Here is a 288,358-nt window from a genome sequence, read left to right on the forward strand (position 1 = left end):
GTCTTTGTAGACATGCGAAGCATTGTCTACACTGAACCACTCCATCAACCTGCAGCAGTGTCACTGAACTAAGCTGATCCTTGACCCTGGTTTTCATTAGCAACCTTTTAAAAAGAGAGAGAACTTTGATTTGCAGCTCTTTCAGAATAAATGGTCTTGTATGGATTCAGTCCTGTTCCCACCCCCTGCCCCATCTCTGGTGTCTGACTCTCATCTTATTTTTTGTTTGTTTGTTTGCTTGTTTGTCTCAGGTTCTGTATTCTATTTGCTTCTTGATTCTGTTAAAAGTCTGACTGTTAGTAAGTTTTAGACTCCAGCACTTCCTGGGGTGGGTTGATTCAGTTAGTGTTTCTTTGCAAGTGACAGATGAACAGTCTACATTGGTTTGAGCAACGTGAGGAAACTCTGTCATCCTGTACAATTTCAGTGTATGGACCCGTCCCAAAATCTATGTGGAGATTTAACCTCTAGAGCAGTAGTATCAAGAAAGTTGTTTTTAAAGATTGGGCCATAAAGGTTCCTCCCTTGTAAATAAGATTAAGGGCTTCATAAAAGTCTTTAAACAGCATTTGAACCATTTACTCTTTATTTTCTTCCATCCTGTAATGGTCTCTTCTAGAGGAGGCAGAAGCGAGGAGTCATCTCAGAAACAGAACAACCCTCAGCAGATACTGAGCCCACAGTTGGTCCTGTACTTCCCGGAGTCCAGCTGTGAGAAATAGATCTCTGTTGTTAGAAACTATGCCTGTGGTATTTCACAGCACACAGAGACTACGTTCCTCCAACCAAGAGCAACAGGAAGAATAGGTACCAGTCAATAAAGCTGACTGCTTCTCTCCAGGACTGTTTCATTATCTCTTGCACGTGGGCTTTTCCATGCAGAGGATATTTAAGGAAGCATAAAGATTTCTTGTTTGATTTCCCCCAAAAGGCTGTGGGGGATCCCAGTAGGAATATAATTCCACAAAATCACCCCTCTCATTTAGTTTCAAAAGCCAGGCATAAGTCGGTGGGGCTGTGACTGGGAAAAACAAGAATAAAATCCACAGAGAATCATGACAAACATGATTTTTAAAAAGCATTTTGATTGGATTTATGTAACAAAATAAATATAGCCTATTGTTTATAAAATAATTATTGGGCATATAAATATATGTAATATTCAGCATTTTTGTTGTTTGGGTAGGAAACAACCAAGAAATGTGGGATCCTTTCTTATAGTTTTTTTTTTCATTACATCCCTCCATGGAGAAATTGTTGCTGTCATGTAACAGGCCTCCAGACCTTAGTAGGTCCCAGACCTTAGCACAATGGCAGCCATGATGAAAGTACCATTCAGGCCTTGGAACCCAGCATGCAGGCACCAGTACCTGCTAAAATGAGAACAAAGACCTAAGGCATCAAAGTCCATACTTCTGGAGAAGTCTCTGAATTAGTAACCTTGTTTTTTGGCTTCTGAGGTTCTAATTCTAGCTACCTGTTCTTACTAACTTATGTATGTCAACACAGAATGTGGTTTTCATGCTTAAAAGCTCACCCTGAGAAAGGCTCGGGACTGCACTCAGATCTTGAATACCCAGTGAAGTCGACAACCTGCAAAAAAGGATTTTCTAGTGGTGTTAACACATGTCTGTTTAGTCTTCTCTGGTGGATACCTCACAATAGTCATCCACCAGTGCTGGCTGTACCTGTTTAGCCCCAATGACTAGTCAAGAGACAGTCATCGGACATTGGTTGGTTCAATAATCCATTGTATCCGAAGCTATGACCCAACCTGGGTAAAACAGAATTCTTCCCTGACAATCAAGAAAATCAAATTGACTATAAGGATTCTTTTCCCACCAGGTACTCAAGTAAAGGATAATTAATGGGAATGGAATAATTAAATGATAAATAAGAGACCTGATCCTAAAAAGCATTGTAGGTGTGCCTATTGTGTTGCATGAGCATTAGTAGGTAGGAAAGAGGGGGAGATGCTCTGGCTGGTCCTGCTGGGGAGAATCTTTGGCTGGACAGTGGCGGCAGGCTTGGGTTTGGTGATAGGCACTGCTGGGAGCACAGGGAGGCCTTCTGTGGGAGATTAGACAGGCAACTCTGTAGGCAAAGGGCTTCTCTGTGGCTCCACACAGCGGATCCCAATGAAGAGACAGTCCATGATTTTAAGGCATTTATTGACATGGTGGAAAGTGGATGAGTAAAACCTTACCCCACTTCTCAGAGTGGGCCTGAGATTAAATACCTTTTCTAGGGAGAAGTGACTGGGAAGGAAAGTTCATTGGCTAAGCCTTCAGGCCTTTAGGTACCTCATTATAATGGAGATCTGTCTGGAGACTATGTGACCTCTGGTCATGTTCTCTACTTGTGAAGAGGTGTGGGGAGTCGCCCTTATGTGACTGATGGTCACGAGTCTATGGAGGGCTACAGGATAGTGACTGGCCTGGTTTCCTGGGAGTCGGGCAAAGCACCTACTGTCCCTTTCAGGACATTGTGGGAGTTTCAGGTGAGCTGCCCTGCCACTATCTCTCTGCAGTGGCCTGGATGAGAGATAGATGCTCTCCTTCCCCTTTGCCCCTCATCACCTGTAGCAGGTGGGAGACCTGGCTCTGGGGTCCCAAGAACAGGATCGCTGGCCCTGCTTTTCATCAGCTGCAGTACTCTGGAGACCAGAGCATAGGCTGCACAGTAGAGATGACACCCCCCTCTTGGAGGGGGTACGGTCAGGTGGGTGTCCCAAGGGTGTGAGCGTAGGAGAGCTGGCTCTGTAACTTGTCTGTCATGAGATGAGATGAGAGGGAAAGATGCCCCCCACCTCTCACCTCTTGCCACCTACAACAGACAGGAGAGCTGGCCTCAAAGTCATCAGAGCAGGAGAGCTGCCCCTGCCCCTCAACTACTACAGCACTCAGAAGGACAGGTCCTGTACCTCACCTTGGCAGCACAGTAGAGCTGGTCCTGGATGTGGGGGTTGTGGGTAAGCTGGCCTTGCCTCTTGGCTTCTGGATGGTGGCATGGACAAGGGAAAGCACCCTCCTTCTCTCCCTCATCCAGCATCATCTATGGCAGGTGGGAGAGCTAGCCCCCGGGTCATGAGAGTGGGAGAACTGGCCGTGTCCCTCACTAGCTGCAGCACTAGGGAGAGCAAATATGCACCTTGCCTAGGCAGCAAGGTAGAACTGACCCTGGTTGTGGGGTAGCAGTGAGCCATCCCTAAGAGAGTAAGAGTGAGAAAGCCAAAGGAATGACCAACTCAGATGCCTCTTAGTATATATCCAGGGCTTTGAATAGCCTACCCCAATATACAGATTTGCTGCCAGAGTACATGAAGCACATGAAGTCCTACAGATCTAAAACTATAGGGTTTCCATGACACAGGGCAACAACAGGATATCTGAGAGGAGTCCAGTGAGGTTCCTGTATTGATAGTATAGCAGAAGCCACAGGCCTGGCACCAGACCTAAAAGTCATTGTTATGACCATTTGCAAGCAAAGAAGTGTAGACAAAAGGGTATGCTAAGGGACACACTGTGACACACTACAGCTTCCCACAATGAGATTCTTTTTCTCTATGGGGGGAAGTTTTCAAGGGTAGAAAGTGGGTATTTGGGAAGGGGAAAATGAGTAGGATTGGAGTACATGGTGTGAAATTCACAAAGAACCAATAAACAAGAAAGAAAGAAAGGAAGGAAGGAAGGAAGGAAGGAAGGAAGGAAGAAAAAAGAGAGAGAGAAAGAGAGAAGGAAAGAAAGTAAATGAACCCACACAAAAACAAACAAAAAGATAAATATCATCCTGCACAAAACTCAGGTCCAAGTGGATCAAGAACCTCAGCATAAAAACAATAGACTAAATCTCATAGAATAAAAAGTAGGAAATGACCTTGAACACACTGGTACAGGAGACAATTTCCTGAACACCAATTCCTCTGGCTCTAAGACCAACAATTGATAAATTGGACCTCATGAAACTGAAAAGCTTCTGTAAGGCAAAGGACACTGGCAATAGGACAAAATGACAGCCTACAGATTGGGAAAGAATCTTCAACAACAAGACTGATATCTAAAATTTACAAAGAACTCAAGAAATTAGACACCAAAAAGCCAAATAACAGTTAAAAATTGGGGTACAGAGATAAACAGAATTCTCAACGGAGGAATCTCAAATAGCCAAAAAGCACTTAAAAAGAAATGTTCAAAGCCCTTGGTCATCAGGGAAATTCAAATCAAAACAACTCTGAAATCCCATCTTATACCCAGCAGAATGGCTAAGATCAAAAACTCAAGAGATAGCACATGTTGGCAGGATGTAGAGCAAGAGGAACACGTCGTCACTGCTGATAGAAGTGCAAACCTGTACAACCGCTTTGGAAATCAATTTGACAGTTTCTCAGAAAACTACATCAAGACCCAGCTATACCACTCCTGGGCATATACCCAAAAGATGCTCCAGCATCCCATAAAGACACTTACTCAACTATGTTTATGGCAGCTTTATTCATAATAGCCAGAAACTGGAAAGAACCTAGATGTCCCTCAGCTGAAGAATGCATAAAGAAAATGTGGACCATTTACACAATGAAATACTATTCAGCTATTAAAAACAAAGACATCATGAATTTTGCAGGCAAATGGATGGAACTTGAGAATATCATTCCGAATGAGGTAACCCACTCCCCAAAGGACATACATGGCATGTACTCACTGATAAGTAGATATTAGCCATAAAATACAGGTACTGTGCTACAGTTCACAGACAAAAATAAGCCAAACAAGAAGGAAGGCACAAGCAAGAACGTTTGACTCTCACTTAGAAGGGGGAATAAATAGTCATAGGAGGTAGATGGAGGGGGGGAGCTTGGGGGAAAGAGAATGAGGAAGGGAATGGGGGATTCAGGGTCAGGTGTGGGGAAGGATAGGAGAGATGAAAATGAATGTGAATCTGCAACTGATGGGGGTGAGGAGATGGGGTGCCTCTCCAGGATGAGACAGAGACCTGGAATAAAGGAGGCACCCAAGATAATCAATAGGTGTGATCTTAGCTGTAACTTACAATATTTGGGATACGGAACCTGAAGAGGTCACCTCCTGTAGCAAGGCAGGAATCCCAGTGGAGTGATTGACACTAACCCACCTACAAAACTTTGAACCCAAAATTGATCCTGATTACAAGAAATGCAGGCCCAGGGGATGTAGCAGAGACTGAGGGAACAGCTAACCAATAACTGGCCCAACCTGAGATCCATCCCATGATAATCTCGGACACTATTAATCTGCTCTGTTATGCTTGCAGACAGGAGCAAGTTGTCCTCAGAGAGGCTCCACCCAACAGCTGACTCAGACAGCTGCAGACACCCACAGCCAAACAGTGGATGGAGCTTGGAGACTCTTATGGAAGAATAGGAAAGATTGTGGGTCCCAAAGGGGATAGGAACTCCACAGGAAGACGAACAAAGCCATCTAACCCGGACACTTGGGGCTTTCAGAGTCTGAGTTACCAAGCAAAGAATATACAAGGGCTGGACCTAGGCCTCCCCACACATATATGGCAGATGTGCAGTTTGGTCTTCATATGGATCCCAAACAACTGGAGCAGGGGCTTATCCCCAAAGCTGTTGTCTGTATGTGGGATATGTTCTTCTAGTTAGGATGCCTTGTCTGGCCTCAGTGGAAGAGGATGTGCCTAGCCTCATAGAGACTTGAAGTGCCAGGGTTGGGGCATACCCAGGAAGTCCCCACAAGCTCAGAGGAGAAGAGAAGGGGATAGGGCAGTGAGTGGGATATAAAGTGAATAGATAAAAAATAAATTAATTTATTAAAATGCAAAATAAAATCATATAAACAAACAAGAGATGACTTAGGCTGTATAATGGCTCATTTTCTGTGTCAACTTACACAGGTTCTGATTATGTTGATGGTAGGACATTTCTAGAACATGCTGCTGTTTGAGTCAGAGTAGAAACAGACAGATCGTCATACTGTGGGCAGGTGGCATAAATCCCCTGAGGGCCTAAATACAATCAAAGGCAGAAGAAAGGTTCCATTTTTCTCTTACACTCAAGCATAGCATCAATCTTCTGTTGACATTGGACACTGGCCTCCTTTTCCTTGGCACATCAAAACTAAACCACTAGCTTTGGGGGCCTCCAGCTCCATGTTGTAGGTCACGTGGCTTCTCTACCTGCATAATCATGCCAGCCAATGACACATGTTCCATCTCTCTACATACATACATACATGTATCTCAGCTCGTTTGGTTGATTTTCTCTAGAGCACACTGACTTAAGAGAAAGAAATGCACATGTGTTTCTATCCAGGTTGGGCGAGCGTTGTGAGATAAAGTCTTCAGGGAAATGCTGCCCCCTCTGACCTTACTACACCTTTGTACAGATTCACCTTCCAAGACTTGGGGAAGTAACTGTAGGGAAAAACCTATGAAATAAAAGGAAAACCACTCAAGAATCCAAAATCGGTAGAAAAAGACTTCTAAAATGTTATCATGGTCTTTGGAATGGTCTGTGTGAACCAGAGAAGGGTTGGTAAACAGATTAGAATGTGTGGTGTGAGATATTAAATATCAACAAAGATGAAGTTCAAAAGGTGTTTATGCATTGGGTAACTAAGACAGGTAAGATCAGTGGCAACTGAAAAAGCCACAGAGCTGTGAGGAAGGTGCCTTGGTTACAGGAGCGATGCCTGAGTCACAGCTGAGAGGGGAGGTGGGCGATGGAGAGGACTGTGAGTTAGCTGCTGAGGTCACAGAGGAAAGCGTTATGGGAGGTGGGAGAGGCAGGTAGTAAAAACAAAGTCAGGCCAAGCGGAAGAGCCGCCCTCTGGAGATACTTTGGCAGCGAATGAATGGCACAGAAGGTAAGGCGGGAAGTGAAAATGCAACCTTTCCCTTTACTTGGCCAGCTGGGGTTGAAAAAAGGGGGCGGGGTGTTCAGAAAGAAGGAATGGCTACCGGTAGGGCAGCCTGGGAGGAAAGGAGAAAACCAAAGGAAAAGCTGCATTGTGATTGGGGGAGTATGTGACTAGGCGAGTGTGTGGTTAGGGAAGTGCGAGGTTAGGTGAGTGTCTATTAAGCGAGTGTGAGATTAGGCAGGTAAGTGTGTAGTTAGGCAAGTGTGAGATTGGGTGAGTGTGAGATTAGGCAAGAGTGTGATGGTAAATGTTTCTACTTCCTGTCGAACACCTGGTACTGGAAGGGTTATGAGAGGAGAAGCTAAAATCATCGGAGAGGAAAATGAGAATATGGAAGGAGAAAGGGAGTGGGGCTAAATAAGGAAAAGCCTGAAAGAGCTGATGGGATGTTCCTGAAATCCCAGACTGGAGACTGAGTCAGTGGGAGAACTGGAAATGGCAGGTCAGTGGGTCAATTTAGGCAACAGAGATGCTGTATCCAAAACAAACAAAAAAACAAAAACAAAAACAAAAAAATATCTGGGAGAATATTTAAAGAGTATTTGCATCCCTAAAGGGTCAGGAAGACTGTGTTCCTTCTTCATCCACTGAGATGCCTTAAGTAGGAACGTCTGCAGTCTGTCTGTCCTGCCAGTGTTACTTGTTCTTTTGCCTCCATAAGCTACAAGCTTTGTCAAAGAGCCACAGTTTTATTTCTTGCTCTGTTTGTTTTGCTTTTTGGATTTTTTGTTTGCTTTTCTGCTGTTGCTTTGTTTTGTGTGAGGGTTGTTTTGCTTGTTTGTTTTGTTTTGTTTTGTTTTGTTTTTCGAGTCAGGGTTTCTCTGTGTAGCACTTGGCTGTCCTGGAACTCACTCTGAAGACCAGCCTGGCCTTGAACTCACAGGGATCTGCCTGCTTCTGTCTCCCAAGTGCTGGGATTAAAAGCATACATATTATAAACATAAAATAATAATGAGATACATTACATTCTTTTTGCTTTGTATTCTTCTTAAATCCAGAGTGTGTTCTGTATTTGCATCTCTTCTCAGATTAGGCACTTTGCATGCAGTGAAGAGACTTCCACACTGTACAGGGCACTCTCAGACACAGAGTGGGCTTCATTCGTGCCTGTCAGTGGCATCCTCATTTGAAGGCTCCAGTTTTCATTACCTTCCTCTAGCTCTGTTTAGCACATACATTGAATAAATTATTTACAAAAGTCTATGCTCATATCTTGCAATAAAGAACTCATAAATAGGATTAGGTTCCCTATTAAAAAGACTCCAGGGATAGCCAGCCCTTCCACAGTGTGATTGAATGGGAGATGGTACCATCTATGAGCCAAACAAAAAGTTCTCTCCAAACACACTCCTGGCATTGATTTTGAAATTCCAGCCTTTAAAGCTGCATGAAGTATGTGTAGAAAGTACTCAAAGAGAGCTATTTAGCAATTATAATAACATGGCTTGCACTTCAGGTGTGTACATGTGAACCTAATGGCTACAGACAGTCACAGTCAACACTTAGCTCACTCATGTCTACAGCCGAAGGAAAGCCAGACAAGTCTCTGTCTGAAGGCAAGATAAGAAGAGCTATGCGCTGACCTCCTTGTGATCAAGAGCAGGTCTTCTTTGGAAAGGGAAATATAAAGAATCTTCAGGATATTTGTAACATCCATGTCTGGGAAATTCTGTTGACTGACACTTAGTTACATTGCTCCATCCACAGGTAAATACAGCCTTCCTTTGCACCCAGAGAAAACAGTACAGTGAGCAAATGATGTCTTCATCCCTGATTTTTGCTTGGCATCCATAAAATCATACCAAATTTCAAATAATAATGAGAAAAGACCCTTAAGCCTTATTCTGGACTTCAGTTATTGATAATGAAAAATAAATTGTTTTATCTCCATGTAACAAGATGTAAGATTTTTTTGGTAGAGGTTTATGTGTTTTGTTATTCCCAGAAAGCTTTCAAGTCGCTGTTGTTGTTGTTGTGTTATTGTTGTTGTTGTTGTTGTTGTGACTTTATATAAAGCATCATAGTAAAAATTTAGGTAAGACCTTTGCAAAATTTGCAGAGGTAATGGCATTTAACTTTCTCTTTGGTCACATGATAATTAGTTTTATTTGTCAATGTGACACAGCCTAGAATCACATAGGAGGGAATCTTACATTAATTTGGCCTGTGGGCATGTTTGTGGGAATTATCTTGACTATTGATATAGGAAGTCCTAGCTTAATATATCTTAGGCGCTCTCTCTCTCTCCCTCCCTCTCTCTCTCTCTCTCTCTCTCTCTCTCTCTCCCCCCGTGTGTGTGTGTGTGTGTGTGTGTGTGTGTGTGTGTGTGTGTGTGTGTGTGTTGTGTGTGTGTAGTGGGCAATATAAGAGTGGAAAAGGCTTGCTGGAGCAAACAAGCAAGGATTCATATATTCATTTATTCTTGTTCGGATCTTGACTATTGATGTGTGGCTTTAAGCTCCTGCCTTGATTTCCCCACAATAATGGATCAAACCTGAAATCAAAAGCCAAGTACCCCTTTCTTCCCTAAGTTGCTTTCATAGGGGTGTTTTATGTGTGTCAGCAACAGTAATGAAACCAGGTCAAGTAGCTTCATACTGGTAATTGTATTATTAGATAATGCTTAATTATTTTTATTACTCATAGAATAGACTACATTGTGATATATTGTGTTGTGTTTTATGGTTTTATTAGCTAATAATTAAATTGAATTTTGCATCAGTATACAGAAGCAAGAAAAGTTGTGGTCTAATTTTATTAATTTTGTCATGATCCATAATTTTACAAAGCGAATTTTGAGATTACTCTCTAATCTAGGTTCTTGGACTGTTAAAGTCACATATGAGTCCACCATTCAGAACAGTAGCAACCCTGAGTGTGTTAGCAACCATGCTCCTGTGTGTTAAGCTCAAAGGACACCAACCCTGTACCTTTTGGTGTTTGCTTTGGGCAGTATATGTCATCATCGGTTATAGCTACAGTATTTAAAAGTGTTTTAAAAGTTGGGGATCCCGGGATTGGGGATTTAGCTCAGTGGTAGAGCACTTGCCTAGGAAGCGCAAGGCCCTGGGTTCGGTCCCCAGCTCCGAAAAAAAGAACCAAAAAAAAAAAAAAGTTGGGGATCCCAATTACATCATGTCTTTCTGGTTCTTGTTATATCCTTCCTCATAGCAGTAGTCCACTTTCACTGTTCTTTTCCTCACTTTGTTTTAATACATTTTTTCACACAATATATTCTGAAGACAGTTTCTGCTCCCTCACCTTTTCCCAGATCCTCCCCACCTCCCCACATCTCCACAGATCCAACTTCATGCCCCTCACCCTCTTGGACAGGCAAACAAAACTAAACAAATAAAAATTGTAAAAGAAAAAGGACAAGGAACACACACACACACACACACACACACACACACAAAATCAAAAACAGTAATAGACAAAGACCAGTAAGATTAAAATATGGACAAACAAAACAATATTTGACCAAAATAATCTGCCATCTTTTGCTGGGCATGGGGATTACCCTTAAGTATGGTTTATTACTCAGTGAGGGTTCATTGAGAAAACCTTTTATCCCTTTTCTTTTCCAAGCATTTTTCAATTGCTTTTTGTTCAGGAACAAGAGCTCATGTCCACTTCCCCTCTCAGCACTGGGACCCCATCTGGCTTGGCCCTATGCAGGCCCTGTGCATGCTGCCATAGTCTCTGAGTTCTTACATGCAATAGTTCTGTTTTGTCTGTGTGGATCTTTGTTAGCATCAATCTCCTCTGGCTCTCTTGTCAGTCTCCTCTTCTACATAGTTTTCTGAGCACCCAGAGGAAGAGTTTGATGAAGAAATTCCATTTAGGACTAAGTGTCCCAAAGTCTCTTACACTCTGTACATTGCCTAGTGGTGGGTCTCTATACTACTTCACATTGACTGCAGAGGAAGCTAAAATGCTGATCTGTGGGTATAGCAGATTGCCATTAGGAATTATCTTACTGCTATGTTCCTTAGCAGAACATAATATTTGGCTTTCCCCCTAGTCCCATGGCCTATCTAGACTCAGGTTCTCAGCATCCTGGCAGTATCAAGCATGGGTTCCATCTCATGGGGTGGCCTTAGATCCAATTAGATAGTGATAATTTACTAATGCAGCATCATGTACAGTCAAGTCATCATTGTTAATTGCAGGGTTTATAGCTGGGTTGGTGGTTACCTTTCTCCTCTGGTCATGTGCCTTCCAATACCTTCCAGTACCATGAAGACTGGTCAGTAGAGGTAAAGACTCTAGTTAAACAGTAGCTTGACTTCTCTGTGTTTAATGAGTTACACAAGTGTTGACTTCATCAGTAGAGTCTGACCATCAGTTAGTGTAAAGTAGTCACAACTTTGACAATAGCCTGAGTTATTTGGGGACCCCTTTGGCCAATAGCTCCATTAGTTGGAACCCATTTCTGCCACTGGATGTTTCACTTAGTGAAAGATGTCTAGTTGGGCTTTGTCTCCCCCATTATTTGGTGACTCCATTTATACTTCTTTCAAATATGTATGTATTTTAAGAATCCTGTGTTGTAGTAGGTTTTCATATGGCTCTTCAAAGGGTCCTTTGGTTAGCTGTTTCTTGGTGTATTCCCTTCTTCATCCCTTCTTTATTCTCTCTTCCACCTCCCCCGACTTAACCCTACCATCCAGTCTCCCCTCTGCATTCCGTAACTATATATCCTATTTCCTCTACATTGATGATCCTTCTTCTCCCTAGTTCCTTACTCTACATCTAATCTCTGTAGTTATAAGGATTGTATTATGCCTATTGAAGGCTTAAAAACTAACGTCCATATATAAGAGAATATGTACCATATTAGTCTTTTGGGGTCTGGGTTATCTTACTCAGGATGTTTTGTTTTCTAGCCCCAACTATTTGCCTACAAATTTCATTTTCTAAACAATTGAATAATATTCCATTGTACTAATATTCCACATTTTTTATCCATTCATCTGTCAATGAACATCTAAGCTGATTCTAATTTCTGGCTATTATGAATATAGCAGCTGCTGTATCCTTGGAACTCCATCAACATTTAAAAATTTATTTTTAAGAATTATCTTTTCAGTTTCCTTTGGTCTCAGGTAATTTCCTCTGCTGTGGTGTTTAAACTACAGTTTACTTTCCTCTGTTGTAACCTCTCATTCTCTGAGTGTACTCCAGTGCTAATACTTATCTTTTTAAATGTAGGTCTTGATTAAGCAGTATAAGCAGTTGGTATAAATTTATTCAGTACTCATATAGGTATGTATGCCTGGCTCTGTGGACAGGGATGCTCCACTGAACACACCATGTCTTTAGACTAAGTGGTCAGCAAGTAGGAAGTGTAGCCCCATGGGGAAATGTATCTTCCTCTCTGATGCATTGTGTGAGAACACGCACACACAATTTCTCAAGTCTGCTGTCTAGGATCCATGCATCATTCTGAGTGACTCTATATCTAGGTTACTTTTGTACTTAATTCACTGAGCAATGTCTCTGTGGTAAGTTGCTTTGTTACATAGTTTTTCCTCACATGTCTTTTGAAAATAATGTCTACTTTTCCCTTTGACACCTTGTCTGCATTTCCTGTAATGTGAGGATTTCAAGTTGTTTAGGATTGTTTGTCATCTAAACTTGCCTTACTCCCCATCCCCAAGTTTGGTCCCGATATTGCATGTGAACAAGTTAAAGGTGGTGTTACATAAATTCCCCATGCGGCTTCATCCGTATGGCCCCATGGATTGGTCCAGAGAGTGAACAATGATCCAAGCCAAGGCAATCAGAGTCCTTCCCTTGATGGAGATATTGGACAGTCAATAGCTAATAGCTAATAGCTAGACCCCTGATCAAGTGGAGAAAAGTACTGAAGAGAGGAGATACTGGAAAGAAAGAGAACAGAGAGAGAGAGAGAGAGAGAGAGAGAGAGAGAGAGAGAACAACTGACAAAGATAGAGAGGAGGAGTGGTTCCCTTACTGCTTCTGTAGTCCTAAAACTATCAGAATTTAAAAATAGATACTTTTTAAAAATACATTTGCTACTTTAGTACTTGGTTCTGGTAGCAGTTTCACAATGTGTCCTGGATCTGCTTTCCCTCAGCTGTTCTGTTCTTCCTACAGTTTGTAAACTAGACAGGCAAATTCCTTTTGTCTACTTCATTAATAGTTCAAGTTCCAATCGCTTCATTTTAACCAATAGTATTACATATGCATATATGTGTATACGGAATATATATATACACATAGAGGTGTTTTACACATCGACATATGGATATGGATATTTAAAAAAGAACAACAGGATCTCACCAGAAACTCATCTGCTTTCACTTCATTATGATTCTCTCGCTCGCAGTGACTCACAGAACTGGGTCTCCTTAGGGGCGACTGCCAATCTTAGTGCTTGGGCAACATTTTCCCTTTCACATCATCAGTTTCCTCCAAGGAGAGAGTGAAATGGAGAGTCAGATGCTGTGCTAAGATGAGCACCTTTAAAACTTCCTCCTTAGGTCAACTTTCTTTCCTCTTTCATGACCCAGTTCTCATCTTTTTCCCCGTTTTTAATTTTTGCTTGTTTTTGTTTTGTTTTTAAAAAGAAAGAGATAATCACCTAAAATGCTAAAATTTAAAATGCATAAAGAAGTCCAACTTTTGAGAATATGATAGGTATCTGACTTCTTTTCTTTCATTGTTTTCATATGTACATAATACATATGTACGTATGTATGTATGTATGTGTGTATGTATTTTTTTTTATTTTGAGAAGGGTCTTACTATGTAGCCCTGGCTGCCCTCGAACTTACTACATACACCAGGCTGGGCTTGAAATCACAGCTCCACCTTCCTCTGGAGTACTAGAATCAAAATCTTGGTCACAACACCCAGTTGGAATCCTATTGTAATTCACTGATAACTAATGAAGTATTACCCCCAATACAAATTTAGCTTCAGAAACATAATCCAATGTCTAGTGACATCAGCACCTGGGTTGTTGGTCTTTGGCCGGCCAAAACCATTATCTGGGAGCCGAGTATGACTTAAGCCTGTTTCTGTCATCCTGAGCAGGGCTCCCATACAATGCTTGTGCTCTGACGCTAACCAGCAAATCAAGCCCATTTTTTTTCAATATCTTTTGGCTGCACTTCCAGCCAAATTTGTGAGGGAAAGTCCCATTATTTCAGCAGCAAGAAATTCTTTGGGGCTTGTCATCAAGGAAAGAGCTGTTCCAAAAAGTGTGAAAACTGGGGCACAATCTAAAGTGATGCTTATGTTCTTGAGCAAAACCATGTTCCCCTAAGAATACATGTGAGGAGACAAAACCAAGGTATTTGATACTTTCTGACAACAGATTTGAGTATGTTTTTCACGTGAAATGGAATTCTGTTCCTTGAATATTCTTTTAACTTAGATAATAGCATCTTCTTTTAAAAGGGCACAAAGCAAACAGTTGATAGAGCTGTGGAGAAACGCATCTGGCCTCAGGACTGACCTGAGGACAGATTCTGATGAAGCTGAGAAGAGAATGCTTGCACACTATTAGTAGAAATGCAAGAGTAAAAACAATAGAAAGTTTGCTCAATCTGACAGAGGGATACTACATGGTCTGGCAGTTCTACCACTGCCTATATTCAAAAGGAAGGAAAGTAGTATGTTAAAGAGCCATCTGCATGTACCTGTATATTGTGTTACTACTGGTGATGGCCAAGATATGGAGTCAGCCTAAGTGTCTATCAACAAATGGACAGCTAAAGAAAATGTCAATACATATATGACTATTTACATATATATTTATATGATCATTCATATATGACTACACATGTGTGATTATTCATATATATATATATATAGTGGATTATTCGTTAATCAAGATGTACTGCAGCTAGTTACTGTAACACAAGGAAGGTTACAGGACATTAGATTAGGTGACATAAAGTCACTCAAGTACAGAAAGATAAATCCCATACATTCTCATTGTATGTGGAAGCAGTGAACCATTTGATTTGACTGATGGAGACAGTAGAACCTTGTTGTTGGCAGCAGATAACTGTAAGGGGATGAGTGAAGGGAAGACAGGGTGAGGGCGTGGGTGGCTGTGCAGCTGGATAAGTGTAACTTCTCACAGTCCACGGTGCAGTAGTCATGATTGATCATAGTTGTATACTTCTAAATAGCTAGGAGGAAAGATTTTAAATCCCCCCCCCACGTCTTACACACACACACACACACACACACACTTCTTGAGATGGCAGATGTGTGAACTACCTTGATCCAATCACTAACATCCTACATCTACACTTACATTCCACATTGTGCTTTCTAAGTATGTACAATGTTACTATGTGCATTCAAGTTTTCAAAATATATTAAGAACAAGAATCTTTGCTACTTGTTGATGGATACTTAGGCTGATTCCATATCCTGGCTATTGCCAACAATAATACAATGTACAGGTAAGTGCAGATGTCTCCTGACCATACTACTTAATTCTTTCTAAATGTATGTCCAGTGTAGAACTGCGGGACCATGTAGAAGCCCGCTGTCAGGTTGGGCAAGCTTTCCATTGTTTTTACAGTCGCACTTCTGCTAACAGTGTGCAGGAGTTCTTTTCTCTGCTCTCCTTCAGAATCTGTCATGTTAATAGACAATTTAAACCGGTTTTGTATTTACCAGGTAATTGGTGGCACTGAGCATTTTTTGCATACTTCCTGGCTGTTGATCGATCTTTCTGTCTAGCTATTAGGCTTGTTGCGATCCTAAAACCAAACCGGTGTGAGCAGGCAGTAAATCTGAGAGGCTCTGCTCTGTTCCAGTAGAGCCAGGGCTGGGAGCAGAGGCAGCAAACTCTCCCTGTTATCTGCAGCCATGGTCCATCTCCTGCATTTCCTGCTCCCATTTACCTGCGGACTTCACCTGACCAAGTTCCTTATCTATTTTATAACATCCACCCTAAGTTCATCCCATTTTTTCCCCTGAAGTAGCCTAAAATTTCATCAGCCTTGGATTTTCCCAATTAATCTTGCTTGGCTCCACTTTCTCTTCGGCAGCTTTTCCGGCATCTCCACAAGCTGGCCCTCTCCCTCACCTTAACTTTCACCGCTGTACTCAGTGGGCGTGGCTCTCTGCGCATTCAGGTCTCTGGCTGCAACCTGTGCTAGCCCTACTGTGTCAGGGATACTAATTCTGCAAAGCTAATATGGAGGACTTAACAACGCTGTAGACACAGCACGAAGTACTGCGGCTTTTCTGACAGAGAATCAGAACACTTCTGGGTATATAATAAGACATTACCACGGATTTGCTTTCTTACTATTTATACTTGTGGTTCTCAACCTTCCTAGTACTGTGACCCTTTAATATAGTTAGTTCCTCATGTTGTGGGAACCCCCCAACCATAAAATTATTTTTGTTGGTGCCTCATAATTGTATTTTTGCAACTGTTACAAATCCCAATGCAAATGTCTGTGTTTTCCGATGGTCTTCGGCAACCCCTGTCATTTGACCTACAAAAGGGTCATTACCCTCAAGGTTGAGGACCACTGGCTTATTGCAGACATAGTATTGTTCTAATCTCTATTTTATAGATAAGAAACGAAAGCCCAGAGTTGTGTGATGGGACTATGATCTCAGACCTCAATGATGAAGAGAGAGGATTCCATAGCTTTCTGTTTGACAACAGTATCCATCCATGTTGTTAATCTTCATTAAAATAATTTGCTAGTCACATACATATGTTCTTTACGTGATAACTCACTGCAGTTTTTAGAGCAGATCAACTTGTTCTTAAGACAAGTGTTACTTTGTAATCTCTTCCTTTTAAAACTCTACTGCCTGGTGGACATAGGGGAAAAGCCACAAGCAAGTATATCTCTCAAGAGACTTTAATTTTTAAATGCAGAAGCCATAGAAAGATGAATCCTTGAGGGAAAACAATGAGATTTTTTTTAATTAAAAAAAATCTTGTAAGTTGCTAAGGAACTGGGTGGCTTTTTGATTTTGACTAATTCATATCTTGGCTTGACCTCTTTAGCTGTGTTCTTTAGTTTTTCACAGCCACCAGTATCTCATATTCTCTCTACAGGAAAAAGCCAGACTATGTGGAGATCTGGGTAATATTAAGTGAAGGTGTAATAAATGATCATCACTATTGTTAGAGATTCTGACCTGATCTTCAATAAGAGGATTCTCATAGTCCTGACTCTGCCACTCTTCCTTAGTTTAAAGATACCATCTACTCCCTACACTCTCCTGGGCCTTCCTTACTTGTTTCAATGTATTTCTTTTTGCTTGGCTATTTGGCCTGGTTAAACTCAGGATCGCAGGACACCTGGTCTGGGAGTCCCTCCCATTGAAGGACTTTTAGGGCTCTTGAGAACACTCAGGTGACAGACCCTCTGCTTCACCAGACCTTGTGCCTGAACCTTTCTGGGCAGGCCATCCTAGCAAGTTACCCAGCCCCAGGCTCCTCCCATTCCTCCAGCGCAACCTGGAACAGTTGCCCTCCTCTGGATTTCCCCTGGGTGAAGGACTGGGCTCCTAGGCGACTGAAGGTAGCAGGAGGCACTCTTGCAAAACGTGCCATGTAGCAGGGGCTGCAGTTGGCAGCTGTAGCCGAGGCTGCAAGCAAGGCTCCCCACCTGGGGCGGGCATCGGCCTAGCTCGGCCCGAGGACGCGGTGACAGCGGGACCCCGGGGTCGCCGGTGCGGAGCGGAGAGCGTAGGAGGAGGCGACGGACGCGCACACGCCTGCAGCGGCCAACGCTTAGGCTCCTGCCATCAGCCCCCTCTCCCGCCTCTCGCCCCAGAAATGAGCTGGAGCATCGCCGGTTTGATTCCAGAGCCCGAATCGGGTGGGTTCTTTTGTTTCTTTGTTTTAATGACAGTTGCCAGCCCTTGGGCATGTCATGCGCAATTAATTTCCTGCTTCCTTTCAAGGCAGCTGGGGTGAATTTTTTTTTCCTGCATCATCCTTTGGGGGATGGTTGTTTATGATGTGACGTCAGCGAATTGATTTTTCTCTCGTGAATGAGAGGAAGAGACACACAAGGAGAGACACAGAGACCTAGACAGAGAGACAGGGAGGGGGGTGGAGGGGCAGAGAGACAGAAAGATAAAGAGAGCGCGAGCCAGCCACAGATGACAGATGTGCGCAGAGGCCAGGCGCTGACATTTGAAATTCCTTCAGGGGTTGAAATGGGAATGTAAAAGTGTGTTGCCAAGACCTGGAATTACTAAGAAGTGTTTTCTTAAAAAATAAATAAAAGAGAGGGAAACGAAAAGAATAATTCCCTGGGCAGCTCAGCCTCCTGGGCTTCTTTCTTGCTGGCATCCCCTGTCAGGGTTGCAGTTCAGATTATAGGACACCCGGGAGCTGCAATAGGCTTGCGAGGACCGCGAGGAGGGGCGGGGGAAGTGCGTCACCAGGTGGGGAAGGGGCTGTGTGTTTGGAGAGAAGCGGGAGGTGGTGGGGGTGGCGAGCAATGGGGACGGGAAATGGGTTCCGTGCGCTCTCCGGGGGTATTGTGTCAGGAGATGCAGGCTGGCTACCATGTGACGCGGTCCAGAGCTGAAGGGATTGGCCGAGGCAGCGCAGGCGGTGCAGCTCGCCGGCTTGCTGTTCCTCTGCCTTTCTCTCTCAGCATCTTCCTGGGAGCCTGTAGGTGAAGCAGCGCTAGCAGCATCCATGGCCTGTCTTTCGGGTTAACACTTGTCTCCTTTGGCTTGGCAGCAAGCAGAACAGACCTCAGCGGCAGCTTTGTGAGGACTTAGCCGGGACCTGGAAGCGTATCCTCCTGTGTTTTTTCTGACTTCTTGGAAATTAAGGAATGCAATTCTGCCACCATGATGGAAGGTAGGATTCCCTCTGCTGTGGTTGGCTGACTCCAGGCAAGATTTGGGTAGACCAGTATGCATGCAGCCTGTGGTGTCTGTGTCTAGAACCTGGCTGCCAGGATTTTTGCAAGCAGATACTGCAGCTTGCTTGCAACCCGGCCCAGGTTTAGACTAATGGAATCAAACCACAGGGTTTCTGTCTAGCTCAGAACCTCCACAGCTCCCAGCCCCTTTGAAAAGAGAAAAGCCTAAGTGTTTGCAGGAAGCCAAGACAGCTAAGAAGCTCTCAGACCAAACAAGTTGGGAGAGAAGATAAGGGGGTTTTGTGGTAGGTTTGTGAAAGCACGCCGGTTAAATCTTTGCAATGGAAAGTAATTTTCCGAAATTGATATTAGACAGAAGAGGTCATCGACAGAGTTATCCACGCTGGCGTTTTCAGTGAACTGCTTACATATCTTACAAGATATTCTGACCTCTGGGGTTTGCGTTATAATATTGGAGTGAGGGATGCAACAAATTTGATTCATAAACTGGAATTTTATGGGGGGCTGTCACTGCAGCAGAGTGAGCGATCTAAGAAAAATACCTGGGCCTCTTGACTCCTTCATCAAGATCAGACCAGTTCAGAGAGGAAATGGCTCTGAGTTAAGCATCAAATGATTGGTTACTGATTATCTTACTGCATTTAATACTAAGTGTGAGGAGGGACTTCCCCTGGGAGATGCTATTTAAACTACATATTATTCTACTAACTCGCCCTTTCCAGTCTAAGAGAGTGACAGCCAACATCACCTCAGAAAAAGCAACAAATTGGTCAGAGAAGAAGCAGGCAGCTCTACACTGGCTTTGATTTTCTGTTTTCACAGTACAGGATGGTATAAAACTCCTGGCCTTTCCTAAGATGACAGGCAGAAATTTTGTACCCAGGTTAGATTTTATAATGCAGAATCCAGTGCATAACAAGTCTCAGATTAGCCACAGAAATGGCAGAGGGACCACCTAACGCCAAGTTCTGTCCTATCAGTTACCAATGGTCTGTCCAATGGTCAGTTACTAGTGGACCTGAGAAATTTACCAAACTGAAATAAAGGAAGATGGCTTCAACAGCACCTACAGTGAAGCCTGTACTCAAGTGGCAGAAAGTCTCTCTCTCTTTCTGTCTCTCTCTCTCTCTCTCTCTCTCTCTCTCTCTCTCTCTCTCTCTCTCTCTCTCTCCATCTCCTCCCTTCCCCCTCCCTCTGTCATCATGTCAAATGTCATTAGTGTGACTCTAGGGAGAAAAGAATTCTGGGGTAGAAGCTCACACACAGATTTGGGGGAAATAGCTTTAAATGGAGGCAGTGTATCATTCTGTTTAAAGCCTGGTCTTGTATTCAGAGAGCTAAGTGAGATTGTTAAGATTCTATGACTAAATCAATTTTAGTTAATTCCAAATGAACTTAATCTTTCACTAGCAAGGCAAGACAAACAGAAAGAGTATAACTTGAGTACTTTTCAATTCAAAGCCCACATGATGTGTCCTCATCAGGAAAAAAAAAACGTGTCTATAGAAAGTGTACCGTTTTTAAAGCTAAATTTTACAAAGGATGTGTTGAAATACATCTGCTTATATTCTGATTCAATTCTAACCTTCCATGGGAAATTTGAGGACCTTTCCTTTCACTTCTGGGCTTGAAACTATCCTGTGAGTTCTTTGGAGGTGGTAGCATTTCCTGATGCTCATTAGTGGTCCCCCTGGTAATCAGGTCTGTTGTGCCATCCGGAACATCAGCTCGAAGCCCTGAGATAAGCTTATCTGAGCTGCAGAAACTGAAACGGGAACTCTAACAAAGACCGGTGTTGAGCTGAAGTAGCCCTGTGGCTAGCTTGCCCAATTTATCTAATGGAGGATGTTATCTTCACACCAGTAGAATCAGAGATGACAGTAGGGTTACAGCTGCTTCTAATGAACCTCTGCAGGAGCAACTAGACAGGCGTGCCCAGTGCTTTCCAATTCTGTGTGAAACTCATGAATGTTTTCTATTCGCAAGTCCCATTTAAATGGTCTCCTATTAATTTGTTCAGTGACCTTGGAAAAACAGGTAGGACCCTTAACCAGAAACCTATTTCCCAGTCAGTGGCTCTCCAACTATATTGCCAGTCTTTTTACCAATGCCTGTGTCTATTTCTGATAGTGCAGCCCAGAATTCTCTGTTCTAAATTTCTTTTACTCCGAAGATGTGTTATAGCAGTCGTGTCCACTGACTCTCTAGAATTCCTCTATAGAGTTCACCTCTAGAGAATTCCGGGCTATTGCCACAGTAACCTTGGGAAGATGAGAAAGCCCCAAAAGGTGCCCAAAATGCTGCCATGGACGCTCTCTGCTGACATGCCATGTGTGTACTGTGAGATTGCATCCCCAAGCATTTGCATAGTTAGTCTGTTCTTAGCCAGAGCCTGTGTGCCATATACACATGGTCACACACGCATGTGCAGTCATGGACATAAACACAGTTCTAGAGAGGCTGTAGTTGAGACTTCTGTGTTCGCGTGCGTGCACACTGCTATATCGCTGCGGTGTTTCTGTCTGCTGCTTGGAGAAAGCATGGTAGGGCAACTTTTCAGCCTCTCCTCTACTTTGTGGGAAACAAGAATAAATATATATTTAGCAGAGTGGCTTATGGTTCAGATTCATGTCTCAGTTTTATTGGAACAGGATATAGGCTTCATTTATCCAGTATCTTTTGGAAGGCCTGGTCTTGGATGAGGAATAGTACCACCTCCTTCTTGTTCCAATTCTGAGAGCCAACTTCATAGCTGCAGGGTCCGGTCCTTCAACAGATCACCACCACTATGTGGCCCCATGGCTTTATTTCAGGTATCCTCACAAAAGCAGCATCTTTCAAGAGTCTTTATTTGTTGCTTCCTGAATTATTTATAATTTTTGGCCATGTTTGGCTTTGGGTTGTTTCTTTGCTGAGAAAACCCACATGATGATGTTTGGATTTGGTATGGAAGTGAAGGTGGTGAGCAAAAGGAGCTTTGCTGTGTCGGTGTGCATTGCCCAGGCTAAGATGCAGTCCTGTGCTTAGGCAGGGAGTCAGGGTTATTCTTTGATACATTGTTATTAAAAATCTTAAGTGGCATTTCCTAAGATAACTGAAAGTAAGCTAAGGTTTCTTAGAACCTTTTCACTTGTGAGACTGGTGAGTAAGTGTGTTTCTCGTCCCATGCAGAAGTAACTGGTGCTCTGTGTTCTTGAATCCCATCTTAAGGCTCATAGGTACTGTGTTCAAAATATCACTTTCCCGGTGTCAATGGTTTAATTCTATATAACGGTTTTGAAACAGAAAAAAAGCACTTTTTAAAGGGTTTCATTGCAACCCAGGATAACTAAATACATTTTATTTATTTATTTATTTATTTATTATGCACAGGAATGTCTGTATAAGTGTATTTTGGATATAATATTTTATAACCTTTTCCAAATTTAAAAAGTTAAAAATAATACATGTGGCAGGAAAAAAAAAAAGGTAGAGAATTGTAATTCAAGTCCGTTTAACAAAACTCATGATTTTCAATCTCTAAGAACTTTTTTTTTCTCCTTTTTTGCTTTGTATTGGAGCAGGCATGCTAGTCACACTGAAAAACACATGTTTGTTTCTCCAGTTGTACATTCTATTTCTCTCTACATAAACTCTAACTGCCTTTGCTTCCCTTATTAGTGTTTTCCTACTCCGCAGAAGATTACTTAATAGTTTTGTCCAATTTGAGATTAACTGAACATCTGTTGCTGCGATAAACCTGCAAATTCTAGAAATGGAATTTTCTATTTGGAAAATTCTTTTATGTGATTTTTACAAAAAGAGGAAACAAAGCCTTTTGAACAAAAGTGCTCATTTTATCGTTAGCTCTGGAGGTTTTAGAGAGGGCGCCGTAGGGCTGAGCATGTAGCTCAGTGGTAAGGTGCTTGCCTAGAATGTGTGAGGTCCTCGGTTCAATCCTCAGTACTACAGCACCCGCAAGCAAGAGAGGGTGCTGTAAATGCTACTGATTCCCTTCCCTTAAACGGAGAAGTCACTTTAATAAATCTAAGTGTGCATCTGAGATTCTGACAGGCACTCTGTCGCTTATGTAATGTCTCTCCATCTTCAGGTGTGAGTTGGGAGGAGACTGTTTCATTCTCATCCAGTTCCAGTAGGCAACTTCAAATCTCTGAGAAGAGTGTGTAGTCTTCTAACAGTCCGTCGGGGTGGTTAGCCCAGTTTTACACTGGAAGCTAAATACTTGCTGTGAACACAACAGCTATCACAGTGATGCAGCAGAAGAGAATGGTGGCATTTAAATGTGTTTCTTAATTTCATGCATTGCTTTTGATTATTGCTGTTAGTCTTCCCACATGGCTTCTCTAAGTCAATTATTAACAAAAAAAATTTAATTAGAAGAAAATGAGGAGCTAGAGACAAAATTTGAAGGCACCTCCAGAATTTGTTTTGCATAAGAAGCTTTAGAGACTTGTGATAATACTGTTCTGTTTCCATTCTGTTCACTTTTACCTTACTTTTTTTCCCATTCTTGGCCTTACCTTTTCTTAATTCCATTTTATCATAGGAATTATCGTCCAGCAATAAGGTCATTAATAAACTCATGAATGGAATCAAGAATGGGACAGATCTCACTGAAATGACTAGAAAGGAGTTGAAGGAAGGATTTAATGGATTGTAGTGCATTTTAGCCTGTTTGTCTTACACGATTGAGAAGAAATTAGCTTTGCAAAGAGGTGGCCATAGATAGAAAGGAAGCACAGTGAGAGCAAAGTCTCCTAGGAAGAAAGCAGATATGCACCAGCCATACGTATCGCAGTAGGAATAGCATAGCTTTCTCACAATGGGGAAGCTACTGGAGAGGTACTGTGGCTGAAATGAAGCTCCATTCTTGGGATCTAAATATCAGCTCATTGCTTCTGTAGGATATCAAAGAGGGACAGAGCATCAATATTTAAATATCTTATGCCATGCCACTTTCTTCTGTGTTTGAAATGTCCATTCCTCCTATTTTAATTTCTCTAAATACAGTCTACATGAGGCTGTCTACTCTCTTCTTCGGTTCATCTGATGCTTTAGTAACATGGATAACCATACTGCATGCCTTCCCTTATTTAGAATAGTCTTTTCCCACCACCCAAGCTCTTGATTTTAAAAAAATGTTCTTCATAACTTGCAGAATCTCTTATGATTACTGCAAAACTGCCACTCCTCAGTAGGATTCCCCCTTTGTTCTTGTTATCCCTAAATTCTATGCATGTACCTTGGGCCACTGAGTCCTCAAAGCTGAAAGGCTTGGAGGTAACCTTTATAAAGATAGACATCTGGTCTACCATGTTCACCTCTGTAGTTTTTATACCTAGGGAAGGCCTCATACATTTATTCATTGAATAAGTAAACTATATATATATACATATATTAAATATAGTAAACTATATGTATATTATAAATAAATAGCTCTGACAACTACACCTTGTACATGGTACGTGTAAAAAATAAATATAAATGTTCACATTTATGTTCTCACTAGCAGCACAAAACTTATAAACATGACACAATTAGAAAATAAGACAATGTGTTATCAAGTGTTAAAAATAGTTCATCTGCGAATATGCACTTGAGCTTGAATTATTTTGGTGATTCTCTTCAAGCAAAAGAATTCATATTGTGAAGAGACATACTGTGATTGTGCTACACCTAGGTAAAGAAATTTGAATCTGTTTTTAATCAATATACTGGATGCCTCCCTGATATTTTGCCTTCTCTTGCTCATCAAGGGTAAGAAGCCCAGGCTTATCTCTCCTGTTTTTTTCTAGCCCAACCTTTCCATCCTGTGTTCTAGTTCCCTTTCTCTGCTTTAAAGCAAAGCCTGAATATGGTTCTAAAGCTAGAAAATTTGAAGCAGAAACTAATTTAAAATAAAAGGATGGATATCATGGGTGTATGGTTGAGCAATGTGCTTGTGTGTACAAAGATAGCATCATAGAATGTGAAGTTTTTCAGATGATGAGTTATTTCTGAGCTGAGAATTTGTCTATTGCAGTCCAGTGTGTTCACTGAACTCCTATATGGGCTTTTGTATATAAAGAATATGGATCGAAAAGTGAGACTTGAGTGTGAGTCTCAATGTTAGTACTGCTTGGCTGGATGCCTTGAGGAAGTTACTTGACATTCCAGGCTGTGTTTCCTCAGGACAGCATGAGATGATTGATCTGTCCTCTCTCTAGAACTCCCAACTCTGAGAAACCATGATCTCTGCTCAATGATTGGATTCTCCCTCTAAGGCTGAACTCTGAGGCTACGCTTCTTTCCTCAACCCCCAAAATGGCACACAATTAACTCAAATAGATTACTAGTCTCCTGTGTTGTTTAATGATCTTTGGTTGTTATGTCTGCCTGCCACAGATTTGTTTCACATCTTTGCAGCATTAGAAGACAAGCGTCTATGTACCTGCCACCCATAGAACCTAGTATAGAACTAGCTATCCATTAAAAGTATGTACCGAACGATTAAATGCCTAGAATAAGTGTCTAGCATATGAAGTCATAAATGAGATATCTATATCATTCCTTTTCCCCCAAGGGTCAAGGAACGTCACAGAAGAGGGAGCACAAAGATTGTAAGAGTCAGCGATCAGGGAGTGTCAGCAGAAAACTTCTAGACATGACAAGGCCAGTACACTGATGGCCTCACAACAGCTGTGGTTGCCTGTTGTGGTGGTTTGAATAAGAATGATCCCTATAGGTTTGTATATTTTGATGCTTAGTTACAGGGAGTGGAACTGTTTGGAATGAATAGAAGGATTTGGAGGTGTGTCCTTGTTTGAGGAAGTATGGCCTTGGAGGAAGTGTGTCATTGGGCTGGACTGTAAGGTTTCAAAAGCCCTTAGCAGGCCCGGTGTTTCTCTCTCTACCTGTGGGTCAGGATGTAGCTCTCACTACTGCTCTAGCTCCATGCATATTGCATTGTTCCCTGAAATAATAATAATGGACTGACCCTCTGAAACCGCAAGCAAGCCTCCAATTAAATGTTTTCTTTTATAAGAATTGCAGTGGTCATGGTGTCTCTTCGTAGCAAGAACACTGACTGAGGCACCTGTATGAGACTTGCACAAGATCAAGCCAGTCAGCATTCCATATTTATAACAGTTGAATCTTTAGAAGGCTGGGATTATCAGGCCAGCATAATGAATGTCTGATGCTGGTGCCTCTTGGACTTTTTCTCCCCATCGTTTTAAGTAAATGGAGGTATGTCATGTCCTTGTCTTAGTTCATCGTTCATCATCAGTTCATCCAAATTCACAGAGCTGAGCATACAGGTATGATGCTAATCTTTGAATACATCCAACAAATAGAGGTTATACCTGTAATAAAGCTCTTCCAGAACCGGGGTCACTTGTCAAGGGGTGACTTTTAGCCGTATCTCCAAGGCCTTTAGAGAAGGGAGAAGGGGCAAAGGAGCCACTACCCCCATCTGAAGAGCTATTGATAGTCGATAACCGTTAGGGAAAGGGGAGTCAGTTTTCTTTAGTGGTGTGATCCCTGGTAGGTTGAGCATGTTCCAGTAGATGGCCCCATATTTATGCATATGTGGTCAGCACAGTTTGGACCCACTGAGAAATAAAAAACTTTCTTGTTTTTGTTTTAGAGGATATGATGTTGTAAGGGAGAAGAGGACTAGGGAATGGAAGTGAAAGCAGTTACAGGAGGAGCAGAGAGTAAATATCAAAATACATTGTATGCATGTATGAAATTCTCAAAGAATTAATAAAACATATTTTAAAGCAGTCAATAAAATGAGCATATGGTTAAACATTATGTATTGGATGCATACTAGTTGCTAGGCAACTTGTTCAAAATGCTGTGCATTCAGTGGTGAGTGATAGTACCCAAAATTCCTCCAGATCCACATGGAACTTTTTCTTTAGTCAAAGGTACTATATGCACACTAAAAATGACAGGGAAAAGGAGCCAGCTGTAGTCACTGTCTCAGAAACCTGGAGTCTGGCATGGTGCCTAGTGAAATACTACCTTCTCACACACATTGCAATCCCACAGCCTCTCTGTGTGAGAGAAAGAATACGTGTTAACATCCCAATTTCAAACAGGAAGTAACTGGGGCTCTGTGAGATGAAGTGAGTTGCTAGGCAGACCAACAAAGACCATCAGTAGCTAGGCTCTGACTCCCAGGCAAGAACTCTTCCTATCTAGTGGTATGACTGGAACATGTGGGTCTCTGCCATACAAGCAGCAGGCTGTCTAGACTCTCTGTGGTATTTCATCACAATTAGGACAGTTGGTGTCATCACCTCACTCTGGTCCTTGTGATCAGTCATCAGCTTCGAGAAGGCTCCTAACTTAGCAGAGGGCTCTGCTCCTTTCAGGGGCACACATTGTCTTCCCTGGAGTTTATGATGACAAGGGTCACACTGTGGTGTCACTCTTCCCAGGGACTCTAAACTTTCACAGCTTACATTCTACAAAACATTTCATAGAAAACCTGCTTCTCACTATGAACAAAAGCCCCTTTCTCTTTTAGAGAGACAGCTCACTTTCCCCTGGCATCTTGTGAAAGCTTGGGCCATTATCATGAACATACGATAGTGCACTCCATCATTTGAAGGTTAACTAAACTGGTCCAGCCTCATTTTATGGTTGAGGAAACCAACGCCAAAATGCAGCAACTTATCCAAGGGTCTTTATTCTCTCTGGAAGACAAAGGAACATTCACTTTAGTCACGATTCCAAAAATGTGGATAGACAAAGACCGGGAACCCATGGTGTCTTTCACGTTCAAAGGTGCTGAGGGTGGCTGGGCGACTGCCAAAAGACACACAAATGAATGTGTCCCCAGGGTCATCGTTCTACTGAGCACACATACAATGTGACCATTTATAGCACTTTCCTCTGTGAGCTCATGCACCTGCTGTCAGTGAAGAGGACAGGCCTTGAACCCCCCCCACCAGCTGTGTGACCTTGAGTGAGTGCGGGAACGGCCTGGCTTCAGCTTCCCCATGCTCAAAGTAGGAACAGAGCTGGTCTCCACCTCCCAGCCTCCAGTGGGATAATGAACATCAAAACATTCAAAAGAGCATGGTGCACATTCACTGTTTACTCAGGGCTCTACCCTCATTTCCAGAGGCTTAACCTTGCTTCTCAACACTGTTCCTAGAGGGTTGCTGCACTGCTTCTGCAGACAGGCCTTGCACCCACCTCTCTTCTACATACATTCTACATTTGTTAGCATCTCCTCTCAGGGAAAGTGCTTGCTTTCGTGCTGGTGACTTTAACCTTCAAGTATCTCTTAGATTCTCAGGACCCTAATGTGGAGGATGGAGGTAGATACCACAGAACTAATCTTGGTCATCTGATCAGACTTAGCCGTGTCACCTCTAGTGTGTCAGGAGCCAGACCCTTCACCTGCCAGTCTCCTTGCGTGTGAAATAAAATACACTGTGCAAGGCTGCCCCACGCAGCATCTTTCCCCATCACTGGGCCATCTAAGTAATGCAGAAGCCTTTCTTACTTTCTTTCCTTTACATAGACTGTTCTTCCCTTCCCTTTAGAGGTGCTGATCGTTCAAGGTCACACACAAGTACTCTCTTTGTGTGCCAGAGGGCCCTTCTCCTTGCTCTTGCAGAGACTCCTACATAGCTACATACGCTACATAGCACACTAGGCATGGCTGACTTTGGTCAGAATGACCTCCATGAAACCTCCAGCCTGTGACTTTGGGAAGAGAGCAGATCTGTCTCCTCATTAAAAAAATGAAAGTTGCGGTTGTGGTCATTTAACATGAAAAGTTGTAAGAATTCAATCACAACGTATACTTAGTGTAGTTGTTCTTAACCTGCCGGTCTTGACCCCTTGAGGGTCACACCTTAGATATCTGCATATTGAATATTTACATTACAATTCTTTTTTTTCCATGTGGAGAGGTTTAATGAGAGAAGAGTAGAAGAGAGGAAAGGCGGCCAGCCATAGGCACGTGGAGTGGGGGAATGAGGGCAAGAACAGAGAAGAACAAAGAGCAAGAAGCGTAAAAGAGAGTAAGAGCTACATTACAATTCTTAACGATAGCAAAATTACAGCTATGAAATAGCAATGAAGATAAATTTATGATTCAGGGTCACTGCAACATGAAGAACTGTATTAAAGGGCTGCAACATTAGGAAGGTTGAGGACCACTGATGAAGACGAGACCAAACCACTGGAAGGAAGGAGGGGTTGGTTTCAGGAATTAGCTCATATGGCTGGTGGGGACCAGCATGACAGTTCTGGGTCAGGCAGAGGTCAGTGCTACTGCAGCCTAGGTGCCCAGTGTTGAGAGTCCAGCAAGTTTTAGAGGCTGTACTCTGTGGGCACAAGACTCTCTTTTCTATCAGTCCTGTTCCTTGTATAAAAGCTAAAGACTATGCCTTGGCTAAAACCTGCCCACTCATTTTAATGAACCCAGTGTGAGGCTTGTGTCTGCACTCAGATGTCATCCAATAAATGAGTGACCACTGGGAAGGGACTACGGACCACTGGGAAGGGACTATGGACCTTGGCAGGGGCAGCACCTAGCACACAGTTATCCTCAGAATCAAAGGACTTAACCTCTGCCGGGCGTTTAGAGGACAACGTGGTTCATAGTAGAAGCTCAATACACAGGACTCTGCCTGGCCTACAGAGGCTTCTGTGTGACTTTGAGATGCTAAGCAGTGCCCTGGATTGAGTCCTTTCTGCAGCTACAGAACACAGTATGCCATGGAGGACCCGTCAAGATGAGAGCCACATGCTGGTCCTGGCAGCATGAAGGACTGACTCACCCATGTCTCCCCGATGCTCTCTCCACCCCACTCATTGTAAGTTAAAAAGTTTCCCTGTTTGAATATTGAACAAAAAACAGCATGGAAACCACCCAAATGTCACTGCTATGAAGAAATAATAACTGTTGCTACGGCTTAGTGAATGTGGAGTATGGTCTCTGAAGAGGCACAAGCTGAAATTCCTTAACTGCCAGTGACAATATTAGCAAAATGGTAAAGTAATGCCTACTGCATAGAATTGTTAGAAAGATTAAATGAAATGCTAAACAATCTGGACTCAGAGCAGTACCTGACGTACCAAGTACATGCTCAATAAAATACAGCTCTTAATTGCTTTTCAGTCAAAATATTTTTATGTCAGATTCTAAATGACAGATTTAAATGAATGTACATACCTGTGCACACATACATATATGTGTGTGCATACACATATGACTTTTTCTCTATTAATTTGATTAGAACTACTATTCTAAGCAGTGTCTACTTTGTTTTAAAAAAAACATGAATTATAAGAATGACCTCTCAAGAGCAACAATATCAACCAACCAGACCCCCCCAGAGCTCCTGGAGACTAAACCACCAACCAAACAGTACACATGGAGGGACCCATGGCTCCAGCCACATATGTAGCAGAAGATGGCATTGCCTGGCATCAATAGGAGAAGCCCTTGGTCCTGTTGATGTGTTTATAAAAAGATAAAGAGAGGTGGGATTGTGGAGGTGTGGTGAACTATGGGGAAAGGGGGTTCCTCACCAGGCCCGTGCTGACACATTCCTTCCGCCTGAGGGACTAGCCACACGATGGATGGTACAGTATAGAATACAGTTTATTCAGGACATGGAGAGGGGAGTTAAGGGGGTAGTAGGGCAGAGAGAGAGAAGTAGAGAAACAGAAAAGTAGAGGCTGGCCATGAGAGAAGGAGGAAGGGGAATGAAGAGAGAAGGAAAAAGGGGGAAGAGGGGAAGAGCAAGAGAGAACAGAGGATGAGAAGGGGTCAAACAGCCCCTCTTATAGGGTTAGGCATACCTGGTAGTTGCCAGGTAACTGTGGGGCAGAGCATACCTGGCTTTTGCCAGGTAACGGTGGGGGTGGAGCTAAGACAGACTGCTCATACCTGTGAAGGCTCATTTCCCCAGTGTAGGGGAATGCCTGGGTGTTGAGGTGGGTGGGAGTGGGTGAGTGGGTGAGTGGGAGTGGGACAATCTTCACAGAAGCCAAGGGAGGAGGAAGGGGGATAACATTTGAAATGTAAATGCATAAAATATCTAATAAAAATTCAAAAAAAGGAATGACCTCTCAAAATCAAATTCTCACATCTCCACATTTATGTGAACCTTTTTTTTTGAAGAGCTTATGATTTCTTTTATTTTTAAAAGTTTGAGTTTTATTTTATACAGAAAATAAAACACAGGTACTGTTCAGCTGTACTGTAAATCTGAGTTAAATTTTAAGCAAGCCTAGATATCAAAACATTACATAAATATTTGTGTTGATAGGAATAATCATATTAATATCTCTACTTATCCGATCAGGTGTAGATTTTAAGTTACCAACTCTAACACCTACTGTTAGGTCAAATAAAATGCTTGCATACAAGTTTATACACCGATAAAGGGCTGTGTGTAGAACACATACATTCTCAATGAGGAACCATTTCACACCCGAGGGAATGAACATTGCCTTTTTATGTGTAAAATGAGACATAGATAAGGTACATAAAAGAGTCATAAAGTATGTTGGTGACCGTGAGGGGGAATCCTGTTCTCTCTGCTGTTAAAATTACACAGGGAGGCTGGAAATGTAGCTCCGTTTTAGAACATTTGTGTAGAACATACAATGCCTTGTGACTGACACCCAGTATGGCCCACAGAGGATCACACAGAGGGAGGCAGTCAGAGCAAAAGAAGGCAAGAGATCCTTAAGCGAGCCAGTATACCCTGAGACCAGAAAAATAGACTTCTTATGTGAACTTTTTAAAGTTGTTTAACAACTCTATTTCTTGGTTTCTTCTTCTACACAAGATAGTCTCTACTTGAAAAAGTTATTATAAGGATTAGATTCATTCAATACTCAACATGCATTATTATTAATTCTACACATGATCTTAGGTAGTTTTCAAAAGCATTATATAATATCCCACTGATTGATAAGTCATGTCATGAGATGTTTAGATGGTTAATTTTTGATTGAGCTAAAATTGCTCATGTCAATAACTCATGTATTAAATATGAGTTTTGGAGTCTTTTTCAGTGAGTTATTGTGGCGTTTTGCTTCTGGCTTTGCTCAGTGGGTTTAGAAAAGCCATTCATTATAGAAAAAGAAAACAAGCTGTAGACAGAGAATTTCGTTTAAATCAAAACTACTCTTTGCTAGCACTGCTGTTACTCCTAGCAGCCTTGTTATTCACAGAGCGGCTATGGCATGAGGCTAAGTCTACTTAGCGGGCAGAAAGAGGTTTAGCACTCCCTGTGCTAGCTGTGCATTTTGGGTATATTGTCATTTCTCTGTGTTCTCGCCTGTAGCATGATGAATACTTTAAGCATCCCTAACTTTACCTTGTCATACAGAGTAAAGTACTAAATGGAAAGTATTTGGGAAATTATGAAGTCTTGTAGAAATAAAATATAGCCTTCGGAATGTTATTTTCTGTTGTATCTTGGAGGCTTTGTTTTCCATTAAAGGATTGGGTTTGATAAAATGACTCTGAAGATGTTAACTAGTTTTAACATCTCTGATGAGCCCTCACCACTGCCAACCTTCCTCCACAACCCCCACCTCTCAGGTCTACATTTTGGGGTATGGGGGATGTATACCTTCCTGTTGTGTTGAATTATTTATTACATTGAGGGAAACTATATATAACTTTGTTTCACTGAATAAAAATATCGTTGCTAATAATGGCTGTTTAGTGAGACAGTTTCAAATACAGCTGAAAGTGTGCTCAAATAAAATGTACCTTGGTCTGGGTACAAAGCCATACATAGTTCTGAGTCCAACACCAGATTAAAGATAGAGAGGATTCTGGTCTAATCTACTCCCTTGAAATGCCAGATCCAATTATTCAAACTGGATTTCTCCTGGCTCTTTTCTTACCTTGTCCTTCATGGCAGCGTAGTTCAACTTGACTCACTGAAGAATGGAGCTAAATAGGGCTGGTAAGACAGTTTAGTCAGGAAAGTACTTGACATATAAACATGAGGACCAGGGTTCCATCCTGAGGACCCAGGTAAAAGACTAGGCCAGTACTCCCAATGCTGTTACTGTGCAAAGTACTAGGGCTTCAGCCGAATGGTGCTGAGCACCATGGCAGGGAGAGCACTCATAGATGAATGGCATGTGAGGAATTATACCCAAATTTGACCTCTGGCTTCCACATACATGCACACATTGTGTAGCCACACACATGTGCACTTGTACAGGCATGAAGTCATACATGAACAGAATGGATCTTTTTGCACTCTTGATCAGCTTTTGGCTTAGGGACATTGGAAGTGTCTTGGTGCCCAGGGAATGCTGTGCAGTAGCCAGAGGTCTAAATGTGAGGTATCCAGGACACACAGAAGGACACAAAACTAACAATAAGGAAACAGCTTAGCAAAACAAATAAATACTTAACTTCAGTGATACTAAAATCAATATAACCCAAACAGAATCCTGTGCTAGGCAGTAGGGTTGGAAGGACTCCTGAGCAGATGTCCCATAGCTGAGACGTCTCCATGCCATGCCCTATGGTGGTACAGGAAAAGACTTAAAGGATGAATTGCAGCAGACAGGAGGGACCTGCGACTTGGGGAAAATCAATGAGCAGAAAGGAAGCCAGACAAGACAGGGAGAGGCAGCCTGGAAGATTGAGGTCAGGCCAGGCTTGGTGAGCAGTGGAGATGGATCTGGAATTTATTCTGAAGCCATGGAAAGTGACTGGCTGAGCTTAGGGAGAAGGTCAGGATCTCATCTGCATCTCGAAACAATTACTTTTGATGTGGGTTGGACTTCTGGTGGCAACCTAGTGATTCTCTCTCTGTCTCTCTCTCTCTTCTTGCTTAGTGGCCTGTCATCGATTTACGTTTGATAATAGATTCCCCCATTTTATCTAATTAAATTTTATGATATTTGAGAAAAAGTTGGTAGAAATTGGAAAGGACCGCAGAATCCCTCCCCCATTCTCCCTTTGGCACCACCAATCACAAGGTCTGCAGGGGGAAGTGAAAATTTCGTTCAGCCACTAAATCAACTTGTTTTCTAGCCCAGATGTTTCTGGCATTAGGCATTTTTAGAGTCATGCTGGCAGGTGAGAAAGAGATCGAGAGAGCACAGATGTAATATGTCCTGTACTTTAAGTTATGCGTCTTTCGAAAGGCTTTAATGTATCTCAGTCCCTTGATGGTCCTTTTGATGGTGAACCGGTTAGGTCATGAGTTCGCTTTCCTCACTGAGCCTCTGTCCCTGGACCAGATCAGGTAGAGAGAATCCTTAAGATTCCTTGCATCAGCAAAGGCTGATCTTCCCATATCATACTTTTCTCCACAAATACTTCTATCAAAGCCTCTTGTGTCCTCTCTGGATGCCATTGGATGAGATCTCTGCTGTACCCTTAGCTGCACTGTGTGCTGACCCATGCTGTCAAATACATTTATATCCCACAGGAAATTGCACCAGACTCCCTGTAGGCAGGAGTTGCTCCTTTCGCAGCCTCCTTTGTACAAACTTCTCTAGTTCTCTTCGTCAGTTGCTTACATAGTATAGCAGCTGACGGCACAGGCTTGGAAATTAGACAGCTCTGGCTATGTGACTAGCTAGATGTAGACCTCCAAGCAAGTTGAAACCTGTTCATTCCCACCCTACCCCACCTGCCACCTTCCTTCTCCCACTCCCTCCAGAGCTTCTTAGCTTTTTTTCTCTTTTTTTTACTGTTGTTTTAATTCTTCTCTGATGTTTTACATCAGTTTCTCCTCCCTCCCCTCCCTCAGCCTCTCCCCCTACACCTCCCCTCTCCCCCAGATTCATTCCCCCCTCCACCTCCCATCAGAAAAAAGAAAGTCTCCAGGGGTCATTAACCAAGCACAACCTAACAAGCTACACTAAGATCAGGCGTGTTCCATCTCACCAAGGCTGGATGAGGCAACCGAATGGGAGGAACAGAGTCCCACAAGCAGACAAAAGAGTCAGAGACAGCCCCAGCTCCCACTGTAGGAATCCCACAAGAACACCAAGCTACTCGGCCATAGCATATATGCAGAGGACCTTTTACTTGGCTTTTAAATCTGTCCCAAATTCACAAGATTGCCAGCAAGTGTCTACTAAGGTTCAAAATACAGTTAGGAAAGAGGTGTGTATGAGGAACAAGCACCTTGAGGCACACCTCGAAGAGTTTACAGTTTCATGATACCCACACTAGATTAGTACGGGTAACTCCATGATCTCAAGGAAGAACTGGGAAGGAAGCAGGGAATAGGGTTCTCAAAGGGCTTCTGAAATCCAGGACCCACCTGGGATGTTGGGAGTGAGACAAGTTATTAAATGTCACTGCATGGGCAGAACAGAGCATACCCCCTGCCCTGCGGCATCCAGTGGCTTACAGCTACTCCGATCATGGCAACTGTCACTCTTGTGTCCTCTACATGGCTCTGTCCCTGTTCTGACTCAGGAAGCCTTTAAGGAGCTTGCTACAAGGTGCTGCCAGAGCATCAGCATAGTAAACCCTTCCTTTCTGGCTTGGCCCCACTCCAAACCTGACTCCGGATTCCGGCCGCCAACATAGTTTCTGGTTTGGTGTCTGTGCAGGCCCTCCACACACAGAATACATTTTAGTTCCCATCCATGCTTTAATTCTCCACTAGAAATCTTTTGATTTGATTATCTCTTTCTCCAAACATGTCATCAAAATCTCAACAGGACAACTACTGGGGACCATTCAAGAATGTTTTTAGAAGAAAGGGAGTGTTTGCCCCTCAGTTGAAAGCATTTTGAGGGGACTCTCACAACAGCCATTTGGTACTACAGGTACCCCTTCTGGCTGAGTTGTAGAACTGGGATATATTTTTTTCCCATTGAGAATATTGTTCTTGGTCACCACTGTCCTAAAGCTGCGGGCCATTAACCAGAAGACTTCACAAGTCCTCTGTGCTGATGCCTAAAAGATATGTGTTTTCTTGCAATGTGATACCTTGGGGCATTTATGTTGATGACAGCCATGCATGGTAGGCCTTAATCTTCCTGTGGCATCAGTGAGAAAAACAGGTCTTTGTAGCTATGAGCTTCTCCTGCCAGGGTTGTTCATAACCACTGTGGCTCTTCCTCTGTTTCTGCACATTTTCTCATTAGACCTTATTAAAAGACAAGTGCCCTTGTAGGGAACTAAAACTGCCTGCGCTCAAACAATACAAGCTGTCTGAGGGTCACGGTGTAATAAAGAAGACTAAGAATAACATTATTAATGTGTTCTGTCATTTCTCTTATATAAGTAACTATAGTCCCTCCCCAAGCAGCAGCTCTCCCCAAGAAGGGGAACTCTTCAGATTTTTTTTTCTTTTTTCTTTTTTTCGGAGCTGGGGACCGAACCCAGGGCCTTGCGCTTACTAGGCAAGCGCTCTACCACTGAGCTAAATCCCCAACCCCCAGATTTTTTAATGGGAAAATAGTCTGCTTTGCTCTCTTACTGTGTGCAAGAAACTATGCTTCTGTTAGAATTCCTCTAATTTAGCATTCACTACCCCAAGAGGCTGAGACTATAATAGGTACCTGCTTACCCTGTGATACCTTGAAGCATCTGTCACACCACACCTCAGCCTTGCTGGCTGTTAATAAGATGAGTGGAGGCCTGTAGAAGAAAGAGACCACCGCTCATGCCTTCTCTGTGTTTTCGGTCAGCTGGGTTCTTAATGTAAATGGTGACCGAGCATGAGAAGGCTTCAGAGAAATGTTGTCAGGTCTCTCTCAGTATTTGCTGCAATTCTTCAGTCGTAGACTTAACAGTTGTTGGGCTCGTCTTCTGGTTTTGGTTATAGTAGACATTCTATTTTATAGCATTTCATAAGAAAATCAGTCATCAGTTGGCTTTTGTTTAACATGAAAAATAAAATCATTTTTTAAACTTTTTATTGGCTCTTTGTGAATTTCACATCATGTACCCCAATATCTTACTCATATCTCATACCCCTTTATAGCCTCCCCCACCCTTTTGTAACAGAGGGGAAAAATTCTTATTGTGGAAGCTGTAGTGTGTCACAGTGTGTCAGACAGTGTACACTTTTATCCACATTTCTTTGCTTGCATATGTTCATTGCCATGACTTGTTGGTCTGGTACGAGGCCTCTGGCTTCTGCTACTCTATGAATACTGAAACCTCACGGCGACTCCTCTCAGATACCTGTTGCTGCCCTGTGTCATGGAGATCCTCTAATTTCGGATCCATAGGACCAGCTCCTTCAGGCACTCCAGCAGTCCATCAATGGGGTAGATGTTGGGTAGGCTAATTCAAAGTCCTTTCAGGCTTGGGCCTGAGAGGTATCTGAGATGACTGTGCCATTGTTTCTCCCACTTTCACACCCTTGGGGCCAGCTCACCGGCAACCTCACAGCCATGGCCAGTTTTACTCTTCTGCCCAGGAGAAGTGCAAGAACTACTCTCCCTAGTGCTACATGCAGTTGGTAAGGACAGGGATAGCTTTCCTGCTCTCTTGAACCCAGGTCCAGCTCTCCCACACCCATACCCTCGGGGCTAGCTTATCTACAACTCCGACAATGGAGAGAAGGCTTTCCCAAGTACTGCTTCTGATGAAGGGCAAAGTCAGCTCCCATTTCACACCTCCTATGGCAAGCTATCCTACAATCCTCAGATCAGGCATGGGGCCAGTTCTGCACAGCCCTCAAACATCTACATGTCCCCCAGCATCAGCCCAGACATTTGGTTCTAACAGATCCCTGCTGCTGCAGGCCTGTGGACCCAGATGTGCCCCTCACCATAGCAGCATAAAACCACCATAGGACCACCATGGTCCTAGTATGTATCAGGGCTACTCACATCAGGCTGTTCCTCACTACCCTTGAGTCTCCAGGTCTGTCTGTCTTCATTGTGCCCATGTCCTTCTGTTTCTCTTTCATTTCCATGTCTCCACCATTTACTTGCTTCTCTTAGTAGTTCCAGGGTCTCTGAGTGTCTGGAGTCTTCTCAGGAGTGGTCTTAAGAGTGCTATGTTTCACTTGACTAAGGCACTGGGCAGGGATCATCTCAGACATGGTCTGCTACCCCTAACTGGCCTGAGGCACCGAACTGTAGTCATTGACCCCTGGTCATCTCCGGCTTGCTCCTCACCTAGGCCTGCCCTTGTGGCCCTGTGCAAGGGTCATCTGTCTCAGGCTCCCTCTCGCTTTTCTTTTATGATTTATTTTTTATTTGATGAGTATGCATGATTTTTCTGCATGTATGAGCACCATGCATGTATTCCCTGGGAACTAGAGTCATGAGCCATCAACTGGATGCTAGGAACCAAACTCAGGTCCTCTGCAAGAACAGCAAGTACTCTGAACCACTGGGCTGTTCCTCTAGCTCCTTAACTCCACTCTTGATATTAATATTCCTAACAGCAGATGCTCCATTTCCCACAAGTATAATAAAATGCATATTTTGGAAACATGTAAAAATATGCAGCTCTCTCCAACTTTATTTATAATGGCATTTATGCTATTTGCTTAGCAGTAAATAAAGACACAACTCTTATCATTCTCTTTCTGGTCATATGTTTCTGTTTTCTGTTCTCGAAAGTTCATAAGCTGAGCAGGAAAAAGAAAGCCACACAACAGTAGCATTGAACTCTACCTATAAGGCCTATGACCTTGAAGTGAGCCGAAGTCAAAGTGAGAGTGAAATTGTCACATACAGAGGTGGGTCAGCCCCACTCATGGCTGGTAGTCTTAGCACGTGTCGATGTGCCAGGCTCTCTGTGAACATCTGCACCCATGCGGTTTGCCCAGCTCTCATTGTAACTCTAGGAGAGTTGTCTTGCATCTGCTTTGATAAATGTGGAAACCGAGGCTTAAAGTCACTTGCACAGCTAGGGAATAGTAAATGTGGGATGTGACAGAGTCCTAGCTCCTGTGATCTCTGACTTGTGAATACTGTGAGATTTACCCACAGGATGCCCTCGGGTGCCAGTCTGGCTGAGGTCATGGGCAAGGACTTCCCCCACAGAGCTCTTCCTCACCATTCATCTCCTGCCTGAGCTCTTCAGCTTGCTGGCTTTGCTGGCTGTATTCAGAGCACCTTTGAGATGACAGTTGGCAGCACCTTCTCCCAGGCTGTGTAACCCTTGCTGTCTCCACCCACACCCTCCTTCTTCACTGTGCTAAGTGCTCCCTCTTTCCTCCCTTCCAGCGTTTCTTCTGTTCTCTAACCTGAGAAGTGCATTGTGCAGCCACTTGCTATGCTGCTGCTGCTGCTGCTCAACGGTCAGTCTCTACCCTTTGCGGCTTCCTTTGGAGCCAAGATGCATGGCTCTAAGTCTGACCCCACTTCATGAGCTAGCGGACTAGCTTAACTCTCTCTGCTGGTTTTAAAATCAGCCTTGTACTACTCGTGCCAGCTCAGAGAGTGTTTGCCAGGAAACAATCACTTACTGTGTATGTAAAGAGCTTAGCTTAGTGCCTGGCCCACGGTGATGATGTCATCTGCATGGTGACCAGTGATTTATATCAGAAAATACATCGTTAGGCTGAGGGAGCATCCAGCCACAGTGAGGAAAATCATCCTCTCTGGAAAACAACACAAGTCCTCCTTCAAGGTACTTCCCATTTCTTACTTTGCTATCCTTCCTCAGCTATAGTGAAGGGAGTTGGCTGGCTACCAGGAGGACCTCTGAGATCAACACATCTGCTAAGTTTTATTTAGCTCCTTGCTCTTACAGTTTTTTACTTATGTTCACAACAGAAGGATGCCACCCACATGTTTGGCTCCGGTTGGCTCAAGTCTGTGGTCCTAGGCAGCTAGGTCAAGGCCAAGAAGTGGATGTTCTTCACACAGACTTCTTCAAACTCTTCCCACGAGCTTAGCTCTGCACTTGTAAGACAGCAGGCTTGAGTCTGATGATTTTGGAGTCTGGAGCCCTGGGCGCTGGTGCCTAAGCTTAGCAATGCTGCTGTTGGTAGTTAGCTCCGGAGCAGCCATCTTGTGCAAGGACGGGCCTCATTTGCTCACCGCTGCTTAGCTTATGCTGCAGCTGTCTGCAATGCTGGCACTGAGTCACATTGCAGCTTTAGATCATCATGCTTCTTCTAGCAAGCAAAGATATGTCACTCCATCACTACAGAGCAAGTCCTCCAAGAAATCCCATGGTGCTCTAAGAATCCTCTTTCAGAAGTTGCGTAATGTGTGTGGCCTCGTCCTGCAAGTTAACACACCTTCAGAAGAAAAGATGTCCACAGAGCCCAAATGAGGCGCAGTCCAGTACAAAAGAGATGAGAACCCAACAGCCATTGAGCTCTATGGAGTCAAACACCTCTTGCTTTGTGGGAGTGTCTGCTTTCTCCACAGCTCAGAGTCAAACCCCATGGCTTATGTAAAGAATTCATGACTGGGTCCATTTGTATGCCTTGTGCAGTGACAGGTCCAGCCTTGCTGCTACTCTTCTTCAAGATGGCATTCTGAATAGGACCTCCTCCACCTTTGCATATCTTTAAATTGATTAGCTTAGAGAATCTACCTAATGCCAAGGTGATGCTTTAATTATCTCAGCAAGCTAGGACACTAAAGCACATTTTCATCCTCTTCCTTGCGTTACCAAGTTACTTGTGTGACCCTTATTAGTTATTTTTTGAAGATGCATCTTTCCATTGCTGCAGTCCCCACAGTAGAACTGGCACTCCCGGGGTCCTAAAATCAATTCTAAGCTGCTCACATTCCTAGGCGCCTGTGTGGTGTGTGTGTGTGTGTGTGTGTGTGTGTGTGTGTGTGTGTGTGTATAGTATGTTCTTTATGTGTATGTATATGTGTGTATGTGTAATAGTGTTTATAGTATCCCTGTCTGTGGTGTGTGCTCTGTGTGTGTGTATATATATATGTGTATGATGTGTGTGTGTGTCTGTATAGTATGTTCTGTAGGCATGTATTTGTGTGTGTGTGGTATGTCCTGTGTGTGTATGTATGTGTGGGGTGTGTGTGTGTGTGTGTGTGTGTGTGTGTGTGTGTGGTGTGTCCTGTGTGTGTATGTATGTGGTGTGTGTGTGTGTGTGTGTGTGTGTGTGTGTGTTGTATATGTATATATCGAATTCTCTATGGCTGGCATTATCAAATTCTCTGGACTTCCATAAGCAAAAACCAACCAAAGCAACATCTCTCAATTTGTGGGCCCCAACCCCTTTTGGAGTTGAACAACCCTTTTACACGGGTTGCATATCAGATATTCTACCTATCAGATATATACATGATTCATAACAGTAGCAAGATTACAGTTATGAAGTAGCCATGAAGACAGTTTTATGGCTGGGAGTCAGCACAACATGATGAACTCTGTATTAAAGTGTCTCAGCATTAGGAAGGTTGAGTCAGCCTTCTGCCCTTCTATGGCTGCCGTCCTCATGTTATCTCTTTACTGAGATATTTGTTGGTACAATTGTCTTCAGCTAATTTTTTCACATCCTTCAAGGCCCGACCCAAGTACAGAAAAGAGCCCTGCTCCTTTTGTTTGTCGAATCCTCAGGCCCTAGCACAATGTCTAGCTCACGGTAGTGCTTCGAAATTATCCAGCTGTTATAATTTCTTTTCTCCCCAGCCTAATTTAGAACAGGATTCTAAATGCCAACACTGGCTATGTGGTCTGAATAGTTCCAGAAGGTGGCTTTACTTTCATCCCCTTAAGGAGCACTAACATCAACGCTACAGCAGTTTTCACTGGGGATAAATGTTAGCTGTGGCTGCTTTCCTTAAAAACCAGCATAAAAGTGCACTTTCGATGTGTCAGGTCTGAATGTCTCAGCAATACTTTACCCGTTGACCTACTAATTTTGAGGTGGGCAATAACATTATCCCGTCTTACTGATGTGAAAACTGAGGCCCAGAGAGATTAAGTTATTTGTTCCGATTAGTAATGCTATCTGTACCATAGCTGAAAGCAGACTGTAAACCCAGAGATTCTGACTACAGAGTGTGCCGCCATCATTACTATGCCGTGCTGCCTTCTGGAGTGGTTTAAAGCATAGCAATTGTCAAACATCTCCCCCTACACATTCCGAGCCTGACAGCTAGCTGCCAAGTCAGCCCCTACAGCCACTGGGGAACAGTCTCACCTTGTTCCGAATTCATGGCCCTTTAGACTTGTCTCCTGTTTACTGAGTTTCTGGTGTTTGCCTGGCTGTTTATAGAAGAGTCTGCTCTTGTGTTTTGGCACTAAGCGATACCAGCTGTGCCATAGCTAGAGCTCCTGTTTTTCCTCAGAAGGGAATCATGCAGCAATGAGAGGCCACATGGCTGAGAGTAGGATGGAGCCTTCTTTAAGGAAGTTATGCTTCTCGGAGCTTCTCTGGCATGCCACCCTAGGAAGCTCTTCACTGCGAGCCTCTGGTCAGCTGAATAAAAATGAAGTGACCATTTGTGTTTCCCTACTGATTGAGTTGGCTCGACCTGACGTAGGCTCAGACTCACAAAAGCATAGACAGGCTTGCTTCCAGACTTGCAATGGAGCTAGAGGAGGCAGGCTGCGTGCCCAGCTTCTTGCAAAGCATGGCTTTGGATTTGTGTTGCTGGTACCCTTTAAAACTGAGGTGTCAGAGCCTCCCACCCCCATACCAGGTCATGGGGTGATTTGTGGAGATGCCCTGCTTCTGATGCCAACTGGATCCTGACCAGAGGAGTGCGCAGACCAGAACACCCTTTTCAGAGGCTGAGTGCATCCATCATGAGTAAAATGCTTTGTAAAATAAGATGTCTCAACTGTCCCTGTCTTGATTATTCAAGCTTAATATTTTTGCTCCATGAAAGCGCTTTCTCAGAAGAGCCTAGACCTTGGACATGTGGTTATCATTTATTTAAGGGAATGTCAGATTGATGTAGGTTCACGCTTCACTATTATGTGGCAAACACGAACTACACTTCTTTCTTGATACAGACCAGTCAATGTGTTGGTTCCCAATGCACCTCTGGTGCGTGCTAGGTTCACGGTGAGTGGCAATTTGCTGGTTTTCTAAGGTATAAGCATGTATCTCTCGGTGCTGTGGGGGTTCAAGTAGAGGTAGAGCATAGTATCATCATGTTCTGATGCCCTCTGGGGTAGTAATGGTAATTTACATTTCTCTTCTGACTGTCAAGAGTACAAACTACTTCCACTTCAGTTGCATGGGTTTTCCATATCTGTACACATGGTCATGACACAAGGATTTTGGAACTGTCACATTCCAGGACAGACCTCGTCAGCTGCATGATCTAATGTAGTCTCACCAGACCCTTCTCTGAAGGTAAATTGACTTGATGCCTGAAGATATGACAATGGCTCGCTGTTGCTGGGTTTTGCAAGCTCTGAAAACGAGCTGCCTCTTTTTAATTTGAGCCCATTGGTGAATACAGATTTACTCCTTCCCTCCTATAGAACTTGGATCTCTCCGACGGAACTTGCAAAGCACTTCCTCAAAGCATCAGGAAAATGGGTCACTGTATTTCATCTGCTCAATGGGCCTAAAGTAGATATTTTAAGCAATGGTGAAGAAAAGGAAGGGCAAGGGCCAAGTTCATACAAGAGAAAATAGTCACATGATAAACAGATGTCCACGTGAATAATGTGCCAACTAGAAACTTAGCTATTGTCGCCCTGAGTCAAACTGTATCTAGTCTTTATTTATGAATTAGTAGAATTAATATTAACTAGAAAAAATATTGATGACTTGTGGAAGGCACATTTGGATCTGTCTACCCCAACAATCTAAAGCGCCCTTACATGTCTCTGATGTGTGTTTGCCTACTGCAGCGTGCTGTTCTGAAGATCCCTTTGGTTTTTAATTTGCATCTATAAAACTGTCAGTCACCTACAGCTGTGGTAAAGTTTGAATGAAGAAATGAATAAATATTTAGTGTGGTAGCTTCCTCTCTGCCTCTGACCCTGGGTCAGCCGAAGGCTTGTATTAGTGATAACTTCTTTTAATCATAAGAAGTTTCCTAAAACAGGAGATAACCATCTTTCTCTCCTTTCTATTTCCTTCGACTTTGAGAGATGAGCTGACTCTAGGGTCACACAAGCCTGTCAAGTTCCACAAAAGCCCACAGGTAGGGGAGACCCATGCCTGGTTTAATGCTCTACATTATCTCCTTGAAAGTCTAAATCAGGGCTGAGACGGATCAGTAGATAAAGCACGAGCCACACAAGCATGGGCACTGAAGTTTAGACCTCCCAAGCCCAAGTACAAACATGATGTGGTGTGGCACATTTTGTAATCTAAGAAAATGGAGGATAGAGAGAAGCTAAGCCCCAGAGGTTTGCTGTCCAGACACTCTACTGAACAAGAGACCCTGTCTAAATGAAGTAGAAAACGAAGGCAACTGAGATTTTCCTTTGACCTCTACAAAAGCCACACAGCAAACAAGCACTAGTATTTATTCAGGAACATTCATGGACATAAACTTGTGCCATATACACATATGTGCTAGACACATAAATCCCACATGGCACATTATAGATTGCATTCTAAATCTTTTTTTTTAAATTTTGTGTTGTATGTGTACCTATGCAGAGGTATGTGTATGTGTGAGGGGGAGGTGCACTCATATGTGTAAAGACTGCAGGGCAACCTCTAATGTTGTTCCTCGGGTGCCATCCACATTGTTTTTAGAAGCAGAATCTCATTTGGCTTGCCAAGTAGGTTAGTCTAGCTGGCCAATGAGTCTAAGTCCCAGGTCTCTATCCACACCCCAAGCCCCAGGATCCTAAGCACTTAAAAATACACTTGCATAAATCATTTTAACAAAGATCTCCATTTCATTTTTCACCAAACCCTACAAATTATATATCCAATCTTGAGAGCCCGATGGACATACACTGTGCTAGACCTGCAACCATGAGTCACCCCATCCCTTCAGTCTGGCTTTTCTTACCATATTTGAACTTTACAAATAATGGCTAGTTTTAAGACGTCGGGTTGTCTTAATTAAAGCTCTTTAACGCCTTCCATCTCATCAGCGAGAGGTATACCCTTGCCACTTGGGCTTCGGGTGACTATTTTCAAATTCCTACATAGTTTTACATTAAAGGGGGACCCGAAGGAAAGTAACCAGAGTATGAAAATGACTTCTAAGGTCCTTCTACAAGAACTGAGGATGAGGGCAAGAAGAAGAAATGTAAGCAAACTAGAATGATCCCCCAGGAGACACCTGGGAAGTTGTATTGCTTAACCCCTTGTCTCTGTTGTACTTCCAGGGTCTAAATGTCCTAGGAAAATGCTTCTCTGGTGTTCATGTGTGCAACAGATGCATGCCAAACCTGTAAAGATGCAGTGTCTCATACCCTCAGCTAGGAGAAGTTTGCAACTCTTCCTTTATGATAAGCTTACACACAAGGCTAATGCCGATGTGCCTCATGGTTCATATGTTGACTACTAAGGTGACAAGCTCCCAAGTTCTCAGATGTTGCAGCAGATCCTGAATTCTTGCTTCATTTGGCCTATGGTGGCACCACTACCTTTCCTAGAAACAGTTTAACCTTTCCCATCTCCCTAGCACTTACAGTGAGAGACAGCTACTCATGAGCATGTATCCATGTCTGTTCTAATTTTGAATGTTCAGACCTTCGGATAAAAGCTGGCTTCAGTCTGCTTTGAATAATGAGATCTATTATCGAGCACAACTGAAGAAGCAGAGGGAGTCTCAGACAGGCTTCAAGAGCTGTTGAATGTCTGGTTCTGCAGAATCATCCAAACACTGCTTTCTTTTTCTTCCTTCTCCACTGTCCTTGACACTGTAGAGTGTCCAAGGTCATCCTAATCAACACCTTCATGTCAAATCCTATCAGAAGTAGGAAGAGCTGTGTTTCCGGTTTCCGTTTAGGATCTAGATGCTCATCTTCATAATTCATCATTTCCCAGAGCTCCTTGCAAATGTCACAGGTCTGTTCTAGTCCAGTCACTTCATCAGGAGAATGGTATGGCTGCAATTGTCTCAGTTGGGAGATAATCAGGGGAGTTTGCTGGAGCCATTGGAGTGCATGGATTTACAAAGGAGTGGGTATCAGAAAGAAAAAATATATAGGTTCTGTTGGAAAGAAGACATATGACATCATGAGAGAAGGGAGAACGAACATGGGGTTGGAGTCAAGTGTCCCATTACCCAATGAAAATCCTGATTCCAGGAAAGGCAGCAAACCATCTTCCTGGTCTTCTCTTTGCTTTTCCTTAATTTACTGTCTTCTGAAGCTGACCTCAACAATGCTTTGTCTTGACTCCTTGCTACTGCTTCTCGTGTCAGCCAGTGATCTGTGCTCAATTTCAATGTAGAGAAGCATTAAGGAGATGGGGAAGTATCTGGTTGATGATGCTTTTGACTTGACTTGGCTAGATTATTATACATTTCTTGGATCTACCCTCACACAGCATCAGTTTACCCTTACACTTCAAAGTTAAACGAATTGAGAAGACTCTAAAGTCTGACTCTTAACCCAAACCTCTTGTTCAAATCCTCAGAAAACCACCAGAAGGCTGGTGGAACTCCTTGGTGTAGACAGTGGGTGAAATTTGTATCAAGCAGTTAAAACAACCAGCCCAGGAACAGACTCACAACCAGTCAAAGTCCAGAGGATAAATGACTGGAGTACTTGGGCCTGAACAAGTCATCTTTTTGACCCACCAACATCACCCTCACCACCACCACCTCCACTACCACCACTACCACCACCACCACCACCACCACCACCCCACCACCACCACCACCCCACCACGACCACCACCCCACCACGACCACCACCCCACCACGACCACCACCGCATACCATCCCTCCCCAAGTCTCAAGGAACATTGCAGTGGGAGGGGATGGGAAGAATGTAAGAGCCACAGGGAAGGGAGGAATACAGTGAGTCTGTCCTCTGGACGTGGCATGACTGTCGCACTCACAAGCTCAGTGCAGCTGTCATTATCTACATAAAAAGCAGCATAAATTAAGCTCATGAGCATTTCATCATGGAGAAGAGAAAGGCTCAAAGGCTCCAGCCCTCCCCGAAGGACTATTGACAGTTAACGGTGGAAAGAAGGCATTTTCTTCAGTGGTGTAGCCACTGTTAAGTTGTCTACAGTCCAGAAAATAACTTCCTGTCCATGCTCATGTAAGCAACCTCAATGAGATCTCTCTCTCTCTCTCTCTCTCTCTCTCTCTCTCTCTCTCTCACACACACACACACACACACACACACACACCACATGAGTGTGCACTCATGCCATACACACACACTCACATACACATACTTACACACACATACATACATATATGTACATGTACATATACCCACACATTCAAACATTCACGCACATGCATGCATACATACTCACACGCAGGGGGGGTTGTTATAAGAGCAGGAGGGGGATTGTTGAAAAGAAGAAAGAGGGTTTCAGTAGACGAGGAAGGAGAGGATTAAATAGGATAATGGGGATGAAAAGGACTAAAGTTGTAAACCCTACCCCCCCATTTATTTATTTGTTTTCTTACTTGCTTACTTACTTTGCATCCCAATTGTAGCCCCCCTTCCCATCCTCCTTCACATTGTCCTTCCCCTCCTCCTCTCCTCTTCACCCCTGAGGAGAGGGAAATCACCCCCTGGGTACCAACCTTCCCACTGCAGCACTAGATACATACTCTCCCTCTGAGACCAGAAAAGGCAGACCACTTAGGGGAATAGGATCCTCAGACAGACAACAGAGTCAGGGTAAGTCCCTGCAACAGTTGTTGCCACCTGAAGACCAAACTGCCTAAAATTCTTTATGTACATGTATGAAACCATCAAAGAATATAAAATACCTTTTAAAAGCAAACTTTCTTGACAACTTTCCCAGAAGACCCACCAAACCCCTAGTCTAAAAGCATATTAAGAGATTATTCAAACCTGGGTAGTGATGGTTGCCTTTAATCCCAACACTCAGAAGCAGAGGCAGGTGGATGTCTTGAGTTCAAGGCCAGCCTCTGGAAACTACCATTCCACTCTCACCTTCTGCCCAAGTCCCTTACTTAGATTCTTTGAATGAGGGCATCCAGCTCTTGTCTTTCTGTGTCCAGCTGGTAGCACTTAAAAGACAATCTACAGTTCCGTCTACATTGACTTGGGTGATGGGATTTCATTCTTTATTTTTTTGCTAAATACTATGTCATGGTCTATATGAAACATATTTTCTTTATCCAACGTTATCCACAGTTGATGGACACAAATTGTATCCCTTTCCTGGTCACTGTGAATGTGTAGATCTCACTTCTTTTGCATATATATCCAGAAATAGGATTTCTGGATCATATGGTAGTTTCCTTTTTTGTTTTTGCTTTTGTTGATGTTTGTTTGTTTGTTTTTCTTTTGAGGAGCCTCCATATTGTTTCCTATGACCACCAATGATGTTTTATTACCATTGTCCACATGCAGGGGCTACATTTTTTCCACATCCCTTCAGCCCTTGGTAACTTCTGTCATTTGATAATACCTATTCTAATACAAATTGCATGCTGTCCCACTGGGGCTTTGACTTACATTTCTCTGGTAATTACTTTCTTCATTCCTTAGTTTACTTATCTGTGAAATGAGGATACAGAGAGCAATACCACATTGCTGTGTGTGTGTGTGTGTGTGTGTGTGTGTGTGTGTGTGTGTGTGGTGTCTGTGTGTGTGTGGTATGGGTGTGTGTGTGGTATGGGTGTGTGTGTGGTGTGTGTGTATGTATGGTGTGTGTGCATGTATGTGTGGTGTGGGTGTGTGTGTTGTGTGTGTATGGTGTGTGTGCATATGTGTGTGGTGTGTATGTGTATAGTGTGTATGTATGTATGGTGTGTGTGTGTGGTGTATTTATGTATGGTGTGTGTGTGTCTGTGTGTGTGTGTATGGTCTGTGTGTGTTTGCTGTTGTGATTGTTGAATGTGTAGGTGAACAGGAGGATGCTTTGATATAGTAAGAGCTCTCTGTGTTAATCCAGGTTTGCTACTCCTTTTTCTGGGGTGCCTACCTCCCATGCTGCCTACGCGTTCTAAAATTCTACCCAATACTTTTTCTCCATTTCAGGGAGAGGAATTCTATCTCCTGTTTTATGTTTTTCATATCAGAGGGACAACAACTAGCATAAATTTCCTGCAATCCTCAAAATAATCCTGAAAGATTACACAGAATTGTAAGCCCAAGAGCTCATAATAACTAAGAGTAATGGAACACTATGTTCTAGCTTTGTTTTGGCTGCCCACAGGGACCATCTCATAGGAGCCATCCAGAAGATCACTTAGATATGATTCTTCCACTTCTACAGGTGAGGAAATGGAAGCACACAAAAGTCAATTAATATGTGATAACTGTTTTCAGTGAAATTCACACAGCAATGGTCAGCTCTCATTTCATTGTGTCATGGATTCAATCAATCTTATGCTGTCTTCAGTAGGAAAGTAGGTGGATTCCCTTCTTACTGACTGGTTTGGTCCTCTGTTCTCATCCTCCAGCCTGGCCAAAAAGCATCATATTAAAGCATTGCCAGATGGGCTGGAGAGACAGATCAGCAATTGAGAGCACTGGCTACTCTTTCAGAAGACCAAGGTTGGATTCCCAGCATTCACGTTTGTTTAGGCTCACATTTATAGCTCCAGTTCATGGGAATCCAATGCCCTCTTCTGGCCTGCATCAGCATCCGGAATATATGTGGTGCACAGACACACATGCTGAGAAAATACATATACATTAAATAGAAATTAACAAATCTCAAAGGAAATTCACATAAAAGCCATCTGTCAGAATAGCCTTGAGAATGTGAGAGTAAACGACCACTAAAACACAGCCGAAGCAAAGAAATGAGGAAATCTGTTTTAAAAGGTATTTACAATTTCAAGTAGGATTTAGAGTCTTTAAACATTTTTATATTTAACTGTAGGCATTAATTGTCCTACAAACTCATCCACACACACACACACATACACACACACACACACACACACACACACACACACACACACACCTTTTTTAAATTATAAAATAACAAAGAGAACTGTGCCAGGCTCGAAATTTGCTTCCAGTTTTGCCTTTGGTTGTCTGCTCTTGATAAAACCCCGAGTCACTCAGAGCAGTAGCCGCCATCCTGAAGAGCAATTCCAGATCAGTGTGAGAAGAGTCTCTTGTGACCTAAAAGACTCAGTCCTTCAATAGTTGACATGTGTTTCTGTCAACCTATCCATGGGAAGGACCGGCAGCCCACAAAGGCTTAAAGGACATGACAGAGAGCTCTGATCAGGACAACTTCCAGCCTAGGCTCTGCATAAGTAATAGTTTGAGATTGTTTGCTAACATTTTCCCAAATATAGGAAATTTTAAAACAAGTATGTTGGCTACGCAAGAGTTTCAAGGAGATAGAATTCCTCTCCCTAAAATAGAGAAAAACCTTGTGTATTGGGTAGAATTTTAAAGGAGGTTAAGACAGCATGGGAGGCAGGTGTCCCAGCAAGAGGAGTTCCTGAATCACCATTGGTGACCTGAAGACAGTGACAAAGGGCTCCAAGCAGAGCAACACCTTGGCAATGAGGTGGCCTTGGTTCCAGTCCATTTGCCAACTTCCAGATTGACATTTGTTTTATAGTTCTCCTCTTATGTCACTTAAAGATATTAGAGATCTTTCTAGAAGTGGAAAGCCCCAAGGTATGATCAAGGATAATGGGGTGGGGGAGAGAGAGGGAGGAGTGAGAAGGAACAGGAAAGGGGTAGGGTGGGGTTGGTTAGTGAGTAAAAAGAATTGAATGGCTCTAGAAAAATGGAGTTGTGAACATTTCTATCCAGGACTTGCTAGAAAAAGGATTTGTAAGAAGGAGCCAAGATATGTAACAGAGGCTGAGGGATGAAGGTTGACCAGTGACGCCTCTATGCGGTGATGTGTACTTTTCTAGAATACTGGAGTTCCAGATTCAATCTTAGATGTTCTGCAGCCATTCCTTCCTGTGCTCTATTGTTGTTAAATGTTGTTTCTCTGAAGAAATACTTTCATGTTTGGAGTTTGTGACTTGTGGGAAATTGAAGGGGGAGGGACATTCTCCCTGAGACATGAGCATAAAGTGGAGAAAAGACAGTCTAAACAAGAAAAAGAAAAAAAGGAAACATACGGGAACAGAAGGGAGTGAAGGGGGGAAGTGGAATGGGGAAGTGAGAGAGTGGTTGATAGGGGAGCTGGGGCAGTGTATAGGCCTCACACTGGGCTGCACAGTCCTGTTTCAGCACTCTGTGACATGTAAGGCCCAGGGCTGGACTGACTCTGAGGTCATTTAGGGGAATATACAGTTTTGTAGCAGGAGGGAACGTCATTGGGTCATTCCAATATTTCTTTAACATGTTTGGTAAACAGGCCAGAGTGTGAGCAGCTAAAAGAGTACAATCAGGTCTGGGAGAACAAGCCCTAACAGGTCCCTCCTCCTCCACTTGTTCAGCTGCCCCATCTGTCTTTGCCCAGGAGGAGTTGGCCTGGAGGGTGTTTGGGAAAATCCTAGTGATTTAGCAGTCTCCAGTGGGCCCACTGGCTGAGCAGCTGGGAAACTGTGAATCACATTGGCTGGAATGCTCTGTTTACTTCCTCTCCTCAGGCCCAAAGGGGAGCAAGGTTCTCCCCCTGCCCCTTCCAATCAGTGAACTGGAAATGGAAATCATGCCCAGGGGTTCAGAGAAGGGATAGCATTAGAAATACTGGATTCCAAAGGAATGGAGGAGAAGGAAGGCTATCTCTTCTCTAACTCCAGTATTAATTAATGCTTGCTCTCACTACGTGGCCACATGAGGTCCTCTCTGGGGCAGCCAGAAAAGGGAGTGCATGCAGAAATTGTGAACACAGACTAGTAACTAGGAACAGTGGCAGGCAGCTAACTTCACTGGGGCAGAGACCCTGATTTAAATAAAATCAAAGTCAAGCCCAGTGAACAAAAACTGATAAACCTAGCACTGCTGAGATTATATTAATTATTATTAATTATATTAATGGTTGAAAATGTCATCACTATTTCTTGTCAGAACCTTGTAATAGTCTTGAGATGGGTCTCTAAGGACATTGTTGGGAAACAAAAGCAAGGCTGCCAACTGGTTCTAACAATGCTCTCATTCAAATCTCCTCTCCAGATGCTAATGAGAAGCATGTCTGGGCTTGAACTCGGGTCCTTTGGCTCAGCTGGAGCTCACTGCTGTAGCTAAATGTTCCCCGGGACATAAGCCTCATCTGAAAGGAAGATCTGCTTAGGGGCAGAAAGTAGCAATATGAGCTGGAGCAAGCCATGGTCACGGTGTCCAGTAAGGAAGAAAGGTCACTGAGGCTGAATCAGGGAAGCTGTGTCTAACTTGACTTTTATCTAAAGAAAAGCACACAGCATGCAAGGCAGGTGCCCAGGACAGACTTTTTTACTAAAGTGAATTCATCCTGAGCGACATAGGTGTGGTGATCCCACGTCAGTTGTGCGTTGGTGTCCTGCATAAACCTGAATGGTACGTGTGGGCTGAATGGTGAGAATTCACCAGATGACCTGTTGGTGATACCATGAACAAACCGACACAAGCACAGCTAGAAGGTACAGTTGAGAGACTCAGGAAACACTAGTTATACGATGCTGTGGCAGATTAGACACTGTGTCCTGTCAGTAACAAAAGAAAAAACAAAAAAAAACAAAAAACAAAGCAGTAGTGGCAGATATGGTACGATATACAAAGGGTCAGGAATTTGAACAGTATGTAGCAATGGGGGATGGGGAACTAGAGTTAGCCACCAGCAAGTCCCAGATGCCAGAAAAGCAAGTGGTTCCAGGACCCAACAGGGTTGAGATTAGCTGAAATGCCCAACAAAAGGGGGCCGGGGGTGGGGGGAGAACCTGTAGAGACCATATCCAGAGATTAGGCAAGGATCCCTGTTGGGGGATGAGGCTATCCACCCTTCTCAAAATTTTAACCCAGAATTGTTCCTGTCCAAAAGAAATACAGGAACAAAGAGTGGAATAGAGACTGAAGGAAAGGCCATCCAGAGACTGCCCCACCTAGGGATCCATCCCATATGCAGCCACCAAACCCAGACACTACTGCTGATGCCAAGAAGTCCTTGCGACAGGAAACTGATGTGGATGTCTCCTGAGAGGCTGTGCCAGAGCCTTACCGATCCAGATGAGGATGCTTGCAGCCAACTACTAGACTGAGCACAGGGACTCCAGTGAAGGAGTTAGAGAAAGGACTGAAGGAACTGAAGGGGTTTGCAACCCTATAGGAAGAACAACAATATCAACCAACCAGACCCCCCCCCACATTCCCCTGAGCTCTCAGGGACTAAACCACCAACCAAAGAGGAGTACACATGGAAGGACCCGTGGCTTCAGCCACATATGTAGCAGAGGATGGCATAGTCTGGCATCAATAGGAGAAGCTCTTGGTCCTGTGAAAGCTAGATCCCCCAATGTAGGGGAATGCCTGGGCAGTGAGGTGGGAGTAGATGGGTGGGAGAGGGAGAATCCTAGTAGAAGCAGGGAGAGGGAAGACAGGAGAGGGGGGAACCAGGAAAAGGAGTAACATTTGAAATGTAAATACATAAAATATCCAATTTTAAAAAGGAAAAAAGACAAGGTCTGGAGGAATGAAATAGTGTGATGGGGTCCCCCAAAACGCTGTGAGTAGATAGTGAACAGATAGCACTGGGGGACAGGTAGGAATGGGAGTACACAATACAGGGAAGGTTGGCAAGAACGTTGTCTCGGAAAACACCCTCTGCTGTAGATGGATTTGAGTCATGAATCTAAAATAGACAGTAATTAAGGAGTTGTTAGAATAGAGATGATAGTTTGCAATGTGTTTTTTTTAAATTTACTCTGTTGTATAGAAATTAATTGGAAAGAGCAAGAATAGTTGTAGAGAAGATAGTAAAGAGGTTTGATAATCTCGTGTCTAGACACAGTGAATGTGAATGAGGCCTAGTAGACTCCAGAACTTAGCCCTTAGTTACTGTTGAATCCCGGCAGCTACTGAGGCTTTCCCATCACAAAAGTATAAATGGAAACCAAGTTATAAACCATGTATCTGAATGTTTCAAAACTGTAATCCCTACTAAGCTGTTACTATAGAAAATATTTTTAAGGACAAAATGTTAGAAAAGGTAAAGCTATGACTTTTTTATCATTAAAACTGGCCAAATATCAAAGGCAATTGTGTGGTGTTATTACAACATGGGCTGTTGTTTGGATAATGGTATTTAGATGATTTTTTTTAAAAAAAAGAAAGATGGAGTTTTAAATTATAATATATTCATGTCAAATAAGTTAGTTTCTTATCTTCATCTCATTAGAATTGTTATAATTTAATGTCTTCCATGTTTTAGACATACTTGAGTCTGTTAACAGTTATGATCTAATATAGGAATCCAACATTAAAACCCTGGGTCTAAATATAGCCACTCCACTGACTGAAAAAAAATACATAAGTCAGCAATGCAGACATTTATCAAGTAGAGCATAGCTTATGCAACTGTGTATGCTATGTTAAAATACTACTTCCATCCCAATAGGTTTGTTTATTCTAGCATATCACAAACATATGTGTGATAAGTTGTGTTATGATCGTATAATGGTATGAAGTCATCGGGCAACAGGAATTTTCTGGGTCCCTTACCTACCTGATAGAATCATCATCATATACTAAGTGTATAACCAACCAAAACATTGTTATATGATTTAAGATGGTAGTTCTTCAAAGCCTTGATATTAATGTGTCATCTGCCATTTTTCCTTATGTTGGATACAGATAGAGCCCCAGTTTAAAAAACAAAGCCAAACAAACGTGGGAACTCATGCTGCATCCATTAATGTTTTCTTACAAACACAGCATGGAAGGAACAGTCAAAAGGTCACACTTAGTAAGGGACTAATGATGAAATGCATGCTCAGAACTAACAGAGTCTTCTACCTGTGGAGCAGTAGCCCACTTGCTTCATCCTGCTTCAGACTCCCCTGTCAGGAGGAAGTGAGAAGAGAATAAGGGGTTACTCTACTCATAAAGCCCCCTTGGCCACTGCCTGAAGTAAGCCTTTCTTATCTTTCTATTATGTTTTCATTTGTCTATATAGGAGTGGGCGTGAGCATTCACCCATAGTGTGCATATGGAGGTCAGAGGACAACTTGTGGGAATAGGGTCACTTGGTCCTTCCCTGGGAGGCTCTGTGGGTTGAACACAGGCCACCGGGCTTGACATCAAGCTAAGCCATCTCATCAGACCACAAACTATTATTTTTATCTATGTTTACAATTACCCCAAGGGAGTTAGAGTTATCAAAGTTTTCATTGCCAAAATGAAGAAACCGAAGTATAGAGAACTTAAAGAATCAAAGCCTTAGATTCTTTAGAAGCAGAGAGTAGATATAAAACCGTGCCCGTTGGACAGTCACAATTTGCTGTTTATCACAATGACCCTCGACATAGTCATGCTTTATTTTAACTCAGAGAAGGAACGTTTCCACCAATGCATCCTCATCTAGCATCTGACGTCTCTTTTTGGAACTAAATTTATTACAAGTATAATCATCTAATTCTGTAAAGCAGTTTGTTTCTTTTCTTCAATTTACATGGGCTTTTGTTTCCTCTGGCCTGGTTTCCATTGATATCTTAAACATTTTACTGTATTATTCTTGCATGTGTCCTGAGAACTGTCAACATTATCAGAAACAAAAGAAAGAAAAACCCATGTTCAAATATTTGAGAGTTTTTTAAAGTTGCAGGAGATATAAAAAGAGATGAACTGAGGTTGTTTTTCTTTTTTTTTTCAAGGTTTAAAACTTACCTTGTGTTTGGTTTCACTTTGTGTGCGTGTGTGTGCATGAGGCCTACCACCAGCATGCAGAGGTCTGAAGCCAACTTCCAAGAGTCAGTCTCTCCTTCCGCTATTTGATGCACCTGAGTTAGGACCATCAAGCTTGGTGGCATGTGCCTTTAATGCACCAAACCATCTCGCTGGCCAGAACTGAGGCTTCTCATATCACAGAATGTAGAGTTCCACTGAGGACACCGAGAACTTTGCAGGGAAACCATGAGGCAGTAAACACATTCCGAGCGAGCAGGAAGTAAGGGAGATTATTTTGGGGAAGAATGTGCTGAGATTTGGGCTTAGGATACTGGGAAATAAAGCGTGTCACAGTTCAACGCAGAAAGTTAAGAGGACTCCCGCTTTTCTAAGTTGAAGAAAGCATTTGCTCACTCGTAATTCAACACACTTCGGCCCCAACCCCACCCCACCCGTCACCCCCACCCGTCACCCCCACCCCTCCTAGGCTCTGTGTAGGTACCAGGAAGCGAGCCTAGTAAATATCACTTTTGTCTTTACAGAATTTAAAGTCTTGTCTCCCCAAAAATGACACCATTCCTGTCATAGTGAGCGGACAGGAGAAAACCGAGAGCAAGAGGTGCTAAGCACAATCAGCCAGAATAAGCAGCTCTTTGGTCCCATTTGAGAGTCCATTTTAGTAAAGGCACAGCTTATTTCAAGTGACTTACTCTAGATTGTTAGGGCTTCAACCAAGTCTTTTCCCTAATATAGGCTGATTTAATATCTCCATCGTGAAGAGAAATTGCTCAGTTTTTAAAAAATACTGAAAGGACAGTCAACATGGTACCTCTAATCCCAAAGTTTGAGAGGCTGGGGCAGGCCAATCTGTGCTACATACCTGGACTGTAAACTGAGACGCCGTCTTAGCATCTGAACAAACAAAAGTACAGAAAGGTGAGGAAGGGGGAGGGTGGTGGATGTTGGAACAAGCAGAAAGAGCCTTATGTGGAGAATGGCCCTGAGTGGAGGTGAGCAAACCACCTTAGCACACGCTTGCCAGCTCACGTGCTTTGGGGATCTTGATCTTTTCAAAAATCAATGTGACTAATGAGAAATCATTGTCTCTCGGGGACCATCAGCTTTCTTAGAAGATGGTTCTCATTGCACTTCTCATTTCAGTTCTAGAGACAACTGATGGAAATATTATATTCTTATGTTTGCCTCCAAAATCATTTCTTTTTTTTCCAGAAAAATAGATCCACTTGTTTCTGAGAGAAGCATTCTTTCAGTTTTTGGAGTGAGAAATACCTGTGCTAATGCCAAGCAACAATCGGGCTAAATGAAATAACACTATTTAAGGGAAGCAACACTATTCTCTCAGTTGTAGCTTTAACCACACTGACTGCATGCTTGGTTTTCCTCTGTGGAGCTGTGATAATAATGATGATATGATTGTGATGAAAACATCATCCAGATAGGGAGTGTTTTATTGTTTTTGCCCTCCTAGGGAGTATTTTTAGAAATGGTATCCAAATCCCCCCCCACAATGAAAACAAAGCCGACTTTGTGTTTAGTACAGAACGCGTGTAACAAAACTAAGTAGAACAGTAAACGGTGTCCATAAAAAGAATGCAGCCACAGCAACAGGCCCAGAAAAGCATGTGTTACTCAAACTGACCTAATAAGAATGAATTTTGTTTGAGAGCTATAGGCATGAGGTACCAGTCATTTTTCATGAATGTATATCTGAAAGGGTATGAGCCTGAGGCTATAATTTTCTGACAGGATGATTGAAAATGAAGTCACACAAAAACAGGTGATAACATTCCTTCTGAAGTATGTGTACAAAAACAGGCGATAGCATTCCTTCTGAAGTATGTGTACCTTTTATTTTATTTTCTTGTCTTATTGCATTAGCAAGTATTTCTAGTATGAAGTCCAAAGGGAAGGTGAGAGTAACCATCCTTGTCTTGTATCTGATCTTAGTGGAGTATGTTACCATTAAGCATGATGGCTTATAGGCCGTAGGGTTTGTAGATGGTCTTTATTGAGTTGAGGAGCATTATCCCTAGTTTAATGAAGCTTGTTTTTCAGGAATAAGCATTGGATTTTGTTGATGCTCTTTTTTCAAATCTGTGAATATAATCCTATTAGTGTTCTATAGGGTGTTAATATATTGTATGTATGGTTTTCTTGCATACTTAGTATAAACTCCACATGGAATTCTTTTTATACAAAGTCTGATTCCATGAACTGATGATATGCATATCATTGAGGAGTTTTTAAATCTATATTTTTGAGAAATATTGGCTTATAGAAATATATATTCTTGTTTGGAGTATTTGGTTAATTCTGGCCTTATGAATTAGTTAAGATCATTCATCTACTTCTATTTTGTGGAATAGATTGTAAAGTATTGATTTGATTTCTTCTATGTTCAGTAAATTTCACTAGTGAGTCTGTATGGGAACTAATGCATTCTTTTTTTTAAGTTAATAATTACTGGTTCAATTTCATATATATATATATATATTATATATATATATATCTCCAGGTTAAGCTTCTGTTATTACATAAGTTTTGACAAGTCACACCTTTCAAGGGATTGCTCTATTTCATCGTGGATATCAGATTTGGAGCACAGCTATGCACAATGGTATTTTTTTATTACCCTTTAAATACCCACAGTGTTCTGACTTATGCTTGTTACTTTATCATCTATAGCATGGCTCTTTTTTTTTTCTTATTTTAGCCATGGGATTTCTTTTGATCGTATTAAAATACTAGCTTTGGTTTTGTTGACAGACTATTATTAATGCTCCTGACTTCACCCTATGAAATGCTACCAGTGGTCACCCATAGCTTCTCTCTCCCATATCATCATTCTAGGAACCTTCTGGAACTTCCTCTTTGATACCAAGAAAACCCCAAGTATCTTTGCAAAATTGAGTCTTAAACTCATTCCTATAATCCAAGCATGCATCTCAAGGAATATATATTTTTTTTCTAGACATTCTTAGGTTATACTGTTGGGGAATTTATTCCAATGTTAAGCATTTACCTGTGAGTATTCACCATTAATTATCGCTAGGGGTAAACTGAATATGAAGGAAGGTCTGTTTTGTGTCTCTATCTCTAGTGTCAGTGTGAACACCCAATTAGTTCTCTGCCTTGGAATTCCCAGCTGTGTATATACAGCCATTCATCCAAACAATTGTGTATGCTTAATATACACAATTACTTAATGTACTCCATGCTAAACATTGTAATAGGCATTGAGGACTCAGAATTGAGTGAAAACCACCTAATTACCTGCTGTTGTAGAGCTTATATTGTAGTTTCAAACCCTCATTACCTGATTATTCTCCTTGATTCTTCTCACCTATGAAAACTTCTGGTAAATTTCCAATCTTTCAATAATCCCATTTCAGAGTTATTTCTATCCCTTATCTCTTTTTGTATAGGACATTACATTTGAAGTTGATATTCATTTCCTTTACAGTGCTGGAGATCAAACTCAAGGCTTCACACTTGCTAGGCAAGCACTCTACCCTCATCAGCAATCTTAGGCCCTCAGGATTATTTCTGGATCTAAACCCTCCGTCTTCCTACTATTCCTGCCCTGCTCTCTCATCTACTTCATCCCTCTGACAATTCTTCAATTCCTTCTCCCATGGCTGCCTACTATTGTTACCATTAATCTTCACAAGGTACTAGTGAGTTGTCCTGTTGGTAATAAATTATGCCAGTCTTAGCATCACTATGGATGAGTCAACTAGATGACTAGGGATGGGTCAACTAGAATAGTGAGTCAACTAGTCAATGTCTCTCAATGGAATCCAATATAAAATATCCAATGCCATGCAAGAAGAACTCTTACCTTAAAAATAACTGAATCTGAGGTCTCAGGTCTCAGGAAGGTGGCTCAAGTTAGGAGCACTTGTTCTTGCAGAGGACCCAGATTTGGTTTACAAAACCCACCTTGGGTGGTCCATGACCACTTGGTCAAGCTCTAGGTTATCTAATGCTTTCTGGCCTCCTCAGGAACTAGGAATATTTGTGAAACATACATCATGTAAGCAAAACACTCATAAAATAGAGTTTTTGTAAAAGCTAACTAAATCTATATTTGTGTCTTTTAGAATAAATTACTCATTTAAAGGAAATAGAAAAAATAGAAAAAATTAAATGACACCAACAAAGAAGCAAGCAAACAGACAGATGAAGGATGTTACAGTCCCCGGGGAATTATACCAGGCATTCTCAGTAAACAGGAGGACAAAAGAGGTGAAGAAAGGATGCCCCAAATTAAGATTTTCAAGAATCGTTATAACCTAATGCAAAATGGGATGTAATGAGCTCCTGAATTGAGCAAAGACGCTATAAACTTGGTGACCAAATTCAAGACATTTAAGAGCATGCCTGCCTGGTTACATGGTGCCAATTAAGTTGCTGTGAAAATAGATCATGTTATGCAAACACACATCTGTATGTAGCGGTACAGGATCATGGGAGATGAGCGAGAGTTTCTCTTGGTGGTACACATATGTACAGAATGTTACACGAACCCTATTGCTTTTCACAATTATATACATTACTAAAAAGTTTAAGAAATCAAAAAGCAACTAAAGTGGGAAAATGGGACAATTGTTGGGCAGTTGGTCTGTGCATGCTCACCTTTTGTTATTCTCTTTCATAGTATGTGCTTTCATGACCAAATCATAAAAATTGGACACTCATATAATATTTACGTCTGTTTTAGATGTATAAGTTTAAATCAATTCATGGGTTCACCAGACCGGTTACTTGATGGGCTGACCCTATACTGATTTTCACTCTCCTCCCTTCTCCATGATCATTTCTTGTAGGAAAAACACTTCTCTAAATATACCCCATTTCCCAATCCCACCATGTCCTTTGAGACTGCTAGTCTCTGGTGAATCCCATTCCTTTGCCTAGGAGCCTTTTCTCTCCTTTTCAGTATAATATTTTCACTGGGCTAGGGAGACCTGTCCCATCGAGTCATTCGCTCCAAGTTTCCCCTTTGCCCATGTTTCTCTGAGTCTTGCTATATTTGGTTATAAGTACAAAGCCTGTGTGTCTGTCTCTTCACTCCTGGTTCCATTTTGGCACCAGGGAAATTAGAGGTTGCTCAGTAACTTTCGAATTAATATCTATAGATCGTTCTCCTCGTGTCTAAAGGGAGACATTTAAAAACAGTATATTTCTAACCTGCAAGGTTTCCCTCCCATCTCTTAAGTCTTCACAGAGATGTTACTCTTATAAAAGGACAAAAAGATCACAGTTCAAAGCCCTAGGTACACATATGCTAGAAAAATGAGAGTAAGCCGATTCTGTTGTTAAAAATTAATAATTGTTAGAACAGCTGTCATTTCTCTTTAGAAAAATATTGAGAGGTGACTCCTTTAATGAACATTTTCCCCTGACCCAGCAATACTTAATTTCTATTTAATTTCTTTGTGTTTATTTGTTTATATTAGATGTAATTCCCTGACTTCCTCCCCAAATGTATTTTTATGAAGGTTCCTCCCAGGCTATTTGGTTACAGTGAATTAGTTTTTCCTTAACTCATGAATTAAAGATTTGAAACCATGTGTGAGATTCCCTTCCACTCTTGGGGACTTTGTCTAGATCACTCTGACAGTTGCTTTGAATTTTTCTCAGTGTTTTCTGTGGAGTTGACCATGTTTTGTAAGATCTAGAGGGCTGTAATCCGCAAACCTTGTGTACGTGATAACCAGTTACATGATTCTCCACTTGAGTAAGGTTATCTGAAAGTAGAAGATATTTTACAGAGACTGAAGCAGAGATGATGAATTGTTATCCATGAGTTATTAAGTAATTACTGAACTAGTACAATGGGATGGATCCATAGGAGAGACCCTCATTTCTAGACCAAAAGACTGAAGCATTGATGTAGGCTATAGTGCCTGTCTGTCTTGAAAAGATGTCAAGTGAAAGAAGCTAGTCACAAAGGACCACATAGTACATCACTCAAAATTTAAAAGTGTCCAGATCACGCAACTCTGTGAAAACAGAGAGTAAGTTAGTGGCTGCTGGAAGGATTTGGAGACCACGGGGAACAATTCTTAATGGTTCTCTTAGAGGAATGATAAAAATATTCTAGATTTCCTTATGTGGAGGTGGTGGTGGCACGGAACTGTTACTCTACTGGGATCCATAGACTTAAAAGCAATGATTTAGAACCAGTAACAATAGTTTTCAATAAGGCTGCTTCAACTTTAAGCTTGGACAGTGAAGTAGTCCAGCTGATATAAAGCAAACCCCTACCTTTCAGTGACTGTTCCCCTGTTTTGGTTTATTTCTTCCTTCACATAAGAGGGTATTGCTAGAGACAGGAGTGTCTCTGTCTCATCCTGAGATTCAAACCCATTCTACTTACCTCAAAAATCTCAGAGTGCGCTACGTTTAGAATGCCTATGTTTACTGCCTACTTTCATTTGGCAAGTAAAGAGTCAAAAGAGACATAACCATTTCTCTGTCTTGCCCAACTTGGGAGCAACCTATGTGACTTCTGCTCAAGTACCCCTGTGCCGCATGGCACATTTATTGAAAGACACTTGGAAATAGAACTGAGTTGCATCCAGGAGGAAGAGCTATATCTAGACAGTGTCTAGCCATTTCTCGCCATTGTGCCCGCCCCCACCGTACCCCCACCCCTGCCATCACCTTGTGCTCCATCTTTCTGCCTCCTTTGCAGGTGCTTATCTCTGTTTTATTCATCACCCAATAGAATTTCATATTCTGCGTGCTCTAACAATATTAGTATATGTATATATCTTGCACATAGAAATACACACTTATATGCATATGTATAAATATAGCATGTATATATGTGGTGTTTGATCGTCAATGCCTTTGCTCAAGCGATTTACTCAGTGGTTTTATTTTTCTGCCCTTCAGGGATATGACGTTGTCTTTCCTCTCATGAACTGTGGCACTGGTTGTCTAGTGTCGAATTTCCTTACACTGCAAGCTAGTATTATCTCTATACTCCCAGAGGCGGGCAAGCATGGACTCAGAGAGGCAAGGATGTTTTAGTATGTCTTTAAGAGAAGAATTTATAGAGTTGCCACTCATAAAACATTTAGAAAGCTCATAATCCCTAATCATGTAAGAGATACTTGGCATTTCATCTTTAGACTCATTGGACCTGCATGACGTTGGTGACGATGAGTGTAAAGGACTTTCCAGAAGTTCAGAAAGCATTTACAAAAATGATGGCAGAGCTTACCCTGAGTCATGTGTGAACTCCCCATAAGATTGCTACTTACAAACTAATAATAGCTTTTCTTTTGATCCTCACTACAGTATACAAGTGCATTTGACCAAGGCTTTTACCTTTGTAATTGCTCGAGTTCACATTTATACCCAACTTGGATCTTGAATTTTCTTGCATACCACCCCAGCTCCAACTTGGGCTACTATTTAGTTGTATATGTGCCCCAAGGCCTATTCTCTGGTTGTGTTTAGAAATGAGCCATTTGTGATGAATTGCTACTTGGGAGTGGGGGTGGAGGGAGTAATCACTGATAAGTTCTCCATGCTCCCATGAGTAACCCTAATTAAACTCATTGGTACTCCAGAAAATCAATTAGCCATTCAAAATTAACAGTCAGAAGTGGGCATGATGACACATGCCTGTGGTGCCAGCACTCATGCTGAGGCAGGAAGATTATACACATCTGGACTTCCAGCACTATGTGACATATGTGTTTCAAAATAAGCCAAAGCAAAAGTAAATAAATAAATAAATAAATAAATAAATAAATAAATAACAAATATCTCAAAGATTTAAAATTAGGTCAAAATTTACCCAGCATAAATTTAACCATAATGTAAATACTATCAAGTCCACATGCATGACATCCTGAACGTGGTTCCGTTGTATCTTCTCCTGCCGAGGGGTTTAGTTTTCACAAATCAGTAAGAAAGGTCAGGTCTTATTGCTAATGCCCCTTCATTCTTCACTCTGTGTACACTGGATTACTGATGTCTGGTGCCTATGTACTTTATGATAATATCACATCGTGAAGTTTATTCTCTACCCATGACTAGAATCTGACAAACTTCAAAGTAAGCAAATTATACATATATGTGTATTTATAAAGCTTAGTCAGAACTTCTAGTCATTGGAGTGCCTTGGAAAGACAAATAGAACCATTTTGCCTTGGTTATCACTGACTCATGCCACCAAACCCAGGCTGCAGGAACAGTTCTGCTACTGCAAAGGAGCGACATGCATCTTATTCAGTTTACCTGGCCTTTCTTCCTAAGATCTTGTGTTAGGTGGAGCTGGGAACGAAGGTCAAAGAGTCCAGGGGGACAATACTTGTTTATGTTTTGTATCAGAGGGTCAGAAAATAGATGTGCACGGTAACAGTAAGAAAATGGCTCCCAGGATGGTCCTTCCAGAGCCACGAAGATGACATTGTTATTGCTAACTGTATTAGCCATTGCAGTTTTCTTATAAAGCCAATGCTAATACAATAGTCATCTAGTTGGAATCAGTGAAGATCAGTAAAGATGAGGAAGAATGGGAAAAGCTTTCTCTGTTGGGCGAAATACAATAACTCAGGCATTTTCTACCACCAAGCCCTGGCGGTTATGATCCCATTATTATGAGGGTTAGCAACCCAAGTTTAAAATCTGACTCCTCGCTTAAAAGCTTTATGAAGCTATTTTGTCACATACCAATGAAGACTTGGGGTCCTTGTCTACAAAGTGGAAAATGATAGTGTAAGACTACAGTAAGGATTTAAAGAGAGAGCGAGCCTAATAGACATGGTAAACAACCCATGTATTAACTGCTATTGGTTTTCATTATCCTGTAACTCATTATTCTACGTCTCTTGGCCCAGGCTCTCCTGCCTTTACTCTTTTGTTCCTAAAACCCTTGCTGTTGAAGTTTTCTGAAATCATTTTCGTTTTGTTTCCTCCTGTCTGGTTTTTTGACCCTTGCCCCTCGAGGTAGGTACCTTGTATGACGACTGCAAAGACAAGCCTTCAGATTAAACATGTGACACATGAAATTAGGTATCCAAAGATTCCCCACTGATGGCAGACTAGACAAGGAGGTGATTGTCTTATTTTGCCTCCCACCCCCTCGCCTTGCAGAACCGCTGCCTGCCGAGAGCTGCTGTGTCAGCTGCGTTGTTCTGGATGCTTGAGAATACAGCTGTGGAGAGGCAAGTTGAAGGCTGCCCTCCAGATTTGTCGTAAGGAAAGGGCAGCTACCATCGAGCCCAGACATGCTTCAGAATCTTGACTGTGAGCTACCTGTTACCAGCTGGGGTAGTGTGTCTCAGCTAAAGCTCGAATTGCTGTTGAGACCACGTTCTCCTCCCATCTCTGCTGATTAAATGCTTTGCCCATTCTTCAAGGTCCATTTCGACTATCAGTTCCTGCACGCCGGCACTCTCTGATGCTCTTCCTCCCCACCTCAGTTTATGACATGTGCTAACTTGTACCTGTGAGCCTCCTTGTCTGATCTGGTGAAGTATACAGTGCCTCCCCCCACATCAGAGAGCACATTGGAAATATTGGTACCCCACAGTCTGAACTCAGATAATATCCTCTGATCTACTGATTTCTTGAGGTTCTGACTGTTCTCTGGTTTCTATCTAGTATAAATTGATGCTTTAATGGACTATTGGTTTTATCCATCCTGACTTCTGATTCTGACCACATGGATAACACATAAACAAAGTACACAGAGGGAAGAGACAACAGGGCTGTTTTAGCTGATTCCTTTCATTCATTTGTACTATTGTGAAAAACTCCGAGTTTTTCACCCTAAGTGAGGGACCAGCAGTTTGTTTTTCCAGGTGTTCGAAGGATTAATAATTTGAATTTGATGAGCTAATTCACTTAGCAGCATGGGAAAGTGATACTAGTACGTGTGTGTGTGTGTGTGTGTGTGTGTGTGTGTGTGTGTGTGCATGTGTGCTGAAATATGCATGTTCATGTCCCCCTGCATGTGCACACCTTTAAGAAAAATGAAGGATGAGAGATATGATGAAAACCAGCTCATTCTTAGGTTGTACTATGGAATTCTCTTCACTTTTTTTTTGTACTTTCCCTTGATGAACTCAGTATTCCAGCCCAGTTGTTCATTTTAGCTCTGAGGTTGGATTCTGTGACCCATTACCGTTGTTGAACCTACTTTAATTTGGGCATGATGGCTTACACCTATAATCCCAGCACTCAGTGGACTGAAGCCGGAGGACTACCAGACCTATTCTAAACAAAAGTATGACCCTGGTGCCTTTTACCAGGGTGCCAGATCTTGGGGCAGCATTTGTTGTCTTGCCATTGTTCCCTTATCGCACTTAAATTCCTACCATCTACAGCTACCTAGATGGGGGGATCCAGTGTGTGTGGCCTGGCCAATCTCCCCAGCCTCTCAGGAGTGCCTATCCCTGAGCCCATCCTTAGAGATTCTGAGTCAGGGTACCCAGGATGAGTTTCTTTAAAAAGCTTTTCCCATGAGGTTAATGAGCAACTGATGTTGAAACCATGGGGCTAAAAGGCTTAGGTTCTTCCTGGTAGGAATCAATTAACTGCTCAGGAAAATCAGATGGAAGGATATATAATCCTCAAGCCTTAGATTCTGAGGTACCTGAATTCTGTCCCGTACCATTTTTGAATCATCTTAGGAAGTGCTTATATACAGATTCTTCCCACAGATTTCTCTCTTCCTCCTCCTCCTCCCCCTCCTCCCCCTCCTTTTTCCTCCCCCTCCTTTTTCCTCCTCCTCCTCTTTTTCTTAAATTGGTATTGATGGAAAAGGCATAAATTACTTGCTTAGAAGCCTCAGCTGCAAACACTGAGCTCCCTGCCCTCAACTGTACAAAACAGTTGAGTAGCCCAGGGTATCTGTTTTGTGGTGAAAAATACCTTGAGCAGTAAGCAGAGGGAACCTGAGAGGATAAGAGCCTCTTTACAAATGCTGTAATTGACAGTGTAGATACATCTGAAATTCGTGTTTTCTGGATGTCTGGGGGTAAATCTAATGAATGAAAACAGCAGGGAACATGGTTCCCCCATTTATTTGGAGGTTTAAAGTTGTGTGTTTGCTTCTAACAGGATTATCCACATGTTTATTTTTATTGTTTAAAGGAAGCAACTGTTCCATGTTCCCCCCATCCAAGAACACAGTGCTCATTTCCAAGAAGCATGGTGCTCAACATCTCCCACTTTCACCTTAACATAGACCTAGTGGTTGGGGATGTGCACTGGGTAAACAGTGGCTGACATTAGATGGTGAACAACAGGATACCTAGTGCCAGGCATTTTTTAGGCTCACATGAGAGGAATAAGCATTTCACAAGACAGAAAATGGCATACAGGATTATGAAAGGAGACCCTACTGCCAGACTCTTGTAAAGCTCACGTTCTTTTGTGCACGTGAAAGACTCTTTATGACCTTGACTCTGAAGTCCAAAGCCATACTTCACCCAGCAGGCTGCTTTTATACTCCTCATATAATTCATTTTAATCTGTCACTGACTTGGCTTACAGTACCCCGTCAGATGGAAATAAACAATCCTTGTCCGTGCTTCCCATACAGCTCCTATAAATAAAGTTTTATTGACTCCCATGAATCTTATTTTTCTATACTCTTCCCAAATACAACTGGCCATTCTGACCTTGTCCTCACTATATGAGGATGTTGCTCCTATCAGTTCTTTTTGTTTGAGACATTTCTGATTTCTCCATGTTCCTTGTTTTGAACCAACTCTGCTATGACCTCTTGTGTCACAGACTAGCCTAAATATAAAACATAATCGGCTCTCTGCTGGTTCTTAGCCTCCTAATTGTCTTCTCCGTTTCCATTTATAGCCCCACTTCTATCATGTAGATAAGTGTATGACTTTTGTTAGGCTGATCATTTTAAAACACAGGGCAGCTCATGTCCTGTTTGCAAATAGATTTGTCTGAAGAGGAGCTGGCTGTGTCTTATACAACATGACCTAAGACCTATTGCCACTGACTCCTTCTCAACCTGTCCCCAGTCACATGAGGGTTGCTGCTATTGACTGGACCTCATTTACTTTCCATTTATGTTCAGAGGTCTCTCCTGATGACACACCTGAAGTAGCAACCTTTATTCCAAGGACCTTATTACACCTGGATCTGCCCTTTTCCTGTCCACACTACTTCTCCTCGCCTGACACAACACATATTTTTATTTGTGCGTCTTCTGCCCTCTCCTATACATCAAAAATTCTGCTTGCCATTGGCCTAATATCCAGTGTAATACTTGTATAATGGCTGACTGGATAAAAATACCCAATGTTGCTACTTAATGTAGTCACTTCTTTCCATTCTTGTTTGTACTCATTTATATAGACAGTCATTTTATTTCCAATGCCAGGCACATAATAGTTTCTCATTTAGAGGTGTCTTAGTTATGGTTGGTATTGCTGTGGTAGAGCACCATGACCAAAAGCAACTTGGGAAAGGAAGGGTCTACTTCAGCTTGCAGTTCTACATCACAATCTATCATGGAAGGAAGTCAGAGGAGGAAGCTGAGGAGAAACTGAAAGAATGCTGATGACTGGCTCAGCCTGCCTTATAACACCCAGGACCACCAGTCCTGGGATGGCATCACTGACAGTGAGCTGCCCTTCCCCCACTGCCAATTTTCCATGAAGAAAATGCCTCACAAGCCTAACCAGTGGGGGCATTTTGTCTATTGAGGTGCCCTCTTCTGAAAGAAATCTTGTTTGTATCAAATTTACATAAAACTAGCCATAACTAATTGATAGAAAACTATATAGTATAAAATGTTTGAATATCTCTAGTAAATTATGTATTTATACATATAGGATATGTCTTTATGCATAGAGGATAAGATCACAGTGATCATCATATCTATAAAAATGAGTGGACATAACCAATGAGAATGGCTGGCTGTTCCTAAGTTTTGTTTTGGTTTTCATTTGTGGGGTTCTGTCAGTTTTGATCTGTTAAAAATAGCCAACATAAATACAAAAAGCGTAAGAAACCGTATAGGAAATTTGGAGACATTAGATTTTCTGTTTAAAAAACCTCACATGCAGAGAGCTGCATTTTCTCTGAAATTAAATGGTTTACCTGGCCTAACCTCAGTGTTGCTCAACATGAATTATTATGTATTCTTCATTAAAAAGTCCAAACTATAGGAATTTTATTTTGAATTTCTTGCCGATGAATGGTTATACTAGAGAATGTTAAATGTAAGTTTAGTTCTGACTTATTTAACACTTCAGCATGAAAAATATACTGGAGGCTTTATTAAGATTTCTCCAACAAATGCGATAGGCTAACACTTAGAATTGGCTTCACCAAGAATCAATCAGAAGTGCAACGTGAATTGGTAGCTGGTGAATAAGTGCCCAGAGATGATATGAGGCATTGAAACATTGCCTACTGCGGGGGCCATAGCAGAAACCAAGCCAGGTGTCTCACCACTCTGGTACTGGGGGATTCAATGCCTCCCAATGAAGGGACATTGAACTGTGTCCCAGTGGGTATCATGACAAATTCTAAATCTCTCACGTCACAGAAAGAGGAAGTAACTGGCAGGTTAGTGTTGGCAAAAAGGTCAGAATCCAGGTCTTCCAACGTCCATTGAATGTTTGTTCCACTTTGCAACTCTTATGGCCGGTAAAGGGGTTGTGAGTTATGTGGAAACCTGGGCAAAGGTCATCTTGATTTTAAGAGGGTTCATATATACATAAAGAGGATAAGGAGACAAAAAGAGTAATGACGGGAATATAAAACACTTATTGTGTAATGTTGCCATCGGAAATGACCATCTTTGCTGGGAGGTACTTTTGCTCGGGGGAAATGCCCAGATGAACAAGTGAGTGGACATAGGACTGTACTGTTCAGCCTCCTTCCCAGGACACTCTCTGGGAAAGAGGGTCAGGTCCCAGGCTGCGAAGTGAATGGAGAAGCATTGTTCTCTGGATCTGAGAAAAGGTACTCAGCTCCAAGTTTTTGATTAAGTGAAAGGAAGCACACTTCACAGACGGAGATTAAAGGGCTTTGACAATTTATGTCACTGTAAAAGCATTTAACTCTTTCCAGTCAAAGATGAGAAGGAATTAGAAACAAAAGTTCACGGGTTTAACTTAAAATAATGATCCATATTCAATAAGCTAAGGTTTCACTTATATGACATTAGCCACAAAAATCTCATTCTTAGCTCTTTTGATTGTTGCTAACTGTAACAGTGTTAGCAGTTGTATTGTTCTAGGAAAAATCAATATAACATAGGTAACATATATATCTGTCCTACATACATGTTCAAACTGCATCTCACAGGCCACACGCAAGCGCTTGTAGCAGAGAACAGCAATGAATGTGGCATATTAGCATGTTATGAGTGTTTGAAGTTTTGTGAATGTGTGCACAGGTGCACGTGCGTATGTAAGCCTGCCAGTGTAGATCAAGGATAACCTTGAGTGTCATCCCTCCTCAGTTATTGCACACTTGGATTTTGAGACAGTCTGGGACTAACTTGATTAGGCTGGACTAGCTGCCCAGAAAGCAGTAATCTGCTTGTGTCTGCTTTTCCCCAGTGATGCAGTTACAACTACATATTACTATACCTGCCTTTTTAATATCAATTCAGGGCATTGAACTTGTGTTGTAACGCTTAGACAGCAAGCAATTTACCAAGTGAGCCATCACCCCCAGTTTATATCATTTTCACATAACTCGAGTGCATGTTTCTTGATCATAAATTTGCAGATGATTGATTGATTTATAAAAATGCTGATTTATTAAAAAAATACAACTTGCACAATATTAGCTAACATTAACTGCCAACATGACACAGCCTAGGTTCGCCTGAAATATGAGTCATAATTGACTTGCTGTTTTTATTAGGACGGTCCAGGGACATTTTAGAATGAACTGTCTTGATTACCTTAATTGATGTATGAGGGCCCAGCCCACTGTGGGCAGCGCCATTCCTAGGCAGGTGGTCCTAGGGATGTTAGCTAAGCATGAATTTGTGAGCCAGAGAATGAGACAGCCAGCAGACAGCAGCCCGTGTGGTTCCTGCTAGCCTTCAGTTTCAGTGCGTTCCTTGTCAGAAGTAATGCTGCATAGGGCAATAAGCAATAAGCCTTTAGGTTCCTGTTGTGACTTGTTCGGTGATGCACCAGTGATCTCAAACTGTAGAATGAAATGAACCACTTTCCCTTAAGTTTCCTCTTACTGCTCTGATCAGAGTGTTTTGGCAACAACAGGGAGGAAACTAGAGCTACATAGCACCTTTAGCTCGCACATGCTTGCACACAGCCAGTGTCGGATGCATTTGACAGGAAGATACCTGAATTACAGGTGCCCCTTTAGGCCCTGTCTCACAGTTGTTTATCAAAGAAATGAGACTTCAGGATGCATGGGCCCTTTTTCAAAGCAGCCTGTCGTGCTCACATGCTAGAAAAGTCCACGTGGTCTTGATAAAACCAGAAGATGAATTTGCAAGCAATGAGCCATATAAGTTCTCTTTATAGTAGAGAAGAGAGAGGCAGATATATCCAGAGTAGTCAGTCACAGATCGTGATCCATTAACCATTTGCACCAGAATTTATAATACCTTCAGATTAGGTCCATTTTGCAGAGTCTTGGGGAATGGGCCTCAGCGGTCCCTCTACACTGAGTTCCTTAGCCATTTGTGTGCTCCCTCTGGGTTCTCAAACACTGGGGTTGACTCTTGTTTCACAACTGGCCTTGACTGTGAAGAAATCAACAATCCTAATCTTTATTTCCATGAACAAAAACCAAAGTCCCTCCATTCTACATCAACCCTGTTCTGTGTTCTGTCCTCTGTTTAGGCCTTTTTCGTCTCGCTCTCTGTTTAGTGTCTACTAAATATTTCTCTGCTACATGTTCTTACATTTCTTCACATGTCTGGTTTATGTTGGGATAGTACCAGAAAGATGAAACTTTTCTTTAATTCTAATTCCCCTAATATACAATAATAAATATAATAAATCTCCATTGCATGTTTTATCTCTAGTTAGTAATGGTTAATATTTTGAGGGGGAAAAACATTAGCTTAAAAGACCCTGGAGGCTATGTGGAGAGTGAGCAGGACCTACTTTCGCTGCCGTTAGGAGGTTTTTAGATTAAAGTGAATCTGTTCATTTGGCATCTGCTTCCACTTAGATTTCTAAGATTTCTGAATTTGTGAATTGGATATTAGTCTCCCCATCTCTTCAACACCTAGCATTTAGTGCAGATAGTAAGAGGGAAAAAAGTTTGCTGGTACCAAACTTAGCCCTTGGACTGAACTTAGTCTGAGCAGATATGGTTCAGATCACTTACTGCCCATACAAATCAACTGAAGTTCCTTAAAGAGATGCTCATCTCTGAATATCTGAGGAAGAAAATGTTTCAGCAGCTATCTGTCCATCTCCTAAGCAAACAACCATTTCTTCTGTTAAAATTTAGCCCCTGTTATCCACCCAGACCTAGGCAGATTAATTGGTTTAAAAGGCAAAACAAGTATATTTACACCACTCTATTGTCCACAGAGTCTTTTTCCATGAGACAGAATCACTCAAGCCGATGAATTACCACGTAGCCTTCCTCCACCAGGTTGTTCTGCAGGGTTTCCCAATTGTCAAGATGTCTAGCAATATCTGAAATGTGATAGTAATATTTTTTAGTTAGGCGTGTTAATACATTTAACAGAAAATGACATCAGGGCAGTGGGAGGGGGTTGATGATTGCATGACTTGCTGGGGAAATGAGAGCAAACTTCTGTTCATCTCAGTTACAGTACAGATGAACAGTTCTGAAGGAACCGTGCACTAGTGAGTTTATTGGGAATGCAGGGGCCATGTGGTAGGACTCAACCCCAGGAAAATCAGGAGCATCCCCAGAGCCCACAGCATGGGTAATGACTCCCAGAAGATGCATACCACACTTCCCAACCAACTTGTAGCTCCATTGCAGAAGCTCTCCTGGAACAATTGCTCACAGCTGAACCATGGGGAGGGGCCTCTTGGGTTTTCAGGTTTCTTGAGCTCCCTGAGTCTTGAGACTCTCTTCCCTCTGGAACAGGATGTTTTCATTTGAAGAAAACAGTGATACAATAAGGATGTAGTTCAGTGCTACAACACTGACTTGCCATGCACTAAGGCCCTGAATTCTGCAGTGCTCGTGTGTGCAAACACACACACACACACACACACACACACACACACACACACATTAGTGGATCACACATACACAAAAATTCATGAAGGTAGAAGAGGGACTAGTTCAGGAGAAGCAGGTATAAGATAAAGTAATAAGGAGTAAATATGATCAAAATACATGTATACATGTATGTGTATGTATATGTGTATGCATATGTGTATGTATTGTGTACATGTACGAAGTTGTAGAAAACATGAAGCTGTAAAAATAACAACAAAAACACACGATAACAGTGGGTAGAAAGCCTTTCTTCCCTGCAGCCCAAATCCGTGCCCGTGAGTATGTGAGCAGATCTGACAGATGACAGTCTACATGTGGAGTCTGTCTTTCCTTGTGGAGTCTGAGCTTGCCTTGCTTTGCATTCCTCTCAAGTGTTTCCCACTGACGACCAGGCTTACCTCTCCCCCACCCCACGAAACAAGAGCAACCAGTGCAACCGTCCTTGCTCATTCCCTCACTCGGAGCCCAAACACCTTCCCTGAGTTACTTCCCAACACAGTTTCCTGTGTTTTCCTCTATCCCCACAATTCCTCCTGCTCTCTGGGCCCCGAGTCTGACCCATGCCTTTAACGCTGATCACAGGATGAGTTTATATTCTGCCTGCCTGCCTGCCTTTTCTCATCGTTCATTTCACTCATGCCCTCTCCTCTGTTGCCTCTTGAATTCTTGGCGGTGTTTTTCTTTGTTTACTTCTGCTTTCTTTCCCTTGACTGCCTACTGTAACCTTCCATCAGTTTTCAAGCAAACTCTGCATCAGTGAGGCTCTGATCACCTAACTGCCCCCAGTACGGCATCTTTTAGACCTTCCCTCCTGGAGCCTGAGACTTTATGCTTGTGACACGATATAACGCTTCTTTTGTGTGGACTAGGTCTACAGTGTAAAGTTTTGTTAATTTGGACCCCTAGCCAAAATGTCTGTCTGCTTCTGCTTACACTGTAAGATTTTCGAATTCCATTTCCCCAATTCCTAACATTTAGTACAGATAATAAAAGGAAGTAACTACCCTTGTGTGTGATGTTGTTCCATAGAGTTAGAAGGATCTTGAAGCTTCCTATCTGTATCCAAGAAGTAAAGACTGTATGGTGGAGATCCCTCAAGCCTACCAATATCTCCCAGAGTCCTACTAAGAAATTTTGCTGATTGTCTACCTGTCCCAGCAGTTGCTGGTCCCTCGCTGTTCCTTTCTTTCCAATTCATCAATATTTGCTTCATGCATTTTGCAGCTCTCCTGTGTATGCATTTTGGGTTGCTATTGCCCTTTCATAATGACAGCTTTCTCTGTACCCAGAGCAATCTCCTGTCCAGATGCCAGCTTTGTGTCATCGCCACAGTCTCCCCTGCTCACCTTTGCTTCCCATTTGCATAACGTGTTTCCCCATCTTTCCATTTTCAACCTACACAATTACATTCTTGTATGCGGCATTCAAATTGGTCATATTTTTAACCATCTGGCCATTTCTGGTTTTATTACACATGTTTAATCCACTTACCATTAATGAAACTATCAATGTGCTGAAGTATAACTATGCCATTTTTGGTTGTTTTCTGGCTTCTTTTTCCCACGTTCCTGCGGGATGATGCTTGAACATTTTGTTAGAATTCTATGTCATTTAAATATTTCCTTTATATGTTTCTTCAGGAGATAGTTTATCTGGATAACTTACCACAGTGACTACTGGTGCCATCGTTTTGTCACTTTGGGGGAACTGTGGAAACTTTATATTTTTGTTATGCCCTTTTATCCTTTCTAGTTTAAAAGAGTAGATACGCACTTAGACTGCAAAGATGTTGTTATAAGCTATTGTGTTACTAAGCTATATTGTGTTATTTTATCATATTATTGTAAGCTGTATTGCTACATCGTAAGAAGTAATTTATAAAACTTGGGAGAAGGTGGGAAGCCTGGCGTGTGTATTGATATTTTTGCCTGCTATGGCTTTTATTCCCTCCTGAAATTCCATGTTTTCTCTTCTACCATTCTTGGGAAACTTTTAGTTTTTCTTTAGGAAGTAAACTAGTTGAAGTCTCTTACTATTTTCTTTCCTCGGGCAAGGAGTTAGTTTTTCTTTATTTCTGCATGACAGTTTCCCTGAGTGCTGAATTCTGGGCTGACAGAGGCCCTTGTTGTTGCTTATTTGGTTTTAGGACTTAAACATGTACTTGCCACTTTCCTCTGGTTCCCATGATGTCTGACGAGAGATGTGCTATAATTAGAACCATTTTCCTGCATAACCAAGATGTAATATATCTCTAGTTGCTTCGTGGATTTATTTATAAATGATCCTTATAATTAGCTTTTGGAAGTTCAGTTATAATACATAGGTATCATCATCGTGGATTTGGGGATTTTCTCTCTGTAATTAGCTCAGCTTCTGAATTGATATTTCATTTCTCATCAAATTTGGGGAATGGGGAGTTCTTTTCCAAACATACCTTCCCTCTCTCTTCTCCCTCAACCCCACTGACACGGATGCGAGCTCTCTGGTATAGGCTCACGCATCCTTTATGGTCATGCGCGTGTTTCCCCTCTGTCTTTTGGCTCTCTTTTTCAGATTTGGTTGTTTCTCTTCTTTCACTGTGTGGGTCATTGATTCTTTACTGCCACTGAGCTTTCATCAAAATTTTTTATTGAAGGTACTGTGTTTGTAGGCAAGATCAGTCCTGTTCTAACCAATCCCCTGCCCTGTCTACATTACTTCCTCTGCAGCTCTAGATAAGTTGACTATGTCCGCCCGTAACAGACCAGAATGAGTCTGCTTCCATCTTGAATAGCTGCACTCCTACATTCCTAGATTTATATGAATGTTCGAGAAGGTTCCTAATGCCGGTAGGATTTTATCTTATCAAGCTCCAGGGAGCCCTCCTTCTACAGTAAGACAACTGTCCCGCGGAATTAACCACATCTGCCCGAAGCTAGCTGCTCTCCTGTTCTGCTCCCCCACCCCTTACTACCCATCGCTCCCTTGTTAATCCACTTCAAAGGGCTGAAGGAGAGGGAGAGCTGGGAGAGGGCAGAAAGGAAAAGGGAGCCTTGTAAACATTCATATTTAGCACTGAATCTTCTCTCACTGAAGAATTTACTTAACCTTTGCCAAGAAGGCCTAAAACATGTACTTCTTCTTCTTGTCTCTTTTCTTTAAACAATAATAATAATGATGAAATATTGATGCATGACTTCATCTGAATTACATATTAGCCTTGAACCTGCAAATTAAATCTGCTAAAGTATTTGTGGTGATGTCATTCTCTGGTGTTATTTAGATCCTCTTCACTCTAAGTTTACTTCCAAACACTCATTTATTTTTATTAGAAAGTCTAGTATTATCACTACATATATATGTATATATATGAATATATATACATATATATAATATCTTAAAATTGGAAATATATATAATCTTAAAATTGGAACTATAGATAGATGTGACACGCTTCTGTGTCACTGAACTGCTGAGGAGAGAGGGGCCCTGATACTTCACATTCAGAATAGGACAGGTTTGGTAGTGAACAGTATCTGTCAATATTTGAGGATGAATCCTCCAAGGTAAAGATGTGTTCAGTCTAATTGCACATTGTAATTTAATTTTTACAGTAAAGAACGAGCTAAAGAGAAACAACTTTTACTTTTTATAATGATTGACTGGTTTTTTTTTTCTTTTCTTTTTTTCGGAGCTGGGGACCGAACCCAGGGCCTTGCGCTTGCTAGGCAAGCGCTCTACCACTGAACTAAATCCCCAACCCCAACTTTCACTTTTTAAAGCTAACATTGCTTGCACACTAGTCCAGGCCCATGAGTGGTTTACCTCCACAAGTTTTTCTGTTTCCTTTACTTTTGCTGCCATTAAAATCTTGAATACATATTCTTTCATCATTTCACACTTGAGTATGATGATTGTAGACTGTATTCACCTCCCATTTCTACTCTCCTTCCAACTGCCCCTAGAGTTCCACACACATCCTGCTCCCAATTTTGTCTCCTACTTAATTTTGTGTAACCCAGTGAGTGTAACCGTTAGTGCTGCCTGTTTGCATGTGGATGTGCAACGTTCACTGGGACATAGGCAGTCTATGATGGACCATGCATCTAAAGAAAATTGACACCCTGAGCTCAGCAGCCCTCAACTACTAAAATGCCATGGTGAGAGGTGAGACTTCCTGAGCCCCTCTGCTATCAGTGTTGGGGTATTGACAGCTTGACGTTGTGTAGGTTTTATGTAGGCAACCCCAGCTGCTGTAAGTTCATAGGTACAATGCCCCTTTCATATCCATGAGACACGGTATTGCAGGAGTCCTCCACAGTCTCTGGCATTTACTGGTCCATTGACTTCATGTTTAATTTGTACCTGATTCTTTGCAGATCGTTGCATCAGATTCTTAGTTGAGTGTTTTCATAGATTGAACAAAATTTTATTATAAATCCTTAGGGGATTTAAATACAGAAGACATGTTGTCTTTTTAGTTCTAAAATTTTATACGTTAAATTTGGTAAGACAGTGATATTTAAAACAAGGAAAGAGGGGCTGGAGAGATGGCTCAGGGGTTAAGAGCACTGGCTGCTCTTCCAGAAAACCCCACATTGAACCATGCTGCAAGCTGACCTTCTTTTTTTCCCAGAGTACCCAGAGCAAAGAGGGAACTTTTTTTTTCCAGCATTTGGGGCTCAGAGGAAGTGAAGGGCTCAGGAATTTCTCATGGCTGGGAGGAAGTGAACAAACTATCTTGAATGTTTGCTGCAGAGGTTAAGGCCTGCTTATTTTAGACTTCCCCCCCCCCCTTCTTAAATCATTTAGGCACAGACATCTCCTCTGTCCTTAACCCCAGTTTTTCTTCTTTTGCTAAAACCAAGCAAAACAAATTCTTTAAACACTGGACAAGAAAAGAAAAGAGTTATTAAATCAAGTCCAAACTTTCCACCATTCTAAGACATGAATTTCCCAGGGCTGGGGGCTCCTGCACTGGAGGTAAGACTCCATGTTTCTTCACCATCCAGCTTTGAAAACATGAGTGCGTGGGAACCCAAAGCCCATGGTAAATATTACCCTGACAAATACTGAATCCTTTGTGTCGTGTGCAGCCGCCCTCAACTCCCTGGGGCTCAATAAATAAGGATATTTCATAACATTCCTCGACCGTATTCTGTAAACCAAAAGGTTTTGGTTTTATTTATGTCTATGTATCTGTGTCTATGTGAGCATATACAATGTGTGTGCAGATGCCCAAGAAGGGATTCATATCCCATGGAGCTGGAGTTACAAGATGCCTAAGGGATGCTGAGAGTGAAACTCAGGTTCCCTGCAAGGGTACAAGTGCTCTTAATTGGTGAACCACATCTCCAGCTTCAGCAAAGACTTTCTAACTGAAAGACATCGTGGAGATGTCTGGCCATTTAAACCCAGCTTGGCTGTAAGGTTCCACTTGCCCCCCTGTATGTCTATGTCATATTCAATCCTTTAGGTTTGACTTGAGCCTCACGAACTGAACTAAACTCTTGCCCAACATCTTATACAGTTTCTACAGCATTTATAGACCATGATGTGCTGTTTACCACATGACGATATGAGGCTGTGTAGTCCATCTTTGCTTCATCTGAGTGTGCATCGTCTCATCAAGATTGTAAGTTTCTTATGGGCATGGCTAGATTAAAAGTTCCCTGTGTGCCAAAAAGGGTTTAGCATCCCCTGCCCCTGTGGCATCCAGTGTAAAATTTAATAATGTTATTGAGCCTGATATGGATAAGAAATTCCAGGAAGATCTCAATTTTCCCTTATTTATTCTTGAAACATCATTTTTTTAAAAAGATCTAATTTTAGTTACAGTAAGCAAATGCTAAAATGATCTAACTAATAAAACCCTGATTTGTCTGAAGGTAAAAATTGTGCACCCTTTACTTTAAAGGAACAGTTAGAATATACCTATATCAATCTCTGCAAGAGTCGAGGACACATTAGAAATATGAATTATTGGCTTTATAATGTGAGTTTTGGATATCAGAACTCTTTGCACTGTGAGGCATATTTTGTATCTACCGTCCAAATGGCAGTAATCTAATTGTCTTGTTTCTGCAAATGCCACTAGACAGTGCTTCTAAACTGGGGAGAGAGAGTGTGTGCTAAATGTTTCAGGAAAAAATTATGTGTACTCAGGAAAAATCAAAATCTAATATGTCTAGTGACTTTTCTCTAATCTTGAGCTTTGATTCCATGATTCCAGGCAGGAAAAGGGTCCCTTCCCCCACCTCACATCCCCACTAGGTTCTGGACTTGGTACCAAAGTCGGGAAAGATAGCAAGATACTTCCCCTAGAGGGTTACATTTTCCCTTTATAAGAAATATCGGTTTGCTTGCTAACACAATTTTTTCATAATCATTTAGGCTAAAAATAGGTAAGATTCTTTGGGTGCAGACAGACCTGCTGTCATGATAGGCAAGGGGAACAGATAATCTTCCATCCCATTTTAACAGTCTCCCTGCTTTTGTGTTGTCTGTCCAGCTTTTGTTTCAAGGTTTTGTTTCAGGGCAAAACTGATCAAAAAGGGCCCAAGTCTTTTGCTTCCTCCTAAATCAGAGACGGTTCATTAGCCCCGATGAGCCTATTTGAATTGGTGTCACCTCTGGGAGTCTGTAATTTCCATTATGATTTACTAGTCTCATGTATCTGTGGGCTTTGACTAATGTATATTTTTACACATTATGAATATTTTACACATAAAGAATTGTTTTACTACCTGAAAAACATAGTTCTCGCCCCACCCCACCCTCCATCCCATTTTTGTCTGCCATCTTTATGCATTTTCCATGGTTTGGCCAGTCCTCGGATGTCCTATGGCTGTAATTGTATGTTGTGTGGCCTTTTCAGCCTGGCTTCTTTCAGTTTGTTACATGCACTGGTGTTTCCTTTATCTTTTCATAGCTTGCTTTCTTTTTTTTCTCCATCTTTATTAAATTGGGTATTTCTTATTTACATTTCAAATGTTATTCCCTTTCCCGGTTTCCAGGCCAACATCTACCTAACTCCTCCCCCTCCCCTTCTATATGGGTGTTCCTCTCCCCATCCTTCCCCCATTACCACCCTCCCCCCAACAATCTCGTTCACTGGGGGTTCAGTCTTGGCAGGACCAAGGGCTTCCCCTTCCACTGGTGCCCCTACTAAGCTATTCATGGCTACCTGTGCAATTGGAGCCCAGGGTCAGTCCATGTATAGTCTTTGGGTAGTGGCTTAGTCCCTGGAATGGCTTGCTTTCTTATTTGTTCTTCTATACTGTCTGGATGCCCCATAGTCTTGATCTGTTTACCTACATAAGGACATTGTGCCTGCCCTGTGAAGACAGTTTGGGACAGTATGAATTACACTGCTAAAACTGTCCATGTGCATGTTGTATGTGGACATAACTTTTAACTCATGTGTAACCTTATAATATTAATATGTGTAATATATATGTAATATATGTAATATTAACATATGTAAGATAGTACATTATATCAAAGAACAAGACAGATATTCTGGTTTATATCACATGATCCTGCATCATGGAAGGAAAGCATTGTGTTTATGATTTTCTGATCACGGAAACGTGTCTTTCTTTTTTCAAAGTGCAGTGCGAGTTCTGAAGTGTGACACTCATTCATAGCTATCAGATGTAGAAGTGAGAGCAAAAATCGTCCGTGGGGTGACTTAACGAGATCTGTGTGGAGGAAGATAGAAATTAGAGCCATCTAAAGCCCCTAAATCTTAATTCTCGTAATGATTTCTTTTTAACTCTCCATGGGCCCTTTGGGGAAACTTGTTCCAGTGTATTAAACCTGTCGTGAATATGGCTGGGCTTCCTCAACTCGTTTATGTGAAAACAGGACCATGTTTCTTTGCGCTTGGGTTTCTTAGTATGACTGGGGAGCTGGTTCGCAGCTCAAAGGTGGCTAAAGATCAGAAGAGACACTTCACTGATCCTGACCGTATTGACACAGAGTTGGGGGTTCCAGGCTTAGATCCCGCTGTCCCACTACCCAGATAACTTGAGTCAATGCATTTCCGTCCATTTACTGGGTGTTTCTTGCTCAGAAACATCAATCACTCTTCTCTCTATAAACCTTGTTTTATTTTTGGTTTGGCTTTTTTGTCCCATGCCAATCCTTAACTTTGCCCATCCATCTGGCCTTCCTTTACCTCTGTTAACCCCACTAATGACAGACACCTGGTGTGGATACTTGTGGCAGACTTAAGGGATCAACTAGTTTTTGATGCTACTGAACTTGAACTCGCCCTCTAAATTTTCTCCATTACTGCCCTTGGGGCAGTCACTGCCAGTCATTTCTAATCTGTACTGGAAGCAAGATGTATTCGCCCTCCTGGGAACAGGCCAAGATGACATCATTGTACCCTACTTTTAGCTAAAAGCACATTAGTTCTCATCATGGTGTGTTGCTTCACCACTCTAAGGTATTTTAAGGATAACTTTCAAGCCCTCTGGAGCATCACAGAATAGGAAAGGCCAATGATGAAAATAATGTGAGCAAATTCCTGCATTCTGCATTCAGGGTGTGTGTGTACAGAGTTTGCGCTTTGGGCGTTTCCATTGACTGACGTCCTTAACATCCTCAGATAGTTTACAATAAGTCTGATTGGTAAAGCAAGTCCTGCACGGGAGAGTGCAGAGTAATGGCACGAGGGCTCCTGGTACAAACACTCTGCTCGGAACTCAGGGGAATTACACTCTTTTGACAAAGCCAACCTTGGGGTGAGAGAGATGAGTCTTTAAGAGCATTTTCTCTGTAAACATGAGGAGCTCGGTTCAAATTCAAGAACCCATGGCATAAAACCCTGCACACCTGAGTGACCTCAGCCTTTGAGGAGTAGAGACTGGCAAATTCCCAAGGGCCAAACCTAACCAAGCTGTGAGAAACCTGTCTCAAAGCCATAAGGTGGGGACACTTGAGGTTCTGCTCTGCCTCAAAGGACAATCTTAAAGGGTTAATCCTGTTTTTGTACCTCTGAAATGACAACGTTAGAAATGGAAGGAGGATCAGCAGCTCCCCAGGCTTTGGCGTAAGGGAAGCACAAAGGTGTGTTCGGTAATTTAAGGGAGCCCAAGAGGTTTTACAATGGACCTTGGAGTTCATGAAGATGCTGTAAAACAGTTTAAAAATATAGACAGGCTGGAGAGATGGCCAAGCAGGAGCAAGCAATTTCTGCGTTTGCAAAGGACCCGGGTTCAGTTCATAACTGTCTAATTCCAGTTCTTGGGGAATCTCATGTCTTCTTCTGTTTACATTTTTTAAATCAAAAAAAATACATCAAAACAGAAAAAAATCTGACTAAGTGGGTGGACTATAACAACACCAAGGTTTTATCCGTGACTCTGTGCTACAGTTCTAAGGCAGGGCTACTAGAAAGGAGTTGGAAGGGCAGGTAAGGTCTCTGCTACAGCATTTTCTCAATGACTTTCGCTTACTTTTTATTGTTAGACAGTTTCATGTGTTTATATAATGAGTTATAATGTGTTTTAGCCAAGTTCTCTCCTTCCACCCCTCCCTCCTCCCTCTGGAGTCTTCCTCCACCAAATCTCCCTCCTCCTTCCGTGCCTTCTCTTTGATTGTGGACACTGAGTTTCCTGCCTGGTGTGGATCAGAAGTTATCTGTTGGAGCACTGGCAACTTCTCAGTGACTATACCACTATAGAAAATGAACTCGCCCTCCCTCAAACGTCAGTGACAGAAAATAGACCCTCAAAAAGAGGTGGAGCCTCATGGCCTCTTCTGCCATCCATGATGCAATATCCCCAGGCCTGATCTCGGTGTTGTACAGACGACCACAGTGAATTAGTGAGCACAGTGGTAATATCATCTCCGGGGGCTTTTCATCTCACACCCCAGATTCTTTAGGTCTCCCATTCTTTTCACACCCTCTTCCACTGTGTTCCCTGAGCCCAGGAGGGGTGGTACAGATGTCCCATTTAGGGCTGTGTCCCCCACTGTCTTGGCACATTGGTCAGTTTTTATGCTGTAAGTTTCTGTGTTGACTGTGACCCACTGAAGTGACTAGCTTTTCTGAGGAAGTGGGGGAGGGGGGTACAGCACTAACCAATCTACAGGTACAAACATGAGCATTTAGAAGGCAGTTTTCGAGGTCTCTATTCTTTTTAAAGATCCTCAACAGGCAGCTGTGTTTTACAAACATTGTGTCTCAAAGAGGATTGTTGCTTTAGAATACTTGGAGATGTTGCTCAGGTCTTTTCAACTTTTAAATGACTATGTTGTTAAAATTACCTTTATTTTCTTTTGTATATTCACCTCCTCAACTGGCCCCGGTCATCTATTCTGTAGCAAAATCCTATTATTCCAGCATTCTGTCACCTCAAAAGAACTTTACTTAACACACAGAAGAAAATTGGTTTCTAGTTATTTGTTTTCTTTTCTATTTTTAATATGAAACTAAAATAGGTCAGTAAAAACAGGAGCTATGACTCTTTATTTTCCCTTTGCAAATGGGACAAAAGGGTGTTTCATCATAGATGTGGCAAACATGGGGTAACTGTCCTGCCCATCAGCGTCCAGCCGCGTGCAGATACCAGATGTCAATAGTTGATCACGATGTATGGTTTTCTGGAGAGCATGAATGCTCCATCAGAATTCTTCTTACCACCCTCTGCATATTAGCAAGGTCACCATTATCAATAAGTTGCCACTGATGCAGGATGGAGCCCTGAGCTCTGCATTTGTGTTGTAATTCTCCAGCCCCCAGAATGGGGTTTCTTAGCAGACTCTACCAGCTCCCCCCGTCATGTAGAAGTCTCCGCATCCACAGTTTATCTCCTCCTAGGTTTCCTCGTCGGAACCTATTCCATACTTGCTAAAATGCTCTTATCTTTTATAAACAAATATTCTCCAGTGTGGTGTTGTTTTTCATTTAATGATATTATTGCTAAGGGAAAAAAAAAACAACCCGGAGTTCCGGAAGTAGCTGGCAAGCTGTGGCAGATTTTAAATTATTTATAGATCAAGAAGTAAAAGTGACCACAGCTGTAGTTCAGCAGTACAACACGTGCCTAGCATGGGTAAGACCTAGGTGCAATGTCCAGTATAAAGAAGTGAAGGGGGCCCACAAACCCAGCATGGGTAAGACCTAGGTGAAACGTCCAGTATAAAGAAGTGAAGGGGGTCAACAAACCTAGCATGGGTAAGGCTAGAATAAGATGGGGGGGAGAAGGAAGAGGAGAAGAAATGGGGGGAAGAGAAGGGAAGGGAAGAGGAGGGGAGGGGAGGGAAGGGAAAGGGAGAAAAGAAGGAACAAAAGAAAAAGGGAAATAGAAAAAAGGAAAGTGACATAGTTAGAAAAGCAGCACAAAAAGCCAGTGTGGAGGCACACAAGTTCTTGGGCCAGCCTAAGTCTAAAGCTCTGTTATTTGTATAAGAGCAGGTATGTACTGACAACCTAAGTACAGAGGTTTAGCAGTGTCTAATGCTGCTGGCTCTGGTGGCTTCCAACCTGAAAAAGGGAGTCGGGTATTTAAGATAGGGTTTCTAGGTATAGCCCTGGCTACTCTGAAACTCACTCTGTAAACCAGGCTAGCTTCAAATTCACAGAGATCCTCCTGCCTCTGCCTCCCGAGTGCTGGGATGTAAGACAAGTCCCATCACATCTGGCCAAGATATGTTAGGTTTTTTAAAATGAGTTTTCTTCGTACATTCAGAAAAGTATAAGTAAATCAGTAAGAACAAGAAAAAAATAGAATAATTTACTTACCTGAAAATAAGCCCCGAGTTCCTATCCTAACTATGGTCTGCTCAAAAGCCAGACTTTCCAAAGTGTGAACACAACACTGAATGTTCTTGAAGAGCTTATACTTTTAATAATAGACCATGCCAGGTTCCCTTAGATTATCCCATATCCCAGCATTATGGGCTTTGAATGGACACTGTGATGAGATGCAAACATTCCACAGGAGTCAGCAGGGAGGGAAATGCAGGAGTCAGAGCTCTGGGCAGATCTCAGTAGCACAGACCTGCTTCACTAGGTGTATTTAATCACAAATGCAGGAAGTTATTTGTCTTTCTGCTTGCATGTGTCTTTTTTTTTTCAATCAAGTACTAAGTCATTGTGGGTCTATATATTTCATTAAGTCACTTGGGTCTCAGTGCTCAATGACAGGGATTGACAATTGGGAATTTCCATCTTCTGTAAATATCACTAAGATTCGGGGCTCTGGGATGGCTAAGTTAAATCACGTTACCTACCTATAAGAAAAGCCCATAGCTGGGAATGATCAGTGTGTGTGTGTGTGTGTGTGTGTGTGTGTGTGTGTGTGTGTGTGTGTCCTCACACATGTGTATGAGGTCAACCTCAGGTGTTGTTCTCAGGAGCCATACACTCACACACTCTCTCTCTCTCTCTCTCTCTCTCTCTCTCTCTCTCTCTCTCTCTCTCTTTAAACCTATTTTTATAAATATGGGTGTTCTGCCTGCATGTATGTCTGGGTAGCATTATTTGCATGTATGATGATGACACCAGATCCCTGAGACTGCAGTTACAGGCTGTAAGCTGCCTTGTAGGTGCTCTGACATGAATCCGCGTGCTCTGTTTGTTGTTGTTGTTGTTGCTGTTGCTGTTGTTGTTTGAGACATTCTCATTAGGAAGCCTTGGCTGGCCTAAAACTTGATATGTAGAACAGTCTGACCTTGAACTCAAACAACAGATCCACCTGCTCTGCATCCCAAGTGCTAAGGGTTAAAGGCATGAGACACTATCACCTGATTTCACCCTATTTTTGAGACAAGGTCTCTTTCTGGGTCTTGGGCTAGACTGGCAGGCAGGGGAGACTCCGGGATCTTCTGGTCTCCCCTTCCCTAACACAGGCACAGGCTGCTGTACCTGGCTTTCTTTTTTCTTTTGTGGGTACTCAGAATTGAATTCTTACCCTCTTGCTTGCAGGCAAGCATGCTCCCCACTGAGTCATCTCCCACCCTAACCAGCCTAATTTTACCCTCTCAGAAACAGACTTGGAGAGAGAGGGGGTTGGTGACTAATCCAAGCCCTCACCACTGGCTTGTGACAGCCTAAGAACTCACAGCGCGTCAGGAGTCATAACTAAGGCAAATACCAGCATCTTGATAGCCCTCCCAGCACTCCTCCAGCGAAGCCATGCTTTCTCCAAACCATTTGCCTGAATTCATGACATGGAGAGACAAGGATGACTTCCTTCTCTCTGTACCTTACCAGGGGAGTGTGTAACTGGCTTCCGAGCTTTCCTCCAGATTCTGAGTGTGTGAGATTCCATGGGACAGCATGGTCACAATGTGCATTAGGTATGAACAGACACTAAACCAGTATTAAAGGACCTTCTGGGGGCCCACAACCAAGGAGATCCCAAGGCCTCATGGAGAACCTCTCCGGTTTCCTGCAGCTAAATAGCTGAGCCTGTCTCTCAGGGAATTGGACACTTGGGATCTATTTTCAACCTGGAGCAAGCTCCAATTTAACACTGCAGAGAGTCTGGATTTTCTTTTCAGATCTTACAGAAGGAAATGATCCTTGAATCATCTTCTAACCCTTCTGGGAGATGGGTGCTATTAAAACCTCAAGTCCAAAACCCCAGATAGAGCTTTCCAAAACTTCTTGGTTTCCTTGAAGTAGTGTTTAATACACAGCTTTCCCCAGGTTTCTTGAGTTTCCCTCTGTGTTTTTGGTGGCATTTAACACGTGCCCTCGACTTAAATAGTCTTTGTGCCTTTAGGCTCATTTTTATTAACTTATTTATTTACTCTACAACCTGATCGAAGCTTTCCCTCTTCCCTCCCCTTGCCCCATCCTCCTCCCTTTCTCCTCAGAGAAGGAGAGGTCTCCTGTGGATATCAACCCTCTTGACATATCGAATTGCTGTAGGATTAGGGGCATGTTCTCCTATTGAGCCTAGACAAGGCAGCCCAGTTAGGGGAAAGGGATCCAAAGGCAGGCCACAGAGTCAGAGACAGCCCTTGCTCCAGTTGTTAGGGGTCCCACATGAAGACCAAGCTGCATATCTATAACTTAAGTGTAGAGGGTCTAAGTTTGACCTATGTGTGGTCATTGGTTGGTGGTTTAGTCTGTGTGAGCCCCTGTCGGGCCCAGGTTAGTTGACTCTATGTTTTCTTATGCTGTCCTTCACCCTTCTGGCTCCTTCAATCCTTCCTTCCCCTCTTCCACCAGAGTCCCCAAGCCAAATGTCTGACTATAGGTCTCTGTATCAGCTGCTGGGATAAGCCTCTCAGAGGACAGTTATGCTAGGTTCCTGACAGTAAATATAGGAGAATATCATTAATAGGGCCAGAGGTGGGATCTCTCTCATGGTGTAGATCTCAAGTCGAGCCATAATTTAATTTTTAAAAAGATTGATTATTAAATTGCCCTTATGGCTCATATTTAGACTAAAATGTACTTCAGATTGACACTTTCTTTCTACAATTTTAACGAGTTCCTCCAATATTAATGGAATATGCATTGTCAACCGTTCTGTTAGAAACAGGAGACTCAGAGAGCAGCAAGCAGAGAGGCCCCCTCCTCCAATCACATGGATGAAGTTATCCTCTTGTGGTGTCTTGACAATCAGGCATCTGCAAGGTCCCAGTGGCTCAGTGGGGAGGGCTGATGATTGAGCTTTACCCTGAGCATTAAGGACCTTTTCCGGGGGAAATCACTAAGGGTCAATGCAAGGCAGGAGCTGGAAAGGTATGCTGGGAGGGATGGAGGGTGAAGGTGTAACCATGTGGCCCGGGGAGAGGAGAAGAAGCCACAGTGGGACGTGCCTTCCAGGCTAGAAAAGGCGACGCACCTTTTAAAGATGGAACGTTCCACTCTGAGGCAGGAGCATGACATGGTCGGGTTTGCATACTTGGGAAAAGAAAAATCATTTGGCCTGGAATAGGTTCAAAACCTAAACCAGGAAAGACTCCAGTGGGAGAGATGCCAATGACAGTCACCTTGTCACTCTGGATGATCGAATAACTAGGCTTGGTGGACAGTAGACTCTTATTGGAGGTTGTATATCAGAGTAAATCTGTGCAAATAATTTAAATGTCATTGAAAGCATCCTTTAAAGGACACTCTGAACCAGCCCCACAGGCTCTCTAATGGCTGGCTCAATGGCTGCTCCTTTTGATGCTGTGTGTGTTAAGGGGAAACACACAAGATAATAGGGTGTGAGGAGCAGTGTTTGATCTGGATAAACAGTAAAGCCACATGAAAGCACATCTCTCTACAGATGTCTCACCCCGAGGGCCACACACGCATTGCATTTAGAGTCCGGAAGCACACAGACCATTCCTTTTTTTTTTTTCTTTTTCTTTCCAGTGAGCCATTGAAACTCTCTAACCTTTTGTTGTCTGATCTCTAAAATGTCAGTAATAATCATATTTCATAGAACGGTGAGAGTCAGTACCTGACACCATTCCACCTGAATTTAATACATGGCTGTTTTAAATGTTATTCACATTATAATGGCTTCCATGGTGCAGTTCGTTCTCGCCTTGTGCTTGCTAGGAGGAAATCTGGGAGCGCCTCTACGTGTGCTCACCTTTGCCATGTTCTCATCTGTAGGCCTGGGAAGATGAATCTTCCCAGATAACCCAGCAAATGGCTCCCCCGTCTTCTGCTTCCCCTGGAATACCATCATCACCCCAGCTTGGTGTCTTCTTGACTCTCCAGAGGAAACATAGTGTAGAGGAAAATGTAACCGCAAGTTTTCCACCCATACTCCAGTTCCAGAAATAACAGCAAGACTTATCATTTATGAGTAAATGCCTAGGCCATAAGCTAAGACTTGTTCCCTGACTAGCTCATAACTTACTAACCTGGTTATTCTATTCTATGAGTGCCACATGGCTGGTAACCTCTCCTCAGCTTCACGAATCTGTCTCCTCAGAGTTTGGGGTGAATCTCTACCTGTGCCAGACTCAATCCCAGAGTTCCTCTCTCCCTACTGAAACTCCCACCTTCTATTTCCTGCCTCAGCTAATAGGCCACCAACTTTTATTGATGGATGATGCTTCCATGGAGTATATAAGATTCTCTCTCTACAGAAAGGTCCTGTTTTACTTCTTCGTGTTGAAACCTGGGCACATTATTTAACCTCCAGGGCCTCGGCTTCTACATTTCTTAACTGGGGGATATGTGGCTTCTCTCTTATGGTTTACAGACTCAAGTGAATGAACAAATTAATGAATAAAGCAACATTTCTAAGTTGGTACATGGATCAATTTCCTTGTAAATACATGATACAACATGATCAGAACATCTGAATAATTTCTTCATATGTTGAACAATGTGTTCCTTAGGACTAGCAGGACTACCACCAGCTGAGACTGCATAGTGTGCAGAAACAAACTAGAACTTTGCTCTTGGACTTTTAGACATACAGGCTCTCTGGCAGCAGAAATACTCTCTGGAGGGACTTAGTGGTCCTATTAGATCTCAAAGGCCTCAAAGCTTAAACACTAAAAGAGAACAAGGTCATAGACTTGATTCGGGAGACCTCAACTTCCAAAGCAACGTGTTATGAATTGAGTCTGAAATGTGCCCCATAGGCTTGTGTATTTGAACACTAGGTCCCCAGCTAAAGGTGCCGTTTCTGTGGTTATGGACACCTGGCTAGTGGAAGTGAGTCAACCAAGACAAGTCTTTGGTAGAATCGGCCATGACTGTGACTGATTCAAGAGTCTCTACTTCTTGGTCAGCCAAGATTTGCACAGCCACTTCACTGCACACACCTTCCTGCTCACACTGAGCTGCTCTGTCTGCCATGCCTTCTCTATCTTGATGGGTTTATTGAAGTCCCCTGAAACCATGAACCAAAGTAAGTGCTTCCTCTTAAGGTTGCTTCTGTCAGGTATTTCCACAGCAATGACAGGAGTAAGTGACACTTGGAGTCATGAAGCAACCCCATCAGAAGCTCTCTGATATGAAATGCCTTGACCTCGAGAGCTATGAACACTTAGAGATGAGATCTGGGAGCATAGAAACTTCAAGAGCTTCACTCATGGTCTATATAGCATGGGACAGAGTGTGTGGTCAGCTCCCATTTGGCATGTTCTCCTCACTGACCTGGAAAATAATGCCTATAATAATAATAATAATAATAATAATAATAATAATAATAATAATAATAACAACAACTAATGATGGTAATAACAGCAACAACAATGGAGTATCTGAAAAGACAGATGACAGTGCTGGGAAAGTTCTAGAACCCAGGCTTGGGAAGCATGACCAAATGAAACCTGCCATGAGCTACTGGTCTCTCTGAAATAACATACTGGGTTCTAGTTGCTGCCTGTAGAAAATAGTGACCTTTGTGTATATATTGACATCTCCCCTTTTATAAATCTACATCAGAAAGAGACACGAGCAAGTTCACCTCCCAGTTGATGAAACAGATGAAGGCTAAATAGATCAGCCTTCTTAGACAACACTTGCATCTGGTCAAGTGTTTATCTATGGAGGACAGAAGTAAACAGAAGGTTTTGTCTTTCAAGACAGCATATCACAAGATTTTACAGGTTGTTTGGAAAACAAAAACAACCTGTTCATTTGTATTACTTGTCAAGATTTTTATTCAATACTGTATAGTACGTGTTTTAATATAATAATTTACAATCTTTGTAGAATTTGTATATCAGATTCTATACTTTTTATGAGAATGAGTTTGGACACTTTGGTTAATGTTGTACAAGAGTTGCATTTCTATCTTAAGAATAAGCTGCACTATTGTTAAATGGCTTAAGGTTTTCCAAGGAAAATTTAAAACTGAAACTGGAGGACTGAAGTAAGAATATTCACTTACACAATATGTACTAGACCTTTTGGAGTGTAAGTCCATGGACAACATAAAAACCTAGTCATCTGGGTGACAGACACTATGCTGGAGCTGGGATGCCTATTGAAAAGAGCCTTCACTAAAAGCTTAGTCTAGGGCTAAGCAAGCAGCCCAGTGTAGAGCGCTTGCCTAGCATGTTTGAGTCTGTGGGTTCAATCTCCACACAAGGCTACAGGGAAAAAGAAAAGAAGCTCGATATAAATTTTTAGAGCAGGAAAGCCTAATCTTTTGGGGTCAAAATATATTTGTGGAAAGATCTAGAAATGAAGACCGAATTAAATAGTAAATAGAGCAACGAGTTGTCTTTCATAGACAAGTATCTAAATAACACCAAATCAGTCCTGGAACAGGATGATGTGGGGAGTGGAAGAGGTCTGGAGGACACTGTAGTTCTCCATCACCTCCCTGTTACTCAGTTCTGCCCATAGAGTAATAACCTCACAATACAAGTGAGAAACACTGTATAACAGCGCGTGAATCCCCTCCGACCTGCTGTTTTACTTGACCGTCTTGGTACTCTGTTAGGTAGGTAGATTCTGTGCCTAGAAAATAACTTTGAGCTAAATGCAAGTCAAAAAGACACAGTGCTGAGGGAAAAGGAGGACGCTTTACTGCTGACCCAAGTTACTAAGACCATCAACCTCCTTCCTTGGGTCTATTTCCAGCATTGTGATCCGTATCTCATGATGAAACATATTATTCTATGTAAGAAACCACTAGGCCCCAGAAGCCTACTGAGTGTGAAATAATTAATGAAGGAGTGGCCTATGTTTCCATCGTGAGCATCCTAGACAATGAGACTCCTGTACTGCAGAACCACGTGGAAAGTGTGGGTTAAAGCATTTGAACTTCCCAAAATAGCCAAAGTGAACTACTTTGTGTGTGAAAAAAATTGTCAAAGAAGAACTCCTGAATTTAGGTTAACCTGAGTCTGAGCCTTCATTCTGTAGCTGCCTGTTACATGACCCTGACCACGGCCATGAACTTTGTCCATGCAAAGACATAACAAAAATATGCTGATGCATAGAATGATTGGAAGAACAAACTATATGATAGGATAAATATTCAGTGCATAAATTATCATCACTGTGTAACCATGTGAGCTACTTCATAGACAGTGGGTACACCCTTTGTACAATTTAAAACAGCTCTGTCTTGTCTGGCCAACCCAGCCCTTCCCACTGTGCTAGGTTCTGAGTTCTTCTCACTCCCTCATCTCAACATAGTTATTTTTCTGCTCTGTCTCCTACATGATCACTTAGCCTCCTCATTTTCTGTCCATTTTGTAGCACTATCTTATTTCAGGGTGTCCATAAGAATTCTTAATTCTTGACTGGATGATTTTAAGGATCCATCCCAAAACCCAATCTTCATTCTTTAACCCATCGTCCCTATTAAATACAGATTTAACTGGGTAGATGTTTCTCTAAAAGTTTGTATTTGCTTCCCAATAACCTACAGGCTGAAGTCCTCATCACTACGGCGGCACAAAGAAACCCTTGACTTCTACTCTCTACTGAACTTTGCTGTATCATCTCCTGTCCCTGTCTCCTTGTTTGTAATTTAATAAGAAATAGCCAATTGTTTTTCCCACATATATCATCCAGTTCATTGTGTGTGTGACTTAGGAAGAAATTCTCATCTTACAGTATATAGCTCTGTATCGGTAGTTCCCCCAGCGCAAGCCCTGTGTGCAGTGTTCCTAAGCTCAGGACCCTGAACCTTGCAGTTGCCTTGCCCACTAGACTTGGGGAGTTGTAAGAAAATAAATCAGAGATACCACATTCCCCAGGCATCTCCATAAAGAATTGTAATTCGGCTTTGTTTTTAACCTGATTACTTGAATCAAAGGAGACTGACCACCTCCATTACCCCAGGCTGTGTCTAAAAGGATAAGGCTTTATTGGGAAGCAATCAATGTAAATAAAGGTGACAAAAATGTACTGTTTGACCTGGCATATCCCAGAAACCCTTAGACGATACAGCCCTTGATATCCAAACCCCTTGATATCCAAACACAGACTGATACTCTTGCTGGGACAGTTTGTAACCATCACTATTTTCATCTAAAGGAAACACAGGCAAGGCTAATTTGGTGACTGAAAGTCAACAGGAGAAGGATATGGAATTTGGATGCTGACACCACTTGCCATCTCCATGGCTCGGTTAGCTGTGTTTTAGCAGAGGGCAGCGTGTGTCAGAGTGTGTCTGGTTGCTTTCAATCACTTTGTGCCTCAAGCCCATGTGACAGCAGGATAGGAGTCCATTTGACTATTCTAGATGGTAGAGGTCACTCTCTCCCCCCTCCCCGCACCTCAATGCAAATCTCTTCATCTGGACATGCTTCGAGGCCTCTCGCAGATGCAATTAATTTCAAGATACAGGAATTAAGGAGTTAGATGCCAGCCTGTTCTCGGAAAGCACTTTTAAAGTATTAGAGGCTGGCTTGGTGGCACACGCCTCTAATCCCAGCACTTGAGAGGCCGAGACAAGTTTGCCTGAGTTCAAGGGTAGCCTGGGCTACAGAGTAAGATCTCAACCCCCTACCCCTGAGATATACAAGTAACGGTAGAGTAGGAAAAACACTAAACTGGAGTCAGATTCAGATTAAATCGTGCTGTCATTTTAAGCTCTAGGTTTTTTTTTTTTTTTTTTTTTTTATTAACTTGAGTATTTCTTATATACATTTCAAGTGTTATTCCCTTTCCCGGTTTCCGGGCAAACATCCCCTTCCCCCCCTCCCCTTCCTTATGGGTGTTCCCCTCCCAACCCTCCCCCCATTGCCGCCCTCCCCCATAGTCTAGTTCACTGGGGGTTCAGTCTTAGCAGGACCCAGGGCTTCCCCTTCCACTGGTGCTCTTACTAGGATATTCATTGCTACCTATGAGGTCAGAGTCCAGGGTCAGTCCATGTATAGTCTTTAGGTAGTGGCTTAGTCCCTGGAAGCTCTGGTTGCTTGACATTGTTGTACATATGGGGTCTCGAGCCCCTTCAAGCTCTTCCAGTTCTTTCTCTGATTCCTTCAACGGGGGTCCTATTCTCAGTTCAGTGGTTTGCTGCTGGCATTCGCCTCTGTATTTGCTGTATTCTGGCTGTGTCTCTCGGGAGCGATCTACATCCGGCTCCTGTCGGCCGGCACTTCTTTGCTTCGTCCATCTTGTCTGATTGGGTGGCTGTATATGTATGGGCCACATGTGGGGCAGGCTCTGACTGGGTTAAGCTCTAGGTTTTATGTGAGCCGTGTGGGCTCTCAGACCCTTTAGCTTCCCACAAGTAAGATGCAGACGATGTTGCAGGACTGACTGCAGGGTTGAAAAGATAAGGCCCGGGAGATTGCCCAGCTCCAGCACAGCACACTATCAGAACTGTAGGGGTTTTTTTCCCCTTAATTACTTATGGCCAAGCAAGCTCTTTATCTCTTTACTTCAATAATTGAATTTTTATCTTTTTCGCCTCCTACTCCAGTTTGAAAGCTTTAGGCCCAGCAAGATCATTGTAGCTATTTGTAATAGAAACAGGACTGTGAATGACTAAACCAGCCAGGGAAAGCTTAGGAAGGTTCCCTTGGGAGCCGTGACAGGAGCGCTTGATGGTTGACTAATTCACAGCACTCATCTTCATGGGTCCAGGGACAGACACTGCGTTTGAAGCCTGACTCGGTCTCTGATTCCTTCAAGGTATGAAGTCACTGGTGATTGTCTGATGAGTCACCAGCTGCTTGGTGAAACTGGGCCATCTCTGCCAAGACAGCTTGTTATGTTTTGTTACACAGTAATGCAAATAAGGCCTCGCTATAGAATAAGGGATTTGGGTGATACTCACAGATGCACTTAGGAGGCCTGTGAACTCCCCGGACTTAATATGCACAGGTTGCCAAATATCCGTTCATGCCTGTACTTGCTGAGGACAGAACTAATATTTTTATTAAATTCTCAAGAGTTTGTGTGGCAAAAAAGACTGAGATCCACTGCTCCACAGAGAAAAACCTTGACTGTTGCAGTATAGAGAGGCCACTTTCATGAGCACATCTTTCCTGTAATCTCAAGATAGGCACCATCAAGAACACAGGTTTGGAGTCCTGCCTTGTGTCTAAACCATAGTACGTTGTTCCGGGACTCTGACTGTATTCATTTCTGAAGAGAATTCACAGATATTCCAAAACCCCTCTTAAACACTGGTAAAACTCATTTGAGTTTGGAATTTGCTCCCAACCATAAACTCACCTTATCAGTTTCTTAATATTTCAAACATGTATTCTTCGCAAATGAGAAGCTCTCAGACTGAGGTACCACAGTGTGGAGTTCCCCCCTGCTTTATCCAGCACATTGTGTTTGTTATTTATGAATAAAACCTGCTGAAGCCCTGAACCACCCCAAACCCAGCCCACCTTGCAATTGGTTGAGTGGTATGGGCACACCGTCGTGCTGAGGGGTCTGAGCTGGACATTGATGACAAGCGGAAATGAGGAGGCCAAAGTCAGTCTCTATTGCTAAAGTAAAAACTGGAAACTCAGAGATGGAAACAGGACATCCTCTTTCCCTAGCCCAGACTGCAAGGCCTAGTCCAGTCTCCGCTTGGGGCCTGCAGTGACACCCTCTCGCCACCAGGGGGCCCTTCTGCAAACTCTCCAGTGCTTCAAGAGAAGGCAGTTTGAAAAGTTAGCATTCTGTAAAAAGAGCAATTTATTTTTTTCAGCCATTCCAAGCACTGACGGTTCTTTCTATACTTTTGTTTCCTTATAAACTTAAGTTTCCTTCTCTGTAATAATTAGCCAGAAAACAAAACATAGCAGATGGAGCCAGGAGTACTGGGAGGAGAGAGAGTCTGAGAGTCTCAGGAAAAAGGAAGTCAGTTCACTCCTGTATGGTTGGGATGGGTGCTGTTCTCTCTCTCTCTCTCTCTCTCTCTCTCTCTCTCTCTCTCTCTCTCTCTCTCTCTCTCTCTCTCTCTCTACCCCTCCCTCCCCCACTTGACAAAAAGAACATAAGTGCTTAGCACACAAGCCCACAGGCCTTGAAAATTTCTTCTACAACTTAGATGCTGTGATTTTTAAGGTGATAATTAATGCTTAAAAAGAATGCGGTGATTTTGTATTAGCTTAAGGCTATGTATTCTTTTTATAGTAACTCATGTTACTGTTTCTGAAGTGTTTGTTGTGCAGATTGTACATGGTACTGTGTTGCATAAAGACGTTTTCCTTTGAGCATACACTGTACAGAAAGCATCCTTATTTCACAGAAGGATTTCTTTAGAGTTCACGAGCCATAACTATTTCTAAAAGGCAATGTGCATACCATTATATCCACAGGTTCTATATCTTAGGGGGGCAATCAACCACATATGGAAAATATATATGAAATATAACAATATAATAACAAAATAATATAAAAGAAAACAATATGACATATACATTATGTTTACATTGTACTGGGTCCTATAAGTAATCCAGAGATGATTTAGGAAGGTGTAAGTTAAAGCTAATAATACTAATTTATATAAAGCACTTGGGCATCTATGAATTTTGATGCACTCCAGAATCAAACTATAACGACCTGATCTTTCCTTCTTTGTTCTTTGAATTTGTCTTTTGAGAAGGATCTCCCTGCATATCCTTGGCTGGTCTGGGACTCATCAGCCACCAGGCTAGCCTAGAACTGATGGAGATCTGCCTGTCTCTGCTCCCCGGGAGAAAGTGTTAGTGAATAACACCATACCCAGCTTTAATCTTCGGTGGTGGAGTGTCATTTTTGTAACTATGTAAAGCAACTTAAGAGTGCTTATTATATTTGCCATTGGTTAGAAGAATGATTCTCAACCTGTAGGCCATGACTCACTTGGGGGGGCCACATGACCCTTTCACAGGGGTTGCATTTCAGATATCCTGCATACCAGATATTTATATTATGATTCATAATAGTACTAAAATTACAGTTAATGAAGTAGCAATGAAAATAATGTTATAGTTGGGGTCATCACAACACAAGGAACTATATATTAAAGAGCCATAGCAGTAGGAAGGTTGAAAACCATTATCTTAGAATATTAATGAACACTTATGAGGTAATTCACAGAGATTAGAGACACAGATGCAACACTGTGGGCTGGTACAGGGGGCATCAAAACCTTTGGTTGTCTAAAGCACAAAATGTACCACTTCCTCTCTGGCAGCTGCCATTCCTACAGATGTTTAATTTGTCCCATTGAACCATTCTAATTTGGGGCTGCATTTCCGGTCTGAAAAGGGTGATTTACAAGGACAGAAGAGTGAAGAGCAGATTATTTGTCCTAAGAGAAAGGGCCTGGTGTGAGTCTGATTTAGAAAACTTAATCAAAATACTGAGACTAAGTTCAACCATAAAAGTATTAGCATCACTGGAATTGTGGTTCACATTGTTGGGATAACGCTATCCAGCTAAGTCGGGATTTGGCATGCTCTCCCAGAAACCTGGTAAGTGATGAGATACATTCAGCTTAGAAATAGAAACAAAAACTATCTTAAAACAAAACCATTCAGTGTAGAGTTCCGTAGAAGACAGATACATTGTTCTTTCTCTCCACTTTTGTTACTCTGTTTACCTTTCGTTGAAACATGTTTAATGTGGAACAAGGATCCGTCCAAGGGGCTGAGCAAGTGGAGACTCCCCCTGGTTTTCTAGGTGTGGCCTTTTGCTGTAATCGCCCTGGCGTTGGCTTTGCTCATCCAATCCAGCCACACCTTGACCTTCATGCTGGTGCTCTGTACACCGTGCCACACTATTTCCCCTGTCTAGTGCTTTCTTGGAAGCTGGTGAAAAATCCATTTCCAAGATGAAATTTCTCTTAAACTGTCACTTGGGACAGGAACAAAAATTTGTTTCCTTCATTTTCTAGAGGAATGATTCAGTAAACTGTACTACAGATGTGTGGTGTTTTTAATTCCGGAAAGGGTTTATCCTACTTTCCATTTTACATTCAGACTGGATTTCTAGAAAATATTGATTGTGATGAGCTATTTGTGTCGCTAAGCTTGCTACATGCAAGAATAATTTGCTCCTTGTTGCCAACCCATGTGAGAAGATCCATTTTATAGATTTTGCTTGGAGAGAGTCAGGCACGGGATCTCCTGACAGGAAGGTGAGGAATGTGACTTGGGGTTTTCCACGGGAACACGTGTGATCATGGAGTAGTTCATCAGGATTTGTGGAACCTTATAGTTTTTCCCAGCAGCAAGTGCTGGATGTGACGTCACCACATGGCTCCTAAGGGGAACTGGAACTCCCCTCTGCAGTCTAACGGAGAAAGAGGCCTTGCTGGGGGCTGAACTGTATACATCACCTTTGCATGACATGCACCTCTATGGCTTACTATTCTCTTACCCTTGATTAAAAATTACATAAATAAATGATGACTTTTACTCAGGCAGTTATCTCTATACACAAATACAACTCGTTTATTACTGTAGTCATATTTGATGTATATATTTTACAGTCACAGAAACTCTACTCTTGAGAAATTTTTTTTCTTAAATATCACATGGATACTCGGTGGTAAAGCTAGAATCAGATTTCAGATTGGATTGCGAAAGTGAAGCAAAACTGAAGGGTTTGAGTTTAAGAGCTATGAAGGGGTCCATAAGAAAGATCACGTGGGACTGCCACCGCTGACGACATCACACATTTGGTCACAACTAGAAAGTACTTATGAGCTAAGAAATGCTCTAGTGTTTAGCTGTGCTGGAAAATTAAGTGTTTTACTGGGAGTTTGTGTTTCTTCATGAATACAGAACTCAAACACTTGAGTTTTCAAGTATTTTCAAATAATTATGTATCATGAGTACTCTGCCTTTTGATGAACTAGGAGCCACTTGTTTCTTGCTTGTCAATATGGCCATACTACAAATGGATTCCCACCATTTGGGAGCGTTTTGGTCCCAAGTAATAGATATTGCCATTTGGGGGAATAAACAGATTTCCACTTCTAATGCTCTCAAAGAGCTCCCTTTATATTTTAATTATAATATCTTAAACTCTATTCTCAAGAAATCGTATTAGAACCCATTGTACTCCCACACACCATGCAGTTGTTACTGGAAAAGTAGACAGGAAGGTGCGAGAGTGGCAGATGTCTACTGGGAGGGGATGTTGAGGGTTTGTCTCATATAAGTCATAGGTAATAGAATTCCAAGTTTTAGAAGAATCTGTCACATGATAGATGCTCCCCAGGTCCCCTTTCCATCAACCACTGAGCAAGAAGGTGGAGAGATCTTCAGATAGAGATCACCGGTGCTCCACAGTCTGTATGGCAAACACTGAATGAAGCACATGCCCCTGCCCAGTACTAGAAAAATAGATACTAATACTAAAATAGAAAATAATACTCACCAGTGATGGGAAGTTCCCATTCTGAGACTGCCATATATATGAGTATGAGAGAGTAAATGAGCATGTGTCTGTGCCCTGATTCATCTTGACACCTGCAAACCCTCCCCAACCTATCACATATGGGCAGCAATGGTTTCTGTCTTTTTTTTTTTTTTTGGTTCTTTTTTTCGGAGCTGGGGACCGAACCCAGGGCCTTGCGCTTCCTAGGCAAGCACTCTACCACTGAGCTAAATCCCCAACCCCGGTTTCTGTCTTTGCATAGATAAATTCTCTGGTTTTGAGGCATAAACAGAAAACTCAATTGAACTATACTCCTTTTGAAAAAGAAACAAACCTTATTCAAATAAAAATTAACCCAAAAGAAAGCAAACTGGATGGTAATGGAAAAGCTTTGTGTAAGCCCTGGTCCTTCCTGTTGTATCCAGGGTGGAAGAGGCTCTTTGGCAGAAATAAGATCTGTTACCACATTTCCCACCTTAGGCTTTGAGATAAGTTTCTCAAAGATTAATTAAATGGGGAGTGGGGGGATGAAACCCAGAGACTGAGTGTAACTTTTGATTGGTCATGACTGTTTATAACCAAGGCAAGTTTAAGATTTTTTAAATGTTTATTATTTTCAATGTTTGCTGTTATTTTTATTATTATTTCTATTGAAATAAAGCTGCTGGCAGTGGTGAAATTGTGTGTTTAGCTACCCTTGTGTCGTCATTTAGAACACCTGACTTGTTTTACAGCCATCAATAAGTCTAGCTAGGCAAGAGAAATATGCATAAAGTGATACTCAATATACTTCAGGTTCTACACAGTTTTCTTACTGCAGTGAAAAGTTAAAAACTTACAAAACTCTTTATAATCATTAGCTGAGAAAATGGAGACCCAGCGAGATTAAGCAGCCCATGCCTGACGGCAGTGAGGGTCAACATGGAAGCCAAGTCTGGACTCAATGTTCCCACTTTCCTTCCAGCAAAGCATGCTGCTGGAGCAGTATAGCACTGGAGTACAGCACTGGGTACAGTGCTGACAGCTTAGTAAAAGTCATCCCCCTGCTTCAAAGTCTGTTCCCCAGGCTCCCCAGTTCCATTAACACTGGCATCACAAACATGACCTTTGGAATCAAATGTATCCTGAGACTGTCTTCTTTAATATTTCCTTCTATGTCACCAAAAGGTCAAACAGTTATCTCTCGAAAACAAACAAACAAAAAGCCATGTTTAGCCCTTGACGTTAGTCTCTGTCGTCCGTTAGGATTCTCCATTTCAGTGCACAACATGAATTTCCAGATACCGAACTTAAACTTGCTGTTTGATCCCGCCAGACTTTTACGACCCACTGCTGTTGGATTGTCATGGGATTCTTCCCAGTGGCTTAGCTCAGAATGTCATGTAAACAGGCTTTGCACTTACCAAGTACAAAGTTCTCTTGGACTTCCTTTGATCACTGAAATGTCAAACTACAGTATTCAGACCAAAGAAGGCGTGTTCTATCAACTTGGAATAATTCCTTTGGTTAAGACTGCAAATAGAGAGCAGCTGGTAAACGTGTAGCTGACCGTCACGAGCTGGTATACTCCAAAAACACTGGCTGCAGCGCGTCCTGCTTCCTGGCATCCACTTTTAATAAACAGCCCCCACATTCCAGGCAGCAGTGTAAGCCTTGGAAATCAGAAATATCAAAAAAAAATCATGAGGGGTTCTGGCTTGTATCAAAAATGACCTGGAGAACTGGGGTAAGAAGTTTTTTTTTTTCTTTTGAACAGTCTGAAATGAAGCTCAGTACTTGTGAGAATTTAACTCAGTGCCATTCTGGACCTTAGAGGAGATGCTGTCGTGCAAAGGCCCGCCTCTTTCCTGAGGTACAACCATCATAATGAACACTCATTGCTATGCTGGAGTTGCCATCTGCATGAGGCATCATGCCCAGGGCAATTAGATTTGCCTGTTTTTTATTCCTGAGACTAAATGCTTGGCCTGGGTTCATGCAGAAAATAAGCAATTCCATTACGTGTGATTCACCTTTAAGTAACCCTCAACATTGATGAAGACTTCAGCTGAAAATTCATATTCGTTGCAGAAATAATCCACTTAGCCAGACTTCATTAAGCTTCCCTTCTGTTTACCGGGAAACACACGAAGATTTCCACATGCAAAATATAATCTTTATGTTTAATTAATGTTCAGCTTAATTTGCCGAGAAATGTCTTTCCATTTAAAAAAAATCACATTGGAGAAGACATTACTTGGTAAGCAGGCAAAAAATAGTTGTAAACACTAAGAGAAAAATATTCAAAATAAAAGAGGAGCCAGGACTCCGTCTGGCAGCGGGATCTTGGAATGCAGTTGTCCGATGCCGCTTGGTGATCTGCCTCTGTTGCTTCCCATGTGCCATGGTGCGTGATGGGCGAGCATGACTATAATTGCCACCTTCTAGCATTTGGGTCGAGGCAAAGAAGTTCCTTCCTGTTGAATTTCTTCTCTCCACGCTTCACATCCAGGGTGGAGGAGACTCCTAGAAAAGAAATAATAAAGTTCTTAGAGCCATCGTCTCCCAAGCTAGAATCCCAAGTGCTTACCTGGCTGCCTTGTTTTGTTGTCCTTGTTGTTTGTTTGTTTCATGAGTTCTGGAGATTGGGTCCTCGTGTTAGTAAAGGCAAACACACTTTATTAACTCCCCTAGTGTATACTCTTAAAGCCAGAAGGTTCTGGTATGTGTTGTGTTATTCAGGCTTTTTTCTTTCTTTCCTTATTTCAAGTTTTATCTTCATTGGTAACTGATATATAAATACCAGTAAGAACACGATCAACTATTATTATAACTAAGCAGACCACGATGTTTTGTTTTCCATCTTCAGTTTTTATGGCTCACGTTTTTTAATTAAAGGCGATGTTAGACCCATGGCTAAGAGAACAACGCTGGCTTTAACATAGCATTGCAAGCAAATACCCAGTTTTTATACTGTGGCTGTACAGTAAACAAAGACCGAGGGATTTTTGCTTTGTTTGTTTTGGTTTGGTTTAGTTTTGGTTGTTTCTGTATATAACAGCCCTGGCTGTTCTGGGACTTGCTTACTTTGTAGACTGGGGTGGTCTCAAACCCACAGAAAACAGGGCCCTAAGACCCCAAAGTTGGAACTGACCCAAATGCTTCCCTCCTAAGGACTAGATTTCATGGTACCAGAAAATGCCATGGAAGCTTCCAAATGAGGGAGCATCCAACAGTTCTGCTCATCTAGCATACCTATGGACAACAAGGACGACCATCTTGGCACCGTCACCCGAAGGATGCACTCGTGGCACATACTTCTTGGCTGCAGTCAACAATTCTTTAATTTGACTTAAGGCCTGTTCAACAGACAGAAACCATGCCTGGTGCTAGAAACCCAGCTAATTGCTCAGTGTTAGTGAGGAGATGGCAAGCCTCTGTCCTTAAGGCCATAGATTGGTGCCGTCTTCATCCCTCTTCAAGGAAATGTCTCTTTGCAACAGAGACCACTACAGAAAACCACAACAAACAATGCAGTTATGTGAGCCAGAGCCAATGGATACATTGAATATTTGTTACATTTTATCTCATGGTGTGCTTCCAGTGACTGCTTATCTGACTGCAATGAGAGTTACATGTGTAAGGACTACTAAGGGCTGTGGCAGAAGATGGACTTTCCAGGGTGCATGCAGGGCTTTGTAACAGTAACAAAAGGGAGCCCTCAGGACCAGGCTCCCTGGTGCATGCTTCAATCTCAGCACTCAGGAGGCAGAGGCAGGTAGAATTCTACCAATCTGGTCTACAAAGCGGGCAAGGTTTTTTGGTTTTTGCTTTTTAAATTAGTTACCAAGTGCTACCGAGAAAACACCAATCAACGTAATAATTTGTTTTTAATCCATAACCTACCATCAGGAATGTGTTTAAAGACGAGGGAGAGAACTTGTTCTCTAGCTGTTCTGGATATCTGAGGAAGAGAGGAGGAAATAGACCCTGGCACCTGACATGTGGATGGTGCAAATGCTCATCCACACATCTGTGTACCTCAAGACATACAGCGTGTTTTCCCTTCCACCCAGGCTGGGCAAAGCAAGTTTTAGAGTGATTTCTGCCTGTACCTGTTATAGAACATGAGGAAAGGAACCCTCAGACTACAAAGTCCATCCCTCCCGAAGATCCACTGCCTGGGAAGAGACTTATGAAAACACTAAACTTCAGGCAACCTGAAATCTTCACGGCCATGTTAGTACTGATCTTTTAGAGTAACACTAGCGAATATATTTTGCCTGGCTTAGATGATGCCAAGTCAGCAGTTAGTAATGCTCACAGCAGACTTTGACAACAAGTCATTCAAGGCACCAGGACTGAACAAGAACAAGATGGAGAGCAACATCCCAATGTGTATCTAATTCGGAGAACGTCTGTGATGTACCAAGAAGGTTTGGAGAAGCAGCTTATTTAGGACTCTGGAGATGTAGAAACCACTAATAATGTAGCTCAATATATGATATAAGTATATGCAAGGTCAGTAAGTGGCTGGCATGAGAGTTACAGGAACTTGTGAAAGACAGGGGCAGCTAGAATGTCTGCTCGCTCTATCCACTCTCGTCTTACCCATAAGTTGGGCAGAGGGGGATCTCTATGCTGACATGAAGATGACCAAGAGAGTCTCACATTATGTATTTTTTTTTGGTTCTTTTTTTCGGAGCTGGGGACCGAACCCAGGGCCTTGCGCTTCCTAGGCAAGCGCTCTACCGCTCAATCCCCAACCCCACATTATGTATTTTTTGATCAGCACTTCTTAACACTCATTCTGAAAAGGAGAAACTAAGACAGTACTGTGACCCCCAGTTAAGTGTTAGAGGCTTCATCATAGTTGTTCAGATACTGATACACGAGCGATGAACACACAAGAGATGGAGAGCTTCTAACATCTTGGATTAGTCTACTCTTAATGTTGTCACTTCAAAACTTGATTTGCTTGTCTTGGTACATCAGAGGAAAGAAACAGGACTTAAGTCAGATAGGGAGGACCAGCCAGCTCACCACAGCTCAGCCATGACAACAGTTCTGTAGCTGCCCATAAAAGTGGCCTTGCGAGATTCCACAGCTTGAAAAGAACCCTTCTCACCCTGGATCTTCCAGCAGAGAAATGCTCTTGCTGTGGACCTCAGCACCTGGAGAGGGTCATTTCTTTAAAATAAAATGAATATAACTTTTGTTTTCCTATTCTTAGTAAGGAATAGGTGACCAAGATCTACGCCTACACCACAAACAGCCCTAATTACAAAGTGACTTTAAAACCATCATGGCGTTGTGAAGTGAGAACTGAAAAACCATTAGTTTCCTTTTAAATTTTTCAAATTTATTCATTCATTTTTATGTGTATGGGTATGGAAGCATGCTAAAGTACATGTGTGGAGGCCAGAGGACTGCTTGTGGGAGCTGGTTCTTTCCTTCCACCATGTAGGTCCCAGAGAATCCAACTTAGGTTGTTGAGATCGGTGGTTAACTTCCTTATCCTCTGAGCCATCTTGCTTACCTAGTGTTTCTTGAGCTTATTACAGTATGACACAAAATATCTTTACCTTGTTATTCTGATATCTTGATAATTCTTTCTCCTTTCTGATTGTGGGGGCTGGGGTGGGGTGAGGTGTTGCAGTCAGTTCTGTTCTCTCTTAACATGTGTTCCAGGGACAGAACTTGGAGTGCCAGGCAAACACCTCTACCCACTGAGCCATCTCACTGACTTATTCCTCCTAGGAGACTTTTCCAAAACATTTTTTGGAAAGTTCCCAAAAGGAATGACTGACTGTACCTCCTGTTTAGCGGCGGTGTTATGACTGCTTCTGCTTCAATCTTTAAAAGATCCAGTAAAATACAAATAGCTTACATCTTACGGTCCATTGCTTTAATCAAAGTTTTCCTTGCACATTCCTCACCCCCTCAAGTCTCAATGCACGTGAGACGTGTGTGTTGCATGTGTCCATGTATCCTATGTGCTAGAAATATGACTGTCAGTGACATTAAAGCTCCAGGCTGGCGTGGGACTTTATGAGCGTATGTGATTCCTTTGCCTCTTATTGTTTGCTTTGGTCTAAAATGAAGACTGAAACCCAAAGAGAACAGAGGTAGCAGTGAGTTCTACAGCCAGAAGTGATGCTGTACAAACTGACTCTGTGTCCCCTGACTCTGGATCTGATGCACTTTTTCCTGGAAAATAGATAGCTGGGACATTCATGACCTAGTTCCCATTGGCTATTGTCCAAATGTGTTGGTCCAAGGCTTGACAGTCCTGTGGCTAATACAGCATTACCTGGAATCTGAAGGCTCTGGTTCTTCTTGAACTGTTCTGGAGGACATGCTGCCTCTTACTGGGAGAATTACCAATATAAAGAACTTAAAAATACAAGTTGTCAATGGTTTTGTTATGTGGTCCTAAAGCCATCAGTAGTGATTCAGGAGTATAGAATCATCATGAACCTACAGCTAAATTGGAAGCAGCCAGAAGCTGAAACCTGGGGTGAATGGTTAGAAGAAAATGGATGATTATGTAACCACAGCATTCATCCTTATGGGGGAATAAGAGTAGAGAAGGAAGAGAGGTTTTAACAAAGAGAATTGCAAGTGGAATGGGTTGGGGGCAAGCTTTCCTAAATACTGTGAATCGTCGGAAATGTCAGTCAGTTCCCCTATAAACTCATCATGTGAAGAGTAATGGAGAATAGTTTTGTGTGGGAAATGGTTTTTAAAAAGAGCATTGACATTTTAAAGACCTAAACATCTTAAATAGAATGACTATTAAATGCAAAAATCAAGTTGCACAGAGACATTTTGGAAACTATATTTGAGCAGTATCCTTAGAGACAGCTAATGAGTGACTCAGATAGACTTGGCTGACTCACGGGCCTTGAGAAAGATATCAGATGCCTGATTCGGTCTGTTTTTCTGGTTGTGCTTTGTACCAAACAAATCCTCCAGCAACAGTGACCAAGTATTTTTTTTTAATAAAAGGTCTCACTCTGTAGTCCAGACTGGCTTTAAATGTTCAGCAATCCCCCTATCTCAGCCTACCAACTGCTGAGATGATAGAGCTAAGTCACCATGCCCAGCCATTTGCTTCTTAAAAGTTCCTATTTCTCAGTACAGCTTTCCCCAAGGTTCTGCTTGTGCAACCACTTGCTGTCATAAAGTGGCACTTGCTGACATAAGAAAGGTCAGCCGCATGTGCACCTGTGGAACATGTAGGAGGTCGGAAGGCTCAACAGGTCCTTGTAGTAAGAATGGAAGCCCAAACTGGGGTCTGTTCGTGAGGATGAAAGAAGGGGAACTTCTTCCATTCTAAAAGATGGGCGGTCAGATTGAGTGGGGGGTGGACACACAGGCTAACCAGACAGCCTGGCCTCTAGGCTGGGAGGTAGAGGCTCACAGTCATCCGAGAATCTGAAACTGCTGCTGAGCGGCACCAGGAATGTACAATGCACACGAGAGCATCAGTAAGACTGATACAGGCCCTATGGCATGCAGCACTGGGTCCCGTCCTCCAGGGATCCATTGTAATCCTGATCACTGACAGAGCAAGCAGTGAACTTCAACCAGAGATGAGGATGCCCGAGTAGCAGCATCGGGTGCATCCAGAAAAAATAGTTACTATCCCAGCCTGGCCATGATGTTAAAGACGAGAGAGGAATGCAGAGTGAGAGATGGGGGCGGGGTGTGCACGGCTCTTCTCGTCTGGCTCATATTCTCTGCACGTTAGGACCCACCCTGGAAATGGCTATTCTAAGTCTGTGACTCCATTTCTTGGCAAAGTCTTGATTGTACTGATGGATGGCGGTAATCTAAGAAAAGCCTGTGATCTTTCCCAGGCAGCATCCATCCTCCTGTTACTTATGAGTCTAAGAACCTCCCCTCCCAAGGACTCGAAAACACCTGTTGAACCCTCGATAATGAATCATACTCCCATTTCACAGGCATATGCATATGCTGACGCTACTCTATGCAAAGCTAACAGCTACGTAGCAGCTTTCCTTGTTCTCTTTAGTACTGGGGATTGAACCCCTAGGGCCTGTCTATGCCAGGCAGGCGCTCAACCACTGAGCCATGTCCCTAATACTATAGTCCCTTTTCATTTTTTTAATCTTTGAGGCAGGATCTCACAAAGTTGCCCAAACTGATCTTAAACTCGCTCTGCAGCAAAGAAGGGGGCCTGGATTTGAAATGTCCCAACCTCAAAGGCTCTGGAGCAGTGTGCACTGTAGACCTCACCAGGACCACTGATTGCTTTCTGATCATTTTCTTGTTTTCCCCACAGGACTGAAAAAACGTACAAGAAAGGCCTTTGGAATACGGAAGAAAGAAAAAGACACTGATTCTACGTATGTACCCTCGGGTTTGACTCTCTGGGCTTCAGTCTAAGCCGCCAACATGGCTGTTATTTAAAGAGCGCCCTAAAGGCTCTTTGGATAGCTCAGGCTCCTTTGTTTGGTTTTCTGTGCTCTCCCCACTCGTGGTCAACTGCCACTGTTCATCATAGATACTTCTTAGATTTGTGCCTTTAAAAGGTAGAGATTTTTTTTGTCACTCGTTCAGTTCTTTTTATCATGTACTTTTTCACTGTCTCATATCTAATCTGTTATTTCCCAGCAGAGGGGCAGGGAATGTGTTTATTACATGTATAGGGATTAAAAACACAAGGGAATAGTTTACACTTCCAGCGCTCTCTGTATGAGAGCCCAAGAGAGTAACATAATACCTGTGTAGGCAGATTCGTCCTAACTCAACCCCTAGACGACACCCCAAAGCTCCTACTTGAGACCCCAGGACTGGGTAGGCAGAACTGGAAAACCAATAGAATGGACAGAAAGCTCAGTATATTTCACTGCAAGCAGGAAGCCAATGCCAAAACAACTATAGGCTTGCTTTGGTGTAGTAAGTGATGCTACCCAGGAAATTGGACTCCCTGTGTGCCCCACTAGACCCTGGAGAGTGTGAACAGCATCACACATTCACTTGGTTCTTACTTAACTGTATTGAGTGTTCATTCTGAAGCTGGTCCCGACACAAGATTTTACATGCATTTTTGAGCGGAACAAGTAACATCATACATGAAAACCACTGGCCAGGAACATGGAATCTCCCTAGCTCAGCGATAGGAGAGCACCAGCAAGCAGCTACAGCAGGCTATAAGGAGGCGAAAGTGCAGGTCAGGAAGGGCCTGCCGCCCTGAGAGTCCATTCCGTTCCATCAGAATGGAATCCAGCAGAATCCTTCACCCAGCATACATGAAAAAGAGCCATCTAGAAAATCAGAGCTGTGTGTGAAGAGGGGGGACACAATTCATTAGTTTCATCTTCGAGCCTTCCATTTTCACTTTAATTAAATATAAACCTTACCATAAGACAGTTAGCACTTTCTTGTGCCTTTCCATCCAAGAATATATAATTCAATCAATAAAGTTTTACACAAATGAAAAAAGTATTTCCTACATCTAAAGGCACCATGTAAAGTACCTCGTGGGCTCCTTCATAGTTAATAAGCATCCACATTTGGCCTGATGCTTCCTGGCAGGAGGACATTGAGTCCAGCCTTCAAAAGGATGAGGGAATGTCTTTCACACAAATGGAATAATGAAAGCAAAAGCAGAGATGTGGGAAATCTAGTAGGCACCAGGACTGGGCAAGTGAGAGAGTTGTCATATGTCATATAGCTGTGAACTGCTGGTGAATGTGGTCATGGGAGGCAACGATGGAAAGTGGATAGGTGAAACAGGAATGGCCTGCACAAACATCATGACCAAGAAGCAAGTTGGGGAGGAAAGGGTTTATTCAGCTTACACTTCCACATTGCTGTTCATCACTAAAGGAAGTCAGAACAGGAACTCGAGTAGGTCAGGAAGTTGGACGCAGGAGTGGATGCAGAGGCCATGGAGGGGTGCTGCTTACTGGCTTGCTCAGCTTGCTTTCTTATAGAACCCAAGACTACCAGCCCAGGGATGGCACCATCTACAGTGCCCACCCCCCTTAATCAATAATTGAGAAAATGCCTTAGAGCTGGATCTCATGGAGGCATTTCTCAAGGGAAGCTCCTGTCTGTGATAACTCCTGCCTGTGTCAATTTTAGTACAGTGAGCTGAGGAAGGGGCATCCATCTTTGGTTGTGGGTCACCTGGAGCCCTGAAATGTTGTAAGTCAAAGACGTGAAGTACTGAGAAAGGAGGTTACCTTTCTGTGTAGACACTAGATGTCAATTAACTCTATTGTTATAGTTTACGCTTCCTCTTTTGGTAAATATTTCTTGTAAATTACGTTTACTGCAGTCCTGAAGTAACCACTTCAGGACTAGATGATTAAGTTAGGAGTATTTTTCTGAGCATCTAAGACTTTATTATAATGCTTCTTGATAAAGTTGACATTTTCTAAATACTAACCACTAAATTACATCCCTTACTCTCTTTTGAATACCTGTCTGCGTTCTTGTCCCAGTTCAGCCAGGAGAGTCTTCAGACCTTGCCAATTATGCAGTCCTTTACTTGGCCTCAGTTTTCTTATCTGAGACAATGAGTTTTCTAAGAGGTGAAATCCACGCCCCCTAGAAGACCACACACTGAGCTGTCAGCCATACCTGCCAACACCTGAAATGTGCCACAGGTTGTGTGGAGCACTATTGGAAGTGTCTCCATAGTGACGGAGTCATGCATCTCTGAAAAGCATCACAGCAGAAGGCAGATGTGCTGCTGTGAAGCCCCCTCTGCTACCACACCAAGGATCTGGGGTGTCTGAAAAGTCTGAAAAGGCTAAAAAGACTTAAAAATCACAGAGACAGAGACATAGAGTTGGAGAGGGAGAGGGAGAGTGAGAAAGGAGGGGGCTAAATGAGCCCCAGGGCAGGCTAGGCTAATTTGCATATAGCCAAAGCACTTCTTTTCCATTGCCAAGTCTATTAAAGTAAGTTATTCCTCATGGCTTTGCCTCAGATGCCCAGTGTCTCTCTGAGGTCTTCTAATGAGGCATTACTTTATAGAATCTCAAGCACCTTTTCTTAACTTCTCATGAGTGCCGAATTACTTACAGGAGAGCAAATTAATAACCTGGTTCCTCTAACAGCCATGGCTAAAGGACACACTGTCTTGGGAAAACTTTTGTTTTCATGAAACCCTGTTCTCTAATTGGATCACGTATCAGTCTTGGAAAAGGAATCATCAACACAAAGGGGTTAGTGGAACGCTCTGGCTGTGTGCTGTCCCTTCAGCTTTAGATAATGCTTATGTTAGCCCGCAATCATTGAGACCTTGTTGGTGTGAACCTTTTTCAGAATTGTTGCAACCAGCAACAGGGTTGCTAGGCAACCGGCTAGGGTAGCAGCCAGTAACAACTTCAACTGATTGAACCTCCTCAGAGAGAATGGGGTAAAAACCAGAGCTTCCTGATTTGATCATCGTTAGAGTGGCTGATAGGGAGAGGAAGGGAGGGAGAGCCTGTGCTAAGTGGCAGAATATGTGGCTACACTGCTATCCTTCATTTTCACATAATTCAATAAAGTCAGCAATAATACCTCACTTCTAAAGATGAGACATTAGTGCCAGGAGGGGTTAGCAACTTGCACAAGGCCGTGATGTAAGCAAGGCTGAGAACAGAACCCTGCTCTAGAAAAGAGGGGAAAGATCTGTAACCCAGACAGACCATTAAGGAGAAATGGCAACAGTTATGAGAAACCAACATTTAAAATTAGAGGCCACACAAACATGATGAATGACAAGGTTTAAAATAGAATTTATTCAATATAAAGCATCTCATTAAAAAAGAGAAAAAATGTATTAAAATGAAATACAGGTCTAAGGCTTGGTTGGTTCTCTTATAGAATGCAGTATAAATTTGGCATTGTGTAGAAAATGGTGAATTAAAAGCTGCCTCTGTGTGGCCTGGTGAAAGAGAAAGAACAGAGGAGTGTCAGAAGCACACAGAGGGAGTGATAGGGCAGCTGGTAAGTGTGAGAAGAGAAGAAAAGCAGTGCATAGAAAATCAAGAGCCAATGAGATCTACAGAATCCTCCAACCAGAAGCAGCCTGAAGCAGCCGCCAACCAGCACCCACACTTGCAGAACCACTTTGAGTCACCAGTGGGAGCTTAAAGTTGCAGTCCTCCACAAGCACACAGGAGGTTGTCCTGAAGAATGTGTGGAAGGCCCAGAGGACCAACAGCCTGGGAAACCGCTGTACCACGCCCAGTCCTGCCCAACTGACAAATGTATTTTCAGGCATTATGGGAAGAGGCCAGGATCCCCAAGGGAAGAGAATGCCAGCAGCGGAGGTAATCACAAGCCTGCCAGGGCCCTCCTCAACACTAAATGCCTAAATGGAAGGTAGGCTCCCCAAGTACACCAGAAAGAGGTGGAATTAGATGGCTTGCAGTCTCTCATTAGGACATTCCAACAGAAAGACGTGTCCAGCACAGAAGCCCCCTCACAAGGCAGCACATCCAACTTGTCTGAATCACTGAGAACAGCGCCTCACTGTCCACCTACAACTACAAGGAAAAACTACCATAGGAATGGGGGCGGGAGGGGACAGCATTTTATCCTGCCTAAGAAAAGAACATGCTAGTGGTATAATAAGTATATTTCCTATTTCATCTTTTTCTGTTATTTTAATTCACACTTTTGCATCTCTATTATATAGTTCCTTTGGGTCTGAATCTTGCCTGGACAACCTTCTCTGTCTCTTTTCCTTTCCTGAGCCTCTTCCTTAGTTTTTTCTCTATTAGTTCTCACACTTCTAACCCACATACTCTCTCAGGCCTCACATAATGCCCTACACATCTCTCCTCCTCCTCCTCTTCTTCTTCCTCCTCTTCCTCGTCCTCTTCTTTCCTTTTTTGGGGGGAGGTGGGGTGGTTGGTTTGTTTGTCTGTCTTTCGAGACAAGGCTTTTCTTTTCTGTAGCTTTGGCTGTCCTAGAACTCGCTCTGTAGACCTGGCCTCAAACTCACAGAGATCCACCTGCCTCTACTCCTGAGAGCTGGCATTAAAGGCATGTATTACCACCACTCAGCCCCTTTTACTTAACTATTAATTCTTGCAGCTCTAAAACTTTGTAAACTATATATTTTTTAAGGTATCCTAGTGTTCTTGTCTCTGAACTTTATTGGGGACACAAATTTTTGTTTGTTTAATTTCATTTTTTGTTAGTTTGTTTTGATTTTACTCTGTCTGTATACCAAGATTACTATAAATCACCATGTTTGTATAGGTAGTTTGCTTCCCCTCAAAATTGTAACAAATCCAAGCAGTAACCATTAGGTCAGAAGACTCCCATAAACTATTACATCAAACAAAAAAGTGAAAAGGGACAAATTAAAACCTGGAGTTCACAAAGATACCAGTAAATGTAAAAAAAAAAAAAGAAGAAAGAAAGAAAGAAAGAAAGAAAAAGAAAAGAAAAAAGCAAGGAAACAAATCACATGGGAAATCAAGCCAGACTCTTGCTGTTAAACATAGCGGCCTCATCCAGTAGATAAATGAGGAAAGAAAATCAGCTTAGGACTTACGTGAGAAAGCTTACCAAGGTGATGATGCTGAGTGGTATGGAAAAAAAAATGTCAAAAACATGGAGGGATTCAGATCTTAAAGAAAAAAGAAAACCAAAAGGAAATCTTAGAAATAAGACTCATCAACAAACGAAGATGCGCAGAAGAAAGCTTGCCACGTCTGGAGGGTGAGGTCAGGCATACGTGAAGGAAAGCAAATGAATGAATCTGTGGGGTTATAGCAGAAAATTCCACAAGTCTAGAGAAGTGGACACCTGTACAAGAGGAATGTAGAATACCAAGATGTGAACAGAGAAGCAACTTTGCAGAATGTATCTTGTCAAAGTGTCCGAAATACAGAGAGAGAGAGAGAGAGAGAGAGAGAGAGAGAGAGAGAGAGAGAGAATGTGCACACACACCGAAAGTTGTAAAGAAGGAAAAAAAACTCACTAATCCATAAAGGCAAACACAACAAACACCAGATCTCTCATCATTTAAAAACCAGGAAAGCATGAAATATGCTTCAAGCCCAAAAGTAAGTAACTGCCGAAGAATCTGCTGAGTTTAACAGAGCAGTCTTTTAAAACTGATGGAGAACTTAGGATATTTCAAAACAAGCACCATTAAGGCAATTCATGGCAACCACACCAGCACTGAAGGAAAAGCTCATAGGACTGTGATACAGAGGGTGAGAAAAATCATCTCAACCACAGGAGCACAGGAAATAATAATAATAATAATAATAATAATAATAATAATAATAATATAGAAATAGAGGGAAGAGGAGATCCACTGTGACCACATAGCAGCCCCTCATCCTAACAGGGGACGAAGAAAAGAACATCTAATATCCAACAAACCAGAAAAATAGCCAACAGCATGACAAATTTCTAGACATTGCTCTGTAAGGACTTTAATGTAATGGCATCACCTTAGCTGACCAGGGATGGAAAGATGGCTCAGCAGTTAGGATCACCGGCTGTTTTTCCAGAGGATCTGGAAAACACCCACATGGAGATTCACGACCATCTATAACTCCAGTTCTAAGGTTTCAATAACTTCATCTGGTTTCCACAGGCACCAGGTATGCAGAAGGTGCATAAACATACAGGCAACCAAAACGCCCATACTCATGAAATAAAAATAAATCAATCTTTCGAAACGAAGTTCAACATTCTAGTTCTTGCTAATAGTGTAACATTTTAAGTTCCTGACAGTGAACTAAAACCACGTTCTCATGTAACAGTGACATGTTGCAATTTATTACTGACATTGCAACAACTGCCATGGCCAAGACAATTTACAGGACACTTTTCTTGAGCTTATGATTCCAAAGAATTAGTGTGCGTGATGGCAAAACAAAGGTAGCAGGAGTAGGACCGTAATCTGAGGATTTATATCTTGAAGCAAAAGCAGGAAACAGAGAGGGCACTAGGAATGGTATAAACCTCAAAGCCCCACCCTCGGTGACGTATTTCCTCCAGCAAGACCACGCCTCCTGAGCCTACCCCCACAGTTCTGATAAGTATTCAACCTGAGACTATGGGGAGGCCTGTCATTCAAACCACTACACCTTCCCTCACTTAGCCAGTTCAGTTTCCGGTTGTAACAAGAAAAGTAATTTGCTTTCACTGTACTATGCATAGTGTGGCTGGAAGTGGGTAGTTTGTGTTCCCAGTGAAGAACGTCAATGGATAAGAAAAGAAAGTAAAAGTGTTTAGCTTCTGTCAGGAACTAGTATTTGTTCACTCTTTGTGATAGCAGATTAGATCATGAGTTCAAGGTGGCAGAACTTAGAAATGGCACGGTCCGAACCTCCTCCTCAGGCATCGCAGCAGGTCACCACCACAAAGCCGCCACGCTAGGATTCAGCAGCAGAGGGCGCCACTTAGCACAATCCCAACCTCCATCTCCCGTCCTATATTTGAAAGGGATGTGATTACAGAAATACGGAAGAAGGTAGATTCTCAAACTGGTTGAAAACTACCACGAAAGCTTTAACTTCATAAAAGACAATTCCTAATCACTCACAAGGGAAAGCTAAAGGAGTACACACCTGCCTGTGTACATGCTTTATGATAGATCTAAGTGAAGCCAGCAAGAATGAGCCAAGGGGAATAGGAGCGCTCGCTCAGCAGCTAAGAACCAGTCCCTTGCAGACAACCCAGTTCGGTTCCCGGCACTAATGTAGGTGTCTCACAACTATCTGTAACTCCAGCTCCAGGGGATCTGACACACTCTCTGGCCTCTATAGGCACTCACACGTGCACGTGCCTACACAGTCATACACATATACACATAATTTAAAATAAAATAAAACTTTTTAGAAAGAACAGATCGGACTTATGAGTTATGTGGAGCAAGCTCCATCACTGCCGATGTGTGCCTTTGGGCTTCAGTTCCTTTGTAGAATGTCATCTCTGCCCGACACACGTGTGTCTTCCTCACTCAACTGATTGTTTCCTTAGTGAGGTTTACTGCAGCCGGAACTCACAGAGGATGAAGATGATGGCTTAAGGTTCTTTAGTCCCTGCAGCAAGAGTGATTATTTTTCATAATTGTTCTCAATTTCCTTTCTCTTACAGAGGCTCGCCAGATCGAGATGGAATGGTAAGTATTTAAATGACCATTTTTAGTGAGCTTGCACCTCGATATCTGCTATGCTTAAATTCCCCCAAGGCTAGCTTCTCTCTCTCTGCCTCCTCCTTTTCTTCTTCTCTTTCTCCTTTCTTCTTCTCCTCTTCCTTCTTTTCAGAAGCGCAACTATTTTAATCCTCTCTAGCAAATGTGCATGAGATATAAATGTGGTGTTTGTCAAGTTAGAGTTTATATATTGTACTCACCTAAAACCCAGCCCCAGAGCAAACAAGCAAACTAGCCATGGAAATGGCACAAAAAAAAAAAAAAAAAGGCTGTTTGTACAGGGGGCTGTTCCCATCTCCAGTTCAGTGAATTAAGGCTCATTATGTGAGAATGTTCTTCTCCAGTGCCACCACAGCCATAAAAGAGCAGCTTCCCAATAAAACTGAAGGAAACTTTTCCCTTGAGTAGCTGGGCTGCAAATACATTTTCGATATTAAATTCAGAACTAGGGAACGGTCTTAAAACTACTTATGCCTGAATTTTACAGCCAGAAGGAAGAGAAAAAATGTATCCACTAGGCTTCAATTTAACAGAAAGTGACTCCTAGCTGACTGCCAGATTTCTTGGTTTTTTTAAAGAGGTCTGGGATATGCCAGCTTAGACCAATCCCTGTCAGACTTATGGGAGTCTGCACTAGCTCCCAAAACCCAAAATGACTTCCTTCCCATCTAATCAGATGCCTATTCAGAGAGTTCAAAAGAACAGCTGTTCCTCAGGGGAAATGGACACACATTAAGCTCCCTGGGCCAGAATAAGAACTAAAATAAACCCGGTGGTTAAAATATATATTTTTTAAACTTCTCTTTACGATATTCTACCTAATGGGGTGCTAATTGAAGCCATAGCAGGAGTTTTTCTCCTGCTTTTGATTTAAGGGTTTTCAGCTTTGGGGTGCCTTTTGGATTCATGTGATTCTTGCTATGAAATGTTTTTTTAAGTGAAGAGAATGAAATTGATCAGACTTTGGGTACCTCTATAATCAAGGCTCTATTCAGCAGGGGAAAAAAAAGGCCCAGAAGACTCAGCTCCTCCTCACCTCTTGCTTCTGGCTCAGAGCCCTCTCCTTAACCCTGTCTCAGGTACTCTCTGCTTCTGTGTCTTCTCTCTGCTTCCGGCTTGGTCCTCTCCCTGAGTCCTCTGTCCTCCCGTCTATGCCTCTGCCAGGCTGTCACCTCCTCTACCCTCGTTGGATTGCTATTCCTGGCTTCTCTCACTCTCCCACTCTCTCAGTCTTGTCTCCCCTGCCTCGGCCACACCCCTGCTCATTGTCTCTGAGGTCTCATTGATACCTCACTAGTCTCTGCTCTTCTAAGGAGCCCCAGTTTAAATATCCGCTGGGATATGTACCATAGCACCTGGTATCGAAGATGCCCATGAACACGTGTTGCAGGCATGGGCACAATGCTATCCTGATCTCTAAGTTCTCCTTCCACCATCCCAAGTCCTGTAAAAATCACTTATTAGCAGTTGTGTCCTCTCTGTTATTAGTTAGAAATGCCATAAATATAAATGCTCACAAGAAGGAATTACTTAATCTTAATTTTTTTCAGAAATAAAACAAACCTATTCTAGAAAAGGCCACCTTCAGAAAAAATGCATTTTCTCTGAAAAAGGAGGTTCACCTTCATGGATAATTAGAAATTATAATTTAGCGATAAACTCTACTGGAAAATGTTCAAAGTTCTCCCAAACACTTGACCACCAAATTCGGAGGCCCAGTGTTGTGGGCTAGAGTGAATATATCTGTCACTAATCTGTAGACATCTCAGCCTGAACGTCTTCTAAACTCAAAACGATTTTTTTAAGATCTTGAATCTGTGGACTGAAACCACTTTGACTTGATTGAAACGGCCTCCAGACCCGCTGATTGTTTTTTCAAGGTCCGAAGTGGGTGTACTGTCTACAAGCTACAGATGTGCTGAGCTTGTAAACAAACTGGGAACCAACGATCCTGTGCTGAAGCCTCAATATGGCCGTACTTAGATTCCTTTTCTCAGACTCCGACGGAGCCCATCACTGATGAGGCTGCATGGCAGGGCTGCGTGGTGTGAAGGTGGGTGTGTCTTGCTGCTCACTGGCTGAGTGTATACCCATCCATCATTGGCAGAGCTGTTTGTCACAACGTCTAGACCTCAGGCAGCTGTGTGTGACAACACATGCTAACCCAGAGACAAACTCTAATCGCTGCAGAGTAACTGCGCCTTTCCCTAAGCGGTTCTAATTCTCCACACTACACTGGGGTACCAGGGTCAGCGTCCCTGGCTCTGAGATCTGTTCTGCTTGTCACTTAACATGCAGGCAGGAAAGGGCAGAGTTGTGGAGTTGCCCTCTGTGAGCCCTGTTGCTCTTTGTTGACCTTTTGAAAGGCTTTGATGGGGGAAAGACAGGAGCTAGGCTTGACACTCAGAGATTAGAAATCCAATCAGAAATTGCCCAGTTCCTTTCCGTATTGTCTTGGTGTCTATTCTCTATCTGTGGACTAAGTGCCATCTGAATGAGGATCCAAATGGCCCCTGGTGCCCCAGCCCATCTCCCTCCTTTCCCACTTCCTCTCTTGGCTTAGCCAGACTGGCCTGCTGAATAGAGCCTCATTATGGGCCCCAACGTCCGCTCTTTGCTTGTAGAACCCTGCCACAATTGGTAGGCTGAACAATTTGGTCTAGAGGTTGTCTCTACTGTGATATGTTTGCTGACTCCATGTGATTCTTTATATGTGCGTCTTGAAGAACAAACAGATCCTTTAACAACTTTTTTCTACATGAAAACAATCAATTCCAGCAGCCCAGCCCACACGAACCACCCTACCATAGCAAAGCAGAGTGTGCCCGTGAAGGAGGGAAGAAAGCTTCGGTAAGGACACAGATTTCAGTTTAAAATTTCCAGGGGGCTCTAGAAACAGTGAGGGAAATCCCCACCTCAACTCTGGAAAGCACAGTATCCCTATTCAGTAAACAAGGTAACTCCAAAGTACTTCTGGACAGTCCAGATCCAGGATTTAAGTCAACCACACAAACGCCATAAGCTGATGTCTGAAGTTCTGTTAAAGAATAACCAAGCCTAAAGGCTTGTGTTGTTTTTTGTCTCAGGCAAAGGACAAGGATTTAAACTTCCCAGGTTTTTAAAAGAATCCTGTCTGTGGAAAGATGACTTTGACTACATGGTATAAATATCAATGTGCAATTTGGTTAGGTTGCCCTTCATAAAATAAATACCAACTATATTACCAATAATATCAGGAGTTTGGCAGGACCTTGCCCTGTGGAAACCAGTAATCTTGACCAAAAAATCTGGAGTCAAAGATGCTGATCCTGGGCCACGCTGTGCATTAACTACAGCTGTGTAGCTCTGGGAAGCTATTTAAAATTCAGTCCCTTGGTCACACTCACCACGTTTCAAATACTGTATAGCCCCTCCTATCAAGTGGCTACATACAGAGCAGCACGGACAGTGTTTTCGTCTTCACACTGAGCTTCACTGAAGAGTGCTGTCTTGTAAGGTTGCTTACAAAGTGACTTAAGTCTACTTAGGAGAGATGGTAACATTTTGACAGTATAGCACATATTTTTAAGATCATTGTGTAGCTGTAAGCTGACCTCACCAAAAAGAGGGGCATTCACAGTGGAAACATATCACTGTTGAATGTGAAACTGAGAGAAATCATTACTATAGTTATTGATCTAACTCAGTGGTTCTCAGCCTTCCTAATGCTACAACCCTTTAATACAGATCTCCATGTTGTGGTGACCCCTCTACCCCAACCATAAATCTATTTTCTACTTCATAACTGTTTTGCTACTGTTATGAATCCTAATGCAAATATATAATATACAGGATATCTGCTATATAAACCCTGTGAAAGTGTCATTTGACACCCTAAGGGGGGTTGTGACTCACAGGATGAGAACCACGGATCGAGTTCCTCACATTATCCAAAGTTAATGCCTATGGAAACAAGATGACTATACCCATGGGTGTCAGTCACCTTTAAAAACAATCAAATACTCTGGTTATAAATGTTATGCTACATAGACCTGGAGTTTTAGAAAAGAAAAAAGGGGGAAAGTAAAAGAGCGTATTACTCAGACTCCAAGATGAAAAATAAGCACCATTTAGGTGTCAGTCAGAGGCAGGTGCTGCCATCAGCCTTTTAGGTCCAACTGTCCAGTCATGGATGTCTCCCACTGAAAACTGATGCATCCGCTCGCTAACTATGAGCTGTGCCATGTTTAAAATCAAGAATTACTTTCCCTTGTGCCTAACCAGAAAAATCCCAATGAAAACCTGGCTTACCTTGTTCACTTGAGAAACGAAAACAAAACAAAAAAAATCCATTTGTTACAATAAACGTGCATGAATGAGAACAAATTGCCAATTCTTCTAGTAAAGCCACGAGTGTGTGTGTGTGTGTGTGTGTGTGTGTGTGTGTGTGTGTGTGTGTGTGTGTAGTGCTGAGTATCTGACGAAAACAATGTACTGTTATGATGTGTTATTTGAATTTGGTATTTGTTTTTAATATTGCTATAAGAGAAAAAAATTCCTTAGATTTTTGTTTTCCTTTGTCTCAATCTTCTACTGGTTTCCATAGAAACAAGGAAACATTTACTAGGCCCAAATCTAGAATTTAGTAAATTCTTTATGCCAGTGTTAAATACATGTTGTCAAAAAAAATATCCATAGTAACACATGCATATACATATGTTATATACAATGTAATTTATTTATCTGAACTTGTAGAGTATTTTGAATTTAAAGAGCTTTAGTTGCAAAGAATATTAACAGAGAAGAAAGCTGGAGAATTAGACAAACTTTGAAGTCTTTAACTTACCTAACATACTCCTCTGTATGAAGAAATCATTTAAAAAGTGGAAGGCAAACTGGTGGCAGGGTTACACTGATGACAATGCCCATTGGTTTGTGTCAGTTGGCTTACTTGATTCCCTACTGTCATGTCAAATTGTGTGCTGAAGCTGGCTGTTGGATGTTTTCTAAGACAGAGTTGAAGCATCTTGCAGTAAAACCAGAATTCAGACAGGTTGGTAAAGCAGAAACTATATGAAAACTGGAGGCAGGCCTTTGTCCAAGAGAGATTATTGACACATAAATTGACCAGGTTCTCAACAGTCACATTATAATGCATACTGGCCGAGCTAGCGACAAGGTTGTAAAGGCCTTTGACAAATTGGGAAAACCACCACTGAAGCTCAGACATAACAAAGGCAGTTCTGTGGGAAGAGTGAAATGATGTCTGCATACAAGTAATCTTTGCAAGGAATGGGGAAAAGAGCAACCCGCACAGACCTCACATACCTGTATGCAAGGCTCAGAGACCTCTCAGGCCGTAGCAAGGGGGAGGAGAGCACACACCTTAGACCTGTGCAGTGTCATCCCTCACTGAGCCCAGCGCAGCCTGTTGTTATAATGCCCAATTAACTTCAGAAAGTGTAGATGGATGGTGACACTTCTCCTGGGTTTTCTAGAAATCCTCTGTACATGTGTGAAACGCTTCCTCTATCTATCCACTTGGATAGTTATGAGCCACGAGTAAAGCAAGAGGCCTTACTCGTGATTGCAAAATGGAAGACCCTGTTCTCAAGCCCTGTATATCACCATCTGTGCTGTTCTGAAGTCTGCTACTGCTCAAGGATTTAGCATCTCTTTGTGCGCTAAATGCAAGAAAGTTATTAAATGAACCCTTCGTCACTAACCTTATTTGTGCTTTTGTCAAAAAAATAGAGAAGTTTATTAATTTCCTCTTGGAGGGTGTCACCTCCTGGGTTGAGTACTTGTCTTCACGTGTCACAGTTCTACTGTGAGGCAAAATAAAACTTAGACAAGCGAGACAGGACCATGCTGGCTTCCCATCTTCTTGCGACAGTGTGTGCTCATGGGAGCACGGGACGCATGAAAGGAGGAACTCGCCCTTGATCTTCAAATTATATTTTAGTAATTTGATAAGAAGAGCTATTGGGAAAGAATAGCAACACAAGTTTCAGTGAGTGGGAGCTAAATGAACTAACCTAAAGCTGATTGCATTTATGTTTTATCGGTTGAGTCATAGTGAAAATAATTCTGCAATTAATGACTCAGCTGAATACCCTGAGCATATTGGAATTATTTGTATGTCAGCAGAAGTCAAAGGTTTCCACTTTATATCCCTACGATTTCAATCCTCAAGATAGAGAGAATTAAACCATAATGTAAGTCCTTCAGGTTCATCAGTGACTGAATTGACTTGTAACAGATGGCTATACCTAATTTGCAGCCTTGTGAAATATGCCCTGGTAGTTCCATTTTCCACCCAGTTACACCAGTGTGCTTTTTACCACAGGATGCTCTAACCTGTCTTTTGATAGCTCATGCTAAGTACAGATAAGACTTAAGTAGGGTTTTGGTTTGTTTGGTTGGTTGACTGGTTGGCTGGTTGGTTGGTTGGTTGGCTGGTTTTTGTTCCGTTGTGGGATTCTATTTTTATTTAAATGCCTCCCTCCTAAACTTATTTTCAAATTTATTACAGAAGAAAAGCAATGGGGCACCAAATGGATTTTATGCGGAAATTGATTGGGAAAGATATGTAAGTATAAGAACGTGTTTATGTACAACTTTAAAATGAGTTGAGGTGCTTAGATACATAATGGGACATAGAAATTGCTGGAAAGCTGTACGCTTCATTAGGAAACGTCGACCATGCTTAGGATGTACTGATGCTCACAGACTAGAGTCTATCAAACCTGGCTTCAAGACCTAGTCTCCCCGAGTACTGGCTATATGTGTTGGACTTTGGTCAGTAGGCACAGCATTTACCTGGTGCCTTTGTTGAGGATTCTGAGCTAATTGCTTGTACATTCCAGGAATATGCCAAGCCCACAGCTGGATTCAAAAGTACTTCTTCTCATATTAAGTGTAGGTAGTTCCCTTTCTAAGCAGCCTTGAATGCAGAGGTGAAGAAGTTAACTACTGCGCCTAGGATACATGATGAAAACTTTGTAGTCTGAACTTTCCCCAGGGCAAGTGATAGTCAGGGACTGAAGGTAAATTCCCAGCTGAGATCTAAACTTTCCCCATAATTCTTAGGGCCGTTACCATACACGTCACTAACCCCAACAGAGCAGCCTATTCACCAACCTGCACCACCCTCGGATTTCTAATAGTACAGAACATGTAAATCATAAAAATGCTTCAGAGAACTCTCACTGCTGCCTCTCCGATCCCAGCTTCAGCAGGGCATGGTCCTTCCTTCATCAGCTGAGGATTCCGCCTCAGAGCACAGGGAGTCAAGGAGCAAGTCAGACTCGTGCTGACACACCGTCTGGTTGCACTTTGTTTCCTTCGTACTTTTTGAGCTCATTCTTGCCAAGCGGGGTTGTCATGTTATTCAGTGAGACCGTGCCGCACATTTGTGATAGGAACTAAGATGGGATATATGAACCCCAACATGGACACTGTCTTTTTCCTGCTCTATCTTTCCCTAAAAGTGTTAGCTCTCTGCTGTTAGATTCATCAGGCAGTCAGACTGCCAGGACTGGAGGGTAGAAACCTTAAAATGTTCTTGAAACTTTCCTCCTTTTTTTCCTATTACTAAGAACTGACAATCACTTCCCCTAAATGTCCTTGGTTCATCCTATCCCATCACCAAAACTTGAGCTACAGTCTCAATATCAGTGTCTGTGTTGCCATACATATTTTAAATGTGACATCCTTCCTCCTGCCACCAATCTCCTTACCATTCTGTCCCCAACAGATTCCACTGTAACTAAGAAACTTCAGCAACCCTAGCAAGACAAAGCCCCTACTCTAGCACACAGTTATCTGCGGTATTGCCCAGTCCCCTACCCGCACCCCCACTGTACACTTACTTTCCAGTCATGGTGCCCTTGATAACTGAACCTTCAGCCCCGAGTCACATGGTGTCTATTCCCACCACTGTGGAGAAATCTCACTCCCCAACCCTACCTACCCTCTCTTATCTACATGAAAGGCTCCAGAAGGCCCCCTTATTCTTAAAACTAACCTATTGTCCCCTCAATTTTAATACCTAACATTGCTATATCATGCTATTTTCTCTGTAATTTTTCGCCTCCGAGAGCATGTTTTAATTTCCCTTAGGGCAAATAGTTTGCATTTCAATCGACAGTGTTGCTTAGCAGTCTGTGGCTTGTAGGAAAGGCCTGGTAAGTTCTCTTTGAATGCTCTCTTTTGTGGGTCATATATTGGGGTCCTTCCAATATCCTTGAATAAAGATTTAAACATAGACTGCTTAGCATTCACTACCAAATGCTAAATCCTCAGCCTCTTAAACTGAGGGGCTTGTCTATGTGTTTTAGTAGAAGACTCTAGAAGGAAAACAATTCCTCTGTCATCTTGGATTAATAACCACTTAACATGCATCATACCTTATTTGTTAAGAATTTGAACAGAAGTGCTGTATTCATATCATTTCTACCCTCATTCCAGCCTCCAGCTCCTCACACACACCCAACCTCCTCTTAATCATTCTTTATTACTGTTACATACATGTGTATACATGTCTGCATGTTATATGTATATGTGCATTTGTGTCTTGCAGAACTCACCTGAGCTGGATGAAGAAGGTTACAGCATTAGACCTGAGGAACCAGGCTATATCCTTTCTTTGTAAATGTTTTAAATGTGTATTCTCTGAGGAACCAATACGCTACATTCAGGTCTCACAAAGGTGTGAGATAGCAAGAGCTGCTCTTCTTAGTCTCAGAGATGAATAACTATCCCCGAGCACAGCCTGGTTGCTGACAAGCATGGATGCACTCTGATCTAGTGGAGGGACAGAGATAAAGTGATGGGGTGGAGGAAATGGGTTGTATGACAGCCAGCACACTGTGACCCCAGATTGCCTGCTGCACCCCAATATGACAGTGTTGTTAACAGTGAGCAGCAAAGAGCTCTACAGCCCTCTCCTTTCAACTCTTCCATGAAAAGACTCAAGCAACCTTTCCTTACTCTGGCCAACTCCAAAACCCTTAAGACTCTTGGTAGGTGCCCCTTAAAGTAGCCTTCCCATGTCTGGAGATGAGTAACTTCCTGAGTTCTCGTCTGTGAGCTGGGTATGATACACACTTCAACACACACACACACACAGAGAGAGAGAGAGAGAGAGAGAGAGAGAGAGAGAGATACAAATGTAGGATTTCGACCAGTGCTCCTCAGAGTTCACGGTCCTTGGTTAGCTTCTGAGGACAGTGAACCTAACTTTTCCTCCTTCGATTTTGTTGGTTTTGCTTTGGTTTCCTGCCACCTGAGTTTACTTTTGCTTTGTCTATGTATAGGCATTTTTTTTTTGTTCTTTTTTTTTTCCGGAGCTGGGAACCGAACCCAGGGCCTTGCACTTCCTAGGCAAGTGCTCTACCGCTGAGCTAAATCCCCAACCCCTAGGCATTTTTATCTTGCCCTCACCCACCCATACCTCCCAGAAGAAGAAAGAGCTAAGTGTCTTTAACTGTGTTTACCTACCAAAGGAAAGCACTTTTATTCTTCAAGTGAGTCTGAAGAGGAAGAAGAATCACACAAGAAATTCAATATCAAGATTAAACCCTTGCAATCGAAGGATGTCCTTAAAAATGCAGCGACGGTAGACGAGCTGAAGGCTTCAATAGGCAACATCGCACTTTCCCCGTCGCCTGTGGTGAGTGGAGTCTCCCTGTTAAGCTTTGGTAAGGTTGGGCGGAGAGCTGTGATCTGTCACATGTGCTAAGAGTGACGTTTGTCCAGTCTGACGAACTCTGCAGCCCCTGAGTAACTCCCTCTTACCCTCCTACATTGCAGTTCCTGATCCTTTCAAACTAGCAAAGGCATACGAAACTGTGTTTTCTTTTATTTTCTAATAAAGCAAAGCATCAAACAACAACAAAATAATAAAAAGATCCTCCAAACTTCTTATGGAGAATTTAATATATATATGTATATATATATATATATATATATATATATGATGAATTTCACTAGCCATTTCTGTCTTCATGAAAATACACGAAAGCCAAGAAAATTTCTTTTAAAAAATACTTCTCCTTGGGATGCTCCAAAATCCTAGTTAATAAATAAAATCTCATTTTCTTCATTATATTTTCTCCTCAGATCATCTTAAATACACTTGGCATTGAGGCACCTCACATAGAGCTGGTGTTACCTCATTGCTACTATTCTTCCTGGTCTTCCCCCACAATCTAGGCACCCACTCCCCTTTCCTACCTACTTAATTTCTTTAGTGGCTGAGTCTGAGTGCTAATATTTCAAGTATTTTCTCCCTAAGGTTTGAAAAGTGCCAAGATTATCTTCTAAGAATAGCTGTGAGCACAGATGCAGACTCCCTAATGAGATTCTCTTGGCTTCTCGAGGGAGCTTCCCCCTCAACAGCTTAGTTAATAAATGTCATGTTCTGGGGGCTTCTAGAAATATCTTAGGTAACCTTTTTAAAACAATTGTAATTGTTATCCTTTGAGAGTAAATGTTTGCCTTCCCAGAATTAAAAAAAAAAAAACACCAAAAACCTTAAATTATTGTGCTTACAATGGCCTTGATTCCACCTGTCTGTGAAAATTAAGATGGCTGCTAACAGTAATCCAGCCGTCACAGATGGACTTTGCAGTAACTTTTTATCATATATTCACCTAACCAAAGCATGAAATATAGTTTCTTTCTCCTCTGCGATAGAAGGTGCAGATTATAAACTCACATCCTGGCCTGAGTTATGGGTCGGGGAGCACCGTGGTCTACCTACCCCTCTGACTTCATTTCCACAGTTCAGCCAATACCTTTCCCCTCACCTTTCTCTTCCTGAGTTATCATTTGTTTGTGCATTCAGTGTAAGAAAATGTACTTCACATGCTAAATGGAGTGGGTATTTGGAAATTACAATTAAATTTGGATAGAAGAAGGTAAGTCCACACAATTTAAAAAAATGACTATGTAGGAAAGTGGGCTTTCTATTCAGGTCCCAGAAACATAGCTAAAAGACCACTGAATCTAGGCAGGGTGGGATCCACTGTGTCAAAATGAATGTGTGTGTGTGTGTGTGTGTGTGTGTGTGTGTGTGTGTGTGTGTGTGTGTGTGCCCAAGTCACTTGGTGCATTTTCTTCCAACCTGATATGCTACTGAGACACAGAACAGTGCCTGGAAGCTGGAAGCTTCCTCCGAAGCTATCTGTGAGGTAAGCCATTGTCATCAAGTGGTTAAGACCAGAGAAAGAACTCCTGGAAACGAGGGAGGTAGATGAACACACTCTGAGACTACAGCAGAGAAAAGCTGCTGACTCTCACCACAGCTTAGACGGCTGCTGTCCGGTCCCCCTCCGATTTGTTCCCTCTACCAGGAGCTTCTCTTTCACTAGAAATATTGGAATTTTGATATGTAGAATAGGAAAGAGTTCTTGACACTCTTCTAAGGGACAGGCAAGCACATCACATTCTCAATGCACATAGGTATTCATAGAGAGAGGGCTGGACATATGTGGCTTTAGAATCCTGCCCTTTCCTAGATAGTCTACGTAGAAATAGGTCAAATGTTGTATCTTATCAGAAGCACGTGGGCAAAATGACTTTATATAAAGTTCAGACAGTGTCACGCTGGGAAAAACCAATAACCTTGGCAAAGTTTTCAATGTTTCCAGTCCAGCAGTCAGACATTTATACGATGGTTCTTTCTTTCACTGTTAGAGAGGGTGGACTTCCCAAATCAGTGGACTCTGCACCAGAATATTCCACCAAGGCTGTTTCTGTCATGCTACAAAAGCATCAAACCTGGCATTGATAGAAAGAGATGAGACTCCAAATGAGTCTTGACAAGGTTTCAGTGGAAGTTCTGACTTTACTTCATCTTAAAATTTGTATATATTGTTTGTTGTATGTGTGTGAGTGTTTCTTCCTGCATGTGTGTTTCTACACTATGGGCATGCAGTGCCCTCAAAAGCCAAAAGATGATTTTATACCTTGGAACTGGAATTACAGATGGTTGTGGATCATCATGTGGGTGCTAGGAATCGAACTCAGGTCCTCTGGAAGAGCAGCTGGTACTCTCAACCACTGAGCTATCTCTCCAGCTCCAATTTTGGGATTTTTTAATTAGAAGTTGTATTTCATAGGTTCCTTTCACTCATCTCTGAATTTGTGTTCCTTAATTTTAACTCATTCGGCCTCTTTTATCATGAATTAGTTTCATTCTTCTTAGTTCCCTTTTATAAACTAGTCAAACTGTTCATTAAATAAGTAATATAAAAATAAACATCATCATATAAAAATAAACATCATCATGAGCAGACACATCATGTGCAGACACATTGCACACTTATCTGAAAATGATTCTTGTTAAAACACAGCTTCAGCAACAAGGAAAATGGGAGGGGTTTTAATTTTTTTAACAGTTGTTAATTATCAAAGTGACAGATTTCATTATGCATTTTTAGACATACTTGTCCAAAATTTATCCTCCTTCAATACTCTATTCTTAGTGGTCTCATTTCTTTCCCCAAATAGTCCTCTTCATTGTCCTCATGTTGTTTGAATTCCATTACTGTCCACCCCCATCCATACTCCTTCAAGATCTCCTTATTTTCATGGTCCCTTTTTTTTATTACACACACACACACACACACACACACACACACACACACACCCCTGCAACCTGCATATGGAAGCATGCAGCATTTTATTTAAAATCTTCCTGTAGGTGCCATACCACTATTTATCTTTATGCCCGACTGAAGCTCCGATTGTCTATATGCACCACATTTTCTCTGGGCATTGGTCTGTTGACGGACTTCTATAATGGTTTCATTTCTAAGCTCTTGTGAGCATTGCAGCAATAAACACAGATGTGCAAATGTCCCTGTGGAATGCTCACTACGGACATACATCCAGGAGTCGGTAGCTGAGTCAGGTGGGGCTTCTGTTCTTGAGGAACCATCACACTGATTCCTAGGACAACTACACCAGTTTACATTCCCAGCAGCAATGCCTAAGCGTTCCTCTCTCCCTTCCTCTATTTGTCTTAGAGCCAGATGGCCTCATTTTTTTAGTGGTTTTTAGTGTTTAAACTTTCCAATTTTATTTATTCTCTTGCAATTTCATACATACTGTCGCTTTATCAATATCTCCCCCATCATCCTGCCTGCCTTCATCTCCCACCATTCCCCTTCTTTTCAAGTCTACTTCCTGCTTTCCTAGTTTTGTTCGGTTTTTTTGGGTTTTGGTTTTGTTGTTTTCTGTTTGGGATGGTTGCATTGCGTCTCATGTGTTGCCTGCATGAGCATGGGTGAACAGTCATTTGCTTGGGTGGTAGAATGTGCTGGTTACAAGACTGAGGACTATGGCTCCCACTTCCCTGTGTAACCGTCCATTGTACATAGCCCCTTGGGAAGACTGGGGTGTTAGGAGCCCTTTGCCCATCCATGATGGGATGCTTGATGGACCAAGTCTGTGTAGTTCAGGTGAAACGGCCGTGTCATGCCCAGAGGACAGGGAAGTACAGCATTTCTTCCCATCCTCCAGTTCTTAGTCTTCTGCCCGCCTCTTCAAGGAAGTTCTTTGGGACTTTGAGGACTGATATAGACGTCTCATTTGAGGCCCAGCACTCTAAAGACAAGTGCTCTCTGCATTAACTGTCACTCACTGTGAACAGAAGCCCCTCTGACAGACAATGAAAATCACCCATGCTTGTTTTAGATCTCATATTTGTAGAAGATAGAGCACTGGGTCTGAGCTGCTTCACCCAAGATAAAAAAATTAACAAGTCTTTAATAATATAAAGGGTTTATCTCTCTCCTACATTAATGTCAAAAGTGCTAGATATCCCAGAAAGCCAGAGAGTTGTATTCCCAAGTGCCACTCAAAGGTCCAGAAACTTTCTACATCATTGCTCTGCCTTCCTGGGTTGTTACATCATCAAGCACATCTCTAGTCAGACTTTGAGATGAAGGAAGACAGAAAAATGGGAACCCTGTGTTTTTCTTTAAGGGTTTAACTCAGAAAGTACACACATAACTACCACTAAGATCCTAACAATGGCCTCATCTGCTGCAAGGGAGTCTGGGAAATGTAACCTTCCCCTAGAAAGACATGTAGCTGACTAAAATCCTGATTCTGTTACCAAAAGACAGAGAAGCAAATGACAATCAAAAGGACATTGGCAGTTTCTGCCACTGTAGCATAAATGATCACAGATTATTTGGGGGGACAAATTATTAATTTTTAAAGAACGGTGATGCTATGCTGCACATTAACTACCATCAGACTGAATGGGAACAACTTTCAATTCAGGCATCTCATGTGACTGAATAAGATTGACCTCTCTGTCTTCCCAGCTTTTTGTCTTGTTTTATTTGAGACAAGGTCTTGCTGTGTATCACTAGCTGGCCTAGAACTCACTATGGAGATCAAGCTGGCCTCGAATTCACAAAGCCCTGCCTCCTGGCTGCTGGTATTAAGTGTGCACCATTATTCCTGTCCAAAGGTCTGCTACTTCTTAGAGCAGAGTAATTCATTGTTGAATATGTCTTATGATTTTTATCCTTGGTTATGATCATGCAAAGATAATGTCTGTCCTTTTGCCACCTGGCTTTCTGCAGAGCCTCCTAGGTCTAATTCCAAGTTAAGTGTACAGGATGTTTACTGGCAGAGACCTTGAGTTTAACACTTATGGCATGCTGTGGGCAGAGAGAGATGAATGCTTTTGTGCATCCAGCAGCAGCCTGAATGATGCCTCTGTGTTATGTTTGGCTGAGAAGAACCATATACCCCCATATCAGCCAGTACTCTAGGAGCCATTGTAAGACATGACCTTGAGCAATGTAGCTCTCTGGAGTGTGGGTATGCACAGCTGAAGACATCTGACTACCTCCAAGTTGGCGCAAGCAACCCTCCTTCAGGGGACTATGCATGACATCCCAAATCTCTCGCATTTAACATGGAATTTTATGAGTCATTGCGAGCCAATAAATGCTTATGACTCAACACAAGTGAATGGGAGCAAGGCAAAGAGAGGGCAGTGTGGGATGATGTGTCACTTGTGTCACTGCTCTGTCCCTTTATACCCCTTTGTTCAGCCAATGAGTCACCCATCCATGCCCTCATGCGGCCATGTACTTCCTTTAACTCCTTTATATTCAAACTAGTTAGTGTTAGAAATCATAAAATCTGGAGCCGTATTTAGAGGACATTCAGCTTCCCTAAAAACCCTGTGAGAAGGAGATAGGTGAGAATAATTACATGATACCTTATCCTTTTGCTTCCATATACCTTCTGGAAATACTTCTTTTTAAATACTTGGCTTGAGAATGTAGGTCACTAGGGAGCAGCTACAATATAACAGGAAGAAGGCATTTGAGAGGTCTGGCCCCTCTGGTCTTCCTATATCTCTTTAGAGGCACCCTGGAATAGATCTATAAAGTCAAGGTCATAATTCAGACCTGGGGTGATTTTGTTGCTGATTTTCATAAACTTCTATCTTAGGATTTCACTGCTGTGAACAGGCACCATGATCAAGGCAGCTCTTATAAGGGCAACATTTAATTGAGGCCTGGCTTATAGATTCAAAGGTTGAGTCCATTATCATCAAGGCACGGCCATGGCATCACCCAGGCAGGCAGGGTACAGGGGAGCTGAGAGTTTTACATCTTCACCTGAAGGTTGCTAGTAAACGACTGGCTCCCATGTCCTCAGGAGTGTCTTAAAGTCCACCCCCACAATGACACACTTCCTCCCACAAAGCCACACCTACTTCAACAAGGCCACATCTATTAGTGCCACTTCCTGGACCAAGCATATCCAAACCATCACAACCTCTGTCATGGAAAAATCTCATTTGGCAATCTGTTCACTGCCCTTAGTGGGATGAGGAACACAGAGACGTGTGATAATGGCTAAACAACTGGGGCACCTAGATCCTGGTAGCAGTACCTGGTTGTCATTGGTGCTTTTCTGTCACTATACTGTGTTGTTTTTGTTGGTTGGTTTTTTTTCCTCCCTCTCTCTTTTTTGAACCCCATCCTGCTCCCACATTTCCAGTCCTGCTCTGAGAGCACACTGTGTCCTCATGCCCTGACATGTGTAGAAGGCATTTTCAGTAACTTTCCTTCTTCAACAAATCTGACTTAACATCTAGAGGAGCTTTTAAGTCCAATTTCTCTATTCTGGATAAATAAGACATAGAAAATGCACTTGCCACCAAGAGAACTGAGGTGTGAGGAGAAAGGTGGCCCAACTGAGTTCAGCTTGCAGGCTCTGCTGTTTGAGCTTAAATCTGTCTGAGACTCCAGCCCTCGGTCTCTGAAATGGGAGCAATAAACACCTTTCCAAGCATCAGCTAAAGTGTCATTTCTGATCTTCCCAGAAACATGTAAGTCCCTCTGCAAACTCACAGCAGACGAACAGGTCCATGACAGTGGTCAAGAGACAGCTTTGTTCTTAAAAATATAACACTGAACTTTAAGAACAGAATTCAGTATACAACTGAATTTTGCCAAAGGTCGTTTTCTTTACGGTAACTGGAGGCAAATGGATGCTTAATGCAGTAATGTCGCAATTGTTCAAATGAGTCACCCACAGGCTGGGAAGCTTGGCAGATTCCAAACTCTGCCTTCGGTTTCTTCATCTGAAAACACTGACGATTCCCATACTACCTCATGGGGCTGCTCAGAGGGCTGCCAGAGTTGATGGCCAATGCAGACTTGGACTGCACATGACATTCAGAGACTATCTCAAAGTTGTTAGAACTGCCTGCAGAGCCTAGAGCACATTTTTAAGAATATCATTAATACTGATACTTAGGTAACCCAAGTCCTCAAAAATCATTTAAACCCAAGATCAATGTTTAATTATCCTAAGCATAAAACTGGGGAAACATGCTCATAACTTCCCCTTACAGTAATTCTAGAAGCCGTGTCATTCCAAGGATGATCCTTCAGGAAATAGCACTGAAGACCAGCAGCTACCTGGAAGAGAAACTTCCTCACTCTTTCAACAGTTGGTCAGCAGTTTCCATTGAGTTTATATCAAAAATACTGAGCAGACAATGCTGCCCAACCTTCTTGACAACACTGCCTGAAGTAATCACCAGAAAGTAGCATGCAACCAGAGTCGCTTTCAGTAGACGCAGACATTCCCCTATGCCCCGAACCCATCTTTCTTCCATTTGGTTTTCTGTAGCTGTGATCTGTCTGTCTCCCTCCCTCTTCCCAGCGTCTCTGGTGTGGGCATCTCTTTCCCCCGGGAACACACAGGAAGTCACTGTAGTCACATTCCGTAGACACTGGGAGACCTGGGGCTTCCATGGAACCCCTGTGTTGCTACTTTTACCTCTGGTCTTCAGTAAGCCAAGACATCGAAGGCTTGCCTTGAGAAGGTGTGTTTTTATACACCTTAAGTCCTGCAGCAGTTCAGGGATTTCTCTCTAGATTGAGTCAATGCTAAATTCACACTGTGACTCATCCAGACCTTGCTCGCCCATGTGACCTTGGACAAGTCACTTAACTCTATAGCTTCAGCTATTCATTAACTGGGGCTAAAGTTAGATTAGAAATACTCCATACTTCCTAAGTTCTTGTAAGGACTTTTTTAAAGGCATTTAAAGTGCTTAGGGCCTTTTAAGTAGGGTCCCAGTGTGAACCTTATAAAATGACAGATACTATTAACCAGAACAGTACAGTGTCTTGTGGCAGTAGCTATAAATCCTCCCTTAAAGTTAGGGACCAGCTTAAGAATGTGTGATGGTGGCACTGGTGGCCGAGAGCTTTTGAATGTTGATTATGTCAGACGCTTCAAACACATCGCCTCGTTACTTTTCACAGCAGCCTCATGGACACTGCACTGTGACTAGCCCCACTTTGCAGATGAAAGCCTGAGGCACCAAGGAAGTGACTCACCCAGCATGTCACAAATGAAGATGCTGGGACTTATACCTAGACAGACTGATTTCTGATTCAGAACTTAACTGTTACATTGTCACATTATACTGCTTCTTAACCATTACATTATATTGCTTTTGATGAAAGTCATTGTCTCTCTTCCCAGGAGAAAAAAGATTAGCTCACCTAAGACATGCTGTACACAATTTCCAGGTGCTCATAAATGCTTTGAAGGCTACAGATAGAATCCCAAGGGTCCACAATCCCAGGCCTTCTGCCCAGAGAGTCTCCCTCTACAGAATGTTCCTTCTAGAATGACTTATGTGTCATCCCTTGTGACAAGAGAGTGAGGCCCAGCCGCCATCTTGCCAGTCCTCGTTTAAACACTGCTGTGTCATAAGTAATTTCCAACTTATTAAAAGGCTTTATATCCAGGCTTCACATGCTTTTGTTTTCAGTGGTAAAAAAAAAATGACAGCTTGTATTTCAGCTGCCTCAGTCAGTTCATTAGTGACAAGTATTTCTGTGTCGCGAGCACATTGCAATCACGCTTTATGTTTTATAAATGCCCAGTCACGGTCTAGAAGCTGGATATACTTCAGCAGTATTGGGCAACCCCATTTCACAAAGAACCTAATGCAGAGAAGCCAAGAGACTGCTGGAGGTCTAAGGAGCAAGACTCAAACTCTAGTGTCTGCCCCATTTTTGCTTGGTTAAGCATGGGTTAAAGTCAATGTTTTCTGATCTACAAAGCCATGTCTCTTTACGGTAACTCTCAGCTTAGCACTGTCTTATGCTGGCCTTGTCATCATGAGAAGCACTCTGCTATGGGAGCAGATTAGGTGTATAAACCGCACCTCCAGACTATGTCTCCGGTTCATGCTTTGAAGATCAAGAGCAAGTTAAGAACAACCCAGGCCAGAGTCCATGTATGCTGGCCGAGTTCCTTAACTGTGAGTCTCTGTTCTCTGGTTCATAAAACGGAAACAATAACAGTACTAGCTTCTTAAGTTTGGGGTCGGAGTTATGAGAGGTGATGAGAAATGTCTAAGTGTGCCTGAGCAGCCAGCAGGGGCTTCTGGGTAGTTAGTTCCCTTCAGCAGCACTTCCCTCTCCCTTCAGTTGAGAGACTGGTGGGAGACAGGAGGAAATAAAAATAGCAAGGAAGGATCTGTGTGAAGTCAAGAATAGTTATGTAGAATAGATGAGAATACGAGGCAGTTAAGAGTAGGTTTGTACCTCTTCCCCCAACCCTGAGAAATCCAGAGACATTGGGAGTACGCGTTACTGCGTATGCTGCAATTAATCCATGATGGGATGATTTGGGTAGTTTGATCTTGTTCTTGGACATGTGCAATCCATAATGGAGTTATTTATCCAACACTCCGAGGTTGGGGGAGACAGCTTGAACTGTAGACAGTCTCCTGCTCATTGCCGATTCCAGGTGGCCCACCCACCTTCCACCCCCAAGTTACCCCACCAGGGAGCAAACTCCACAAATTTGCTGCAGCTGCTTGGTAGCACCACCCCCTTTCCTGTCCTCGCTTTGGCAGAAGGTTCAGCACCCCATTGAGTTCAGTAGAAAGTAGTCATTGGTGGGGGGAGGAGAGATCCAGGCTCCTGCTCACCAGCAGAGATGAAAACCCATCTGGTTCTAAGCCCAGGGCAGACCTCTTGATCTCAGGGACCTAGAGGGTGACCAGTCAACTTGCATTGCTCACCAAGTCAGCTTTAGGCAAACTCGATTTGGATTGGTTTAGACTAGGAACTACAAGCATGGGACATTAAAGCTTCCAGTCCTTTCTGTCAAAGCTCTGCAGACATTGCAATAGATCCCAGAGGTAATTTTAAAATCTCCCTCTAGATGAGACTTCAACATCAGCCTGACCCACCAGTACAAGTTACAACTAAGACAATACTGTTTTGGTTTTCTGTTTGTTTGTTTCAGGGCCCTAAACAAAAGGATAGAGAAAATGAGTTAAAACTTCTTTTTCAAAATATCTGTCACTGCCTTCTCTATGTTTTAAAAAGTTATGAAATATTTGCAGAGGACATTTTATGTCTAAAATCCATTGTTTTTGTTTTTTGTTTTTCCTTTGCTACTAATATTTTTTTTTCTTCTGGAAAATTCTGTTGCTTCTGTTTTCTGACCTGTATCACAGCATTGTTTTTCAAACCACCCATGCCTACCTTATTTTATTAAGAAGAAGTCCTTGCATTGCTTTACACTTTGGTCTGAACCATGAGCAAGATATTTGGTATTCATCCTGACACTCCCTAGCACTTACACACACACACACACACACACACACACACCACACTGGTGTTGTACTAAGTGCTGGTAACACTTAGTACAAGGTCTTGTTTCCCCCATAGGAGCTCTAATAGATTTTTCCCTGTGTGACTCCAGATTCCTGCATTTTTTTCCACCGATTTAGGGAAGCTGACCTACTCAGCTACAGTCATGGTAGAGGTGACCACAGACATATATTGACATGTAAACATCTTTGACTAGCCTCACTGGACGTATCAGATTCTTGAATTACATGCCTTTAATTATGTTGCTTGCAATTTTTTTTTTAAAAAAAGGGAAAATTTTTCTGCCTTTCAAATTCTCATTGGCTGTGTTAGTCCTCCCTCTGTGGGGTCTGAAATCTGAATTGTTTTAGTAGCTAATCACCACAGTCCGAGGACAGTGAACACTAAAGAAGCCATCAGTTTATTAGATAACCTCCATACCCAGGCATCATTTGTGAACAGTTCTGGCAACTATCCCTGCATTCAGAGGAGGTAGACTGAAGTCTCCCCCAAGGAGCCATCTCCTCCAATGTGTACGGCAATGAGTGACACGGCATATGTGCTGGGTTCTCTGGAAGAACAGAAGTGTATGTTGCAAAGGGCGACTTATTATATTAGCTTACATTATGGTGGGAGGGGGTAGTTCATAAATAGCTCTTTGCATACTAAAGAGGACAAAGTCTCAGACACCTCCTCAGTCCCAGCCTGTCAAGGAAGGCCCAGAGGGTTCCTGGAGAGTGACTGGTTGAAGCCAAAGAAGATGGACTCCAATGTCATCGAAGGGTGACTGCAGTAACAGCCACTAGGTAGATGCGCTCCATGCACTCACCAACAAGGAGCAAAGGCACTCAAGCAAGCAACAGCTCCATTGCTTTTCCCTCAGGCCTCCATGTCAGCTGCCCATTCTGGGGGAGGGCATCCCTATCCCACACCTCTTAACCCTGCCTAGAAATTCCCTCCCAGACCCAGATCTACAGTGGTAGACCGTATTAGCCATCACAGACAGACAGGATGTAGAAACTACCCATCAATGACACGGGTAGATGTATAGTTCCACTATGAGAAGTTATAGAGGACTTGGCATCTAGCCATAATATCATGTGACTTACCTGGTGTTGTTTGGGGGGTGTTTTGATTTGTTTTTTAATATTTATGGTCACCAGTTTTGTGGCTCCACTCTGTCATCCACACTTCCTGGCAGTAGAGCAGCAACATCCTGGTCCCCTGATCAGTTCCAGGTTCTTCCATCAAAGTCTACCATGTATTTCTTTTCTTGAGACCTCCTTTCAGGATTTTTCTGCTCCAATCCTGCACCCTCCAGTAGGAAGTCTGTTTTCTCAAGCTGAGGTTTTCTGTTTGTGATCCTTAGCACTGGGAATTCAAGCATTTGAAATTATCTTTCTTAAACCATGACACTTGGTTTTATTTTTAAAAAAACCTATAACATATGAAAAGTTGTAAGAGTCAGACAACAGTGAAAAGTAAATATCCATTGTTTGTCCTCTGAGGGCTGTAATTAGTGCCAGAAATCCCTGGTGTCGAATGTGATCGGGAAGGGTTGTTTTTGAGACAGGGTTTTGCTATGTAGCTCAGATGGACCTAGAGTTGTGTAGTCTACGATGGCCTCAAATCCAGAATCCTGCCTTTGTTCACTAAAGACTAGGATTATAGAAGTGTTCTACCACACCCAGCAGGAAATGTAATTTTCAATTGCTTTAGGGAAAAAACTGTGTGACTCACTCAAACTGTATCAAAAAGTGGAGCACTTGTGTCAGCCTGGGCTTCACGTCCCACTGTGAACAGCACAGACTGAAGCAATATGCACTATGCCCACTTCGTCTTGTCTATTTGAAATCTCTTACTCACTTCTTATCCTGCTTGGAAACTGCATTTGTATTTTCTAACATGGAGAACCAGAACAAGCTTCCAAAGAATATACCAAACAGTAGCATGTGTTACAGCTCCATGTTTTCTGGCATTGTTTCCTGTGTTAATGTGGTGGTTTGGATATTCTTGACCCAGGGAATAGCACTATTAAGAGGCATGGCCTTGTTGGAATAGATGTGGCCTTGTTGGAGGAAGTGTGTCTCTTTGGGCGTAGGCTTTGAGACCTCCTCCTAGCTCCCTGGAAGACAGTCTTCTGGTCGCCTTTGGATCAAGATGTAGAACTCTCAGATCCTCCAGCACCAGGCCTTCCCTGGATGTTGCCGTCCTTCCTACCATGATAATATTGAACTGAAACTAGGAACCTATAAGCCAGCACCAATTAAATGTTGTCCTTTATAAGAGTTGCCTTGGTCACAGTATCTCACCAATGTAAACCCTAAGACAGTTTCTCTGTCTCTTGTAAGCCAACAGCAATAGTCACTTGACACCTATACTACAGAGTCCATAAGTGACAGCTATAAGTCACACTGGAACAGAGTGAATAGTCTTAACAGCCTTGTGACCCTAGGAGCCAGGACACCCCTCCATCCCCCACACCCACACTGATTGCCAGCTGCCATTCTTGCCCCTTGTCTCACTCCTTCCTATCTCTCTGCAACATTTCCCCCAGATAGCTGTACTGTGTCTTTACCAGTCACCTCAACCATGTTACTGAAATAAAAAACCACCCTAACTTGCTATTCCTAAGCTCCTTTATTTGCTCCACTTTTGAAACAAATGTGTTTATCGTCTTCTAAATACTAATACCATGCTTATTTATTATATATAGTATTTATATACTACATATATTATTGTCTCCTTCCCCAACTCTCAAAAGTGAACTCATGGCAACTTTCTCATGGTCTCCATTGGTCACAAACATACCTATACTAGAGTCTACTTACTGAGGGCTCAATAATTGTCTATTAATGGTCAAATGAATGTATGAAGCACCATTTCACTCCTTACGAATATCCAACTAGTCACAAATGATAGGAAATGTTTGATTTGAAGTATAATCCCATTAATTGAAATATAAGGATCTATAATTTAGCCATCTTATTTTTAAAGTTGACCATTTGTCCTTTAGAAATCTCAAAAGGCCTGTGACTTAAACCTGACTTTGTAAGTCACTGACCTTAAGATTGAGCTGCCTTTTAGAACGACTTACAGTTAGGAATCAGGTTGTCTTTGTCTATGGGAAAAGAAAATCTGTTTCTTAGATTTTCTCCAATCCAAAAATCCACTTATTCTACATCTATTTACATATGAGTCTGTGAAAAACATCTGACTGAACCTATGGCGTTCATCTCTTTCTGGATAAGTTTTCCCTTGAGTTTCCCAAACTCAACTTTGATGTTACTAGCTTATTTTCAACCAAGAAGTGTCTTGATTTGTTATACCCTGAACAGAATTGTCATTATTTGCATTATGTTTAACAAACTTAAGAAAGTCTTTCATTAAGAGACTCTCTGTGGTGTTAATGGTTGCTAACACACAAACGAACATGTCGACTGAGGGGATTTAACCCATCATGTAGGCTGGCATGGAGAAGCACAGGAAGGACAGAGGAGCCCATATCATCTGTTTTCATGTTTACTCTTCTAATTGTAAATGCATTTGATTCTAGAAAAGGCTAATAAATATGCCTTACAGTCAGCGTTTAACCTCCAACTGAAAGATCATTAAAAGTTCACACTGAGATGCCTGCATTACTCCTAGGGGGGGCAGAATGATTTACTTTATCTTTTCTTTTTTTTTCTTTTCTTTTTTTTTTTTCAGAGCTGGGGACTGAACCCAGGGCCTTGCGCTTGCTAGGCAAGCGCTCTACCACTGAGCTAAATCCCCAACCCCTACTTTATCTTTTCTTTGGGCATTAGACAATTTTGTTTTGGACCGCAGTGCTGATCATGCCCTGAACAATGGGTCCATCCAGTTAAGAGACTTGTGTCCACCCAAGCTTTTTGGAGTGATATGACCTGGGACCCAGCCTCAGATCCTTTGTAGCCACATGGCCTCCAATGACCCTTCCTTACACCTTTATAGCTGAATTAGAGAGAGTGATGGCACCAGCTGCATAAGGCAAAGATGTTGTAAGTGTGGGGTCTGTTGGTTGATAGCTTCCAGTATCACCCTTGTCTTTCAAATCTTTCCTTACAGGAAATCAATAACCTGTGCCATATCACAGAATTGAGGCCCAGAGTGATCTGCCAAAAGGCATTGAGCAAAGAACATTTGTGGCTAATTTGAGTATGTGGAAAGTATGCACCTCTTCCACTGTGCTAACCCCTCTACGGCTACCTATTTTAATCCTGAAGGTGTATTGGTCTATTGATTGAGAACCTACACTCATCATTTTCATCTCTCTGTACTCCCACTGCCTTTCTCTATCTGAACAAAGGCACCAATGACAGCCTTCCCCTGGTCTCCAGATCACAGCTATTAGAAAGCTTTGTGTTTCCTATAAGAGAAATCCTACCCGTGTATGATATGTAGTCCTGTAGTTCTCCATTAATGTGTGGTAAGCCATGCCACTGCTATGGAGTCCATAACATGTGTTAGACCCAGGGTTAAGAACGGCAGAAAAATGAACATTCAAGGAGGAGCAAAGTGAAATACTGGTAAAGCTGGGAAAGGAACCATTTCAGACAAGGCCACATACCTTGGCTATTCACAATTCTGCCTTAGAGAACACTATAGATTTTTACATTTTAGAAGACTGTACCAGTCCTGCCAGTACAAAGTCGAACGGTCCTTTGAGGGAGGAGTAAGGATTGAAGATAGGAAAGAGACAGATATAGGAGGGTTGAAGGTCAATACCGCACCAGCAGCAAGTTTACTTTTCTTAGCCTTTTTATACTTTACAGTACCAGGGGAAGCTAAGCCACAAGCTAACAGAAACAATTGCTAAAATATTCACATAAGATATCTGTTCCCATCCAAAAGCTTCCCTGTTCTTTCCACCAAGGTCACTAGAATCTTCCGCCCCCTTACCGTGAGCCTCAAGTGTACTTTCTCTTACTGTTCCAGGCTTCAGCAAGCGGAAATCTGCCGACAGACCCTGACCTGCCTTGACTCTGCCTGGCAGGCAGACTTTTCTCTTTTTCTTTCTCCTTTTTTAATTTTATACAAGCCAAAGCTGTCTCAGCTATTGGCACAGAAAGACTGTGCCTGTCTTAATATCCCCTCAAGAAGTTTAGACCTTACCTAGCATTCATACCCTGTCTGAGATCAACCACCTCTTAGAGAATCTTACCTGTCTTTGACTACCAACCTCTGCACTGGAATATACAACCTGTTAGATTACAGTTTTGAGCCAAATATGATGGAGATCTTCATTGATGTTCAAAAGGAAACACTTAGCCACAGTGGTAACAGGCATAATCCTATGGCTATAATAGATACTACATCAAGAATTCCAGCAATGATCAATTTGACCATTGTCTTAGGTCTACTCAAAGCATTTTTGAATTTCATCAACACGTGCCACCCTCTATCTGAATATCAAAGTACTGGAAGCGTAACAAATGAAAGTTGATGAAGTACCATAACAGAAATTACTTTTTCAATGCCAGATACACAGTTAGTCATAGCAAGTTACATTCAATCTGGACCCACAAAAATATTAACAGAGTAATTATCATAGGTTACATTAAACAAATCTCAAGACAAAAAAACACTCATTGGCCCAATCATCAACACATGAGGCAATGATACACAAGCCGTTACAAAACCTGACAAGGGACGTGGGGTTGTTTGCATAGTGTTCCTGGGGGAGTTCTTTTTTGACCCAGTATTTCAGCCTAGGACAATTCAGAGTAGGACAATGAATGTCATATCTCTCTTCTGTATCTGCTTCCTGCTGATATTATGCCATTACAAATGGGCCCAGGAAGGCTGAAATACCTGTCAAAGGCTGGGCAATGGGGCATTTATCAAATCATCTGGTTATCTAATCCAGATAAAAGATAGCAATCATATCAGCTGGACTGGGTAACGTCAGCTTTCAGCAAGTCCCGACTTCAGCAGCTCCACGGTTGATCCCTGGATGGAGTCTGTCAGCCAGCGAAGATCTGCTGAGACAAATGTAGACTAGGAGCAGACATTAAAGTTGTCTAGCAATTGGGGAAGGAAAGCAATCCCAAGACCAAGGGAAATCCCCTTTTCAAGAACAGGCAGGTGTATATATGTGGAGTCCATTTGATCTGTGACAGTTGGGTCCAAGTCTTAAAACGCTTGATCCCCTGAAGCTTATATGAACTTTGGTTTACCAAAGGATAAACATTAGTATTCACCATTGTATTGAAACCCGTGGTTTAGAAACATAGTTAACAGATGTCTGTTAGACAACAGGAGTAGACTCATGCGCTACTGACTGAGCTAGCTGGGCTCTTTCAGCGTTCTGAGAAAAACCGCAAATATGCCCTCATCCCCATATTAATACTAGATCAGGACCATGCCATATGCCAGTAAACAAGTCCTTCCATTTCACCTGGGCATAAGTATGCTGGCTTGCAGGGTACCCTAGACACTCAGCAGCAGACAGTCTCTTGGCATCCAGGGTCAAAAAATCCAAAATAAAAAGTGAAGGAGTATATAACTCCCCCTTTTTTATTTTATATAACTGATATTTTTAGAGTTCACTGAGCTCATTCCACAATTCCCTATCCTTGAGGACATGTGAAATTATGTATTTTATATAGATTTTAACTCATATTTAATAATTTACTCATATGAATTTATATATTTAACATATTTATATTTAATGTATATAATTAATATTTAAAGTATAGAAATAATATTTAATATATGGTTTTACTCATTGTATATAATGTATATTACTAATGCATATAATCATATTTTATGTACAATTTATATTTAGTGTGGGTAATTTATATACATATGCATATATGAATATGAATGTAGCTATCAAGAACAAGTCATCTTCTGAGGACATGTGAATAAAATATATGTTTCAATGTATATAACTTCTAACTTGTATAATATATGTTGATTTATATAATCTAAATTTGGGGCCACCTGTGTGAAAACCAGGAATCCTAACCATTTACCTGTGCTAGAGCTTGCGAGTCAGTGCCCTGCCTCACCACCTGAGAGGAGAGAAGGGAAGGGGGAGCTCTGGCTCCCAGTGACACAGAACACAGCATCACACTGCACACCAGGTCCTCCACTCCCTCATCATTGCCCTCCCCAAGTCCCATTGCTGCCATCTCCTCCCCTCCAGGGTTGGTGGGTGCTTCTGTGGTGGGTGCTGGGTGGAGGGGCCAAGATTGGGACCAGCAGGGAACTGCTCTCTGGATTCAACCAGCTGCCTCCACAAGTCCACGGCTCCTTCCTTTCACTTTCCTTCTCTGAAACCCACCTCTTTCCACTTGCCCTGATCAAGGTCCAAAGGGTAAAAGTATCTGCAGTCACTTTACCTTGTCCACGCACGTCATCATAATGTCCACGCACGTCATAATAATGTCCACGCACGTCATAATAATGTCCACGCACGTCATAATAATGTCCACGCACGTCATCATAATGTCCACGCACGTCATAATAATGTCCACGCACGTCATAATAATCCTGGACCTTCTTCCAGGTTGCTAATTTATTGTACCTTCCTCAGGAAACCAAGGACAAACCTTTTCTATAAAATCTTAAAAGCTATGTCACTGCTGTCACCCTACTTTAGTGACGCATGTCTTTAGGCATTAGTACCAAAAAAAATGACAGTTTCCATCTCCCATTTTTCTTTTTCTTTTCTTTTGTTTTATATTTCTTTTTCCTTTTCCACTTTTACTTTTTCTGAGCTCCCTCACTTTTTCCGAGCTCCCATATCTGTACTTTCCCATGTCTATTACTCCCAAGAAATTCTCACCACACTTTTACCTTTTACGAGGGTTTGCTTTTTCTGAGACATGTCCACCACTCAATCCACTCTCACAGAGATCTACTGGACCCGATGGCACAGGGTCGAACAGCCTTTGAGGAAGGAGTGAGGATTAAAGGTAGGAAAAGAAACCATACACAGCATTACAGTACCAGGGGAAGCAAAGCCACAAGCCAACAGGAACAATTGCTAAAATATACACATAAGATATCTGTTCCCATCCAAAAGCTTCCCTGTTCTTTCCACCAAGGTCACTAAAATCTTCAGCCCCCTTACTGTGAGCCTCAAATGCACCTGCTCTTATTGTTCTATGCCTGGAAATCTGCCTACAGACCCTGACCTGCCTTGACTCTGCCTGGCAAGCAGACCTGATTCCTTTCCTTCCCTTTCCTTTCCTTCCCTTTTTCCTTTTTCCTTTTTCCTTTTCCCTCTTTCCCTCTTTTTCCCTCTTTCCCTCTTTTTCTCTTTTTCCCTTTTTCCCCTCTTTTTCTCTTTTTTCCCTTTTTTCCCTTTTTTCCTTTTCTCTTTCCTTCCCTTTCCTCTTTCCTCTCCTCTCTCCCCTCTCCCCTTTCCTCTCCCCTCTCCCCTTTTCTCTCCCCCCTCCCCCTCCTCCCCCTCCATTCCCTACCCCTTCCTCTCTCTCTCTCTCTCTCTCTCTCTCTCTCTCTCTCTCTCTCTCTCTCTCTCTCTTTCTGCTTCAGAGAAGCAGCAAATGGACTCTGCTGACTGAAGCATTTACACAGTGCATCAATAGACCCAGAAAGGGAATCCAGGAACAGGAGAGCAGACCACACACAGCACCATGATTGGAGTTAGAGGAGGTTCACTGGTAGCCACTGCTGTGGAGTTGAGAGGTGACAGCTAATACAGAACAGAGGGGAACTGGATACTATGAGCATCTTCTTTTGTTTAGAAAGGTGGTTCATAGTTGATGGTGAACAAAGGATGCTCTGTGGACAAACAAGAAAAGGGACTTTTTGTGGGATTTTGTGGGGTTTTGTGGGAGATTTTGGTCAAACTTTTGGGACCTCATGGTCTCATGGGAAATTTTTTTCTTCTGAACTTAAAAAGAGTGTGGAAGGGTTTTGGCTGACTGAAGGAGAAGTCATTGAGGCTGATGACAACAAAAAGAGGAGACAGAAAAGCCTTTTGTGTGTGCCTCACTCAATGTATCAAGAAGAATGTGCCATTAAATTCAAACACACACACACACACACACACACACACACACACACACACACACACCAGAAAAACAACAAGGAAAGGGTGGGAGCCAGTAGGGTAGTAGCCATCAGGAATACATCACACTAAAGAGATCACACTCTGTTTTCTGAACAGACAGGAAGTTTCTTAGGTGATTCTGGAGACAGTGTCCCTGCTACAAGTAGAATCACAAGCTAGAAGACATGTAGAACAGAGTACTACTGTCTGCGAGAGATGACAAGACCTTGCTAAGACGTCACTGAGGAAATAAGAGTGCAGTAAGAACCAGCGGTCATTCGCCAGGGAAAGATTTAACTGTCCACAGATCAGAAGGAAATAGCGATGGGATCAGAGACAAGCTAGCTGTAGCCAGGATGACTGAAGAAGAGACATTGCCAGGTTTTTTCATATGAGATTAGTTTTTGGAAAATTCCCCTGTTGTCTTGTAATGGCCATGCCTACCTGTAATGAACTAATGACATTTTCCACTTACTTCCAACATCCTGTTCTCAAGACCTAAATGGTTGAGCATTGTGAACCACTGAAAAGAACGCTTAAGATGTGCACAGAGCCAGGTCTTTGCCCTCCAGAATCTTGGACTGAACACAATAACCCAGGAGTGACCATGTCAGACACAAACAGAAAGCACTTGCAGGAACAATGTCTTAGTGGGCTGCTTTAAATGAGGTCATTCTGAGTATCGAGTGCCCCTTCTTGAAGATGCATGTCAACTCTCTCATTTTCTCTATTTTTCTTCCCCATGCCTTCGCTTTTAGAGGAAAAGTCCGGTAAGAGAAACCATGTCCTTTTCTTGTTCTGGACAGATTTTATGTATTCCATTCATTTTATCATTTGAATGTCTGATGACTGTTTAATATCAAAACAAGGTTTCCAAAATTAAAACCAAACTTCGTGAGCCAGGACAAAGCCAGTTTGGGGACAAGGAAGTCAGTTGCTAAGAGATACCATGCCCATTGTTATGGGCTACAAGGTAGATTTTAGGGGGTTACCTTTGCCTCAGTCACAGGCATATAGCCCAATACTTTTCATCCAAAGTTTCACTTTTTATAGCTTCCACACTCACTGGTCAAACTATCTCAAAAATTAAATCAAGAACATTTAATTTTTTAATGGACAACCTGCCAGAATCCTGAGTGTTCATGGAGCTGGCCTCTGAAAGGAGAATAGTAGAGGATATAGGATTATTTTATTTTTATTTATTTGTATTTGTTTCAGTAAGTCAAAATACCCCTTTCTTGGATTGCTGGAGACTGGAAAGAGAGATCTTTATAAAGTGGAAAATGGCCTAATGGGTAATAAGTGTTTGCCCCAGGCTTGGTTACCCGAGTTTGAATCCTGGGAACAACATAGCAGAAGAACAAAACTGACACGAGTCCTCTGACTCCCATGTAAACCGTGGCACACATGCACCGACACGTAGACACACACTATGGATATAATAAAACATAAATCACCTTGCTTTTCAACAGTGCCAGTGGGTGGTTTTTAAGTGACTTCACAAATCTGATACATTACATCTTTATCTTGGAGCAAAATAGATTTAAAAACAAATTTTTTTAAAAAGAGAAAAGAAAGAATTTTTTTTCTCTTATTTGCATGGTTTCCTGGAATTTTGGAACATGTTCATAGCATGCCCACCCAAGACTGAGGTGGATAATGCCAATGTAAAATACAAACCGTTTTTTCACATCAGCACACACTGGTTGATTTACTTCACTGAGCTCAACTCAGGGGACACTGGGAGCAGGTGCTTACCTTGTGCCCTGGCTCCGTCTCTACCTCATGAGGAACTGCACTCCAAGTTCATGTTAGGAGGGAGGAGGAATGGGAGACACCAGAGAACGAAGATAAATCCAAACAAAAAGGTTTACTTTTTATATATCCAAAATTAAAATATACCAAATGCAATTCTTACTGTGTTTCAGTTACCAAGCTGAACCTCTGTGGGTGTGTATGAGCTGAGGGTCACCGTATACAAGGCACACCACATCACTGGTGTTCTCAATAGAGTCTTTATATATTTATATATTCTCCTTGACCCTAGATTGTCCTCTGAGTTAAGCAAAGTTGGCCAGTTCTCATAAAAAAAAACGTGCCAGTAGCACTGTCAGAACTCTTCATTCCTCCTAAGAGAAAACTTGTCCTTACAGCAACTAGGACTAACCATGTTCTCACTTTCACTGTGCCTTCGAGACATTGTGTCACTTCTTATGTTTCGAAATGTTCAAGCTGATTCCTTAGCTCCCCTGTGAACCAACGGTTGATTACTAGTGGGATCTTTGTTTCTTCTCCCCAGTGGGGTTCCGGAAGACCACCTAAGTTGTCTGATGGGAAACAATAGTTAGCTGAAATAGCCAACCTTGTAATTCACAAGATCAAGCTTAAATATTGACAAATACAATAGCGAGGAAAATGGAGGCCTGCTGCATAATTTAGCCTGACCCTAGAATAGTTAAAAGCAGCACAGTCTGTTGGTCATGGTCAGAATAATAACTAAATGTTAACGAATTCTAATTCTTTCCAAGAAAAATCTGCAACACATGAGGACTGGGGAGATAGCTCAGTTGCTTATGTACACAAGTTAGACCTCCTGAAATCACATAAAAAAAATTTTTAAATCCCAGAGTGGTTGAATTTCTGGTGAGACAGGGATAGGAGGATCACAAATATCAGGGCTTACCTCAAAAAATATCCTTAAAATACAAAACAAAGATTATCTCAAAGAAAAAAAATTGATTCTCAGAGCCTCTCTAAGGTGCACGGGATGATCAAGGGATTTAAATAATGATTGTGAATGAAGGGAATGTGTCCAGAACACAAGCAAATGGATCACAGGCCTCTGATTGGATGATTCAGGGATGACCAATATTATGAGAACAAAGTCCATGTGCTACAAATGTCTGCGATCAAGAGATGCATTTGCCACCTGCAGGCTCTGCACAAACGAATGGGTGTCTTATTTGGTTATGCAGTTAAAAATAATTTTGGCCCACATTTAAAAACTAGACCAATTCATTTTCCTTAGTTCTGGTTTTTCATTTCTCTTTAAAGAGGAAGCAGCAGCCAGCACACCTCCTCACACTGTGGGTCCAGGGGCCAGCCCAGCAGAACTGGGTGATAGACAGTTTCCTGACCCCATATGTCTTCCTATCCTGAGAGCCTCTAGACAGGTCTCCCTGCTTCTAGAACAGACCAGCACCAGATTCTGAATCTTTTCTCCTCTACCTTTGATGCAAATTCTATAATCCATAGGACACAAAATGCTAAATGTTTTGAAGTTTAGGAAAAGGGACAGAGGGGTAAAATAATTTCCCTTTTCCATGTACAGAAGGAAGTTAGGGCCTCACACACAACACTGATTAGCAGGCAAAGGCCCCACCCCCACCCCAGCTGGTAATAACTTTCCTGGCCTTTCTGTCCTGTAGAGATCTTTAATGATAATGAGTTGTGTGGATCCTCTCCACTCGGCTTCTAGAAATCCCTTGCTTCTAATAGCTTCAGGAGCTCTTAATCACAGGCCCGGAAGCTGTGTCTGTATTCGGCACAGCTGCATGTCTTTGGAGGGCTTGCTAATCAACCTGCAACTACACATATTTGGACATCTAGTCTTTGATGGGCAAAAGTTGTAAGCGAAGTTTCTGAAACATTATTTCAGGAGCTTCACCTTTACTAGAAAAATATATAAGAGTGAACTAATTGGTAAAATATATAGGAACATAAGAAAGTATAGAAAATTAAGACGTGGCTTAGTTAATATTTTGAAAATGTTCTGTTTAATTTTAAATAAAGTCTTACATTTAAGATTCTGCCTCTCAGTGGCCACAGCCTTCAGTTTATTTTGCATGGCTTATCATAATCTCATATTGGGGGAGTGTGTCACTTACAGTGTCTTATTTACGGTATTTGTCGTTTTAGTCATGTAGCCTCCATATTCCCTTGAAGAACTCAACTCTGGTCACTAAACAATAATGCAGCCAAAATAGTCATTAAACAGTGATTTTTTTCCCCTCAAAACAGTAGGATAAGCTCAGGCAAGAATATAGACTGGGTCCGTTTGCTCTAATATTACTTAAGTGGCATCCACACAGAGAGGGGTTTACAAGGAAGGTGGGATAAATGTGTAGTGATGCCTGCAGTTCACAAAGTGCTAACAGTCAAGTCTAAACTACTAGGAGTCACATTGGTCCAACTCCTTTGCAAACCTGACCAGTCTCATAAATGACCATGCCTGGATGCTGGCCCATGCCTCAGTGCCACCACAGCTCACTCCGAGAGTCCTCCCACAATGTCACACTCAAAATCACAGGAATGGAAGTCTAAAACCTGGACCCAGTTCTGCTGACTCAAGGGTCTCAGACTCACTTTGAACTAAGTGTCCACGGCAGCCTCCCAAGTATCGAGGCTACAAGCTTTTGTTCCTGGGATCGGTTTATCTTTGTCTGAGCCCATTGCTGTCCCCTACATTTGAGCTCCTGGCCTCTACTGGGAAAGCTTCTAACCTCTAATTCATCTTAAAAGCAAATCTTTTCGTACCCCCTTCACCTCCCACATTTGAGTCCCTCCCCTTGAAGCAGAAAAACCCCAAAGTAGTAGACTGCTGGGACACATTGATGGCAGCTGTCACCAAGGTGGGAGGAATTAAGAGATCAGTGTCTCTGTGTGGTGTGTTTCCCAGACAGAACCTGGTCCCCAAGTGTTTACTGTCACCAGGAAGCTTTCACAGTTCCCATATGCATTTGTTGGAACTATCAATAAGAAGTCGGACCACATCCCACAAATCAAGGTTGCATTTTAAAACAACAACTACAGCTACTACTCCCCTGAAATGAGCATTCTAAGAGCAATGAAGAGAAAACCCAGAGAGTTGGCTTTCTATGTCCTCCCACATCTTTGGAGGCTCACTAGGGCCCTGCTTGTAGGAATACAGGGCATCAATGATGTTGGTGCAGGCTGTTTATGGAAAGACTTGTCTAGGCTATCTAGATATCCTCTAGATCCCTTCCACAAACATCCTGGAGAAAAACTGCTTTTGACAAGACATTATATCATCACTGGGGATTGTATACATTCCTGACTTGTTCTTATGGATAGATACAAAAACCTCCACCTCATTAGCAAAGATGTATACAGAATTCTCTCTTTGGGTTTCTCCAAAAGTCTTGTGGCTTCATGAGTCCTAATCACATGCCTGCCTGTCTAGCTCTGGCCTGGTGATCCAGAGTGTGTGGTTGGTAGCTGTTTTGAAGTCTTCTGTTACCCACGCCTGTTGACTGATCCATCATTCTCTGACTAGGTGTCTGTTCTCTCTTCCTTTTTGCTGATCACAGAGGCGCAGCCCGGTAAGAACTCTCAACATTTTAAACCTTAAACGGTAGAGAAAATTACTGCAAAAGGGAGGTGGCCAGGTTGGTTCCTCGTTAGCTTTACGATCACCCAGTGATCAAGAAGCTGATGAACTGGTTGGAAGCTTCACTGGCTGTCTAAATTGGAAGGCATAGTTTAGAATTATCAAAGCATCTTTCCATAACAAACTGGAATAGTGCTGAGTGGTATACATCAGGTGTATGATATAGGGGTATATGATGTGCATGATGATGGTAGTGGTGGTGGTAGGTGATTATGAGGAAGAACAGAAATTTCTTCTTCAGAAATAAATGATGATCATGATGGTGGTGGTGGTGATGGTGATGATGGTGGTGGTGATGATGGTGATGATGATGGTGGTGGTAGTGATGACGTAAGGCTACAGAAATGGCTCAATGGTGAGGAACCTGTAGAGAACTTACAGAGAGAATTCGGTTCCCAAAGCACACATATCTGCCTGTAACTCCAGCCCTGGGGAATCTGCCCTTTTCTTGATTCTGCATGTACCTGCACTCACATGCACTTGCCCACATACATACATACATACATACATACATACATACATACATACATACATAATTTTAAAATAAGTCTTTTGGGGTTGGGGATTTAGCTCAGCGGTAGAGCGCTTGCCTAGTGAGCTCAAGGCCCTGGGTTCGGTCCCTAGCTCCGAAAAAAAGAAAAAAGAAAAAAATAATAAAATAAGTCTTTTTAAAATATTAATGCAACTAAAGGAAGGAATTTTAAACATTATTTTTAAACCCAAATTCAAGATATGCCCTCGGACCATAGCTAACATTGGTCAGTACACACTAATACATACTCATAACTCACCCTGTGAAAGGGAGACTTACTCCTAAGCTGTCACATCAAAAATCCCATCATTTTAGACAACTTTGCAAGATATTCATCACAGTAGTCCACATTTTTCAAAGGGAAATCAGCCATTTTCCCCAGGTCAAAGAATCAGAAGAATTTAAAGCAACATAGGAGACTCTGCTATTTGGAACAACCCATCCACCTAATCAGTCCCTTCAGAGCTGGTATGGAGCTATGGTGGCTTACACTTAACCCCAGCATTCGGGACTCTAAGGCAGGAAAGTCATTGCAAGTTCAGAGCCATCTTGACTACATACTGAGTGCAAGTCCACTTGGGAATTCTTAGCAAAATCCTATCTCAGAGAGAAGAAGAGGGGGAGAGAGAAGGAGAGAGAGAGAGGAGATCTGAGAGGAGATAGAGATCGAGTGAAGGGAAGAGAAAAGGAGAGAGAATGCAAAGTGTGATAATTGTGACCCAAAATTGGGCGCTTTCTCAGATTTCGAGAAGTAACTGATATGGAATGAACTCATTAATGCAAAATGACAAGTAATTCATTAATTCATACATGTGCATATTTTTATATACATATACATGTATAAATATGTACACACACACACACACACACAGTCATTAAAATGAAAACATGGTCGTTTAAGGTTTCAGCCAATGGGCGTCCTTCCTGGGTATGGACTCTGTGGTGACAGTACCTCAGCCTCATTCTCGACTTGTCATGCTGCAGCCTCAGGTCTCAAGGGCTGTGCCACACACCCAGCTGACAGTGAGACTCCTTCCTATTTGGCTGGCTTGTTGCTACAAGCCATTTAGAATCAATTCCTTTGTAATTGCTTTATTCCTCATTTCAAAATAACCAAACCTTTCTGTGTATTTCTTCTATGTCTGGCCTCTACTTAACTCACCCACTGGTGAAGTGCACAAGATACTGTTACAGGAGTTCCCTTGCTGACTTTCAATGATAAATGTCTATGGAAGGAATGCATACACATGGTACTTAGTGATGCCCTTCTTGCTTTCTTGAGTGTTGCAATTTTAATAAAATGAGCAGTGCAGAAAGACCTAAAGGGCTTCAATTCAGGCTCTGATATTTCCTGTCTGCTAGATCATAGTTCTCACAGTATGACTGGGGGCCCCGCTCCTTCCATCGCTCATTAGTGCTGGAATTCAGTACTTGAACGCTGTGCCTCTTCCTTTAGGCCTTAAAGCAGTTCTCCCACGTGAGGGTACACAACACGAGAAAACAATTCATTCCTCAGTCATCTGTATATATCCTGTATTTGAACTCCCATAATGAGCAAAGCACGTTGAAATCACATTACTAATAATATGATCATTCTCTATGTAGCACAGAGTAAGGCCAAACATACTGCCTTTTTCAGGCAAAATAAACTAGGAAATGCAATCCGTGAGATTAAGCCACCCACCAAGAATCATCTAATGGGTCTGTTGTGACTCAAACTGTCCTGTCATAAATGGATTCCAATTGGGACAGGAAAAACGTCTGATTTGCTAGCTCCAGGAAAGATGGAGTGCGGTCCATGGGTCTTCTGTAGAGTGCTAAAACGTGTCCTACACTGTTGACATTATAATCTAAGAGAACACAGCCCAGCAGGTCCCTCCCCCACAGGGAGAAAGGTGGAAATGGGTGCCTCCCTCTCAGACCTTTTCCTTGGATGCCCACCATCCCCACTTTTCTCAGGTGAACCATGCCCTGCCTCATGATGTCTTACCTTTCTAGAAAGGCCCATGCTAAGAACCTTTTCACAGCTTCTGACTTTTAGTCAGAACCTTTCCATAAGTAGCTTTTCCTAATATGTGGATAAATTTATGCCCAAACATTGTAGCTCTAGAGGTGACCTGCATGGACTCTCTCTGCCAGGGCTGTTTGCATTCTGAGGGGCCTTGCAGAAGAGAGAGTTCCTGGATTGGCTGACTGGTGGCAAGCAAGGACAGGAAGTCAGAGGAGGAGCTGAGTAAAGAGGGTGGAGCTTCTGGGCTTCCTGAGTAAACTGTTCCTGTCTGCACAACATGAGCAAACTTGAATAGTCACCATTCATCAGTTCTGAAGACCATTTCTACTAACCACTTCAGGATCCCATCTGACCAGGAGCAGACAGTGCTCACACACTCTAAATACTAAACCATTTAATATGTTTGAGATCTTATTGCTAGAGTTCAAGGGGGTCCTTTGTGTAAGAGACTAATTTGTGTCCTTACTAAATCCACCCAGGTAAGGGGCTTGGTCATTCTGGTGACTTACAGATTACCCTTCCTCTTCTCAGTCACGATAGAGGAGCACAGGAAGCTGGTGTGTGTGGGTACAGGTTCCAACCTCAATGTGGTTTTGAGACAAATCTTTTTTTCCCAATCTGGGGTATCTCAGTGTTCAGTTTAATTGAAATGACAGAAATAATACATATGTACATGACATATCTGTGGTCTTAAGCCTTATAGTGTTTATTTCTAATTCTAGGGTGCAATTAAAAGGAACTTATCCAGTAAGTATATCTTAGCTCCCAGAAATAGAGTATGACTTGGCAGAAGGAATGGTTCCTTGGATCTTGGAGTATATTTGCATTCAAATTGAAGTTTTGGGAATTAATTTTTAAGGCTTAAAAAAACATTTACAGTAAAGATTTCTTTTTTGATGGAGGGCATCTGGTTCTGAATAATGTTCAAATTGTAATGATGAGTATGTTTTTGGAAAAACACTGGTGTTCCCTTCCTTATATTTGCCGTCTTTGGCTGTATCTTTAAGCCTAGAAATTGATTAAGCCAAATGTGTTTGACTAGACACTCTTGCTAGGGGTGGGGAGAAGGGACTGCAGAAGGAACTAAACTTACCCATTCTTATACTATTGGCTATGAAATGTCCAGCCCACCAAAGTGAGATATGATACAGGTTATCATTTGAAGGGTCTGCTGCCCCTCCTGCTGCATGCAGTGTATCCTGGGAAAATCTAGATTCATTCTTAAAGGTGCAACATTTTCTTGCCATGAAAAGAGGAGGCTGAGGACTGGATCTGTGTACTGTGGGCATGTGGCCTGGATTATTATTCCCTCATGGTAACTGAGAACCAGAACCCAACCAGAACCCATCCAACTCTACAGCATACAGTCTTCAACTGTTGGCTTGTTTATGCTTGTTCTTTGGTTAATGAGGTTTTACGAATGCCAGAGAAACCCTACTGCACACAGCAGATATATGGCTGCCGCATTGCCAGGAGAGAGGGTCTGTTTTGCAGTTTCCATGTTAAGTTGATTATTGATGAGACTTAAATCTCTAAAGTGTTCCCAAACTTAGCTCATATGACACACCAGAAGAGACTGCTAAAGATATGCCTAAAAGGGTCCTTTGTCCTGTGTGTCAGGTGAAGAAGTTGCAAGACCCAGGCGTTCCACCCCAACTCCGGAACTTACAAGGTGAGCATGGGAGAAACTGTTTTACTAACCATGAACTTCTAACTGTGCAGCAAATATCCTCTGAGTTCATGTATCCCTAGCATGGGCCAAATAATGCTGTCATTTCTCATCCATGCAGCCCAAAGGGGAAACTGTGTCAGTGCCTGCATTTGTCTATAGCAGAATTATGGTCTACTCACTGATGAGAAGCCTGGAGTTCTTCTTAAAGAGGACTTTTAGTTTCTGGAATGTTCATCTGGGATACATTATATTGCCCTAAAAAAGAGAAGAGTCTGACAGTTAGATATACTGTCATGATGCATTCCAAGTTTCAAACCAAAAGAACCTCCTATTTTGTTGTCCCTTCTTTTCCCCCACAAATTATTGTATTTTACTATGGAGTCTTTAAGTGAAGTGTTCTACAGTTATTGCTTCCCAAGGTGATAGATAGCTACATTTCTTTAAAATTTGAACTCTTTGCCGTCTCATCTTCCACCACTCTCTCTCCTTTCCTCTTCAACCTTTGCTTGCATGACACTCACACACAAATCATGAGGCTCCCTGGTGGGAATCAGGCCTGTAGAAGGAATGGCAGTAATTATGTAACGCTTGCTCGATGATCAGACTAGATTCATAGTTAAGAGGAAAGGTGAGATACGACAATACGCTCTCTAAGATGTACTCGGTCCAGAGAATTACCAGTTTGATAAGTGGGAGGGGGCAGAATGAAATCAGAAGCTGAGGATCCTGGGCTTTTTATTCTAACACACTTTTTGGGCACCACATCAATAGCCTCATGCCTGACTTTCTTTAAACTGCATTAACTACAAGAAATAGGGTGATGCCCTTGTTGGGTTTGCTATCACTGTGATAAAGTACCATGACCAAACAGAACTCGAGGTTTAAAAGTCCAACAACAAAAGAGGTCAAGGCAGGGACCTGGAGGCAGGAGCTGAAGCAGAGGCGTGGAGGGATGCTGCTTCCTGGCTTGCTCCTCATAGCTTGCTCTGACTATTTTCTTCCAGGACCCAAGATTACCAGCCCAGGAATGGAACCATTCACAATAGGTGTTTTATAGGAAACTGTCTCAAAGCCATAAAAAGTTCATGTGGCAGAAAGGTGCCTTGTAATAAACCGGCATCTGCAATAGGTCACTTCTATGTGTAAAGACCCTTTGGCAGCGCTTTCCCCTTCGTTGTGTTTCTGTTTGCACTGCACGTGAGCCTCTCTTGGGAGCACAGGCTCTTATCTCCCGCCGTGACCCTTTTGCATGCGACATCTTCATGCTGTACTGTCTAAGCCCAACAGAAGCTTCACACACACACACACACACACACAGAGAGAGAGAGAGAGAGAGAGAGAGAGAGAGAGAGACATGTGTACATGCCTGTGCACACAAATGTACATTTGTTTACACAAGGAAAGTGTGAGTTTGTATAGGGTTTCAAGCATTAATTCTTGATTCTTCTCTCTGTATATTCTACCCCACCCCCCAATTATGCGTGATTTAGCAAGAAGCCCCTGGATGACACTCTGGCCCTTGCTCCCCTCTTTGGTCCACCATTAGAATCAGCTTTTGATGAGCAGAAGACAGAAGGTAGGGAACTGTATGTCTACAGCACTGCTGTTCTGTTACTTCCCCCAAGGTAAATGTACAGAGTTGAAGTGTATTGTGAATGTGTGGTCAGACCTTCATGGGGGGGGACAAAAGCTCCGAGGGAAGTGTGCTCTCAGTTTAGTTGAAAAATAATAATAAAATAATAATCCTATTATTTTAGGATTTGAAATTCTACTCCCAGAATAGCTAACGACTAACAAGTTTACTCCTGAAAATGGGCCAATACAAGTGAATGCAGGTCTATCTAAGTCCTTGTGGGGTAAGCGCAGTTGGGAAGGTATGAGCAGAGTGTGAATGGACAGTGGTCTTCTCACCCTCAGCGCCGAAGCCTCTCTGATGCCATTCACTGTTTTCCAGCTCATGGGGGCAGGCAGTGTAGTGGGATAACACTCAGGTCTACGAGCTCAAGACCCAGGAAGCACTGCCAACCGTTTAGCAATGCTATGAGAGAAATATCTTCATTTCTGTTATTAGTTTGGGGTTACCTACTAAATACATGTCCTACATTTAACTGTTTAAGTCTTAAAAATTAACCATGTTGTTGATAGGCTATAAATAATATATATTTTATTGATATAATCCCCTTTAAAAGATCGTCTATTTTGAATCTTATTTTTGCCCAGTAAATGCCTTGATATTATTGAATGTCATTATAATAAATTGGTTGACTTAAAACTCTAAATTAGGGCTATAGTTCCATATTTATGAAATATGGTTAAGAGCACATGCTTCACTTGCAGAGGACTCAAATTCAGTTCCCCATACTCACGTTGAACAGCTTACAACTGCCTGTAACTCTAGCTGCAGGAGATTCAGCCCTTTTTTCTTAACTCCAAAGGTACCTGCCTTCACATGCAGTACTCTCTAAGCTCCATGAGAGAAATGTCCTTAAGACTTACCAGGTGTCGTGGAGCATGACTTTAATTACAGCACTTGGGGGACAGAGGCAGGCAGACCTCTGTGAGTTCTAGCCCAGCCTGGTCTACAGAGTGAGTTCCAGGACACAGAATACATAGTGAGACCGTGTCACAAAAGAAAAGACTTCCGTGGTACATAGACAGAGTAGACTAAGCTAAAGTAACAGAGATTTCAAAGAGCAGTAACGAAGGCGGAATTCTATTTCTTGCTAACAATATAGGAGTAGCCATGGGGCGGTAGGGCTAGACTTTAGCTACCAATGATTACCATCATCTCTGAGTCCAAGGACTTGCTCCAGCTCTTAGCATTCTAGAAGGTGCCAAAGAACTTGCCAGCACTTGTCACAAGAGCAAACTCTAAATTCCAAACACATCGCTTTTAACCAAAGTGCATTGCAGGGAATTTGGTGTAGCGCGGCCAACTGAAGCTCCTTTTTCTGCTCCGTAGCAGCCAGCTACCCCTGGGCGCTTTCGATGATTTAGTGAGGCAAACTTATAAATGCGTTCTAAATCCCCTCCCGGTGGCATTACACCTCCAACCTAGAACTGTACAAACTGTAGCCTTGGGAGAGACTGTCATTTGTATTACTAAGTCATCTGTGGTCAGTCTCATTTTTCATACATTGCAAGGTGACCGACCGATGGTTGGAGCTGGTATGTCGCCTTTGAATTTGCCTATTTAAGGAATTCCATAAGCATACAAAAATATCTACACTGAAAATAGAAAAAAAATTTTTTTAATCTAGGTTGTCCCCCACACACTGAGCCTATAGAAGCAGTGCTATTCCCAGCACTCCCTACATGGAGGCCTGGGACAGGGGCAGAAAAACATCCGGACTCTCTGAGGAGTCTTCTTGACTGCCCTCTGGCTTTAGCCACTGAACTGCACAGTTCTGGCGTTTCACAAACCATGCCAACCCTTCCCCTAGCCAACCCTCTCTCTCTTATCGGTTCAGGCAAAATAATCTTACTACTTCAGACTGATTTTACTATTGTTACTGTATGCATTGGGCATAAATTAAATTCAAATATAGAATAGCCCTTCTTCTTAAAGGATGTATTTTAGATCAAAATACACATTATTTATAGCCCCACAAAAACATGATTAATTCTAAAGACAAATAATTATAGAATTTGTGTTTAGTAGGCAACCCAAAACTAATGGCAGAAGTGAAGACATTTCTCTCGCAGCATTGCTGAATGTTGGTAGTGCATCCTGGGTAGTGATGTCGGGTGCTTAGCAGACCTAGAAAGGAAAGAAAGGGCTTTGGCTACATTAGGTCTCAGTTCCTCTGCTTTTTCTATGGACATGTGTTGGAGAACATTAGTCGTTGTTTTTTTTTTTTTTTTTGGTTTGTTTGTTTTTGGAAAAAAAAAGGACACTGGCGATTTACATGTGAACAACAGCAAAACAAAGAAGAAAAAGAATGTTTTAAATTCAGTGCTCTTAGACCAAATGCCTAGCTGCCTTCATCTGCTTCACACATCTAAGGAACTACTCACTTTCTGGTTGCTGGGCTGGAGAGACGGTTCAGTGGTTAGAGCACTGGCAGTTCTTTCAGACGACCTGGGTTTAAGTCCCAGCACCCACATGGACATGGTAGCTCATAGCCATCTGTAACTCCAGTTCCAGGGGATCCAACTCCCTCTTCTGGCCTTTTCAGGCACCAGGCATACACATGGTGCACAGTCATACATGAAGGCAGAACACCCATACACATAAAATAATTTTTTTAAAAAAGTTCTGGTTCTCTCAAAATGTTCAACAAGCATATTTAGAATAATTGTTCCTCTTTATGATGCTGTAAAGGGTTAAGAACCTGAACAGGCTTTAAAAATAGGAGGCCCTGCACAGAATCCAGATATTTTCAACACTGAAGTATATTCATAGAACTCTTTAAATAAACCAGCTAACAGCAAAATAACTTCATGAAGTAACTTCTACACTTTTGGAATTGTACGGAAATGGGGACAGCATGGGGAGTGATACCTAGAATGTCCTTAGGTGACCAACCAGGAAGAAAATGTAGGTTCTAGTTGGCTGTTCATTTAACTTAGCTCCATGTACACATGCAGATACCCCTTGCTCCCACGCACACCACGCCTCTAGTCCTGTTCTCTGCCTAAAGAGTGTGTGCATCATTGGCACACCCCGAAATTAAACTTCTAGGATGAGTGAAAGCATGGGGATCATATTTTGAAGCTCAACTTTAATTGAAGCTCTAAACTCTTGTTTGAACTTCCCCTAAGAAATTCTGTCTTCATGTTTCCAGTCCTTTTAGATCAGCCTGAGATATGGGGTTCAGGCCAACCAATTAACCCAAGCATGGAGTCGCCAAAGCTAGCAAGACCTTTTCCCACTGGAAGTAAGTGTCTACTCATCTTGCTCTCTGACTGCATAGTAAAAATTGTAGACAACACCTAGAAGCCTGGGCCAGTAATGTTTGAATTTAAAAAGGGGCATTACTATCTAACACAGTGGATCAGGTTACATAAGCTGGGCTAAAACAACAAAATGAAGTGGCATTGTTAGCCTTGAAGCAGCCCCTCTTAGGACATCTTACATGCTCCAATTTTCATCCATCCCTGCTGTGTACAAATAAGAAGTTAAGCTGAAGGCACTGGACGACCACACAACATGAGCACTGAACAAGTCCACTGGGTCTCTTCTAGTCCCAAGTGAACAACTGAGACGGCACAAGGCAGAAGGAACCCGCAGATAGGAATGACTACCTGGAAAGCAAGACAAACAGGCTCCCTAGCAGAGAGATACTGCAGTGAAACCAGTCTGTAGGTCAAGGCTGAGGGTTCTAACCCAGGTGACTACAGTGGGTCTCAATGGGTCTTGTAATCCCTTACCTGTGATGAACTGGACTAGCTGAGCTGAGCAGGCTCCTCACTAGGTCAAGCCAGCTGTCCATGGACTTTTGGAGTCTCCATCAGTAGAAACACACAGCGGGGATGTGTACAGAGGGGACTCCTTGGAATAGCCATGGGAGAAATGGATTAGGGAAAGGTATCCGGGGAGTGAAGGAGTTCAAAGGGTCTTGTTTATGCTATGACACTCAACCAACAAGTACTTTCTCCAGCCCAGCATCTCCAGGGGTTCCTTTCTGGTGTTTAAAATTAACCATAGGAATGAGCCAAGGGGATTCAGAATTAAAGGCTAAAAGGTTATTTGCTGGGAATGTTTCCACTATAAAGCCATGGGATCCAGGCTTTATAAAAACTGTTTTCCTCAAAATAGTGGGAAAAGCAAGAGTCAGCAGCTTTTCTCAACCCTCTGGACTCTGAAGGGTCTATCAGAGATGGTTTGAACCATAGAGGCATGATTCTGAGCGCTACTTCTCCATGCACACTTGGAATATGATATACAATGCCAATGAAAATGTCCTTTTGGGGTGGGGGACACCTTCCTTTACAGATTACTATCCAAATTATTCCTAGTAAACTCTTAAGTGGCAAGAAAATTTAGAGTGATGTTTATGGCGATAATGATTCAGAACTTGAGTTACAAACTGTAGATTCCGTGTGTCCACTTAGTACAGCCAAGACTGCTGTTTAACTGAAGGTCATCCTCTAGGTCTGCTTTCTTTGTACTTACAGTGTGTTCTCCTCTTCAGTGTTAGGCCTTATGGTATCTGGGTATCTGATTCATGTTAATGATAGCGAGTAATCTTGACTTTTTATAGAGCTGATATAAGGAAAGGAGCAGAATCTCTGATTGGCTCCTAACTTCATGGGAAGATATTCACTTGTGGAAGAATTTTTGACAGCTTATGGCTAAGACTAAGAGCCACTTCTCTGTCAGGAGAGATAACTGGTTTTAGAGCACTTGCTGCTCTTGTAGAAAACCTGGGTTTGGTTCCCAGCACCCTCATAGCTGCTCACAACTCTCTGTAACTCCAACCCGATAGGATTGGACACACTCTTCTGACTGCCATGGGAACTCACAGTGTTGCATATGCATGAATGCAAGCACACATATAAAATAATATTATTATCCATGAGCTTTAAGAAAGACTGGATATTGTATATAATTATGTAATCTTATATATTATTTTATGTTATAATAAATACATGTTATAATATATTAAATTATTTGCTATATCCTGTCTATCTTGAAGCATATATATGTGTATATATATGTTCCTGGGGTGCAAAGAGTGGAGAGGACTAGTCAGGGCCTCCTAGCTTTGGACCCACTTGGATCATTCTGATCTCAGGATATGAAAGATGAGTCCACACTTAGGTTCACAGCTGAAGTTAGGGAGTGCTTATGACAATTGTGTGGACTCTTGAATCTACCAAACACAGCAGATGAGAAAATAACATACATTTAAAGAAAAACTAATCATTTACCTGTTGGAAGAGTAAGTCCTAATTTTATCTACAAACTGAGAAACACTATTCGGAAGGGCAAATTTTTGGGTAGGGGCAACAATATTCTGCTTTTCTTAAATCTTGGGTCTTTCTTTCATAAGAGTGTCTGTCGGGAATATTTATTCTTTGTATTTATTCTTTGACCCATCACTCCATTCCTCACTTCCTAAGAAATACCAAGATTGAGGAAGCGCAGTGCTACAAAGTCTGTCTAGATACAATGTAGGCAACGTTACCCAGGCTGGGTTTAAACCCCTCCGTGGAGCCCCCTCGGGACCATTACTGTTTCCCTAGTCACACCCTGCACTTGGAGCTACCAGTGACCAGGATTCGTGCTCAGTCCCAATTCCTCCTGAACAGAGCCAGTGTTTATTCAGCACAGGGCCCCTGGCTCCTGGTAAGGGAGTTGAACTTAACTGTGGCTTGATGTTTGTTAAGGAATAACATGTCGTTGTTGTGTACGGCCTGTTGAAGAACTCCTGCGGTCATAAGATGGAGAAGTCTGTGTATATCTGTCTCTTGATGTCCTAGTCAGGGTCATCCCTGCTGTGATGAAGCACCATGGCCAAAGGCAACATGGAAGGAAAGAGTTTACTTGGCTTACAAGTCCTGATTCACTGTCCACTGAGAGACACCAAGGAAGGAACTCAGGGTGGAGATCTGGAGGCAGGAGCTGATGCAGAAGCCATGGAGGAGTGCTGTTCCCCATGGCTTGCTCAGCCTGCTTTCTTATAGCACCTAGGACCTCCAGCTCAGGGGTGGGCCTGCCCACTGAGGACTGGGCTTTTGCACAACAATTAAAAAGGAAAAAGGCTCTACCAGTTTGCCTGCATCCCTATCTTCTGGGGCCAATTTTTCAACTGAGGTTTCCCCTTCTCCAGTGTCTAGTTGTCTCCCTAGCCTGTGTCTGGTTGACATGAGTTGGCCAGCACACTTGGTATTGCAATGGCTCACATTTAGGCCATGATGAGCCCGTTTCAAAGACTAGGGGTATAGCCAAAAGCCCAAGTCATGCGTCTTTTGCTTAGTTGTGTAATTTTGAAAGAATGTGGTCGCTGACGCGTTCCTCCTTCCTTTGTAGCACCTCCACCTCTTCCTCCAAAAGCTGTACCAGCCACCCCGCCTCGAACAGGCTCCCCCCTAACAGTCGCAACAGGTAAACTAGAATCTTTACCGTCTGCAATGCTGTGGTAAACGAAGCCCTGGCCTTGGACTACAGTGTGCCCTTGATGCTGGAAAGTGCAGGCTGTGCTAAAAACATACAGTATTGGTGTTGAATTTCAATTTTACTGCAAGTTATCGTGCTGACTTACTGGAAGGTACACTCTCGGTCTTCATGGGCATTCACACGCTCAGTTTTGCTTCATCGTAATTTTAGGTAATGAGGGCTGCACAGATTATAGAGTAAAACAGCCACAAGACAAGAAGCCAACTTGTTTGGTTTACTCCATGTCTGACTGTGTTGGCTCTCATTTGAATGATTTGAAAAGGAAGTCTCAAAGCCCAGTTTGTATCTTTCAAGTCTTTAAGGCTTTTGTTAGAACTAACGCATATGAATGCTTAGTGTTTAAAAGCCTGAGTGGGTCCCAGGATGAGCAGTGTACTGGTGGAGGGGTTATTGTCCCCAGTGGTCATTCACTTTTCACTGTAAAAGCTGGGCTAATCATTGTCAAACATGGCAAGGAATTGCTGTAAACTATTTTATACATAACCCTTCCGAGGCACCGCTTTTCCTTCCTGTGAAGTCCAATACTAAACATTCACGCAATTTATAATCTGCAGGTCTTATTGGACAAGCAATTCAAAAATGGTGATGGTGATTTTATTTACCTGGGCCCTAGAATGTGGCTCTCTATCACCTTTGGAGTTCTGTAGCAGCTTTACGCTTGGCTGTCTCTGCAACCTGGCGAGTTTGACAGAGACAGAACAGGGTGTTTATCAGAAAAGCGGAAAGTTAGGCACAGCCATTTATGAAATTTATTCTGACTCAAGCCCAATAGAGAGTCATCAAAACCATCATAAACAAGGTATTTGCGAGTTCAGCTGTTTGGAGACCCTGTGTTTCCACATAAATTGTGACAGCAACAGAATTATAGCTTATTGCCAGTCGTGCACAATGCTGCCCCATTTATCTGTGGCTGTGGAGTCGTGGAAATGACTCCTTTCCAAACAGAAATATGGAAATACCAAGCCAGTGCTTATAGCCCATGAATCATTTACAAGTAAAATGAGGTCTCCTCACACCTTCCAGCTATTTAGGTAACAATTTCTAATTCAAATAACTCATTATTCTTTAAAAGAAAGAAAAAGCACTATTCTCCAAATTGTAAATATCAAATATTTTATACTTCACTAAAGAAGTCAGTTTTTAATTTTTCTGTATTATTACTATCTATTGAAAAGAATATACTGCTAATATTTAAGCAAAATAAAATTCTCTGCATCATACTTGAGAAAGATATGCATCACAGTCACTACTGGTTTGTTAACAAGCTCGGCTTTGTGAGAAAAAATTCTAAAGATGTTTGATGGTGTTTTTCTCCTCTGTTAAGCAGGTACACGTATAACATTTCTAATCGGTAGCAAATGCCATGCTGTGGCCCCCTGTGTGTGTTGTGTATGAAGTGTGGTGTGTGTTTGTACGTATTCACATGGTGTTAACGTCTTAGGTAGACTTTTTGTGTTTCTGGTATAAAGTAAATCTATAGCTAAATGTGATGTCCTGTTCTGTGTTTTTTCAATTAGCAGAGATAATCCTTAGTCCCACCAAACATTCTGTTTGCCACCCCTAGACTTGAGACACTTTGTAAAGATGAGGACACTTTTTAGAGCTCAAACCTTGGTGACCAGAATTATATGTACTCAGCAGACCAGCTTTTCAGAAGTGCCCTCCCTTTGGGTAGCGGCCCTTTCAGGGCCTGAAGGTCTCTGTGACCCTCATGCTATCTTTTCAGAATGATCACCGCTACTCCACTTGAGAGGAGTCTCATGCTCAGCGTTTTAAGTGATGGGGAGGTGGTCACCCACAGTCACCTTACAGAGGAGTAAGCAGTGCAGCACAGGAATAGGACGCTCGTGTATTGAAGCGAGCGTCTACCAGCCCCTCGCCCTTGAGTGCTTAATTGGATAAAGGTGTTTTTACCCCATGATGGCATAAGATTTGAGGCACCTTACAAAGTGCAGTGTGCCTGCCATGCTTCGCCTCCTCCCTCCTCCTAGCCCCTATTCAGATAATAGTAAGAGTTAATAAAATTTAAAATCAACTACTTTAACCACAGGAAATGACCAGGCAGCCACAGAGGCCAAAATTGAGAAACTACCATCCATCAGTGACCTGGACAGCATTTTTGGGCCAGTGTTGTCCCCCAAGTCTGTTGCTGTTAATACTGAAGAGAAGTGGGTCCATTTTTCTGATGCGTCCCCGGAACATGTTACTCCAGAGTTGACTCCAAGGGAAAAGGTGGTGACCCCACCCGCTGCATCAGACATCCCAGCTGACTCCCCAGCTCCAGGCCCACCTGGCCCCCCAGGCTCCGCAGGTCCCCCAGGGCCTCCTGGTCCTCGCCATGTACCATCTCCGCTCAATTTAGAAGAAGTCCAGAAGAAAGTCGCTGAGCAGACCTTCATTAAAGATGATTACTTAGAAACGCTCTCATCTCCTAAAGAGTGTGGGTTGGGACAGAGAGCAACTCCACCTCCCCCACCACCACCCACCTACAGGACTGTGGTTTCGTCCCCCGGACCTGGCTCGGGCAGTGGTACGGGGACCGCCAGTGGTATGTCTTACTGTTTGAGTGTGCTTCGTGTGCTGGGGAATGGCCGTGGCTGCTGCGATATGAGAGCAATACCCTCCTCCTGCCTGGCAACTGGCTGTAGGGCTTCTGCCATTCCTCCTTTGGTCTGGTGTCCTGTGGCCCTGTGGCATGTTCTAGTCCACCGAATGCTCCAGTTGAGTCCAAGCCTGTGAATGTGTCTTGTCCTGCACTCCCAGCCCTGGGAGTGCCCTGACTCATACCCGACAGTTAGGAGGTATGGAGGGGGTTTGTTTGTTTTTTATAAAGAAAGCTGTGATGTCATGGTTTAGAACTCCAGAAAGTTCTAGGATAGATGTCACAGCAAGTAGATTATAAGTTAAATGATTTTTTTTCCTTTTGGTCAGATGCCTCACAGGGGCCCTACCGTTTATAAGTCCAAGTGTGGGGAGGAGTTACTTGAGAACAACCATTGGATGAGTTATCATCCCTCCCTTGTACCTGAGCCTCATGACCAGACTTGGCATCAGACATCAGAGTTTGACATTCCTCAGGCCACCATGCCAGCTCTAGGGGTAGTAATAGACAGTGGGACTTGGCATGCAACTTCACCTGTTGAATTTCTTTCTTTTCCCCTCTCTTTTTCATTCTTATTTGAAGCTGTATTTTATACTTTCCAATTATAAAACAGTAAGAACACTTGCCATGTACACCAAGAAAATACCAGGATTTTTCCCTAGCATTTACCCTATTGCCCAGTCACTCAAGGAGAGCCTCCGTTCCCCCTCCCTCTGTACGCAGGCTCAGTGTCAGCACATCCCAGGAGTACTGGGTGCCACTTTGATATTAGCTTGGAAAGGGACCAGCAGGTGTGAAAGCCTTCAATCTAGAAGAGACAGTGGGGGTAACATGGACCTCTATCTTAATCCCGCCCCTGCTACATCTTTTCATCCAGGGCTTGCTCTGTGTCTTGTTTTGTAAATTGACAGGTTCTAAGGGCATCAATTAGAGTGGGCTGGATTAACCTAACCGTGTGCTCAGCCCAGCTCCCACAGCAAAGGGGATTTAAGAGCAATAAACAGAACCAGCCAGCATCTTTGCCATAAGAATCTTACGATCTTTAATTTAAGAGCTTTAATTATCCAATAATAAGAATGACTACAGTCTCCAGTCCTAAACACCTTACTCCAACCTCACAATGTCCAGCTGTCTTTGGTAATAAAATGTCCCCCACTTTACAGACGCCAAAACTGTTTACACAGCTAGCAGTATAAGACTTGGCATTTAGACATTTAGTTATCAAAATCCAGCCCTGAGCTGTTCCTAACCACTGTGTTCTTCAGGTCGTTCCAAAAAGTCCAGTCATGAAACAGACTGACTGCACTCTGCTACTGATGCCCACCTGTACCGCACAGTGCTATGAGCTCCCGAATGTTCTCGAAAGACCCCACTCTATGCTTCTCTCTCCTGCATAGAAGGCTAGAGCAGCCTCTCCATGAAGACATTACCTTGTAAGGTCTTGTCTAGGATACAAAGCTACATGCTTACCTGTAAAGAGAGTAAACAGGGGGTTGGGGATTTAGCTCAGTGGTAGAGCGCTTGCCTAGCAAGCGCAAGGCTCTGGGTTCGGTCCCCAGCTCCGGAAAAAAAGAAAAAAGAAAAAAGAAGAGAGTAAACAGCCTCTTGAACAGCAATCCTGAAGTCCGTTTCTAAGAGGGCTGTACCTCCATCATTTCCTGAGTTGCTCTTGTTCCTGACCTAGTAGGTCCTTAGGGTTATGAAAGGATATTTCAAGAAAGAGTCACCATCAGCCAATGGTGAGCCATCATGCACTCCTCAGAGTGAGTGCCTTTAATCAGGGGGCTTTGCTGTGCACCTATTACCTGCCACCTGGCATGTTTAAGCTAATTGGCCACTGATCTGGTGAAGAGAAGAGCTTTCCTTTCTGTTCAGGGATCTTTGAGAGTTTCGCTACTATTTCAGTGATTACCGCCTATGCCCTTATATGGACTTATTTTTAAAATGTTACCAGTAGAAACTATTCATTCTTGCTAAGTGAACTGGAGAAAGCTACATTCACTTGCATTAAGGGATTGGATTTATAAGTGGAAATCTGAACTCAGCTAGCAAAACCCGTGAATAAATAAAACCGTATGCTATTATCTCTTTAATTAAGTCCCAGTTAACTCATGACTTCCTTTTGTACTGGTGGAATATAGACAAACAGACAAAAATGAAAACTTAGGTTCTCAACAATAAGATGTTTGAGTGCTGCTCTCGGCAGCACAGCCTGGTATGACCAGCTTTTCCTAAACATCTCAAAGTGTGCTTAACACACCCAGCATACAGCCATCACAGGTGTCTTCTGCTGACCAAGTGTAGACCCCACCCACAGCATGACTCAGGAAAGTTACTTGTTGCTGAAACAATTGGCGCCTAATGATTTGCTCCAACAGCCTTACCTTCTTTTAAGCAAAAAGTCCCTAAGCCTCACATAAAGGATAACTTCACTGAAGTGCAGATGCTCATTCTTAGCACCTATGTGTTCTGGAAACATTCGGATGGCCTGCAGCAAGTGTAGAATCCAGGAAAAGATAAGAGTTCAGAATAATATGTCCCAGCTCAGGAAACTAACACACTGCCAAACTGGGTTATTCAAAATCACACACACACACACACACACACACACACACACACACACACACAAACACACACACACACACACACACACACACACACACACACACACACACGATGACTTTGAGCCCCTAGGGTTGTTGCTATGATGAAACACCACAAAGAGAAGAAACTTGATGAGGAAAGAGTTCATTTGGCTTATACGTCCTGAGGGAAACCAAGGCAAGAACTCAAACAGGGTGGGAATCTAGAGACAAGAGCTGGTCCAGGAGCAACAGAGAGGTGCTGCTTACTGGCTTACTACTCGTGGCTTGCTCATCTTGCTTCTGTATAGAATCTAGGGGAATGATTGGCCCAGGGTGGTATCACGCAAAATAGGCAGAGCCCTCCCATGTAGGCCTGGCTACAGCCCAATCTTACGGAGGCATTTTCTCTGTTGAGGTTCCCCCTTCTCAGATGACAATATCTTGTGTCAAGTTGACATAAAAGTAGCCAGAGGAAGTTGAATTGACCAAATTAATTGCTCATCTTAGGAAAATAGTGAATAGCTTCATCTCACAGACCGAAAAACCAAAGCTCAAAGAGGTAACTCAGTCCTACACAAACCTTATGAGCAGCAGAGCTTGGATCTGCTGAAGATCTATTGGGGTCCATGACTCTGCCTCTACCTGTTGCCATCAGCTGCCTCCACATCCCCCAACCCCATCCAAACAGACACATAGGAAGAGACACAACTCATACATGTGTGGTCTTCAGCAACTGATAAAACTACAGGTTAAGAGCAGCCAATGGGCCAGAAGCATGTGAAGGTTGCCAACATCCGTAGCACAACTTATGTCTTAAACAGTGGATTGCCCAGTGTGTGTCACAATCTCCCTGAGAGTAAAGCCTAATTAAGAGTAAAATAAAAGAATGGTTGAAATCAGAGAGGATGGAGATTTATAAATAGGAACCGCAGCCGTAGCACCTGAAACCAGTGAGCAGTGTCACAGGTTCAGTTATCAGATCCTCATCAGGACCTACACATACCCTGCTAAGTCTTGTAGGTCTGGTCAGCAGAGATTAGCTTCTGTGCATTCCTGTACTATCTAGCTGCATAATCTCAATCGTTTCTTTACTAAGAATAATGTGACTTAAGTAAGGAGTCTATAAAGGAAAAGGAAAGCAATCAACTTTTCAACCAATAACATTTTTCTTTTACTTTTGGTTATACCTGCATCAAAAGACAGTCTTTGCCATCATGTGCAGGATCAATTGCCTTGTGTTAGCATCTTAGAGTTTAGCAAACTCAGAAGCACTTTCAGTTTGAGATGTTATAAGTACCTTGCAAGATAGAATATTTATAACTCTTTGAGACACAATACTGAGTCTCAGAGAGGTAAAGATCCCACTCATAGCTGAGAAAAGGGTATCAAGGGCCAGAACTCAGCCTTTTCACCCAGTCATATTTCCCTGGTGACAGTCCTCAGTCCAAGCATTACTGAAAGGGGGTCTTGAATTTCTCTTCTGAAGCTTATGTTTGCCTGAGTTTAATTCAGACTATAGACACATGAACAAACATTTTGGAACACTCCTATAACAAAAGATCGTCCTAAGGCTAGATGAAACACCCATCCCCCAAAAAACTTCCATGAAAACTTCCTGCAAAGCTCTACTGTTTAAGATGTCTCTCTCTATGCTGTCAGTTCTATCCTCTAAGAATATGTTAGGCATAACATCTACTTAGTATGAAAGAGAAACTTTGTAAGTGGGCCTGTCAAACACGCTTCATTTTTAAAGAGAATATTTACCAAATACTAAGAACATTTAGATTAAAATGTGTGCAAGATGTCAAGGTGCGGGAGGGGAGCAGATTGTAGCAGTCCACAGTCTATCTGAGCACCATTTGTGCCTTATGATCATGGACACGTCACTAAAAGAACTTCAGTCTTCACTGGGATGCTAAGAGGGCCTATTCTCAAAGCTGGCATGAGGATAATGCCACATATGTAACACACTAGCACAGTTCCTGGCCAAATGAAGCAAGAGTAACAGTAGAATGAAGGTATATAGTTGGTGGTGGTAAGGAAGGACAGTAACTGTGTCTCCACACTTAGGAGATTTAAGCACCACAGAGACAAGGCTCAAGAGTCCACTCTTTAAACAAGAGAAGCAAGACTTGCCCCCAGAGGCTCTCTTGAGATGAAAAATGATTCTGAGATGGATTTTGCTTCTCAGATTCAAAGTTCTTTGAGAATCTCAAGACCTTGACTGAGGTGCTGGTCTAGGACTCGGGTGGTTTTGGTTTTATGTTTTGCTGTGTAAAGGGAGGGTGGAGAAGGTTGGAGGATATAGAGGTGGGGATGGATGGCTGTGGAGGCAGCTGGTAAGATAGGGGTTATGGAAGTGGTGGTGTGCAGAGGCAACTAGGAGAATGAAGACTGTGGGAGCTGGGGGTGGAGGTGGGAGTGTGGAGGGAGCTGGGGGAGAAGTGTAGAGGCAGAGGAGTGTTTTTCTAAAGCAAGATTTCCTGGAATTTCCTTGGCATGATTTTACAAGCTGCTGCTTCTAACCAAGTGACAGTTCTGAACGGGAACTGTCTGAACATTGATTTCACCTCCAGGTTTGGAACCAGGTAGTTCTCCATGCATCCCAGACTTATGACCGAAGCCAGACAGGTCCCTGAGCACCAAGCTCGGTGTGCATGCCAGCCTCTGTGTGTCACCTGTGTTTCCTGTGCTTGCCATGGACAACCAGAAACGTAAATCCAAGAGACTTCTCCAAAACCACCAGACACAATCAGTAACGACCCCTACTTTAACAGGCTCCTAAGGCCATTCCTTCCAAAGCACTTGCTGTGTTTCCATTATAAAGATTCAACACACAAAGGACGCATGTCCTTTATTCACAACACATATGAAGTGAGCACTCAGGTTTGACATACCCTCGACAGCATAATTCTCTTACCTGTGTTTAAAAAAGGAAAAATCTAATGTGGAGAAAGCATTCCCCTTCCTTTGAGTTTAAACTTCCAATTTCAACATGGGCATAAATTCTGACTGTACATCAAAAACAAGAAAATGTATCATAAGTCCTGTGTGTACATGATCAAAACGAAGCCCCTCTCCTGACCAGCCAAGAGTCCCCCCCACGTTCACCTTCCATCAAGGATTTACCTTTCACTGGGTGTCACATGACAACACAGTACCAAGCTTCAGCTTCTGCCATCAGCCATAGTTCGACTGAGGAACTTTTTTCTTTACTGAAAGAAAAAGAGATGTGTTGTGCAAAAGGTTTAGCATAGTAAGTGCAAAGAAGAAGGGAAAAATTTGCATCCGTGCCAGACGTTGCCCTGTGTGCTTCCACATTCTGGCTGCCTGTGTTTTCTGCTGCTTCTAACGCCCGTCTGTTTTCCAGGTGCATCTTCTCCTGCTCGGCCAGCCACCCCCTTAGTCCCTTGCAGCAGCACCACTCCGCCTCCACCTCCTCCCCGGCCTCCATCCCGGCCAAAGCTACCTCCGGGAAAGCCTGGAGTTGGAGATGTGGTATGTTCCTCCCTGCCCTAACTTGCTCAGAATGAGATCCCTAAGTCCCTTAACACGAGCCATCTCAACCTTAGGTCTAAGTATTACAGCACGCACACAAATGCCCATCGCAAGGGCCAGTTGGAAAGGAGTTGCTGCTGTGCGAGAAGGCCTTTCCCACCCTCCTCAGATTTCTCCCAGCTTTCAAGTCAGGCTTTAAAATGGTAGAAATTGGGTGCTTGGGCCGTCAGCTCTGAGGCAGCAGCCAGAGGCAAACGCAGATAGTCTTGTGAATCTTCAGCGAAAAAGAGGTAATTCTTTTTACAATAATTGGCTTAGTTGCTAGAAAACTGAGAAAGAGAAAATGATTCCTGGGCTGGAGAGATGGCTCAGTAGTTAAGAGCACTGACTCCTCTTCTAGAAGTCCTGATTTCAAATTCCAGCACCCCCCAGGATGGCTCACAACCATCTGTAATGGCATCTGATTCTCTCTTCTGGTGTATGAAAAGGCCCAGCATTCATATATATTAAATATATAAGTAAATATTAAAAAGCGATTCTGCTTTCTGACTCCAGAAGCCAGATAAATAAGCAGCAGAGATTTGGCGACATAAATGTAGAGTGGTACCCAGTAGATGCGCTACAGATGCTTTCTTCAATTTTATCCAAAGATTGAGGTGTGGGAATGGTCTTCTCAGTGGTTCAGTGAAGAAGCTTGTGGCATAAATCTCATTGACCTCTGTGCAATTGTCACAGAATGACTAGGATCATAACCTTCAGATGCTGTCTTGAATTTAGGTGCACCAATTTAGGTCCTGGGCACCTATAGTCAGCGTGTGTGAGGTAGAGTGCTTACTGAGCTTGCAGGTTGGGGATTAGGGCTCCTTCCCCTAGATCCAGCATACTGGCTTTGTATAAATATAGTCCCACCCAGTGAAGACGGTGTCCCGGCTTTCAAGAACCTGGATTTTCATATTGAGAGCCAATAAAGATACAGGAACCAGGTTTGGCAGGATGGCTCAGTGATGTTTGCACTGGCTGCCAAGACCTGATTTCAATCTCTGTGTCCCACCTGGGAAAAAATTGTCATTTGGCCCTCATGTGCACTCCAGGACAGGCATACACACATGAACACAAGATAAAGTGCAATGAACATTGTAAAATACTGAACCAAGATATTATGGCTGTCTGTGTCTAACTTTCCTCTCTTTTCTTCTTCCCACAGTCCAGACCTTTTAGCCCACCCATACACTCCTCCAGCCCTCCTCCGATAGCACCCTTAGCCCGGGCTGAAAGCACTTCTTCAATATCGTCAACTAACTCATTGAGCGCAGCCACCACTCCCACAGTTGGTAAAACGATCTCTCTCTTTTTGTGTGTCTGTGGCTGTTGACTGGCTGTCCTTTATGATCTGTTTCTAGTCCTAAGTGTTTGGCTGTGTGTTTGCTACTGCCACCTGGTTCTTCTCTCGAAAGCACTTTCTCAGCTAAGGACACCAGCGCTTTAGCCATACAAATTAACAGTCTACAGAATGTGAGATTGCATGTGTTTTGTAGGAGTTTTCTATGTGATCCCACGCAGATCATCCACTCACAGCACAAGTCACCAAGGAAGGTGCTAATATTGGGATATTCCTTGTAACGAGAAGTATTCTCCTTTGAGAGAAAATGTTTAGATCGGACATAATATATATTTTTTTTAGTCTTGGAGAGTTCACTCTCTTGAACCTTTCGATTCTTCATCAGTTTTGGTTATCTAAGGTAGACATTGGCATTGGGATACTTGAGAAAGTTTTTCACATGGCTTTGCAGTGATAAGTGGTCAGTTTCCCCAGGGGCGGGAAGAACTATCATTTTCAGCAAATGCCTCTGTACCTCTCGGTGTGCACTGTGTTGAAAGTGAAGGGGTTGAGAGGGCGACTCAGAGGGAGGCTCCCCACCATCACCACCTGCCATCTTCCCCTGCTGCCTCTCTTCTTCACTGCATGCTGTCTGACCTTGGGCTTCCCCTTCCCACACCCTGTGTGACCTTACTCCCTCCCCCATTCTCTGACCTGCTCTCCAGTTCTTCCAAGCTGTAAACCAGCTGGCCCATTCTGCACTGCTTGAGGGAACCATTCACTCAGCTCAGTGACTTCCTGCTGCTACTTACGGAAGAACACATCACAGAGTCACCCATTTGAGAAGTAGCTGGATAAAGCCAGAAGCTCTCCTAGAGAATAACTGCCCATTTCCCCCCAGAAAAACAAATAAAGGCGTGCCACTAAGAACCTCAAAGGGAATTTCGGCTCTATCATATATTCTATACGTTAAGCCAGACTGCCCCCCCCCGCACCACCCCTAGCACAAACCTTCAAGTTTGGGTTAAATTAATAAATTGAAAATATAACCACTTTCCCAATTTCATGTGAATTTTTTTCCTTTTAGTTTTTCAAGACAGTCATACGTATCCCAGCTCACGTAACTTAACAGATTTTTTAGGATTTCTTATATACCTATATCTGTTCCTTTTCTATATCGATTAGGACAATTTGAGAGTTCCTGATTTTTTAACGTATATTAATAGTATTAGCTCGTTTCTGTGATTCTTTGTTTTTGTTAATTTTTGTAATTACTAACCTCCCTCCACCTTATTCTTGATTTCAGCGGTCATTTGCCCAAATCCTGTCCTAATGTTAGGCTTTCTCAAGTTCATTCATTCCATACGCTCCATTTGATTTGATTTGTTGGAAAAAGAAGGAATTAAAGTGAGTTGTCACTCAGAGCATAACCACTCTTTGCCTCAGATGGGCTGTCCAGTGTGTTCTTTCAGCTCGCTATAACTCATGGAGAAACAGAGCACATGGAATCTGAACGGTGTTCATGGTTTTGGGCAGCGTTTTTTTCTACTCCCTGCTGCAGAGATCTCCAGTTACAGCCCGAAAGATTGGTCCTCCTCAAACCTAGTGTATTTTCTTTCAAGATGAACCACAGAGGGCTTGAAAAAATAAGACAAGCAGGAAGCTGGTCAAGATGTCTCCTGCAGAGGCATATCCTCTGCTCCTTAGGTTCTGTTGTTTTGATTTGGTGTCATCTGCCTACTAAAGCCCTCACCCACCTGGTCTTTATTCCTTTCTGCCTTGAGTCACGTGACCGCCATTTTCCTCTGAAGTAACTCCACAGCAGAGTGACCAGCCAGCAGTGTCTCCTGTGCTGTGGCTTCTGGTTTTCCCCAAAAGCTGTGCTTTGCCCAAAACTCACCTTAAGCAGTGGATTGGAGGAAGTTGAAAATTCACAGCAAGTTCCCTAAATTGGTGGCTGAGCAGACCCTTCCCACTCCCACAACACTTGCCCGTTTCCTGTGCCCTTTGTGTTGCCCCTGGAGCAATGACATAGGTACTGATGAGCTGGTCTCAAAGTCATCCGTGAACTGACATTTTGAGAGCAAGTCTGTGCCACATTTGGTAGTACACCTCATGAGGCTGAGGCAGGGTGAATCACACACTCCTGATCTACAGAGGGAGAGCCTATCTCTAAAAATAAAAATAGCAAATCTAAACTCTCCCCCACACAATAATTCATTTAAAAAAATGTCCAAAAAGAACCTAAAGTGTGAGTATTTTACAAGAGCTATGATCATAGGGTAGTGTACCAAGTACAGCATGAGAAGATAGTTTGTGTATCATTGCCCCAAAACAATTAAGAGTTCTTATATACTGTATGATTTTTAACTTACAAATTCATCAATTTTTAAAATACCATTATTTTTTAAATTTTATATCTCAAATGTGTCAGGAAGAACTTTTCTTATGTACTGTGAGATCCGCCCCAATTGTAGACAGCTGAGAATGTGAAAAGATGCACTTCTAGAAAGTAGGAAATATGTAGATGACTGTTGTTCTAGAAAATGCCCATAAGACCAGCACTCTGTGATTCAGGGGAGGAATAGACCTATTGCTATTAATGGAATAAAGAAAGTGTTTGAAGTTATGAGAATCAGATGAGAGCTAGCAGAAGAGATAACGGAGCCTCATCTCTCCTTGCGAATATCCACTTTATTACCTGCTCCTAATTTCAGTGAGTGTGAGAAGTGTCATGTTTCTTTGTTTATCTGTTTAGATATTTGTAAAATATTTCCTAGAATGCCACTGCAAAATGGGGAAAAGCAGGCGTTTGCCGCCCTGTTAATTATAACAGGGCAGTTCTCCGGCAATTAATTATGCATTTTGATTTGCATCTTTAATGTGGCTGGACTCTGTAAGAAAGGAAAAGTAACAAACCGTGTATGTGTGGGTAACAAAGTGTCAGATGGGTGTTTCCTTTGATCCACAACCTGAGTAAAAGTGACCAATTCTAGGTAATGGGGCATAAAATATTTTTTCTAATGGGGTAGCAAGTCTAAATTTTATGAACTTTGTGTAGGGAGAGCTATATTCATGCAGAATTAGTCTGCAATGGGAACAAAAGATGTCTTTTGTCAAGCATCTGTACCTATATGCCCATTGGATGCAACAGGAGTTCTCCCGTCTTTCCACCAGCAAGGAAGTTGTGAGTACAGTTAAATCCTGGCAATTAACATCCTGGAACCTGGGGCTGGAGAGAAGCTCAGTGGTTAAGACTCTAGCTCCAAGGAAGCCAGTGCCCTCTTCTGGCCTCTGAGGGCACTGGCATATATGAGCTACATAGACATACATGTAAGCAAAACACCCATACACACAAAATATATTAATATATTAACTGGTTAATTTGTCTATCTTTTAAAAAGTGCTTGTTGTTATTCCAGAGGGCCCAAGATTAATTCTAAACAATCTTAGTTTGTCAGATGGTGTACAACCCTAAAATCAACTCCAGAAAATCCAGTGCCCTCTTCTGGCTTCCTTGGGCACAGCATGCACTTTCCTCCCTGCCCCACCCCACCACACACACACACACACACACACACACACACACACACACACAAATATAGACACACACATTTACACATTCATATACATACACTCACAGATGCAAATGCATACATACACATTCACACATAGACACGAACACACATAGACACACACACAAACACATAGACACACACACACAAGCACACATAGACACACACACACATAGACACACACACACAAACACACATAGACACACACACAAACACATAGACATACACACACAAGCACACATAGACACACACAAACACATAGATATACACACACAAGCACACATAGACACACACACAAACACACATAGACACACACACACAAGCACACATAGACACACTCAAACTCACGTTCACATACATGCTTTTTTTAAATCTTAGAACCTAAAGAAGTGAAAAAGAAAAGTTTTCCTGTCATATACCCTAAGTCTAGGCAGCAGGTTAATAGAACAACTTGCAGAAGTGTCACTGTTCAGGAAACATTTGATGGATCCTAATTTCTGTGCAATGAGGGTAGGTTTCCTCATTACTGGTTTTATTTGCTTATCTACTGAGGTTCTAATAATACCTTTAAAACCTATGGCATTATTTTTTTAATTTCATAGAGTAAAAAAAAAATAAAGTGAATGTCCTTGTATTTATTTGGTAGAGAGAGAGAGAGAGAGAGAGAGAGAGAGAGAGAGAGAGAGAGAGAGTAAAGATCTAAAATAGTTGAGGTTCAAAGTCACCCAGCTCATAAAGCTGTGACCAACGTTCAAAGGTGTTTAGCCACAGTTGGAACCATGATCAAAGATACCAATACGATACCACCGTTCAAAATGAATGATCTTTAACTGTCAAAGGCTTGTACACACAAATTAGTGACACAGATCACAAAGGAACCCCGGATTTATACTGCTGCATTGTGCTCAAGTTAAAAGCTAATTCCTTCTCTGGGGGGGGGGGCTGCATATGCCAGGTGACGTTGTTGAGCTGTCAGGGCTATGCTGGGGTTCCTGTGGGTGGACATCCATCTGGCCCCTTGAGAACTACATTGGAAGGAAGTATCTTGCAGAAATCAATTATTAATAATAGTCCCTGATATGGTGGGGCATAACCCCTCCCCTGCAGCTGATTTCTACCACACTGACAGATGCTAAACGCTGACTCTTTTTAATTCAGTTTTTCCTCATAGAATCATCTCAAATACACACTCACCGATTTCCATCTTCAGCCTAACCCCAATGTCTTAACCTTAAGTTCTTTCCTTTTGCTGTGAAGATCATCCCCGCCTTGATCTACCGTAAACTGTGCTTCTCGGTTTCCTTTGGAATCTGTCCTTGTGTTTTTGTTTTCCATCCGTTTATGTTTCTTTGGTTCGTAGTGTCAGAAGATGATGTTTTTTATGACAAACTGCCCCCGTTTGAAAGGCGCTGTGACACGCCTGCAGGTATGGTGCTGGCTGAGTGATCTCTAGATACTTAGATTTTTCTCAAATCCATCTGAATGCTAGAAGCTTCATAGACATGCTCCTCACCTCATGAGTTCCAGTGCCTCTCAGATGCACCCTGTGCGTGTCCCATCCATTGCGGAGCCCATGTCACTGAACCTATTTTAAGTGGACATTTTATTATAAAGCAGCAGCTTGCATGACAGTTTCTCCAAAGAGAAAAGGCTCAAACCAGGTGAGAGTCATTGCTGTGTGAATTTTCAGAGGAAGGAGTGATTTAAGTACCCAGAATCTCTTGTCTGCTTTCTAATCTAACAGTTAATGCGGCACCATTGGAAGGGTACAGAAGTAAGGGGTGTGTTGTGACTGGATGCCTAAGGCGGTTCCCAGAGAGGGACAGGAGATCTCTGACATCATCTGCGGACTTTAAACTGATATGCAATGCTGTTGTCATTGAAAAGCTGAGCAAATGTCACCTATAAACCGATAGCCAAGTTTATCCTTGTGCCAACAAGCAAGGGGATGACATTGAAGATGAAAACGATACAGCAATTGCTGAATGAAAGTTTGCCCAAATTAATGCAGTTGAAATATGCTGACACCCCTGCATGGCCAGGAAGACATCTGCTCCATGTATACAAGTGCCTAGCCTCAAGCTACCTACACGCGTGTCCATCCCTTCAGTCTCCATAGCTTCGACTTTGCTGTGTTCGCTCAATTTTAAGGAAAAAACAACTCTAGACTGCCACCTTCCCTTTTTCCTGCACGCTAACGGCATGCAGTGCCCCCACCCTTCCCTGTAGTGAGATTAATTACCTGCTCTGTAACTCACATCGTGTCCTTCTCTCTCCCTTTCCTTAACCTTCCCCATCCCGCTTCAACTCCTGGCCAAACAGAGAATGAACAGCCCTCCCTCGTTTGGTTTGACAGAGGAAAGTTTTATTTGACTTTTGAAGGTAAGTAGTGCATAGCATACCAGATTCTAATCGATAGTCTCCTCTTCCTGTGTTGTTTTTATTCTCATTCTAAAATCCCCAGTTTTCCTCAAAATTTCTGATCTCGCTTTCTCCATTGAGAATGCTATGGCTACTTAGAAAGCATCAAGTACCAAAGAAAGCCTTTCACGAATTTGGTTTGTATGTGTCCTTCAACTTTCCACGTTGAACAAATTAAAGCTGATTTGCAGTTGACATCAGTTACTTAAGTCACGATGGCCAATTAAAAGCAGAACAAAACGGAACCTTCTTTGGCTAAGGAACTTGACTCTGTCAACCAGGCGCTTGCCTAATCCTACTGCAAGTGTGTGTGTGTGGCAAACTCGAGCACGTTTGAGGCTGGTTTAAAAAACTGACCTCCTAGATACAGAATCCACTCCTGTAAACTGTAATCGTGTGTGTGTGTGTGTGTGTGTGTGTGTGTGTGTGTGTGTGCGTGCGTGCGCGCGCGCGCGCGCATGCTCGTACATGTTATGAATGTTCATGGGGAGAGTCAGAGAAACAGAAGCAACAAGTCTCAAAATTAGGGGAAAGTTGGTCTGCATCTCCCAAAACTGCTATTGTAATGACTGCCATAAACTAGACAACCGCTGTTGAAGTTGCCATTCTAGGAAGTTAAGAGAAACACATAAAAATAATATCGAGTTTCTAAGCTCAAGATTTGACCGTATTTCATATCCTCAATCAAGGGTTAGCAGTCCTCTGTTCTGTATTAACTTCTAACTCATCTTCTCAGGCTGGAAATTTGATTAAGTGGCACACTTAAACTACCAGTGGGGGGAAATTAAATACTTCACCTAATTAATCAGTCACCTTATGCATAAATATTTATCATATAAGATCTTATTTTGTATAATTTTAAATAGTTGAAGTTTATACCCAGGTCAAAGTTGGTAAAAAAAAAAAAAACGATAATACGAATATGTAACCTTTTCTTCCTAGAATTGATATTAAACTTGTCTTTGTGTGTTGTGACAACAGAAACTTGTGTGTGTTTTAGTGCAGTTTTAAAAATGATAACGGCTGAAATATATGAAAAGTGTAAAACACAGGAAAACAAAATTCACACGACAGGGAAGTTTTCTTGTAAGATGGGAGCCCGTAATGCAGAGTGGCTTGTACAAGTGCAGGAAACCCGGTCTATCTCAAGCCTTTCTGATGTCCTGAAGCCTCTTCCCAGTGAGAGCCGAGGACAGGTAATAGGTGGTTTTCCTGAGAGGATGCCCTTTCTCCCATGTCCCTTTATCATCTGAAGCCATTAGATTTGGAATAAGGAAGATGGTAAACCCATAAACTTGTGACCCCCTAAATTTTCTCTTCAAATCAACTGAAATGAAAAGGTCCAGGTGAAACTGCTGGGCTGAGGCACCCCTATCATCCCAGCATAGACAGCCCACTGCATTTGAGGATAATCAAGCTCCATGCTGGAGAGAACCTGTCCAAAACCAAACAACCAAATATACAGGCCTCTTTCTGCTGCTGGGTGGATCAGTGGCGTGATAGAAGCAGCTTCCGGATGGGTTGCTGTGGGGTGGACTGGAAAGGCACACAAGCACACACCTGGGCCTGCCAAGGCTCTAACTCCCAAAGTCAGCACTCACATCTGTAAGTCAGGAAGGCTAATGTAATAGAACATCCTATGTATAGATCAGACTCTGGGTGTTTGATCAGCCTAGGGAAACAAAAGATGGCAAAGATTATTTTCTGTTGTCGTGATAAACTGATGTAGAAGTGGCTGCGTCGCGTAACACCTTAAGACCCTGGCTCTACTTCAATGTTTGCACACCGAAAAGTCACTGTCGCATTCTGTTGAACAGCAGTTTAGCAGAGTCTCTAGGATGCTCACGATCGTCCACATTTATTTTCATTAATCACACCTTTCTTCAAAGCTTCATCCAGAGAAAGAAGAATGTGAAGGTTCTCCTGTCACAATCTCCGCTTGTTTTAGCTTAGCATTTATTTACTGACTTCTGAGTAACATTTCTGTTTTTAAAACTTAATTATTCATTTTTTCTGTTCATATTTGTCCTTAATCATGATAAGGATTCTATACTCACTCTGTTAATGTTCGAGCCATTGACCAGTCTGTCAAGTTACTAATGAACATCGACCGGGGAGTTTATTGCTAACAAGTGAGGTACAAAACCTTACAGCAGGGTTATAAATTACAGTGCTTCTAAATATATCTCAATGCTTCTAAAAATGTATTTTATAAATATTTTACTAGAAAATTTAATACAGTGTATATTGAGCTTATTAAGAAAATTATTCAAATGCTAGTAACTTTTTAAATCAACCAAAAGAAAATCCTGGGCCCGAGAACAGATCTTGGTAAAGACTTATCACACAAGTATGAGACCCTAGCACCCACCTAAAGACCCAGGTACCACATTCACACCATAACCCAGCACTGGATGGAATGGAAGGATCCCAGGAATCAGTCTAGCCAAACGGGGAGTTTCAGGTTCAGCAAGAGACTCTGCCTCAAAAGTAGGGTGCACAGCAATTAAAGAAGATACCTCGGGGGCTGGGGATTTAGCTCAGTGGTAGAGCGCTTACCTAGGAAGCGCAAGGCCCTGGGTTCGGTCCCCAGCTCCGAAAAAAAAGAACCAAAAAAAAAAAAAAAAAAAAAAAGAAGATACCTCTGGCCTTTGTCACAAGCCCACGTGTCACACCCATACATGAGGCACACACCTGCATGAACACTCATACACAAACACACCCCTGCATGAACACTCATACACACACACTCACACACTCACACACACACACCCCTGCATGAACACTCATACACACACACTCACACACACACACTCCTGCATGAACACTCATACACACACACCCCTGCATGAACACTCACACACAAACACACACCTGCATAAACACTCACACACAAACACACATCTACATGAACACTCATACACATACACACACACACATACACCTTCATGAGCACACACACAAATGTGTCTGGCTGCTGAAGCCATCAAGTATCCTCAGGTAGAGCGAAATGATATTTCCATAATAAATCACTGTGCCTGATGAATATTTCAATCCTGTAGTGCCTTTTAATGTCAAGATGTTTCCAAAAATGCACTGCCTTTCTCCTTGGATGGCTCTTTAAACTATAAAATCATCTTGCATCTGGTGGTGAAAATCAAAGAACAACAACAAAACATATCCTTGCTGCCGTGAGTCATCTTGTGTCTCAGACCACCTTGGTCACCTGTGTCACACTGTCCTCTGTGACCCTGCATGCTGCCTCCACTCCTCTTGGCCCAGAATCCTTAGCGCCCATGCTCTACATTTTCAGTCTCTTTGCTGAACTCACACTCACTTCCCTAACTGTATCCCAGATCCCACAAGGGACCCCCATTTCTCCAAAGCGGTCGCCACAGAATGTGTCACTTTCCTGTGAGCCACATGCCATAGGACTGAGTCAGGCTTAAATTCCCACAGCCCTGAATTGCACGTCCAAACCTCCTGACTGTAGACAGTGGTCACTTGATCTTCTATCCGATCACTCCACTGGCTTCCCTTGCTCTTCCTTTGACCCCTGACCTCAGGGCCTCCCTCTGCACTTATCTGTGAAGTACCAGTAGCTTCCTTTTAACAGGGTCCTGCCTGTTTAGTACTTGGATGAGAGAGCCAGGGAGAAGTCTGTTGTTAATCAGGAGGAAGAAATCAACAACAATGATATGATCAAGAAGAAGTGGGGTTTCTGTGCAGCATCCATTGAAGATGAGTCCAGGAGAAAGAGGACTGTAAAAGCAGGGACAGTCGGCTGAGAGTGACTGGCTCTGGATCCACAGACGGGAAGGTTTAGAGCAGCCCCAGTGGAAGTTGTTCCATTGTGTTTTTCTTTAAAAAAAAAAAATCTGATTAATTTTGAGTGGGCCGGCCAACAGTTACATTTTTCTAGAAACTATCAGTGGCCTAAAAGTTTTGCTATCTTCTCTGTTGTCCATTCCTGCCAGTGGCAATGTCTAAAACCCAGTGGCACTCTGCATGTAACAGCCTGACCACTAGAAGGGGAAAGTACGGAGGAAAAGCATCACCTTCTTCCTGGCTATTTTTACAAACACACATGGGACTCGTGGGCTGTTTCTTTCCCTTCCTGCCTGCTGCCCATCAGTGCCTCCAGCACTGTCTTGCGCATGTGTCCTTGTCTGTGCTATAGTCTTACTTTATTTCCGCCTTTTCTCCCTTCTGACTCTCACGCATGAATGCTCACATACCTGAGACGGAAGGGATATTTATATTTGTTGGCTCATAGCAAGTAAAAGTGAAATGGTTCACAATAAAATAATTGAGTATTAAAGTGTTTGTTTCCTTATTTGTAAAAGGAATTATTTTTATATTACTTCCTTTTTTTCTTTTCCATGTAGCAAGAGCTCTTGAGCAATAATAATAATAATAATAGTAATAATAATAATAATTGAAAATAATTAAGTTTAATACCTACCCTATAATAATCTTGGGGATATATAAGTCATGTTGAAGAAATTTGCTGTCCTCTAAGGACAGCCAATATTACAAAGTTTGACTACTAAAGCCCCATTAGGTGAGTTCAGCATGAAAACGCCTGCTGGTGTGCTCACAGTACAGCTGTAAAAGGAGTCAAGAGTCTTTGTGTAAGTTGTCAAAGTTAATTATAATGGAAGTGTATTTACTAATGCTGTCATGCTTGCTAACCTAGCAGGTAGGCATGTGGTAGGGAAAACAATGGTTAAATTTGTAGAACTTGGCTTAGGTTCCTTGCATTTGTTATTGATGTTATTAGAGCTGAGCTCGTTCAGCCAGTGACTGTTTGCTATGTGCACAGGTACTGTGAGAGCTATCAGGACACGGCAGTCAGTGTGAAAAGCATGCCTTGCCCTTATAATGTACAGAACCCAGACATCAGGTGAACGGTGACACTAAGAAGAGTGCTTTGGACACATCCATCAGTGTCCTGTCCTGGTTTCTCCTCTAACCTAAGAGCGATAGAGGAAATAGGAGTGATTTAGGTCTAGGCAGGGTTCTCTGAACACTATTAACTCTTGCTTTGTTAGCGTTCTGATACAGCATCATATGCCATATGTATATGTTACTGTAACTATAAGTTGGCTTTATCCTAAATATTAGAAAGGAATTCCCCACTAATTTACATCAGTGTACTTGGTAATACATATTTACACATGCATATATACCATTACATGTGGAAAGAAGTGGAATAGAGATAGTTCATATCTTAAAGAGGGTGGTGATGGTGTGTGTGTGTGTGTGTGTGTGTGTGTGTGTGTGTGTGTGTGTGTGTACATACTGTTTAGGATCCGTAATGGACTTTAGGCTCTGTAATGAGGATGTTGGAGCTGCATCCTCAGCACAATGAGTTATAGCCTAAGTTTTGCATCCTTGCTCTAGAAGCTGAATGATAATGGCACCTCTCTTATGACACTGCGGTCAGGATGAGAGCCAGCCATGGGTTCACTGTGACTGCCAAGCGTTCAGTACACCCTAGCGTTTACTACCATTGTCCAACCTCACACATCCCTGGCTTGTGACACATACTGTCTCTGTGTCGATTTTGCTTGCTTTCGAGAAGTTTCTAGGATTTCAGTCTTCACCCACAAAACGATCTGCTCTGAGTCGCTACTTGGCTTTTCTTTCTATGGACAGCAAGCATTTTTTTTTCCTTTGTTGCTTATTGGACCAATCATACCACCCCCTGTGCACCCTCCTCCACCAGAGCCAATCCTTCATGCTGACTCAAGACTAATTGCCTGGCTAGTGGCGCACTCCTGTGCTAAAGCTGCTGGGAGATGTGCAGGAAAACTGGTTTTGTCTCGTTTGTTTGTAAAGCACAGCATTTGGCAGATTTGACAAGTAATTTCAAATCTCCCTCAGAAGAAAATGACGGGTAAGAAAGCAAAGAAAATGGCTTCGCTCTTCAATGGTCCTGAGCCTGCATCAGACAACGGCTGGCCAATAATCTCTGTAGCTTTTGTTTTTGTTATGGGTCTTTTAGGAAGGACTGGCCACAATTTTAGGTTGCAGATTTCCATAACAAAAATACAGCAGCTCGCTGCGTGCATAGCGTGTATGAGACTGAGCACTGCACAAGGATAAAAGAAAAAGGGGAGGAAAACCTCCTTTGTGGTCCTCTAGCTACCCTATAATGGAGAAGTGACATAAAGAAGGGAGCAGGTACGCTAGGGATATAAAGAGATGTAGGGACACAGGAGACACCTCCCTTTCAAATCCTTTCTGTCTCTGGGTTTGAGGCATATTTAGCATTACCTCCAAACTAACTACAGACTGTTGGTTATGAAACATCCTTACAAAATGTAAACCAAAACACAAATGTAATTATACCTTATAGTAACTATTAACATAAGCATAACTTTCCCATTTTTAAATATGGGAAAGATAAATAACACCAGGCATGTCCTAACAGTTGTGCACTAATTGCTTCATTACAACCAACATTGCACTGACGTCCTCGGGAGGACGCATTTTCAGGGGTCGCAGTTAGGAGTTCTTAGATGATTATGTCATCATGCATATGGCTGTCATTTCTCCAGAGCCTGTCAGCCTGGGGTAGAATTGCTTTTCTCTTCTACTGCTCTGCTTAGGGGTCACCAGGACACAAGGAAACACAGAACGAATGAGGCTGCTTTCCTTGTTAGCAGGTGGTCAGTTATACAGGTACTGTGTGCCTTCACAGTGACGGCTGGTTGTCTGCTGTTCAGCATGATGAGAGCAAGCTTTTGTTTCCCTCTGCTCTGAACGGCCTCTGATAAAACACCAAGGTTACTCCCGGAAGTCTGGTGAGGGAGCAGGGCAGGCTATGTCTTTGCAGAATACTTTGTTGGTATTGTGTTGTTGAAAGGACAGGAAAAATTTAGTGACCGTTCCTCCCTGTCTATAGACTTCGCTGGTTTTGAGCTGTAACTCACAGCTTATTATCAATGAAACTGGCCATTCAAACTGTGGACTTTCGGGGAGTCCATGAGTCCCAGGCAGCTTTCCTCCTCCTCTTCCTCCTCCTCCTCCTCCTCCTCCTCCTCCTCCTCCTCCTCCTCCTCCTCCTCCTCTTCCTCCTCTTCCTCCTCCTCCTCCTCCTCTTCTTCCTCATCCTCCTCCTCCTCCTCCTCTATCCATGTCAACCCCATCGGAAAATTAACTTTCAATAGTAAGGCATCTTGTAAGAAATTAAAAATAGAAATGTAGAAACCTCGATGTAAGATTCCCAAATAATTCCCATGTGTTTATACTATTACTCGTGGACATCATAGAAAACTGGGAGAAGTGAACACGTAAGAAAGTAAGATAATCTGTGGTCTAATAACAACAGACAATGCCTGTTATTGTTCCACTGTACTTGGGTTATGATATTCTCCGTGTGACTGCCACTCCGTGCATCCATGGCTTACTTATCTGACCAAACATGGCACAGCTCTGTACCTTCTCCTTTTAACACACCCTCTGTGCCATTACTAAGAACCTAAAAATAACTCAGTTTGCTTTCTTGTGATTATTATATTGACTTAAACACTTTACTTGTAAAAATTAAAAAAATATCAAAAAGCACAAATTAAAATTTTCACCCAAAATCACTTTTTATATGATGATACAGAAAACATTTTTAATATTTTGTTGAAATTTCTTGAAGAAACACCTTTCTGTATACACACACACACACACACACACACACACACACACCAGTGTAGCATTTCCTTGACCCCACAAAGCCATCTAATGATACACTCTCCACTGGTTTATTTTGAGATGCAAATTAAGCTTCAATATAGAGACGAATATTTGTTTACTAACCGATGTCAGCAGATGATATCCAAGCCACTGTCTTCTGCGTACCCATCAGAAATCAAATCTAAGCTTCGGATATCTGAATTGTGATTGGAATCAACACTTGATTATTAACACAGTGATGTAGGTTTTTAAAACATATTTATAATCTTGATTTTGTATGCTTTTTTATTTTGTTTGAATGTGATAAAACAGTGATAGCTTGATTTTACAAGACATAGGGAGGAAAAAAAACACTCCAGCATTTTAGCTACATTTATTTTTCCAAGTTTATTTCTAAGTTTCTGCAAAGCAAACAGCTTCCCTGAAAGTCAGCCAGAAGCTTTTGAAAGTTAGTGTCTTACTACCCAAGTGTTATGCCACAGTGTCTATCAGTCAGACTATTGGCCCCAGCTTTCAAGATTATAGGATTTAAGTTCCAAGGAAGGTGCACAGCCACATCTATGAGCCAGTCTTCTGCATAAACTGATTGGTCACATTCTTACTGCATCACATAACAGTTTTTCTCATTTCCAAGTGTCTTCAAGGGAAACAAGTTCCAATGTGTTAAAGTTCAGTCAGATACATTAAGGGACTCTAATCTAAGTAATTCAGCTGAAGAGACTGAGAGAGAATCTGGTAGAGTCCATCTGAGCTTGCATTCAAAATCAGTGGGACAAATGCTCTGTGAGCCGGCCCAGCTTTTCTTTTGATACCAATTGTAAGATTCATCTTGTTAAAATGTTTCCAGAGGTATGCTTTTGATACTAAGGGAAATGTCACATAGAATTTAATCCAAGTTGAATATACAATAGCTTTGTAAACCTTTAAACCGTTACATTTGGTGAACTATATCCATACATGGACACATATAATTCTAATCCCTTTTTCCATAAATGATAATACTTCATTACAGAAAAAGAACATACCAAGTGTCATATTTTTATTTTAAAAGAATAGGGGAAGGACAACTTTAAACAGGTAGAGCCTACCACCATTTTTAGGAGAAAACATAACTCAATCCGAACACAAATGTGGCTCCTTCTGTGAGGCCTGGATGTGGCTTTCCCGGCCCACTGTGGCTGTCTCAAACCACTTCCAAATAGAGGAGAAAACCCATTAAATAGTTCAATAGAAACTCTTGATTTTTAACCTTCTTTTGATGGTTGATTTTTTAAAACTATCACTTTTATGACAGCATTTGAGTTAGCTTTCTACTAAAGAAGGGTGCTGTGGTACAGGTTGCAAAATATGTCCCCTTCCCAGCTATAGTCCATAACATGTTCAGAGTCTGCATTTGATACTCATCCCTCACCCCTCCAGACTCAGTCCAAAGTAATAGTTCCCACTACATGTTATTCAAAAAGCCCATCTCTGTGTCTTCTGAGTCTCCCCCGTCATTCTTTTAGAGCCTCCCTTCCACTCTGGAAAAACCATGAAGTAACCTAAATGGACAAATTCTGATATCATTCCCTTGATGTCTCTCCAGCAATGCACAGAACCATTTTAATGCTTCCCTTGTATCTAACATACATGTGCCTGTCTTTTATTAATGTCTGTTTAGGCTGCTGCCCTTATGTGACATTTTGCAGTGAGTAACCTTGAATCTTGTATAGTTGGCTTCTCCTGTTAGGTATTTCTGTTTCTTTCACACACTAGGACATTACCTGCTTTCTCCTCTCAAGGTAAAAATGGTCACTTTGCCTCCAACCTACATCAGGCTTAGTGGAATGACAATTTGTTGTCCTTTCCCCTGATACCCAGGAATTGCTACTAATTGGCTGACCCTTCGAGGAGTAACAGAGATGTGTTTTTGTTATAACAAATATTGCACCTACCTTGAGTCTCTTGCAAGCTAGCCATAATATAATGATTGTAGTTTTAAATAAGTAAACAATTAAAATGTTATTTTTTAATTTTTAAAATTAATTTTAATAAAATAGGCTTTCAAACAATTTTTATAGCCTATCGTGATACAAACACTACACAAAACAATTTAAAACAATATACTAGGCACCTACTGGTATATGCCAAGTTAAACATGAATAAATATACAGAAAACAGTAAAGAAAACCAGTTGAAGATGAAAGGAATCTGCAAATTCCCTTTGTACTGGAATCCCCAAACCTCTCTTTGCTTTCTATCTAAAAGTCTGTTCTAATTCAAAGACTAAACTGTAGCTCTATAGTCTTACCAATTTTCACCACAACAAAAACCATGGCAGCACAATGGTCTTCAAGTTTATACCACATTAAGGACTTCAAAAATACTGCCTCTACGGGGTAGTGCAGGTTACTAGCATATCATTTTTAGTTAATGCTATTTTGAAGATGAGGAAACTGAGCCACAGAGATATCAAAGACCTGTCTCTGGTGGAAACCAAGACTCCATACCCTGGTGGGTATGAGTGTAGAGCACATACTTCCTTTGTTAACCTTGTCATCACATCCCCTCCCTTGGCAGTTCACCTTGTGGTCAACTAAGCATTTAATGGACCACTGTTGTATACTCTTACTGCAGTGGTTCTCAACCTTCCTAATGCCGCAACCCTTTAATACAGTTCCTCATATTTTGCCTACCCCCAACCATAACACTGTTTCCATTGCTACTTCATAATTGTAATTTTGCTGCTGTTGTAAAAGGTCTTACAAATATATGATATGCAGAGTAGCTGATATGTGAACCCTGTGAAAAGGTCGTTTTACCCCCAAAGGGGTTGAGGGTTTACACATTTGGCCCACAGGTTGAGAACCATTGTCTCAGTGTTAAGTTTTTCTTTGGCTTATGTCTTATTTTTACATATTTGTGTCCTCACCTCTATCTTGTATACAGCAGAATCCATACATGTACTCAACCCTCCAGTGAAGGGAAACTATGTTCAGAGCATCCATTCTCTGTTATAAAGTTATTCTCACAGTGACAGCCTTCAATACCTACAAAGCACCTGATACCGTAAGACAGAGAGCTGAGTGTGCACTGTCTGTTGTCCCCTTTCCTCCCAAGAGCAGTGTAGGTAACTGACTTTCCTATGGTCACAATGCTGTTTTCTTACAGATTCCTGGCCTTAAAAATTCTGATCCCTTGAGTTGGGACAATACAATTTCAGATGTTTTTAAGATGTTAGAGCTCTTATTCTCTTGGACTATTACTCTGACTTTCTCACTGTCATTAACATTATCCTGGTTTCAGTCAGAAATCTCAATAAACCCAGACTCTGAGGTTTTACAGGACATGGAAGCATGCACTTATGACCAATCACATTGAGCACAACATCTATGTGATATCGCCTGGCACTCTTCATAATTAAAATGGTCTATATTTGGTCTTATGACTTTATAGCAATGATTTTTTTCTCATCTTCAGGAGATAATATAAAGGGAAAAGATCAATTAATATAGAAGTAAATTTTTAGATTACTACCTAGAAATGACCTAACATTTGGGAAAGGCTTGTAGGGGTAGTAAATAGCTGTTGGAAATTATAAATAGGCCAGATGTGACGACCAAAAAAAATGTGTAAAAAATAAAGTAAAATACAAAGATGTTCTATTTTTGGCAAAGTACAAGCTATGAAGGAATTAGAACTGTAAGTGGTATGTGCTTTAAGGTAAAGGTGTTCTCTGTAAGTATTTATCTTATATATATGTTTCTGCTTTCATAAGCATTATTGATCAATTCCAAAGGAATGATTATAGTGTCTAAGAAGTGGACATGGAAAGAGTAGAAGATAGTAGGGGGCAGTAGGAGAAGTCAGGTGACAGAAAGTGAGAGATCTGAGTTACAGCTTTGGCCTCATGGTGTTCCAGAGTTTGGTCTAACTGCTAAAGTGCTCCTGGTAACTTCTCATGAGCTCACCAACCACAGAAAGTCAACCAACTATATGCCCTAGTTGTTTTTTTTTTTGTTTTCCACATATTCATCTACTGAGATAGTGTCCTTTTTCAAAACCACAGATGTTTGACTTACTTATTTCAATGTGTTTGTTTTTATTCTGTTTTGAATTTTGGGACAGTCTCAGTATGTAGCCCAGGCTGCCCACAACTTGTCATCCTCCTGCATCAGCCTCCTGGATGCTGGCATTATAGATACACAATATCATGTCCAGATTGCTTGGCAATTTTTCAATCTTAATATATAGGAATTTTATATTTATTTTTGCTACTTTTCTCATCAGTTTCAGCTCAGTATTTCAACTCTTTAAATTTTCTTGAGCCCAGCAATAAGCCCATCTTACTCAGATTATCTCCACATTGTGTTAAGTTGTGATAATCATCATAAAATAGTTAATTTGGGGGTTGGGGATTTAGCTCAGTGGTAGAGCGCTTACCTAGGAAGCGCAAGGCCCTGGGTTCGGTCCTCAGCTCCAAAAAAAAAAAAAATAGTTAATTTGATGCTATTACAGACCAAGCATTACTCTACATGCTGTACTTTTTATTCTCACAACAGGCCTACAAATGGTTATGATTGCATCATTCCTGCCAAAAAACCAGTAGTTTAGACAAGTATCAGGAAAAGAAGCAATCCTAGGCTGGATGCCAAACCCTGTTCTCCCAGCCTCTACCCGGTGTCATGGCTGAATGTCTGTTCTAGTCTTCACAATGGTACTGCCATCATCACCCTCACCACACCTAATAATTCTGGTAGTAAAAGACCAATTTGTGAACAGAGCTCCAGACCACTCACTGGCAAGTCCTTCCTCAGTAAACACCATTGATTCATACTCATGCATAGCATGACTCATATAAAATTGTCCATTCACTTTAAAAGACCATCATCTACCTAAATCATACCACTTTAGTCACAAAAGTATAATAAAATGCCCGTAATATTCTTTATCTGTTAACATCTGCATTTCTTGTCAATTTTATTTTCTTTTTAAGACAAGTCCTCAGGCTGGAGAGATAGTTCAGTGCGTAAAGTGCTTGACTACATATACTTGTGGACCTGAGATCAATCCTCAGTATCAAGGGAAAGCCAGGCATGGCTCTGTATGCCTCTGTAGCTCCAATAGTAACGTGAGGCAGGTGTATCCCAGGGACTTGCTGCCCAGGGAGGTTAGTGGAGAACAGTGAGCTCCAGCTTTAGTGAGAAATTCTTGTCTCTGAAAATGGGACAAAAGGGACTGAAGAAGACATACGATGTCAGCCTCTGGTCTCTACATGCACACACAAGGGCAATGAGTGCTCTACGTTATACTGAACATGATCCAAATGTAGAACACATACATCTCCAATACCCCATGGGTCTCTCGATTTCTAGGGGACTATTCTAATCTCAGTTCCAGGAATACCAAGAAACTGATACTCCTACTTCAGATTACAAATGTTAAATATATGTGTACTTTGCTTTGTGATATATGTGGCGATTTTCATATAGACCCTCAAAGGAGAATTATTTTAGTGTCTGTTTTCACTTTTAAATTTTTCAAAATATTTGTATAAAACTCTTCATCACTGAATTCCTAACCATCCCTTCAGCTTTGTTTTCCCATACAAACAGTTTATTATTTGTTGAATGGCTGTATTTGGTGGTAGTTTTATATTACTACCTCACCAATGACATGGACACCGTGACCTTGCTATAATCGTAACAGCCTAGACCCCTCTCCACTCTGACCTACTTGTTAGCATCACCTAGGGACCTATTAATCACTCTACAAATATCCAAGGAAGCAAATGAATCGAGCAACGCTATAATATCATTTCTTGCATTCTTATTTTATTATTTGTAAGTAAGTGTAAACATCACCTTGCTCAGATCAACGATGGGTGATTGCATGTGCTCCTAAGGAAATGTTATGACCTTCATTCTTTTTCAGGAAATCTGCAATTCCATAGTCCAAGACATGCACACCCTAACTGACTGAAATTGATATCTTGACCCATATGGCCCTATAATTTCCCACTAAGAAAACAAAATAAGATAGTCCTCAAAACCTAAATTTTGAATTCAGAGGCACTTTAATACCAACCTTAAAATTTTTGTATGTCAGATAGACAAAACTGAGCAAGTTGTAGAAACTCTTTAAGCCTTGATCCTGTGTTAATTGGTTTTCTGTTATTGGGACAAAATGTTTAAAATATTCAGTTTAGGAGCTGGAGCAGTGACTCAGCAATTAAGAACTTCCAGAGGACTCGGGTTCGATTCCCAGCACACAGTGGCATCCACAACTGTCAGTAACACCCGTTCCAAGGACTCTGACACCTTACATTCCTGCAGGCAAATACCAATGCACATCAAATAAAAATAAATAACTTGTTTTAAAAGATCAACATAAAAGAAATAAAGGCTTATTTGGGGTGGCAGTTCCTTGTCCCTGTGCTCTAGGCCTGTGGTGACACAGCGTATCATGTCAGAAATGTGCAATGGAGGAGGCATTTTGCCTCGTAGTGGCCAGAGAGCAAAGAATTGTTCAGGGAAGAGGTAGAGTCTTATCTTTTTCAAGAGCATACAGTCAAGGACTTAAATTCTTTCCATGTGACCCCATATCCTAGTTTCCACTGTCTCCTGACAGTGCTGGAGGCTGGGAGCCATGCCTGTAATATACGGACGGTCTGCTAAATGGTTACGTAAGGCACACATAGTAAATGTGAAGGATGGTGGTGGTGGAGGCCTGTGCTGGTGGGGATGATAATGCTGGTGGGGACGATGCTGTTGTATGAGGGTGGCCGTAAGGACACACTGAACTGTCGCTCCTGGGAACAAAGACCGCGCTGAACTCATCTTGAGCATCCTCAGCATCTACCCGAGGGCCTGATACAAGATACTAACAAATATCCCCTAAATTGATGATTGGTGACTACTACCAAGTACACGATACTAATACTGAATGAAATAGGAAAAAACTGGGGGAGGGTAGACGGGCAAAAATCCATGACGGTAAAAATACAAGCTTTACAGGAAAGCAAATCTAGATTGGGATTCTTGTTTTACTGCTTGGTTAACTGTATTATCTTGGACAGTGCTCTTCTGTAAATTGTGACTCTCCCTGCCTATCCCCCAGGCTAAGGGGAAGGGGCAGTGAAACCCCTCATGGGAGGCATGCATTGGCTCGCCTGGCACACAGCAGGTGTTCAGCGAACACAAAGATTGGTCCATGGCATGAGTGCTGTCTTTTGCCTGTGCAAGTCCATGTGTACATTCTGGTGGCATATGCTTCAGGCAAGAAGCTTGAGCTGCTGAATCTGAGAGCAGCTGAGCAGAAATGATGCAGAAGCCTGGCCCTGAGCTCTGTAACACCACTTGACCATCTCTTCCAAAGGCAGGAGTGTGGGTTTTCAATCTGAGCACTTGATTGGTGGAATGCTCTCGTGGGAAACAGGAAGCTAACGCCTCTCTCTTTTAACCACCTGCTGCACAGACTGTCATGCAGATACCTCCTCTTGCTTCATGCAGAGCTTGTGTAAGCCCCTGTGACTGTGTTATTTGCTTAGATTTTCTTCTGTGGTGAAGTAACTGAATCAAGTATGTTTGTCTATAAACCAGCCAAATATTTCCTCTTAAATACTTGTGCTCTGAGTTGAACACACAGCTACTGTGTAATCACTTTCTTAGTGAGAGTCACCCCACCCCCAATCCTTTAGGGAACTTTAGTTCAGTGTATTTGTGCCTTTTACATAAGCTGTAAATAAGTGGAAGTCTTTCATCTCACACAGGTTCCTCCAGGGGGCCCAGTCCTCTAACTATGGGGGCCCAGGACACCCTCCCGGTTGCAGCAGCGTTCACAGAAACTGTCAATGCCTACTTCAAAGGAGCAGATCCAAGCAAGTAAGCCTGGGATGAGGTCTATTGTCTTCTTGAAGCCCTGCTGTGTCTCATGTGGGGGTAGGGTGGGGTGGAGGACACTGTCAACATGCTGACCCTACCTTCTGAAAAAGAGTTCTATGGATCAGATCCATAAATCAAAAGATTCCATGAAATTATATTGCATATCCTTTTTTCAAAGAAAGTCTCACTATGTAGCTGGCTGGTCTAGAGATGGCTACGTAGATCAGACTGCCTTTGAACTCATAAGAGATTTGTCTACCTCTACTTCCCATGTTCTGGTGTTAAAGACATGAACCACTGTTATATGTGTGTTTCTTCACAGAGAGATATATGGCTCTTAACACTCTGTACCAAAGGGAATCCTGACTCCAAACTGTTGACAAGAATCATTAATCGACCCGGTACACCAAACCCTTGCACCAGACTACTGTCAAGTCAAGTGTATCATTAGTTTAATTCTAGGCCTGAATCCCATCAATAAACAAAAGGAAACCTAAGCAATCGATGAATGGCTCTTAGTCCTTTCTTTACTCACAAGAACGGGACTTTAAAAGAAGAAAAACTTACAGTCTAGGAGAAGAGGAGTGTGAAGCAATAGACATGCTCACAAGTGGCGTTACTAATTTTATTAAGCAGTGAGCAATCGGAGCAACACATTTAAGCGGGAATTCCCATTGCAAAGCATGGATCTGCTTTCCGCTTCTGAAACGTCGTTTCAAACCATCATGACAATATAATTCTAGAAAGACAATATAATTAGTAATCCAGACCCAGGGCATCTTACCCAGTCACAAGACCTTGTATTCTTCCTTGGTGCCATGGCTTTTTCAACAATAACTAGGTCTTATTCTAGATCTATAATAATACAAAAATACAAACCCTTCAAGACTGGGGTTGATCCGGAGAGGTGGGACATGAGAGAAAGAGAGGAAATGGGGGAGAAAGGAGAGGGGCTGGCATAGGGCACATAAACACTGTCAGCTTAAGCTGATAAACACTTACTACATACATGTTAGTCCCTGTAGACTCTGTTAGAAGGAGGAGTTTGTCCAACTGCCTATTATGAGAGTTGGAAGAACCCCTCACCAATGACTAACTGTTGCCTTGAACTGAACACTGGGGCTGATAAAAACTAAGAAACAGAAGCATATTTATTTTTAAAGAATTAATAAAATGTGGAGAGAATGATGTGTACTCTAGTGAAAATCCTGGGGAATCGCACAGCAAGCCCTCTCCTCCTCTTCTCACTGGCTTCCAGTCATTCAGTCACTGATGTATTTAGAGAGGTAACCAGTGCTCTCAGCTTCCACTGTGGCCCCTCTGAGATCCATCTCCATATAGCACACCACTTCCATGCTCCAAACTCTCATCTGTTCCCAGGGAAAACATTTCCCAGGGATCTCTGAGGTCCTGGGTGCTCTGTGCTCTGTTGATGAAGAGCCACCAGTCACACCCCGTTGCCCCCTCCCTGATCTAATCTGAATTATTCTCTCCTTGCTTGTCTATATACCTCCCTCTTCTCTCCACTTAGGCCACATTAGCCTATAGCTGTTTGTACTCTATGCCTCATTCTGTTTCCCACTCAGTCTCTCTCTGCTTCACTGAAGTTTTCTCCCACGTACATGAGCAGTTTGACCCCTCACTCAATTTTCAACAAATTTATCAAACAGAATTTCTCATCCAGCCAATAAACAGCAGTCCCCCTCCCCCTTCACCCTCCCTAACACCTCTTCCATCCCTCCCTCCCTTCCCCTGTCCCTTCCACACCCCTAACACCTCACATACATTTTTTCCCAGTTGTCCCTTGTCTGTCTCTCCCTGTCCACTGGAATGGAAGCTCCAACAGGTGGATTTTGACCCCTTTCTCCATTGCTGTATCTTCAGCATCAAAACAAGGCTGGGGGTGCTCAAGTTGTAGTTCTTAAATGACTCAAGCTGACTCCCTCATCTAAGTTCTGCAGATTCATCTAAGTTTCACCACTGTACCAGGCAGGAGGCGATAGGTGAAGACGCCTAGGATGGAAAATAAGACTTACGTGTGAAATAATCTAGAGTCTGGTGAAGAAGGAGTGTAAATATGGTTCAGTGGAAGACAAGACCTCAATATTTTGAGTACACAATTAAAAAAAGAAAACCTGTCCTTATGTCCGACCTAGAAAAGTGTTAAGTGAGAAGGCTGAAAGATGAGGATGGTAAGGAAGGTTTCAGAAAGGATCTTTTGAACTGAGTGTTGTAACAGGTGAAAGATTTTTCAGAGTGGATGCGCCCAAGTGGGTTGATTAATTGAGCAGCTCAGGTACGCGCACACAGAACACGCTCAGGAGGAAGCGGTGTGCTCTGCGTCAACAGTGCAGTGCAGTTGCAGGGAAACATATGGTTCTCATGCTCTCCCCATACTTGAGACTCTTACAGCTCCTCCCTAGAACTGATTGTAGATCCAGTAGCCGAGCTAGAGAATTAATTGCTTCCTGTGGCAGGAGTGGAAGGAAGAGTAGATTTTTAAGTCACATGCCACTTGGCTTGGAAATTCCTTCATTTTTTTATAGGTGCTTCATGGCTTCAGGCTTCATTCAAAATTCATTTCTTCTTCCGTTCTGCATTATTTTAAATTTTCACAATTCAGATTCACATAGCTCATTGATGCTCACATCAAACGCTCATGGAACAGTCATTAAGGTAAAAAATCTTTTCCTAAAGGGATAAAAGTGCATCGCGAAATGGAATTTAGTAATCTATGATTACAAAAATCTTAAATATTCATTTAGTGAGTGGAGAATAGTAAGGCAAAGCAAGATCCATATATTGTCTCCTCAGCACCCTCTACGACAAAGCTTTATCTGATGTAGGCAAAGAAAAACAGTGGTTTTTAATTCTAATTCTCCCAAAGTAGGTAGTAGAGGATGCGTTGGAATTGAGCTTGTAAATTGATTTTATGCTGAAGTTGCTGCTATGATTCTATTCAGGTTGGAAATACAAAGGACCCATTCCTGAAAGAACTTTGAAAAAGAACAAAGCCAGGGGCTGAGGAGATCTCAGCAGTTAAGAGCATTTGTTGCTCTTATAGAGGACTCAATTTATGTTCAGATTACCCACACAGTAACTCAAAACCACTCATCACTCCAGTTCTAGTGGACCCAGTGACCTCTTCTGCCCTCAGAGGGCACCAGACACACACACACACACATACACACACACACACACACACACACACACACACACACACACACACATACACACACACACATACACACACACACATACACACACACACACACATACACATGCATAGTGATACTGAAAGATCCCCGAAGGGAGACCTTTACTCAAGTCTCAGGAAATCTCGGACCCCAGACACAGAGAGACCATTTTGGATGTAATACACAAAGGCGAGGTTTATTACGGAGATCTCCGGGCCGAGAGTTATCCCACGCAGGAGACAGAGGCGTCAACCCCGAGTGTCTGGGAGAATGGCTTTTTAAAGGAAGACGTCACAAGCTCTAGGAGATGAGGGCTTGTCAAAAGGAAATACCAAAAATGTCACAAGGGGAAACTCTCAAAGTCACAGGATTGTTCTTAAGACTCTAGGGTTTAAATGAGGGGAAAGGTCAAGCATTCTCCTGAGAACAGATTTTGATTGTCCTTTAGGGTAAATGTTTGTCAGAGTTGATGAGGCATCTGCATATGAAACACATGGTCGCTGGTTTCCCGGGAATACTCTCTGCAGGACACAAGGGCTGGAGGGCACAATGGGGGCTTGAACAAACATCACAGGGGCAGAACAAAACCCGTTACTCTTTTACTCAGTTCGGTGATAAGCGGGAGGGTCAGTGTCTCTGAACCAGTTCTCCTGCATTTTTAACAATCTGTCTTCCTGAGTCAGATCCTGTTGCTGAGTTTTGAGCCAATTTAAAACTATCTTTCAATACGTGCAGGCAAAATACTCATACACATAAGAAAATAAAATAAATGTTAAAAATATATTTTTTAAAGAACAAAGTTGGAGACAAATACAATGTGATTTCAAGACTATCATCAAGCTGTAGTAAAGAAGACAATGAAAACTGTCTCCACGGGACAGGACAAAGGACCCAGAAACAGGATCCTAGCTAGATAACAACTCTAAACACAATTTCCAGGGTACTTTGGGAGAGAAAGGATAGACTTTCCCCAACAAATGGAAGAGTGGGTGTGCAGGGAGAAGGGGAAAGAAGGAAAAAAGAAGGAAATAAAGGAAGAACAGAAACCAGCCGAGCTATGTCTCACACATAAAAATATTTACTAAATGTTTTATAAAGATAAATGGCAAAGTAAATGATAGAAATTAGAGGAAAGTACAGGGGATACTCTTTTGATCTTAGGTTTAGCAAAGACTTCTGAGATAAAACATAAAAGAATTCCTGAATTATTTCCATTCTTAAGAAGGACATGTAAGTTAAAACCTCGTTTGCTCTTCCAAGTGTTTTCAGGTAAAAGGAAACCAGATCCCCAGACCTGAGCAAAGCCTTCAAAGCTGACACCAGATGAAGGACACCCTCCTGGAGTATCTGAAAGAAAATAACTTAGAATTCAGTAAGAGAAAAAAAACTGACTTGAAGACTTGGCAGGCAATCTGGGAAGACCATCTTTAATGAGCTAAGGACACATTAGCACATGAAAAGGATCTGAGGGGACCAGCAAGATGGCACAGCAGGAAAGACACCTTTGCTAAACCTGAACATCCCCCAGAAAACTGTATGGTGAAAGGGCAGAGCCAACTCCTGCAAGTTGACCTCTGACCTCCATAGATGCTTCACAGCTTGAGGGTTCACGCTCACACACACTCACACATGCATTAATAGTAACTGATAATTAAATCTTTAAAATAATCTCAAGATTCTTAGCCTTTCTTTAAAGTTAAGTTACAATGAGACCTCACTACTCACCAAGTACTTGAAAGGAAGATACACAATGCTGGTTAGTATGTGGGAATTCTGAGATTCACACACAGCTTCATTTTCCATTTTAGAAAAACACTTGGGGAGAAAAGAAGGGAAAGAGAGAGGGAAGGAAGGAGAGAAAGAAAGAAGACAGAGAGAGGAGGCAGGGCAAAGAAAGAAACAAAGGCAGTTGGGCTGTTACATTAAAAGGTAAAGTTACACCCAACACAAGCCCCCCTGATCCCTCATACATAGCAAGAAAAACTAGAGCCACGCCCACACAAAGACCTCCATATACTTTGACCACACCTGTGTGACAGATGAAAGCTGGAATGAACTCTAATATTCTTCAATGGGTGAGTGGATTTATCCTTTTTAAAAATATGATATATCCACTCACCAAGAGAAAAAATTAATTACTGATGCACAGAACTGCGTGGACAGCTATGAAGCGAAGTCCTCTAGGGAACAAGTCTGATCCCACCCCCAAGCACATGTCTGTTAGATGACATTCTAGAGAGTGCAGAGCGATACTGAGTGGTAAAAACACATAGAAAGTTCCTGAGGTTGGGGAGTGTAAAGCCGGACAGAGGGATTACAGACAGGCAGGAAGAAGTGTTGGGGACAATGGAAACCTGGGGTTTGGGCGTGTGTTGATTTTATAACATAGAAACGCATGAAATTCTACACAATAAGTCGTATCATCCTTATACCTCCATGAATCCTTTAAAAATGGTTCCTTCCATAATTTCATCTACCTGTGCTTTAATTTCTGTGACTAACTTTAACTGTGACAAACTAGGCAAGCTAAGGAATGAAGAACTAATAGAGTAGGTCTTTACCCCGGCATGCCTAAAGGACTCTGATCACACTACCTAATGAGCTAAAGTATTTCCCAGTGAGCCGTGATAACATGTAATGTAACATCTCCACATACACAAAAATCACAACACCGAAAGACTCCATTGTGAGGCTGACTGACAATTTTGGGCTGGTCCTCCACAACCTGAACATTTAACAAAAATAACCAGCCTCTTTTGGGCGACTGATGGCTTAACTGACAAAAGCTCTTACCCACGAGGTTGACGATCTGAGTCCATCCCTAGAACCCTCGTGGTGGAAGGAGAAAATACACTCCCCCAAGTTGTCCTCTGACTGCCACAGGTGTGTGTGCCTGCTCCTACACACGATAAATACGACTTTAGGCCATGTTTTCCTCTTTGCTTATGACATTTTAGCAGAGGGGTATATGTTACTCCTCAAAACAGATTGTCAAATCCCCTAAAGATAAGTTCAAACGTCCAGTTCTTGAAGTAGCCACCACTTTTAGAAACAAACTATATGTTTTCTAACAACTAAGGCTCTTTTAAAAAAAAAAAAAACAACCCAGCACTCGAGTTCTCAGGCAAGCTGGAAACGACTTGGCAAAGCATAGTTGTAACTTTGTCTTTAACTCTGGGGGTGTTTTAGGTTGTCAATCAAACCATTTCCGTCTGCACCACACCTTGCATCCCAGCATCCTGACCCTGTTTCTGCTCCTCCCTCCCATGTGTTTGGTGTTTCAGATGCATTGTTAAGATCACAGGAGAAATGGTGTTGTCCTTCCCTGCCGGTATCACCAGACACTTTGCCAACAACCCATCCCCAGCCGCTCTGACTTTTCGGGTGATAAATTCCAGCCGGTTAGAGCACGTCCTGCCGAACCCCCAACTTCTCTGCTGGTAAATATGATTCTGTGTACAGTCTTAAAGAGACGATTGTCTTGGCACCCTGTGAGTAGATAAGGTGTGCTCCCTGTGTGAACACTGTGGTTGCTTCTCTATAGTACAGACATGCAGATAGATTGACACCTAGACACCCTGGTACGTGCTAGCTGTCAAGTTTTCTGTGTGATGCTGTGCGAATGTATAGCTGTATATGCATTTGTGTTTTAGTGGCCGACTTCAAACAGGGTAAAGAGGCATTTTTAAAAGCTTCATATTGCTGACAATCTATACACACCTCTTTACTAACTAACAGTTGATAAGGGTAGTAGGTGAGAGACCCAGTAACTGGAAAACTTCTTGTACAAACACCTTTTTAGGTGACAATAGTATTGGAACTGTGGGATCTTCTTCCGTGCGAGTTTGGAAACCTTTCCTGTGAAACACACAACTTTACTACGGTGGTCGTCTGTTGGCATGCGTCACACCAGGGAAGGCCGTGTGGACTTGTTCCTGTAAATGCACACTTTTTCATTTCAAGCCTGAATCGCTGCCTTCATTATGGGCTTCTGCACATGTGCTGGTTTGTGGTGGGTGTGACAACCGTCACTCTTGACAGCTTCCTGCCCATCATTAAGTGTGGCTACTCTAGTAAAGTCTCTCTCCAAAGTGCCTGCACTCTGCCTTTACAGCCTCATTCCTTGGACTAGTGCCAACATCACGTCCCTGAGCTATAGCGATCACACTGGCTTCCTTCCTTGACTCTGGTCTGACCCAGTTCATTTTCACAGCCAGTGAACTTTATGAGCTCATTGCTTTTTGCTGTTTGCTCATAGCTGATGAGTGGCTTCATGTGGCCCATCGCCCAGAACCTCAGCTTGTCCCCATTGCCTCTGAGCATCTACCCAAATCCACGTACCCGTTCTCCTCATTAGTCCCTACGTATCAAAGACAAATGGAGTCAGGTCTCACACCAGGGCTTGGGGTGCTTATTCGCCCATCTTCTAATACTACCTTCCTATGGCCCCACTTCCTCTCAGCTCCTCCGCCTCCCCTGATCATCTCCTGCCCTCTCCAGCCCCAATGACTATCCCAAAGTAATTATGTCCCCCTGCCATTCTCCTGGATAATCCCCATTCTTTCCATTAAAAGTCACCTGTCCGCTGGTTTGTTCATTCACCATCCTGTCCCCATGATCCAATCTAGAGGGCATGGGACCCGGCTGCCATCCTTCATCCTGGGTGAAGAAGCAGCTGCAGGATAGACCAGGCAAACGGTGGTTGAACAGGCCGCTGAGCCCCAGCTGCCAGGGGTACTAAGCTTTTTAGAGGCCCAAGACTGCACTCTGCTTTCCTACTACTGTGATTACCGCCATTAAACTCCAAGACCATCTTGTTTATGAAGCGAGCTTTTGTAAATTAGACTAGTTCACAACCTGTGGGTTCTCCACCCTTTGGGTGTCAAACAACCCTCTCACAGGGGTCCCCTAAGACCATCAGAAAACACAGATATTTACATTATGATTCCTAACAGTAGCCAAGTTACAGTTATGAAGTAACAATAAAAATAATTTTATGATTGGGGATCACAACAACATGAGAAACTGTATTAAAGGTCACAGCATTCGGTAGGTTCAGAACAACCAGTTTATATGAACTTGGATGAAATCAAGCATGCTGGCAGAGGATGATCTTAGTGATGTTAACTATATCCTTCTTGGTTAGGCCAAATCTTCACTTTTTTCATTTAAGGTAAGGACTTACTGAGTACACCAGGCTGGCCTCTAACTTGAGATCCTCTTGCCTCAGTCTACTCAATGCCAGGATTCCAAGTGTGCACTACTTTTAACTGGTTAGTTTCTGAAAACCACTAGCTAAGCCAGTCCAAAGGAAAATAAATTTGCTCTCCCTTGATTGCACTGAATGATAAGTTTAGGTAGAAATAAGATGGGCTGGAGAGATGGCTCAGTGGTTAAGAGCACTGACTGCTCTTCCTAGAGGCCCTGAGTTCAAATCCCAGCAACCACATGGTGGCTCCCAACCATCTGTAATGGAATCTGATGCCTTCTTCTGGTGTGTCTAAAGAAAGTGACAGTGTATTCATATAAATAAATAAATCTTCTTTTAAAAATGTAAGATAATGTAGGCAGAGCTGTTAAGTATGGATGAGGAACTAGCTGGTTGTCAGTCTGCTGAGTCAATAGACAGGGCCTCACAGGAGTGCTTGAGGCACAGTGGTGCCTCCCTGTGAGAACCAGGTGGCTTATGGGACACCACGCCAAACTGCGCCGTGCCAGAACCACACTGGAGATGCTGTCCTGTGCATACTGTCAACGTTGGATGCAGAAACTGGAGATGCTCTGCTGAGATGCTTCTTGTGAAGGTGAAGGTGCCGATGAGATGCTGCTCAATGGTTGATTTTCTTCCCATCTTACAGTGATAATACGCAAAATGATGCCAATACCAAGGAATTCTGGGTAAACATGCCAAATCTGATGACTCACCTAAAGAAAGTCTCGGAACAAAAACCCCAGGCTACATACTATAATGTGGACATGCTTAAATATCAGGTAAGCCTATATGTATGGTCAGGGTTAGAGTGTTTCACATGACAAACTTACATTCTAAAATACCTAATATTGCATAAAGTGTCATTTCTTTTACTATTATTCAAATGCTGTGGTTCTAAAAACCTGAAGCCTTAAAGAACTATGCAGGGACTGGTGAGGAGAATATTAATTATAGCCAGACGTACAAAGTGAGGTGTTTTGTTTTGCCTATTATAGAAACATGACCCAAAAATTAATTTGAAAGTACACACTTATGATTATAGGTTATCACCTATAATAGTTCAGAGGTTAAGCTAAGCTAAGGAAAGCGCTTATTGCTCTTGCAAAGGACAGGGCTTCTGTTCCAACTTCCTAGTGGTCCATAACCCCAGTTCCTGAGGATCCAAGACCATCTTCTGGTCTCTGCTGATGCCTACAAGCATGTGGTGCACATAAACTCACACATGTGTGCATGCACGCACACACACACACATAATAAATCTATTTTTAAAATGTTATAGATATTGATAAGTTAGCTCAGCATAATCATGGTTAGAGCACAAGCATTCTAATACTTGTAATTTTAAATGATCAAGGATATCTAACCTAGATTTTTTTCCTAGGATAATAGTTCTAATCATGTATTAGTTCTAATGAAACGTATGCTGAGAAATAATGCAAAGATGGAGGAACCCCTCGCCAAAGGACTGTTGTGTGCTGAGGGAGTGGGGAGAGGTGAATTCTGCACTTCACACCAGGAATTCAAACTGATTTCACTGTCCTAAGGCAATCTTTCATTATTCAAACCTGGCCTTCTCTCGTTCTGACTCCCTCACTGTCGGCTCTAACTAGACTGCATAGACTGTAGTCTTTCCAGACAGAGGACCTGGGTTCAGGTCTTCTGATCTCATGGAATCTCAAGGAAACAGATCTAAAAAGAATGGTGGCAATGCCCAGCATGCTCTGCCTCCCTGGTTTGTCATGAAGGGCAAACATGACGTGCATGTTGACAGTTAACAAGTGTGAAGGACTCGCTTCCTTGCTGTATGCTAGACATGGTGCTGTTCCTCCTTGGGTCTTCCTGACAGCCTACGAGCTATGTTGTTTTTATAATTCCCATTTGGCAGATGAGAAAATAATCGAGGCTGAGCCAATTTAGTGACGCGTCCAAGATCAGCCAGGTTGCTGAGCGGCAGACCAGAATTCACACCCAAGACTGTCCAGTCTTGTGGCTGCAGCTTCTAACCAACATGCTGGCCCACCTTCCTAAGTACAGAAAATGCACTTGTGGACTCTAACTGTTGTAGGGATTTCCACAGATGGCATTATACATCTAATCGTCACAGTTACCTCAAGGACCCAACACTCCCACCTGTATCCCGCCTGTCACCTGCACTCCCTTTTCCCTGGGATCCCGTTTCTGAATACCAGGAACATTAGTGTGACATTTGGATTTGTAAGCCCAGTCCAGTGTGAGCCAAGCGCAGTCTCTGGTGCTAGATTAACAGTTGAGACTTACATGTTCTCTCTCCTGTCCTTTGGCAAGGTGTCTGCCCAGGGCATTCAGTCCACACCTCTGAACTTGGCGGTGAACTGGCGGTGTGAACCTGGGAGCACTGACCTGCGCATAGACTATAAGTACAACACGGATGCCATGACCACCGCGGTGGCCCTTAACAACGTGCAGTTCCTGGTCCCCATAGACGGAGGAGTGACCAAGCTTCAGGCTGTGCTTCCTCCAGCAGTCTGGTAAAAAGCGTCACATCCCCCTCCCCCTGCTCTGTTCTCCAAAAGAAGCCCGCTGAAGGGACTGTACACTTTCTAGCTCCAGGCTTTACTGTGTGAGGAGATCTCAGAAGCCAGTGCGAGGACTTGGGTAGAAACAAAAAACTACCACAGATCAGTAGAGCAGAAAAAGGCTTTAATCAGGGAAATCTGATGTTTAGCTTTCTGTGCAAGCACTAAACAGAGGCTTTCCTCTGGATCTCAGCTGAAAGTGAGTGTTCCCGGTGCACTGTAGAATGTCCTGCACAGGGCCTAGGGAAGGAGAGGAGTTGGCTGCTAGGAAAATCAAGTTGGTTTGGCTCCTAACAGTTTGATTCCCATGATCAGAAAACACTACTGGCCTAACTCCTTCTCAACACACACACACCCAGGAGCCCAGGCTGGACCCTGTGTTTGAAGACTCTTTCCATTCCAGTTGCTGGTTAGGGAAATAGCACACAGGTTCACCTCTTCAACCTCCCAAGCTTCAGCATCCCTTGCAGCTAGGACCTTAACCGCAGGGGTGTCTGGGGAATGCAGTGTTCCACTGAACCGCCAAACCGTAGAAAGGCTAGCAGCTGGTGGGAATCAGATAGGACTAGAAAATGCTGAATGCTAGACTCTGGAATGGGGGATGAAGAGAGCTTCACTTTTTTTTCCACAAGTACCAGCACCAATGTAGAATAGCTCTTTAAAACTAATGCGGGACCTGGAGAGATGGCTCAGAGGTTAAGAGCACTGACTGCCCTTCAGAGGTTCTGAGTTCAATCCCAACAACCACATAATGGGTCACAAGCATCTGTAATGGGATCTGATGCCCTCTTCTGTCGTGCAGGCATACATGCAAACACAGCATTCATACACATTCATAAATAAATGTTTTAGAAAATAAAACAAGGCAAATGTGAGCCAGCACTAGCCAGAACTGTCAGTGCAAGTTACCTGAACCTCACAATTAGCAAATGCTTCTCATCTATTTTCTGGGTAGATTCTAAGGACTGTATTAACCTCTATTTTTCTGGCATTGCTCTGGCTCCATAGAATAAGGAAAAGGAAGAATGTTTATGCATGTAGGGTTACAAGTAAAGTTAGGCAGTGCTAAATGTTTTGAGCCCATTTTAATTTAGCACTCTCTGGAAATGTGGCACCTGTTGAACAAATTCTTTGTGTATGAAAAAGCCCTTTCTTTTATCTTTAGGAATGCTGAACAACAGAGAATACTATGGAAGATTCCTGACATCTCCCAGAAGTCAGAAAATGGAGGTAATGTAATCACAGGCTTAAATCTGATGTAACTCACAGGTATTGGCCAACTGTGAACCCAAAACCGGGTAGCCCTAGAAGGAAGCAGAATGTTTCCTTATACTTTCTTTACTCACTAACATCTATCAAAGCAAGTGGCACCTTCCTCTCTCCTTTCCCGCCAAGTCCTCAACTCCCAAAGACGACAACATGTGTCTGTCCTGTGTCATGTCCCACATACATGTCTTTTCTTTTTCCCCCTAATGTTAATCACGGGCTGGAAAGGATTTAGCTATCCTTGCAGCATGCTGCAAATTTCAAAGGACCATTCTGCTGACGTACTCCCACCAGTTGCTCACAGTGCTTAAGGATGCTTTACTCGCCATCATTTTGCAAAGGAAGACCACGCTGCTTCCTAGGCCGCCCAGTTTTGCCCAGCTCACCTAAGCGCAGTTTCAAAGTTAAGTGCAGAATGCTGCCGGCTGCTGTCTTGCAGTAATGCTCTTCTTTTAAAGGCGTAGGTTCTTTACTGGCGAGATTTCAATTATCCGAAGGCCCCAGCAAACCTTCCCCATTGGTTGTTCAGTTCACGAGTGAAGGAAGCACTCTTTCTGGCTGTGACATTGAGCTCGTTGGAGCAGGCTACCGGTTTTCACTCATTAAGAAGAGGTTTGCTGCAGGTAAGTGGATAGCTAACCCTCCTCGAACAGGACCTGGCTGTGACCTCTCTCCTAATATTCAGCCTCCTCACAGCTTCTATCCCCACAGCCCATTAGAAAGCAAACTGACCACTGAATCGCGTACGGGTGAACTGGTCATGCCAGTGTGAAGGCTCTGGTTGCTTGTGCCAGGTCTGTTTCTTGTGTTGGACTGAGTCATTGTGCCCATCTGGTTGATCTGCATATTGAAGTCAGTGGGATACGTCCTGCCACCGTATAACCAAACAAGATTGACAGACTAGACCTTGACGTGAAAATATATTTTTGAAACAGGGCAAAAAGCATAAAAATCTGTGTCATGCCTAAGGCATAGGAGCTTTAGATTCCTAGGAAGGTTTTTTTCCACCAACTTAACCTTCTCAGGCTAAGCTAAGGCCTGGGAAGATCTTTTCTTTTTTTTAATTCTTTAAAAGCAATGTGTTTAATGTGTCTGGGAGATGGCCCAGCAAGTTAAAGGCATGTGCCATGTGAGCCTGGCAACATAGGTTAGGTCCCAATGTGTAAGGAGAGAACCTGAAACAGTTGTCCTCTAACCTCCACACATGTGCTGCCTCATACATTCTCACACACACATCATGTAAACATGTACTATAATAATTTTTTTAAAAAGAATATGTGTAGTTTTGAGCTGGTGAAATGAATTAATGAATAAAGGTGCTTGTCACCAAGCCTGATAACCTGCCTGAGTTTGACTCCTTGGGAGTCAAGATAATGGAGAAGAAATCCAACTCCCACAAGTTGTTATGTACATGCTGAGGTAGACATTCTCTCTAGACAGACAGACGGACAGATGGGCAGACGGATGGACGGATGATAGATAGATAGATAGATAGATAGATAGATAGATAGATAGATAGATAAACAGACAGACAGATATCTACAGAAGATATGAACTGTTTGCCCAGTAACTAGGTATGGCACAAACAATAGAGCTTTTATGGAGGGCAGGACCTCCCCAGTAATAAAGTGACTGCTCTTGTCAATGGCTTGCACAGATAAACCTTGAGCCTTACACGTGCAAAGCAAGCATGTTCTCCCCTCCTTCTTCCTCCCCTGGGTGCCGGTTTCTATGACTACTGCTCTGATGTAATTAATTATTGATTATATCTCTTTCACTCTCAAATGAACTAAGTCCAAAATAAATATGAATGGCTTCTCATATTCAGAGACAAATCCCTGACCCACCTGGGCAGGATTCAGAATGCTCAGCAAACTGTCTGCAGAAGTAGAAATGGTGACTATGATGTGGAGAACTAAGAAACCTGAAGACCTCACAACTTTGTAGGCACGTAGCTCCCCGAGCATTCAGGGTTTGGTTCTAAGGGGTAGAACAGGAGCAATAGATCAGCCATTGAGCTTGTAGATGGCATATTGATCTTTGATTTTGTTTTGCAGGAAAATACTTGGCAGATAACTAATAAAAAGTCATGCAAGGATTTGGAAGATCCGTGCCCCGGAGAACTGTTGTTTGAGAGACATGTTTTAATCTGGTTTGATGAAAACAAACCGATGTCCGTACTTGGGGTCTGTCAGCTGGAAGGTCCTGGCTTTCAGCAGTGACTTCCCACACCCAGTACTATGATGATCAGTTCTACAGTATTTACTTATAGGTGTAATATTTGTTAATGGTTTTAAAAATGTAATTATTGTATTTGTAAACTGTACCTTCATTCCAGTAAGGCAGTTAGACACTTGGGTTTTAGCATTTTCCATTCCTGAAACGGATGTAATTTAAATTGTGGTATGTAAATTTATTAGTAGTACTGTTGAATGGCACAATGCTTACAGAGATACAGTGCATTTTGTCAATATATAAAATTTAAATATAATATTGATAGTTATCGTAAAGGGGGTGCCACGCATCAAGAACCTTAAATGGAACCAGAAACAAAACACCCAACTTACTTTCCTTCACTCTTTACTATGTCTCCCTCTAGTGCTCAAGAAAACTTCTAGCTTCAGTTTAGTGGGTTAAATTCAGAACCTATTTCAGAAAAAAAAAATTCTAAAGTTACAGCATATTCAAAGAGAAACATTAATTACCACTTTTTAAAGAGCTTTTTTTTCAAACTGCAAATTTCATAAAAATGCAAACTGTGTAAACAGGGCCTCTTATTTTTATAACTTGTGTAAAAAGGGAAAAGTAATTCATATTTAAAGTTTGAGTATATTAAATTATATCCAAGAGTGCAAAGGAGGTTGAAATCTTACCTGACCCCCAAGTCCCTTCTCTGCAGTTTAGCAAATGTGGAGTCTGCTAAATCATCAGATTAAAGCCAACCTGACTTTTAAAGTTTCAAGGCTTTCTGTCGCTGAACTGGTGAAAACTTTTGCACAATTGCTGGGAGCAGAGGGGCCTCTGTCGTCCAGCATCCAGGGGTGGGTACCTTGTTTCTTCTTTACTCATGAGATCAAAACACAGAGAAGCATGGAGGGGAAAAAAAAAAGTTCCCTGTTCCATCCAAGGAGAATTTTAAACTTAGCATTTACATCTTGGGGAAAGAAGAAATACGCTTTATAAGTGGAATTCTGTTCACCTTGTCATCCTATGAGTACTTTTTGGATGATTTTAAGATTCATCATAGACAACTGTGACTCTTGGGGAATTGAAAGCAGAGTCAGCACGGTGGCCTTGAATGTCAGTAAATGCCACAGATCCAGGATGAGGGTGTCTCTCCCACTGGGTGGGAATCAGAGCAGTGTCGTGTGAGGCATGACGAACAGTTCTTCCAGCAAACCACAAGTTATTTTAAACAGAAAATAGTTCCTGTTCGAGGCCCTCCTATTCAACAACTCCACCTGAGGTGGGGTGTGTAGCGTTTTCTGCTGAATCTCGTTTCCGTATCCGCTCAAATTTAACCAGGAGCTGTCAGCTCCTTTCAAGTTTAGAGTCAAATTCAAATTTTTGAGTCTTACTTCAACTGTGAGGTTGTGGCTGGCAGTTGTTTCTAGTGAGCTCTGTAGTGTGTCTGTGTTCTCTTCGATCAGTGCTTGCCACCAAAAGGATGTCCAAGAGGATCCTTTTTTACCTGCGAGCGATTCATCTATTTAAAACAGGCTCCTGCCTAATTCCCCAAAGCAGCCGGCCTTTGAAGGCTTTCTGAATAAACTAATTTGTTCAGAAAAAGCTTGGCCTTGAAACCAAACTAGAGAAATAAAATGTAAAATTTAACTCTAATGGAACATGTGGAAATGAAAAAAACTTAAGCCAATGGAGAGTAAGAAGCAGAAAAAAGGAAGCTTATCTAGAATGGGATTATACAATGTTTTTAAGTAGTCAATTCATGGAAAAATATTGAATATTAACACAGAGCATATTAAAATATGTAAATATTACTGTTTCTCATGTCTTTCTCTTTCTATCTTATTTTATGAGGTTTTAGAATGAATTGGTCCTTAGATACACAGTGTTTCTTTCCAAAAAGTAATTTTGTTGATATTGTAAAAAAAATGTAAGTAAGGATAAAGATTTGAGTAGGCTCTAACATTGTTCAAATGTTTCCAGGAACCAAATCGGAAACTATGAAGAAATCTTGTAATCCCTTAATTGACTCTTGTGATCTCAAAACTAAGAATTGAATATTCAGAGCTTCATTGGGGAAGGGGTGGTTCCTTCCGGTTCGGAAAGTAGGTCAAATAACAACAGATGCTCACATCAGAGGTGATGTCAGTGTTGTTTGGTTTTTAAACTTGTACTCTTTCATCTCCTGGTAGAAGCTCTATGTGCAGTACTGTGGGATAAAAATTCAAGTTCTGAGACGTGGTCCAAGACTAGGCAGGCCAGGTCTCAGTTATCAATGTCTATGGGGTCAGGTTCCCTTTTGTCCAAACAGAATGGGTTAGCTCATAGCCAGATGGTTTGCCGGTCAGTAAGCTAAATTAAGACTAAGTTCTAGTTAGTCAGAGAGCTATTTCCTAAATACTCTGACTTTTAAAGCTGATAGAAAGTGTAAATGTTTTATTTTGGTGACATGGAAAGTATGTTTTCCTCTTCAAATAAATCCCATATTTTTATGAAATTTTCAAAAATAAATTCTTGTTTAAATTAGTCTCAATTTTATCACAATTGGAACTTGCAATTGCTAATTTAAAACTCTATGAGATACACCTACAGCTAGAATGACAACTCCCTGGCTGCTATTCCGGACACAGCTTACCTCTAAAGAAAGACTGTTCGTGTGCAAATGGTGACTGGAAAGTCAAAGAGCAGTTGCTTGGGCTTTTTTACGGTTTACATACTTCTCCTCAGTCTCAGCCTGCAAACTACCAGAGCCATAGTTACACACGTTTGCACCTTTAATTCTTCTTTTGAAGGAAGCAAATCTACCTTTGCTCTGCCACCGATGCCTGATGTGCAAACTCAGATGCGTCCCTGTCTTCTTCTCACCTTTATGGTGAGAGTGGGGCCATATGTAGGTTTCAAGCTTTCTCTTAATGGGACTTCTATTTTTCTCTAATAAGAGTGTGCCTAGAATCCTGTAAAGCAGAATGTTGCCAGGCAGAGAGGGATTTCTCCAGACACTGAAACAGTATCACAATTGGTAAATGATTCCAAAGTATCTTCCAGCTCTGAAGAACTGCAGTTCTCTTTAACCGGAATAACTACCTTTGGAGACTGTAAGAACGTGTGTAGTGATAGTGATTAGCTGCTACACAATAAAAATAGCCATACGGTGAGTGCACCTGGGCTGTCAGTCACCGCAGGTGTCACTTCATTCAACCTTAAACTCCAAAGTGGCAAACAGGCTTTTTTCAGCCTGTCTTCCCGATGACGGTATTGAGGCTTAGGGTTGATTCATTTCCCCAACGTGACATCACAAGCTAGTAATGACCCCAATTATCCTGACAATAGACTGAGTGCCCTTGCTGTTTCATTTGGTTCATTTGGGTAAACTAATCAAATGGAATGACAAGATAAATGGCACTTTGAAAAGTTTGCAGTGAAAGTGTTGAAGATGACCCTGATAAGATGTTATTTTCAAAGAATAGATGTCTCTTCAAAGAACGGAACGTGAGACTCTTTGTTTCCAAGCAATCATAATAGGGTCATGATTTAAATTGAGGCCCCGTTATATGTTAAGACCCTAAACACACTGCAACGCGTACCAGCAAGTCTTTATCAATCTCTAGGGATAGAACTTGGGGATCTATACCTTGGTAAGTGCCCAAAAGCTGAGCACCGTGACCCTAATAGTTCTCTAGGGCCCTTTTCACGGCTCACTCTATGGTTGACTTAAACATTTAATTTCTAAGGTAAATGCCATTTTTCTAATTTTTTCCCCCAATTCAGTCTAATTAATAGTAGCTCCTTGCTTGCAAGGGGCATTCTTGGACAGTAAACCTGGAAATTGACTTTATTTCGTACACTCTTGGCTTTATAAACATAGATTAGCCCTCACTCCGGAAAGAATTTTTACCAATTTTTACTTTGTTTTGCCTTTCCTCAAACCAATTACAGGTCGTCAGTAAAAGTTGAACGATAGTAAAATATGCAAATACCCACTAGAATGAAAGAGAGATTAGAGAGAAAGAGAGAGAGAGAGAGAGAATGTGTTAGAGATTCCTCCTCCCCCAGAGAGAATGCATTTGCAAAATCCCAGTCAAATGTATTTATTTAGTCATGTGACTTTTTCTGTTAAGCAACTTCTAAAATCTGAAATTGAGGGTTTTTAGTGACATCAGCGAGGGCTCAGAATATAGCTTAGAAACTTAATATATGGAAATGTGATGCTCCCATGGTGCCCCTCGTGAAGTTCACCTCAAGCAAGAGTCAAATTGTTGGTATAAATAACTAAATCAAGTCAAGTGACACTGATCAAGGAGACTCTTATAAATAAACCTCTCTACCATGCTTACTGACTGAATTTATCTCTGAGCTGTGTTGGACTTTCCCTTCTCAGCTTTTTGTTTGTGTGATGTTGGTTTTGTTCGTGCCTACAATGTAGAGCACCATTCTCTCACTTAGGAATTAAATATGGCTTCTCTCATGCTTCTGTGTTAATCCATAGAATGAGGAGGAGGAATGGGAGCAGGCTGTGCTCTTTATATCTCGAAATATCACAAATAAACAAACCAAAAGCAATGGCCTCTCTCACCTATCACTGCTCTGGGGCTATGCTGTCTGCAGTAAGCCAGAGTCACATTGTTAGTATCCAGTTGAAATAAAGTCCCTTCTTGAAAGACTGTCAACTTTTAGGATTGGTTGCCGTGACTGAGGATGGCCTTTTTGACTGGTTTCATGTTTAGTTTCTGCTTTCTATCCTAAATGGGAATTGGGGTGGGGGTGGAGATTGTGCACATGTGTCATGGGTATAATATTTTTTTCTCTAGACTGAACTTCTGGTTTCCTCCCTTTCTCCCTGGAGTCCATTTAACCTGTGCTAAATGCTAGTCTCATAAGAAAAAGAGATTTCAGTACAAAGCCAGTGCAGATTAAAGTGATCCTTCATGCTGTTTTACAGAAAGAGAAGTATGGTGTATTTGAACTATATCCATCAGTATTTTCCAAATCATGTTTGATTTATTTGCACAAGCAAACCCCCATGGTGTTCAGAAATACATGGTCCTATGTCACAGCTGTCTCCGTTTAGATATGGGCAATTACATTCACAGTCTTTGTGAAACTTAGAGTGGTACTGAACTGGTAAAATGATAGTTTTAAGTATAAGAGTATCCTTTGAGAAACTTTAGGAAATTTTTCTTCTTCTCCGTTGAAGGATATATATACCAAATTATATAAGAAAGAGGGTCTGGCTAAGATAATTGTAGCTTTAAGGGAATTTTGCCCAATGAAAGTAAATTGTTATCCACACTCACTAGTACCTTTTAGTGAGTTTTACTTTCTAAAAAAAAAAAAACCTCTTAACCCAGCATGAAAATTGTTTCAGTTTTTAAAGATCTGAACCTACGATCAATATTCCAAGCCCCTATTTATTGGAAAGCTTCCAAATCCTTGGAGTAATTAGCACTAGAGAAGAATCTGCAGTGATATTTGTCTGAACAACTTCGAGAAACAAGATCATGTTAGAGTGATCCTGATTATTTTCACATAACTTTTAGAATCCTATGAAAACATTTTAGTTAAGGCCAAATGCAGTGCACTTCTTTCTCAGCACAGAATCAGAGGATTAACCCTGAGGATTGGGCTTTGTTTTGTTATTTACTTTTTTTAAAAAATCATTTTTTACATAAAATCAAATAAAAAGTGTTCCTTTATTTAAAAACTGTTTGTAGAGACAGAAATGACATTATGTTTTCTGAACATAGTTCAACCTTTAACCCACTCAGTCTGTGAATCATTCATTTCCTGAAAGAAAAGCTACCCATAAATTCCCTGCTTCCTAGACTAAGCACAGCGTGCATATCTTAACTCCGCCCGACTCAGTCAACCTCTCTACCTTATTGACATATTTTCTGGCAAAAACGAATGTGGAATATCATTTACTCATCATCACCTTAAGCTATTTAAAATAACGAGCCAAATGACTATCTCAGAAGATCCAGTAGCTGGTATTTTTCTTCGGAGTTGCTGGGATGACATTTCTTAAAGCTGCATTGATTCCAAGGGTTGGTGTTTAATTACTGCTTTTTAAATTGAATACGTGTGGAAGAGATTGGTGCCTCTCCCTCTGTCTTCCTACCCCTTCTATTCTCCTCATCCTCCTCCCACCCACCACACCCCACTCCACCCCTTTTCTCAGTCAGAGGGAACTGGATAATTGCTGTTGAATAATTATTCTGGAAACCAGCTGTGGGGGACACTCTAGCCCTACCTACCAGCAAAGCAGGAATTTTCAGGGCTGGGTTTTAGGCTGTTTGAACACTGTTATATTTCAAGTGAAAAGTCATCTCATTAATTTTTCCCTTGTATAGGGCAAACCCTTTCTGAATGAAGTGACTGGTTTGAATCATCATTTCCCACCAAGTGGCAGTGGAAGCCATTGGGGTTTTACTGTTAACAATAAGAAACTAGGAAAGGCATCACAGAGGAATTTTGCTGTGTTTCTAACTTAGAGTTATGCAATCCATCCAGTCAGTGACGATGTTTATCAGTGTGTACTTTGACCTGGTAGTGGCCTTTATTTCAAATTATCCGTGATCCATGTAGCAAAAGTGCACTGACTCTTTATAATCCTGTACTGTGTATACCATTGCACAAAACATCTTGGGCATCAAATATTCACAGAAGAAACTGTGCGCTCAAATACTCGAGTACATTTTAAATGTAGTCGAAAAGCCAATGCCTCGTCTTTGTTCCTTCCTGCTCATTTCAACAGTATGACTTACTGCCTCGTCCGTCCGTCCGCAGTAAGGCTTACGGCTTCCTGTGAGCTCAGACCACCAAAGCTGCAGAGGCCTGCTCCCTCTGACAAGCTGTGAGCTCTCTCCTGGGCAGGCAGGACAGGATGTGGCTGGACGGATTGAAGATAGTAATCATGAGAACACCTTCACGTCACTCGCCTTACGAGTTAGCAGCAGCGTGGATGTCACTTTTTGTAACTGGTGATTTTTATAAATGTTCCTGCCTTCATAATCCTCCCAGTCACCCATCTCACAGAATCTTGAATATGCAATTACTCTTCGTGACACATTGATGCAAATCGGGTTCCCATTTGAAAATGGAGTTTAATGTAAGTTGTTATTGAAATGTGACTTTTTTTTTCCTCCTGGAAAATAAATGAAAAAATATGAAAATAAACCAGACTGCGAGCCTTTTATTTCCTGCATCTTAAATTTTCATCTGCATTTATGGAAACTGTAATTCCATAATCAGGGAAAGGGCGATAGAGCCAAGATCTGGCAAAGGCAAGAGCTTTCAAGTAGGAGGAGTTCAATTGCATGCTTTGACTAGAGACCAGAGCACGTTACACCATAGTTCTCAATGTCCTCATAAAAACAAGTGAATAAGGAAGGAGGTCTGGAGAGATGGCTTAGCAACTAAGAGGACTAGCTGCTTTTCCAAAGGACCCAGGTCCAATTCTCAGCACCCACATGGCAATTCACAACTATCTGCAATTCCAATTCCAGGGGATCTGACACCCTCACAGAAACATTCATGCAGGCAGAAAACCAATGCATGCAAAATAAAAATAAATAAATCATTAAAAAAATAAAAATGAATAACAAGATTTCTACAACATCGGGGCTTTAAGTTTAAATGAGGGTGCAGCCCTTGGTCACGGAATAGATATCTACTTGGTTGGTAGTAGTCAATGGGCAATCTTTCCTGCTTTTATGTTTGTGTAAACAGGGATCTGGGTGGGCTTGAGTGCTCTTTGAACACTTCGCTGGAATCCGGATGCTAATTACCGTCCTGGCCCCTGCGGACCAAGAGAACATTTGTGGAGGACCCTGCTGTAGGCTGTACGCTGTGGGCAGCGTCCTGTCTCTTCAGTGGGTGTCCACTACAGCAGGGAGGATAGAAGATGGACTCTCAATCTGAAATGCCTTCACGGCAAGGCTTCTAAAGCTTCAGTAGTCTGGAGTCCATAGAGGACTCGAAGGAGCGCAGCCTGCTTCTCTAACAGCAGTTTAAAATCCTGTGCTCTGGTGAGCCCAGGTGCATCATTTAACACTAGTTTTCGGTGTGCTACTTCTGTAAAGAGAGTCGTTTCGTAGCAACTGAACTGCTGCACAGCATCTGTCAGCAGCAGAGGGAGGACGGGCAGCTTCTATATCTTCAAGTCTCTGTTGTCCTGGGAAATTTGCATGTTTCCCACTGGCGCCCGCGACGTCCGCGGGAGAGGGGGAAGAGGGAGAAACAGGGTAAGAGGGTTCTGAGGACGCATCTTCACAGTCAGACCGTGGCAACCGTACAAGGCAGACGGGCTGGGAAGGCTCCAGAAGACAGTGATGGTGGGATGCCTAGGCGGCGGAGAGGTCCACCAAGCAGGGGAGGGGCGGCCCGGGCAGTGTTTGACGAGGTCACCCTGGAGACGGCCTAGGTGCCCTAGGGGACTGCTCCACCAAGCGATGCTGGACACAGCAGCGGGTCTTCTGCAGCTCTGCTGAGGACGATCCCAGGGCCAGGTGGTCAGACCTGCCACCCAGAAAACAGCAGGTATGTTCAGGCGCTTGGGGACAGAGGGCCCAGGAAAGAAGGCTGGAGACGGAGCAGCCAGTGTGGGGGAAAGGGCGATCTCTGCATCCAGCCCTCAAAAAAAAAAAAAAAAAAAAAAGGATCCGAAGTTTGGTCTTCAAAGAGTGACGCTCAACTCATCTGGTGACCGCTGGCGACCACTTTGCTACTCGCTGTACATCTGAAGACCTCTGAACTCCTCTGGAGTCTCTCTCTAGGGAGGACTTGTCAGCAAACAGAGTAGGGACCAGCTAATTATGGGGAATTGACAAGCGTGGGAGGCACCTTCACTTTAGGAATGCATTTCTTAGTTCTTCTGGAAAGGAAGAGTCGGTTGAGGCAAGCTTTAAACAGCCAGCTATTGAGTAAAACAAGGCTTGTCTCCAAAGAGACAAGCACCGGCTGCGAAAGGGGTCGGGGTGGTGCAATGAGCTGTTTCTAGCGGAATTTAAAGTGTATGAATATTTATGAGATAGATAGCATATTCATGACGTAAGGTAACAGGCTTGTTTCTCTCAACTTTTAGTAAACCTGACCTCCTTTTTAGGGAATTTCTTCCTATGATTTCTAGAAAGGACCCCAAAGAAGGTCAAAACCACAAAACAAGGCTATAGGCTTAAAGTGTGGACACTCTTCATTATTGCGCATGTGTAGGTCGATACACTGATGCTTTTAGCTTTTTGATGGAAACGAGAGCTCTGACCATCAGGAGACTCCACTATCAAAATTCAGCTATAGCTCTCTTAATTAACAGACCTCTGGCTCCCTTTTGAGGCTGCTTTAGGCCCATGATTGACCTCATAGCTTTGTTGGTTAAGTTTTTTTTAACTGAAGTTTCGCAGTGAAGGATGGGGCCATATTTTACAAGACTGGTAGCCTCCGCAAATAGCAAATAGGTCCCAGCTCTCTGTAGAACTGGCAACTCCCAATGTACCTCTCCTGACTGTCTATCCAAGCGCAAACGCTCGTACCACATTGCCTACCACAGCAGCAAATATTAACTAGGGGACTTACAGCAAGATTAGACTCAGAGCAAAAATAAAAACGCTGAATTGCAGTACAGGACAGCATCTTTCTATAGTTGCCAATCTTTCCAGAGTGACTTTCTCCCACTACATCAGTTAAGCATTTGGGCTCTGAATTAATGTCTGCTTGTGTGAATGAGGTACACTATTAAATAGAAATTTTCCTATTTCCAGTTGTATTGGCACAACAAAATAACTACTTATACTACACATTATTGCTCTCCAGAAATCTCAGCCCCCATTCAAAAGGGTCATAGAAGCAGCCCAGTCCTCTACCTAGGATGAAATTTAATTAAAAAAACTAAAAGATGTTCATGTTTTTTTCCTTTTTTGCAACATTATTTTTTCCTATAGTGTGATGATGTCAGCTTTGTCTAAAGATAAACTGTTTCCTGCAATGAAGAAGAGGGGGAGCATGTGTTCCCCAAATAATCATGAGTTCCGACAGAAGGAAGGTCACTGGCGGGTCAAAAAGTGAGTACCTGGATGTGTATTGCCTCCAACTATGAGCAATGTTTACCAAGAGCTGAAACATTGTCCTAGGAATAGAACAAGGTAGCAGTGGGCAAACACAGTGCTCCACTGGTCCTTAGAGCCATAGTTAAATGAGAGAAGAGGCTTACATTGATGCTAGGAGCGTGGCTACTGCCTTCAAAACTACCTCTCACCATGCAAAAAAATCACACACCTGAGACCAACCACCCTCACAAATCCCTTAAATCCTCCTCAATATTATAAAACTGCATAGTTGTACGTTTTGTAATCAACATCACCTATTTAACACAAATTTTGTACTATATTTTCAGTCTTTATGCATATCCTTTTAAATGGTATATAATATTTTATGAATGTGCAACCAGGATCAGTTAATCATCCTCAAACTATTGGATATTTTCAATTTGTTTTGTTTTGTTTTGTTTCTTCCTCTTCTTCTTCTTCTTCTTCTTCTTCTTCTTCTTCTTCTTCTTCTTCTTCTTCTTCTTCTCTTTTTCTTCTTCTCACTGTATAATGATTCTCTACTAGGTTCTCAACAGTATAGTTAGTGGGTCAAGGGTCATGAATATTTTTTGGGCTCTTGCTACATGATTGGCATCTGCACAAGTAAAGAGATGAATCCCCCTTGAATACTTCCACGGTACTTCATCTTGACCAGTATCGGCAGGGAAATGAGACAGATGACCGGACATAGCAGTCAATCAACTTATACAACAGACCGATTTGAGGACACCCTGTGTTAATGCCATGGTTGGGAAGCAAGACTTAGTGTGCTTTGCCAAACAGACCAAGGTTAAGTGGGGTTGTGGAAGCCAAATCTTTTTTATTATCAGAGTGATTCGGCTGGTGCCCACGCTCATTTACAGTTCCACTTTATTCCTACAAGTTTGTAGACTGCTAACACAGTCTTGCTTTTCTTTTACATATTTGGAAAACAGTATACCAGAACAGAAACCCACTCTAGGTCAGAAGGAGGATGCTTCAGTCATTAATTCCTGTTTGTAAGCCTCAGCCATTCTGGCTGCTCCTTTTTAAACCACTACAAGGTTTCTCTCATGCACTCTCTGTCTTTTGAGGCTGGGGATTGGTGATTAAACCCAGAGGCTCTTGCACATTCTACACTGAGCTACACCCCAGCCCTCCTTCTACGTCTTACTTTGAGACATGGATGCTAATTAGACTTGGGCTCTCTCTGTTCTACCAGGAAGCTTTAAACTTCCCTTTCGCTACTTCTCATCACTACAGGCCCTGTCACCAAGGCAACCACGTGTTCTTTTAAAACATCTATAAAAATAATTGTCTACCTAAATGCAGCTTACTTGTTTATCAAGGCCAGTTAGGTAAGAATTTGATAGAACGGCCCCATGGTTTTAAAATAGCGCCAAAGTAACATCTCTATTTCCATCGACTCTTCCTAAACATAGTAGAAAGTCATCTGAAATCGGGGTGGGGTCAAACTTAAAGAACTAGCTTCTTTTCTATATTTATTTGTGCAGGAGGGGAGAGGAAGGCGACTCGTGTGCCAGGTACAGCATGTGTGTGACAGTCAAGGTCAGCTTTCAGGATGTGGTTCTCTCCTTCCACCATGAGGGTTTAAGAATCACTCTCAGGTCATCAGACTTGTCAGTAACTGTCTTTAACAGCTGAGCCATCTCATAGCCCTGGTTTGTTCTTTGCAAACCACAGTTCTTGTGGTATTAGTGATTCTCCTTCATGCGCATCATCAACTGGTATAAAAGTTATGATATATTAGTGTCTCTCACATGGAGACCTGATTTTATGTTAATAATGTGTCTGGAAATGATGCATCTTTTTCTTGAAAATTAATTCAAAGCACTTTTTTCAAAAGCTAAATGTCAGCATTATGAGTCATCTCCTGAAGGGCACTCAGGACCTGAACATTATCTCCTTTAGCCCTCCCAACCCTCTCCTCCTATCCTGCTAGGCCTTCTCATTCTTACTGTTTACTGTGGAATAGCTGAGACTTTCAGGTCAAGTAACTTGTTACAATGGCAAAAATACAGTACCAAATTCAGAGAACGGCTCTGGGGTCCCCAGGTATTGTTCCCATCCTCCCCATTCCTGTGGGCACCTTGCCCTCTAGCCATACGCACTCTCCCTCAGTGCTCTGCCTGGCCCCAACCACTGCCAGAACCCCACTCCTTGTATGAAATGTTCTCTTTTCTTCTGCTTTCCTTCCTTCTCCTTCTCACCTCTTTAGGAAACTAAGTTCCTATCCTGGACCACCTCTACCTGTAAACTGAAGAGTTTTTTTCTGTCTGTCTGTCCCTCCCTTTCTTGATAGGCCTGTATGTGATGGGGCTGTTGTTGGTTTGGTTTGGTTTGGTTTGGTTTGGTTTGGTTTGGTTTGGTTTGGTTTGGTTTGGTTTTTAAATCTAGCTCTGTCAAAACACTGCAAACCCACTTGTCTTTATAGCAGTAGACAGTGAGAAGGAAAGAAAAGAAAAGAGTGCAGGTAGATCTACTGGGGATGTTGGTATAAGATCAGCATGGGTTTGTTCTTTCGTCTTGACCTTTATGTCTTAGTTCTCTGAATTGTGACTGGTGTCTAACTATCATCCTGGGCATAACGAATGAGTGAACGCCTCCTGTGTCATGAGAGAAAGACTGAGCATGTATTCCATGTTGCTACTGTCACCTGCTTTCAGAATTGGATCTTTTTTGTTCAAGTTATATTTTATAAGACATTTTTACGTTTTATTAAAGAAAGGGAAGTATCATGTTAAGGTGGTAACCTTGCTGCCCAGGCTGGTCATAAAGTCATTAATCATTTGAGTAGCTTGGATCAAGAAGGGCCCCACTGCACCCAGCAGCAAAATGAAACCTTTTAAGCCAGGCCCCCTTATCCTAGCAGGCTAAAAATGCATACTAGTTCATGACTTTCCACTCTTGGTTTTCATGCACCCCACTGGGAAATCTGAAACTGACTTTTCACTTAAACAGTTTAGAAGAAGAGAAATGGTAACAACTGTTGAGCCTTTAGCATCTGCCTCAGCTCTGCTTCCGGGAAGCTTCATATAACTGGAGCTGGCAAGCCAAGCACTAAGTCCAGTCTGAGGTATGGCTGGGTATGGTTTCCCAGCTAGGAGTGGTTATTACGTAGCTGAATTTCACTGTCCATCAATACAGATTTTAAGGCATGGAGTGCCCGCTCAGTACAGTGCCTCCTGCAGCTTTGTGATCGCAGCAGCAGCAGTGTCTACCCACAGCAGCAACAGAAAGCCAAGGGTGCACAAAACCCAAAGTCCCATTGTCTGACCTCTTCCAGAAATGTCTGTCAATGTCTCCTCTACGAAACAGGTGCGGGTATCATTCCCATTTCCAAATAAAGAAACAGCAGCTCAAGCAGGTTGAGCCACTAAAACCACTGAGTTAGCAAATAGAAGGAAGTCCTTTATTAGCTGCATATTTTCATTGCACAGAAAGAGGCGATCCATGTATAATCTGCATGAATGCCATGGGCTGCTTCTTCACGGAGACCTTGGGTTTTCCACTTGTGAGTCCCAGCATGTATTCACACTGACATTTTACTTGATGGAAGGCTCACCCTCAGGCAGACATTAAACAGCATTAGCACAAGTGCTCTCATTACTTGTCCTTAAAATGGAAACAGAAGGCATGAAGTAAAGTCACTTTCCCCAGCTAAGGCAGCAAGCTATCTGGGAATATGAGCTCTGACCAGTAGTTCTACTGTAGGTTTGGGTGAAGGTTAAAAACTAAAGTCTTTCTTTTGCCTCAAACCAAAGTTCTCATGATGGCACAGAACAAAAAACTGTGGGCGTACACCATTCTCCATGGGAATGTGTTGAGGGCAGCCAGCAGAGCAGCTCAGCCACACTATGTTGACTTCCCTGTTAGTTACTCAAGACACGGTGAGCCTCTAGTGCATGTCAGCCATTGCCCCACACATTAGGCATACAAAAGTCCTGACGGGGTCTAGCCTAGAGATCATTGTTGTTCCGGCAAACCAAAAGCTACTGGGGAACTCCTTCACAGTCCGATGTGCATTTCAGTGACTGACCAAATTGGAAGGCGCCACCGTCATGAACTTTGTGAGAACCTGCTCAGGTAAACATGTGGACGAGTAAATTTACATGGATCAATTTACTCTAGGATTCCAAGCCATGAGCCCATGTATCAGAAATTAGGTCAGGCTATCCTTTCTTTGCATCCCTGACAGGAAAGCCTGGAAGACAGAAGACCAACCAGATAGCATGTGATATAGTACCATCTGCACTGAGCTGAGAGGCAGCTTAGCCCCAGAGAGAGAGACTTAGAGACATAACAAGTTACTTTCCAGGTGAAACCATGGGGAAACGTGACAGCCTCAGAAAACTTCGAACAAGGTGCCTTCTGCACCTATACTGATAGTGAAATGCTGGTAGACAGAATAGCAGACATTGCTGACGCCAGTGAGAATAAAAATAGACCGAGCTGTTCAGTGCACACATCAGATGGACAATAATAATAAGCTTTAAAAATAATAAAATCCTAAGTTCTGCAGAGGCAGAGAGCTTAATTCCTTTCATATCTCCTAGTATGACATCTCAAAGACAGAATCGTACCCGCGCGCAAAACTGTCCTTCGTGAAATATTTTGATCAGTGAGTGGGCAATTATGGCACCATGTGAATGCTTGAATAATTATGTCCTTTTGCTCTGAAATTATGCTTACGGCCCATTATATAGTAAGTCTGGAGTGACTTGTAAGATGAACTCACAACCTAGAAAAAGTGCTTATTCAAGTGTTTGGTACAAAGCAAGCTTTATTTTAGCTTCCGTATTCAAAGGGTCCATTTGCATCTATTTCAAAAAATGAAAGGAAGGGAAAAGGAGGAAGGAAGAAAGAGGAGGAGAGTAGGGGTTTCCTCTGCACTGGAAATCTGTTGTGCTGACCACACCCATCATTGATGACTTCACAGTCATGTGAGGAAGCCAGGGCTCAGACACACACAGCATCACCTCTCATGACTGCAGTGTGGCTTAGAAACCTTGCCTCCTTCAGGCCCTGCAAGAGAAGTTTATGGTCTGGCCTTGCCCTTCAGCTCCCTTCCTCTCCGATGAGCAGTCGCCCACAACATCAAGAGCTGGCCCTACTGATCACACCCATAACTGATCTGTCAATCTCCCGTTCTAGGTTGACTTCCATCAGGCCAGGGCTAGACTTTTCACAAGAGGTAGGTGTATTCTTTGTCCTTTGAAAACCATCCCTATTCTTGAAAAAAAAATGCTTCCCATGAGATGACGCCTTCTGCTGTTTTCTCATTTAATTTGTGGAAGTTTTCAACTTCCTGAAGTTTCAACTTCTAGAAAGCCAGGCCAAATGGGGTATCATGGAACTGCATGATTTCCACAAAGCTGCTTTTCTGGAAAAGAAGTACAATCTACTGCTAGGAAATGAGCTGGCATGCTTTAGGTCTTAGACGTAATCAGAAAAAAGTCCACAGATAGTCTTGATCCCCAGTTAAGCAAGTCTCTGTATATTCTATCTTACTCTCTATATCATGTTCCTAGAGCATAGATATCTAATTTTAAATGCATCTTTTGTATCATCAATTCTCTCAACTCTGACACATTGTAGCCAATAAATTCTTGTTTAAAAGCTTTTTTAAATTAAAAACAAGCAACAACAAAAGCAAAAACAAAAACACAGAACCTATAGCTTTTTCTCTGTGCACTGCAATGTCTATCCACTAGGGGGAAGCACATGACTTTAATGACAAGTTCCCAACTTGACGGGAAGGCACTCTTAGGGACATGGGTGGCCACCAGCTACAAAACCCCGAAATTTATTCTCGTTCTCAAGAATAACTCTTATTATTTCAAGAAACCTGAATACAATTCTGTCCTCAAAAGTAGCTCAGGCACTTCCAAGCACGGCCTGGATTTTTACATGGAATTTTACACATTTTGATTTATAAAAGTACCTTTGTATAAGATATACTTTCTTTCTCTTGTCTCTACCATGAATTTGCTGAATGCTTGTACCAGCTTTTAGATCAGATTCTCAGCACATGTACTTGAGGAGCAAAGGTGAGGAAGATCACAGAGTTGGAGGCCAGCCTCCTGTACCTAGCAAATCCCAAGCCAATCCATACTACACAGCAAAACACTGTCTCAGTTAATTAAGGTAAAATCGATTGTAGCATTGTCTAAGCAGTGAGGCTATGTGTCAGGAAATCCTTGGTTGGATCACAGAACTGGACCTCATCCACTTGGAGTGTTGGGAAATGTAGCCAGTGTGTTTATTGTATTTATACTGGCAGTTGAAAGTGTAAATGCATTTAGTGAGCGGATCTTGGCTTGTCTTTAGCCATTCAAAGAGCCTTGAGGCCCTTTCGTGTCAGCCAGCGTTCTGGACTGACATTGATAGTTCCATGCTTTCAAAATTTAGGAATTCTTCAATTTCTAAAAACTTACCAAGGGGCTGGAGGGATGGCTCAGTGGTCAAGAACCATGAGCTGCTCTTTGAGGAAGCAGGGTTTGCTGCTCTTCTGAGGAAGCAGGCTTTGCTTCTGGCACCCCTGTGGCAGCTCACGGTCTCGTGCGATCTGACACCCTCTTCTGGCCTCTGTGGGCACCAAGAACTCACAGGACTCACACAGACATGCATGCAGACAAAAGACCCGTCCACAAAACAATAAAAGTAAAAGTGAAATGAAAATATAACTACCCCATATTATACTGCAATGTTCCTTGCCCAGTATCTATCTCTGAAGTCATCACTCATATGATGAATACATTATTTTTAAATTTTCCATATTTCTTTCATCTCTCCATTTCCAACCCATCGCATGCTAACCCATAACTATCAGACCATGGTTCATAAGGATGAGGAAAGGGCCCAGCTGGCCTCAGGGAGGCCCTACCGCCTTCCTTGAGTTAGTTCCTTTTATGTTGCTGTGATAAAGCACCTTGATCAAGGCATCTTCTAGAAGGACGGGTGTACACGAGTTTATGGTTCCAGGGAGGTAAATAACCATCATGGCACAGAGGCATGGGAGCAGGCAGCAGACACGGCGGCTGGAGCAGGGTGCTGAGAGCTTACATCGTGAACCACAAGCACAAGGCAGAGAGAACAACGTGTGAGTATGCTCAGCTCTCAAAGCCCATCAGTAGTGACAGGCTTCCTCCACCAAGGCTGTACCTCCTCCACCTCCCCCAAACAGTGCCACCAACTGGGGATCGAATGTTCAAATGCCAGAACCTCTGAGGAACATTCTCATTCAACATGCTACAGTTTTCATACTGGAAAAGAAACAGACATAAACACGATGTTCAAAAATAAAAGTTCAGACTGGAGAAGAAGGGCCAAATTCAGTTCCCAGCACCCACGTCAGCTCACAGCCACCTTTAACTGCAGTTTTAGTGGGATCCAATGTCTCTGGCCTCCATGGCCACCTGAGAACATGTACACACACACACACACACACACACACACACACACACACACACACACCACATGCACCACATACACACACCACTTTAAAATAAAAATAATGAAGCTTTTTTTAAAAATGTTTTCTGAAGTTGTAGTCCACTGGAGACATTGTCAGCCTCGAAAATGCAGAAAGAACGCAATAGGTCACCTAGGCATTCCCTCTGTATGATCAAGGCAGCCAGGCTTCTAGTAAAACAGCTAAGATCTTGGCACAGCCTCATCTCCCCCAACAAAACTGGGCAAGTTACCTTCACACAGCTGACTCCACTGACCTAGAGGAGTCTGTTTCAACAAGTGTCTGCCAGTAATATCTAATGTGTATGGTAACACCATTTTTTAAAAAAATACAAAACAGTGCCCTAAACAAAATGGAAATACATTTTTTCCCCACATAAGAAAAGGGCAGTTCAGAGACCGAGGCACTGCCGTTCTTTTCCAGTCGACGAATCATGAAGTCTCTGGGCCGTCCACCACACATTCCAGTAACAGAGGAAATTGAAGACCGGCTCCTACCAGTTACTTTACATTTGTTGATTTGGGGTTTTGTTCTGTTGTTTTATTTTGAGAAATCTTCCTCGAATTTCTCCCCAGTCAGTTCTGGTTGCATCGCACTGGTTCATAAGCCACAGATCTCCAGCAGCACAGTAAGGGGCCAAGGGTTTGCGGTTCATTTAGAAAGAGATGTTAGGGCTCTGTTGCCAAGAAAGGAGAGGAGCAACACTGGGAAGAAACTGGCAGTCCCTGTCACATGTTAAAGCTCACTTATAATAGTGGCATACTGGAAGCAATTTAAATGGCCTGGAGAAGAAACAGTGAAATGCAAAATGTTTGTATATTAAGCTAATATTTTAAATATGACTAGGATGCAGTTTCAAGCAAAAGCAAAAACAAAGTAGGATTGTATATGTAAAATTATATATTTGAAAACATTCTTTTTTAATATTAATGGTCATTACCTAAGCATCAAGGTTAGTAATATAATTTTACTCTGCACTTTCCCATGTGTTTTGCATGTTTTACAAAGAGCATACAGTATTTACATGGTTAACGTGCAAAGAAAAAGACACTTGAGAAGCTCAGTTGGTAAAGCCCTTGCTACACAAGTGTAAGGACTGGAGTTTGAATTCCCAGAACCTGTAAAAGCCAAATGGATGTGAGAACTACCTTGTAATAAGGGGACTGGAAGGGAAAGCAAAGAGGAGGACCCCCTGAGCAAGCTGACTAGCCAGACAGGGTGACTCCGGAGCTCAGGGTTCAGCAAGGGACCCAGCCTCCATTTGTAAGGTGAAGAGGATCAAGAAAGACATCTGACAGCAAACTCTGGCTTCTATATGCATCTGCATGCACAGGCACACACACAAACACACACTTATACATACATACACACACACTTACACATACACATATTTACACATTCACACCTATACATACTTACACATATACACATTTACACGCTCACACACTAATACATACACACGTATTCACACACACTTATACATATAGACTTATGCACACACACATTTACATACTTGTACACAATCACACACTCCTATACATATACACATTTACACATTCACACACACAGAGATGCAAAACAAAAAAATACTCCAAGAAACCATCTTTAATAATTCAAAAACAAACCAGCCTCTAAAACTTCTAATCTATATGTCAGACTTCAACCCTTGGTTTTCGGAAACTGCCCAGTCGGTAGATACCGTTTTCATAGCAGTAATAGCATAGAGTACACTGGCCACTAGGCTTCAATAACCCTAAGCAGAAGGGTAACAAGAATGGCTGTTCCTTTTGTATTTTAAAGTCAGCTGATATGAATTGTGCATCACTCTGATTTCTGTGAATTTTTAGTATGATACCAGAAAACAACAAAGGCTTACACCAACACCTCCTGCACTCTGCACACTGCACACACACACACATATCTGAATGCAGCCACGATCCCCACTAGTCATGGCCCCCTTTTCACTCTGTCTGCTGTAAGCACACATTAAGCTTTTCCACTGCAAGATAAATGGAATATTTGAAAAAATCAAAGCCCACGTTCCCTACATGTGTGACAGTTAGTCTTTGGCCTCCTTTCTTTTCTCTCTCAAATGGAGAGAATGATGACTTCTTTACAGCATCAAAGGAGGTTGAAAAGATCAAATAAAATAGCTGGTAGGTGCTGTGTTGCCAAATTGAAGGCAGCACACATAATGATAGGCACATAAACTCACCCCAGAATCACCGTCGGTTTCATAGGCAGAAACCGTCTATCATCTTTGGCCCCGCCCTCAACACCTGTAGCCACAATGGCCTAACTGGTTGGTTGCTACTTCAAACACAGCAGGAAATTGAGGAAAGCAGGTGTTAGAAGGAAGAGCGTGGAATCACCACCACACAGATGCACCGTGACAAAGGCAGTCAGAATGTCACCACCCTCTCGGACATTGTGAGTGAGCTTTAATTTGTCCCGAAAACTATACTGTATCAAAGGACTTCTAAAAATAGAGTGACTTGATTTTCTCAATATGTCAATTTGCAGATCCCACTAATTCCAAACATCTGCAAACTAAGTATTTTAAACTTCTCACAGACAGAAAGGAAAGAAAAATCCCAATGATTAAAAGCAAATAAGCTCAGCACAGTGCATGTTTTTAAGTCCTGACCCCCTCAAAAGGCAGAGGCAGGTGGGTCTCCAGGAATTCAAGGCCAGCCTGGTCTACATAGTTCTAGGCTAGCCAGAGCTACATAGTGTGACCCTGTCTCAAAAAACAAACGAAACCTAAATAACTCTTTCCTATTCAATTACAGCAAAAAGATAGCCTTTACTTGGAGAAATGGTCACTCTGAACACACATTCACACCCCTACATACAAATGTATACACACAAACACACACACAGAGAGAGAGAGAGAGAGAGAGAGAGAGAGAGAGAGAGAGAGAGAGAGAGAGAGAGAGCGCATTGCCTTTGAAATGGCATCTGTCTTAACCTCCATCTTCGCAGGTGGAGGGACGTTGGGGGAGAACGTTGTAGCTCATTAGTCCTCCTTGGTTTTCGATGGGTTAGGTTGAATTACACAGTGCCAGAACCCATCAGGGGCTCCTCCTTGCTTGGGTTTCTTGTTCCACACCTGGATCAGATCATATTGCCTTGGAGACCAATCCTTTTTAATGCTGAGAAAAAGGTGAACGACACTGATTGACTTCTTAGAGTTTAGTGACTTGTGGTTTCTCTCACCACGTAGATAGGTGAGTGTCCCATTTCTTTCCTTTTTTATTCTAAAGGGATTTGGTGGAACTTATCAGGGATGATCTTTTTATAATACCCTCTGTCTGTGTGGATTTGTTTCCCAACATGCTAAGCTTCTTTATCCACCGCCAAGCCCCATTTGTGAGTCTTGTTTACTGTGGGGTATGCTTTTGTGTCTTTGTTAGGGGGCTCCATTGACAATGGCTTTTGAAACACTCACTGCACCACCCCGGTAGACTTAGGTCAGCACCTGCTCTGGCTTCTACCATGACCCTGAGACTCTGTCCCAGTAACTTCTCTATATCTCTCAGTGTTCCCATCTCTAAAGTGTTTCAGACTTTAAATAAGCCGTTGGGCAATTTATACAGTTTATTGGAAACTTCCTTTCAGTAAAATTTAGCCTGTTTGAATGTACTTGCTTGAAGCAACGTTATGTGTTGTGAGCCTTGTGACTAATCAGTGTTTCCTCCTCTGCTTTTAGTTCTGTCTGTACAGTGTCCCACTCGGATGAGCCCAGCCATCACGATGAGTCCTCTGGCCTTCAAGTCCGGATGGAAAACACCTACCAATTAGGTGTGCTGCTCTGTCATTGGTCTGCATGCTAAACCTTGACTTCAGTGACCAGTGCTGGCTTAGCGGTAGCCTGGCATTGTCTTCAGTCCTAGAAAAGGGGCCTTAATTTGAGAAAGCGGGTGGCAAATTACAGAGTTACGGTCTTGCTTTGAAAAACTGAAACAAAACAAATCAGGTTCACCTAAATCTCCAGTTTACCTCTAGATACCATAAATGTGTATAATATATGACTGAATTCAAGTTCACTGGGTATTTCTTGATGGAGATGGGTGTGTGTGTGTGTGTGTGTGTGTGTGTGTGTGTGTGTGTGAAAGAGATGTGATGTGAACTGATGTTTATCTTTCAAAACCAACCAAGGTTGTTGATGGTGTAGGAAAAAAAATATCCCTCAGTGCAGAAGCAGCCCACTCTGGTCCCCTGTTGACAGAGATGTTTATCTACTGCCATTGAGGTTTTGGGCCTCTGAAAACAAAGGCTTTCACACCTGCCCTTGTGCTCCCAGGTGGAGTCCACTACAAATACCTTTTCCCACCCCTGTTTCTTTACAGATCTGCTTGTTTTCTTTAAGTGTGTGCCTGCCTATGATTATCTGAATTCATATATAATTGCTGCCCTACATAAATTCCACAGAGGCTTACCAAGAAGCAAAGAAGGACTCTGTGGGCCAGGGTAATTCCACCTGTGGCCTGTTAAACCCAAGAAAATTATAAACCATCACCCCAGCCTGCTAGGCCTTATAGCCAGTTTTCTGCAGTGATCCCAATACTATTTGAGTTAGAAACACAGCATCCCTCTTCATCTTCTTATAGTGGACAGCCCTCCAATTTCATTCTGAGAAGTTGTAATTACTTAGATAAAAGGAGGACAAACACATTGTGACTTTAGATGCATTTACATGGTGCGTGTACTATTGTGGTGGTTGTCTGAGACCCTCAGTCCAATACTACAGGCTCCAGGGTAGGCTGCTAGCATTTCACACTGCTTGCGGTAGACAGCAAATGTTCCTACCATCCAGTTTGCTTTAGTGGTGTACCTAAGTCCGGCTGCTGCCCTTAGCTTCTCTAGTCAGCGACCTGAGTTTGGGTCAAGTTTTCTCCAATATGCAAACTGTTTCTTTTTTGTTGTTGTTGTTGTTGTTGTTGTTGTTGTTGTTTTGTTGTTGTTGTTTTGAGACACAGTTTCTTTGTGTAGCCCTGACTGTCCCGGAACTAGCTCTGTAGATCAGGCTGGCCTAAAACTCAGAGATCCACACATCTCTGCCTCCTGGATGTTGGGATTAAAGGTAGGGGCCTCCACTCTCTGCCTTATCAATCACGGGCTCTTAATTCTTGGCAGCCTGTGACTTTGAGTCAAGTGCTAGGAAGAAAGGCCTGGAATGGAATCCAATTACATCAAGGATAAAGCAGTTTAAACGGGAATCTCCATGTTTCTCCCAACCCCCAATTGCTACAAGCAAATAATTGTCTAAGTTTCAGAAGTGCTGGCCTTTGAATGTAGGTGATTGGCTGACTATGGTCCTCACTCCCCACTCTCCTGCCCAGTACTGAATCAAGTTGATGTAAGACAATCTTTACATGTAAGGCTCCTCAGTACCTTTCGCAAGGCAAATAAACGCAAGGGCAGGTAGAATTGGAAGTACAGTTTAGTTATTAATAGAGCTGATTGGCTGCTTTTGAAAGCAGACTTGCGTAGCACAGGCCTTTTATCATTAAGACTGGAGACGTGGGGGCTGGAGAGATGGCTCAGCGGTTAAGAGCACCCGACTGCTCTTCCAGAGGTCATGAGTTCAATTCCCAGCAACCACATGGTGGCTCACAACCATCTGTAAAGAGATCTGATGCCCTCTTCTGGTGTATCTGAAGACAGCTACAGTGTACTTATATATAATAAATGAATAAATAAAAAAAATTAAAAAAAAAAAGGACTGGAGACGTGGTTCCATGGATAGGAGCTCACCACCACCGTACCATCTAAAGCCATCCTAGGTTATGTGTGCTTATCCTTTTATCTAGATGATTATAGCTACCATAAATAAAGTGACACAAGAATATAGTTCATGAGGGGGAAACACAGAAATGGGAAGCCTGCGTTTCTCAGAATAAAGCGCCACTTAACCCTTGCTCACTCGCCCCAGAGAGGAGAGAATGGGAGAAAGTAACAGCAGCCTGTGGCAGCTGATTTGTCTGGGGGTGAGTGCCAGTTTAGAGACTCGCCCAGAGAAGTGATATTTAAGCAACGCACCCGAAATCATAGCTCTCTTTGTGTGTAAGTAACACAAAGGTCTTTAGGTCCAGGGATGCTGTGAGAGTCAGTGAGGTGCTTCACGCACATTGCTTCCCATTCTCTGGAAGTGCAGCTGAAAGGGACAGACTAGGGCCTTCCCACCGTCACCAACGTCACTATCTCTTGTTTAATTCAAGGTGGCCTCCATACATTATAGAGTAAGTATTGCACTGGACTTTATTTCTAGAGCTCAGGTTAAAATTAGGTAACTCTTTTTTAAGATGGTGACCATGAACATCACATCGGTGAAGAGTTTCAGTTAGATTCTTTTCTTTCTTCCTCTATTTTATGTATATGAGTACACTGTCGCTGTCTTCAGACACACCAGAGGAGGGCATCAGATCCCATTACAGATGGGTGTGAGCCACCATGTGGTTGCTGGGAATTGAACTCAGGACCTCTGGAAGAGCAGCTAAGCCATCTCTCTAGACACCCGATAAAAGTGTTCTTAAGGCTTTCTCCTTTCCCCCTTTCGTTCAGTCTGAGACTGTAGCCACTGCAGTGGTCTAACCATTAAAAATATAATTCATCTCTTTAAATCATAGCACAAAATAATCGAAAGTAATTCTTTCGTGGTTTTGTTTTAGTCTCAGATGGCTCCTGCTGGCCTCGGACTCACTACATTGCCAAGGACAGTGTTGAAGTGCTGACCCTCTAGCCTGCAGCTCCCAACTGTGGGACGCCAGGCCTGGGAGTAATGCTTGTTATCTCAGTTAGAGAAGTCATGGCACAGATGGCTTTTTGCTTTCACTAGGTTTGGGTCTTCTGTTGTTGTTGTTTTGCTTTGTTTTGCTTTTTTAAGTTTTATTCTTGTTTTTCGGATCTTTTGAAATCCATACCATTTTCTTCCTTAGGGGGGAAAACATCTCAGAATGGAGAGGACAAGGTTTGTTGATTGCATTAGTTGTCACTGAACTTCAGGAGCTTGCCTTGCCTCTGCCCCCATCTCTTTGAATGTCCACCTCTGAGTCTGAGAAAGGTGACAGGTGATTCCAGATGTGCAAGGGAAAAGCCAATAGAATGTGAGGAATGAGGCTTCATTACTATGTAGAGAAATAGTTTTAGAAAGCGTAATCACGTTTGTGAGACAAAAGGGGATGCAGTGTATGGGGAAGATGTTGGTACAGTAGACCACAGCAGTACTGGGAACCAGACTCCCCCATCGCAGATGCTCTTCTGTTGCTAATGTGTACAACTTCCTCATCCTCGGGCTGTGGCCTTCCTTCCGACCTCTTCCTTCCAACCTTGAGTAACGTGGCCTCTGGTAGTTCCTGGGGTTTATAAATCATGGCTTTTGCTATAAGGAAGGGGCCGACTTGTTTTTCTACACACTTCTACTTTGAAATGAAGCGTTAAAGACAGTGTTCCTGTGGCCTGCCTAGAGCTATGCCACCCCTGAGCCAATCGCCTGCGCTCCGCACTTGGACTCACGGGTGTCAGTGACAGATGCTGTAGTGTTTCATGACTACAAGAGGGAGAGGATCCATTCCAGACGGGCAGATGCTGCCCCCGTGGGTGAGAGGGGGCAGGGAGCACTGCCCTGACCAATATATCTGCACTAGAAGAATTATCCACTTTCTGAGTGTAATAATGAGGATGGGTACCTTAACATAAGGCAGAATGGATTCCCTGGGACTAATATTGGCCAAGTGAGGGCATGTGATGTGAGTGCTTGGTAGGGTGGGGTGTCTATCAGGATGACATAATGCATTTAATTTAGTCCAGGCTAATGGCATAATCTTTTAATATTTTCAATACAAAGGAGAAAGTCACCTTCAAATTTGATTTTCTCAATAGGGGTATATAAGTTGGGATTCTTCTTTAAAGTAATTTTATTAGTTCTTTGAGCATTCCAAGTATTGTACTTCGACCCCCAATACCTTCCCCTAACCTCCTCTGAGATCCACGCCCATCCCAAACCCCAGTAACCCACTGACTGTAGTATGTGCTGTCCATGTATTCCTGTGTGTAGGACCACCCAGAGGAGCATAGTGGACACGCCTTAAAGGTTTGTCCCGCCTCCAGAAGCTATCAGCTGTCCACAGCTCCCCAGGTAAAGGTAGGAGCACAGGAGCACCTTCCACAAAATGCACACAGAGACCAGAGGGCACCCAGGCTCGCTGTAGGGAAATCTGTCTCTGATCCCCAATCCCTGGCTCCTGGGGTCCAGAGCAGGACCTGATTGAGTAACTGCTTGAGATTCCTGCTGAACAGGTGTTTTAATGTTTCAGGTCGTATCAATGTTTCCTTTGCTTGGTCCCCACCTGATTTCCTTTTTTGTTTTTTAGACAAAGTCACACATACAGCACAGGCTGGTCTCACAGTCACTATGTATCCAAGACTGGACTTAACCCTCGCCCCCCAGTACTTAACATTACAATCATACACTTCCATGTCTGGGCTTCCTATTAAATTTAAATCGGATTAAATCATTCTTATATCATCAAAATAAAGATTCTCTTAATGAGCCTCAGGAGACTGAGCTCCCTGGACTGCAGTCCTACACTGTAGCCTACTCTTGAGTAAAGCCAAGGAAGCTTCCGCAGAGATGAAAGGCGTGTGAGGCCTGGGGATTTGCCGCCCTGGCACCCCGCCACGTCTCCGTCTCGGACTGGTTACATCTCTCAGCCAAGGGACAGAGCGCTCCTAAGGGAGCCATTTCCATTCAGCCCTGCTGGGATCTATTCCAAGCTCCCTTCCTGGATTGCTCAGGCCTAGGGTGGCATGCTTCCACTGGTGGAAGGGGACGACCCTATCGCTTGTAATTTCCTTTTCTCTCCCAGACTTCCCCCATTCATTAAATCCTTTCATTAAATCCTCTTACAATCGTCCCAACCATGGTGTGCCTTGCTTCCTTAGCCCCTACCTGATCTAGGCATTGCGAATAAACACTAATAGATAATGTTAACTGCTAAAAGAGAGTTGGAAAGCATTCTCGATTTCCTCTGTACTAACTCAGCAATTATCCAGCCCCTAGACACCAAGCCTTGGCACCTTGTGCATGCCAAGTAGTGGCAAGGGCAGATACCAGAAGGATAATACAGATAATTCCAGGGATGTCTGAAGCTTTGATCTGTCTATGGATGAAATGCGACTGGGAATATCAATTTTAAAGCCAGATAAGCCTGGGCGTCTAGTCCCAGCTCTGTTACCGTGTGATTCTGGGCTTACACCTCCATATTCCCATGTGTGCAAAATATGTCACAGAGGCCCTTCAAAGATCTGCTAAACGATACTATAAGGTAAATACATGCTTACCACAACCCCTGACACATAGACTGTGGTCAGCAAACCGTAACTATTATTTGTGTAGTGATTTTTATCTATAAAATGTTTAAATCCACTAACCCCAGAAATTATCCCTAAAACATTGAGGAGGATAAAAACCCCATCTTACCATTGCTTTCCTCCTATTTTACCTTTTTAATGGTTTATTATTTAACAGTCTATTACATTTATTCCTGTGCGTGCATCTGTGCATACAAGCATGCAAACACCACCACAGCACCCCCATGGAGGCCAGAGGACATTTGGAAGTTGGTCCTCTCCTTCCATCATGTGGGTCTCAGGGATTAAACTCCAATCATCAGGCTTGTCAGCCAGCACCCTTATCTTCCGAGCCACCCCACTGGCCCAGGTCTTGCTTCTAATGCACTGGAGAGAACTGCAGGATGCCTCGACTATTTTCAGGTATCCAGGACAGCAAAGGTGACTCATGTGTCTCGAATCAATGAGAGGGGTAAGATTTGAGAGAGAAGACGTGCCTGGGAAAGACATTTGAGCCAGAATTGGAACTTGAGTGGACCTGCCTTAAATGGACAGATGGAGGGTGGATGGGACCCCATCTGAAAGAGTGGACAAGGGTAAAGACACACAAGTGTGTTTATATGACAGATGGGGCCTGCGAGACTAGAGCACAGGGAGCTATGGTGGCTGGAACAAGGCCACAGGACACACACAGGCCACAGGTGCGCATAGACCCTTCCTAAAGAGAATGCCATTTTAAGATCTAGGTTTTCCAAGCAAGTTTTCTGGCCGCAGTGGGGTGGATTAGAGCAGTGTGGGTTGAGTGTAAACACCAAGGAGGAGCCAGTGTGAAAGGTGCTGAGGCTTTGAAGTAAGCAGCCACCAACACTGGGAAGTGAAGAAGAAGCTTGTGGTGCTAACGTCAGCAGAACTCCCTGTATTCCTGAGGGAGCCTGGTAAATTCTGAGTTTATTATCTCTCCTACCCCCATTCTCTCCAGAAAAACCTGACCCTCATTGTGACTTCTGTCTCCCATAGCTGGAGTTCACCCAGATGACTAAAAGGGTTTCATGAGTCAGTTGTTCTTTTTATGAACAGATAAGGTAGATGGGTATGATTAGAAACGACTTCTAAAGAAATTACGTATGCATTTCTAGGTCCCACCAAACCTTTCCCCGTGGCCACTGTCAATCGTATTTTGGAAGATGTACTAACTACCTATCTACAAGAAGCAAAGTATGACCCGGAGTTTTGCAGACAAATGACTAAAACAATTTCTGAGGTACAGTGCAATTTGCCCAGTGTTAGCTCTAACCACACTATTTGCTGAAAGACAGCCCTCCTTCTGCTTTGTAAGAAAAGAATTCATTTTCAGAATCAGTTCAGTGGCATACTTATATTTTATAGAAATAGTTATTAGCTCATACTGTGCACAGGTACGTGTGTATATGATGAGCCTTTGTTTAGAACTATCATTATATGTGTGATTTACGACAAATCTATTGCTTGTATACAACTATTCCACTTTTTTCTAAAAAAAGAGTTATATTTTTATTGTGTATGTGTGTGTCTGTGTGTATACACACATGCACACAAAGTGTGCATGCCACATGTGTGGCAAGTGCCAGAGGGAGCAGATCCCCTGGAGTTAGTGTTACAAGCCGTTATGAGCTGGCTGCTGGGAATGCTGGGAACGGAACTGTAAGAGCAGAAAGTGCTCGTAACTACTGAGCCAGCTCTCTGGGTCCATGCCACTTAAAAAAAACCATCTTATACATTTGTATGATGTGTACATATGGTATGTGTGTGTGCTTCTGTATGTGGATGTGGGCATGCATGGGCCATTGCACACATGTAGGGATCAGAGGGAAACCTTTTGTGTTAGCTGTCACGTGTCATCTTGTTTAAGAGTCCGATGTTCACTGCAACATACGCCAAGTTAGCTGGGATTGTCCTGTGTCTGCCCCACTTCCCTGTAGGTATGCTGTGATCAAAAATTCCCACTGCCGTGCCTGACGTTTACTTGGGATTGGGGGACTTGAACTCAGGTCCTCACACTTGTATGAGTGCTTTACCCATGAGCCATCACCTCACCCAAAACCTGTTTCTCTTGGTTTTGGGCTGTTTTCTCCTTGCCACAGGAAATTTTTGAGTGATGTTGATGATGTATATCGTGGTCTTTAACTATAGTTCCATGTTTCATCAACCACAGTGTATTTTATGATAGTTTCTTCTACTTTGGATTTTATATCTATCTCTGGGATGAATATTTATATCTATTATGTTGTGGGAATTTGCAAAATATCTTTCCCTCACTAGGCCAGAAAATGAAAATAGCCCTAGTCATGGCATTCTTCAAAGGGACACCATCCTTTATAGACTTTCAAAGGATGTAATAATCCCTTGAATCCTGTCCTGCAGATGACAAGCTTCCTGAAAGTCTTCGGAAATGCTTCAGAAATGCCGGCGGCGGCTTATTGCTAGTGTTGTTATTTGTTCCTGGACTCCTGCCCCACGAGGGTAGTACTTGAAGGAAAGTTTACTTAGGGCTCTGTGAGAGACTGAAAGCATCTACAGTGCACCGTGCTGTTTTCTTTAAACGTTTTTTAATTCGTATTTCTTTTTAAAGTTAGCCTAGAAAGGGACGAGCTTCATTATGGTCCATTCACACACATCTGCTGTTACACTCCCCTCTCACATCGTGCTCTCCCTCCTCCCTGCCCTCCTCCTCTTGGTCCCCTCCATCCTTCCCGAGTTATACTCTCTTCTGATTTTATACTACATTTAACAATTGTGAGGTTTAGTGTGACTAAATAACTCCCTGTCCCTCTTTTTTCTCACTTTCTAGGTTATTAAGACCCAGGTCAAGCAGTTAATGATTCCGCGGTATAAACTAATTGTGACCGTTTACATCGGACAGCGGGATGATCAGAGCATAGTTATTGGCAGCAGATGCCTCTGGAATCCTAAAAGTGACACCGTCTCATCCTATACTTTCAAAAATCCTACTCTCTTTGCCCTTGCAAATGTCTATGCAGTTTACTTTGAGTGACTGAAAAAACGGTCCACGTGTCCCGAAATCATGAAACAGGCTGGGTGTCTCTATCCACAAAAGTTCTACTGGCAAAAGCTGTGGGAAAGAGACAGGATGAAGATTTCAAAGGACTGGAAGCTTCCATCACGCTTGTGAGGACTGGCGGAGGGGGAGGGGAGCCTAAGAAAACAGTCTTGTTTGTTCAAAGCAGAAGTCAGTGCGGTTCACATAAACAAAAACGCCAGCTAAATATCGCTTTGGGTGCTAATTTTTATTTCTCTTTTAGTTGGAGAGCTGGAATTCCCTGGACCACTTTTTGATAAAGCTCTAGAAATATATGGCAACATACTCTGGATATATATCGTATAGGATAGGATAATTCAATGACACACAAAAATGGCAAATGTTAATAGGTTTCAGTGCTGCATATAAAATAATACTGGTTTTCATTTTACATTTAATAAATTGAGTGGCATTCATTAGCTGCAACTGCTGTTCCATGTACCTGACAGTTGAAAGTGCTGACATAGAATTAATGATTTCATAATAATTACCATGGTCCCATGGGGCCACTGGCTAAATCTAGATGCTCTTGTGGGTTGTCTGCACTTTACAAAATTACAAGAGAACTGAACATTGGCTCTTCAATAATGGAAACTATAAAGTGGATACAGGCTTTTAAGGACACTAAAGTAGGCATTGTGCTATTAAATATACATGATGCTTAATACTAAATGCGCCCATAGCACCTAATATCATACATCAGGAAGAGACACTACCTTTAAATACACAGTGCCCATGTGCTTTTGACTAGTTCTTCCTGACCTACCTTTTACCCAGAACACAAAGCTGGCAGCTTAACAAATAAAACATGTGTGTTTGCCATTTCGCTCCTATGAGTTTAGCACTAAGGCGACCCTGGTGAGGTTTTTTGAATGTATGGGCATTGACGTTTTACAGGGCTGAAATGGCTCTGCGGCTGGCTGATGCCTCTTGTAGCACGGATCGTTTGTTTTTATAGGGCTTTCAAGTCTTTGTGTGCATGTGAAATGATGCTGTGCCATTGCTCTAGGCTGGCAAGTCATCTGCCTAGAGGACATTTGTTAAAGGTCAGACACAAATTGCTCACACATGGAGAGGATTAGCGAGGTTATACTCGTAAGGGGGAAATTGCATGTAATCCGTATCAGAAAGATGCTAGCAAACGAAAGCCCAGTCAATGCTTCACCATTTTAAAGTCTTTTGATGTCTCACTTTTCGGTGAAACCAAATGTAGTTTTTAAATGCATTCCTGGGCTTTTTCTGATAGTGCTTTAGGGGGTCTACATAGAATCATGACCATATCCAGGACGCGCCTGTCTCCAAACCCTAGTTTCGCATGTGGATTTGATTATCAGGGGAGGAAGCAGCCAGCAGCATGCTTTTGTCAACGGTTTCTTTCTCAGACAATGGCCATGAAATCACACAGCAGCTTGGGAGGAATGAGTCAAATGAAGAAATAGCTTTACCTCCAGAAAGTCTGCTGTCGAGATGACTTCCTTTCAGAGTTCTAGCTTCTAGTCAGTAGAATAATTTCTCACCATCCCTCCCAGGTTGTGTTGGTAAGTAAAACCTTAAAATACAAAAGCAGTTAAAATGGAAAAGGTAGTTTGCAGGCCTGCTAGCATGTGCTGTAACTGAGATCGGTTCAGAGATGTGCTCCAGCAGTCCCAACAGCACAGGAAAACAGAGTAAGAACTTACCCAGGCCAACTAATTTTCAGGCGAGTGTTATTCACCACTCAAAGCTTCGAGACAAAGAAACAGCTCCCCCTCCATGAGTGTCAGCCTTCCTGTCCCCCCCCCCCCCACTGTAGGACACCCTGTGTCCTTTTTCTGCAAACTCAGGTCTCACCTTCTCCTCAGATCCTTCTTTATTCATCTCCATCCTCCCACCTCCCCTTCTCTGATCACTCTCAGTTCATCTCTCGGTTGTTCTCCACCTTTTAAGTTTTATTCTCCCCTCACTGGGGTGAAGACACTGAGTGCACAGATCACCTAACAATGAAATCTAATTCTTTGCTTACAAGCAAGACTCGCGTGCACTGACTGTGCTACCCAACTCCCAACTGTCCAGAAAATAGCAATGAAGATCTGCATCCTTGAGGACTAGGGTCTTAGAGAAATGACAGCAGGACACATCTGTACCCTAGAACTCCAGATGTGGAGACAGGAAGATGCCCATGTGACAACAGCACAGATTAGAATGTGTTATCCAAGAATATTGCAGAATGTCTTTATCCAGTGAAGGAACTTGTAGGAGGCTTTGTGAAAGGAAATAACGACTTCCTCTTGACTGCAAACTGCAAACGGAGGCAAAGAGAATTTCAAGAAATGGGAGAATAGAGGGAGAAATTACAAGGGATAAGAGGTCACACAAAGATCGAAGGGTGCAGTCAGGAAAGTACACTCAGACCATAGGGAGCCATTAGCAGCTTACGTGAATAGCATTAAGTGAAGTGACTTTAAGAAGACTTGGAGTACGCAGGAATAAGGTCTACTTGATTAGGCAAAAGGAGGCTAGAGCAATGCTCAGAGTGCTTGACGTTTCAAGTCCTGAGTACCCAGAGGACTGAGGTGTGAACCTTATGGTCCCAGGCACCTTAAGTACACTGCCGGTTTTACAAGGCAGCAGCTTTCCCTTGATGTGGTGGTGGTGATGCTGGTGCCCCTGGCTCAGGGTTTTGTGGGATTAACTACATGCCTGCTGAATGGTTCACAGCTTAATGTCTAAGAGAAGTGCTTGTGGTCACAGCTGAAAGTCTGGGCGTCTGGAGCCGAATGCACGGTGCTGTTCAGAGGAAGAAACCATCAGCGGAAAGAGTTTGAAGAATAAAACCCTGAGTCTGACTTGGCACCCTCGTTCAAGTTGATTGTGGGACATTTTGACCACAGGCAGCTGAGAGCTGAGCTAGAACATCAAAGAAGAGATTTGGATTTGGCAGTCATCCAAAAAAAAAAAAAAAAAAAAAACCTCACTCCCTCTTGTCTTATAAAATACTCATTAGCCAACTCCGAGGCATGTTTAGTCAGAACTAAACAGCCAGTTATTGGCTCTAGGAAGCCAACTAAAAAACCTTCCCAAACCAATAGGGCTCTACTCATTCTATGCTGCCACCTTCCCTCCCTTCTTATTCCTCTTCTTTTTCTCTTCTTTTTCTTTCTTCACTGAAACAATTTCTTATATCATCTCTTTCTGTTGTTCGACATCAAAAGAAATGTAAAGCTTCCCTCAAAAAAAAAAGGAAAAAAGGAAAAAAGCTAGCATTCCAGTGCACGTGGTCAACTGCAGTCCTTGTTAATTAGGTGAATTTTCAGAAAGCAAATAGCAGGAGGTCAGAGTCCAGCATTGTGGGTTCAAAAATAAAACACTAGGTCAATGAACTCACTTTTTTTTTAAAAGTCACGAGAATTAGCTAGTGTGTGGGAGTGATTTTTAAAAAGTCAAAAAATCAGACATGTATAAATTAACACTCTTAAAGAACGAGCACTTTCCTTCTTGGGATATCATCTGACCTGTCTTTCTAGGTGTTCTAAAAAAAAAGATAGAACTCCACATCAAACAGTTATTTGGTTTCATCCCTAGTCTCTCTGATGCTCCCACAATCAGCATTCTGGTTCTCATCCACCAATCTGGGGCTTTCACAAAGAAGGGAACACTCAAATGCTCTCCCAGGTTAAATGTCATCCCGCATGACACCCCTGCTCTTATGAAGACCTTCGTTCTGAGGGGTCACGTAACGTAATTTAGTGGTGCTTTCTTCCTCCTCTTTTCAAGTATAGGTTTGTCTTCAACCCCTCTACAGCTCCAACCCTTAAGGGTTATGTGAGTTTGGCAAGCACCCAATACCTGCAGCCTGTTTCATGTAAAATAGGCCGTGATATTCTCAGAAGACAGTATATGCAAAATAACTGAGCCATGGCCGAAGAGGTGGCTCAGGATAAAGAGCACTGCCTACTTTTCCAGAGGATCTGGGTTTGATTCCTAACACCCACAGGGTAGCTCACAGTTGCCTGTAAGCACAGTTCTCAGAGATCCGATACTTACTTCTGACTTCTTTGGGTGCCAGGATACACACACATGCAGGCAAAACACCAATACACATAAAAACATTCTTTTAGTTTTTGGGAAGAAAATAGGATAGTTGAACGAAGCAGGGCACACCTGGAATTCCAACACTTGGGAGGTAGAAGCAGAAAGATTGTGTGTTTGAGGCTAGCCTCAGGTACACAGAAATTGCAGGCCAACCTGAGCTATATGAACCCTATCTACAATAGTAATAGTAAAAAGAATAATAATAGTACATTTTTAAAAGCTGACCTCTTATAGAAATTTCCCCTCACCCTCTAATTTTCACAGTATGTGTTTGCTAAAGGCGGTGTTCTGGAGAAAGTCTGTATCCCACTACTGTAAAGGCTGACCCTGGGGAGTCTGGGGGTCCAGGCCAGCTTTAGTTACATAATTAGATCCTGTCTCGAAAGACCATGGGCTGGGGACAAAGCTCGGTCAGAGCACTTGTCTACTGGCTCAAGGGTTTAAGCCTTAGTACTGTTTTGTTTGTTTGTTTGTTTGTTTGTTTGTTTGTTTGTTTTTAGAAAGAAAGGATTAAGCAAATACTTCTGTGTTTAAAAAATTTTTAATCCCAATCTGGGGTTTCTAGCCTGCCTTTCACCATTCAGTTCCTGGATAAAACACACACACAACCTTTATACTTACAGCACATGACCTGGGAAGATAGCTACACTCTGTGCTATTAGAATCTACTTTCCTATCAATAACCTTGAGTTATTACTATGTTTCATCTGGGCTGCTCTTAATTCCAATTGGCCAGGCCTCGAGGCCACGTTTTCATGACTCTCCTCCCCATGGCAGCTTCCTCTCTATTCCCTCCTCACTCTCATCTTCTCCTCTGACCCCAAGCCTCGGAATCATCAAACCTGTCTACAGCTCCTCTCCCCAGCTCTTGGCTGTTGGCGTCTTTATTTACCAATCAGAAATAACTTGGGAGCGAGCTAGCATAGTTTCCCTTTGGTCTGTGTGCAGAACTCTCTCATCTCTGGGGCAACGCACTTAGCATTACAATATACGGCAAAAAGCCAAACCTCAACACTTCTGCAATTCTTCTCATCACCATAATATGCCTTTGGGGGTTTTTTTCCTTCCAAATATTCAAACTACCGTCTTTCAATGGCAGTTTTCTTTTAAATCCACATCTTTCACGGCACGGTCTGTTCCCAAATTCGGCTTCCGGTGCCATCTCTATTTGTCCTCACGCATCTTTCATGCAGAGGGCTGGGCCTGCATCAAACTTTCTTGGTTCCGGACCGTGATGTTGCTTAGCACTGCCGGTTCCTTGCTTCTTCCTTTCCCGTTTGGATTTATGCGCTCATTCACAAATGAGCAGACCTCTGGAGGGTGAACTGAGACCTAAGTACGCGGAAAGTCCTGCTGAAGTCTGATGTAGCTTTCAGCTTCTTTCCTCGCCACTCAACTGCGCTGCGGGGTTTTTTCTCTTTGAAATGCAGGCTCTAACTTGAAACCTGTGGTTCTCCATCCACCACCAACTAATTTCCCTCCCCACCAAGGCAAGAAACCAGTACAACCAGAGTGGGGAGTCCCTGGCTTCCCTTTGCACGTGAGATAATAACTAATGATGTTTCCAACTAATGGCCACGGTGGAGCATCCAACTACAAAACGCACCATATACTCAGTCTGGTTTTGTTTACTGGATGCTGGGAAATCACTTTATAAGTTTATATGAGACTAATCATTTTGAAACTAAAGAAAAAGATGGTATATCTGCTGATTAATTATGAAAACACATCCTCTTTAGTTCACTTTACTTTGAGAGTACAGATTGAAAGTTGTTTGGAATCATAGCTAAGGTGCTTGCTTGTATCTCAGTTTACAAGCACAAGTGATCCAGTCATTTAATGAAGTAGAGTCTAGAATTTAAGATGAGACATTTCCTAATCCAAATGATGGGGCTAACTCAGTCTGAGATGAGATTCCTGTAAGGACACTATAAGGAAAGAATGACAAATCCTTTTTATATTAAAAAAAATGCTTTGTGGGGCTGGAGAGATGGCTCAGTTAAGAGCACTGGTTGTGAGCTGAGAGTGAAGGAAAGGCCACCCAGACACCTGGGGATCCCTCTCAATTGCAGCCACCAAACCCAGTCACTGTTGCTGATGCCAGGAAATGCTTGCTGACAGTAGCCTGATATGGATGTCTCCTGAGAGCCTCTGTCAGAGCCTTACTGATACAGATGAGGATGCTTACAGCTAACCATTGGACTAGCATGGGGACTCCAATGGAGGAGTTAGAGAAAGTACTGAAGGAGCTGAAGGGGTTTGCAACCCATAGGAAGAACAAAAATTATCAACCAACCAGACCTCCCAGAGCTCCAAGGGAGTAAACCACCAACCAAAGAGTACACACGGAGCGACCCATGGCTCCATTCGCATATGTAGCAGAGGGTGGCATTGTCTGGCATCAATAGGAGAAGCCCTTGGTCCTGTGAAGACTCATTTCTCCAGTGTAGGGGGAATGCCAGGGTGTTGAGGTGGGAGTGGGTGTGTGGGAGGGGAAGCATCCTCATAGAACAAAGGGAAAGGGGGGTAAGAGAGGCAGGGAACCTGGAAAGGGGATAACATTTGAAATGTAAATACATAAAGTATCCAATTTTCAAAAAGGACATCGCAAAGGAGGCAAGTTGTAGCCCCGGCTGTCGCCATGACCCGCGGTAACCAACGAGAGCTCGCCCTCCAGAAGAACATGAAGAAGCAGAGCAACTCGGTTAAGGGAAAGCACCGAGAAGATGGGCTTTCTGCTGCCACCCGCGAGCAGAGTGCCCTATCATCTCTACTCCCAGGGACTCAGAGATCATGCAGTAGAAGCATGAAAAGGCAAAAGAGAAGGAAGAGGAGCCCAAGTAGTTTTGTGGCTTCGTGTCCAACCCTCTTGCCCTAGCATGTGTGCCTGGAGCCAGTCCCACCACGTTGGAGTTTCTTCCTGTAGTGCTCACAGGTCCCAGCACCGATGGCGTTCCTTTTGTGCTTCCTTCCCCTCAGGTAGCCTCTCTCCCTCTAGGCCACTCCTGGGGGTGAGGGGGTTACCCCTTCCCAGTGTTTTTTTTTATTTTTATGGGGCACATCCCAAGTATTAAAAGTAGCTTTCTAATTCCAAAAAAAACAAAAAACAAAAAAAAAAAACAAAAACAAAAACAAAAAAGCCACTGGCTGCTATTCCAGAGGACCCAGGTTCAATTCCCAGCACCCATATGGCAGTTCACATCTGTAACTCCAGTTCCAGGGTTTCTGACACCTCATAGATTCACATTCAGGTGAGACACCAATGAATATAAAATAAAAATAAAGTGTACATTATTTTTTAAAAAAATTGCTTTGTGGCAGGTACTAGAAATTTCTTATGCAGGAAGCTCTGACTCTCAGATCTACTGATGCCCAGTGGATCAAATCTCCTCCCCTGACACTTACTTATTGCTACACCTTCAGGAAGTGCCTCGTGATCCTAATGAGCTCCTGCCACTCACTTGGAAGCTTCCTGTGCTTCTGCGCCCCCTTCCTCACTGCCATGTTTCAGTCCTGAACAAGCAGCCACACAGCTGCAACCCACAGCGTCTGCTCGCTCCATGAAGTACGGCTCATTCAGGACATGGTCTTCTGCTGCTGTGCATGTGCTGGTTGACATGTAGTCATGTCAGCTTGTCCTAAGTATCAAGTTGGAAAAGGAAGATTATTTTAATAACTTTTTAAGATAACTTTGGTACTTTTGTTTTGCTTTTTAAGGATTTTTGATATTGTGTGTGTGTGCGCGCGCGCTGAGGTATCATTATACGCATAGATCAGTGCATCTCTCAACCCTCACCCGAGAAGCTTGCTTTTGCACTAGATAGCAATTAATACAGAGACCCACAGCTGGTCAAGGTGCTAAGAATGAGAGACTTCGGAGTGCTCGGCCATCAAAGGAACATCTATATCCTAGCCCCTCCTCCAAAGGTTCAGGAGTCATTGTAGAAGGGGTGGAAAGAATGTCAGCTTCACAGAAGGTGATGACTGTAAGGAAACAGTGTTCTGGGGACAAAGTAGGACAAGTTACATGTATAAGCAGCAGTTGACATGACATGTACAAGACTCTTATGCTCTAAGATCAAGAATCCATAAATGGGATCTCATAAAATTGCAAAGTTCCTGTAAGGCAAAGGACACTGTCAATAGGACAAAACAGCAACCAACAGAGTGGGAAAAGAACTTTACCAATCCTATATATAAAGAACTCAAGAAGTTAAATTCCAGAGAATCAAATAACCCTATTAAAAATGGAGTACAGAGGGCTGGAGAGATGACTCAGTGGTTAAGAGCACTGACTGCTCTTCCAGAGGTCCTGAGTTCAATTCCCAGCAACCACATGGTGGCTCACAACCATCTGTAATGAGATCTGATGCCCTCTTCTGGTGTGTCTGAAGACAACTACAGTGTACTTATATATAATAAATAAATACATCTTTAAAAAAATTGGGGTACAGAGCTAAACAAAGAATTCTCAACTGAAGAACATCGAACAGCTGAGAAGCACCCAAAGAAATATTCAACATTCTTATTCATCGGGGAAATGCAAATCAAAACAACCCTGAGATTCCACCTCACACCAGTCAGAATGGCTAAGTTCAAAAACTGAGGTGACAACAGATGCTGGTGAGGATGTGGAGAAAGAGGAACACTCCTCCATTGTTGGTGGGATTGCAGACTGGTACAACCATTCTGGAAATTAGTCTGGAGGTTCCTCAGAAAATTGGACATTGAACTGCCTGAGGATCCAGCTATACCTCTCTTGGGTATATACCCAAAAGATGCCCCAACATATAAAAAAGACACGTGCTCCACTATGTTCATAGCAGCCTTATTTATAATAGCCAGAAGCTGGAAAGAACCAAGATGTCCTTCAACAGAGGAATGGATACAGAAAAAGTGGTACATTTACACAATGGAGTACTACTCAGCTATTATAAACAATGACTTTATGAAATTCTTAGGCAAATGGATGGAACTAAAAGATATCATCCTGAGTGACATAACCCAATCAAAAAAGAACACACATGGTATGCACTTACTGATAAGTGGATATTAGCCCAAAAGCTCGGAATACCCAAGATACAATTCACAGACCAAGCTCAAGAAGAAGGACGACCAAAGTGTGGATGCTTCAGTCCTTCTTAGAAGGGGGTACAAAAATACTCACAGAAGGAAATATGGGGACAAAGTGTGGAGCAGAGACTGAAGGAAAGGCCATCCAGAGACTGCCCCACCTGGGGATCCACCCCATATACAACCACCAAAGCCAGACACTATTGCAGATACCAAGAAATGCATGATGACAGAAGCCTGATATAGCCGTCTCCTGAGAGGCTCTGACAGAGCCTGACAAATACAGAGGCAGATGCTTACAGGCAACCACTGAACTGAGAATGGGATCCCCAATAGAGGAGTTAGAGAAAGAACTGAAGGAGCTGAAGGGGTTTGCAACCCCATAGGAAGAACAATATCAACCAATCAGACCCCCAGAGCTCCCAGGGACTAAAGCACCATCCCAAGAGTACACGGGGATGAATCTATGGCTCCATGTGAATATGTAGCAGAGGATGGCCTTGTTGGGCATCAATGGAAGGAGAAGCTGGATGCCCCAGTGTATGGGAATGTCAGGGCGGGGAGGTGGGAGGGAGTGGGCGAGTGGGCAGAGGAATGCATATGAAGCTGTCTGCAGGAGGCATGATCATGTCCATCAACTCACACCTGATCCACTGTCAAAGCTGTACCATCTTCCTCGGAGGAAAGGGTCTCTAACAGAGGGGCTTCAGACAACCCCTTCCTGCAGCAAGCCCTGCCTGGGGAAATGTCAGTCCTCTGGGACCCGTTGTTTCAAGAGTCTGATTGCCAGGGGAGAAGAAGTATTTCTTCTCTTTAAAATATCTTCTCTCCAGCCAGGATGGGTGCAACTGTTTGGCCTATACTTCATTTGACTTTTAAAGATACAATATTTGTATTTATTCTTTGGGGATTTTATATATGCATGCAATGGGCTTCGATCACATGCTCCCTCCACTGCTTCCAGCTCCAACTATTTCTTGACTCTGCCCCTCCCCTCATGTCCTCCCCTTCTAACTTCATGTCTTCCTGACTTTTATTTTTAATAATCCACTAAATCTAATTAGTGGTGTCTATGTGCACATGGCTGTGAGGGGTTCCGTTGGAACTAGTCAACCTGTCAGAGGCCACATCCATAAAGAAAAGTGATTGTCCCTCCCCTAGCATCTACCAACCGTCTACAGTTCCTCAGCTAGGACTGGAGCCTCATAAGCCCTCCCCTACCCCTGCTGGAATGCTGCCTGTCTTTATTTTGTGCAAGATGCTGGGAATCCAAATGTCCTCTCATGTTCAGAAGACATTCTTTTGCCCACAAAACACTTAGATTAAACACTCAAGCCACTTAAACATTTATCTGAAAACGCTTAAAACCTTTAGCTTTTACAGTCTTCTGCGAGGTTTCCTGAGCCTTGAGGAAAAGCTTTAGTTGGCTAAGCACTCCACAGACTCACTCTCTCTGTATTTGACCAGTTGTCAGCATCTGAAGCAACCGCCATCCAGTGCACACAGTTACTCCTCTGATGAGGTCTGAGAGCAGAGGTAATCTGTGGAACACAGATACATACTTAAAAGGTTAATTGATAGTGTATCCATTTAGCAAAATAATATCATACTAGTTCACTCCTACAGGCTATCAGTTCTTGCCACCAATTTTTAGCCAAATAGAGGAACAGGTAGAGAAATAACTCACACTGAGTACATTTGAAAAGGATGTATGGAAACCTATATTTTATAAGCTTCCCGAATACATGCATACATATAAGTATATATTTAAATATATAGCAAATATATACATGTATGTATACATTTATATATATATATATATATAATTGAATTCTACTCAAAAGATAATGTGCCTCTCAGAAGCCATAGATTTCAAATAAAAAGTCCAGAATTATCTGGGTTGTCCCAGAGATGTCCCTCCAAAACAATACAGGCTATTGTCATTGATGTTAGTTGCGTAGTGATTTGAATGAGATGTCCCCTGTAGTGTTGTTCATTTGAACACTTGGTCCCCAGTTGCTGGTGCTGTTTGGAGGGTGTGGCATGGCTGGGGGAAGTGTGTTAATAGGAATGGGCTTTGGGGTTTCCGAAGCCTGGCCACATTCCCAGTTCACTCTCAGCTTTCTGCTTTGGTTGGAGATGTGAGCTCAGAGCTGTTCCTGATGCCACGATTGTCATCTACTGCCATGATTCATACCATGGGACTCTTCCCTCTCTGAAAATGAAAGCCCAAGTAAATGCTCTCTTCTTCAAGTTGCCTTGGTCATGGCCCTTTTACTGAAACAATAGAAAAGCAACTAATACAGTTACCCACCAAAACTGAATAGTAAGGCTTTCTTGCTAAATAGAGCACATACTTGGGTCATAGCTTTCATAGTTCCAGAAGATGCTATGCAGGATGCTGGGTGTGGGGGAGGAGGGAGACGAATCAATAGTCTTACCCACCTAAGACTTCTGTGAGCTATAATTTTTTTTTATTAACTTGGGTATTCTTATTTACATTTTGAATGTTATTCCCTTTCCCGGTTTCCGGGAAAACATCCCCCTAATCCCTCCCCTTCTTTATTGGTGTTCCCCTCCCCATCCTCCCCCTATTGCCGCCCTCCCCCCAACAATCACTGAGCTATAATTTAATAATGCTTTATACTACTCATAAAGCCTCTCTAGCAAAGCAGCTTTTCCTGAGGGATTTATGCCTATCCAGATGATTGACGGGTCATTTGGATTGGCTTTCTTTCAAAAGAACAACTGAATTCTCATTCTTTAAGAAAGTCTCTTAACAGTCATATTCTTAAGATTGTTTTTCTTTTATGTGTACATGTGTCTGCTGCACATATATCTGTGTATCATTTACATGCCTGATGCCCACAGAGACCAGAAGAGCTTTGGATCCTCTAGAATTGGAATTGATCCTAAGTCCTCTGGAAGAGCAGCCAGCCTTTTTAAACCACCGACCCATCTTTCCAGTCTCCAAATCATATGCTCATAAGGTATAGAAGCTATCCATGAATGGCCTTTCAGATAGTTCAGAATGACTGCTCCATCAAGGACAGGACCAATGACTTAGATCCCATTCTTCTGATCAATGAACAGTCTTGAAATTTCATTTTTGGTTTCATAAGCTGCTGATTAAGAGAGAGGGCTCCGTCTCCACAGACCTCCTTCTGGTAATATCTAACATGCTACCTTAGGAATGCCAAATGGTCATACAAATTTTGAACATTAGCAAGTTTGGCAAGACTGCCTTGATTCACACTAATCAGTTCACTGTGTATCCAGAAACACCCTCCATTCATATATTCAGCTTTCTCTACTGCCCCTTCCTTTCAAGTTAACTGCAGCTGATGTGTGGAGGTGACATTTAAAGACAAATCACAATGAGCACCCAACATTTCATTGATGGCGTTCATAGACAGCATTACTAAGATCAGCACTGGGCTGAATGGATCCTGACTATTATCCCAACCCACTTAGAGGAGTCAGCTGACAGTGTAAGAGGTGAAAATGTTTTGTGAGAGCCCTATTTTCTCCCTTATCTAGAAAGACATCCAACTGCATAACAATGGCTTCATCAGCAAGGCCTTGGTTTCTCAAGTGCTAGGATAAGAATGAAAAGTCCTTTTATCTCTGTAAGACACAGGCAAAATAAAGGAAGCTTAGGCTACAAGAAGGAGAACATTACTCTTACTCTGAATGCCTGCAGCTTATGGGAGACGGCTGGTGTGTAATTGCCCCTACCTATTCTTGGAATCATGAAAGGCAATGTCAGAAAACACTTTGAGCATTCTGAAGTCCTTTGAGAAAAACACTGTGTTTAGATTGAGAACATCATTGTTCTGTTTCTCAGAAATAATGCGTTTTAACTCAAAAGTTAAGTGTTTATTTATTTCTGAGTGATGATTTAGAAACTGGTTCTATTTTATTTGTAATCATGTTTTTATCTTTTCCTGCTGTGCTAGGTATAGATGAGGGGTCAGAAGGCACCACTAGGATTTCCACGTTCTTGTATCAAAGAGTAATGATCTGGACCAGGGATGCAATGGTAGAAATGGATACAGCTTGGTGGTGGTGGTGGTGGTGGTGGTTGTAGTGATGGTAGAGTGAGTAAACCCCTTGAGATAAGCAAGTGGCCAGGCCACACCCCCAGATTGCTCTAATTGCCCCAGCTCTGGAGACACAGATAGCTAAGCTCCACCCTACAGAAAAACAAACAAACAAACAAACAAAAACAATTCAATATCTGACCACAAAATCCCACCAATCCTAGGCCACCCTGGAAATCCTCATTCTGCCTTCCCAAAAATCCCTTTATAAAGCCACTCAGTTCTTTGCTGCTTCTCCCCCAAGCAGAGGTAGCTACCCTCTTGTGTCTTTCCCCACAATGTCTCTTGTGTGAGGCTTGTTGTGCAGTGTTATTTTGGGGTATTCCTTGGCTCCAGACTCTACCAGGATCACCAGGATGCCTTTCCCTTCAGAGCTGCAACACTTATAGGGGTGTGTGTGAGTGAGTGTGTGTGTGTGTGTGTCTGTGTGTCTGTGTCTGTGTGTGTGAGTGTGTGTGTGTGTCTGTGTGTGTGTCTCTGTGTGTGTGTCTCTGTGTGTGTCTCTGTGTGAGTGTGTGTCTCTGTGTGTGTGTGTCTGTGTGTGTGTGTCTGTGTCTGTGTCTGTGTGTGTGTGTCTGTGTGTGTGTGAGTGAGTGTGTGTGTGAGTGTGTGTGTGTGAGTGAGTGTGTGTGAGTGTGTGTGTGTGTGAGTGTGTGTGTCTGTGTGTGTGTCTGTGTGTGTGTCTGTGTGTGAGTGTGTGTGTGTCTGTGTGTGTCTGTGTGTGAGTGTGTGTGTGTCTGTGTGTGTGTGTGTCTGTGTGTGTGTGTCTGTGTCTGTGTCTGAGTGTGTGTGTCTGTGTGTGTGAGTGTGTGTGTGTGTGTGTCTGTGTGTGTCTGTGTGTGTGTCTGTGTGTGTGTGTCTGTGTCTGTGTGTGTGTCTGTGTCTGTGTGTCTGTGTCTGTGTGTGTGTATGTGTCTGTGTGTGTGTCTGTGTGTCTGTGTGTGTTTTTCAGACAGGGTATCGTCTGGAACTCACTCTGTAGACAAGGCTGGCCTCAAGCTCACAGAGATCAGTTTGCTCCATCTTACCAACTGCAGGGCTTAGAGGCACGCAGCACCACACCTAGCTTTGAGATAGTTTATTTAAAAACAAAGCATTTCGGAAAGTACAAGTGGGACATAGAGCTGAAAAGGTCCAAGGCTCAAAGGCCCTGGACCAAAGATTCTGGACCTTTTATAGGCCATTTAGTGCCCACCTTCTTCTGTATTTGCATGTTGTGTATGCGCTGTTCCTTTCATGTATCTCTTGGTGGTGGCGAGTCTTGTCATTTCCCAATAACTCTTTCATGTGCTAATCTTCATGCCCCTCTCTCTGCTCTGCTCTCCCGCCACAGATGCCCCGTAGAGGTGTGGTCCCAGAAGTCTTTTGGAGGAGCTGAAGGATGATGATCCATATTTCAAAGCTGCATCCATGCTTAAGAGAAGCATAGTTGCTGCCTATGGGATGGCACAGCAGTCTCTCCAATGTTACCCCATCACTGGAAGGGGAGGCTTTGAATCCCCTGTAGTAAAAGCTGGCTGGGTTGGCGCTGGGCAGATGGCACAGCAGTCTGTTTCCCAGAAACACATGGTGGCTCACTACCATCTGTAACTCCAGTTCCAGGGCCCTTATTGCTCATACGACCAAGAAGAATGTAAGACTGCAAGGGGGACCATTATTTTCAGTGCGGTAAGACTTTCATCTTAATTTGGTTTTAAATATTTGTTTATGTGTATAGATGTTCTTCCGCATGTATATCTTTGCAATACTTACATGTCTGGTGCCTAAGGAGGCCAGAAAAGGGTGTCAGCTCCCCTGGAACAGCATTTACAGATAGTTGTAAACTGTCATGTGGTTCTGGTAATTGAACCAAGGTCCTCTGGAAGAACAGCCAGTGTTCTTAACTACTGGTTCATCTCTCTAGTCCTTTGGTATAAGTTTTTCACTGGAGCATCGTCAGTCAACTGCCTCTAACGTTTTTAGACTTATACATATATGTTATTTTACATGTATGAGTCCTTTGCCTACATATATATGTCTGCGTACCCCATGCAGACTAAGTAAGTGCCAGTGGAAACCAGAGAAGGAATCAGATTCCCCTAGAACTGAAGCTACAGATAAGTGTAGCAATTGTGTGGTTGCTGGAAATTGAACCCATGACTTCTACAAGAATGACAAGTGCTCTTAACCACCGAGACATCTCTCCACCCCCTGTAACAATTTTTTAAGGGAAAAGAATCACAGTGAGCTTGGATCCAGGCATTTTTATTGCAATTCTGCACAGCACTTAGAATTTAGAAAGAAGAGTGGATTGGCCTTGGCAGAGGGAGAAGAGTGGCTTTAAGCCACAATAGACCTTTTAGGAATGGACCATCTACCTAAAAGCTATGGCTGTAGTGACAGAAGCTGGATGCGGGACTCCATGGTAGGACATTGAGATACATGCTAAAGCCCACTGTGGGGCTGGATGCTTCCTAACACAGGATGCTGAGCTCCCTCATGGAGCAGCCTTCCCTGCAGCACAGAGCTCGCCAATCTCGTCTGGATGCTACCAAGTGCTTCTTCAGTTCCCAAAGACCTTCCTGTCCTGGATACACATCTTGGGAAGGTTGTGCTCCAGAGTTTCCTTAGATGTCTCCTGTCTGTCTAGGAGCTGGAGGTGGTTTCTTGCCTCAGCTATAAGAGAGAGAGGCACCACACTACCTTAAGGAACTTTAACAAAGAAAGCACTCCAGGAAGAGCTGGGTGACGCTGCCTCTTCTTCTTACAGAGGTTGAAAGGGAGCAGCGTCAGTTGCCCAGCAACAAATGTTCCCAGCCGCCTCTGGTCCATGAGAAATTAGATATTTCCAAAGATATTAGTTATAATTAGCAATAAGCTATATAATTAGTCATAAGAGATGTAATTAATTAGCTAGAAGCAAGACAACAAAAGCCCTGGGGTTGCCTTGCAGAGCTGATCAGTGGGATTTCCATTCCATATCTGAAACTGAAGCACTGGCCACATTGTTTAATCTAAACGTCATTCCCAATGTCTGTACTCAAGCCCCACTGGCTTGTATTTAACAAAACCACGAGAAAGAATGGTAGTTGGTCAACTAGATCAGATAAATAATGTTAAGGAAAACACACTGGACACCTTTGGAAGTCTTAAGGGCTATGATTTCAGTAATTTCAAAGGGAGACAAGGTCAGTGAGATAGCTCAATGGGTGGGGGGATGGGGGTACTTGTAGCCTTACAAAGAAAGCCTAGACTTGGCTTTGATCCACATAAAAATAGGAGAGAACTGACTCCACAAAGTTGTGCCCTTACTTCAGCACATGTACTGTGGCATTATGTGCCTGTATGTACATGTCATATATACAGGCTCACATACTCACAATAATAGTAATATTAAAAAATAAAATGTAAAAAAGAGAAATTTACAGAACTTTCATTTTATTGCTCTCTATATTCAGAGATACTTCAATGCCTTTTTCTATTATGTCTTCATGTGCTCTTTCAAAATCAATGACAACTTTTTGAAAGTTTAAAAAGCACCTTTTTCTGATGAGGTCTGGATGAACTATGTATTCTCTATGTGTATTAAAGCAGTAAGGATGTTTATCACATCTCAAGCTATTATCCCACTAAAATATGAATGTCGTTGGTAATTCCCTAAAATCTTTCATTTTCCAAAGTCCTTAAGGCAAGCCGAAACCTTTAGCATCATACACATGGCTTCCGCATTTACATGCCATTCATTTCCTAAGTCTTTATCAGAAAACAAAGGCAATGCCACTCCTATTCAAGCCGAGTGGGGAGCTAGGCACAGACGGGCAATGTTGCCTGGTCTCACTTATGAGAGATCTGGAAAGCCCAGGCCGTGGGAGCGAAAGGGGAGCAGTGACTGTCTGAGGATAACTGAGGTGTCCAGGGATGGAGATGGGGAGCCAAGGAGTTCACAGTTTCAAGTAGCCAGGAGGAACAAGTTCAAGAAATTGGGTATACAGTGTAGTGATCAGCAGCAACACATGCATTCCTGAAGTTACCAAGAGCATGCATGTTCAGTGTTCTCAGCACAAGAAAGTAATAGGAAATGTAGGTGATGTATAGGTTGTGTGTGTGTGTGTGTGTGTGTGTGTGTGTGTGTGTGTGTACTAGCCTGATTTAGCCATCGTGCATCGTTCACATGTTATTTACATGATAAAGCAATGTTTTGTCAATTGAAAATAACAGAACCTTGAATACATTTTTACTTCATAGTTTTAAATTGTTATCTTTATTATTTATAATTATATGTTATATATGTAAGGATGCATGTTGCATGTATGTGTTATTGTGTATAAGGGGTGTGTGTGTGTGTAAGTGCAAGTGCCCAATGGGGCCTAAGGCATCAAATCCCCTTCAGCTGGTATTACAGACATTTGTGAGTGACCTGACATGGACCTCTGGGTCATGTCTCCAGCCCTTTACGTCATAATTCATTACAAAATTTGCAGAAAGAATTCCAGCCAATCTTCTGAGTTCCTTGAATTGAGCACAGAAGTTCCGTGACGTCAGCTCATCATTGCTGCTTCGATAGCAAGATGACAAGGCACCCTGGGAACTCTGGTCATACATTTCCTATTGCTCACAATCTCTCCAGTTCCTGCCTCACAACTTCTCAGGTTTGACAGGTCCTTCAGGACCTCTGTCAAATTCCACCTTCTCCGTGATGTGTCTACAGAAGCCTTCTCTTCGCCTGGGGCACAGTAGGTAATAGCAATGACGTCAGCTCTTCAAGCAGATAGACCTGGCTTGACTTCTGGCCTCGATGCTGAGTATCTGGGTAAACAGTTTTCTCCTTGATAAACAGCAGCAACATGACCTACTTCACATGAGTTACCTCAGACGCTAAGTGACGTGTTGCCCCTGAAACTGCCTGGTTCTTAATATGCGGTCAGCTGACTCAGCTCCTTCCCTTTACCCTTGTTTGTCACTTGCCTGAACTCTAACCTCATACATGCTGTAATCATCCATGTGCAGATGTCTGGCCTTTCTATGGCCTTCACTGCTCTGACCACAGACGCTGAGCTCACTGAAGTCCCATGCAAATGAACTGCTTTGATTCAAAAGACTAAAGAATAACAGTGTGTTGCTTTTTAAAATGTTGCCAGTTTGTCTTTTTCCCAGGCCAAATTCCATAATATATTTCGATGATTAAGCCCCTACATTGATATACAAGTGGATCAAAATTTCTTAGAGGAAATAGCTACTAAGAAAACTGCATCACAATCTGCCTGCTTCTTACTTCCACCACAGCCAACAGGACTGAGAGGAGAAACAGAGCAAGAGCGGGGCCCTTCATCCTGCCAAGAGCAAAGGAGAATCGATGTGGTCGGCACTGCCCAATGACGTTTTGAAGTTATCTCACTCTCTTGGGCCATTTATACCAATCCCTCGGATGCTTTATTGGTCAGTCCTTATTTTAACAGATTTACTAAGCACATAGGTGACCATGTGGAGGGCTTTTATGATTATTGCTGGTCACTCTGAACACACCTCCCTTAGCATTGTTGCATCTTCTCAGGAGTTGCTATGGAAATACAAGGCTTTTGGAGGCTGGGACGCATACGTTTGAATGCCCACTTGGCATTTACTGACTGACATAGAACAAGCTTTAACCTCTGAAAGTCAATAGTGCTATCTCTCTAACATAGGAGACCTCATCTGATGGAGGCTTCTGGGGAGCAAAGCAGCTTCTATGTCAATGCCATGGGAAATCACACAGTGGTGAGGTCTGTTGGACTCAGATTTGATTCCTGGCTTTCCTCCCACCAGACCTAGAATTTAAAAAATGTTGTTTACTCTTATTTTAAAAAAAAAAAACGCTGGTAATAGTACTACCCCACAGAAGTGACGAGACAGGCCCATCCCGCTTTACACAACAAGTTATTTCTTGGCTACCATCTTACCTCAGGATCAGAATAGACTAGGAAGGATAACTTTTCTTCAGAGCTCAGAATTCCTGTGACTAGAATGTTCCTTAATACCCTTAGCTTGTGAGTTGGGTTTGTCTGTCTTGGTATACATTCCTATTATAATAAAGTCAAAAGTGTATTACCAAATTGCCAAATGATAAAATACCTCTTTTGGCATCCAGTTGAGGCCCTTACCTAAACTAGAAGTTTTCTCAGAGTCGTTTGAGAGCAAGAACGTCTCAATTCCAGCTCTGTCCATCAGGCTGACCTGCAGCCTTATCTCTGAGGAATTCTCTTGATTGATTATTGAAGTGGGAGGGTTCGATCACTGCATGTGGTACCATCTCGACACGGATCATCCTGGGCTCTGAGAAAAAGCTCGCTAAGCATGAACCTGGGAGTGAGCCAGTAAGAACCGTTCCTCCATGGTTTCTCCTTTGGTTCCCTGCCTTCAGTTTCTGGCCTAACTTCCCTCAGTACAGGTAGACTGAGACATCGTCTAAGTGTAGTCCTTTGGCCCCACATTGCTTTCGGTCAGAATATTATATCACAGAAACATTAAAACAGGCCAGAACCTAACCTGAATATAAACACTCTAGACACTAATAAAACCTGCAGTTGGCCCCTAGCTGCTCTGCTAGATCCTAAATATAATCTCTGTCACCCTTTTTTTCTGTAGTTCTTAAGGCTTCCCCAGACATGAAGTCAGGAGTAGGGAGAGCTAAAGTTCTTAGAGGAGTTGAACAGTGATTTAAATAGTTTATAAATGTATATTAAAATAATTCCTTTATGTAAAAAGCTCATTAAACACAATAAAATAGGGACTGGAGAAATGACTCAGTGGTTAAAAGCACCAGCTGCTCTTCCAGAGGACCCAGGTTCAAGTCCCACCACCCACATGGCAGCTCATACTGTCTGTAACTCAGTTCTAGAGGATCCAGCACCCTCACACAGACATCCATGCAGGCAAAACACCAACATGTTGGGGTGTGGTCTGTTGCTATGTGTTCAAATGCTATATTCTGTATCCCAAGATCTGTTTCCCTCTGGTAGAGTCTCACATACACCAGCCTTTGTTATAGAGACCTCACCCCTCAATTATCCCTGATTAGTTAATAAAAGTGGCTGACAGCCTGTAGCTGAGCAGAAGAGAAGTAGGTGGGATAAAGTCTTCCAGGCTTGGGGTCTCAGGCAGGGACCATGGTGGATGTGGGGGGGTGAGCAAGTAGAGGAGGAGAAAGGAAGTCAACATGGGGTGATATGGACCATGAGGGCTAACCTGATGAAGCAGGATCAGCACACACAAAACATATGGAAAGTAACATATTGAGATTCAAGGAATGGAAACAGAAAATAGCTTAGGGAGTTGATATCTGCCCAGCTCCAGTCCTTTAAGGCTTGATATAACCCTAAAGGTCTCTGTGTCTCCTACTTGAATAATAACTGGTTAAAGGGTAACTGCCTCCATATTCATTTCCAGCGCCAGTTATTAACCATGGAATGTTAAATTCACAATACACCAACACCCATGAAATGGAAATAGAATCAAATAAACTGTTTTGATTTATCATTATCTGTGTAACGTAAACGGCTTAGTCTCTAAGATTCTTCACGGAAGTCCCAATAGAACTCCCCCTAAATATTTTGAGGTTTGATTAGAGAGGACCACCAAAGTAAAATCTTCCCGTCTCGTGACCTGTCTGTTCACGGTCCCAGGACGTTCCATCCCCTTTGCTTGGCAGTTGACTCCTCTAGTAGTTGTGTCCATTTGCTCTCCACGTGTATTTGATGTGCCTTAGTTCACTTAGAGACTGCAGGAATGAAAAACCTCCCAGCAGTTGGAATGTTTACAAACCCAGAAATGTGTTCCTTGTAGTTCTGGTAGCTGAAAATGGCAGGGACCAGGTAGCAGCATGGTCAGATTGTGGGGAGGTTCCTCTTCCGACTTGAAGGCTAATGACCTCCCAGTGTACTCCACCCAGCAGAAGGACAAACCAGCTCTTTGGGGGCTTTTCTAAGAACAGTGTAGGAAGGAGCTGTCCTTGTGATCTTCACACCTCCCAAAGGCTGCTTCTCCTAACATTACCCTGAGAGTTGTAGTTTCAAAATGTGCTTTTGTTTCTTATATTGAAATACAAATGTTCAGTCTATAGCAGTAAGTTTATTTATTATGAGGCTGAAATGAGTTAAAGAGTTAGCACAAAGTAAGACATGGAACATGAACTAGGATGCTCGACAAATTATAAATTAAAAAATTCCTAGGAACTCGAGACCCCATATGTACAACAATGCCAACCAACCAGAGCTTCCAGGGACTAAGCCACTACCCAAAGACTGTACATGGACTGACCCTGGACTCTGACCTCATACGTAGCAATGAATATCCTAGTAAGAGCACCAGTGGAAGGGGAAGCCCTGGGTCCTGCCAAGACTGAACCCCCCAGTGAACGTGATTGTTGAGGGGAGGGTGGCAATGGGGGGAGGATGGGGAGGGAAACACCCATATAGAAGGAGAGGGGGAGGGGTTAGGGGGATGTTGGAATAACATCTGAAATGTAAATAAGAAATACCCAATTTAATAAAGATGGAAAAAAATTCCTTTGCAAAGGATTAGAATAGTGTTGGGGTTTTGTTGAGACAAAATAGTATAGACATTTTCTGCATAAATATCATTAGGCAGAGAAAGGTACTCCTATTGAGTGCCCAAGAACAACTAGAAATACGTCTGCTATAGAAATTCACTACTGTCATAGACACAAATCAACTTCTATGGGGACTTTCCAGGATCAAATACATGGGAGAAGTGTTGACTTAAGGAAATTTCCTAACTATGCCTCTTCTCTAGGCTAACGCATGGCTATCCCTGAGATTCTTCAACTCTGCCTTTCCTCACTCGCCCTCCCAACACTCTTCTCCTCTCCCTGACCAGCACATTCCTAATATTGAAACTTAGTTGCTAAGTCAGTCCAACATGGAGGAAAGCATCCTGCTATCTACCTGGGACATGAGATATGGATGAGAAAGATGCCTTCATCATATAGAATCACTGAGATTTAGGAATTATTGGTTGAAACAGCATAATTTGGTTTATCCTGGCTAATATAATTATAGTTACAGCATCTTTGAAGATACACAAAGTGTTTATAATGACCCAGAGTATCATGGGTGTTTTGTCTGCATTTCTGTCTGTGTCCCATGGGTTTGCTTGAGGAGCCTAGAAGAGGGCAGATGCCTTGGGAAGAGCAGCCAGTGCTCTTAATGGCTGAGCCATCTCTCTAGCCCCATGACCCAGAGACTTCAGATTTAAGCACAGCAAACTAGATTATTTGTCCTTAACAACTGGAATTTTTACATACTCAATACACTGATATGAAGGCCTTATCAGCTATGGACCCTATGAGCTATGACAATAACCTGCTTGGCAGAGTGCAGTACAAATGTGTGGAAGCTTTTGTGACTGAGATTTAGAGAATCTGCCCATGGAAGCTTGTCCCAGCACAAAGTAACATTTCCCAATCCCACGAAAAGACAATTGCTAATTATTTTTTGAACATCGTAGATTATGCTAATTGCTAATTGACTTATGATGACTTGTTAACTTATTTCAGCTTTGAAAGAATAGTTAGAGGAAACTTAAAAATACCACTGCATACTGTGTCCCTACAAAAGCCAAATTTTGAAATTCTAATCTTTTTTTTTTGTGACGATATCAAAAGAAGGTAGTTTTGGGAGATCTACAGTGTAAACCAAACCTAAAATTAACAATTATTGGATTTGCTGGATGTGTGCTTTACCTCCACACTATTTGTCCAGGCTTGTTGTCCATGAGATGCCTGTGGATCGTGGGAGGGCAGGCTGACATGAGTTGTAAGTACTGCCTGTGGTATCAGATGTGCTCGACCAGAGCTCAGTTCTGCTGCTCACAGCTATGAGGATTTAAAGCATATTATGACTTGGAATTATTTGTAAAGTACTAACATCAACTTCATAATTTGTATTTATGTGTGTATGTGGTTGTCATGTTTGTGAGAGTGTGAGGATTAAATTAAAGATTACTAACCAAAGCCTGACACAGAGAGACCTTTGCATTGACTGATGCGTTCATGGGGACAATTTCATTGTAATTTAGTATTGTCAATGCTAGATTGATACATTTTTGCTATTGATAATTTAGGTTCTAGCTCGAATTCCGCTTTGAGGAAGTATTAAAGCTGCAATTTTATTTTATAACTTGTAAAATATCACAGGGTCAGTTAAGGAAATTAATTACAGCTCTGAAAAGGTATGGGTCCCATCACAAATAATTATCCTGTGTTTCTAATCATGAGCTCACTATAAAGTCATCGGCAAACACTTTATTTTCCAACGCAAAGTTAACAAATATTCACCTTTTTTAAGATGTATTTTTCATTTATGTGGAAGTGTGTTTGTCACGTTTGTATGGATGCTTCCTGATGCCAAGGCCCCTGGAACTAGAGTTATAGATAAGCTATGTAATGGATACTGGGAAACAAACTCAGGTCCCAGATAAGAGTGGTTAACCACTGAGCCTTCTCTCCAGCCTTTTATATGACTGTTGATGAATTCTAGTGGGAACTCTCATGACAAAGCTCTTGATACCTGGGAGTGATTAGAACTTCTGATCCCTACTATCTGTTGACTGAAATATTCTCTGTATTTAAACATCCATCAAATTGCAAAGTCTCTGGTTAACTTGTTTTCTGAATTTCTCTGTCCCCATTTGTTGTTCTCTATCCTCTGTATCTTGACCCCCAAGTTTAATTTGAATTACTTCCGTAGCTTCTGTATTGGCCTTGTTATCAATTCATTTTCTAGACTGTAAACAGGACAATCTTTCATATGGTAATTACCCATTAACCCTCTCAGTAGATTTTTATCACCCCTCAAGGAAAACCCCTCAATACACAATTACTTCACACAGCAACAAGAGAGTTCACATGGAGGAATGGGTGAAATATGGCTCAGTGGGAACAGTGGACGGAGAACAAGCATGAGGGCCTGAGTTCAAACCCTCTCAAGTCATGCAGAACTGTGTAGCAGACCTCAGGAGGCCTTGTCTGAAACAAGGTGGCGGGTAAGGATTGACACTCCATAGTCTTCTGAGGTCTGCAGGTATGCAAGTTCTATGTGCATGCCTACACATATGGGTGGGGAGAGAGGAAGAGAGGAGAGAGGAGAGGAAGAGAGAGGAAAGGACAGAAAGATGAGAGAAACAGGAAAGAGTGAGGAGAGAGAGAGAAGAGAGGAGTGGGAGGGGAGAAGAGAGGAGAGGGAAGGGAGAGAAAAGAGAGGGAGAGGAGAGGAGAGAAGAAGAGAGGGAAAAGAAAGAGGGGGTTGGGAGGGCTTCCTGATCTGGCCTTTGTCTGCTAGGTCAGGTCCTGCTGTCTCAGATAAGGCAAACACTTCGAAGACTCCGAATTTCCCTACCCTCTTTTGCTTTCCAGACTTTTCCTCCTTCTAATCTCAACTTCTTCTCTTCTACAAATGCAGGGAGGATTTTGAAATAAGTATATATAGATAACTTTTTGCACAGTGTTATGGATTAAACTTTCTTATAATTCATTTAGTGATTTTAAATGGCCTATTAGAAGGAATCAAAATGAGCAAATAACACACAACTCAATAGCACAACACAGACAAAACCAGTATAAAATAATAATAAAAAAAAATAACAAAATGGTCTGATCTTAAAATGAGCAAAGAGGGCAAGGGAAACTGGTTGGTAAGTGGATGTGCCTGCTGGCAAACCCGCGGACCTGAGTTTGATCATGGGAATCAACATGGGAAGAGAGAACTCTCAAAAGTTGTCCTCTGCCTTCCCATGTATATTGTAGTACACACACTCATGCACATACGCACATGCACTACCAAAGTTTTAGGTGTCATTTATATTTTAAAATGAGCAGAGAAATAGATCTTTTTAAAAGAAGACACACAGTGGTTAAAAATAGGCAATCGTGATCAGCAGCACACAATGGGGAAATGCAAATTTGGTAGAGTTGTTGTGGAAAAGGTAGAGTTTCCTCCCCAAAAGTAAATGCACCATGTGATCCAGAAACTCTACTGCTGGGCATGCATCCAAAAGAAATGAACTCAGGATGCCGGGGCTTCTGCGCTCCACGCTCACTGTGGTTCACTTCAAAGGTCAATATATAGAATCAAGGGTAGACGTGAGGGTGCGGGCTGGATCCTAGCCGTGGAACATGGAAGCAAGAAAGATCAAGGAACCAAGGCTGACCTGGCTACACACTGAGTCTGAGATTAGGCTGGGTTATGGAAGGCCCTGCTTTAAAAAGAGAAAGGATGGAATCAGTAGGCTTATCTGTGAATGAACGGGTGATTTGGTGACTGCAAGCTCATGCATGTGTATGTTTTAAGATATACTCAGAAAACATTAACTGCTACTTAAAGATTTATTTTGAGTGTGTGCAGAACAGCAATTTTGTATTTTGTTGTCACTTCAAGTGTTTAGAAATAAAGACAGTAAACAATCAAAGCGTGTGTACAGTTTGGAAAATTTAATAAAGTTGATCGGATCCTGATGGTGAAGGGCAGGTCTAAAATCCCTTCTATTCAGGAAGCTGAGGCTGGAGAGTCGAGAGTTCAAGGGCTCTCTGGCCTACAGAGTGAGTTTAAGGCCAGCTGGGTACCTAGTGAGCCTCTGTTTCAACATTAAAAAAAAAAAAAAAAAAAAAAAAAAAAGGAGAGCACTAAGGAATAGCTCAGTCCCAGTATGCTTGCCTGGCCTTATCGGGTTCCACTTCAGCACCCAAAGACACAAGAACAAAGAAGAAACTCCCAAACTCCCATCTATTTATCTTGTCTCTATCCCAATCTACAGCAGAGTTCTGATGTCAGTCTCCCAAGGACTCACCCTGGATTCTTCTTCTGGATAATGATACCATATCTTCTTATAGTTAAATGTACCCAAATATAGTACAAATTTGGTGAAAACACAGGGTTTTCATGAGTCGTTTTTGATGTTGCATATCTTTTTGGCAAGTTTTAAAAACAAACACTCATTTTATCTAAGAGTCACAACAATTTTTTTTTATATGTCAGACTTGGACATACTGCATTTTCTGTTCAATCTAGAAATCGGTCTCATGTAAACGGTCATCCTTTTAGTTTTACTACACAATGAGTTTACCACACAAAAGCTAATTTGCTAGTAAAGGCTCTACAAGTTCAGAGGGAATTTGAAACAAAGTCCTGAACAAACAGATAGTAAAGTCTAAATGTTTCAGTTAGAAGTCAATGAGGTCAACAGGACAACACGCATTCCCTGCAGGGGAGGAGAAGGCATAGCAGAGCATGCAGGGTAGAGAGGTTCCAGGAGACTTGGCTCTGGGTGATCAGAACGAGCTGTGCATCCACTTCCTTAGATGCTTTACCTCAGATAACCTCGTTTCCAACATTGCTCATGGGAACATGATCACACAAAGTAATAACAATCTTCACACACACACACACACACACACACACACACACACACACACACACACACACACACACACGATAACAAAATGAAGAAAAGCTGTGGCTACCTCCATGAACTTCCCATGCTGATTCTATGCCCTCTGTAAGTTACTAAAGTTAAAAGATTTTATCCTCTCTGATGCTAAAGTGTTTTCTTAGGGTTCTGAGGAAATTCACGATGTTAAATCACATTGTGATGAGGACCTGCAAGAAGGAAGCTAGAACTCCCCAACCCTAGCATTCAAAAGCTATTTCTTGCAATCCTACTGGATGGGGTAGTGTGGGTGAACCCAAAACATTTTCCCTCACTTCAAGGAGCTTCAGTCCAGGAGGGCGCGGGAAGCTAAGCAACTGATCTCAGAATCACAATTTAGAAACCTACACAATGGAAGGAAAGAACTAAGTTGTCCTCCGATGTTCACACAGGAGCCATCCTACCCACCCCCACATTAAAAAGAGAGAGAGAGAGAGAGAGAGAGAGAGAGAGAGAGAGAGAGAGGATTGATGCCTATATGTAGCTAAGGGCAGGCACAAGATAAGGCAAGGCCTGTGATTGGACAATGAAAAAGAAAGGTGGGGACAGAGTTTTTGGAAGGTGGGAGGGATGAGAAGGTGGAAGAAGAACCAAGATGGAGGCTAGGAGGACGACCCAGATCTGTGTGGCCCTAATGACCACAGGTAACTACGAATATTTCATAAGGGATGGACATTACAGGACAATCTGTCTTATCTAGGTGGGCAGTTTATGTCAATATTAATTGACTCTGAGCCTATTGTGTGGAAGTTTTGTGGAGTGAGAATTTATTGATATAAACCTAATTGATAAATTATAAGCTTCTAGAGTTTTGATGTTAATGGGTTACTGGGAGCTATGACTATAACCACAGGGGGCAGATGCTGGGAATGTGAGCAGAGACCCACAGATAGAAGACAGCCTCTGATGGGGCTAGTCATGGAGGCAAAGAGATCACCCCAGGGCCCAGAGAGCCAGAGATAGCATGGGATGGAAATTGGGAACTTAATGAGTTGGGAGTCGGGTGGAGACGATTTGAAAACTCTGGGCCAGAGGGACTGCAGAGTCTGGCTGACCAAATGAGACCACTGACGCCATATTGCCGGATGGTGCCGCACTAGGCACTAGTGTGGGATGGAGTTCCCAGTTTAACTATTTACCGCTACAGGAGAGAAACTCAATTATCTAAGAATGATAGCTATATTTTCTATCTATCAAATATTTTCTGATTCCAGGTCACATTAAACATGCATGAAACAAGTTAATATCAGCACAAGTTCCTTGCCCTTCCCTAGATATGACTGTAGTGTCTTTCTGCGTCAAGACTGTTCTACCACCAGTTCAGGACCCTCAGCTCCGGTGGCTCTAGATGCTTCTGAGTATCATTAGTTACTTAGTGAATGATTTTCAACGTGGCCTGTGGTCTCTCTTAAGTTGTACAACTTCCTGTACATGTTTTTCAGGTGTCTTATTCCCCTCAAGCCATCCAACCTGAGAAAGAGTTCCATTTCTTTTTAAATTTAAGATGTATGGTTTGTTCCAAATTCCTTTCCTAATCCATTGCTTTTAAAGGATGACCAGATGGTCTCGATGTGTTATGTGCCTCTCTAAACTTGTGCAGGCAGACATAGCAGTGTGAGAGGAAGGAGGTGACGAAGAAAAGTAATAATTAAGGTATAAACTTTTGCAGAGTCCTCATCAATCATTTCTAAGTTAGTGTTATAGAGGAAACTGACCCCATGGAGGCCTGAGAAGATTTAACTAAGAGCCAGGAGGAAGGTGGGGATGGAGCGGCCACAAGTTCAAGGTTTGCCTGAGCTACATAGTGAGATCCTGTCCTTTGAAAAAAGCTCCCCTACCACACACACACACACACACACACACACACACACACACACACACACACATACACGCACACAAAGGCAAATTTATTTTAGTCAGTCTTATGGTTAGGACTGTAGAAAAGTACTGTCTGGAGGAAATGGGACATGAGCTGAGCATTTAAGAATGAAGAACTGGGTGTTGTGAAGTTTTCCATAGAAAAAACAAATGTCACCAGGGCCCAGTAGGAGCAGGTGAATGCTGTGAAAAGCAAGTTTATAAGTATTATCATTTTTGGATTAAACCTTAAAATATAAAATTTATGCACGCTGTATTCTGCAGTAGATTTCAGAAGCCAAGTAAATGTTCTACTTATAACAATGACAACCGCTTATACAACGGTAACCGCTTATGCAGCAGGACGGTGAGTGTAAGAACAGCTAGCGCTCAGAGCAGCGGCACAGGCCTGCCTGTAATCGCAACGTGCTGGGGGTGGAGGCAGGAGGATCCTGAGTTTGGGCCCAGCCCAGACTACATGAAGACCATGTCTTCAGAACAACAAACTAAATAAAAACGAAGCAAAGAGAATCTGAGTTCCATCCTTTCAAGTCAGCAGTGAATGGGCTTCAGTGTGTCATCTCACTCCTTTACGCCTCAAATAGCCTTCTGGAAAACAATACTGTTATGACAATTCACTCTGCCTGTCTTGAGATGGTTAAGATAAAAACTGAGAAACTGGATGTGAATGTGTTTTGTAAATTGTGAAGAGCTTCAATATGCATCATTACTAGCATAATGATAACTAAACTTTCAACATTTTCTTTTAAATAAACTCCTGAGACAAAATGGCAGATACTGAGTGTTCTAATTTCTCGTTTGTAACTATACATAATTGCTTAGAAGTGAGTCAGGTGAATGTTAAATGTGATGCATAATTACACATTGTGGGAACGTAACTGTCCTTTCCTACAGCTGGCAGTGGTGCTAGCTAAAGAGGAGACTCAGAAAACCGTAGGTTCTGCATGAGAGATGCCTCATGGAAAACTGCCCAGTGCTACACTTGGCGCAGTCATCACTCTTGCTGCTCCCAACCGCACATACATGTGCATATGTGATTACAGATGAGTTGACTAGTGAATGGGTAGAATTCTCAGACGACGGGATTTACTACTCGGAACCAAATTCACTCTAGAAAACAGGCAAAAGAATTCCCTCTGAAATCCCCAAGTACAAAACACACACACACACACACACACACACACACACACACACACACACACACACACACACACACACACATCATTCTCTCTAATCTACACATATGAAGCAATCATTTAAGCCTGCATGGTCTAGAGAAAAAAAACTGAACTAGAAAAAGTCGAACCCTGAGATCAGTTGTCCAGGGTCCACAATAATGCCTTTATTTCTCAGCTAAGTTTCATGAAGACAAGAGAAATAATATAAATTAAAGAAAATAAAATAAAAGGAATACATTTTCAACTAAATCAAGTTTTTATTTTTTTTTACTCAAAGTAACATAGTTTATTTTTTTTAGAAAGACCAGCATAGTGACTTAGACCAGCAGAAAATATGTAATCTTTATGATCTAACCTAAACCCAAGAGCCAGCTAAAATCACCTTGCTTTTGTTTAACACACAGCCCCAAAGAAATAAAGGCTGTGAGGCAATGATTGTGTGTAGTAGGTAGTTCTTACTGTCATGTGTCTGCGTGTAGTAGGTAGTTCTTCCTGCCCTGAGGCGGACTCTTATCACCAGCAGAGACACAAACGATCTCTAAATTCTTTGTGAGCTTCATACACCCTGGCCTCTTTCCTCCACTCAAAACACCTTATGGAAAAGGCTGTCGTGCCCTATGACCCCATTTAACACATGAACACTTGTTAGGGGACCCACATGGATCACCCCTTCCAGGTCTCTCTCTCTCTGTTTGGGAAGTGGGGTGTATACCCACCCTTACTGTCCAATCTCTCACTAGGCTGCCTGGTCTGTATGTCCTTCTGTTTTCTTGCTGAGACAATTTAAAACTGGGCTCAAACATCACTGCAGATGACTCTGGCCTTTCAGAGGAAGGTAACGATGCATTTTAGATTATTGACAAGGGAGTAGGATGCTGGCTAGTCAGATAACATGATGCTTGTATCTGGTGTTCCACCATAGCTTGCTAAGTGCTCTGACAAAGTTGTGTAGTTTCAGGGCTCAGATTGAAGAGGGCAGCCTTGATGCTCCCAGTCCAGTGTGAGTACTCACTCAGTCCCCAAGGGGCTGTGTGACAGTGATTGGAAGCCCCAAACAGCGAGCTTGGGAACCTGGTTTGACCGGTGCTGGAATTGCATCTTCTAATGACTGTGGATTAAGTAACTCTAAAAATGTCTAAACTTTTTAAGAAATCATTTTCTAAGCAATTTGGACATTTTATAGGTATACATAGTTGCTAATAGATATTTTTAAGAATGACCAAGAAGTGGAGCAGAAATATCTTTAAAAAATTAAGACAATCTTTAGCTTACCTTAAATTATAAACTAGTCACATGTGTCTGAAATAAGAGCTAATTTAATTTAAATGGAAGTTATAGGCTACATACTGCTCTCTTAAAACCAAAATCTTAAGCTTACAGCATATGATGTTATCCCCTTTCCCTTAAAGAGGAACAATGTGTAACCAGAGTGACAGATCATCCTATCTAGTTTGCCTTGGGCCCAAGCAGAACGTTGATTACATCTCCCTGAAAAGGAAAAAAAAAACACAATTACAACCTGAACAGTAATGTTGTTGTTAAAATGCCATTTGAAATTTGTAAGTTAGATGTCCACATTTAATGGGCACCCGGTGAGACTGTAAAAGAGGAAAGCAGCAGAGGAAGGCTTAAATCATGACAGTGGCTTTCCGGCATAAAGCTGCCTTCCTAGGAATGCCTCCTTTAAAGAAGCTTGACAAACATGTTTACAAGGATTTGAGGGGAAGACAGTTTTAGCACCTCCTGTTTGCCTTCGTGCCTAAGCCTAAGCTTCCTCGCTTGTGTTTCCTGACCTGTCAATGGTTGACTTCTTGATTACCATGTGGGTTTGTATTCTCACTTAATGATACTCACTTGTACTAAAAATAACCACAAGGTGATCAGATTTAAGGAGGTGAAAAACAAAGATGAGGGGGAGGTGGGAGGAAAACAGGAAGAAGCAGGTAGAAGCAGGAGAGTCATGTCTTCTCTACCACAAGGCAAAAAGGGTCCTTTTATAAACTGGCACCTGAATGTGATGGGAGATGGAAATGTCAGCTGTTCCTAAACGCTAACGACCAACAGCCCCTGTATCTCAGAAGTCAGTTCTCATCCTCTGGCCTGTACTGCACTTGCTGGCACTTCGTCATTCTACAGTTTCCATTTGCCGAGTCTGGCCAGATCCAACCTTAACGTGCTGCTCAAGTCTGTTCCTCACTCGGGCTAATGAAATGGATCAGTCCTGCGGTTTGCTCAGTGATGTATCCTTAGTCCCTAAGACAGACACGGTCACGCTGTGCATGATCTGACCAATCAAAGAACGACTTCATATCTTTTAACAGTACTCTATCATATTGCATGTCTATATTTTTAAACATCCCACGATTTAAATATTCTCCTTTAAGACACACACACACACACACACACACACACACACACACACACACATTTCCTAAGCAGAAAAAATATGGCAAATATTTATACACTGAGCCACAGTAGTCAACGATGTATACATGAGCAATCTCTACAGACTAGCCATAGCAAAGGTCTGCTCCTAAAACGCCCCATGAGTTAACTTCCACTGAATTCCTAAACCGTAACTCTTTAAAGCAAAACAAGATACCCAGTGACTGACCATCATCATGTGAAGAAAAAGGGCTGGCGTTTCTGCCACCGTGAAAGATAACAGCTGGTAAGTATTGCCAACAGTTAGCTATACTAAAAAGTTACAATTTCAAGTCCAGGACCCAGCCTCATGTTCCTGCCAGACAGGAACCTGGTGTTACTGTTACCCATTATGCAAGACAGTCATTGCTTTGGCAATAATCCCTGTGTTCTCTTTGCTTGCTGTGGCTAATAAATCTTCCTCTGTTCTTTTACACCTTGGCTACACTTACTTTAGTTTTTCAATTCTCAAGATGTGAACCGTGGCATTTGCTTACATTACCCCTATCCAGAGTCCATTTGCTGGGTCACGGCTGAAGCCAACCTTCTGTGATGTATTGATTCCTGACTTCCTACACTGGACTCCTCCTGGAAGCACCAACATGTTAGAAATCATTCCACTTAAAGCTCTTAGAACTTGAGAAGAATGAAAATCCTTCTCCTGAAGCAGGCCACAGATGGTGACTGGCAGTGAGAGGAAGAGCACGTGCATGCCAATCCAACGAGCACCTCTCTTGCACAGGAGGCACAAGGGCTGCAGGGTAACCTTCTTTGTTTGTGAATGCATGTCCAAACAATCAAAGAATATGGACTGGAGAGACAGCTCAGAGTGGGAAAGCAATTGCTGTGCAAGCATGGGGAATTGAGTTCAAATCCCCAGTGCCTACATAAAAAGCTGGATGTAGTCCTGCGAGTGTCTGTAAACCAAGCACTGTGGGTGGGCAGAGACGCAGGATCAGAGAGAGTTGCTGACCCCCAATCGAGCTCTAGCTTCAGTGGGACTGAGTGTCTCAGGTGATAAGGCAGAGTGACGGAGCAGGACAACTGATGTCCTCTCCTAGTCTCTGCACAAACATGCAGGCATACATATAACACACACACACACACACACACACACACACACACACACACACACACACACACCAAATCAACAAAGGTCACTATGGCTTGTATATTTTACTTTTTAGTAAAAGAAACAAAACTTTTCTATAAAGGTAAAAGTGTCTGTGTAGGTGCACATGGCTTGTTATCGGTGTGGAAATGAGAGGACAGCTTTGTGGAGTCAGGTCTCCCCTTCCATCTTTACATGCATTCAAAGAATTGAATGCAGGTCACCAGGCTTGCACAGCAAACACCATTATCTGCTGAGCTAGCTTGGTGGCCCTCAAGTTGCCTTTTTAAAACTTCCTGATCCTGTCCTTCCCCTCATGGTCACTTCCAGGAATCAGCTCTAGAAATTTTGTGCACATCCTTCCTAGAGATAAACCCATCATAAGTCTTCTAAACCTCTGACACACTCTTGGTTGAAATTATTGGGAAAATTATTGATCATGAAGTCTCTTGATAAGATGTGCTTCATATTATTACTGGGGTTAAAACTGTTTTCTAAGAACAATGGAGAAGGAGGGGCAAGCTACGCTCACAGAAAACCTTTCAAAGACAGTGACTATAGTCATGAAATATACTCACTCATTAATGTATGGCATACATTTAACAATAAAAATATTTGCTCACAAGCCTTGAAATCATCAGAGAACACAGATACTAATTTATTTAAAAGCATTCAAACCCTTTCAAGTTAAATTTGTTTGTAGAACATTCTATTCTAATTAAAAGATGGTTCTAGTCAATCAATATCCAGATATAAAAATGAAGCATGTTGTGTCTGCATAGCATACTTCTAACTATAGGTATATTCAGTAAGAATAGGATTTTTTGTTTGTTTCTTAGTGTGTGTGTGTGTGGGGGGGTCTCGGCTCTGTAGATCAGACTGGACTGAAGCTCACCATGGATCCTAGTCTGACCTTAAATTTACACTCTTCCTCTCGGGGCATTTCTTTTAAACACTTACCCAAAATTTGTCAGATTATCATAGTAATATACATATCATTAAATGTCTGTATTTGTAGATATATATCATCTAGAATTACTTCTGATTTATCAATGTAAACACATGGCTGCTGCAAACGGATCTTTCGCATTCTCAGTAGTGTATCTTCAACTGTTTATTTTTATTCTCATCTCTCTGTGTGTATATGCACTGTGTGTGGGTGCCCTTAGATGCCAGAAGAGGGCAGATATAGCCGATGCCCTGGAGCTGGAGTTATAGGTGGTTGTGGGCTGCATGCTGGGAAGTGATCCTTTGTAAGAGCAGTGTGCTCTCTTAACCGAGGAGACATTTCTTCAGCTCTCATCAGTAGTTTTCAGCCCAACTACATAGTAAAAGTGTCATCATAAGTAGATGAACCCGAAGCCTGCCAAGTGAGGCACTGAGGTGGGCAGGAGTGAGTCACTTCTCTGAGATGCTGTCTCCCTCCCTAAGCCACACTCTATTTGATGTACATCTCAGCCGAGTAAGAGATAATACCTTAAATTATCTTATTTTATATAAAATGTATGTAAAATACTTATGTTATTCTTTTATTCTGATAAAAAGAAATATTTGTATAAAACCAAGTATAATTTTAATATTTTCTGTATAAAGGAATTTTTACATACTTCTTATTTTAATATTCATTTATCCATTAAAGAAATTGCCATATCAGGTTTCCTGAAATTTGCTATATAAATGTCTTACTGGGCAAGCTACATTGACTGTCACATACTGAAAAACAGAATCTATAATGGAGTGAAAGTATACAGTCTACTGGGTTGCCGTGCTATACGGCATTTGAGCCTCCATCATGTAAGGGGAAAGTAAGACATCATTTCTGCATACAAACATTGCTTCAAAAACACCCCAAAAGAAAAACAGCTTCACATTGTCATCCTTGTCGGCTGGTTAAAATGAAGGAGAAGCTATCACCTAGTCACCAGGACTTCTGTGGTAAGTCAGTTTCTCCTTTATTGAAATGATCTCCAGAGAGGCTATTGTCAATATTCCCATGAACCTAGCTAATATTTGATATTGGTTAGATTATAACCATTCTCTCAACATTAGCTACCATCTCACGTAATTTCAGCTTCACATTGTGAGAATGAAGATGTTTTAATATGTTAGATTCATCTTCTGCGAGTTACTATTTTACATATTTGCTCATTTAAAAATATACTGGGCTTTCTTTCCTGATCGTTAAAGTTCTTCACATATACTAGAAAACAGTAGCTAAACTGAAAAGAAAATTAAAATTCATGATTCTTCCTCTTAAGAAAAAAAATTTACAATGTATTCTGACATCTTATAGTTTTCCAAAGCATATTTATTCAGCAAACATTTACTGCATACCCCTGTTGCTGAACAAAGTAATGGAAATACAGCCTAGCATGAAATATGAAAGATTCAATGTTTTCATGGAGTTTACTAGTCTGGGGGCATGTGCAAATACCTTTAAAATGCATAGATGAGAGCACAGACTCTTAAGAGGTGAGTGTTACCAGGAAAAATGATAGGTAGGGACAAACATGGAGAGAGTAGAGATTACAGTTTTAAATGAGATGCTCAAAGAAATCATTACTGGAAAATGACATTTTAGCAAAGACCTGAGGGAGGTGAAAGAAGGAGCCCTGAGTGAAAAGCAGGAAGATAATAAATTCAAAGCTCCAAAAAGTCGAATTACTAGTTCATGGCAAGCCATGCTTCTCCGAACAGTTCTAAGTGCGAGTTTCAAATGGTCAACTTGTTTACAAAGAGAGTATGCTAGTTTCTAGCTCGACCTCAAGATTAAAGAACTTGGCTTAGCTTGAAGGGGCTCGAAACCCCATATGAACAACAATGCCAACCAACCAGAGCTTCCAGGGACTAAGCCACTACCCAAAGACTATACATGGACTGACCCTGGACTCTAACCTCATAGGTAGCAATGAATAGCCTAGTAAGAGCACCAGTGGAAGGGGAAGCCCTTGGTCCTGCCAAGGCCGGACCCCCAGTGAACCTGATTGCTGGGGGGAGGGCGGTAATGGGGGAAGAAGGGGAGGAGAACACCCATATAGAAGGGAGTCTTAGGGGGATGTTGGCCGGAAACCGGGAAAGGGAATAACAATTGAAATGTAAATAAGAAATACTCAATAAAGAAAAAAATATGAATGAAATATATACATATTCAAAATTAAAAAAAAAGAACTTGGCTTAGCAAATGTTGTCCCATACTTAATAGGCCTATACTCATTCTAAATAAATCTGTCCATTCAATTGTAAAAACGTAACATTTTAGTTTAGTAACTTTTCATTTCTTAATTAGTACTGAGGCTAAATGTTAACCTGTATTAACGAATCACATAATTCTGAATGGCTGTCCTCGACCTGTGCCCACTCTTCCATTAGACTGTTTTTTGTTTTTTTTTTCTTTTCTTTTCTTTTTTTAGGAGCTGGGGACCGAACCCAGGGCCTTGGGCTTGCTAGGTAAGCGCTCTACCATTGAGCTAAATCCCCAACCCCTCATTATACTGTTTTTTAAAGGATTGTTTATGTGGTTTTAATATTTTAACATTTTTCATATTAGAATATGTACTAGATTATTATTTAAAATAACAATAAAAGACAGATTGAAAATCTACTATAAGCACAATGCGCCTTGATGATGCTGAGCTTTTCGTGAAAGTTTGGAAAGAAGACGCTCACATTTGAACAGCTAGGTAGGGTAAAGCACCAGAAACCAGTTCTCACTTTGGGAACACTGGGCGCTACCTGAAGACCTTTACTTCAGCTACCCCTACTGTACATATACACACACGAGACACGGACAGTGTTTAAGGTCCGTACGTGCTGCTACTTTCCCCAATTTATCATCTGTAAACAAGAAAGTGGGGCTGACTGGTCTAGCCTAGCGTATACCACATGTAGTTCACGAAGCAACTCTTGAAACTCCAATTACCACACACCTCATCCCTGCAAGGTACCAAGTGTCACTCCAACCGTGATACTCCAAAGGACCTGAAAAGTGTGCATCCCCGTCTTACCCGACCACTTTCCGTAGGAGTAGGCATATTTCTCAGCTCATAGACTGCGACCTGTCCGTCGCTGTCTCCCACTAGAAGGCAATCTGTCTGCTTGGCAAAGAGGACGGTTGTAAACTTGATTCCAGGGTTAGCAACATTCACAATCAGAGGGTCCAAACTGCAACGAAATAGTTTATCTGTAAATTTAAGTGTTGCGTTCAAATTGTCTTTTGTAAGATACAAACTAAGAAAAGTTTAAGTTTTAAAAATGCGATGTAACAGACCAAAAATCTCCTAAAGTATTTCCAAATTCAGAAACCTTTCTGCTAATCAAAAAAAATTTTTTTTAATTTCTTCAAGGAGCCAATTGGAGCCAGGTAAATGTAGCTAGCTCCTAAGCCAAACGTGAACACATAAACTTAAGGTTCTTTCGCTGCTTAATTTTGTTAAGGTTTGTTTTGGCTTGGTTATACTATGGACCATATGTATAACCTGGTCCATATGGACCTGTCTGCCATCATTAAGTTTTGTTCTATCTCTATCTGTCCCTGTCTCTCTTTGTCTCTCTCTGTTTCTCTGTCTCTGTCTCCCTCCCCTCCCTCCCTCCCTCCCTCCCTCCCTTCCCCTAGCTTTCTCTCTTAGCTTTCCACTGTAACTAGCATTACAATAGAATGTAAACAAAGCTCCTTTCCTTCCCAGGTGTGGGTTTGCTTCCTCAAATTAGTTGAAGGCCTTACTGAGAAAAGACTGAGTTGCAATCCAGTTCTGCCTGTAAAATGCCCTTGTGTCCTGCACAGGGCCCCACCGCAGGCTGCCATAATCATCTCTTCAGAGTGATATTTGGACCTACAAGAACCAAGGGAGAACAAGGCAAGGGAGCACAAGGCCACCTTCAACTGCGATGGTTCCTAGTCTGGGTCCTTAAAACAACCACCCATGCTCTCAAAAAAGGAAAGGCAGCTTCTTGTATTCAGAGAGGCATTGCCCCAGAAACTATAGTATTACCAGAAGAATTAAAACCAAGGGATGCCTTATATAAGTGGCCACCTTATTATATATTAGTCATTTATTCGAAAGCAAATCATCCTGTAGTGTGATACTAGAGTTGTGGCTGGCACTGTTTGAGCCACGGTACCCTCTACCTGATGAAGGAGCTAGAAAGGATGTCATTTGATTGGAGCTGTTTCTCCTGGAGACAGCACTCAAAGCATTACCATTTGATTACTTACGTGCTGATCTGAAGGTCCCAAATCTCTACTCTATTCTCATTTGCAGCAGCAAAAATATATGCGGATTTGGGGGACCAGGCAACATCATAAACAACGTAAGTAGTTGGGTAAAAAGTAAAAAACGGCTTCACGTTGTCCTGGTGCCAGATCATTACACCCCAATCTGCAGAACAGCTCAAGAAGACGTCAGGGCAGAACGGGTTCCACGTGACTTTATACACCGGACCCTGGGGGTGCAGAGATGCCAAACGTAGGTAAATAATATTTAACCTCTTACATTTTAAACTTGGCCGATAAATAAAAAGTTTCTAAGATTTCTAGAGGCCACACATGCACCACAGAGCATTTCATAGGAACTGCTTTAGCTGAAAGCAAGACCTTCCATCGTCTCTTCCTTTAATTGTTCTCTATGAAAATCTACTTGAGAAAAATGGCCAGAAATTATTAACACATCTTACAGATAATAAGGAAAACAATCAGACATTTAGATAATAAGAAAAACAAAAAACAAAAAACTCAAGGCTGTAAGCTTACTGCATCCATTAAGCATATTGCATATGTTTCCCCAAAATACCATAAGATACAGTTTCCACAGCTACAGAATTAAGCTAACCTTATGTCCTCTATAGGTCTCTAGGTATTGTTCATTGTATGAACAAGAACACTTGTGAATAAGGCCTTCTTCTGTACCGGCCAGATAGATGTTTGTGTCCTACAACACAAGGCACATCAGACATTAAATACAAGATCAGACAATTAAACGTATAGTAAACCCATCCAGTAACCAAATGAATACTATCTCAGATGTAATGTTTTATGATTTTACAATAATGAGACCTACTTGAAAGACTTTTAGAGCCGGGTATAAGAGAGAGTATGTGCTCCTGTACTCCGGGGACTCAGGAAATGTTTCTTTGCTGTCAGCGTAAGAGCTCCCTTTGACCCACAGAGCTTGGTTACAACAGAATTCTTACACGCTATCGTTCTGTTAGCTGTAAAATTAGCATGGTTGTAAGCTTCATGTACGTGAATATTAATAAGACTGGGGTCTCTGTGCCTACTGGCCATTTATGTTTCCTTCCTTATTTCCTTTCTCATTTTATTTAAAGATATGTTCATATCCACTCATGTAAATTCTTTGTACACGCTAGAACCTATCACATATATTACAAATATACTTGTCCCAGTATGTGGCTTTTCTTTGTACAGTTTGTGCTTTTACACCCCTCCAGGCTACAGAGACCTTTCCCCACATTGCTCTCTTGTTTGTTCTGCTTCACCACAGCATCGCTCTTCCTCCCCACCCCCACCCTCCTTTGTTTAACCTTGCTTCCTTCCCCATTTCCTGCTCTATTATTTTCTCTCATTCCTTTAGCATTGCAAATTTTACTCTATTTTTAAAACTCGTAAAATGACAGTATTTCAGTCACTTTCTGTCTCATAACATTTGATAATACAGTAATTCACTTTGATTGGTAGGTGTATTTGCATAGTTAAGCTAGTTTGGGGTGACTGTGGCTTATTTGCTCTACTCTGAGTGAGTGGCACTATGGATTGACCCAAAATAGGAGGCTGTTTAATCGAGAAGACGACCATATGAAGCCAGAAGAAACATCCATTCTAAGAGATGCATAAATTGAAACACATACCCATAATAAACAAGAAAAACCAAGATGAGATTCAACCAAAAAACAATCAAAATAGCCAGACGGTGCATGCCTTTAATCCCAGTGCTTGAGATATAGAGGGAGGACGGTCTCTTGTGAGTTTGAGGCCAGCCTGGGCTACAGAGCAAGTTCCAAGACAGCCAGAGCTAAACAGAAACAAAAAGAAAAGCAAAACTTCTTAAGACTCAAAGATGCTAGAATTGTTAAATTGCCAAATCAAGAATTCAAATCTACTCATAAAAAATGAAACTTACTTTAAAATGGGTACAAACCAGCAGATGAATGATATAAGAAAATGAACTCAGGATCTGGCTGAAGACATCAGCAACATGGATGAGAAAGTCAGCAGCAGGACGTTAAGGTTGGAAGACAATGCAGAGGGAAATCCACATTCAGACCTCGATGAGAATAAACAGCAGAAGCACAGCGCTGGAGAGCACCAGGAGTAACAAGGAAAACCAGTGAGCCCACGGGGCGCAAAGCTTGCATAGACATGCAGAAAAAAATCTCTTCAAAGATATTAACTTTCCCAAGCTTGGAAACAGGCATCCAAGTACAAGAGGTGTCTAAAATCCTACATGGGCATGACCAATACACAATCTTTCCACAGGACATTAAAAGCTGCAAAAGAAAAAAGCCAAATGTACTTAATAGACAGTTTATCAGACTGACGTCACACTTCTCGGCAGACACTATAAAGGCCAGGAAAACATGACTGATGTATTTCAAGGCCTGAAATAGGAACAAAAATATTACTAGAAGTAGCTGGCCTGGATAGGAAATGAACCCCAAAGGTTCATATGCTGGAACACTTGGTTCCCTTGCTGGTGGTACTGGTTTGGGGGTTGTGGAAGCTTTATGGTGGTGGGCTATGCTGGAGGGAGTAAGACTTCTGGGTTGGGCTCTGAGGTTTAATCACACACCATGTCTAGCCAAAGATCTCTATTTTCCTGATCCACTGTTGCACACCCCACTGCAATGACAGGAACCAGCCTGAATCATGTCATGTCTTCCCGACCATGAACTATGAATAAAACTGAGTCTGTCCACACTTAAGTTTCTTCTGTGAGGTATTAAGTCGTGGTGATGAGGAAAACTAAGAGATATACCATCACAGTTATCTTTCAAAGTGAATGGGAAAATAAAGGCGTTCTAAAATGAGCACAGACCAAAGCGAGTCATGACCCCATGCCTGCAGTGCAACCCACCTCAGTCATGAAAGCACAGGAGAGAAAATCTTCACCACAGAATTAAACACGCAAACGGAAAGAAGAAGCCATGAGGCTGTCAAACAGCAAACACCTTATATGAACGGGGTAGAGGCAAACAATAGTTCAATTAACAAGAAAAGGAGTGAAGAAATTGCAGGAGTCAGTAATCCTTCTTATTACTAGCAATAAGTATTAACTCAGAAATACACTCCCTAGCAACGACACATAAGACTGAGGAGGAGTCAAACGGTTATTTCATGCAAGCACAATCCAAAGACAACCGGGAGTGTATGTGTTCACATCGGACAAAACATGCTCAAGCCAAAGAAATGACTGCCTAAAAAGTAAGAGAACAATATGAATATACATTCATGAAAATAGATAATAATATGAACATATTTATTATATATAAAATAACATGAATATAAGAAACTTATTTATTTATTTATTTTACTACTTTCCTTGTTAGATATAATGGTGGGCTAGAAACTGCTTCCCTTGTTACCCAGGAAAGAAGAAAGGCAGAGTAAAAAAAAATAGATGTATTCTGACGAGAGAGAGAAAGAGCTTCAGAAACTCATGAAGCTGTCATGAGATGAAAGCCCAAGCTGTAACTGAGCCCGGGATGTTGGAGACGCTGATCCTGAGAAATCCATCAAGGAAGGCTGTAGACATGGAGGGAAGCTGAACCAATAGAAAAGCTGTGTTTGCTGAATGTGGCAGACACCAGGGATAGGGAAAACTAGCCAAGCTTTTCAGAGTTTGAAAATGTAACCGATATATATATCTCACAGTGAAAAGCTGGTCCACATCTCAGGGTATACTATACTTAGAGCTTTGAAGAAGGCTGTTAAAGACCATAGGGACTTTATGAAGTCAGATGAATGCATTTTTTTTCATTGTAGGAGCTGGAAAAGGTACAAAAGACTAAAAAGTGATAAGCTGTGGTTTGAAGTTGATAAAAGAAGAATTATAACAGTTGGTATTGTCAACTTGACCTGCTCTGGAATTATCTAGGGAAAAGATCTCTAGGCTCGTCTGTGAAGAACTGTCTAGATTATATTAACTCTGTTCAGAGTTCCAACCTTAACTGGGAGCAGCTCATGAGTTGTGGTCCCGGACTAAAGAAAAATGAGATGTTAACCGAACACTAGTGTTCATTCCCTCTCTGCTTCTAGACGCCATGTTGAGTGGCTGCCTTATACACCCATCTACTGACTTCCCTGCAACGATGGACTGACTCCCTTCCTTCTTTCAGTTGCCTTTAAAAAACTATTTTCTTCACAAAAATAAGAGTAAGGAAGCACAGCAAAAAGAATCAAAAGATACAACTTAATGAAACCAGATTTGGAAATGGAGGCGTTACAACACGTACCAGTGAGATTTAGAAAACCGTTATGACTTATCTTAAAAGCTTACAAGTCCTCTCTGGGAGGTGGTAGGGCAAGACTCTGCCAGGAGGCAGAGGCAGGCAGATCTCTGTGAGTTCGAGGTCAGCCTGATCAGCAGAGCAAGTTCTAAGACAGCCAGGGCTAGAGAGAAACCCTGTCTCCAAAAAAAAATCTAAATAAATAAATAACATAACATAAAAATAAAAAGCTGACATGTCAGTAAATTGGAATATCTAAAGAAATGAATGAATTTCTATAGGAATATAACCACCTAGCATTGAACCAAGATGATAGAAACAATTTAGACCAATCTATAACACGTAAAAAAACTGAACCAATAGAGAAAAAAAAAAACTGCCAACTACAAAAAGACCAGATTCCAATGGCTTCACAGCTGAATTCTACCACACATGTGAACTTGGCTCAAGTGAACTCAAGCACAGGAATCACAGATCATTTGCATATAAATAGGAAGGCCTTCAGACAAAATCCCAACATCCCTTTATAAGCAAAGCCCTAAGCAGAGCAGGAGAGGAATATATATATTTCATCATAACCAAGGGCATACATGACAGACCTATCTATAGCCATTATAATTTTAAACGTGGAAAGATACAAGCATTTCCACCCAAATCAGAAACAAGGGAAGAGTGCCCACTCTCTCTTAGCACTGGCAATAAGTCAAGACACAGAAATAAAAGTGATACAAATTAGAAATGGAGAAGGAAGTGTGTCCTTATTTGCAGATGATATAATTCTACATGCTTCATCTGTAAAGACTATAAGCACGCTACCAGGAAGCTCTTAGATTCTATAAATACTTTCAGCAGAATGATAGTCTAGAAAATTCAAACATAAAACTCAGTAGCCTTCCTACATACCAGCAACAAAGGGGCTTAGAAAGAAGTTGGAAAACAATGTCTGTCAAAAGGTTGGGTCTTTGAAAAATAATATTGACAAATCCCATATAAACCTAAGTAAAAGACAGACAGAGAAGATAATAAAAATTGGAGATAAAAAGGAAGGATGTACGGCGGATTCCAAAGAACCCCTGAGGATCATCGGATAATAGAAGGCACACTTCAAAACAACCCCATAAAACCTGTGGGAAGTTGGTGGAGGCCAGCCTGGGCCGTGGGAGACTCTGTCTCCACCCTTCCTCCACCATGACAAAATATGTGCACATGTAAGACAGGAAAACAGAAGTGAGGCTATTTGAAAAGAAAACAGACTAGTGAGAGGAGGGGCTAAGAACATGAAATAAAGGACAAATATAAGCAATATATATGTGTGCATATATCTGAAAATGTCAAAATAAAGTTGGAAGGAAGCTCACAAACCAATTATCACAGTTTACATGTTTAAAAGTCAGTAAAACAAGAAAAAAAAAATTAAAGCCAGTAAAAATAGCTGAAGGGAAATTACCAGGACCAACGTGAGACCCAATTACACAGAAAACAGCAGAACAGTATGAACATAAATTACATAAAAATTTTATGAGAGAAATAAAATGGATAGATATGAGTCCGGTGCAGTGTTGTGTATACACAATCCCACTGTTACATGAAGAACGCTCTAACCTAGGTGTTTTCGATTTGCCCCAGTGATATACAGAATTAGATTCCCTAGCTCTTCCAGACAGATTAACTAGAAAAACCCGAAGATACGAATGAACAATATTAGGAATTAGATGGCATTATTAAGTTATTAGAGAATATTAAATGACATTCTAAAGTTATTAAAGGATGCTAAAAGACTATCAATGTGATTATAAATCCAACAATTTAGATTAAATGAACAAAGTAAAAGACACTTTGACAACGTTCATACAAAAAAAAAAAAAAACCACCATGGATGACCACAGAATCTGTACTCTATTAAAATTTTGAACTTATGGTTAAAAATTTCATCACGAAGAAAACTCCAGGCATAGATGGTTGATTAATTCTATCAAAGGTGACCACAAAAGGAATGCTCATTTAATTCAAGTCACTGTTAAAAGGACTGTGCAGGGCAGGACCACCACAGTTGTTACCTAGAACAAAGGCATCACAAGACAATGAAACTACATTCCATAATGCTTAGGAACAAGGATGAGCTCATCTTACACAAATGCTCAGCATGCTATGCCGAACTATATTAAAATACTGTAAGTCATGAACACAGGGATTTTGTCTGAAAAATAAAGTTTCAAGATTGATAACCGGTACAATATTGCCAAGCTTAAAAATGAGAGATCTGAGCTATCATCTTAAAGAAAGAAACGCATTTGGCAAAAATCCTACATCCATTCTTGATTTAAAAAAAAAAAGTTCAAATCAGAGATATAAAGAACCTTCCTTGTTTTGGTCAGTGATATCTCCATAAAGCTCTCAGCTGGCACACCTCAGTGCCTTCCTGCACACACAGAAACAACACAGGCGTCCACCTTCAGCACCCCTGTTTATTATCCCAGAAACTCAAACTGTATTAAGTAACTTTTAAGATAATTTTCTATTTCTACATAATTGTTTCTCATTGTCATCTTAAGATAATTTCCTTTTCAATGTTTACCTGGATTTTACATTGGTGTTATTCTCTCTAACTTTTAAAATAAACATGCGAGAGACAGATTGAAAAGACAGCCATATTAGAAAGGAAATAAAACTGTATTTACAGAGCATATTTAATTATGTATGTCAGAAGTCTTCCCAAGACATCAGACTGCTGATTCTAAAACCTGGCTCTACGTGTGGGGTCCCCAAGTGGTGAGTGGGTCGCAGGTAGGCCGTGGCTATTCGAGGCCCTGTCGGATGTTTAACGGCATCCCTGACCTCTGCCCAGAGGATGCCAATAGTGTCTGCTCATCTTCACTGCCCAGCCTCTGCACCTGCAGCGGTCAAAACTGTCTCCAGGAACTGTCGACCAGTTTTCTGCTAGGGAAATGTCTTTCCAGAAAATATGAGCCAGTATTAGATCCCTACAAATAGACTTGGGTTGGAACAGATGGTATAATCATATTTAAATACTGCTTAAATATTTTTATCTTATTTTACTCTGTGCAGGGTACAGGTGGAGGTCAAACTTTTGCTGGCTGACTCTCTCCCTCTACCATGGGTTCCAGGGATTGAACTAAAGTTGTCATGTAGGAACAAGACATTTCACCGGTCCAGTTTTCCTCTGGATGTACTGTTTGTGTTATTTTTAATGTGCGTGATGGTTTGATTGATTAGGGATGGTCCCATAGACTCAAGCCCTCACTTTTGCGTGCTACCGGGGGCTTTGCTTTGTTGGAGTAGGTGTGGCCCTACTGGAGGAAGTGTGTCCCCGAGGAGGCAGGCTTTGAGGTCTCAGATGCTTAAGCTACACCCAGCGAGGGACCAAGTTCCCTTCTGTTGCCTGCGCATCAAGATGTAGAACTCTCAGCTCCTTCTCCAGCATCGTCTGCCTGCCTGGTCACCACGTTTCCCGCCATGACAATAGATTAGACTTCTAAAATATAAGCCAGCCCCAACTAAATGTTTTCCTTCAGAAGAGTTGCCATGGACATGATGCTTCCTCACGGCACTAGAAACCCTAAGAGAGAGAGAGAGAGAGAGAGAGAGAGAGAGAGAGAGAGAGAGAGAGAAAGAGAGAGAGTGTGTGTGTGTCTGTCTGTCTGTCTGTCATCTGTCTGTCTGTGCATGTGGATGCATGTTCACATGTGCATAGATGAGAGGACAGATTTGTTCACCTTGTTGAGGCACAGTCACTCTTCTTTTTGCTGTACAGTATGTTTTAGATTAGCTGGACCATGAGCTCCTGGGTACTCTGCTGTCTCGACCTCCTGTATATCTATAGGAATATTGGGTTTACAGATGCATGGCACTGTATACAGCTTTTGCATGGGCTCAGTGGCATGGCAATTGCTTTTACCTCCTGAGGCATCTCTCTGGGCCTCATAGTTTCACTCGAACGAGGCAGGAGGCAGGAGGCAGGCGGTAGTATCACTTAAACAGATGATGGAGTATGGGACTTGTTTTCTTAGAGGTCTGCATAGTGTCTAGTCTTCCAATTCCCAAGTTCTTCTAGAAGAGCTGGGCCTCTTTTTCTTCTCTGATGTCTTTAAGGCCTCTAGAAGACTGAACTAAAGTGGTCTTCCTAATCCCCAATTCTGATAGTTAATTCTCACATTAAAATGAATGGCTGACCAGCGACTGGCCCAACCTGAGACACCAATTGGGCAGGCACAATCCCTGACACTTACTGGTGATGTTCTGATGTGCTTGCAGACAGGAGCCTAGCATAGCTGTCTTCTACTTGGCACTTGACTGAGACAGATGCAGAGTCCCACAGCCAAACATTGGACGGAGGTTGGGGATCCATACGGAAGAGTTAGGGGAAGGATTGACAGCCCTGAAGGAGATGGCAACCCCACAGGAAGACCAACAGTGTCGACTAACCTGGACCCCTGGGAGCTCCCAGAGACTGAGCCACCAACCAAAGAGCATATCACGAGCGGTTCCGAGGCCCTTGGCACTTATGTAGCAGAGGGCTGCTTTGTCTGGCCTCAGTGGGAAGAGGATGCACCTAGTCCTGCAAAGACTTGATGCACCAGGGTAGGGAATGTGGGGGAGGATGGGGGTTTGCCCTCTCAAAGGTGAAGGGAAGGGCAGATGGGTGGAGGAACTCTGAGAGGGAGGACTGGGAGGGGAGCAGCATTTGGGAGGCAAATAAACAAACAAACAAAACGGTAAAGCAGCAATTATAGCATTGGTTTATGTAAGTACAGTAGTGCAGCAGAGAGGCCAAGAGGATGAGGAGAGGCATGTATCTTAGGCATGCAGCTGTAGAGAGAAACTATTCTGCACAGCTCCTCTCTACCTGCTTCATATTGGCAGCCATAGCAATGTTGATATGTTTTGTGGTGTGTACAGTTCACAAATTCACCTCAATATTTGGAAACTATAACAGAAAATGGTAGATAGTGTGTTGAAATAAAAATTTACCTTGGTGTGAAAAGCAAAGCACATTCCAGGAGCCTGTCGAGATATCAAGGCCTCGCCCTTCTTTTCCTTTTCTATTCCCTTTTTGCTGCTTGTAACAGTGGTTCGCTTCAGGTGCATCAAATCTTTATGGAAAGAAATGTGCATGTACGTTTTTATTTAGGTGTGTACATATATGTGTGTCTATAGTATATATGTATGCATGTAATGTGTAGTATATAGTATGTATGCATGCATGTAGTATTATGTAGTATGCATGTATGCATGTATGTAGTGTGTGGGCACGCATGCATGTAGTAAGTAGTATGTATGTAGCATGCATGGATGCAGTGCGTATGTATGCATGCATGCATGTAGTATGTATGCATGTAGTGCATGCATATGCATGCATGTAGATAGGTATTATATATATGCATGCATACATGTGTGTAGTATGTATGCATGTAGTACATATGCATGCATGCAGTATGTATGTATGTATGAATGCATGTATATATGTATGCATACATGTATTATATTAGTATGTAGTATTAATGTATGTATGTACTACTATGTATGTATGTACTGTGTGTGTGTGTATGTATGTATGTTTTTCACCCGGAACTCTTAGTTCAACATCTGACAATGGGCTTTTTTTCTGTGTTTTACCATGACAATCCAGTCCTTTGCGAATGACCCATTTGGAGATCCTTCCGTCGGCTGATATAGACACCAAGATTTCTCTTCTATCATCCCCGGTAGTTCCTCTGTCCTGCTCTATCCACTGCACTTGCCAAACAGGTCCCAAATGTTTTTGAGGTGACTCACTAAAGCAGAGGAAAAATGCCAAATAAGAATTACTTAAATAGAGACACCGCCGGAACCTGAAAGAAACAGACCGGATAAACAGTTCTCTACACCCAAATCCCGTGGGAGGGAGAGCTAAACCTTCAGAGAGGCAGACAAGCCTGGGAAACCAGAAGTGACTGCTCCCTGCACACACATCTCTGACGCCAGAGGAAAAAGCCAAAGACCATCTGGAACCCTGGTGCACTGAAGCTCCCGGAAGGGGCGGCACAGGTCTTCCTGGTTGCTGCCGCTGCAGAGAGCCCGTGGGCAGCACCCCACGAGCGAACCTGAGCCTCGGGACCACAGGTAAGACCAACTTTTCTGCTGCAAGAAAGCTGCCTGGTGAACTCAAGACACAGGCCCACAGGAACAGCTGAAGACCTGTAGAGAGGAAAAACTACACGCCAGAAAGCAGAACACTCTGTCCCCATAACTGACTGAAAGACAGGAAAACAGGTCTACAGCACTCCTGTCACACAGGCTTATAGGACAGTCTAGCCACTGTCAGAAATAGCAGAACAAAGTAACACTAGAGATAATCTGATGGTGAGAGGCAAGCGCAGGAACCCAAGCAACAGAAACCAAGACTACAAGGCATCATCGGAGCCCAATTCTCCCATCAAAACAAACATGGAATATCCAAGCACACCAGAAAAGCAAGATCTATTTTCAAAATCATATTTGATCATGATGCTGGAGGACTTCAAGAAAGACATGAAGAACTCCCTTAGAGAACAAGTAGAAGCCTACAGAGAGGAATCGCAAAAATCCCTGAAAGAATTCCAGGAAAACACAATCAAACAGTTGAAGGAATTAAAAATGGAAATAGAAGCAATCAAGAAAGAACACATGGAAACAACCCTGGATATAGAAAACCAAAAGAAGAGACAAGGAGCTGTAGATACAAGCCTCACCAACAGAATTCAAGAGATGGAAGAGAGAATCTCAGGAGCAGAAGATTCCATAGAAATCATTGACTCAACTGTCAAAGATAATGTAAAGCGGAAAAAGCTACTGGTCCAAAACATACAGGAAATCCAGGACTCAATGAGAAGATCAAACCTAAGGATAATAGGTATAGAAGAGAGTGAAGACTCCCAGCTCAAAGGACCAGTAAATATCTTCAACAAAATCATAGAAGAAAACTTCCCTAACCTAAAAAAGAGATACCCATAGACATACAAGAAGCCTACAGAACTCCAAATAGATTGGACCAGAAAAGAAACACCTCCCGTCACATAATTGTCAAAACACCAAACGCACAAAATAAAGAAAGAATATTAAAAGCAGTAAGGGAAAAAGGTCAAGTAACATATAAAGGGAGACCTATCAGAATCACACCAGACTTCTCGCCAGAAACTATGAAGACCAGAAGATCCTGGACTGATGTCATACAGACCCTAAGAGAACACAAATGCCAGCCCAGGTTACTGTATCCAGCAAAACTCTCAATTAACATTGATGGAGAAACCAAGATATTCCATGACAAAACCAAATTTACACAATATGTTTCTACAAATCCAGCACTACAAAGGATAATAAATGGTAAAGCCCAACATAAGGAGGCAAGCTATACCCTAGAAGAAGCAAGAAACTAATCATCTTGGCAACAAAACAAAGAGAATGAAAGCACACAAACATAACCTCACATCCAAATATGAATATAAAGGGAAGCAATAATCACTATTCCTTAATATCTCTCAATATCAATGGCCTCAACTCCCCAATAAAAAGACATAGATTAACAAACTGGATACGCAATGAGGACCCTGC

At 42.4% G+C, this 288,358-nt stretch overlaps 4 protein-coding genes, 1 long non-coding RNA gene and 1 pseudogene across 55 annotated transcripts in view; 3 read left to right on the top strand and 3 right to left on the bottom strand.

Moving 5' to 3' along the window:
• Nucleotides 1–6,750: 6,750 nt before the first annotated feature.
• Nucleotides 6,751–215,212, top strand: Sgip1 (SH3GL interacting endocytic adaptor 1). 39 transcript variants are annotated; one of them, NM_001376936.1, is made up of 26 exons: nt 18,388–18,765; nt 107,258–107,321; nt 115,051–115,075; nt 116,104–116,187; nt 117,887–117,958; nt 121,623–121,679; nt 123,672–123,726; nt 124,588–124,763; nt 145,075–145,086; nt 149,647–149,658; nt 152,992–153,016; nt 153,890–153,941; nt 155,432–155,517; nt 158,729–158,821; nt 161,920–161,994; nt 164,117–164,614; nt 170,624–170,751; nt 171,956–172,082; nt 177,967–178,026; nt 193,511–193,622; nt 200,104–200,259; nt 202,678–202,810; nt 204,336–204,538; nt 205,752–205,816; nt 206,311–206,475; nt 207,910–215,207. In NM_001376936.1, exons 1-26 carry the CDS (start codon nt 18,756–18,758, stop codon nt 207,930–207,932), a joined length of 2,568 nt encoding a protein of 855 aa, NP_001363865.1. In that variant the 5' UTR covers nt 18,388–18,755; the 3' UTR covers nt 207,933–215,207. The 39 variants fall into 39 exon arrangements, with proteins under 39 accessions (XP_063143729.1, XP_063143744.1, XP_063143735.1 ...); XM_063287653.1 differs by lacking the exons at nt 145,075–145,086; nt 149,647–149,658 and adding an exon at nt 17,380–17,764 and having other exon boundaries at nt 18,643–18,765; nt 207,910–215,212; XM_063287654.1 differs by lacking the exons at nt 145,075–145,086; nt 149,647–149,658 and adding an exon at nt 18,034–18,338 and having other exon boundaries at nt 18,643–18,765; nt 207,910–215,212.
• LOC134486957 (uncharacterized) lies at nt 99,556–167,918 on the bottom strand. Of its 5 annotated transcripts, none has more exons than XR_010066561.1 (6): nt 164,626–167,918; nt 162,669–162,741; nt 156,438–159,435; nt 154,121–154,196; nt 136,380–136,641; nt 99,556–101,472 (listed from the first exon to the last, which is right to left on the bottom strand). It is a non-coding gene; the product is annotated as an uncharacterized LOC134486957 (long non-coding RNA). The 5 variants fall into 5 exon arrangements; XR_010066562.1 differs by lacking the exon at nt 99,556–101,472 and adding an exon at nt 126,657–126,874; XR_010066559.1 differs by lacking the exon at nt 99,556–101,472 and adding an exon at nt 135,671–135,841 and having other exon boundaries at nt 159,315–159,435.
• Nucleotides 215,213–216,102: 890 nt separating the features above from the next.
• On the top strand, nt 216,103–238,839 carry Dynlt5 (dynein light chain Tctex-type family member 5). 4 transcript variants are annotated; one of them, XM_006238459.5, is made up of 5 exons: nt 216,103–216,574; nt 217,972–218,091; nt 229,302–229,393; nt 236,080–236,204; nt 237,771–238,206. In XM_006238459.5, exons 2-5 carry the CDS (start codon nt 217,976–217,978, stop codon nt 237,972–237,974), a joined length of 537 nt encoding a protein of 178 aa, XP_006238521.1. In that variant the 5' UTR covers nt 216,103–216,574; nt 217,972–217,975; the 3' UTR covers nt 237,975–238,206. The 4 variants fall into 4 exon arrangements, with proteins under 4 accessions (XP_006238521.1, XP_008762111.1, NP_001128502.1 ...); XM_008763889.4 differs by lacking the exons at nt 216,103–216,574; nt 217,972–218,091 and adding exons at nt 223,055–223,309; nt 225,044–225,217; NM_001135030.2 differs by lacking the exons at nt 216,103–216,574; nt 217,972–218,091 and adding exons at nt 223,108–223,309; nt 225,100–225,217 and having other exon boundaries at nt 237,771–238,839.
• A 5,777-nt stretch (nt 238,840–244,616) lies between these two features.
• On the top strand, nt 244,617–245,077 carry LOC103692428 (small EDRK-rich factor 2 pseudogene; annotated as a pseudogene).
• A 4,777-nt stretch (nt 245,078–249,854) lies between these two features.
• On the bottom strand, nt 249,855–267,883 carry Insl5 (insulin like 5). The gene is given in 4 exon segments (XM_039111480.2): nt 249,855–253,832; nt 253,835–253,921; nt 256,207–256,343; nt 256,483–267,883. Coding segments are annotated over 4 exon segments (429 nt in total). The 5' UTR covers nt 256,575–267,883; the 3' UTR covers nt 249,855–253,719.
• A 131-nt stretch (nt 267,884–268,014) lies between these two features.
• Dnai4 (dynein axonemal intermediate chain 4) overlaps nt 268,015–288,358 on the bottom strand; it is an 88,804-nt gene continuing 68,460 nt past the window's right edge. For 4 of the 6 annotated variants that reach the window (NM_001024786.2, XM_063287690.1, XM_063287691.1 and 1 more), the window contains 6 exons: nt 286,406–286,563; nt 285,761–285,882; nt 277,138–277,236; nt 276,525–276,751; nt 275,317–275,473; nt 268,015–269,265 (listed from right to left, as the gene is read on the bottom strand). In NM_001024786.2, coding sequence (NP_001019957.1) covers nt 269,224–269,265; nt 275,317–275,473; nt 276,525–276,751; nt 277,138–277,236; nt 285,761–285,882; nt 286,406–286,563 — 805 coding nt within the window. In that variant the 3' untranslated portion in view covers nt 268,015–269,223. The remainder of the gene's footprint in view (nt 269,266–275,316; nt 275,474–276,524; nt 276,752–277,137; nt 277,237–285,760; nt 285,883–286,405; nt 286,564–288,358) is intronic. The other 2 variants (XM_063287692.1, XM_008763872.3) reach the window with 1 other exon arrangement.

The sequence above is a fragment of the Rattus norvegicus genome, chromosome 5 (assembly GCF_036323735.1).
Source record: "Rattus norvegicus strain BN/NHsdMcwi chromosome 5, GRCr8, whole genome shotgun sequence".
Lineage (NCBI taxonomy): Eukaryota > Metazoa > Chordata > Mammalia > Rodentia > Muridae > Rattus > Rattus norvegicus.

Coding starts and splice junctions, on each gene's coding strand:
- Sgip1 (NM_001376936.1), top strand. Junction 107,322..115,050: donor GAAAAAGACACTGATTCTAC/GTATGTACCCTC, acceptor TTTCTCTTACAG/AGGCTCGCCAGATCGAGATG. Junction 200,260..202,677: donor AACCCCCAACTTCTCTGCTG/GTAAATATGATT, acceptor CCCATCTTACAG/TGATAATACGCAAAATGATG.
- Dynlt5 (XM_006238459.5), top strand. CDS start 217,976: ATGATGTCAGCTTTGTCTAAAGATAAACTGTTTCCTGCAATGAAGAAG. Junction 218,092..229,301: donor GGTCACTGGCGGGTCAAAAA/GTGAGTACCTGG, acceptor CTCTGCTTTTAG/TTCTGTCTGTACAGTGTCCC. Junction 236,205..237,770: donor TGACTAAAACAATTTCTGAG/GTACAGTGCAAT, acceptor CTCACTTTCTAG/GTTATTAAGACCCAGGTCAA.